General features: G+C 48.3%; 15 protein-coding genes, 2 long non-coding RNA genes and 1 other non-coding gene across 28 annotated transcripts in view; 8 read left to right on the top strand and 10 right to left on the bottom strand.

Annotated features, from left to right (window-relative positions):
- Positions 1-17317: 17317 nt before the first annotated feature.
- On the bottom strand, positions 17318-31354 carry TEKT4 (tektin 4). Its single transcript, XM_020814032.3, has 6 exons — positions 29473-31354; positions 28240-28310; positions 25610-25753; positions 23966-24188; positions 23461-23615; positions 17318-17716 (listed from the first exon to the last, which is right to left on the bottom strand). Exons 1-6 carry the CDS (start codon positions 30004-30006, stop codon positions 17500-17502), a joined length of 1344 nt encoding a protein of 447 aa, XP_020669691.3. The 5' UTR covers positions 30007-31354; the 3' UTR covers positions 17318-17499.
- A 4329-nt stretch (positions 31355-35683) lies between these two features.
- On the bottom strand, positions 35684-59044 carry HAPSTR1 (HUWE1 associated protein modifying stress responses). Its single transcript, XM_020814049.3, has 4 exons — positions 58529-59044; positions 56641-56721; positions 48762-49037; positions 35684-39431 (listed from the first exon to the last, which is right to left on the bottom strand). Exons 1-4 carry the CDS (start codon positions 58794-58796, stop codon positions 39187-39189), a joined length of 870 nt encoding a protein of 289 aa, XP_020669708.3. The 5' UTR covers positions 58797-59044; the 3' UTR covers positions 35684-39186.
- A 196-nt stretch (positions 59045-59240) lies between these two features.
- Positions 59241-65804, top strand: LOC144584708 (uncharacterized). The gene is made up of 2 exons (XR_013539133.1): positions 59241-59359; positions 65475-65804. It is a non-coding gene; the product is annotated as an uncharacterized LOC144584708 (long non-coding RNA).
- Positions 62521-65768, bottom strand: LOC144584707 (uncharacterized). The gene is made up of 2 exons (XR_013539132.1): positions 65629-65768; positions 62521-63992 (listed from the first exon to the last, which is right to left on the bottom strand). It is a non-coding gene; the product is annotated as an uncharacterized LOC144584707 (long non-coding RNA).
- A 3883-nt stretch (positions 65805-69687) lies between the features above and the next one.
- USP7 (ubiquitin specific peptidase 7) lies at positions 69688-123318 on the top strand. Of its 2 annotated transcripts, none has more exons than XM_078381438.1 (31): positions 69688-70165; positions 92675-92779; positions 96734-96932; positions 98399-98537; positions 98891-98979; positions 100222-100330; positions 102630-102760; positions 104220-104274; positions 104920-105000; positions 105088-105178; positions 105559-105641; positions 106055-106164; positions 106675-106840; positions 108091-108235; positions 108377-108507; positions 108977-109111; positions 109271-109372; positions 110760-110865; positions 111591-111683; positions 112378-112445; positions 113749-113849; positions 114534-114687; positions 115558-115625; positions 115917-116025; positions 116118-116195; positions 117246-117346; positions 118184-118283; positions 118848-118967; positions 119514-119585; positions 120824-120914; positions 121666-123318. In XM_078381438.1, the coding sequence occupies exons 1-31, from the start codon at positions 69985-69987 to the stop codon at positions 121770-121772; spliced, it is 3420 nt and encodes a 1139-aa protein (XP_078237564.1). In that variant the 5' UTR covers positions 69688-69984; the 3' UTR covers positions 121773-123318. The 2 variants fall into 2 exon arrangements, with proteins under 2 accessions (XP_078237564.1, XP_078237563.1); XM_078381437.1 differs by having other exon boundaries at positions 69874-70165; positions 106675-106831.
- A 7932-nt stretch (positions 123319-131250) lies between these two features.
- Positions 131251-136823, bottom strand: LOC110090428 (lipopolysaccharide-induced tumor necrosis factor-alpha factor homolog). 2 transcript variants are annotated; one of them, XM_078381439.1, is made up of 5 exons: positions 136698-136823; positions 134501-134724; positions 132721-132795; positions 131835-131994; positions 131251-131473 (listed from the first exon to the last, which is right to left on the bottom strand). In XM_078381439.1, exons 2-5 carry the CDS (start codon positions 134709-134711, stop codon positions 131365-131367), a joined length of 555 nt encoding a protein of 184 aa, XP_078237565.1. In that variant the 5' UTR covers positions 134712-134724; positions 136698-136823; the 3' UTR covers positions 131251-131364. The 2 variants fall into 2 exon arrangements, with proteins under 2 accessions (XP_078237565.1, XP_078237566.1); XM_078381440.1 differs by lacking the exon at positions 136698-136823 and having other exon boundaries at positions 134501-135003.
- A 10208-nt stretch (positions 136824-147031) lies between these two features.
- Positions 147032-163392, top strand: ZNF598 (zinc finger protein 598, E3 ubiquitin ligase). The gene is made up of 12 exons (XM_072982943.2): positions 147032-147402; positions 153798-153910; positions 154657-154786; positions 154938-155149; positions 155754-155971; positions 156321-156438; positions 157539-157717; positions 157835-157919; positions 158523-159298; positions 160337-160472; positions 161158-161305; positions 162145-163392. Exons 1-12 carry the CDS (start codon positions 147202-147204, stop codon positions 162499-162501), a joined length of 2673 nt encoding a protein of 890 aa, XP_072839044.2. The 5' UTR covers positions 147032-147201; the 3' UTR covers positions 162502-163392.
- Positions 163393-164461: 1069 nt separating this feature from the next.
- On the bottom strand, positions 164462-181322 carry SYNGR3 (synaptogyrin 3). Its single transcript, XM_072982944.2, has 4 exons — positions 181038-181322; positions 174022-174259; positions 171324-171466; positions 164462-170246 (listed from the first exon to the last, which is right to left on the bottom strand). The coding sequence occupies exons 1-4, from the start codon at positions 181134-181136 to the stop codon at positions 170037-170039; spliced, it is 690 nt and encodes a 229-aa protein (XP_072839045.1). The 5' UTR covers positions 181137-181322; the 3' UTR covers positions 164462-170036.
- A 1510-nt stretch (positions 181323-182832) lies between these two features.
- On the bottom strand, positions 182833-187677 carry GFER (growth factor, augmenter of liver regeneration). Its single transcript, XM_020814043.3, has 3 exons — positions 187446-187677; positions 185673-185881; positions 182833-184858 (listed from the first exon to the last, which is right to left on the bottom strand). The coding sequence occupies exons 1-3, from the start codon at positions 187644-187646 to the stop codon at positions 184696-184698; spliced, it is 573 nt and encodes a 190-aa protein (XP_020669702.3). The 5' UTR covers positions 187647-187677; the 3' UTR covers positions 182833-184695.
- On the top strand, positions 186716-200464 carry NOXO1 (NADPH oxidase organizer 1). 2 transcript variants are annotated; one of them, XM_072983016.2, is made up of 9 exons: positions 186721-186890; positions 190304-192369; positions 193911-193991; positions 194143-194218; positions 194754-194934; positions 196058-196254; positions 197061-197165; positions 197388-197505; positions 198412-200464. In XM_072983016.2, exons 2-9 carry the CDS (start codon positions 192304-192306, stop codon positions 199055-199057), a joined length of 1470 nt encoding a protein of 489 aa, XP_072839117.2. In that variant the 5' UTR covers positions 186721-186890; positions 190304-192303; the 3' UTR covers positions 199058-200464. The 2 variants fall into 2 exon arrangements, with proteins under 2 accessions (XP_072839118.2, XP_072839117.2); XM_072983017.2 differs by lacking the exon at positions 190304-192369 and having other exon boundaries at positions 186716-186890.
- On the bottom strand, positions 200215-215976 carry TBL3 (transducin beta like 3). Of its 2 annotated transcripts, none has more exons than XM_078381435.1 (22): positions 215803-215976; positions 214964-215015; positions 214496-214587; positions 214212-214259; positions 213323-213464; positions 213019-213103; positions 212660-212830; positions 212442-212517; positions 211828-211924; positions 211018-211226; positions 210600-210741; positions 209736-209794; positions 209037-209140; positions 207875-208016; positions 206890-207120; positions 206569-206639; positions 205638-205794; positions 203583-203641; positions 203023-203126; positions 202418-202489; positions 201612-201770; positions 200215-200450 (listed from the first exon to the last, which is right to left on the bottom strand). In XM_078381435.1, the coding sequence occupies exons 1-22, from the start codon at positions 215959-215961 to the stop codon at positions 200335-200337; spliced, it is 2547 nt and encodes an 848-aa protein (XP_078237561.1). In that variant the 5' UTR covers positions 215962-215976; the 3' UTR covers positions 200215-200334. The 2 variants fall into 2 exon arrangements, with proteins under 2 accessions (XP_078237561.1, XP_072839116.2); XM_072983015.2 differs by having other exon boundaries at positions 214492-214587; positions 215803-215944.
- A 1145-nt stretch (positions 215977-217121) lies between these two features.
- On the bottom strand, positions 217122-217252 carry LOC140702614 (small nucleolar RNA ACA64). The gene has a single exon (XR_012081823.2). It is a non-coding gene; the product is annotated as a small nucleolar RNA ACA64 (small nucleolar RNA).
- A 703-nt stretch (positions 217253-217955) lies between these two features.
- RPS2 (ribosomal protein S2) lies at positions 217956-222751 on the top strand. The gene is made up of 8 exons (XM_072982980.2): positions 217956-218009; positions 218731-218895; positions 219209-219298; positions 219762-219869; positions 220794-220967; positions 221106-221265; positions 222349-222440; positions 222615-222751. The coding sequence occupies exons 2-8, from the start codon at positions 218734-218736 to the stop codon at positions 222696-222698; spliced, it is 870 nt and encodes a 289-aa protein (XP_072839081.1). The 5' UTR covers positions 217956-218009; positions 218731-218733; the 3' UTR covers positions 222699-222751.
- A 1054-nt stretch (positions 222752-223805) lies between these two features.
- Positions 223806-227253, bottom strand: NDUFB10 (NADH:ubiquinone oxidoreductase subunit B10). Its single transcript, XM_072982981.2, has 4 exons — positions 227047-227253; positions 225716-225854; positions 224818-224957; positions 223806-224075 (listed from the first exon to the last, which is right to left on the bottom strand). Exons 1-4 carry the CDS (start codon positions 227183-227185, stop codon positions 223957-223959), a joined length of 537 nt encoding a protein of 178 aa, XP_072839082.2. The 5' UTR covers positions 227186-227253; the 3' UTR covers positions 223806-223956.
- A 359-nt stretch (positions 227254-227612) lies between these two features.
- RPL3L (ribosomal protein L3 like) lies at positions 227613-236045 on the top strand. Of its 2 annotated transcripts, none has more exons than XM_072982979.2 (10): positions 227613-228368; positions 229543-229735; positions 230472-230640; positions 231722-231857; positions 232774-232960; positions 233364-233524; positions 234205-234306; positions 234946-235041; positions 235346-235465; positions 235897-236045. In XM_072982979.2, exons 2-10 carry the CDS (start codon positions 229696-229698, stop codon positions 235951-235953), a joined length of 1068 nt encoding a protein of 355 aa, XP_072839080.2. In that variant the 5' UTR covers positions 227613-228368; positions 229543-229695; the 3' UTR covers positions 235954-236045. The 2 variants fall into 2 exon arrangements, with proteins under 2 accessions (XP_072839080.2, XP_020669704.3); XM_020814045.3 differs by lacking the exon at positions 227613-228368 and adding an exon at positions 228742-228851.
- A 489-nt stretch (positions 236046-236534) lies between these two features.
- LOC110090447 (testis-expressed protein 2) lies at positions 236535-257292 on the bottom strand. Of its 4 annotated transcripts, XM_078381432.1 has the most exons (13): positions 256578-257292; positions 255618-255983; positions 247688-249034; positions 247376-247576; positions 246918-247236; positions 245503-245729; positions 243956-244102; positions 243526-243625; positions 242872-243004; positions 241423-241560; positions 240198-240410; positions 239386-239506; positions 236535-238399 (listed from the first exon to the last, which is right to left on the bottom strand). In XM_078381432.1, exons 3-13 carry the CDS (start codon positions 249005-249007, stop codon positions 238274-238276), a joined length of 3045 nt encoding a protein of 1014 aa, XP_078237558.1. In that variant the 5' UTR covers positions 249008-249034; positions 255618-255983; positions 256578-257292; the 3' UTR covers positions 236535-238273. The 4 variants fall into 4 exon arrangements, with proteins under 4 accessions (XP_078237558.1, XP_078237557.1, XP_078237559.1 ...); XM_078381431.1 differs by having other exon boundaries at positions 255618-257292; XM_078381433.1 differs by having other exon boundaries at positions 255695-257292.
- Positions 257293-258416: 1124 nt separating this feature from the next.
- Positions 258417-265996, top strand: MSRB1 (methionine sulfoxide reductase B1). Its single transcript, XM_072983044.2, has 4 exons — positions 258417-258574; positions 260851-260993; positions 262181-262295; positions 262967-265996. The coding sequence occupies exons 1-4, from the start codon at positions 258520-258522 to the stop codon at positions 262993-262995; spliced, it is 342 nt and encodes a 113-aa protein (XP_072839145.1). The 5' UTR covers positions 258417-258519; the 3' UTR covers positions 262996-265996.
- A 935-nt stretch (positions 265997-266931) lies between these two features.
- The window catches only part of LOC110090446 (uncharacterized), a 17999-nt gene continuing 6230 nt past the window's right edge, over positions 266932-278700 (top strand). Inside the window, exons 1-12 of one of the 3 annotated variants that reach the window (XM_072982398.2) lie at positions 266932-267084; positions 268066-268219; positions 268699-268828; positions 269424-269517; positions 269738-269888; positions 271121-271280; positions 272088-272213; positions 272682-272744; positions 274309-274431; positions 275924-276079; positions 277383-277436; positions 278546-278700. The exon at positions 278546-278700 is cut by the window's right edge and continues 60 nt beyond it. In XM_072982398.2, coding sequence (XP_072838499.2) covers positions 268108-268219; positions 268699-268828; positions 269424-269517; positions 269738-269888; positions 271121-271280; positions 272088-272213; positions 272682-272744; positions 274309-274431; positions 275924-276079; positions 277383-277436; positions 278546-278700 — 1324 coding nt within the window. In that variant the 5' untranslated portion in view covers positions 266932-267084; positions 268066-268107. Of the gene's footprint in view, positions 268220-268698; positions 268829-269423; positions 269518-269737; positions 269889-271120; positions 271281-272087; positions 272214-272681; positions 272745-274308; positions 274432-275923; positions 276080-277382; positions 277437-278545 lie in introns of all 3 variants that reach the window. The other 2 variants (XM_072982399.2, XM_072982400.2) reach the window with 2 other exon arrangements.

Here is a 278700-nt window from a genome sequence, read left to right as displayed (position 1 = left end):
CTCAAGACGGGAGAAATGACTGCAGCCGTCCTAAGGGTGGGACTCTGGGAAATGAAGTCCAAAGCCAGATTTCTCCCGCTCCATGGCTGGAAGCTTTGAAGTCTGTGAACTTCTCCCTGTAGTGGAATTGGCCACAGCGCCTGGGTCGCTCCTGGGTTGGAAGGGTGGCCTGTGGGGCTGAAGGTGATTCGTCCTTACCTGCCGGAGAGCCTGCCCACATGGTGTTTGGTACACGGTTGGTCCGCTCTTTTTTCCAGCGGCCACACATGGACGTCACTGGAGTGGACCAATTGGCCCCAACCTGCACCTTATCTGAACCCCTGTCGGGGTTGGAGGGCTCCAGTTGGATCCATTCCAAGCAAGTGTGAGTCACTTAACTAATCTAGACTCTTGCACCTCCTTCTGGTGTGAGTTTCGGCTCTTCTGAAGTGGCTTACAAGCCACCTCAGGATATCGGAAATTGAACCTTTCCCCCGGATTGTCTGTGGAGCTTCAGGGGAAGTCAAACTAATTTTCTTTTTTTTATTACATCTGCTAGATCAATGCTGATGTGATTGATCACTTTGATTAACTGTAAAACAAAAAATGCTCTCCCTGTCTACGCACGGCCGATTGAAACCACAGCTGCAGGCAGAATTTTGATCGGTAATACATTGACATGTGAAGAAATATATATATAAATTTAATTGAATTCAAGTGATTCATCACATCAGTAACAATCTAGCAGACAATAAAAAAAATTCATTTCCCCAGACCCTCCAGGAGGATCAAGGGAAGTGTTTAATTGATTGTAGCAGATTGCTCCACACCCTGACCTCAACCGACCCTTTGTAGCCCAACCCAGCCTTCCCCAAAAGGACCATCTAACTTAACAACGCTCCCGGTGTTGTGTCAAGCAGCAACTAGGATGGTTTCCAAACACCAGAATGAGTCATGGTGTCACTTCATTTAAAAAAGCAACTTACCAAGGTTGCTTTGGAGTAGGAAGAACGAAGGAGCTGATCCTTCCCCCCTACCCAAGTTCACAGGATAAGGATCGGCAGCTAGAATCCTAACAGTGGAGTCTACCCAGCCAGAGGCAAAAGGCACGTCTAGAGGAAGCTGCAACAACATTTTAGATCTTTTTTTAAGAGGATTATTATCAGGATACACTGAAGCCATCCATAACTGAGTAGCAGTAAGGAGATGCTCTGGATCCCCAAGAATCATCCTGCCTCAGCCTGCACTGCTATGGACAGCTTCAGCATGCCACTATAATTCATTCTTCTTCTGAGGAATTGGCTAGGCTCTGAAGTGCCAATAGGACTCAGGCCTGAGTTCAAATCCCCACATTTTACATTTTGAGCAAAAAAAAGAAAGAAAGAAATTAAAATTAAAAAGGGTTTTGTTGTTGTTGTTTTTAGTTTCTTGTTGCATAAAATATTTGAGTTCTTGAAAGGTTTCATATTTTGCTCAAAATGCAAACCTTTAATTTTTTTTCACACACACACAAAAAGCAAAATTTTTGTGCAAAATACAATATTTTTCTGGCAACGGCCTTCTATGCTAAGGTTTCCAAGGAAGCGGGGGGGGGGGAAACAGCAACAGTCCCCTCACTGTCATGCCAGGGCCTCAAAAGCCGGCAGTGATTGACAATCTTTTCAAGGGGGGGGGGCTAAAGGTGCAGAGGTATCCTTTATTTATTTATTTATTTATTTATTTATTTATTTATTTATTTATTTATTTATTTATTTATTTATTTATTTATTTATTTATTTATTTATTTATTACCCCTCCTATCTGGTCATTGCGACCACTCCAGGCGGCTTCCAGACAATATAAAGAGAACATATACATAAAGTTGTGAACAAGAAAAACTGGATATTCCCGTCCCATCCTTAGGGTGACTTCTCAGAAGCCAAACACACACAAAAAGGCAAGCAGCATTTTCAAAGAGGTAAAAGATTCAGTGGTGGGCAGAAAATATTTTAATACGGCCTGAGCAGAAAGGGTAGGAGGGAAATTAACAATAAGGGGCAAGGATTTTTCTCTCGCCCACTAAATAATTTTCCCCATCCAGAGCGACTTTCCTTCCTGACATTACAGCCCCACCAAATTCACAATACCAAACAGCCAGAGCTAGCAACATGTGCCTTTCCTCTCATCTTAAAAACACGCCTAGTGATTCCACCCCGAAGAGCAAATATTACCCAAATATTTTGTGGTTCTTTCTAACGATTCCCTATTTTGTTCTTAGTCTGCTTCGCCCGTCTCGTAACGCTGCTCGAGTGTATGTCCCAGGCACACCGCAATGAGAAAAATTACTTGCAGGAGGCTATAAATCACAGAATACTCCGAGGCATGGCCCTTGATATATTTTGGGGGATGTGTCCCCCTCTGTCCCGAGTGCCTTGTCCATTTTCTGGATTCTGCTGGTCGGTGGTAAATCAGAGTTCAAGGCAAAGGAAGATGGGCTTCTTTTCTGTCCTAAAGATGCAGGGCTGTTGTGAACATACTCAGCAAAACAACCCATACTGGTTATTTTAATAATAATAATAATAATAATAATAATAATAATAATAATAATAATAATAATAATAATAATAATAATAATAATAATAATAATAATAATAATAATAATAATAATAATAATAATAATAATAATAATAATAACCTTTGAACTGCAAAGCTGGAGGGGACCCTGTAGATCATCCAGTCCAGCCCCTCTTAAGGAGGCACCGTGGGGAACCTCTGGCTCCACAGTCATTTCCCCCCCCCCTTACCATAAGTTCTGGGGATAAGCTTTCTATTCGTAACATATCACTAATTCCAGTGCCTTGAAACTTACCGTGTGGCTCAAAAATCTCTTTGCTCCTCAGCTCCCTTGCTGTCCTTCGGCGAGTTGTGCGAACTGAGACACCCCTTGTTCCTTCAAGGATCAAACTTGGTTTGCTGTGTGTGTTTTTTCCCCCTCTTTTCCTGCTGATGCAGCTCCTTTCCCGCTTTCCAAATGCAACATCCAAATGAAACATCGGGTGTTGAGCCAGCTTCTTATGAAACACTGGCAAGGAGCATTTTTTCCTTCTTGAGTTTGTTTGCTCACATCCAAAACAGGTCTGGGTTTTTTGGGGGGTTCTGCCGTTGGCGTCTTCAGCTGAAGGGACGAAGTCAAGGTAACTTTTCTCAGCTTCACCAAACCGTTTTCCCCCGTGTGACCAAGCGGACGAGGGGAACATGTGGAATTCATTTCCCCTTCTGATGACATGCAAGCAGAAAATCACGCTTGCCTGGTACAGTATGCCGCTGTGAGCAACCAGTTCCCAAAGCATGCAGAAATGGAATCTCCAGATATCACCAGGCTTTACAAGGGGGAGATCTTTCCAGCTGTGCAGCCCTGTCCATTTTCTTAGCTCTGTGTCAACCTCACAGATTTTGGTGTCTGAAGCCCCTCCCTAATTTCCTGTACAATAGCCAGCTGGACAGACAGATGATTTTTTTTTCATCACCACCAAAAAATGAGGCACACAGCTGAGAACAGAAAGTTGCCTTGTGCAGTGGTTTACACCTTGGGTCCCCAGATGTGCTTGGACAGCAAATCCCCAGAAGCCTTTACCACCATCTGTGTTGTTCAGGATTTATGGGTGTTGTAGTCTAAGAACATCTGGGGACCCAAGGGTAGGAACCACTGCCTTATAATAATGGGTAGCAGAGGGGGACCCTTAGCATGTAGACCTCTCCTCCAACATTTGGCTGTTGCCTCCCAGCTTCTGTTGCCTGTGATTAATACTCTCTCTCTGGCCAGCGGTAGGGCCAAACCTGAAGCATCCATAGACCCAATGGCATATTGAGTGAGATAATGGCTAGCTGAAGCCTCCTGCCCTGTGGAAGTCATTTCTTCTTCACTCTTCTTCCAAATCTCTCCTCAAGAGCCTCCTATTCCACGAAGCAGAACTTCTTAGCAGGACAAAGGTCTCCCGTTCGGTCCTCAGCATCCTCAGCATCTCCATCTTTCAATCCGTCTTCATGCCCTCCTCTCCGCCTCCACTTTCCCATCTTTGTTATCAGCACCGGTGATGCTGAAACGATAGCAACTTGCAGCCGGGCCAGAGGAAGGAAACGTTTCTGCACATTTACAACTGGGCCTACAACTCCCATGATCCCCGGGCAGCTTGACCGCTGGGGTATTCTGGAAGTTGTCGTAGGACAGAAAGTTAAGTCTCCCCCTCTCTAGGCTTAGGTCGTTTTGTGACACGCCGTGTTTACAACAGCACAAGTGGGTGCTGCAGTGGGAAAAAAAATAACTTTTCCAACTCAGTTCTAACTCTTTTTGAAGCACCTTTAATCCACAGTGGCCCCTTCAAGGCCAGTAATAGGGCCTCCCTAGAGGTGCTTCACAGTTTCTATACTGTTTTTCAAATATTAGCATTTCTAATGCCACATTTGTGCACATATATATTTTTTTGATTTCAATATGAGCCAGTGTGGTGTGGTAGAAAGAGGGAGAGACCAGGAGTCTGGAGATCTCAGTTCAAACCCACCTGGACCACAGAAAGCCACTGGATGGTGGCATTGGTCAAACCACTCCTTACGTACCCCAACACATATTGAAAACCCTACTAGGGTTGCCATGAGTTGAACACCACTTGGTGGCAAATGTTAGACTCTTTGATTTGCACAGAGACTATTTTGTCTGTCCATCGCAATGGGTAGCGGACGAGAGAAGATAGTACATATATCACATAGGGAACGGACCGAGTTAATGGGCCTGTCATGTTTTCAGTGACATGGTTTGCTCCGGTGATGCAACTGCTAGAGTAAATACAAGGACCAGAGATGACATCTGAATTTGCCAAGGTTGTCTGGCCCCCGTGTTGTTTTCCTTACCATGGTGTCAGCAGAAGGAAGAATGACTTGGCAAAGTATTCTTGAGATAAGTTGGAGATCTGTAATAACTTTGGGTCTCATTCCCCTGTTCTGGATACTACCCAAGTCCACTTCTCCGTGACTTTGGAAACCATGAACGGATCCTGCCTTGGTTTACATTCCAAGCGGGGAGAAGAGAACGCAACGGACAGCCCAACATGGCAGTTGCAACGCCACTTTCGAAATGAAGGTTGCAAGGTTGACGTGCCGACCAGTGTATCGGCAGGGTCTTAGCCGTCTGTTTTCAGAAATGGCTGTGTGTCTGGCAGGAGAGAAATTTCCAGTGAGCAGATCTTCAGAGGTAACGGTAGAGAATACAGAGGACGCTTTCTCTTAATGACTCACCTCCTCTTGCAGTGAGCTGGTGGGAACTCATTGATCCACAAGACCTTTGAGCTGAACTTTGGAGTTGGTGGAAGAGCAGAAGATCAATGGAGAGGTCACATTTGGGTCAGCTCCTTCCAACATCCCTCCTTATTTCAAGCGCTGGGTCACACTCTGACCGCTGTTCTCCTCTTGCGCATGTCTTACAATCAAAGGTTAAATATTCATAGTGAGGAACTAGAATTTCAGATATTAATATGGGAAGGAGAAAGAACATTATCAACATGGTATACGATTATTCTAACTCTAGAAGGATCATCAGGAAGCATGCTAGGGAGAAGGTAAAGCTGTGCAACAGATCCATTCCTGATGAAGCAGGCCAATTTTTATTTCCATGTAGTGCTCAGTTTTCAGGCATGTATACAGAGCGTCATTGTCAAAGGACTCTGAAATGATATTCTGACTGCTTCAAAAACAGCATAAAATATGTAAGGTGAGACAAGGTGAATGCCAGTCTTGTTTGAAGAAAGGCGAAGTTTTTTTTTCATGCGTGGAGGAGGTGGGAAATGCAACATGTTGGAGGAGAGGGATAAAGATAATATATGGAAATGTTCCGTTAAGCAGAGTCTTCAACTCATGTTACCCCTATTGAATGGTGCCAAACAAAATAAAAACAAACCAGATTTACCTTTGAAGAAGCAGGAATTGGTTTTATACCTCCATCACAAAGGCAAGGATTTTGTTCACTAGATTGCAGACGAATCATGAACAACTTACTGCAGTCAAACTGACTGGTGAAATGAGAGGACGATTTGAATATATAAATTCCCTGCATTGCAGAGTTCAGCCAAAATTATCTACATTACTATTAGGAAGACGGAGATACAATAGAATTTATTAGTCAATAAGGCAACACAGATGATCATTGGCTTGGTTTATGGCTTGAGTGACATTTGTTCTCTTAGAGTAAGCCATGATTTTTATAGATGTGAGCTGGCTAGAATGGAGCTTTATACATATGAGCTGGCGGGAGAGCTCAGTGGTTTATCTCTCTGGTTGCGGAATCAAAAGTTGGGAGTTCGATTCCCCCACTGGGCCTCCTGCAAATAGAGCCAACTTGGGTGGCCTTGGGCAAGCTACATGCTAGTGCCAGGACACCCCCAGAAGAAGAAAATGGTAGACCATCTTTTTAGCCCACCTTTCTCCTTAAAAGGACCCAAAGCAGGGTTAACTCTTATCAATAATTCCATCGAATCAAAGAATCGTAAAGTTGGAAGGAGCCTCGGAGGCCATTGATTCCAACCTCCTGCTCAAGACAGGAATCCAAATCTGACAGACGGTTGTCTGATTTTTCTCTTCTTTCTTTTTTCCCCCAACCTTTATTGTTAACACACAACATGGGTGGAGTGAAATTGAATGAGCCTCCAACCTTGAAGGCCGCCAGCTTTGGAGCGCTTACCACCTCCCAATGTCAATTGTTCTGTTGTTGTGCTGCTCTCATAAGATATTTGTCCTGAAATTCACCTGAAATCTGGCTTCCTCTCCCTTGAGCCCATTGCTGTGTGTCCTAGACTCAGGGATGATGGAGAACAGATCCTGGCCCTCCTCTGTAGGATTCCCTTTCCAGTATCTATCTCTCTCCTCTCTCCCCTCCATCTTCTTGCCCAGTTCCTTCAGCCTTTCCTCTCAGGGCTTGGTTTCCAGTCCCCTGATCGTCCCGCTTGCCCTCCTCTGAACTGGCTCCGGTTTGTCGGCACCAGCTCCAGCTTCGCCCGCTGTTCGCCCCAGGCCCGCATCCTTGGCCCTGTCCCCAATGGCCCACCAACATCACCTCGAGAAGACACAACACACGAATGTTTACACAACCTTGGTTTAGAGTGAGCTTTCCCTTCTGCTTTTGAAATTCTTTTCTCTCGTTCCCTTTCATTTGAGAGAAATAAATGCCATAGCAACTGGCATTTGCACATCAGACAGCGCTCAGCTTTCCACATTAAATGCGGCTGGCAGGTCTCATGGAAACTTGGGTGAAAAATCTTCAAAGATCTTTCCATAGTCACTGTAATTCAGCAGGGAAATGTTGTTGGCCTGCACCAGCTCAGTGGCCACCAGAATAGGACTTCTTCTTGTTGTTTAGTCATGTCCGACTCTTTGTAACCCCATGGGCCAGAGCACACCAGGCCCTCCTGTCTTCCACCGCCTCCCGGAGTTGGGTCAAATTCATGTTGGTCGCTTCGATGACCCTGTCCGTCCATCTCGTCCTCTGTCGTTCCCTTCTCCTCTTGCCTTCACTCTTTCCCAACATCAGGGTCTTTTCCAGGGAGTCTTCTCTTTTCACGAGATGGCCAAAGTATTGGAGCCTCCACTTCAGGATCTGTCCTTCTAGTTAACGTATGTAAAATGTCAAAGGAGTAGCTTCCCATTGCCACACACATACCCCACTTTGTTCCCACAGCTGGGCCAGGCTTTCAACCAACGTCTCCTAAGTTGTTGTCCAACACTCTACCCACTACACTACACTGCCTCTTGAGACACATGAGTAGGTGATCTTTCTATATTTGTAAGGGAGCTTGTAAAGGAGGGAAAAGAGAGGTTTTCTGCAACTGAACACACAGAAACTTTTATGTAACACTCGTTTGGTTTTTTAGGGCATTTGTTATAATGTGGGTGGAAGGGTCTTTGCAACTTTTCACACAGAGCTGACGCAGAGCCCGGTTGTTCCAAGACAGCTGGCTAAGCCATTGCTGAAGTATAAATAGAGATGCCAGTTCCTAGACAAGCTGAAATGCCATTTCTGTGAGCTGTCAGCAATCCACCAGACGTCCTTCCTTGTTCACCCCCTGCTCTTATCCCGGGCAAGGCAGTACATTTCTGCTGCTTCACACCCAAGGTGGGAGATCTCTCAGCTTCTAATCTAAGTTGGCATCCCCGTATGTTTGAAACGACTTGAGTTGCATAGCATGGCTCAGTCACAGCTCAAGCAGCCCTACTGAATCAAAAAGAAAACCAAAGGAAAGCCCCCTGGTCATTACATACTGAATCCGTTAAGCATCAGCAATAGTACAATTGATCCACTTGAGATGTGATGCTGGGGGAGTGCTTTGAGGATCCCCTAGACTGCCAGAAAGACAAACAACTGAGCCCTAAAGGAAATCTAGCCTTAACTATCTCTGGAGGGGGGGAAAGTGATGGGGCATGGCTGTCCTTTTCGGGGGACATCATGAGAAGATAATAATGGAAAAGGCAATAATGCGTGGAAAGGTGGAGGGCATCAGGAAAAAAAGGAAAACTAAATACGAGATGGATTTAGTCCTTAAAGGAAGCCACAGACTTGTTATCGGCTTGATAATCTCTGAAGGAATCAAGGGGAAGTCCTGACTTACTGTCCAGCAGTTGAATCTATTCTAGCCAAGACTTGCCATTGAATCGGGGCCCGGCTCTGAGTAATCCTCATGCACGCAGAGACCCAATTAGGGCAGGAAGTGAGACATCGTACATTTTTATCCCAACCCTTTGTGCAGGCAATTTTGTGGAGGTATCACAGGCTGATTGAGCCTAGCTCCGGGTAATCTTGCGAACCAAGACTTTCAGCACCACAGGCAAAGCGGTTTCCTTCGTTGCATACCTGGATCTTCGCTCCTAGCTAGCAAGACGTGGACCTGAGACCAGTCTTGTGTGAAGCAGGGGGGCACAGAGACATCATCCCAAGCATCTCCCTGCCACTCCTGGTGAGATGAAAGTGGAGCGCACCAGCGGGCTTGTGTGCATGCGCGAGTGTGCCGGAATTCGGATGCAGAAAACATCCTTGATGCTGAAGATGGCGTCTAAATCAGGTTATCTTTTGAAAAGGTTAGCTGGATCTATTACAGCCTTGCCTGCATACTAAACGTGAGCTACTACACTTATTGACTGCATCCTTTCCTCGGAGACGGTTCCATTAAATTAAAGCTGGAACGGAGCATCTCGGCTTCCTGCCTTCGGCTTCTTTCCCTCCTCCCGTCGTCGTCTTCTTAATCCGATTTCTGTTATTTACACTGACCTCTCGCACACCCGTTCCATGTATTTGTTGTTCAGAGGCTGCTTGGTGATCCTCTAATCGCATCAGGGCCTATTTTCCACAAAGCAGAATGATTGGAAAAGAGCCGCATGAGGAAGGGAAGCAATTAATAAAACAGGGGGAGATTCACTCTTCGGAGTTGGGAGGGAACTCTTCCAGAAATGCTGGGGCATCAGAATCTGGAGCAACGTGGGGCATGAAATGGAACTATAAAGTGTTTTGTCCACACTTCTTCGTGGTGTGCAGACAAATCTCGTTGTCATAGACTAAACAGAGATAATGAATTGGATTTTCCTCTAAAGCAGAGATACTAATCATCAGGGGACCTGTGCATAAATCTGGAATCAGAACGCAATTTAAAGGGCCTGTTCACACGGGCATTTGTCCTGCTCTTTGGTGTGCTGATGGGTTGGGTAGATCTGCTCTCTTTTTTTGGTGGCACACATGGCTATCACTGGAGCAAACCAACTTGCCACGACTCGCAGCTTTTTAAACCCGTGTCAGGAGGTTCTGCTATTTTGGCTTGAGTCGGAGAGTCCCCGTTTCATGAATTCCCAGCGAGTATGGTCACACAGGACCATAGATTCATAGAATCAGAATCATGAAGGGGCCTCTAAGGCCATTGAGTCCAACCCCCTTCTCAAGGCAGGAAGCTAAATCCAAGCAGATCGGACAGAAGGTGGCCCAGTTTTCTCTTGAATGCTTCCACAGTGTTGTAGCGCTCAACACCTCCAAGGAAATTGGTTTCGTTGTTGTACCGCTTTAACAGTTAAGGAGGTTTTTCCTGATATTCCGCCTAAATCTGCCTTCCTGTCGCTTGAACCCGTTGTTGCGTGTCCTGCACTCTGGGATGATGGAGAACAGATCCTGCCTTTCCTCTAGCATGACAGCCTTTCAAGTCTTTGAAAAGTGCTCTCCTCTCTCCCTTCAGTCTTCTTTTCTCGAGGCTAAACACACTCAGTTCTCTCAATAGGGCTTAGTTTCCAGTCCTCTGATCATCCTTGTTTCCTTCTCTAAATATGCATGACCATCTCTATTCCCACAGGGGGAGAAAGAGAAAGCAAGTGAGTCTGGGAGTAACGTGCCAGCCAGCCAACATTCTTAAGTTCCAGATTTTAAATTCTGAGTCGTCCAGGAGAGCCCATCTCAGAGGCCTGCAGGCTAAACGAGTCACCGCTGGGTGACCGTTAATTGCAGAACTGGGTGGACTCTGGGAACTGAAAGCCAAAGATAAGGTACCTTTCCACGGTCTGAGTCCTCATGGGGAATGAGTGTACAAGGTGTTACAGAGACACGGATGATGGAAGATGCTCTCTTTGGAAGGGCTTGTCTGTGCATGTCCTCCAAACAGAGGCAGATCTCACTGGAGTGTTTGTTTTGTTTTTAATGGTGAATTTGAAAGAATGTGGAGCAAACAACGCCATTCGGAGCCCAGTTTTCCATCCGCACGTAAACGCTGGTTGACTTTTGCCCATCATCATTCCGTGCAGCGGCAACAAAAGGCTCTCCGCTCGTTTTTCTCCCCTGTTAATAGGTCGTCTATAGAAACGGGGGCTTCATTTGGATTCTAATGGCAATTAATAAGTGAAATAGAAGGCTTTTAGCCTTCATCAGATATAAGCAGGAGGGGCGCCAACAGAGCTTCAGACAGATGGCAATCACTGGTCCATCTTTCTTTCCCCACCCCTCCCTCCCTGTTTTGGGAGTCCCACGTTTAAAAAACGATCAGAGAGTCACTGTTGAAATGCATCTCCTGCCTAGGGGGTCTCTGGGAATTCAAATTGCAGAGTCCCTAGGGGATGTCCCTAGTCTCCACAACAGCCTCCCACCCCCTCTTGCCCTTTGGGGTGGGCAAACCATAGCCATCCAGATGTGTCTGGGTGGCCCTTCCCACCCTGTTTCGCCAATGCCCATGTTGTCGGCTAGGACAGGCAGGAGCGGCCGCCCAACAACATCTGGAAAATCTAGACTAGCGGCTTCCGACCATGAGTATCCCTGATGGTCTTGGACTACAACTCCCAGAAATCCGGGCCAGTGCTGCTAGGGTCAAAGGCTTCTGGGAGTTTGAGTCCCAAGAACATTTGGGCGCCCAAGGCTGGGAACCTCTGATCTAGACCATGAATGGATGGCAACGCTAGCTTTGAAGAGAAAAAAGTTGGTGTCGCCGGCTTTCAACAAGGACAAAACAGCAGACCCTCCACCTCCTAAAAGCCTTCCTTGAGCTGATCCTGACCTGAAGACCCCATTAATTTCTGACTGTGTGAGTTGAGCTTGTAAAAAGCAGAGAAACATGTTTGATTCTCCATTAGCTGCCCCCACTTCTGTTTGCTCCTTTCTGGGCTGAGCTCTTAGATCCACTCTTCGAACGACCGTGTCTCTCTTCGCTCTGACTCCCAGCATCGCCGAGACCTTTTCCCCCTGCTCCTTCTGCCGTTCTCCTGTGTAATTCTTTTGCACGGCGCATAGCAGAGGGTCCAGCCCACAGACGTTCTGCTTCTTCATTCTCGGAACGTGATTAGCCTTTGCCTAGGAGAAGAACATGTGGGCTTTGTGTTGAGATTGATCAATTAAGCTCCTCCATGAGAATTGCTTGATTAGAATTCGTCTCAGGCTGATCTGCGCCATTCTTGGGAGTCGGCCCAACTGACGAAGCCGAATTGAAACAGAAGAGAAGCTACAATCAGATCTTCCTTCAGCATCGTTCTGTTGCCCACCAAGAACCTTTCAGCTCTGGATTCCTTCAGGGACAATCTGTTAGGGAAGTGTGTGGTTACAGTCAATTGGGGCTGAAAGCAACAGTGGAAGGAATCAGAACCAAGAGTGGGTGAGGATAACTCAGGCGTTAGATCTCCAGCTGAGGAGCCAGAGTTTGGGCGTCTGAATCTCTACCATGCCTCCTTGACAGGGGCTGGACCTGAAGACCCATAGGGTCCCTTCCAGGTCTGCAGTTCTAAGATGATGATGACGATTCACATACAGATGCAACAGAGCTTTATGCTAGGTATGCTTACTCAGAAGGAAGGTCCCAAGCAGTAGCTTCTTACGACTCCAAGACCGTTTGGCTGGAGGTGGCAGGCAGACCATACGAACGATCCTACTTCCCCATTCCCTACAGAACTTCTCTAAGCTCCTCCTAGGCTGCCCTATTCAGCCTCCATGTTTCTCAAGGATGGGGACAAAGGACACTGACCTCCTTATCAAAACAAAACAACACCGCCAAGAGGCTTCACAAGAGGTTGTTCACTTCCAAGAGTAGCTGTTCTCCCCTGTTCATGTTTACTTAGGGAAAGTGTTTTCTGATTAGCTATTTTGCAGCGGGATAATTATAGGGTGGCAGCATCAACAGCCATTTCCTTGTCTGTCATGTTAGCTTCTGCTGCTCTTTTCTCAAGGAGAATATATGTTCCAAGAGCATGGGTGGAAACTGTTGTCGTAAACACTTCTGAGCCGGGCTGACCCATGATATTGTGATACCTGAGGCCAAAAAGAGGGCAGACACTGCTCCCCAGTGAAATCAAGGGCCATGCTCCCTGTCACCAGTCAATGGAGGAAGGACATCCCATACGCACTTATCCAATTCGTCATAGTTGTGGATGTCCTGCTTTGACAGAGGGCCGGACTAGAGGACCCAATCCAGCTAAACAGTTCTGTGAGGCTCTGCTTTTCTCCCAAGTCAGCTCTGCCCAACCATGTGAAATGCGATGAGAATGAGCAACTAGGTCTACCATGGTGTCGGTATCAACAGATGTTGTGGTGGTTTAACAGCCATTGGCACCCGACAAGCACCAAGCTTAATGGCCACCATCAAGAGTCATTCAATCGCCATTAGAATGCCGAGCAGCTCCGGGCAGGGAGAAGCAAATCGCAAGGGTAGAGCATCGTCTACAGATAGACACAGCTGGCGAGGAATTTGAGAGCAACAGAGACAGAAGGAACAGAACGAAAACATTATCCAACCAGCTATGTAATAATCATCAGTATGGGCCATCAAGTCAATCCTGACCGATGGTGACACCCAGATGTGGTTGACCCTTCCCTTCTTCTGGGGTCACCCTGGCACCACCGTGCAGCTGGCCCAAGGCCACCCAGGCTGGCTCTTCTCTCCCAGGAGGCACACAATGGCAAATCGAACACCCAGCTTCGGCTCTGCAGCCAGAGATGTAAACCAAACACAAAACAGCCAATACAGGCTGACGTTGACCGATCAGCTGACTCACAGATATTTCACTCACCTGAACACTTCCTCCTAGGCCTTTCTTCTGGACCTGTTTTCCTGCCACAGTGCTTCTTGAGGGAGTGTGATTTTTCAGGTGGTCCCCTCTAGAGCAGTGGTCCCCAACCTTGGGCCTCCAGATGTTCTTGGACTACAACTCCCAGAAGCCCTCACCACCACCTCTGCTGGCCAGGATTTATGGGAGCTGAAGTCCAAGAACATATGGAGGCCCAAGGTTGGGGACCACTGCTCTAGACAACATACAGGGCATTGCGCCTCCCCCCGCCCCCACCACCCCAGAGATTTTTTAAAATTTGCTGTGTTTGAATTGCAATGCGTTTTTGCAAGGCCGTGTTACCTCGCATCTAGTTTTTCCTCTATAAAGCTGCCAACATATTTTTAAAATAGTCATTATTCTGATGGTGCTCCGTTAATGTCCAACGATGTCTTGTGTTTCACACAATTTACCTTGAAGAGTTAATGGTATCATCTACTGTATAATTTGTAGGTCCAAAGACTTTCCTGATCAAACATTACTAAGCACACTGCCCCATTAACATTAAAAGATTTTCTGGTTTTTACCGCAAATCTCATTAACCCACCGGCAGAAGATATCAATTAGCAACTGCATCCTGTGTCTTGGGGGGGGGGGGGGGAAACAATGCATAAACCACATCAGCATCACTCAGAGAGCCAATTATATCATTAACATAATAGCTTCTAAAAGAATGTAAATACTAACCTAACAAAACACTAATCATCTTAGAAGCATAGCTGAAGGAGCAAGAGAGCTTGCCCAGAAGTTACAATGCTCAGAATTAACTATTTACAAATTGGGAGGGGGGGGACTTAATTGCTTAGCATGCCTAGTTTGCTGAAAGTTGGGTCTAATGCAGTTACAGTGCGATGATGCTCGGGATGTGGTGGATAGCATCTTAGGTTGGTCGTCAGCCCATGGAAGATGCTCTCAAGGGACGGGCAGAAGACCTAATTTGCATTTCTTCATTCTGATGCAGTCGTGGCCCACTTTCGAGTTCGCTACAATGACATTTTAGATAAAAATGTTCTTTCAAGGGAGAAAATAATCGTACTCTGTAGTCACCCCCCCAAAAAAACAATTAAAAAATTAGAGGTAACCATGGGTACTGGGGGAGCTCAGCTATATTGCCTCTTGCCCTCCCAAAGGGTCTTTTTGAGCAAAACGATGTTTTTCTTTATTTTATTTTTTTGTAGTTGGAGGAGGGGCTATGTGTGTGGGAAAGGGGTCATGCGTGGCTTGCAGAAGGCAGGCGGCCTTCCTTTGGAAAAGATGGAAAACCGCTAGACCCAGACCCAGTAGGCCGACGCAGATAGCTGCCTACGTTTTGCAACTTATCTTTGGGACAAGGCTGTAGGACGTTGGCTGATTGCAAGGGGCCCGGTGGGTCCTTGGGAAGAGCAGGTTGCATGCTTCCCTAGGGTAGTTCACCCGGTCCACCCCACATCACGTACAGAGAGAGAACAGTGGACGGGTAAAATGTAGCGATGATGGCTAAAGGATCTTGTTAGCCGACTGCTTTTATGGGTTACTATAGAAACAGCCGCGTGCATCAGCTACGGAGTGATCAAATGGAATTTGCCCATTTTATGGTGGCAATCACGGCCTCTTCACATCGGGGCCCCAGTTGGCACTGAGGTTGATTGCCTGCATGCATCAGGAGAGGCAGAACGCTCATTAGCTATGAAAATCGGTTGCTTGTTCAGCCATTGGAAGACTCTGTGTTTGTTTTCTTTCCACCCTAAAGGAGCGTGAGTTTTCTGGCTTGGCATCCCATGGGTGTTTTCACAACAGCTTATGTCCAGGGTTGGCCTCTGCCAGAAGTTTGATAGGAACCACTGGCGCACTCTTAACCTGCTCTAAATGGGGCTCACACCATATTACAGAGCAAATGTGCAATCTGGAAATACCCCTTGATTCTCTACTGTCAGCACAGAGAACTTTTTTGCCTTTGGTTCATATACGAACTTCATCCACTCCCAGAGAAGAGGTAGCTTGGCTTTAAGGATTCACGATCTATAGGCCTTTTGAATAGATTCCTGAAATGCAGGAATTTCCAGGTCTCTCCTCCCACACCCCATCCTGACTCAACTTGAGAACACGCTTCCTGAAGACATTTGCCTTGCCCTGCCTCTCTTTCGGCCAGTTACCAAGTCAAGGCGAGACCAACTTCCCCATTATTTTGAATTAGTTCCATCACTCCTGTCCTCGGTGTCAGGATCCGGCTGCCTGGTGGGCTAAGGCTGGTACAGGAAACCCATTCTTAGTTCAACATCTGAAGACACTGTCCATGGTGCTGAAACTGGATTACTATTCTCTCTCAAGCACCTTGAACACCTTCTACAGATGTTGGGCTACCACCCAGAGTCAAACTCATTGCCACACAGTTATCAGAGCTTCTGGTCTCCACTGGTTGACTCTCAATTTTATATCATACATTGTATAATATGATACCTGCAATATGATGATCTTTGGCTACCAAGGAATAAGGTGGGGGGAGAGAGAATCTTGCACCTTTTATTTACTTGTTTGTTTTTTACATGCTTTTAAATTCTACTGAACCATTTTTCTTCAATGCCTGAAATCCCTGTTGTTTAGCGCGGCCAGTCAAAACTCAAACAAGCCCATTGAATCCGTGCGGATTTGGGGAGTCGATCCTTCTGCACATTCCATTGACTCAAAGGGGCCTGCTCTAGTTGCAGGTTTTCATCCGAGAGTTTTAATATTCGACACAACTCGTTGCTTTTAATATTGCAACTGATTCTATTTTTAACTATCTCACCCTCTGTCTTTTAAATATTTTGTGAGTGGCCTTTATGGGGAGGGAACGAAGGCAAGAAGCAAAACAAGCAAACGACACGGAGGAACAAAAAGCACGTTATCGTTACTGTGGAATCCATTTAGATCAAGGGTGGCTTAAAGTTTGTTCAAGTCGATGAACAAGGATAAATATTAGGCATTTGGAAAGCCAGAGAGAGAGAGAGAGAGAGCAGGAAGCCTGATGCATTGAATTTTGTTCACCTTCAGGTCTGGTTCCACTCCAACATCTTTCAGATACCTTTATAAAATAGTTATTGAATCCCACGATGCTCTGTAGCTCATTATCTCAGAGGATCAGGGATAACACAGCTTTCTGCCAATACTTCTTTGACATGAATACAAACTCTGAAATTAGATTAGAATCCACTGCTATTTTTTCTTTTCTTCATGACGTCCTTCCCCTTTGCTCGGCTGCCAAAACGCTTGTTTCTGAAGACTTCCCCAAGCTATTTTTTTAAAAATGCTGTTGAATTTACAACCGTGGCGTTAACATTTCATTTTTAAGTAATTTACATACTTATTTTTGTACCATTTTTTTTCTTTTTAGGGTGTGTCCTCTGCATTCAATGAGACTCAGCAAGACTTGCTTCTCGCTACGAGATTGCCCTTTGCGATGCTAAAATGTGGTCTGCATTTTTAAAATAAAAAACGTATTTTAGGGCACACACCCCGATGGGCCAAGGCAAAAGGGTAGACTAATAAGTACTTTCCTTTAAGGCTCTTACTGTCAATAGCTAAGCCAAAAGAGTGGCATTTTAACCCTTTAGAACTGGGGATCAGAACCATACCAACGCTGAGTTGACCTCTAACGTTACGGCAAGTTACATCAGGGAGCGTGGCCTTCCGGGGAGCCCCAGAGGTCCAGATTCAGCCTCCAGGGCCAGGATGCTCGCCCTGTGACGTCTCCCCCACCCCACACCTCTCCCAGGTTAGAAGATAAAAGATAACTCTGACCACATCCAAAATGTCCAGGCAACATTTCTGAATTTTATTTCCACCCAAACCAAAGGACCAAGGCAGGGAGAGGGGGAGGGAGACAAGCTTACCATCCTATTAAGTAACTACCTTTTTTTCATCAGCCGAACCATGCTGAGTGTTCAAAGACTTACATTCCCTGTTCATGGGCTTCTAAGCAGCAAGACAAGGTTCTTATTGATAGCCGGCCAGTTTAAGAACGGTCGGGTACCGGGCACGGTGGGCCATGCATTTCTTCCGGTCAATGAAGATACTGTTGGCCTTCACTGCAATCTCTTTCTCCAAGTTCATCCGGGTGTCTTCCAGATTCCTCAAGGCCTGCTCGGACTCCAGAAGCTTCTTCTTGAGGGCCTGAATGGATTCGGTCAGCTCTTCCACTTCACTAATAAGCCTGCCAAGAAGGGAACCAAGCGCCCATGTTACTCCCAACGCATGGAAAGGCTGAGAAAGTGCAGCTTCCCCAGAAACTATATCTTCGAACAGGAATTGAGGGCTCACACCCTTCGAAGCAAGTTGTGCTAGAGACTGAAGGGTCAAACTATAACTGGTCAAGGACTCTGCGATCTGTGGGCATATGAAGAGGCCTTCGCAGCTCATAAAACCTAGGAGGGAAGGATTCCCAATAAAAACTACGGTGGGTCCGTATGCAGAAGGGAGGTACATTGCAGTCCAGCACATCCAGGTGGTCCTTATGCACCCCGCAGCACCTCTTGGGGGGGATGTGTGCAGAGGTACCCATGGGGTGCAATTTTCCATTTGATTTGGGGGGATTTTTTTAAAAAAAAATGTTGGCTCCAAAAGCCAGCCTATCTACCTCCTGGGAAACACTGCAACCTCCAACACCCCGAGGCTTCCTCTAAGACTTCTGAAATTCATTTTAAGGAGTTTGATGGGGCCACTGGAGGACTTTTTCAGTTTTTAGAAAACATGTGGCCAAAATCCTCTCAGCATACCACGAGAGGGCATCACTTTTACATTATCTGTTGTATACCAAGTTGCGTAACTCAGCACACAACAAATGTAATAGTTATGGCGACTTTGTAAGTTGAGGCAACTTGTCCTCAAAGGTTACACCATTTGTATGACACCAGGTATTTTATGATTGGTATAATCTATGATCTTGCGTATAGCCCCATCAGCTACGAAGCAATAAAGTATTTGTATTACACCAGCAATAAGGTTTTGGCCAATATTTTTATTTATTTATTTATTTATTTATTTATTTATTTATTTATTTATTTATTTATTTAACTTATATGCCGCCCACTCTACCCAAAGAGTGGCTTACAACAGTAATGCTTGTTTGTTGGAGATTGCAAGAACAAGTTCAGCCCCTAGACTTCTGCATTTTGCAGATCACTAGAGATGTTCGTTTCAGATATTTTAGACTACAAATCCCATAATTCCCCTTTTGAGGAGTCCTGCTTGCAGGATCCAGGGACGTGGTGGCGCTGCGGGCTAAACCGCAGAAGCCTCTGTGCTGCAGGGTCAGAAGACCAAGCAGTCGTAAGATCGAATCCACGCGACGGAGTGAGCGCCCGTCGCTTGTCCCAGCTCCCGCCAACCTAGCGGTTCGAAAGCATGCAAATGCGAGTAGATAAATAGGGACCACCTCGGTGGGAAGGTCACGGCGTTCCGTGTCTAAGTCACACTGGCAATGTGACCACGGAATATTGTCTTTGGACAAAAACACTGGCTCTATGGCTTGGAAACGGGGATGAGCACCGCCCCCTAGAGTTGAACACGACTGGACAAAAATTGTCAAGGGGAACCTTTACCTTTACCTTTACTTGCAGGATCCAGAACTTACAGACATCAAAATTGTGCTCACCTGGAGAGAAGGCTTATCTGGCAAGCTTCATGTCTTGGATAGGCCTAACTTCCTGTTTGGAAAGGAAGCTTCCTTTCAAACAGGAAGTTAGGCCTATCCAAGCTAGGCCTTCTGTCCAGGTGAGCATAATTTAAATGTCTGTAAGGTCTGGGTCCTGCAGATGAGACTCCCAAAAGGAAGAATTATGGGATCTGTAGTTTTTTAAAAAATGCAAAATGCAGTTAGAGAAAAAGTCAGGTATGGCTCTCACAGACAGAGTGAAATTAATTAACGGCTTAATAAAAGGGAATCTGGACATTCCCAAGCTGGTAGCAGGAAAGACGGCAGCATTGGTAGCTATGTGAATTTTTTGCCCTGTGAATAGGTGTGTGAATCATGACCCTAATGAAGGAGTGCCTTGTAATATATAAGAGTAAGACCTTGAAATATCTTAACCAGCAGAATAATAGCAAGTAGGTTGAATATTAACGAAGAAATCTTAAAAGGTAAACACAGATTCTGGCTTTTCTCCTGAAGGAATCGTTGCAGAAAGAATGTCTCTCCATCAGAAGAAGCTGGTTTCCATTTGAGAGCAGAGGGTTTAATGATTGTTTTGTAAAATGCAGAAAGAGTCGATTCTGAGCCACTTGTGTTTCTGATGATTTACAGTTTTTATCTTGCAGCCTGGAAGCTGGATTATTTATTCTCTTTGGCTTCATCTCATTTATGTTACTGATTTTATGGGACGGGGAAGACTAGGAAGCAAAAAATGCACCCAGCAGTTCTAGCTTTTTCTTCTCCTTTTTAAAATGTTTTTACAAACACGTCAACATTGGGAGCCGTGTGTTGACCATTTTCCCCGTGTGTGTGTGTTTGCAGAAGCATCAATGCTTGCTTCATTAAATCCGCACCCACAGAACTCTGAGTTAATGGTCTTTCGTTGATAATGGCAGAAAATTGGTTGAAACATGGGGCTGAATAGATTCAGGGCTGGGGAGCATTTTAAGGAGCGACTTAATAACATGTTGCCCAATCAAAGTCTTGTATATTATCCTCCAACCTTACAATATACTTATTTTCCCACGTTTTTGTGACGCAGGAAGCAGAGTCATCAGACTCAATCTGTAGTGAACAGAGACAGCTTCAAATGCACAGCTAACAGAATAGCAAAGACACCGAATGGTTTAGCTTCCTGCCAACCAGGGTTGACCTCAGACATTTTGCTGCCTGAGACCAGGTAAAAGGGTGAAGTGTTCACTGTGTCTAAATTACATTGGCCCAGAAACAGAACGTTCTGCCAGCATCTCTCCCCACTTTGATCAATAAAAGAACAATACATAATAAGAATGGTAGCTTTCTTAAATAATCAAAGGGGTTGCTACCCTTCTGGGAGACTTAGAATCTGTCTCTTGAAGCAGATGCCTCATTATGCCTCATAGCAGGGAGGCACTAGATAGAATCCTGGAATCATTAATGCATTGGAAGGGGCCTCTAAGGCCATTAAACTCCCTGTTCAGTGCAGGAATCCAAGTCAAAGCAGATCTGACAGATGGTTGTTCAATCTTCTCTTGAAGGCCTCCAGCGTTGGAGCAGTCACAACTTCCCAAAGTCATTGGTTCCCTTGTTGTATTGCTCTAACACAGTGGTTCTTAACCTTTGTTACTCGGATGTTTTTGAACTGCAACTCCCAGAAATCCCAGCCAGCACAGTTGGTGGTGAAGGCTTCTGGGAGTTGCAGTCCAAAACTCCTGGGTAACCCAAGGTTAAGAACCAGTGCTCTAACAGTTAAGACGTTCTTCCTCATATCAACCTGGTTTCCTATAGCTTGAGCCCATTGTTACATCTCCTGCACTCTGAGATGATCAAGAATGGATCCTTCCCCTCTTCTGTAGGACTACCTTCCAGGGATTTGAAGAGTGCTAATCCTCTCGCTCCTCAGTCTTCTTTACTCAAGGCTAAACAGGTTCAGTTCTTTCCATCTTTTCTCCCAGGGCTTGGTTTCCTCATCCTCTGATCATCCTTCTTGCCTTCCTCTGAGCTTGCTCCAGTTTTTTGGCATCCTTCTTAAAGTGTGGTGTCCAGAAGTCGACACAGTGCTTTAGATGACGCCTAACCAATGCATAAAGAAGGCTGACTGCCAAAGGATTGATGCTTTTGAATTGTGGTGCTGGAGGAGGCTCTTGAGAGTCCCCTGGACGGCAAGGAGAACAAACCTATCCATTCTGAAGGAAATCAACCCCGAGCGCTCACTGGAAGGACAGATCCTGAAGCTGAGGCTCCGATACTTTGGCCATCTCATGAGAAGAGAGGACTCCCTGGAAAAGACCCTGATGTTAGGAAAGTGTGAAGGCAAGAGGAGAAAAGGGGACGACAGAGGGCGAGATGGTTGGACAGTGTCATCGAAGTGACCAACATGAATCTGACCAAACGTCTGGGAGGCAGTGGGAGACAGGAGGGCCTGGGGTCACAAAGAGTCGGACACGACTGAACGACTAAACATCAACAACAACAGCCAATGCTGAATAGAGGGGAACTAGTACCTCATGGAATTTGGAGACTATACTTCTGTCAATGCATCCTACAATCTCTTTTGTCTTTTTTGCAGCCACATCATACTCTTGACTCGTATTCAGTTTTTGCTCTACAAATTCCAAGATCCTCCTCGTGGTATTATAGATATAATAACATGCAAACCAAGCTGATAGTGGATTCCACATTCTTGGGCATTGCTGGAGGGGGCAATCGACACAGGAATTATGCCTTTTAAAAGCCAGGGCAAAATTCAATATTCAAACTAAAACCTTTTAAACTTCCATCTGTCTGCCGCAGAGTGAAATATATACTTGAAGACTCTTCCATGTGCTGCTCCCTGTTAAATAACAACAACAAAAAAGCCACAGGGTGATGTGAAGTGTTGATTGATTTGCTAGCTCACGTGGATGTTTGTTGCCGAAGATTGCTCGGGCCACTAGCTAAACATGTTCAAGCTCTATTGATTTTGGAAGGGAAGAACTGAGCCCAGGAGGGGTTCGCTGTGCTTAGCATGGATTGCCCCATGGTAGGGAATTATCCCAAATCAATATATGGTGTGTGTCCTGCTTTACTCAACAAGCTTTTCTGATTCCTCTGTGCTAATCATTTGGGATCCCTCTCTTTGTTCGTCCAGCCACCCAAAGTCAGAGAATGTGAAGGAAAATGGAAAGCTGACCGCCGAAGAATTGATGCTTTTGAATTGTGGTGCTGGAGGAGGCTCTTGAGAGTCCCCTGGACTGCAAGGAGAACAAACCTATCAATTCTAAAGGAAATCAGCCCTGAGTGCTCCCTGGAAGGACAGATCCTGAAGCTGAGGCTTCAATCCTTTGGCCATCTCATGAGAAGAGAAGACTCCCCGGAAAAGCTCCTGATGTTGGGAAAGTGGGAAGGCAAGAGGAGAAGGGGATGGCAGAGGATGAGATGGACAGTGTCACTGAAGTGACAAACATGAATTTGACCAAACTCCGTGAGGCAGTGGAAGACAGGAGGGCCTGGCGTGCTTCGTGGGGTCACGAAGAGTCAGATACGACTAAACGACTAAACGAGCAAGCAAAGTAACCCAAGTACCATTTGAATCCAGGACATCTAAACCATTTGCTTCTTTCTTTCCCTGTACTGTTGACACATGCAAGCAAAAGGCAGATCCAGAAATGTACAGGTATGTCCTTTACCGGAGCCCCACTCATTAAAATCACCTAATGTTTCAGTGATGAATCTGCTAAGATGCAACCCTAAACCCAATATTCCAGTCCAAATTACTCGGCCCTATAGCTGTCAGTCTCATGTTGCAGCCCACAGTGGCAACATCAGCAATCCTCAAGATATAATTTCCTTTTTCTTCCATAAAAGTCAGCAAAATTCCCAGTTATCCACGTTCAGAACCTTGGATAGCTCCAGTAAAGTTTATATGAAAACCCAGAGTGGAATTACTCTTCCTGCAAAGCTGGAGCCACCACCTTTCACTGGCAAACAGCTCTCCCTTCCAGCCCTTTGCTGCTACCTCCCAGCTTCTGTCTCCTGAGACAAAGCCTTACTCTGCCTAGCAGTAGAGCCTGTCTAAATGGGGTAGCTGAATTCTGAACCACACCTTAGAGCATGAAACGCAGACCAACTTATTCTGTGCAGGAATGACCCAATATCAAGTGCCTTAACTATTCCATCTCTGACCCCATTTCATCAGCTCCATGGGGCTCAGGTTTGTCAGGCTGAGCTGCAACCTGAGATCAACCACCTCGAGTCTCCACACCTGTCCGTTATTTCAGCCGCCCTGGAATGGCTATTGTGAGGCTCACCTGAACTGAGCAGCATCTCTACAGAGGTCCACGTTGGGCCTGAAAGATCGGTCGTAAAGTCTCGTCTGAGCAACTTTGAGTGGGGTCTCTTTGTCTTTAATCGCTTGCTTGAGGGAGGCAATGTTGTTCTCTTGGTCCCCAATCTCCTTCAGGGCCTGTTGAACAAAAGCAACAAAGGGGGAGGAAAAAAAACATTAGAATGGCTCCAGAGCTCTCTCGGAATAAGGCATGGGTTTGTCCTTTCCTTGGCCTCTAAGGTAGTGGTTCCCATGTGTTCTTGGACTGCAACTCCCAGAAGCCTTTGCCACCAGCTGTGCTGGCCACATGTCCTGTGCAGAGCAATTTTTCTGAAAGCACAACCTAAACCAGGTCCAGCTTCAGGAACATCTCACCCTGTGGGACATCAACACAGCATGGAAAAGTTACTTTCGTGAAGCGCTGTTTTCCAGAATTCCCGGGACTCTGGAACTTCTCTTCTTCCCAGGTAAGTTCCCCAAGGTCTTACTTTCTGCAAATGATGCTCCAGCTTGTGTTTGGCGTCCTCCATCTCCTCGCAGCGTTTGGCAAAGGCCTGGTTCACCGCGTCGCACTGCATGCGCAGGTCCTCCACCGTGTCGTGGAGGATGTTGTCAATCAAAGCGCGGAGGTTGATGGAGGCCAGCTTCTCTCGCTCCGCCCGATAGATGTTGTCATGGCTGTGCTTCGCCCAAGTCTCTGGCGTGGAAGCACTGCGTACGGGACATGGAAGACAACATATTAAGGGGGAAGGCGTCGAAACACAACAGGATCTTGCCACTAGTCATGGTACAGCTTCATGAGGATTATTTCGGTAGAGCTGTGCTTATAAGAGAGGGAGGAAGTGCGGTGCTGTGGCTAGAGTGTTGTGATGATCGTGGTTCAAATTTCTCCTCAGCTGTTAAACTCAAGAGGTGACTTTCAATGAATGACTGTCTCTTAATCTAGAGGTGAGAACGTTTACTCAAATTTCCATTTGGGAAAGGTTTGGTGTGTACATTCCGGAGGTTGTTGAAGGTAAAAGGTAAAGGTTCCCCTTGACATTTAGTCCAGTCATGTCCAACTCTAGGGGGCGGTGCTCATCCCCGTTTCTAAGCCGTAGAGCCAGCGTTTGTCTGTAGACAGTTTCCGTGGTCATGCGGCCAACGCGCCTACACACAGAATGCTGTTACCTTCCCACCGAGGTGGTCCCTATTTATCTACTTGCATTTTTACATGCTTTCGAGCTGCTAGGTTGGCAGGAGATGGGACAAGCGATGGGAGCTCTTGTGGATTGGAACTGCTGATCTTTCAACCTTGCAGCCCAGAGGCTTCTGCAGTTTAACCAGAAACCCCATGTCTCTGCAGTAGCCTTCCAAGCTGCAAGCCAGACCTCACTTCTGTGGAACAGCTTTTTAATTATCTCAACCACAGATTGGAGAGAAAAGCAGAAGCAGTTTGTAAACTGGGTCACATCCAGCCATCGAAAGACAGACCCCCTCCCCTTCTATGTCTGTGGCATCTCTGAAACTGTTAGGGTGCGATAAGCATACCTTATTGTGTTGCAAAAAATGCAGTAGGATCCACCTATCCGCGGGATCAGTATCCACGGATTCACTGGCTGAAAATACGAAATTTAAAAAAAACGAGAAATACCTATTTCCAGGGTGTATTTATCATAACTGGCCACTAGTGGGAGCCAGAGGCCACACAATGAACAGCTTTTGACACATTCGCTGCATTTTTCAGCATCTGCGGGTGGGGCTCTGGGAACCGTGGATACAATGGTCCTACTGTATCTGAATAGTCTCGCTTAAGGATGAATCATGCAAGAGATTTCTCAAACAGAGTGCTTGTGGTCTCCATTCCCTCAATGCTAGCTATGATTCAGCCAAAACAGCACCACCCATTTGCAAGATAGCTCCCAAAAGTTTCAAGGATCTTTGGTCAGGCAGGAGGGCAAACTCAAGGAAAGGAAGAGACATAAATTAGAGAGATTGGGACCATACTTGATCCATTCACATCAAATGTTTACCTGTTTTGATGGGGTAATAAAATGGAGTACCTGGAAACCTAAACTGAAGCCCCTTTCGGCGCTGCCACATTTTGTTGCAGTTTTTACCTGTCCTTCTGGTTCATCCGTGTCCGTTCTCACCTTTCCTCAAACTTGGACGAGCTGGGATGGAACTGGATGTTGGTGCTCTGGTTGTTGTATCTGCCACACTTCTCATCGATGTTGTAGGTTTCGAGTTTGTCCGACCAATCCATCTCGCAAATCTGCTTGTGGTCGCGATTTAACCTGGAGGGTTCAAATCACCGCAAGTCGAGCTTCAAAAAAAAATCACACTTTAAAGCACCACGATGTCCAATCCCAGGCTTGGATTAAGGGAGTGAAATGGGATCCACCCAGCCCCATTTTAGGTCAGCCTAAAAAATTCACGCCCGGGTTGATTTCCTGGAGGGAAAAGAGGCACCTGAAAACATCTTATGGGGCTGGGCTTTGAGTGCCCCGTGATAAGAAGATCAGAGGCCTTAGCGCAACAATACACCCACAACAAAAACACACTGATCACCGTAATCGCCCATCTCCTGAAAAGGACAAAAGCTTATCCCACAGCTATAAATACTGCACTCCCAAGCCAACTACACCAGAGCACAGAGTGCTGTCCTCTGAAGATGCCGGCCACAGAGACTGGCGAAACGTTAGAACGGCCAAAGAGCCCAAAAAACCCACAACAACCATTAGATCAGAGGCATGTTCTTCCCTAGAAGCCAAACCCATTGAGTTCAATGGAACTTGGTGCTTTCTTGCTTTGAATCTGGTTTTCGGTGTTGATTTTGTTTGCGCTTTTTTGTGGCATTGTTTGTTTATTTCTAAATATGTCCGTATGTCCTGTTTTTAGCCTTTAAATACTGTCTTTCAAGGATGTGAGCCGCCTTGGGTCCTCTTAAAAAGAAAGGCAAGGTAAATAATATTTTAAATTTTAAAAAAAACTTGTTCCAGAAAATATGCATAAAGTGACAGCTAGGGTGGCCTTGTATCTTACATTACAGAGGACAGTCCTCTAGCTGAGTTTGACCTTTGTTTGAAGGATTATGCAACCTGACTTTGATTTAAAGGGAAAGAGAGAGAGAAAAAACTCTGCTGAAAATCCTGTCCTAGTAAATGGGGTGCCACTAATAAATTTTACTTTCCATTCCAGTCTCACAAAAAAAATTCAAAATGGGGAGGATGGGTACATTTTTTTCTTCTTCTTCTCTATCCACCTGACACCTCCGGAATAAGAAAGCCTAGGCTTGAACAATTTGCATTATCATGCTGAGAACATCTTGGATTTAATCTCTCATTCAAGAGAAGAATCCACCCTTGAAGCGTGCTTTAACGGGCGCAATTAAAAGTCATTAGAATACAATTCTGAGAAACCCAGCTTTCACGTGATACAAAGCAGTCTGAGATCTTGTTTTATGGGGAAATTTTACTCTGCACCATGAATTTGAGAAATGCTCCCCAGTATATAAACAGAGGCATGTTAAGACGGATGTAAAATTGGACTTGAATACTGCAGTTTGCTTGTGATGGAGTTTTACTCTGTAGATTTAATTGCCAAGTGTGCACATCTCTCTGTGTATGTATAAGACACACCCATGTGTGGCACAACCAGAAAGCACATACACGTATGATTTAACTTCTAGTTCACACTCACAAACCCCATGGAGAATATCGAACCAGACCACACTCTTGCCTCGAGACGCACAAGTTCTCAAACTCTGCTGGGGTGTGTCTTCCTGCTTGCAGCGTCTCCAGCTTTGCACATTGCAGAGAACCACAGGAAACTTTAAATAAGTTTTCTTTACCATTCTTCTAACTCTGCCAGGAAGTCTGCAGTGGGAATCAGAGTTGCTCTGAAACCGGGCTGCAAAGACTCTTAGTTCATACCACCATCTGGCGGCAACACATGGGAATTTTTTTTTAAAGCACTGCCATCCGATTTTAATATATCCCTAGAAGTGGGTTATGTATCCATGAAAAACAATGCTTTGATTAGTCTTTAAGAAACCAAAAGACTCTTGAGTTTTAAAACAAAAAAAAAAACCTTACCTGTTCCTTTTGAATTGGGGAGTTTCGAGGTTTCTCCAAACCCCCAAGAAACCTAAAAATCTTTTTTTGTTGTTGTTGTTTTTTTGAGGGTGTGGATAGTTGGATAGCTCAGTGGTTTAGGTATGTGGCTGCAGAGCCAGAGGTTGGGAGTTTGATTCCCCTGCTGGGTCTCCTGGGAGAGAAGAGCCAGCCTGGGTGGCCTTGGGCAAGCTGCACACCGTCCCAGGGCTCCCCCTAGAGAAAGGAAAAGCTAAAGCACTTCTGGAAAACCCTGGAAAGCATAAGTCAGAACTAACTTGACAGCACATCATCATCGTTGTTGTCATTTTGCTTGGTTAGTTATGTTATGTTTTCCCATTTCCAGACTTTTCCGGGCCTCATGGAGCCTCTGGTAGGTGTACAGGGTAGAAATTTTACACAGCCACCCAAACCCACTGAATCTGTGCGGTCCTGCTGTGTCCTCTCTGAATTTAGAACTTGCCAAGTTATTATTTCTTTTGGACTGTCACACCTCGAACCCCCTAGCTAGCATGTCGATGGCCAAAGTTATAGGAGACCAGTTCACATCCCAGTGTTGGTAGGAGAGGACCACTTTGGCTTATTTCCATCCATCTCACGTGAGACCCAAAGTGGGTTACGTGGTCTGTTGTGGACAACTTGTGAGTAACAGTGGAAAAAGTTCTTACTGCATCTGGTTCACAGCTTGCTTCAAAGTTCTTTTCAGGAGTTCTTGAATGTTTCGGACGAGTTCAGCCTCCTGGATGGGAACGGTAGACACATTGGTACCACAAATAACCAGAATTTGGACATTTTTTTTAAGACTACCCCTCCAGCTCAAGGAATTCTGGGATCTGTAGTCCATCTCCCAGCCCAAGCTCTGGAAACCCCTTGCAAAATGGAGCAGAAGTGAGTGTGAACACCACACGCCAGGCCAGAGGCACGCTGTGATGTTGTGAGAATGCAGGATCAGTCCAGGTAGGGGCAATTTGGCTGCCGACCATGGTTTCCTACAAATATCAGTTTGTTTGTTTTTGAAAAAAGAAAGTAAGAAAATCTCTACCCCTTAGAGTTGAAAAGATACGCTTGAAGCCATGTACGGGCCATCGATCTCTCTTAAAAAGCAATTAAGTCTGAGGAGTGGCTGAGAAAGATGGCCAGCCGGGGCCTTCCACGGCCTACCTGGGATTGCAAATTTAGAACAAGTGATTGGAAAGAGCAAGGAGGCGCAGACCTGCAAACTTAAAACCCTTCTGTTGATTTTCCCACTCTATGCAGGCTGGGGGAATCTTCCCTCCGTAGTCATGATTTACCTCCAACATCTGTTTTTTTTTATCCAGAGTTTGGCCATTCCTGATCAAGGAGGCACCGCCTCAAACTCTGCCCTACCCCAGCTCCACGAGAGAGAGGGACCACTTGCTCTTCTCACAGGCTCTGCTTCTTGGGGTCGCCACACCGAGAGAGGGGCTAAGAAGACATTTGCTCAGAATCATGCCTTCTCGGCTGTGGATCCTGCTTTATGGAATGGGCTCCCAAGGGACGTTTGTCAGGTCCCCTTCCTCCCATGCTAAAGAGTCTGTTATTCCAGGAATAATAATGGGCTCAAATGACAGGAAGTCAGATTTGGGCTGAGTATCAGGAAAAACTTCTCAACTGTTAGAACAGTACGACAACCAGGGACCTTGAGTGGATGCGATCACTCCAACACTAGAGCCATTCAAGAGACAATGGGAACAACTTCTGCTAGATCTGCTAGGATCTGGATTCCTGCCTTGAGCACGGGGTTGGACTCGATGGCCTTAAGAGGCCCCCTCCCAACTTCATGATTCTAGGATTCTGTGTTTTACCCCCGAGCAACAGATCCATGGCTTGCCAAAGGAGACCAAAACAGCCCCTTGTTACTCACAAACAAACAGGCCTACCTTGAGCAACTCTACCTCCACCTGGTCCCGCACCAGGTCCGGAGGCTGCCTGCGTTCGCGACACTGCAGGTTGTCCGTGGCAATGCTGTACGGCACCTCGGAGGCGTCAAGGGCCCGCTCCAGCCGCAGCTTCTGGCCTGCCAGCAGGTCCGTCTCGGCCACCAGGTCCTCGATCTCCCTTTGGAGCTCCGATTTCCAGAAGTGGATGTCCTGGAGGCGCTCGCCCACCTTGGCCGTCGAGTCGTCTTGGGTGCGCCGAGCCAGCTCAGCCGTGTAGGCCGCCACGTTCTGGGACTCATGGCGGACCCGCTCGGAGTGGTCGCGGTCGGCGAAGGCCTCGTGATACTTCGCGTAGTTGTGCTGGTGCCATTCCTCCGGCAGGTATTTCGCCGCCCGGAAGCCGGCCGTAGCCAAGCCGCAAGAGCTGTCAGGACCGGTGTTCAGGGCTGCCTCGTAGACTTTCATCGGCAGCTCGGAGACCGGGACGGTCTGCGGAGCCGGTTCCTTGGTTAGCAACACACCGGGGTGAGACATGGCTCTTTTTGGGTGTTGGGCCTGACCCCTGACACATGCACACACAGCCAACAAACTTCCCCAAGAGGGGTTCCCCACCAAGAAAGCCCCTGGGGCTCCTACAGAGGCCTATAGGATGCTCTGCCTGCCACAAAACCTATGTGCGTCTTCCCGTTGCTACGGGCAACATTCCTGGCCCGTGAGCAGAGGAGAGTCGGGCTGCAGGGAAATGCAAACAGTGTCCTCCCGTTGCCCCGGCGACGCCTGAAGCCAAGGATCCCTGCGCGGAATGTTCTTTATAGAGGCCTCTCTCTCGTTGCCTAGAGAGACCAGGGAGGACCTCACAACAGGACCGCCGAGCTGGAAAGCCTCTAGGAAAGAAAAAAAAAAGCAGAGAAGGAAAAAGCAAGGGAGTTTGGTTTGGCACCCAAGCAGCGATGGTGCGTTTTAAAGAGCATTGAACCCAAGGGGAGAAGCTTGCGGGGAAATTAGATTCCGAGCTGAACAGGGTGCAATATTTTGCATACTTTGAAAGAGCTGGACATGATGCCCACCCTGAAATGCAACGCTCGTCGTGAATAAAATGAACACTGTAAACACTGTTGTTAGGAATAACTACAACAATAGTATCTGGATTCTTCTTCTTTGTTGATATTGTAAATAAGTACTATTTACATATTTACAGTCCTAGTCACATATTTACATACAAAGGACATAATAAACATAGAGTAAATATAGCACATAAATATAGTACATCCAGGTTATGCTCAAAATCCTCCAAGGCAGGCTTCAGCAGTATGTGGACCGAGAACTCCCAGAAGTACAAGCTGGATTTCCAAGGGGCAGAGGAACTAGAGACCAAATTGCTAACATGTGCTGGATTATGGAGAAAGCCAGAGAGTCCCAGAAAAATATCTACTTCTGCTTCATTGACTACACAAAAGCCTTCGACTGTGTGGACCACAGCAAACTATGGCAAGTCCTTCAAGAAATAGGAGTGTCTGACCACTTTATCTGTCTCCTGAGAAACCTATACGTGGGGCAGGAAGCAACAGTTAGAACTGGATATGGAAACACTGATTGGTTCAAAATTGGCAAAGGAGTACGACAAGGCTGTATATTGTCCCCCAGCTCAGTTAACTTATATGCAGAATACATCATGCGAAAGGCTGGACTGGATGAATCCCAAACTGAAATTTAGATTGCCAGAAGAAATGTCAACAATCTCTGATATGCAGAAAGTGAGGAGGAATTAAAGAACCTCGTAATGAGGATGAAAGAGCACAAAAAATGCTCTGAAACTCAACATCAAAAAAACTAAGATCATGGCCACTGGTCCCATCACCTCCTGGGAAATAGAAGGGGAAGATATGGAGGCAGTGACAGATTTTACTTTCTTGGGCTCCATGATCACTGCAGATGGTGACAGCAGCCACGAAATTAAAAGACACCTGCTTCTTGGGAGGAAAGCTATGACAAACGTAGACAGCATCTTAAAAAGCAGAGACATCACCTTGCTGACAAAGGTCCGCATAGTCAAAGCTATGGTTTTTCCAGTAGTGATGTATGGAAGTGAGAGCTGGACCATAAAGAAGGCCAACCGCCGAAGAATTGATGCCTTTGAATTGTGGTGCTGGAGGAGGCTCTTGAGAGCCCCCTGGACTGCAAGGAGAACAAACCTATCCATTCTAAAGGAAGTCAACCCCGAGTGCTCATTGGAAGGACAGATCCTGAAGCTGAGGCTCCAGTACTTTGGCCATCTCATGAGAAGAGAAGACTCCTTGGAAAAGACCTTGATGTTGGGAAAGTGTGAAGGCAAGAGGAGAAGGGGACAACAGAGGATGAGATGACAGGGTCATCGAAGCGACCAACATGAATTTGACCAAACTCCAGGAGGCCATGGAAGACAGGAGGGTCTGGCGTGCTCTGGTCCATGGGGTCACGAAGAGTCGGTCATGACTTAACGACTAAACAAACAAGAAATACAGACTCTTAGTCACTCTATCTGCTACTGTTGTGGGTGGGCAGAGGCAGTGCTCCATTCTCCCTGCCATGTGAAGATGCTGCCTACACCAAAAATGTAGGAAAGTAGGATAGACTCTGGGTACAATAGATTGGCTACTTACCTGTAACTATGGTTCTTCTAGTGGTCCTCTGTGAATACACACAAGTAGGTTTAGACTGCGCTTGCGTTGGATCCCCGGCATATTCTAGAGCTTAAAAGGAGAAGGGAACCCCTGGTTTCAAGGGACATGCTTAGAAAAGATGCTCATAATGGCCTTGGATGGATGGATGGATGGATGGATGGATGGATGGATGGATGGATGGATGGATGGATGGATGGATGGATGGATGGATGGATGGATGGATGGGTGGGTGGGTGGGTGGGTGGGTGGGTGGGTGGAGAGAGATGGATGGATGGAACTGTGGAGGGTGTTAAGAATGATGGTTGCTGCAGGCCACTGATCACACCAAGCTTGCGCTCCGTATACACGCAAGGAAGGTGATGTCCCCAGATCCTCTCTTCCCAAGTTGTTCAGGGTTCAAGAAGTCTGCAACAATGGTCTAAAGTGAGGTTTGGGTGCAAGTTCAGTTCTGTTGGGCTGCTCCATGGCATATGAAGGTGGCTTTTCGATCGTCATCCATTTCCATCATCCACTTTTAGAATATCAGAGTCTGCCGCTCTGACCCACACAAGTTGGTTTCGTACAGCCCAGCTTTGTCTAATTTGGCTCATCCAGCGACATGGTCTGGTCCGTGGTGGCCCGTGGTTCTTCTGGCTGGACACAAAAGCTGCCAATTAAAACCTTTCTGATAAAGTCATTTCGTGAGTCTAGGGGCCTGGCATGCTTCAAGTTGACACACTGACCACCAACAGTATCTTTATTTTGAAATATGCCCCACCCACTCCCTGGTCCCCCCTGCTTTTGGTGGAAGAGGCACTGAAGCAGAGAAATGGAAGAACCAAGATAAGGAGTTGTCTTGAAGCTTCAACCTCATCCCTGCCTTTTCTGCCACATTATTTTTCTGTTAGCATCACCTAATAATCATCATCATTATGAGCCATCAAACTTTTTCCAGTTTACGGTGACCCTTTTCAGGATTTTTTAAACTTTTTTAAACCACTTTTACTCAGCAGTGGTTCCCCTTTCCCTTCTTCTGAGGAAGCCCTGGGACTGTGCAGCTGACCCAAGGCTACCCAAGCTGGCTGTTCCTCCAGGAGACCCAATGGAGGGGGGGATCAAACACCTGACCTCTGATATCTTAAATGACTGAGCTATCCAGCTGGCATCATCTAAGGAATTATTTTTGCAATACCCGCCATGGTCAGTCATTTCATGAGACTGCTCACACCACTTCCTTGAAAATCCCGAAGTCTTCTTACTCCCACCTCAAATGCCAGGAATCGAACCTGGAGCCCTGGTCACGCACAGCGACTCTTCCGGTCATCAGCTTGTATAGCCCATGTTCATAGAAAGCTGTTGTTTCAGACCACTGACCCAATGTCCCAACATCGTTCAGAACAGCACTTCTGATTCTTCTGTGTCCTATAGATCTACTTCATGGCGATTCCCATCATCCTCAGCCACCAGGGTGACGGGCATGCTGGCTGAGGATGATGGTAGTCATAGTCCACCCCATTCAGCACAGGCCAGGTTGGAGAAGCTTAGACTGTGCTCAGATTCTTCCGAGTGCCCAGGGATCTCAAAACTTTCTCCACCTACCTGGAGATGCCTGGATTAAAACTGGTCTGTTTTCCTAGTAAAGGAAACACTTTAAAACTCTGAAATGCTATCCGTCCTTGTTTTCAGCAGAAAAGCTCCTTCAGCGAGATCCGGCATACACAAGTCAAATTTTGGAAAACATCACAGACAAGGTGGGCATGTCTCATGGGTTTGGGGCCAGGATTTTACCCTTAAGACTCCCTGAAAGAAGTATGGCCCTCTGTTTATTCATTTCCCAGTTTTGAAAAGTTGGGTAGAATAAAAACTGAATAGCAGGCTAAAACTTTGGTGGCACCATGTCTTGAGAAATCACAAAACACCTCCACGTGTCTAGCCAGATGTGAGGAAGGAGTTATGGCTTAATTTATACCTGTGAGATTATTTTTTGTGTTTATAGAACAGGCTGAAAGGGTTGACCACATAGATGAAGTCACAGCATAATTATGGTGCATTGTCATCTCTGGAATGCAACTGGAGTTTTCCCACCGTTTCTTGGAAACGGATGTAGCTCAGGGATCAAACAGATCTGGAACCTCAAAAAGTTACTTTCTGGAAAACAGCTCCCAGGATTCCCCCCCACCCCAAAATGCACAGACACTGTATCATTTCTGCGCTCTAAAGCACATCCACTATTCAAGGGGCCGCTGTTGGATTTTAAAACCCCAAGCAGCTCCGAAGGAACTGGTATGGCTCAGTGGGTTGGCAGCAACAGGCTGCAGGGCGGAGGAGCATGCATTTAGATGCTCATTGTGTTTCCTTGGACTGGGTGGATGATGGAGTTATGTGCCCAGGGGCCTGGACAGCACAGTGCCCACTGCATGATAACCCCAGAGCACCACCAGAAAGGAAGGGTTGGACCAGCACTACTATTTTTATTCCTTAAAAAAAAACCTTCTAGTCCACTTATGGGAGGAAAACCGTTAAACCAGAATCAATTAGGCAGCGCACCACAAAACATTAAACAGCTTGGCACCAGGTGATCAGTTACTGTCTTCTCCTACATAGATGCCCCCATTCTTCACAGAGGGCCTTCTTGGTTACATCAAGTGTCCTAGTGCTGTGGTTCTCAACCTTGGGCAACCCACGTGTTCTTGGACTGTAACCCCCCAGAAACCCCGGCCATCGCAGCTGGGGCGAAGGCCTCTGGGAACTGCAGTCCAAGAACACCTGGGATACTCAAGGCTGGAAACCACTGGTCTAGAGTGATCTCCCAGTAAAGATAATGGTGACCTTCCAACACTCTTGCTATCATTAAGCATTTCCTCAACTACCAGCTGCATTTCACTGAACACCAAAACCTTGCTGGTTGCTTCTGCTTACTAGAGCGAGGTATTTGGCGTGGCCATTGATTTGCTAACTTAACTTTATTCACTGCATTTTTGCTGGGTTTTCTTACTGTAAACCATTCAGGTTTATTATGAAAATAGAAGGCAATACAGAAACACGCTTCAACGAAGACAAAGGGGACAAGGTTCTGGCTGACCCTTAGGTGCAGTACTCAAAAAAAGAGAGATACTTTGCCAAGGTCTTGGTCTGACGCAAGGCACTTCTTCCCTTGAAATCCGTCAAAACTCTGCAAGAGCCGTAGTCACTTAGCATGGACAGTCCTTAATGAAAGAGCACCGTGGGATGGCAGGAGGCTCCTATTCTTCTGAAGGGGAAGGAAAAAGTGAAGCAGGAGATTTAAGGTCATGAGTCATGCAGAGATCCTAAAAGCAGGGGCCACTGGGCCTTTGGGGGAATTTCCCTCTTGTATGAATTCACATCAAGCCAGTAAGTAGGTACAAGAGTGAATTATACAAAGGCTTGTTTGTATACCAGGTTGCTATGCATACTATGATGATTTTGAAGGAACCCAGAATCTATCCTTGGGCATATCGACCTTCATATGAAGTGGTGCATATTCTTCTCACTCTTCCTGGTGAAAAAAGCTACACCAGATAAACAAAGCAAGCAAGCAAGCTAGAGACTGGTTTATTTTACTTAATTTTATTAGGGTTTTAAAAAGGTATCTATTTCTCCAGAAGGGTTTAAGTCACATTTGAGGATTGCAGGAGTTCAATTTCAGACAAAGGAAGAAAAAAAAATCAGCTTTGCATTACTTCACTATAGCTCAAGTGTTTTAATATTTAAATTGAATTTTAGTAATATGCAAGCCAAGCTCAGCTTCAATGCAGATGCACTATATGTAAAATCTGCCCCACATTCATGTTAAGTTTGGTTTACATGGGGGAAAAGAGATGAGACAAGTATCACCAGAAGGCATTCAACGGAGTCAGAGAAAAAGAGCTGAACGGCAGAATACGCCCCCTACCCCATCACCAAACACTAAACATGTCTCGTTTTACAACATATAGTTGTGTTCTTCCACAAGTCACAACGGAAGGGTGACCCGCACCTGAGAAATCTGCTACACATCCATTTCTGAGATGAGGCCACCACGCAGTCTGTACGGGTTTTGGCAGAAGGCTGAACCTTTCGACAGCATATACCAGGGTTTTAAAAAGCAGTACAACAACAACAACAAAAAAGGTTTGTTGAAGACTTATACACTATAAGTGCAGCCAGATCCATGCCTGTTTTTTTTCTCTTTACAATAAGAAAAGATGGCACCAAATACATAAAAAATGCTTGACAAAATTTTGTTCAGAGGAGCTAAAACTGAAAGCAAAGCTTCAAAGCATGAATGAACAGAGAAATTATTGTCTTCTATGGGGGGGGGGGGAACGACTGAAGGGAGACAGACTCCACACATCACGGGCTTGGTGTCATCTTGTGGATTGAGCTGAAACAACCCACTGCATCTAGGCTTACCTGCTGGGACCCATTCAATTATTCCAAAGCTAATGTACCACCGTTTTTAAAAAATCCACTTCTCAGGGTTTCCCTCCCAGCCCACAAAGTATACCCGTGAACTAAATCCAGAGGATGGAGCACACAGTCGTGGCAAACAGTCTTATCTCCATCCATTTCAACCTAACTGCTCTCAAAACACAAGCTTTGAAATTGCTATGCTCAGTTAAGGCAGCCTCTTTCTATCCTTATCCAGTTCCACCTTTTTTTAAAGAGTATGTTATGTTTCTTTCTTTACCCCATGGTCTCAGACACTTCCCCCCCCAAAAAAACACACACACAAACACACAAGCATTACGTGCAAGTTCTCAAGAGATGGCAGTTAGTCCTAGCCTGTGAGCAAAGAGACCACAGATGTCACACAGAAGCCCTGGGGTACGTTTTCCACAGTCAAACGGTAGTTCGCGAGGTGGAGCTACACTGGCAATCTGTATGCCCAGAGACTATGAAACGCAAGGCTCAAAGTAAGGCTCATTTTTAAGATTCTCATGAACTGCTACGCTTTCAGCCACCGCACCATGTAGCTGTTTAAAAACTCCCAAAAGCTTTTTTGTTTTATAAGCAGTTATTTCAAAATGCTCTACAAAGCAAGAAATAAAAAAAGAAGCAGCATGCCTTTTGTGATGCATGATCATGGCCTCAACCTTTGAAGGAGTACCCTGTTGTTTCGAACCAAACTCCTCTCCATGGCGGTAATAAGGACATCCATGCCAAGAAGGGCAGAAAACTGAAATGAGGTCCACATCTTTATGCCAGGCAGCCTGGCATAGTCCTGCGTCCCATTCTTCAGCAGCTTCCCTGCTAATGTACTGCGCTCCAGGTCCATTCCGATCTCCTCCTCCTCCTCCCATACCACCCCTAGGCCCCTCCGCAAGGACTTTTGTCCACACCCATCCACGTGCATTTGGCACCTCCCACCCCTGCGATTAAAGGAAATAGGAAAGCCACCGTTGGCAAGAGAAAGCCTGCTTTATCGGCACCTGACGCCACGGTGCATAAAGAATGCCTTGAGCGAGATGCTGATGTTCAATGTCTTAGAGAGCTGGTCAAGCCAAGCAGGGCTCAGAGTCAATTTAGCTGAAGGCTAGGCTGCTCACCACCAGCCTGCGCATCTCAAGAGGCGCTAAGCGGCAGGCCAGGCATCTTTAACCTGTCCACTGGCACTTGGTTAAGACAGGACAGATCTTGAGCACCAGGCATGGATGGGGCTCCCTGCACCACTAATGATGTTCCCCTAGGCAGAGCAGTTTATCTTTTTTTAGATCTGGCCTCCCCTAAATCTCCATGGCTTGTTTAGATGATAGGTGTGTTCCATCCCTGACTCTGGGGGGACAGTTTAGAAAATCTGCCCCTAGGTGACTAGGCCCAAACTAGGGTCAGATTAAACCCAAGGCTCTACGGACTACTTTAGCTTTGTGGCATCTCGCCCCGGGATGCACGTACACCGAAACCTTTCCCAGTGAAGTTCGTTTTACAGGACACTGAAAGCCCCACATCCCGCTCCGATAGTGAGAGAAAGCTACAGATACATTGGCAGGTTCAGGCAAAATTCTCTCAGGCATTTTGGAAATTACAGCCCGCCCAGTGGGAAAACACAACATTCAGTATCTTTTTTTAAAAAAAGGCTCCCACACACCCATTTCCCCTTCACTCCATCTATGTTTTTTTTTTTCCTTCACAGAAAGTTTACAATACATACCTGTAGTACCTAAACCACGTGTTCCTCTCCTTGTTACAGAACATACTCCCTTTTCTCACAGGCAGTTCGGGCAGAATTCCAGCATTTCCTTACAAGGGAGGACTGAAAATTACACTAGGCAACCAACTGAAAAGACTTCCAATTAAAAATTCCAAAGAAGGAAAGCTACTTCAGAGTTAACCTGCGCAAAGCAAACCCCGTGAACAGCTCTGGAGTACTGATTTAGTGTCCACTGCATAACCATCACAGAATCTTCTCCCCCCGCCCCCTCCAGTTCCCCACAGCCGCCACCAACTGCTTTTAAGACTTACAAGAGGGTACAGGCCAGTACTTAGTATAACTTTGCACACTTAACTAGGTAAGGTTCATGTGCCCAGTAGAGCTTTCAAAAGAAAATATATATATATATATATATATATTTGGAATATATATATATTCCAAAGGAAGCCTGCAGGTCTGACATGCCAGTCATGTTTTTGACACCATTGTCAAAAGTGGCGATACTGATGAAGCAAAATCTTTAAACACAGCAAGAAATAAGGACAAAAAAGCATTTCTATAACCAAATAAATGTCTGATATTTCCTTTTTTCCCTTTAAGAGTACAAGTAAGGTCACTTTTAGCCTTGTAACAGATGCATGTTCTGCCTGCGATGAGCTTGCTAGCTATAACACAACATTGGAAGTCCTCTGCTAAATAATCTAATCTGAAGAAAGCTGTAGTTACGAGAAGAATCTACTGTCAGTATGTAAGCTTTCCTTTATGGCAATTACTGATTTCTTTCTTTTTTTGTTTTTTATGACTCGGGAGGGAGCGCCTCGGTTTCATCTTCCCAGCAGGATGCTGAGGTTCAAGTGGCTTTCAAGCAGCATGGCGGGAAGGGAGGATGGGGGAGCAAGGAAGGGGTCAAAAAGGCTTTGCCATTTAGATCATACGGTTGCGTTTATGGGTGGGAGAGTCCGTAATGCCGTCACCACACTGGGCTGAGGTACGCTTTCTAGTTCCACCATTGTCCAAGTGGAGTGCCATTTCTTCGGATATGAAAGTGTTCAAGTCAACATCATGGAGTCCATTTCTCCTTCGACCACCATTGGAGCCACTGCTCACATGAGTAGGCGAGCCTGGGGTACTTGAGCGGACACTTATACTAGCCATTGCGCCGCTAAGACCTGAAGGAGAAAAAGAAAGTAAACATTAGGGGGGGGGGAAATACAGAAGAATCATTTATGACCATCATGAGACGGGGGGGGGGGGGTAGAGAGATGTCTCTTCCCAACCTACATGCATTTAAGAACTGGGCAGAAGCTTTGTGAATGCTAACCAGTTCACATTTAAAGCTGAAGGCTTGCTCCTGCAAGAAACAGCTTGAAAATGACAGTTATGAACTGTAACACAAAACACTGTGTTTCAGTTTATTCCCTTAAGCCAAGGACTTCTGAGCCTCTCAAGAGAGAAAACTCATCCCCATACAAGGCTGGCCACATGGCAACATTTCAGGTTTATGAAAGGCATTACTATTTCCTCTAGGACCTACTACAACGAGTCATCTCTGATCCATAAGCTCAAGGCTCTCTTTTCTTCCTCTCCTCCCATCTGTGCACATCGGTATCCACACCTGAGGCCCTAGCCCTTGAATGAAAATGGTCACGGAACAGGTATGCCTCTAAGGAATCGAGTCCTTTCCCACACACATATGTTTTGCTTTCCCATTTACACCACCCAAGAAACACTGAGAGAAGAAAGTCCATGTTCTTGGTTGCCTTGGCAATCCATGATATTATGCAAGGAATTAGGAATGCAAAATATTTCCATTCTGTGGCATACTGCAGGAGGGCCCTGAGGAAGCTCAGCACCAGAAGGTGGCTGATGGATGGGCCTATGAGTTTCCTGAACATGTACCACGGGCTGCATCAGAGGAGTCCCAGCAAAAACCAAGGACTGACCATTTGTTATCCACACAACAAACATGGTCTACAACACGCTCACCTACCACGTAAGCAGCCTACTTTTCTGGGGGAATATAGTTGCCAACTCTAAGCTCCACAGCTAGAATCTGATCCAGAACACTGTCTTTTCAACTGTACGACACACCTTCAAAAAGCATGGCAAACTACCAACAGAGCACTTCCATCTGGGCAGCGCGGGTTAAGGGAACTGAAGAGGAACCGTACTGCCTTCATTACCGAACTCTTTACACTGGCTTTCCAGAAGCAAGCCACACTCCTGGAATAAGCTGTTCTTTTAAGGAACGCAGAGATAAGCCTGTACAAACAGCTTGCATAACTTAACGAGCAGCCCCGTTGCCTAGCCCCGGCCTCGCTTTCTCTGAAGACCGACGAGGCCAAAATGTCAGCAGACAATTCTCTTGGGTCCACGAGGGCAGGAGCCCCAGCCTCCACATTCCAGGGCTTCCTACAGTGTTTTAGGCATCTAACTAGTCAACGGCAGCGGCAAAATAGCCATGAAGACTATTCTAGGAGCAGAAGTGTAGAGCAGGCAGGCCCTCTTCAGTTGCTAAGAAGCAGGGAGAAGGATCGTGTGCTTTGGAGCCACAGACTCTGGTTGTTAAATAAAACAACCAGAAACAACGCAGAAACATGGACGGTGGTTCACCGATACAGAACACCAAGAGAGGATTATTCTTTCCAGACCTCATTCAGATCCAGCCCTTTTATCATTCAATTCTTCCCACATTTCTTCTTACACAGAATGGGCTGAAAAGGCTCAGTGTGCTCTCAGAGGCATGACAGCAAATTAAGAGAACACCAATTGATGAGAAACTTCAGTTCTTTCTGGGATTTTAAGACATACACACCCCATTTCAAAGGGCAGCGGCAGGAACTAGCTAGCACTTTTAAAATTTCTCACTTGCTTTTCTTGCCGGTGATATGGTCAGAGAATATAACTGGGTAGGATTCCCCAGGGATCAGGCCACTGGCCATTTTTCCACTCCACCCCTTGCCTCTCACTCTATGGACAAAGAGTCTTGCGAGGGTGAAGCCAAAGAGGAACAAGCAGGGACTCATTTAAGATCTGAAGAAACAGCATTGTGAAGCTGCATTGAGATGTGAAGAGAAAAGATGCTGGGGGGGGGGGGGGAGAAAGAAATAAGTATTCCCAGCTACGTGCCCGTGGGTGTGGAGCACGCACTCTGGAACAACCTTACCACAGAGATGACACATGGATGCCAGAACAGAACAGGTGCTAGCGGCACAGAGTTTTGGCACTGTGCGGGTTCAAGCAAACTGAGGCCCACCAAAGACCTGTCAGAGGCACAACTCTATATTCAAAGTGCAAGGAGGATACATCAAGGCTAAGATCTAGTGCTACAGAACAGGTTTTTCAGAGTTCAGCTTTTCTCCTTCACTGTACAATCTCATGTTTTGTAAGCACCATCTGCAAGATTCCTTAAGAGAGGATAGTTCACACACTAAACATCTGAGTCTTAGCCAGCAATTCCCATGGTATTCCAACAGTGAGAGTCACTGGATAATTCCACTCAGACCCTGCCCTGCAACAGCAGTGATATGGTCCATGGATGCTGTTGGGTGAGAACTTAATCTCCACAGCACATAGACACACAGAGAGATTAGCCACTTCCTTGAAAACCTTCAAGATACAACACTGCATTAGCATAGGAGCACAGTGGACACAGCCTCAAGGCGTATGTCCTGCAAGAGGCAGAGGTGATGGCCCAGGCTCAGCCATCCCCTTCCGATTCCCTTCCTGAATCACTCACAGTAAGGGTTCTGCCCATACTCGAACTAGACTAACTCCTTATCAGAACCACAAACTACGGCCGCGTATAGCACAGAGTCATCAAACAAACCAGCAAGTGAGGAAACGACTGAGAGCAGGTGAGGTGAGGAAGCAGACCGATCTGATCCACAGCCCTGATGCGATTTAGCAACAACTACTAGTAAGGGATATCACCAAGCAGCTCATACATATAAGAAAAACAGTGGCAGTCAAGAAGCGGTTTCCAGGCTGAACTAAGTGAAGAATTTCACTCAGCCACTGATTAAAAAATAGGTGATCAATTTAAATTTACATATTATTGAAGTCTTGTTCTAGCAGGTGCCTATGGGATATTTAGGAAGAGCTGCTAATTATTCTCTTCCATGCTACCAAACCCTATAAAGACATATTCTTACCTCTGGGCCACCTATTGCCTTCTCTTCTGGCTTTAGCAAGTAAGGTCTCCCTTCACAGAGCCACAACATACCTTTCTCCTGTCTAGACAGGGCACACTAATTTTTTTTAAAGGAGCTTTTCTTCTGTCTTAATCTCTGCTAACAGGTAGCTCTGTGCCCCAAAGCACTGTGAACCTGAAGTCTGACTGATCTCAAGGTTCTGCTGCAGGGTTTTATACCAGATAGTGCAAGGACGGGAATTGGGAGACTCAGATTTTGGGACTGTTAATAGCCCCAGTTAGCACAGGACGCAGTCAGGGACAAGACAGATTGCAGTTTTGTTGTATCTGTTCTGGCTGTTGCGCTACACACCATGTGGCAATTCTTCACAGCTGTATGGAAATCAAGAAATTATTCTGGGGAAGCGCAGAGTTGACAACATTTGTCTTTAAAAAAGGGGTTGTTATTAGCCCTGGGAAACATTGTTCCAGCAACATTTTAACTGGGGTTTCACAAATTAAAATGTGCAACATAAAGGTTACTGTGTAACATAATCTATAGCAATAGAAAACACCGACTCCTATGTGTTCTGAAGCCTAAATTGTATTTTTTTTCATCTAAATTACAATGATTTAATAACTTTTACTTGAAGTCAAGCATGCTGATGGATCTTAATACTGTGACTGTATGAAACCCGCCTCACTTTAAATAAAATACTCTTTTTTTAACTACAAGATGTGTGGTTTCTATTTTCAACTGATACTTTTCATGTAGGAAAAAAGATGTGTGTGCTTAGAAATCAGAGTGCACCAATATTTGTTTTATTTTATTTATTTTATTTATAACCCGCCTATCTGGTCATTGTGACCACTATGCAGCTATGATTGCATTGGTATATTTACAGTTTAGTTTTCTCAAGAGAATTCCTGCAGGGAAGAGCATACAGCTCAATCACATATACACATCAACAGCAAAAAGGAGACTGCTTCACCCAGGACGACAAATCCAGTCTCCATTCGTGATCAACTCCTCTCTTGTGCAGCCATCCTCCAGGTGAACTGCAAAGCACCCCTACCATGCAGTTTATAGGAAACCCAAAGGAAAAGGGGATTCTTGTGTCACAGAGACAGGAGACTAAGCCATCCCCCTCAACAAGCAAGACTTTAAAGTGTCTCCAGGAAAAACATGGCGGGGCTCACACAGAATGCTCTCTGGTCAGCTGACCACAAGTCCTGTCAAGTTTATCACCAAGATTAGCTGAGATGGCTCTCGGTTGGGGGAAGGCTGGCATAGAGCCATGGCAGACACCCAACCTCTGCATCTGATCTCAACCTAAAGAAATCTGCACTGCCAACTCCAACTACCATATTATTCCAGAACAGCTGCTCAGACAAGCCCAGAAATAAAAGACCTGTCTCTAAAAGACTGCAGAGCTAGCTTTCTGCATCTAGGCTGGCTTCTCCACAGCTACAGCACTTCATATCCTGTGGCAAGTTTCTATCAAGAGGGTATCACAATACAGCAAGGAAAACTGCTCTACAAGGAGAGGGATTCAATGGAACAGGGGCAAAAACAGCTCATTAGAGGCAGGGCGGTGATGCCTAAAGCAACTCTTTGTACTGGAAGCAACAGAGAATTTTTTTCCCTATTGGTTTGTGTCTATACATCAATATGTGGTCAAATGTTTGTTGTCACATTATCAAAAAACATGGGCCACCAATACTACAAAGTATATTTGTGCTTTCAAGAGAGCAGGGAAGATGTTGTGTTTTCAAATAAGACTAGCAACATGGAGCAGCCCACTTGGGATAAATAAAAACAGCTGATCCCCCCCTGCAAATCTGGCTGGGCTTTTCAAACAGCTCACACATCAACTCAGAGCTATCTCCCCACTGACACTGACACCAACAAGCCATCTTTTCATCCCTCAGCAGAACATCCAAGAACAAGCTTCCAGAGGGATCAGCCTGATGTCTGCGGCCCTACTTGCATCCCAGAAAACACTGAGAGATTCAGGCCCATGCTGACACCCATACTATGCCTAGAAATTCAGACATGCGAGTTTTGACTGTGAAGATCTATAAATTATATTTGTACTTCAGGAGGGAAAGCAGCCTGAGAATCTAGAGCAGCCTTCCACAAACTGGTGCGTGCCATGCACATTTGCATGACAGGAAAAGGCTGGTTTAGACTCCAGCTGAGCAGACTTTGCAATCCATATAACCCATAGTTCCCCCACAGAGTAAGAATGTGTGTGTTCTTCCTGCAACAACTGAAGCAATCTGAATACATCTCAGTACACAGTACCAAAACTGCATGATTATAATCAAGTGCCAAAATCCCACAAGCTTCCTTTCTGAATAGACGTTTCCCCCCCTTCCCCCCCCCCTTGCCATACTACACTACATGCACTGCTTCTAATCGTCTCCCCGGGCAAAAACTGTGGAATGGAGAGCTGCTAAATCAACAGAGATTGTGGAGAAAATGGCCCGCTTCATATTAGCTGAGACAGAAATACCTAGGCAGGTTAATGTAATCTGTATAAAGCTAAGCTTTAGGCTCAGTTACAAGTCATTCAGCAGAATCACTCCCACCTAACTGAACGACAAACTTAGATCATTAAGATGTGAAAAATGTAGAATGTTGTTAGATACAACCCAGAAACACAGTCTCATCTTTCAGACCCTAGTGCTGTTGAAATTTCCTATCCTCTACACACCAAAGATAACACCATGGCCTTGTAAAGATTGTTCAGCTACTACTCCCCTGAGCCCCAGCTAGCACAGCCAATAGAAAAGGATGATGGGAGTTGCAAGTCCAAAAGTAGGTGGAAGTAGGTACCCATTCCTGCTATAGACTAACAATGAATTCATTCTCTCTGTGTCTCTTTAAAACAGCAAAAATGGCATCTATCAGAGGACTTGTGAGTCAATAAAGTTAGCAGAAACACAGCTTATTTGGGGGGAGGGGAATCTAAAGTAGAAATAAAGTCAAGCACACCCCAATAAGAAATCTGTGCTCATTAGCTAAAGAATCCTGCAGGGAAAACAAAATGGGGATGGGAAAAGAAGAACACATCACTGCCCATACCTGGGTAGCTGGTATCCTAAACAGGAGTACTTCACACTGCAAAACTTTGCTATAGCTTCTACCCGTTTTCAACTATTCCCCAAACACAATCACCTGAAAATTCCCATCCTAAAACCACAGAAAAGCATGAAGCCATCTCCTTTCCCATCCTGCAAGCCTGACATCTCTCACATCAGAGTTTGTGCTCATACAGCAATGAGCAAATAACCTTAAATGATCTTTGGCTTGCACCCTTTATCCACGAAGTAGCATACTAAGCACAAAGTGACTCATGGGGAACCAGCAGTCACACCCTGAACTGAAAAACAGGTCACTGCTTCATAGACAGTAGACCTAATGGGGCTTCCTATGTCAAGGTCACCTGGCTCCTCCTACCACTGCCCAGGGCACCACATATTGGCTGAAATCCTGTTAGCAGAAATGTATGCCATATAAACCAGGTGGCATAATCACCTAGGGATCCCTTTTGTCCTCAGGAAGCCTTGAAAGGATGAGCCTTTACATCAGGAAACAAGACACCAGTGCTCCTCCCACTGGATCACGATTCCTAGCCGCGCTCTGGTAGCAATTTTGCAATATTAAAAGGTCTTCGGCCCCTGTCCCAAGGCTCCCCGACTCCTGTTTAGGGCGCCGGCTACCCAGGTATGGGCAGTGATGTGTTCTTCTTTTCCCATCCCCATTTTGTTTTCCTTGCAGGAGCCTTCTGCCAATGAGCACAGATTTCTTATTGGGGTGTGCTTGGGTTTATTTCTACTTTAGATCCTTAGGGAGGCCTTGGAATATGAAGTGGGAGTATAAGAGACTTTAAAGACTGCAATTAAACATTTCCAGTGCTAGATTACAACATCTGGCTTACACAACATAAATTTACTCCTGCAGGATTTCGGCCATTGTGTTGTTAGCCTAGAGAGACAAGTTTAAAAGCCACGTCCTTTCATCCGCACAGATTCCTGGGCAATTCTAAATTCAATACCAGTGGTTCAGATTCTCCTTGCAGTCTTTATCAATTGGGTCAAAACCTAATCATAACATTAAGAAACCAGACAAACCGGAAAACCTGAGGCCAAAAGAGCACAGCGTCATGCTGTCATCCCACTGGTATGCCTCTGCTGTTCAGTACTGGCTACCGTGTGGCAAAAAGCTTTCCAGAGCCTCAGGTCCAAAGACTTCCTTCCCAAGAGATATAAAAGCGGTGCCCGACTGCTGAATTAAAAGCAGCACAGAAAGCACAATCACTCTGAGAAGAACATGTCCTGGCATTTGGGAGGGGGAGGGTTTCCCAAGTGATCCATGTTTACTGATGGCCATTTCTTCCAACCCTTACCTATTTTGGTGCTGGGCTAGGGCAGCCTGCCATTACAGCCACAATGGCAGGGTTCCAATCCTGTAACCCCCTAAGTAGAAGACCAGAAAGCAAATACTGTATATATAAATGAGGCTCCACAACAGAGGCACCACCCTAACCCTAACTTTAAGCGCACAAATCAAAAGGGGAACAATATCCAACAGCAATTCAGAATATTCTGTTTTCAACTGCATTCTTAATTAGTCCAAGGAATTAGGCTTTGGAAGCAAAAACGCATGTTGTGAAAGAATAAAACAGATTTATACTCACCACCACACAAACATAAAGCCTCTTGTCTATTGTATCTCCCTTTAATGGAATGTGGGTACAAACACTAACTGCAGCAATCTCTTCTAGTGTATGCTACCCAGATTAGACAAGATGTTTAACATCCTGTAATACCTAGCACTCTGCTCCTAAGGGTCAAAATAAGAGAAGACTCCTATCTTTAACTGTTGCTACAGATGCTTTGAACAAAATCTCGCACCACTGTGTTTCTCTGAGCCTGGACATGTTAGGAGGAGGCTCCACTTTAGGCCTATCCAAAAAAACAACAACCCCGGTTTAAAGAACTGTTGAACAACAACAACACCCCATGTATCTTTGGTACACCAAGCAGGTTGTTGCTTATGACAGCAGTTGCTACACACCTGCCGTTCCTGGTGTATGCTTAGCTGTGATCTCCATCACCCACCAAGTACAGCCAATAGCCAGACGGGCTAGGGCTGGTGTGAGTTGTTACTTCAGCACATTTCAATGCCTTAAAGTATTGTAGGAAAGCTGCCCTACAATACCAGTGAACTTAAGTAGGTACCGACCTCATCAGCATCTGAATGGAAAACCCCTGGGAAATCCAAGCACACTACTGTGGTATTTTTAGAGAAGTACAAACTTGTTCAAATAATTTGACAATGTCTAGTGCTGAATGCAAACATCTAAATACAAAACCTGTCCTTCAGATCTAACCTCACCAAGTTGTCACTGGTAATTTACCAAAAATAAAAAATAAAAAAAAATCATAACCTTTCTATATAACCGAGGGAGGGACAGGACACAAACAACTTTTCTCCTCTATGTTTCTAAAATGCAAAAGGCTTTAAATAACTTTTAACTTTCAATTACACCATACTTCACACCTAAGCTGAGCATATCTGCTACTCTGGAGTCTTTGCCTAGCAAGCCATTCAAGCAAGCAAGGGGAAAAAACCTTTTGTACTTCAAACGAAGAATGGCATCTGCGAGAGAAGGGATTTTCTCTTTAAGCCTGAAACCAAAGATTCCAAAACACGCTGGCACAGAGCGTCTATTTCTTGATCACCAAAAGCACTTTCACTGTTCGAATACAAATTCATTTGACTGACTGCCAGCTCGAGATTCCAGATTCATGCAAGGTTAGCCATGAAGAATCATGCACTAGATTATCAAAGAGCATGAGCAAGAACTTCACTGCATGCCACACAACAGTGACAAATGAAACACACAACATTAATCAGACGAAACGCTGGCCCCCAAATTACACTCTTGACTGTTCATGAAAATCACATTATCCTCATGGGAGTGCCTTGAGAAAGACAAAGGAGGAGGGCTTAGGGAGCTGTAAGCCTTATTCCTCACACAGAGAAAAAGCCCAGCCCCTTTCTACATAGACCTCTGTACCAGAAAGGCACACCAGTTTCGAGCCGTAACAACCTTTAGGTAACAATGCAGAGGAAGACATGTCAGGAAGTGTACGGCTGTGTTGAACTACATTCAGAGGTAAACTGCTTCACATGACTGTTTGGCCAGACACCACACACATGTTAAAAATGCCAAGACCATGAAGTTAGTAGCCAGAACACCTTGTTGCTACTGATGGAGTTACGAGGGTGGAGGCATGCACGTCGGACACCTGCTCCTAAAAGATACACGGAAAGAGGAGGAAGGACCATTACCATGGAGGGCTATGGCTTCTCGGAAGGGCTGCAAGTCCGTCTCTACAGAGGAGCTGGCTTCTGTGGAAGCAGCTCGGTTGGGAGATACTACAGTCAATCTTGGGGGAGCTCTAGAGTTTCGTGGAGGTGGCGCTTTCCCACACAGGAAACTGATTAAGTCTTCTCGGCGAATTGTTCTTCTGCGTTTTTTAACCCAAGCCAGCACATCCTTGTTCCGACGCTGATAGCCAATATGGATTCCTACATCAAAACTCCGCTGATGGGCATCAACACTTTCTAGAAGGAAGAGGAGAAGAGGAGACAGCAGGATTAGGCAGCAGTAATCATAGGCATCAGCCACACATGTATAAAGCAGCTTCTAGAGGGAAAGGCTGATCTCACTGGCACTTGTGAATATACCTCTCTCACACCTGCTAGGGAGTTCAGGCAAAATCAACCAACTACAGACCAATCAGTCTACTCTCTGTGCTGGGTAAATTGTACTCCAATCATTTAAATCAAAGACTACTTACTTGGATAGAGGAGGGGAATATCTTGGGGAAGGAACGGTCCATAATCCAAGCAGCCCAGAACATGCAGAAAGCTATCTTGCATGTTTTCTTTACCAAGGGGGGGGGCAATTTATACCAGCTGCTATCCAAGTTTTTAAGCTCAAGATTCTGCCCCAACTGTTATATGGTACACCAACTTGGATTCTAGGATTTCACACAAGTATACTGTATTGGTAATCTATTTAATTAATTTATGCTGTTTTAGATATCTTGAAATGTTTTAATTGCTTATATCTATTTTAAATATTACATATATGTATCCTATTGGGTCGGAGACCACAAATAAACATTGACTGACTGACTTATTTTTGCAGTCATTCTACAAGCCACATCACTCACTTTACAGCCAATAAGGACACCATACATCTCTGCTCAGCCTGACGCAACCATGTACATTTTTTTAACTTCCACAACTGTTAGAAGCCAGAACATCTCATTGTTTTATTAACAGAGTTACTGAGAAAAAATGGCACATCATATGACTTGCCTAGATCAATGTAGGGAATTCAACAGTTCATGCTCCCTGCCACCAGTGAAACAATATCCACGTTCTTTCATGTGGCTCATCACTGGCTCAGTTTACTGCTGGACGCCATGTCTGAACAAGCTACTCCAAGTCCATGTTTGGGTACCACTTGTGCTAAAGCATGTTTTTCAACTCAGTTCATGCATTCCACTGAGAGTTCAATAGCCACGAGAACTAACTTGCAAAGGCCTGGCAGTTAAGGTTCCTGAACACTGTATGTTGCCGAGTATGGAGTTGCATGCCATAGTGTCTCAGTACTGCAAACTGAGTAAAACCAGTAAGCAATAGGGTTTATGCAATGAATAAAAACAGCTATAAATGACAGAGAAATTTTGGCTCTTGGTTCCATGCAGGTTTTCCCAATGTAATTTTTTACATTTGTTCCCATCTTCCAGTTCAAACCTAGATAAAAGCAACAATGGGAAGTTTATCCATGGAAATTGGTGTGGTGAACATCCTGGGTTTTCTTAAGCACTTAAAAGATTATATAAGCTGATAGCCATGGAATGTCCTGGCCTAGCAATACAACATTTTGCTGACCATATCAAAAACATTTCACATAAAACAAGCGATACACAAAATGCTTATGTTTTCACGTGGGGCTTTAAAATAGGTGCTCAGTTTTCCTACAACAAAACCACATATGCCACACCTTCAGTTGCAAATAGACTTTGCACAGATCAGCCAGAAACAGCTATCCAGCAAGCGCAGGATAAATCAATAGGCTACCAAGATGCATGCATATGGTGTGGCCATGTACCAGCAGCCCTGTACTTAGCCATACTCATTCTTGTTGTTTAGTCGTGTCCAACTCTTTGTGACCCCATGGATCATAAATACTCATTCTATTACAGTAGTCGCCAAATAAAATATAAGAGAGAACAGTACAAGGAGGCAATGCATCTTTCACAACTCCCCTGTGATCACTGGGGGTGGGGAAGGCAGCCAAGTGTTTCCACAGTTTGACAGCCTGCAGCTCTCTTTTTTTCCCCTACAGTCACAGCAGGAACTCTCTTACTGAGGTAGACCTGAGCGCAGCAACAAAGTGACTTGCGACAGGGGCAGCATGAAATCAGCAGTGCCTTATCACTACAGAAGTTCCCCAAAGTGTCAGGGTTTTTTCAAGCTCAAGGGGAGTCTTGCGTGAAGTGACTGCTCCAACTTTCAGCAGCAATTCACAGAATTACTGTAAATTGCAGTATTTCCCACCTAAAATGACACATCTTTAAGAGTGGGGCAAGAGATTAAGTACTTCTCATCTGCTACCAGCACACACTGGTTTCCAAATACTACAACTAGTGTGCTCTTTTGAAAAATACATAAATACATTTTGCAGCACTTCTATTTTCAATTATCACACAGAAAGCTTCCGGTAACGAGCTCAGCAGCGAGGAAGCCCTCAAATTTACCATTTCTTTGTGGTCCTACTCGAGTAGCAATAGACAAGAAACAGCCAAGGTTAAGTCCTGCCTCTAGAAAAGCCATGCAAGCAGTAAGGAACAATCAGAGAAAGAGGAGGCAGATGATAAACAAGCTAGTAAACAGATGCAAATACCGGTTACTCATATGAGGAGGGCGTGAATATTGTTATTTGCCCCAAATAAGCACAGCAATACATCTTGGACACTGAGACATAATAGGCTTTTGCCTGCATGCTAGTTTTAAATGCATTATTGGAAACTCTTTTTATAGAATGACCAGTGAGGTGACTGTGAGCCACACATTGTGCCTGTTTCTCCGCTGGGGAGATAAGAACTTTTTTTTTACTGTGCCATCTATAGGTCATTTGACAAAGAAAACATATGGCATAACCCTACCTGAAGTATTTCTCACCCTAAAACAGAGGGAAACAGGAAAAAAAAGGTGAAATGGAGGCATGGAAAGCAGAGGAAGAATATGTTATTACTTCAATCAGAGATGATATGGTTTAACTACAGTAAGACACAAGGACTAGGGAAACAATCTGTACAATCTGAAAAAAGGCTCGTGGTAAGAACACCTGTAGCTGTGCAGAGGCAAACTATGAAGCACCTCCAGACAGGAAAGCCAGCAAGGGGGAAGAGTACCAGCCTTTGAAGATCAGGAGGGCCTCTGAACAGCAGAGTGCGGTACAAGCAGGCAAGCAAAGGCCACTGCAAAGGATGCACTGGGGTAGGCACGCAAGGAAAGGAGAAGAATCTGAACTTCAAGGGTGTGGTCCAGAAAGTCTTCACCGGTACAACCCAAAAATACTGCACACAGAATCCAGGAACACACAAGAAGTCATTGATGAGACTGACAGAACAGAGTCACATGATGAGGAGAGGTGCATGACTCTTTCAGCGGAGGGCTGCACAGGGCAGGAAGAAAAGATAGGATAAAACGACCAGAGAGGAGGAGAATACAACCGTCAAGGTGAAAGATCACCAGACACAAACTTAAGACTTCTGCTAAAAAGACAGCTGCTGTGTTTTCAATAGTTAAAGGAAGTGTAATTGCCAACATGTCCGTTATCTGTGCAGGATAGATATCATCACACCAAGCTGCTTTTTAGCAGTAACAGCAGCTTTTAGGGAAGCAGCAAGGCATAACTTGCCCAATTACCTGACTCAATTACTTTGCTCGGGTCACACTTCCTGTGACTGCTCACTGACAAGTGTCGGCACTTGTGTGTGCCACCCACATGTCAATTGCATCTGTAGGATGTAAGACAAGACAAGCTTTCAGAGCAGACATACTTAAGGGTTGTGTGACACCACCCTGCACATAAGGAAGATGGTGCTTTACACCAACCAAGTAGTCACCTATCATTACAAGCTGAAGACGAAGTCCATTATGAGATTTTAACACATGACCAGAAGGCTTTATCCTACCAATAAGGCACAAAGACTTTTCTGTGGTTGGACATACACTCAACAACAAGCAAAACAGACAGACTGACACTTATTTTGACCAACCTTGGCCTAAGTATCAGATATTCTCCTCTCACTTGTCGACTTGGTACCATATATTAGCAAATGGAAACTAGGCTCCAGAATTCCATCACTATGGCCAGTCACCCTTATCCACCAGTTTTCTTACTGAGTTCCTCCATATCCGTGCATGCCACTCTTTTCCTGGAATTCATAAGTTATAACAGGAACTCTTGACATCACTGAGCAACTACTGTGTATGTCATCAGACTAACATCTCCTGTAGGTTACACACACCTTGCACTTCTGAATAATGCCATAATCATGCTACACAAGATTATATCTCATGAGGGAAGACCATTTCTTTTAATATGAGTCACTAGGTCTTCCTGCTACTGAGCAGCCACAACTCACTAAAGGAATCAAGACATGCTCTAAGAAATAAGTCACACCAAGAAAGCAAGTTGTTTTAACTTGGAAGGCTTCAGAAAGTCGTTTAAAGAATATGATTCAGTTCACACACTGTAAGCAATACATACTGGTTGATAGTTTTTATATAAATGTGGTTGCATAATGATTTATTAAATACAGCTGCCCTGTGTGCAGGTTTATCGGATACCTGTGGAGCTAATCTATGCTCATGGCAGTGAGACCCCGATCAAGAGACTGACCGAATAAAACAATTAAAACAGAGGTTCTTATTCAAGAATACTGCATTCTCTCAGGATAAAACAGCTTCACCGCCTTGACTCTGAGAGTATTCAAGAAGCCTCCATGGTACTGTGCAGAAGGCAAATACATACAGATGCAGGAAATGACACAAAGCAATGAACTTTCCCATCCTACAGCAGAAACCAGGTGGTTGTGTCTATCATGCAGTAATATAGTTTTTTATTGGGAGACACATCACAGTTAAAGAGGGCTGAAATGAAGTGGCTGTCTTAAGGCCTCTCAGGAAGGTAACCACGAGACAAGATATCTGATAAAAGAGTTTGTAGCCAACCGTCTACCTCTTACTCAAGAATGCACTAGATGAGCCAGAGAATCCTACCTACTGGTCCACAACTTTACAACAATCAATAGCACTGTATTAATCAATAGCACCTACTGGCCCAAGTGACCATCTATGTGCTCCCCCTCACTTTCCCTGTGGCACGATAGGCCATGGAATGTGACTTACAAGACCAGAACAGCACCATGAGCCCTGGGATTTTGATGATGATCAGTTTCCTCTTTACAAGCCAATTCCACATTTCCAGTCAGAAGTACAGACAAGAGCTGCTTTCAGCCACTCATTTCTTGTGCACGACAGCATTCTTTTATTAAGTGACAAGCAAGCAAAATGGCTGCTCCAATAATGAGGAAAACAACCCTGACTAACATTATTGGCTAAGCTGGCAAATACCTCCCTGCATGAGTAACTGTACACTGTTTTCAGCCTTGCATTCCATACCAACCACTAGACACTGGAACCATTTAGCTACACCTAGCAGTGCTATATTCTAAGTTACTTGAATGATCATACAAAATGTCACTTCCAGGATGGGTAAAAATCAATTAGTTTTTTAAAAATGAAATTGGTTAAAATTACATTTTTTTTTCATTTAACTCATGATTTAAATAACTTTGGTCATCTCCTTGCAAGGAGGAGTCTACTGTACACTCAAACTGAATCATCATCTGCCAAATGACCAGTTACGAAGTGAATATTTTTAACCTCTAAATATTCAAAGGAAGCCAGTAACATTCACATCTAACCTAACCAGGAAGGGAAAGCCAGCACAGACATTTTAGACGGAATAAGCTAGACATGAGCATAAAGAGGTTTAGGTCTCTTAACCACCTTGCTGAGGGTCCTTGTTCTGATGACTTAAGAATTCCACACCACTAACGAAATGATAATGGGACAAGATCTCTTTCTTGTAAACAGAAATCAGTTACCATTTCCCTGATCATTCTCTTCAAGTATAGTGTGAAGCAAAAACAAATAGATTCCTTACAGTCTAGACAACCCAGAACATTAAATCTATTGACAGGTTCCATTAAGACTTATTTATTCAGGCCTTTCCCCTATGCTGTGTCTCTCCTACTGTTAGGAATAATGAGATGCTTCTTCACTTACAACCAGGATACCAACTGGTTTTTAGCTCAAAAGGCCTCAGTTAGATCAACTATTCAGAATAATTCAGAGGTCAATACAGGCAGCGATGTTATTCCCTACAGATCAGTTCCACTTAATCATCAGCCATGGCACAGCCGAGCTTCAAGACTAAAGGCCTTTTCTCTCTCTAGGAAACTAAAGGAACCCCACACCTTTAAGAATCAAGGGCATTACACCAGGATGGACCCTGTTTTAGGGCTCATTACTCCACATTTGAGGCACCTTAGAATACCTTGGTTCTCACCCTAAAAGCTGCACATGTGCCTGTTTCTAGACTACTTTCTTAAAGACTCTGGAAACTCCATTCCCAAGTACACTAACCAATTTTCCCCTGGATCCTGGAAAAATAGAGGTCTGACAACAATGAAGCAAAAAACAAGCTATTTGTACCTACCAGTAACATATCATTTCAGCTGACTGAAGCCTCAGCTCAACTATTCAGGAATTAATATGAAGTACACAGTTAAAAATAAGCACTACCTGATTCAACCCCAAAATAAAACAGAAGACCAAAATGTAAAAATAACCATGAAACAGAGAGATACAAGCGTATGGACCTACAAATCTATTCAACAGGGCATTTGAGGGATCAAGGCAAAAAGACATGGAAGGGAGAGAACTCTTAAGTCCAGACACACACACCTGCTGGTCTTCCAGATGTGTCAGGATCACTGAGACACAGGGGGGATATTGTAGGCCAACATACCTGGAGGGGACCAGGTTAGGCAGGCATATTCTATCCTGTATATTAAGTGAAGCTACTGTCTCAGAGCAAGTTACATTGTCTGGAATGGGGCACATCGGCCACCCCATCAAAAAAGCATGAGTCAGGCTGAAACCTAAGGCAGAGACTGAAAACAACAACAGGCACTTCCATTGATTCAATCCTATCTCAAGAACTTTGGGGGCTGAACATATCAAACTCTGAGGCAGCCCCTTTTTCACTTCTGAAACTTGCATGTTAGCACTCTCCAGAGGTCTGGGCAAAGAGTAACCAATATCTGAGGACCCTTCAAGGTTCAGGATATGATCCCTGAATCAAAGAAGACATATTTTGTCTGATTAGTGATTTACACTCATATATATTGTGCGATCCCAAGAAAAGCTAAATATTTCTGCAGGAGTCATTCAGATGTATGTTCTGAATTGTTCACATACTTGTGGTAAATACACAGCCCTACTGCTACAACAGCCTCTGCACCAAACCATATGTACATCCATATCCTGTTTCTATTAAACAATATGACATTATCACCGCCCCTTTCTGTATTTAACATAACACATGACCAGGCTGTCCAGGAAAACCCACAAATTCTGTCAAAGAAATAAACTGTACAACTAACCGAATTCTGAAAATAACAAACCACTCTGAAATCCACACTTTTGAGGAGAACACAAGCAGCAAAGGACACATACAGTTTAGTCAATTGTGCAGGCAACCACTGAAACAACATCACTAGAACAGCAAAAATGTCTACCCCCAGTACCCAGACTGACAAACACACACTGAAGACCACAATGCACCCATCAGTTGCAGGTTCACACAAACAGAGAGCTTGCAGGGGGGATAAAGAAATATGACAGTCAAGCTCCCTCCAAGCCTAAAAATTCTCATGAACTCAAAGCAGTTGTAAATGAATGGGTGGCCTAATTTCTGAGTTTAATTTCTCCTGCCGTCCTACCCATCGCTCCCACCCTCCACGCCCCCCCCACATGCATTTTATTTCCCACCCAACCAAATTGCTCTCACCTTTGTAGAGATTGGTGACCGCCGTGGCAGCATTCTGGAAGGGAACCCAAAGTGAAAGGCCCGGCTGCTGACACACGCGATCTGTGCAAAGGGTGGGGGGGGGGGAGCAGCAGGAGGCAAGTGGAAGGAGACAAAGACCAAAAGAGAAAAAAAGACAAAAAAATGAAATGAAAAGCTAAACAGCAGCTCCTCTTTCTCTTAGGCTTCTTCTTGCTGTCATCTTACTATTCAGAGAAGCCTCGGCCATGTTGGGCTTCGCCATTTTGTTCAGCTACTGCCTCCGCCGCCGGGACGGAAGAGGGGTGGGAGGAAATGGGAGCCTGGCTGAAGGCAGGGAGAGAAAAGGCGGAAAAGGCAGGTTGGGAAGCAAATCTGAATAAATTGCGGCGGGGGGGGGCAGAAATGTTTCTAGAAAGGCCACCCCTCTCTTTCTCACTGTACAGCAGGCTGCAAATAAACTGTGTGGCCACATGGGGGGGAGGAGGGGGGGCAATCATAATAAGAGGCGGCGCCATTACAAAAGGCGTTTGTAGGGTGTCTAGGGTGTCATTCCCTTCCTCTCCAAGCATCTTTGTGGGGGTCCCCCACCCCACTCCCAGGATCTCCTCTTCTCTCCTCTCGCCCCCCCCCGCCATTTTGTGAATGGGAAGGTCTGCCTGGGAAGCCCAAGGGGAATCTGGGCGACTCCACCTTCCCACACGGGGGGGGGGTAAGGAGGGGTTGCCCATAAACAGCCTGGGACCAGTCCCTCCCACCCCGGATGAACAACATGGGGGGGGGGGAAGAGAGGGGGGGAACCCCACCTCCTTCCCGGTGCTTGTCTGTCTCCTCGGACACGGGAGGGAGAGGGATCAAAAGGGGGGCAGGAAGGGGAAGAAAGGGAAGCGCCCAGCCAGCCAGCCAGCCGGAATCCGCCTCACGCCATTTTGTGTGCGCGCCCGGCCTTCTTCCCCCCCCACCCCACAGGCCCGTGTGTGCATATGAGGAGACGCGCGTGTGGACGGTGGGACGCGTGTACACGCCGGCCCTCACCCTGACACGCAGCCAGGCCAAGCCCCACAGGCAGGCTGGCAGGCCGGCCTTCCTCGCCCCGTCCGTCCCTCCGTCGTCCCCACGACGCCCTTCCTGCCGCGCCCCTCACGCCCCCTTCTCTCTCTCCCCCCCCTCACATTCCCACGAGCCCGGGGGGGTGTCTGTGTCTGAGGGGCCACCTTCGGACCCCCCACCCCCCCTCTTTCCTCCCCCCCTCAGGCAATTCGACCCCCCCTTTTCTGAGGAGAAACGACGGGCGGGGGAGGGGAGGGTTTGAGGAGGTCCAAAATGCACGTCTGTATGCGAGCAAGGCACGCGTGTCCTGATGCCCCCACTTCCCCCCACGGGAAGCCAAGGAGGCCGGCGCGCACACGCGTCAGACACGCATTGGCGCCTCCCCACGTTCGCGACCCCCCTCTCTCACACACGGAACCGACCCACGACCCGGTAAGCGCCGGGCCCCTTTTTATCCAGGTGGGCCCGGGAGTGTGTGTGTGTGTGTGTGTAAAGAGGGGGGTCGGCCTCCTTTCTCCCCCACCACCACCACACGCACGCGGTCCTCAGGCGGAGGAGACACGGGGTCGCCTCAGTGAGAGAGAGAGAGAGACCCTGAGGGGGGGAAAAAAGACCTTTTCTCCTCAAGCCGGCCATGACTCGGCACCCCCCCCCACACACACACACACACACACAGACCGACCCAACCCCCGGCCATTTTGAGGGAGGCCCGGGCGGCTCCCGGTTCTTCCCCCCCTCCCTCCCCCCCACACACACACCGGGATGGTTGTGGGGGGGGTTCCTTGCCCCCTCACACACACACACACACACACACACGTGCCACCTGCCCCCCCCCGCTCACCCTTGTAGAGCTGCGCCACGGCGGTGGCCGAGTTCTGGAAGAGGTGCCAGAGCTTCTGCTGCTTGTGCTCGGGCTGCGGGGCGGCGGCGGCTGCGGCCACGGCAGCGGCGGCCGGGTCGTCGTCGTCCTGCAGCTCGGGCGGGAGGACGCCGTCGTCCTGCTCGGCCTCGGCCAGGCACTGCCGCTCCCACTTGCTGAACCAGTGCTCGGGCCCGTGCAGCTCCTGGATCTCCGCCTCGCCTTCCTCCTTGGCCGCCTTGTCCTCCATGCTGGGGCCGGAATTCCTCCGCTGGGGGGGGGGGGGGTCGGGGCTCAGGCCGGCCGGGATCGGGGATCGGCGGCGGCGGTTCGTTGCACGGGCGGGGGGGGGAGAGATTCTTTCTCTCTCTCTCTCCTTGGGTGGGTGGGTGGGTCGGGGCCCGGCTACCTCCGCCCGGGGCCTCCCGGAGACGCCATGATCCTCCGCCGCCCCAGCCCGGAGCGCCCGGCCACTCCGCCGCCTCGGACCGCACTGAGCTCGAGACGCCGCCCGGAGCGCACCAAAAAAAGAAGAAAAAAAAAACACGCCTCACCCGAACTTGATGGTTCAGCTCAGCCGGGGCCAAAAAGGGGGGAGAGAGAGAGAAAAACACACATAGAGAGAGAGAGACACCGAAACAGGCCCAACCCGGCCCGCAAAGCCCGCCTTCTTCCCCTCCGCTACGCCACTAAGGAGAGGGCCTTCGGAAGCCCCCTCGCGTCGATTGGGTGCCTGACGTGCCCATCAATGTCACAAAGGAGGTGGGGGCGACCCAGACGCCTCTTCCCCCTCCGCCTCCCTTCGCCATCAAGGTTGGTTACGCGGCCAAAAGGAGAGGGAGGGAGAAAAGGGGAGGAATGGGAGGAGGAAAGGACGGTCTGCGCAGGCGCAGGAGGTGGGAGGGGGAGGTGTGCGGCGCGCCTATGGCTGTCAGTGGCTTCCTTCCGCCCGCATGCGCAGTGGGTCCTCTTGTCGGAACTGCTCCAGCTGGCTTGGTCCGCCCCATGCTTTTTGCAACATGTGATTTTTTAGGGTCCTTTCTTTCTTTCTTTTTTAAGAGCCGGGATCCCTAAAAGCGGGCGAGGGTTTGGGAAGAAGGATGCTTTGCAAGCCAGCGGGTGCAGCTCCGTCCTTTGGAATTGCAGCATTTTGATGTTTTATAATCAGAAATGGAGTGGGAAAATACTGGGAAAGGGGCGAGGTGTTTTTTTTTTTTTTTTTGAGTCCTCTTTGTCAGGCTGGGGCCAAGAGAGAGGAGATTTTGCAACGATCTCCCCAGTTAAATGTTGAAGATCTAAGCGGAGCAGACGTCACCTTTGTGATATTCCAGGTCTCTGCTTTTGACATGACCTAGCTTTGATTTTAGCCCTGTTTGTGCACCATGTCTTTTTCTTCCATTCCAATGATTTCTACAAATTTCTCAAGGAGAGGCTCCTGATGTTCAGTTGCAAAAGGCAGAAAAAGGATAGCAATCCCCCCCATCACTAAAACACTAAATCAATTGCAAATGGCTAAACAACGAATGGGTTGTTTTTCTATTAGACATACCACCGCCTCCTCCATGTAAGATTAGTTCCTTAAAATATGGCACATGGTGGTAATGACAGAAGACTGTGGCCGAGAAGAACATACAATGCAGAAGCAGCTCATGTGAACCAGCAATTTTTTAAAAAATGAATAAACAAAACCATGAAAATTTACAAAACACGCTTCTCTCCAGTAGGCACACGCTTTAAAGAAAGACTGTTGACAATTCTGTATATTCCCCAGAGTTTGTGAAATTTAATTCCCAGAATATTCCAGCCTGTGCATTCAGGTCATGCTAGGTCAGGGATACAGACACTGACAGCCCTGAAAATTAACTCTTTTCACCATGTGTATTTTAAAGACATTCCTAAGTTTTATCACCTTCATTTCTTGTTCTCATATGTGATCCATCCGGTCACTTCTCACAATGAGCCTGATTGCTCGGTAGCTTAGTGGCTGAGGGCATCTGGCTGTGGGGCCCGAGGCTGGGAGTCCAGTTCCCTACTGCAATGGTCCCCAACCTTGGGCCTCCAAATGTTCTTGGACTGCAACTCCCAGAAGTCTTCACCAACACCTCTGCTGGACAGGATTTCTGGGAGTTGAAGTCCAAGAACATCTGGAGGCCCAAGGTTGGGGAACACTGCCCTACTGGGTCTGAATCCGGAGCAGCAGAGATGAAAAACTATGACTTTAGCGTAGGGACTCTGGGCTTACTCACATTTCCCCTTTTATCATGTGATCAAGGGGGGAGAACATGAACCAGCCGTCCCGAAACCCGTAGCATTTTTTGATTTTTTTTTCCAGTGTAGTTGCACCCTAACACACCAACATCTGTGAAAAAAATGTATGTATTTATTTATTTATTGACTTTTTATATTGCCCATGTCCTAAAATATCATTTAATCATTAAACAGCAATAGAGCAGCAAATAAAAGAGGACTGCTCCTTTCTTCACTATGCGTTACGGTGCTTTCATTGTTCACTGCCATAGAGGATAGCACATACACTATCAAAATGTTTGTTGGTTGTTGTGGGTTTTTCGGGCTCCTTGGCCGTGTTCTGAAGGTTGTTCTTCCTAATGTTTCGCCAGTCTCTGTGGCCATGGGCATCTTCAGAGGACAGACATATGGAAAGCAGTGTACAGCTTCATAATCAGAACTTATAAATTCCAAAGGTGACGGTTGGCATTTGATAAATCAGCGGTAAACATGAATGTTTTTACTCCAGATTTAGGTTGCAAGGAAGGGGGTCCTAAGAGTGATGGGAAAAATTAGATCTCCCTCTCTGGTCATGGAAAAAAAGAGTATTCGGGGTAGAAAAGGGGGCTACCCCATCTCGTGAACCTCTCTGTTGCAGGTAACGTACATCACAATGTCACTTATCATGTTGCAGTTGCAGGTGCTGTGTGCAGATAGAGAAAGTGGTGTTGGGAGCCTTCCAGTTATCCTCACATAACACTTTATTAGAATGAAATACGTATTTGGTGAAGGGAGAATATACATAGGGACAGACCAAATGTTCAGGAGATATTCCCCAAACACTCAGAGCCTGTCTGAGGCACCAAAGTCTTTGGCAGTGGATGCTGAGCAGTGCCGCCCCAAGGTACTGGGCTGCCTGAGACAAAGGAGAAGATCGTTGCTAATGGCAGTGGCAGCTGAGTCTGATTTAAGCCTGGCTCAAAAACAAAGGTCCGCATAGTCAAAGCTATGGTTTTTCCACTAGCGATGTATGGAAGTGAGAGCTGGACCATATTTATTTATATTTATTTATTTATTCAATTTTTACCCCACCCCTCTAGACGAGGTCTACTCGGGGTGGCTTACAAAGATTAAAACACATTAAAACAACATAAAATACCGAGCATAAAGAAGGCTGACTGCCGAAGAATGGATGCTTTTGAATTGCGGTGCTGGAGGAGGCTCTTGAGAGTCCCCTGGACTGCAAGGAGAACAAACCTATCCATTCTGAAGGAAATCAACCCTGAGTGTGCTCACTGGAAGGACAGATCCTGAAGCTGAGGCTCCAATACTTTGCCCGTCTCATGAGAAGACTCCCTGGAAAAGACCTTGATGTTGGGAAAACGTGAAGGCAAGAGGAGAAGGGAACGACAGAGGACAAGATGGTTGGACATTGTCATCAAAGCAACCAACATAAATTTGACCCAACTCTGGGAGGCAGTGGAAGACAGGAGGGCCTGGCATGCTCTGGTCCATGGGGTCACGAAGAGTCGGACACGACTTAACAACTAAACAACAACAACAAACTCTGCCTCTTCTCTTTGGATCGGACAAAGACTGGGTGGTTTTTTATGAGTTTGTTTTTCAAGAGATTAGAATTCAGGAGTTGCAAGTAAAATCTCAGATAGCGAGCAATGCATGGAGCAAAATGACTCTGGGTGTAACAAGTCGTCCCTTGTTCTTTTCTAGCGTTCCTGTGATGTGGACATTTCAAGACATTTTGATGAAATATTTCCAGTTTCATACCATTCTTTATTTCTAGTCAGCAGAGGATAGGCATATTCCTTGGTTTCATGTTGTGCTTTTTCTGAAGGAATGTGTCCAAGGTGCAATAGGAGAATTGGCCATCAGAGGGAACCAGAAGCACTTTGCCTGTGTTTTTCTGCACAATGCGTTTCCTTTCAAATGTAATCATGTTCTGAGCTCAATTTTTTTCCCCTTCCCCATGCATGCTTGAATCTGCTTGTTGGTGCTAGCATTTCCTCATCACCTTCCGAGGACTGTTTCTTGAATGTCCACCGTTCAAATAGTCATCCACGCTGGTCCCCTGTGAAGAAATAAATAGCTTTGCCATTTAGACAACTCTCCATTCAGAAAAAAAGTGGCTGCAATCCACGAAAACCTCCAGATGCCGCTGAAGGACAGATAGCTGGCGACACAGCCCTGCCTAAAGACTTTTCTTATTTCGGATAATCACACCCAGATTCCCCAGCCAGTTTGGGATTTCTGGAATTGACAGTCCAAAAAAGAAAAAAAGCACATTGAATACCTCCGTTTTTCATATGGGTCTGCAGCCCATGAAATCTCATCGCTCAGAAACTCTTGTTAATTTCTATGATGCTACAAGGCACTCAAGTTTCAGAGATACCCTTGGATAGTTAGAGAAGGCCAGCCAGCCCTTTTTCAGGGTGAGCCACCTGCTTCCTGAGCTTCAACCTCTGCCCGTGGAGGCAATCCCATTGCTTTACCGTTGGGAGTTTTAACAACCTCACATGCTGCCTGGAGAAGGTGGGTTTGGGGGTGGGGCTGTCAATCTGTCCAGCACTAACCAATTCCTTCCTCCTGCTTCTGAATTCAAAGAGAGCCCCGCCTCTCTGCTCGGTGCTTTTCCCCCTCTCTGGTCTGTTGTTGCAAGCGATGTTTGTCAGTTTGCAGTTCGATCTGTTGGACTGTAATGAGACCTTTTATTCTTTCTCCTACCAAGGTCTTAGAGGTGATGTATTAAGGCTGTAAGTGCCAGCTGATGAAAAAAAAAGAGGTGGATTAATCTGAGGACCTTGAAGCTATTCTGCTCTATGAATCCCTATGCCTCTGCTGAGCAGCTAGAGGAACAACAATTCCCTAACCAATTGTTCCCAGCCCTTAGCATAAGGCTGATGGCACAGACAGCCATTTCTGGACATGCTCATCCCACGGAGGCTACCCGGGTCCCCCATCCAGACCTCTCCTCTCTTCGTGCTCTTTGCTGTGTTTTCCATCCTGGTTGCCGTGTTCCGCATTCCGATCCCGGTACCTTCCCCTTTCTTAGCTAGGCCATGGCCAATCGGCACGCAGGGTGTGGCGCCCAAGCATTCTGGACCTTCGGAAGGGCTTTCCCTTTCAGGGGGCTGGCGGTGGCTCCCTCACCTGGGCCGATTCTCCTCCTCTGAAGACGAGCTTCCAACGGCCAGCTCTCGAACCGCTGTAGTGGAGAACAGAGAGGTGGTCCTTCCTGGAGAGTTGCCCAGTGGCTTAAGTCTTCATATTCCACAAACATTGAGGTAAAACATGGGGGGGGGGGCAGAGGGAAGAGACCCATAAGTTTCCCCAAACTGCATCCTGGGGGGGGCATTAGGGTTCTTCAGACACTTGCTAAGGTTTCTCCAACACAGAGACCAGACACCCTAGTGGCTACGCTTTCCCAAACCACTGATCTTCTCTCTTCCCAAGCTACCGTCTGAAAGAGACAGTGAGGTGGATTCCAGAACATGGAGGAAGGTTGCTTTTTTGGGATGACTCAACTCCCAGAACGCTTGAGCCAGCAATCCTTCAAGGGTGCTGTGCAGCATCATGGGAATTAGACTTCTGTTCCATGCAGAATTAAAGTCTTTCCTCTCCTGCGAGGAGAGAAATCTATGAAAACTCTTCGAGTCGCTTGTCCTGAAAACTGGCAGGTACGAAGAGGGCTCCCGGACCAGGTCCTCCGCTTTTCAGTCAAAGGACTCTCACCTTCGCAGGTCATGTCTTACTCAAGATAAGGTTTACGGAGTAGTCAGTGACCATGGAATCTACTTTTTGGCCCTAAGAAATAAAGAAGGAGCAACCGCCGGATCTGTCCCATTGCTGAGTCCCTTTGTCTCAGTTGCTGGTCCCAGAACTCTCTCATCAATCAGGACGATCACCTCCATAGGACTTTTAAGGCACGCAAGATGGCCAGGGAGTGATCATTCCCCCCCGCCCCACTTCCATGAGTGTCCAGCGTCACACAAGGACTTGAACACAGGACTTCCCAAGTCCTGGTAGGAGACTCTTATCGGCACACCACACTGCTTCTCAGGGGGTGGGGCTGGCCACTTTCACACCTCTAGAGACATCACCTATCATTCCGTTGGTGTTTGTGAAAGGTTTGCATAACTTCCCACAGCTAATTGTCGCTAACTGGCAGGTTATCAGAGCCGATCTTGATCATGTGCTTGGTCACCAAACGTTATTGTGCAACTAGGTCACGTCCAGCCCCTTGCCAATGGGCCTTATCAACTACTGTAGTTGCAAGTTATGCAACCTTACACAAACACCAAGAGGATTCCCGGGTGATCAACCTCAATACCCTGGAATCCCTCTGTGGCTTTCAACCTTGGGTCCCCAGATGTTCTTGGACTACAACTCCCAGAAATCCTGGGCAGCCCGGTTAATGGTGAAGGCTTCTGGGAGTTTTAGTCCAAGAACATCTGGGGAAAGACATTTAGAGCTTGGCTGCTTTTGGGGAAGGGGGAGGAGGAGGAGGCAGCACTGAAAATCCCAGCCAGACAGGGCATTCAAGCCCAAGGGTGGCATGGGCGAATAATAACAATAATGCCATTCACATTCACAGTCTTGGCTCTTCTGAGAAACAGGAAGAAGGCTTCATTTTCATTCAAATTCCAGCTCATCTTATGCATTGTGTTTCTATTTTTAAATCCTGCAGGGAAACTTGATCCAGGGAAGGAGATGTTTGGCAAACTAATCCACACAGCCCTCTCTGCAGATGACTGGGATATTAAGAGGATACTCTCAAGTAAGCCTTTTTTTAAAACTGGGGGGGGGGAATAACCTCCAGACATGTAGGATGCAAGGAATACCTGTGCCTGCAAACCGACATGACTTTCAGATGACTCGTTGTCCCCCACCCTCTAATATCCTGGGAGCTGTAGTTTGGCCCAAATCCATTTTCTGTGCAACAGATTGCTGAGATTTCATGCTGAATTGCAGGTTTCCTTAAAAGAGAAACTATTTGCATTAATCGGGTTTCTGCCTGCGCCATTGCAGTGTACAAAGTGAAGAAAATTAAGGCTAATTTCACAACACTCACTGATCGATCGATTTTATTTGCACGTCAGGCTTCTAATTGTTCTGAATGTCATCTTTCGAATGGCAGTTGCAGTTTACCACTCAGATAAGAAGCATGGACATTTAAAGTGAATTGGATAATTGCTTGAAATTGATTAATTGCTTGAAACCAGACAATAAATCAACAAAAAGGTGATATGTGGGCCTCAGAAAGTGTCCAGATCCTTTGTGGGGGCAAATTTTTAATTTATTTATTTATTTAAAATATTTCTATCCTGCCTTTCTCTGCAAAAAAAGGACTCAAGTCAGCCCATAATGCCATCAAATGATGTAAGCCTCACTTCTGGCTTTGCTAGATCAATCCATTAGTTTACACAGATTTGCATATTAACAATATATGAGTAGCTCCAGTGATTTTTTTTAAAGACACAGATGGCTGTTCCATTTATAACAAGAACTCAATTTTTCCCTCAGATCTAATAAGGATCTAATAAGATCTAATACATGTAATACCTTAAATGTATTCATTTTCTTGCTCTGTTGTAGTAAAAATCCAGAATCTGTGCAACTTCATGCTCAAGATTGGGTTCAATAAGTTAGGCCCGTAAACCGACATGTAATAATGAACGCTTTTTGAACTCAGCCCCTCTTGCTTCCAAGGAAACATGATACAGATTGGGCCAATGGATCTACTGATTAAAATGTTCCTAAGCACAAACATAACTAAAATCCCTGGTTGAATACCTTAGCGCTTTAAATTCCACACAGGGCGGGCTTCTGAATATTCGGCAGAAAAATATAGCAAGCAAAGAGGCAATTAGAAAACGTAGGGGTGCAGAGTTGAGCCGAGGAGGGGGGGCTTAGGATTTCAGTTTAAATCTGGTTTAAATCTGGTTTTCTGTACTGGGGTAGACTTTGGTGATCTCTGCAGTTCTGTTGTCCTGGACAACAGAATTAAAGTGCTCCATTTCCCGGGAGGCTGCTGGATCAAAATAGTTTCGCAGTATCTTCCCTGTGAGCTGCTTCCCTGTGAGCAGACAATATAGGATCTGAGTAAAACCTATAGGAGAACAACCCCTTCCTCGCCCACCTTACTCAACGCCTCTCAGCTCTTTTTTCATGCCCCCAAGCATAGAGCCTCAGAGTATACCCTTGATCACATCAGCCCCACCCCACCCCTGATCTCCCAGTAAATTTCCATCCTACACAGAACAATGGGCCAGGTGGGGAGCCAGCCCTCCTGCTTTGTCTTTCGGAGAGATGGAGCATTTAAAAAGACAACAGAGGATCTTCCCCACCTTAACATCTTATCCCAGGTTCTATTAAGATAACTTTTGTTGGCTCCATAGCCCATAGTATGCATTCATTCTAGTTCACATTTCCACCATAATGAAACTTACTAAGTCTTTCAAAATCTCAGAAGAGCCAGATTAATAGCTTTGCCCCTCTGGACATCACCTGGAATGGAATCCCAGGTGTAGACGCACCTATGCTCCTCTTCTGAAAAGCAGAAAGCCTTCCCCTGAAAACCCTTACCGGCATGATTTCCTATAAGCAATTCTATTAAAAGTTAAGCCACATATTGAAAACTCAAACCGGCTGGCCAGTTCTACAAAAAACACACTTGGCTCTATTTCCAGATGGGTTGATTGCATCACACACACGCACAACTTGATTAGGACACAATGTGTGTGTGTGTTTTGTCCCAAAAACTCATGCCCTAATCTATCTACTGGGTGTTATATGGTCCTGCTACGTCCACTATTTCTCCACCCGCCCCCAGCCATAACTCTGGCAGTTAAATTGATTGAAGGCCACCTTCTGTGGAAGGAGGACCCCAATTCCTTTGGAGCTGTAATTTAAGGAGAGATAACCCCCCCTTTTTTTGATAGTGCAACCCTAACCTTTTAGTTACTTCCATAGTTATTTGGGGGGGGCTTACTAAACCATGCTCTCATGATTTATGGGGGAGGCTGGGAATAGTAACTAGTTACTTTTCAAAAGGGACCTTCTGAGCTCTCACCCTAACCATCTCTTACGGCCCTCCTGGACCCTCTTGTGTTTGTTGGACTCCATGTCCCATCAGCCCCAGGCAGCACAGACGATTGAGAGGGAGGCTGGGAGGTGCAGTCCTGCCACATCTGGAGGGCTGCATTCTCTCTATCCAGTTTTTTCTTTCCTCCGGATCAGGTTCCCCTGCCTTCCCATCCCTCCTTCCTCCGCCCTGTCAATATGGATCCCACACCCCCTAGATAACACCCCCCCACCCCAGGCAGGCTCACTGGGGGATTCTGGGAGTTGTAGTTCTCCCAACTTCCCCCCATCTCTGCAGGCCTTGACAGGGTGTTTTCTACAGATGTGCAGATTTCTGGGGTTTGGGGAGGGAGGACTACATAGCCGCTTGGGGAATTCTGGGAACTGTAGTCCAAAATCACTCCTCTCTTGCTCCCACCCACCCCCCAAACTTCCCCCACAAGGTCATCTCCTCAACATCCTCCCCCACTCTTGCTACCCCTTTACCCCCCCCCCGCACCCATCAATTCCTGCCCCCACCCCCAGATTTATTTCCCCCCCGCGACCCAAACGTGGGCAGAGTGCATTCCCCCCTCCTGATGCTGCTGGACTACAACTCCCATCAGCACCAGCCAGAAGGATGGTCCAGCAACCTCTGGGGGGCCCCCTCCAGGCACCCCCCCGCACTCTTTCCTATCTCCTAACCCCCTAACCCAGTGGTCCCCAGCGTTGGGCCTCCAAATGTTCTTGGACTACAACTCCCAGAAGCCTTCACCACCACCTCTGCTGGCCAGGATTTCTGGGAGTTGGAGTCCAAGAACATCTGGAGGCTCCAAGGTTGGGGGGACCCCTGCCCTAACCCACCCCACCCACCCCACTAAGACCCCCCTCCCCAATACCCCACACCTGGGGGGGGCGTCCTCCTCCTCCTCCTCCTCCTCCTCCTCCTCCTCCCATTCCCCCCCCCGTGCCCGCCCATCGCGCCCCCTCCCCTCCTATTCCCCAGACGGTCCCCCTCCTCTCTCTCTCCCCCCCCGGGGGGCGCGCGCAGGCACGGGGGCGCGCTCCCCTTGCTCCCCCCTCCCCCCTGCGGTGGCTCCTCCCCCTCTCGCCGGCGGCGGCCGCGGCGGCGCTGCTCGCTCCTGCTCCGTCTCCTCCTTCCTTCCGCGGCTTGGAAGCGGCGGCGGCTGCCTGGACCGGACCGGACGGGAAAGGGGGCGCGCGCGTGTGGAGGGGGGGGGTCTGGTCGTCGCCGTCGTCCCTCGGGGCCGCGCTCGCCCCTGAGCGGGGAGGGGGAGGAGCCAGGGGAGGGGGGGGCGGCGGACGCGGAGGAGGACCGAGGCTCTCCCCACACGCACACGGACACACGCACACGCTCGCCCGCCCGCGGATGTGACACCTCTCTCGGCCGCCATTTTGAGAGCCGAGCCAGGAAGGAAGGAAGGAAGGAAAGAGGGAGGGGAAGGGAAGGGAAGGGAGGGCGACGCACGCAAGGCAGGCAGGCCAGGCAGGCCAGGCGAGAGGGAGGCCGAGAGGGAGCGAGCGAGCGAGCGAGCAGAGGGAGGCCGCGAAAGGGCCCCGCTGAGGGAAAGCGGGCGGGCGCGCTCGCCCCAGCCTCGCCGTTGAGGAGGAGGCCGACGCCAGGCCCGGCCCGGCCTCCTCCACCTCCACCTCCACCTCCTCTTCTGTGGGAAGGCCGGGAGAGGAGCCGGGAGGGACGGGGCACGGCTTCCTCCTCGGGCCCGGCGCTGGGCCGGAGTCCGGGGCTTGGCCTCCTCGTCCTCGTCGTCGTCGTCTTCCTCTGAGGCGCGCTCGGGCCTTTCTTCTCCCTCCGGCGGCGGCGGCGGCGGCCTGCTCCCCCTCTCCCTCCCTCTCCTCCTCTTCCTCCTCCTCCTCCTCCCGCCGCCATTGGGCGCATAGCCAGTAAATACGTGCGCGTCTCGCTGCCTCCGCCGGCGGCCACCCGCTCCCTGCCCGCCGCTGCCCCCACAGCCACTCCGGCCGACCAGGCCGCCGCCACTCCTCCGGGGCCTCCCCGCCGCGGCCGGCACCCGCCGCCCCCTCCACCCCCTCCTCCAGCCCCGCCGGTCGTCCTGCTGCTCGGCCCCCCGGCCCCGCTCCCTGCCGCGCCCGCCATGAACCACCACCACCATCCGCAGCCCCAGCCGCCCCCCCAGGCCCAGCCGCCGCCCCCGCCGCCCGGCCACCCTCAGCAGCCGCAGCAGCAGCAGCAGCAGCCCTCGCCCCCTCCGCCGCCGCCCCCCCAGAAGCCCGGCGAGCAGCAGCTCAGCGAGCCCGAGGACATGGAGATGGAAGGTGAGCCCGAGAAAAGCCCTGAGAGAAGGGTCTGTGTTTGGGGGGGGGGGGTCGGAAAGAGAGAAAGGGAGGCAGGCCCGGATGATTGCCCCGGGGGGGGACTACAACGCCCAGAATCCCCTGGCCAAGGGGAGGCAGGGAGCTGCAGTCCGGGAAGAGGGACGGGGCCCTTGCTCTGGCTGGGAGAACGAGGGAGGGAGGGAGGATCGGCACCCCTGCCTTGCCATCATCCTCATCCACCGCCATTCTCTCTCTCTCTCTCCCTGAACTCTCAGCTCCCATCATCCCTGGACCTTCTTTCTCTCCCCCCCCCCCCAATGTCTTTGGCATCAGGGACACACACACACACACACACACCCATCTCTCTTGATGTCCATGTCTTTCCTTTAGGACTGCAGGGACACCCAGATCCACCCCCTCTTCCCCTTATCTCCTGGGAGGAAACTTTTGTCCCCCCCCCCCCTCCGGGCTTCCCCTTTGGCCTGGGGCCGGTCTGGGTCCTTCCCTCCCTCCCCCTCTTCCACCCACCCAACCGGCCCTTCTGACTTTGCAGTGGTCTTTTAAGAACAGCCACGGCTCCTGCAACTGGGCTGGGCTCAGAGGGTGACTTTGTGGTTTTTTTTTTTTCCCTTCCCACCTCTGTAGAGTTTTTTTTTTTTCCCCTCCATTCTTGGCATATCCCGTGTTGCTTTGCATCTGCTTCTTTGCGGTCCTCAAACCCTGCCATGAGATTGTATTTTTGTATCTTATATGCAAATTCCTTGAATTCTTCATATTCTCTCTCTCTTCTCCCCCCCCCCCCCCGTTTCATTCTTGGCTCCCCTGCTTTGGAGTCCTCTCTCTTTGCACTGCTCCTACCAACCCCAGCTTACCTGCTCATTTTGCCAGCCCTGCCTCTTCCCCCAACGGCAAGCTTTAGGTTTCCCATCCCATCCTCGTGTCCCCCATCCCTACCCCATTGTAGGCCCACTCTTTTCCTTCGCCCCTCTTCTCACCTTATGCAGCGCTTGGATCACTTGGTCCTTCTGTTGTGCATTAACTTTACCTTTCTATGTTCTTCTGTACACCCCTTCTGTCCTTGTTTGTAATTTTACTGTATTCCTGTTCTACTGTCCTTCTCCTCTCCTGCTCACTCCTACCTGCATATATTAAAAACCATGGCTTTTTTTTTTTTTTTTTTTTTTTTTTTGCAGAGGGGCTTTGTTGGATGTGTGGGGAAGTTTTAGTATCTCTGTTGTGAGAAATGGGGACCATGGAACCCCCTCCCTTTTACTTTTGTCCCTTATACCTTAGCCCCATTTTGTAGCTCTTGTCTTTTCCACTCTCCACACTCCTCATCACCTCTTTCTTCCTCTTTGACCATGCAGGTATCTTAGTCTTGAGTTCAAGTCATGTTCTCTTTCCTCCCCTCCTCCCTGCAGATTCACGCTTCCCCTGAAGCCTCTTATTATTTTGCAAAATAATATTTCCCCATATGCCTGGGGTGCACCTCTCCCTTCAAGATTTGTATCATGTCAGTAATCCAGGTTAGTCCCAGGGGGCCAGGGTGGTGGCCATCCTCTCATTGTGTCTACCCCTTCCTCTCTGAAAACCTTGCATGAGTTTTAATTGTGTGCCCCCGGGGCTGTGCTCTCTAAGCCTAGTCCTGCTGGTCCTTTGGTAGAATAACCTTTATTTGACTCATTTTCATTGAAACAACCTTAAAAAGTTTTAGGAAGTGGGCCCTGGGAAGGGTGCACTGGCTTTCACATGTTTTTGCAGGCTGGGTATCTGTGTGCGCCTGGGGCCGGCAAGCTGCTTGGGTGCTGTGGGCAAGTGTGGCTGACAGAGGTGGATCAGTGCTCCAAAGGATTTGTAAAGGAGAGAGAGGCAGGCGTTTCAGGGGAATCGGGTTGCGCTCCTGTTAGGGCAAAAAAGGATTTGGCTTCTCCTTGGGAGCAGAAGGCATAGGAAGAGGCAGGCCTGAATTTCACCGGGGTGTGTGTGTGTGTTTCCTCTGGAATGTTGTTACGGGGGTTCAGGAGCTGGGAGGTGCTTCTTTGCCATGCCTGTGTTGTTTTCCTAGTGATGGTGTCAGCAAGGAGGAGGTATCAGAAAGCGGTCTTTTGCAATAGGCACCAGGTCGCTTGGGAGTGCTGACATCCTTCCCCCCCACCCCTCCCAACAAGGCCCCTGTGCTGTTGACTCCAGAAGCCGCTGGTTGCTTTTTTGTTGTTTTGTTTTGTTTTTAAAGCCCCCGGCAGGCCCTTCCATTGTATCCTGCGCACAGCCGGCCACACGAGGTGCTCGCCATTTTTAATTGTGGCTCCGCTCTTCCTGTATCGGAGGTTATTTACAGAGAATGCATGCATCGGTCCTCCAGGCGGGGAAGCGCTGGCAGTGTGGACTGAATCCTTTCTGTGTGTAATGCTCTTAAACAGTCACCAGGGCAGTGACCCTGCTCAGTCATGGGGGGGGAGGCAGGTAGGAAGAAAACACTCCCAGCGAAGACACTCTGCAGCCTCCTCCCGACCCATTAGCCACTGGTTCCTTTCACACTTGGGTTTGTTACAGGGAGACCTTGTGATAAAAGTTTTGTTTTCTTCCATGCAGAAGGTATCTCTCCCATGCCTTCTCAGAAACAGCTGAACTGGCTCTTAAGAGTTTCTCTTCTTACTCTTAATGTTGTCTCCTAACAAGATTATAGTCTTTGGGAATCAGAAAATCAAAGGCATCTCTGTATAAATGGGAAAAAAACCCCAAGAAGTTGCTCTTTATAGGAATCAGAATAACACTTGAGAAATCTAAGCTCTGAAAATTGTGGGACACTTGACTGGTCAAAAGAGCTTATATGTTCTTCACTTTTGGTGCTCATTGCTAAGAACTAGAATGCTCTTAAAATGTTGCATGTTAGGTGAAACTGCACATGTTTAATTTTGAATGCTGTTTAAAGTCTTCTATTGTTTCATTAACAAAATTGAAACTGAACATGGAATAGTTTAATTTCCATGTAAATGTCACATGCATAAGAAGGAGAACAGCAACGATGAACTGCTTCTTCGTACTGAGGTTTTCAACCCAGCTTTGAGTTGTTCCATTTGAGGCAGCAAGTGGGACCTTACCTGGTAAAATGCTCCTTTACTTCAAAAGTGAAGGTTACAAAATCACAAGGTACGAAAGAAGGATACAACCCAGTTTCAGGTTTATTAACTCAGCGAGAACTAGATCTGTGTTCCATTGTGACAAGTTGGAAGACATCCACTGAGCAGTATTATTGTCGAAGGCGCCTTCATGCTTTAATTGTATCAAGGCACAGAATCGGTGTGTGTAATCTACTTCCATGTGTTATCCAAAGAAAATGCTGAACGTTAGGGGCTCATCCATCCTCCTTTCCTTCCTTTTCTGAAGGGCTTAGGAACTGAGTAACATGAAGACCTCATTAATCTCCGCAGATAAAAAAGAAGTCAAAGCAACATTCGGGGTCAAGCCCAGTGTTCAGGCACAGATAGATGCCAGCTTGGTTTTGCCTCACATTCCCTGCTGCTTTGCCCTTTTTGGCCTGATGCTAGGCTACATTAAAATATCACTGGGTTACATTAACATGCCCAAAGAAGTGGACTTGTCCACAAAAGCTCACATGAAAATATAGCAGTTAGTCGTTAAGATGCCACAACGTTTTTTTCTGCCTTTTATTTTTTTAATTTTGTTTCCGGTGTCGGTAATCGGTTCTGGCCTTTTCCTCTGCCGGTTTGCATCTAAAGTTTGTGCCCCAAATTAACAGGTGCCTCTTATTTGTTGTTGAAATGGTTATTCTGCCATCCTGGCCTCTTTCTTTGAAATAAGTCTTAGGTGCTGTTGGGAAGGTAAAGAGTGTTAAGAGCTTCATTGGGGAGAAAAAGGGACAAAAATATTATGGCACTTTAAAAGGTTTAACAGATTGGTTTCGGTGTCAGTTTTTGTGGGTCAGAAATCCTTGAAGGCTGGAAGCAGCTCCTGGAACTGAAAGGAGTGCTCTCTCTGACAGGCTGTGTGACTTCCCAAAGGCAGGGGCGGAGAGGCCTGCTGTGATCTTGATCCACGAAAATGGAATCAAATCTTCTCGCCCAGCCTAGCTGTCAGAGGAATTGCCTGCCTCACAGATGACCCTGACCCTAATGTTAAGATCTCCCGGAGTGCCATCTTTAAAATGCCGGTGTTTCCCAGGGCCACCTAATAGGAAGAGGGCTTTCTGCATCTACCTTATAGTGTGCTTTGGAAACCCTTGTTATATTGGTGGAAAGCAGTCTGTTCATAACAGCTTTCCTCAGCTGAGGGCCCTTCGTATGCATTTGTCAGCGTGGCTAGCCCTCTTGCTGGCTAGGGATGGTGGGCATTGCAGGCCATCTGAGAAGGCACCACATTGGCAAAGGCTAGTTTATAATAGCCATTGTGAGAACGCATCACTTCCTTTTTTCGGAGCAATGTGTATTTTGAATATGTTGTGAAAATCCCATCCGATCTGAGGCCAGCACTCTCTGCCTTTTTCATAACATCTTTAATGAACGTAACAAAGCGTATCAATGTTCTGCATACAACCTGGGCTGTCTGTGTTTTATCGTAGTAGCACTTTATTTTGTAATATATAGCACCAATTGTATACTTGTCGTTGTTGACGGAAGCACAGGCTAAGCAGAGGTGGCTGCCATTTGAACAGAAATGGACATAATCACGGTTTCCACACAGCAAGATGAGATCTGAAGAAGTAAAGGTGGCTTAAATTTCAGGTGTTGGGACGCACTTTTTTGGGTGCAACAGGGATGGGCAGGAGAGCAGGAACAGAGTTGTTTGAGAAAGTGGGAAAAGTTCACGGAATTGAAAGTGCTGGAGCGGAAGTGGTGAAAGCTATAGCAGAGACTTGATAGGGATAAGAAGAGCAGAAAGATCACAGGACAGGTTTCTTGTGGCTTCCTTCAGACTTTTGAGTAAATGAAGGAAGAGTTTCACACGGCCAAGACGATAAGAGGTGAGCAATTTGGGGACCGGGCGAGGGATGTAGAGAATGCTTACTAGAGTCTTCTTTCTCATGTGACCATATCAGCTGGATGAGATGCTTCAGTGAGGCATCTCCAAGCCCAGTGCGGTCCCTCATCTCCTGGTGGAAGCAAAGCAAAACAAACATTTTTTTAAAAACCTTTTCTTCTTGGCACATGTCTGTTAAATTTCTGCAAATGCTCTCTGTGCATGCTATGGTCTTTTCACTTTGAAGACTAAAGCACACTCCAGGCATCAAATAGTTAGCTGATCGTTGCTGTGGGTTTTTCGGGCTCTTTGGCGGTGTTCTGAAGGTTGTTCTTCCTAACATTTTGCCAGTCTCTGTGGCTGGCATCTTAGGAATGCCAGCCACAGACTCTGTGGCTGGCGAAACGTTAGGAAGAACAACCTTCAGAACATGGCCAAAGAGCCCGAAAAACCCACAGCAACCGTCAGATCCCGGCTGTGAAAGCCTTCGAGAATACAATTAGCTAATCTTTTTTTTAAAGGCACAAATGAGCCTTTGATCCATGCAGTCCTTAAAAGTCTGTGCAACAAAGTAGCCATTGCAATTCTGTTTTATTTGCATCTGAGTGTTACTTTGTGCAACAGTTTTGCTCAATTTCTGCAAAAATCGTTCTAGTCATTCTCTTCTCTTGTCAAGAGTACCATATAACAATGTGTCTCACCCTCACCTGTTTTATAAATACAGTATTTACTTCCTTGAAAGTATCAAATAAAGAGGTGGGAGACCAGGGTGAAACACCAGTAGACCAGAAAGCAGAGGATCTAGACTGGGGGTGGCAGAGTGGAAGATTGGTACAGTATGTTTGATGCTTCGTGGAAGAATGGTGTGTTGAAAGGGTTATCATCCTAAAGGGTGTGGAGAAGATGAGGTGAAGACCAAGGCTTCCTGCCTGTTCAGTAGGATAAAGGGTGATGGTGTCTGTGGATCAAGAGAATGTAACAGGGAAGGAAGGCCAGGCATTAAGGAGAGGCTCAGTTACGAGCGCACTGTGTTTGAGGTGATATTCATGGGGAAGCATCCAAGCAAAAACGCCAAGAGGTGTGCTTGGAAACCTGGGAACGGATGGGAATGGATCCTCCCGGGGGTGCAGAGCAAGCAGGCTGGGGGAGTCAGCGCGTATCACTGGTATTAAAAGCTGTGGGACAGGAAGAGGTCATCTAAGGCCAGCGTGTATCAAGGAGGATGAGAAGTGAGTAGAGTCCTTTAGATTTGCCATTGAGGAGATTATTGGAGATTTTTGTGAAGCTCTTCTATTGAGGGCATTGCTCCAGCTGAGAATTGCTGGGAAGGCTGCTGGGAATTCCTAGAGGAGGGGAAGCAGCAGATGCCCGTCAAAGAGTCTTGGCATTTAAAACCATTAGTTTAAGTGAGTGTATGCTGGCACTCTTTTTCAGGATTCGTTTTTCTGCCCCACCTTCACCCCCTTTTCCTAACACTTATAAATACTTTTCTTAGTAAACCATCATTATACTGTATACTCATTGCTTTCAGCTTTAAATATTGCCTTTCAATGATTGCCTTGAGCCCTTCTTAAGGAGAAAGGTGGGTTTATAAATAAATAAATATCCTTCAGATTCCTGCTCCCATATTGCAATGAAGAGGCATTTATTTTTGATGCGGATGTTCTTGTCTCTGTAGGCTGTTTTATTGCCCCCCCCCCATTCCCACAACTCCTTGTTTGCTTCTATTCTTTATTTTTTTTTGCTTAGTACATTCAGTTTTTAAAACTAGGTTTTTTATTTGGTAGCTTCTTTGCTAACCCAGCAAAATGGCATGTGGCTACTAAATATGACCACTATTCAAATGAAATAAATGAAAGCCAGTATTTTAAAAAGCTGCTTCAGAAACTCTCAGTCACTCTCTGAGATGTTTTCAGGAGCCATCTTGGGGGAAGGAACTTTCTCTGAAGAAGCAGATTGCACAAGTAATCTAAACAGCTGATTCACGGGGAGAGGCCAACTGAGCAGATGCCCTGGAGTATTGTCAGCAACTTTACAGTGGTCCCAGATATTCTGGTTCCTGATTACCAACCTCTTGAATATTTACATATTAAGTCTTTCTCTTAGCTTTTGTATGTCTTGGACATGCCACATCCACAGTAAACTTCTGGTGTACTACTGAGGAAAAAATATAATTTTAAAGCTTTCACATTTTTCTTTTGAGTTGACTTATCAATATAGGTTCAGCTGCTTGCAGTTACTTGTTCTGCTCATTTTTAAAATATTTATATTCTGTGTTGGTTATAGAATTTTTTTGAGTTGCCCTGTTGTCTTTTGTGGGAAAAACAATGGATGCATTTTATAGGTAACTGGAAATAATTTGGTAAATTATTATCTTTTTGTTAGTTACATGTAGATGTCACCTTTCCTCATAACGAGTTCAGGGTCCTGAATGTAACTCTTCTCTGTCATGTTATCCTCACAAGCCTGTGAAATAGGTGAGTCAGAGAGAAAATGACCACCCAAAGGTCATCTAGTGAGTTTCACAAAGTCTCTTTTCTTTGGAAACCTTCGTCCTACCCCAAGTGCCTCAAGAGGTGTGTGGCTTATAAACTCTGTTTTGTTGTTGTTGTTGTTTGGTTGTTAAGTCATGCCCGACTCTTTGTGACCCCATGGACCAGAGCATGCCAGGCCCTCCTGTCTCCCACGGCTTCCCAGAGTTGGGTCAAATACACGTTGGTCGCTTCAGTGAACCTATCCATCCATCTCCTCCTCTGTCGTCCCCTTCTCCTCTTGCCTTCACACTTTCCCAACATCAGGGTCTTTTCCAGGGAGTCTTCTCTTCTCATGAGATAGCCAAAGTATTGGAGCCTCAACTTCAGGATCTGTCCTTCCAATGAGCAAACTCCATTAGCTTATATTATTCCATAGAGTGGGCAGATCAGTAGATAATGAAACCCATAAACAGTCATTCTGTTTAAAAGTGATTAGTAAATATACCATGTAAATAAAGCATGTCTCGAGACAGAACAGATTTGTGACTGACTTAGATGCGCCTCACATAACTGTTCTCTGGTGGGCCATTATTGTGATAATGCAGATTTTTGCTGGAAAGGATTCTGGATGATTCTGTTCATAAATCTCCTTTCAGAGGGGAATTAATAATCATGACAATCTCCACCGAAAGGGCAGTCCCATAATCTCTGGAATGGAAGTGTTGTGGAGATACAGTCTTAGCCCTCTGAAGGCCAGTGATCTATCCTTGAGTCCAACATGCAATGTAGATTTACATCTACTGAGAAATAAAATTGCCAGTGGCAGTTTACACTTGAGTTGCAGGTATGGTGCCCTTGTTTTCACGCAGTCCTCAATCCCATGTTCACCATTGCACATGTGAAGAGGGCCAGAAATTTCTGTGCATTTCCAAAGCATGGGTTCTCCCAGTTTTGACCAGTGGTGGTCCACCTGGATTTGGTTATTATTACCAATAATTTTGTATTAGAGCAGTCTTTGAAATTGACAAGCATATGTGTGCTTTTCAATTATTTGCCTACCATTTGACGATTAATGATCAGCGATTATATATTTGCCCTACCATTTTGTGGGTTAATGGACTTATAATTCAGTGCTGAACTAACAGATGCCCACTGCTTTCTTCTCACTGAGGACATTACAATCTTTTCTGCATTTGTGTGCACAGCAGACAAATCTCAACTTTGTGTAGGCGTTCAGTTGCATTTTGTTGTAGTTTATACACAGATTTATTTTATGACTGTAATTCCATTTTCATTATATTGTATACTTTTGCATTACATTTATTTCCTTCCCCATGTTCTGTTTTTCTCTCTCTCTCTATAGTTTGTGCGCATTAAAAATGAACAGGGGGAAAAAGAAACTTTGACCTGAGCATACTGTACACAGTATTTTCTGTGGGTTTTTTTTTTTGAAACTACGAAGATCATTAACTGTGAAGCAGAATGTTCTCAGTGAACCATCTTTGACTTTAAGCACTGTCGTCTTGGGTTTGAACGTAAGGACAAACTGATGTGAAATAACTAACCTCATCTCTTCTCCTGTGGTGGCTGTGCTGAGGAGGAGGAGGAGGGAAAAGATGTGGAAAAGTCCAGGGTCACAACACTGGCTCACTTTGCCATGCCAAGTTCAAACACCATTGTATGGTAGCTACCTATGGAGTTGTTACTGAACAGTGCTAGACCTCCAACTTCATGCTTCTGAGGTTCTTCCTTGCTCCTTTCAGAACCAACAAGCAAAGATGGGAGGATTAGCATCTCATTGCATGCATCAGTGGACAGGAAGTGCCTGGGCTTTTCTTAGTAATCAGAAGCTCTCCTTTGCAAATGGTGTGACACTTGTTTTAGTGTTTACACGGCCGGTAGTCGGTTGCTGGGTATGTCTGTTCTTCTGTGTAGGCTTTGCTGTCAATTGGGAAACCCCAGTGATTTGTTGCTGTATACCTTTGTTGTCCTCCCTGTACTGTGGATTATTTCGGAGCATAATGTAACTGCTGCTTCTCTTTCCTGTCTTCCCCCAAGGCATCAGCCAGCTTTACTCCATGCAAAAGCATGTAGGATGGCCACTCATTTTCTTAGCACAGTATATTTATGTCTATAGCTATGTCCATGTGCAAGCAAAGAAAACCAGCTACGAATATAGGAAGCTATAGGGACTATCCATTGTATTGCACTCACTGTTGCGTGTTCCGCTTTATGCCTGCTGGAAGACATTGTAGGTAACTTTACAGTAGGATGAGTGGCTGGTTGTTGAAGAACAAGATCAGACCATTGAGACTGAGACGGATGGAAACTGGAGAGGCTGGTGGCTAAGGTCTTGGCAGTGTGCAAGGAATGCCCTAGTTTTAAGATAAGAAAGCAGATCTCAAGGAAGCAGACCCTCCTTCTCTCCTATAGGCCTGGCTTGGCTTGAAAAGGAAGGATGTACTTGAATCAAACTGCTTACAGTTGACATCAACATGTGGCAGGGCAGTGTATAAATGGACTTAGTTGGTAAGGCATGGGGGTGCACAAGGCCTGCCAGATGTTGGACTACAGCTCCCATCAACTCTACATAGCCAGTGGAGAAGGGTAGCAGGATTTGTGGCTTGGCAACATCAGGACACACTTTACCCATCTCTGTCCTGGGGGGGGGGGAGAATGGTCAAGAACTAGGATGTGTCAGATTCAGGATGAAGGATAATTGCTGTTGGGTCAAGGTGAACATATGTTTGAATGCCCAGATGGAGGCAGTGAAGAGTATAGATTACAGTTCTGTAGCTGGTCAGAGAGGCCCAAAGAGTCTCAAGGGGAGGGTCTTTGCCAGAGGCAATTTGTGGGAGATGCCCTGTATAGCTGTGCTTATGTGAGAAGCCCCTGAGATAAGATGGAAAAGTTATGTGTGTTTTTGTTTGTTTGTTTAAAAAAAGCATAGATGTAAGAACCATAAAAGAAGTCTGTGGAAAGGAGAGAATCTGTGGCATTTGGTGATCCTTAGACATAAAGCCAATAAGAAAGTCCGGGAAGACAACACAGAAGGCCCTTGTCATTCAGTTTGTCAGCGAGGGCATAGTGTCAGACTAGAAATTCTCAAAAGGATGGGACTCCGTAGGAGACAGCCCTGTGACCCAAAGTAATTAGCACAGGGTGTCAGGATCATCCTATTCTCCCCAGAGAAATTGTTCAGAGAGCTCTTGAGATGGGGCATGAATTGGGGGAGCCATCTAAAGGAGAAAAATGTAGGGCAGATGCATGTGCCTGAGTCCCTCTTTTCTGGAAGGGAGTCTGAAGAGCTCAAGTAAAAGGCAAACACTGATCGTGAAACTTGATAAATAGTGATAAGGTGAGTGGATAGCTCAGTGGTTTAGGTATCTGGCTGCAGAGCCAGACGTTGGGAGTTCAGTTCCCCTCTGTGCCTCCTTGCAAGTAGAGCCAACCTGTTTGGCCTTGAGCCAGCTGCACAGTCCCAGATGTGTCCCCAGGAGAAGTGAATAATAAATCATTTCTGAGTACTCTCTACCTGGAAAACCCTGAAAAGAGTTGCCCTAAGTCAGAATTGACTTTGACCACACATGATTATTGTTAAACAGTCATAACAAGAGATGACGTTGGGGGCCTTATTGACAGATTGAACAGAAGCAGATCACTGGGTCCAGGTAATGTCCCTAAATGATTCCTAAAGAGTTAAAATATGAACATGCTGATTATTCCATAGAAATGTGCAATACGATATGCATTAGGCTGAAGAAAGATTAGTTTCATATATACATTGGTGCTGGCAATGATTGATCGAAAGAAGAAAGAACCTGGGCTTGTGATGGAGATCTCCATTTATATCTCACCCTAGAATGTGGCTGCTATGAACAATTATCCATGTTGGATATCATTACGAAAAATGTTAAAAGTAAAACTCCCAATAGAGTACCTTAATACGAATTTGTAGTGCAGTCATACTGAGAGTATTATGTGCAGTTCTAGCCTTACAACCCCAGAATGGACAGCCGTAGAGCCAGAAAGGTGCAGAAATGACAGAAGGATAAGGCAGTTGGATCAAATTAGATGGAGCCTTCTAGCTTATGAAAAAATATATGTAGAGGGAGACATGGCAGAGGCATGTGAAAATATGGAGAGACTTCCCTGTCTCTTAATAGTAAAGCCCAGGATCGTGCACGAAAGGTGGGCGGTTTGGGGTGGGCAAAAAAAATCTGTAATTGTTCATATGCCATGTACTTTGCAGCTTGCTCATACAGGTTGTGCTGAGGGCTGTCCTGCTTCTAACTTTTCCAGAAGGAAGCCTTTCCTTGGCCGCTGTGTGAACAGATTGCTGTCCGGCAGATTCCTGTGGCCGGATCTGGCGTGGCTCTTCTTTTGTTCTTAACTTATCCTAGTAAATTTGTGCTTTGTTTTTAAGCTGCGGTGGTCAAACGAGTTCAACCAGTACTACGTGAATGGCTCAACAGGTTGTTGGGATATGGCAGCAGAGGTGTGGAGGCAGGAGTAAACTGGAAATGAGCGCCAACTTGTCCTAACTTCCTTGAGTTTGGTGCTGTTTTTTTTAATGGATCATAGCCAACAAACTGGGACAACAGCAACCTTTTTCTAACATCCTGATGTTTACAGTGGTGCCTCAACTTACAAACCTAATTGGTTCCGGAACTCCGGTCATAACTCGATATGGTCGTAAGTCGAAGCACCATTTCCCATAGGAATGCATTGCAATGCAATTAATCCATTCCAGCCGAAGAAAAAAAATCACTAAAAGAACAAACCCACACTGCAAGACCCATTGGAAACACGATTAATCTATTCCGGCCGAAGGGGGGGGGGAAGAAAAGCAAGCAAACCGTGCAAGACCCTTTGGAAATGGGGGGGGGGAATGCAAAAAGCAAACAAATCCCACAAGACCCATCAGGAATGGGGGGGGGAACCCAAAAAACACACAAACCCTGCAAGACCCATCACAGCATAGAAACATAATCTGACCACCCAGCCCAAAACCACACTGCAAAACCCACCCAGAACAGTTTTTTAAAAAGCAGAAAGCAGCACCTTACCTCACCGGGCAGTCCAAAGCCTCCTCCAATTGCACACACTCTAACCGCTGGGGTGAAAGAGCTACAAAGAAGCAGCATCTTCGCCACCATCGGTTAGCAATTTGAATTCCCCGCCTTTTCCCCCCTGCCTTTTTCTGGTTGTAACTCGAAGCTCCGGCCATAAGTCGATGCAAACTTTTGTGGCCGGAGCCGGTTGTAACTCAAAAGGGTTGCATGTCGGGATGTTTGTAAGTCGAGGCACCACTGTATATCCAAGTGCAAAGTATAGAAGGAAAGGATGGAAACAATCAGAAAGTCAGGATATTTCTTTTCCAGGTCACCCCTCTTCTATTTCTATAACATTTACAAGTTAATTCAATATTTTTAAATTCTTTTTAAAGCACTTAGTCAGTTTGGTGTACATTGGTCATCTTGGCAATTAAATCTGGAAGCTTCAGCTGGTTCAAAATGCTGCAGCCAGATTACTGTCTGGGGCCACTTATAGCATCGAACACCCTTATTACAACAGCTGCACTGGCTACCAGTCCCTTTCCAGGCCCAGTTCAAAATGCTGGTCATTATCTCTAAAACCATATGCAGCTTGGGTCCAGTCTCCTCATATCTCCCCATATGAGCTTTCTCAGGGCTTAAGATCATTGCCAGGGCTGATGGGGACACCAGAGACAGGGCCTCCTCGGTGGTAGCTACCCGTAATGGAATGCTCTCTCTCTGGAGATCAGGCTGGTCCCCTCTCCCTTTTGTCCTTCTACCAACAGCTGAAGACTTACCTTTTCAGGCAGGCTTTTAATAATCCTGATGACTGATTACTGAAATCCCATTTTTTTACCTACTATGTTTCCCCCAAAATAAGATGGGGTCTTATGTTAATTTTTGTTCCAAAAAACACATTAGGGCTTATTTTCAGGGGATGTTTTATTTTTTTCATGTACAACAATCTGCATTTATTCAAATACAGTCATGTCATCTTCTGGTTGCTGCACAATAGTGGAGGGCCGGGGTTTCACTTAACTAGGGCTTATTTTTGGGGCAGGGCTTCTATGACAAGCTTCCTGAAAAATCATACTAGGGATTATTTTCAGGTTAGGTTTTATTTTCGGGGAAACAGGGTAAGATAGTTTTTAACATTCTCTGTTTTTCATTATTCAATGTATTTTAATCAGTTTTCTAGTTTAATCACTTTTAATATATAATTTATTGTTTTTCATTCTTTTTAATATTGTAAGCTACCTTGAGTGCCCTTATTGGAAGAAGAAAGGCAGCCTATGAATAAGGCAAATAAATAAATTTACAGAAGGTCTTAATGTGCTGATCAATGTATTTCTACGTTAAGCACACTGAAATTTTGTTTCAGTGGGTAAGATAACTTTTTCCCGACTAATGGAATAACTAGGTTGCCTTGGGGTTACCCAGTGTGGTGTATTGCGCAGAGTGATGGATTAGGATTCAAGAGACCTTGGTCTGAATCCATGCTCAGCCATGAAAACTCATGTGAGAGTGGTGGAACTGGGAAAAAACACACTCTTACGTACCTTCAAACCCTTATTGGGTCCTGTAATCTGGTTCCAGACTGACAGAACATGAACACATGAAACTCTCACTTACCCTAAACTTCCCCCTGTATTACATATTTTCTTGGCTTCACCTACCAGCACTGCTCTTCCCTATCCAGATCAATTTGGACAGTTGCCAGATCTTAGTTGTTTTGAACCGATAGAAGTTGTTGTAGATTCACCCAATGTTAAATTAAATAAATCTGTTAACGTTCAAAGAGAGACTCAGTCGTCATTTCCTGCCAAAAAAAAGAGGAACTGTTCCAGATCTTTAACAAACCCAATCACACTTATCGGCCAAATAATTGGTCCCGAAACAAGGCCTTGATTATTTCTCTGGTTTGTTGTAGGACAGATAAGCCAGAGATCCTAGCTTTTCATGTCAAAGGAAGCAAGCTGGGGACCAGGTCCATGTTTTGTTTCCTGCTGCTGCTGTTGCAGCAAGTGGAAGTGATTAGGCAGCAATTTGCCTTTTCTGGTTTGGGAGAATGGGATTATGCGCATTATGGCTTGCCGTAACATTTGTTGTGCTTTTAGCTCCATCCTCTTCTTTTAACTTACGTTGTGAGTCCCTTCTGGTCCAATAAAGGAGAAGGGCAAGAATGAACAAATGACTGACTAGAGAGAGAGATAAAATAAATAAATAAAACCCCTCAGCAAGCAAGACACCGCTGCTATATGTAAAAGAGAGTATTACAATTATACCAAGACCTCTTCAGTTTTTCAGTATTGTAAATAACATGATGAGTCATTTATCTGTTACTGCTGGAATAATAGGTCACTAGAAGCATAGGAATCCAGTGGACAATGTCTTGTATCTAAGCAGGATAATCCATTGAGCTCATGAGGGTAATCTTCTGCTCCTGTTTCATGCCTTACAGTTCCATGAGACCTACACTGTATTTACCTTCTTGTTATGACTTTGTCATCTTTCCAAGAAACTATTTGATCCTTTACTTTCCATCTTATTGGGAAACCATATTCTGCCTCAGAATGATTGACGCTGGCTTCTGAATTGTTCTGAACACTTCTTACAGTTGATACTAGTTCTATTTTTTTCCCCACATTCTGTTTAATGGGATTGACTTATAAACCCCATGTTTATCAATTTTCTGTTCTTCTCATGCCAGCAAGGAAAGACATGCCTTTGGCGTATCAGCTGGTCTATTGTTGAGAAATGGAGGCTTATCGGTTGAGTCTTCTCTATTTCTTTTACTCTTGACTTTGGGCTGATTTATTTGTATGTTATGTTTTAAGCAGTGCGGTATTTTAAAGATATTTTATTAATATTAGCCTAATACGACTTCTGGCTGGGGCTATAGAAAGACAAGGGTAGATGTTTAATAAAAATAAGACCTACATTTCCTTCTGCTATGAGATTGAACAGCAACATATGTCAAATTTCAGCTGGCTGGATATCTTGCCGGTGTGTATCTTATGTTTTCCCCAGTTTGGGTGATATATCTGGTGCTTCTCCCCCAGTTCTACCAATGTGGTTGCAGATACATTACTTCTTCAGTCTTATCAAGAGACTTATCTAGAGACTCTTGGGTCGTGGCAGAGATCTAAAGGTGCACTTCAGCCATTGAATGCTAGTTGAATCAGGATTTCTTCTCTCCCCCCCCCCCCCCATCCTGCGGTAACCCTCCATGTCAGCAACCTGATAGAGAGGGCTTCATACCAATCTCTAATAGGGATGGAGGTGACATGGAGGATAGCAGAAGGGAGACGGTTAATCCTAGTGAAAGAGATAGGATCCAGGTAAAATGCATACATTGGTTGTTTCTTCCTGAGATTGGATCCTGCCTTCATTTTGAAGCTTAGATTTAGAGTGGTTCCCAAATTTGGGTCCCCAGATGTTTTCAGACTACAACTCCTGGAAATCCAGTCCAGCACAGCCAGTGGTGAAGGCTTCTGGGAGTTGCAGTCCAAAACTCCTGAGTAACCCAAGGTTAAGAACCAGTGGTCTGGCCCATGGGGAATTACCCCTAGATGTTCATAGTTAGGTCTGTGTTCATCTGCCATTGATCAACTATAGTGATCTGGATTCAGATTTTGTTGCTGTAGCCTAACATGATAAACTGTGGTATGGTCATCGCTTGTGCAGAACTGGAGCAGAGGTTCTTTATATTGTCTCCTTGTACATTGAAGATGGAAGGTCCTTAAAATGGGTCTGTTGCAGTTTTAATGTTTCTGATGTGTTTTTATCCACTAGTCTTGATAATTACAGGGGTACTGATTCACACAAAGTCACAACAGTGACTTGGCAGGGATTGTAATGGCCATGGCATGTAAAGGAATTAGTAAGGGTGCTCCATTTGACAGTGAAGAGAGCATGTACAGGAAATTTTTGCCAATCTTACTCCCCTCTCTATTAGTTCTGCATTAGAGAACAGTGTCCTCAGTTTTTGCCTCTGTGTCATTGAGCAGCCTTCTAGGTTTGTTAACCAGGGTAGTGTAATTTTTTAAAAAATATGGCGTGTTTAACCAGTTTCTTAATCAGTTTAAATAAACTTTAGGACCTTAAAGGAGTGCTGTGAAGCTACATACAATTTCGAAGTCAAAAACTAACATTCATTGTTAAAAGCAAAGGCCACGCTGAATGCTTTTCCTGTTTATCAGCATTGGGAGTGGGAAACAGAGAATAACCTTTACTGTACTCCTGTGCCTGGAGTGAAATCGATCTTTTAAAAAATAACAAGGTTAAGGCCATCTGTGGAAACTCCAGTTTTAAATAGCAGAATAACATTGATTTCTTTCAGTTGTCTTTGAGGTAGTCTCCTGATTAACTTGATTAATGCCCGTGTTAAAGTATGTTTATCTTCATTTATAGTTCGTATTTGTATTATTGTGTTTCCATTGTCCAGGTCTACAGATATGACATTTCCTTATGTCAATATATTTAAATAGAGGGGAAGTTGTGTTGAAATGAGTGAGATTTGTTTCTAAATAATGCTGTTTTGGTTTGGGTTGCGCATAATAGAACTGTTGCAGAGCACTGGAGTTCTGACATGAATTTGTAGACACGGGATTGCAAACGAGAGAATGAAACTAAACTTTGTTTTCTTGAGCAGGGAAAGTTGCGTTGTTTTGAGGCCGGCTACAGAAGCACGAGACGTTTCATGCATACGTGTCCTTTATGTGACCTTGCATCAAATCACTCTGCTGGGCAGCCATAGATAATTAAGGAACTGTGTGCAGGTGAACAGGTGGATTTCTGTGGAGGCAAGGGAGGAGAAGGGATGCACCATTCCACTCTTTGTGCCTCACATACAGACTTCTTTCACATCATATCACTCTCTTTCACAAGATCTCCTAGTCAACTTATTGGTGTACAAGCGACAGTGAATGCAGAGAGAACATGAGAGAATAGAGGGACTTGTGTGGGAGCATTAATTTGAACTGTTCCGCCCACTTCTTGTGGTCCATAAATTAGAAAGAACTTCAGTTCATTGACAGAAGTGAGGGAAAATCCACTCAGGTATTATATACAGGACTGGAATGTTTCTATAGGAAAACGGAACATGTGAAATGCCATAGATAAACTTGTCATTGTCGTCGTTTAGTCGTGTCCAACTCTTCGTGACTCCATGGACCAGAGCACGCCAGGCAGAGATAAACTTGTAGGCCTTCTCAAACCCCTTGATTTTGTTTGTTTTCACTAGTTTGCAGCACAAAGAGAGCCATTTTAGAATCTTAGAATAATGGAATTGGAAGGGGCCTTATGAGTCCATTAAGTCCAACCCCTTGCAGGCATCCAAATCAATGCAGATTCAACAGCTGGTTGCCCGATTTTCTCTTGAACGCCTCCAGTGTTGGAGCTGACCAATTGCTGAAGCAATTACAGTTAGTTCCATTGCTGTACTGCTCTAACACAACATTTTTCTTGATGTTCCATTACCTTGTGCATATTGTAGGAAGGATAATCCTTCCTGCCTACCTAGCTACCTACCTACCCACCTTTTGTTTTTCGTCTTATTTGTTTTAATTCACTAAGTTCAGCCTTTATTCCAATAATCTTCAGTAATTTTTAAAAGAGGCTTTTGGGGAAAGATTTGACCACATCAGCAAAGAGATATTAGGTTGTGATCCCTCTTATCCAGACTCTACTTTTTGTCAGCAGTCCTGTACCCAGTTTCTGTACCTAGGAATAAGCCCATTGAACTCGGTGGGACCTATATATGAGCAACCGTTTGTAGTGCTATATGGCTAATTCCTTCTCAGCCACAAACATACTACTTCTGCTTTTTCTCTTTCGTTTCCTCTTTAGCATAGTCAGGATTTTAATTATGCTTTTCTCACAGAACAGGGGGTGGGTGGAAGACTGGCCTTCTGAGAGCCGTTGGAATTGAACCCCTCCAGCATTTTTTTACCGCTTCCTCTTGCTAGCTTGGTAATTGCAGTCCAGCAGCATATGGAGGCCTATACTCTGCCCACCCCATCTTGGAAAATAAGCTGGAAAAAAAAGAGGTATTTGGTGTTTAGTCTTCTACACACATACACACCTCTCTCTCTCTCTCTATGTACACACACACATCACACACACACACACACACACACACAGATCATATGTATATATACATATATCACGGGCGGGTGGGTGGATGCATACACAGCTTCTTTGAAACTTGGCTGACAGCCATTGGTTGATCCGAGAACAGCAACTGCCGTGGAATCCTGAGGTCCGGCGTTCTGCTTTGTCCGGTGGTCCTTCTAGAGCTCCTACCCAACTTTTACATCCAGTGTTGTGAGACGGGGAAAGAATCTATTCTGTATTAAACCTAATATATTTTTTCTTGTACCACCCCGTGTGGAAGCCTTACAGAAAGTGGGATTTGTTTTTCACATTGCTCCACCACCATCTCAAGAAATCCTGGCTTTGGGTGTAGTAAGACTTCAGTTGTTCCCCAGTCCTTTAGCTATACGTGCCTTTCCCTTCTTTTTCCACACTGAGTTAATTATTGGAGTTTTACGGAGGGTCTCCTTTGTAATTGGCAGGGACATTTTGTGGTTGGTTTTCTTTTTCTCAACAATTTCCTCTCTTTTTCCATATTCAACTATGTGGAGTAAAATAATTCTAACACACACAATCCCTGAGACTATTGCAGTAGGAACGGCAGCCAACATGGCAGACCTAAATAAATCCTAAGTCATGCTCTTTTCTGCCTTTATTTTTCTTTTCTTTTCCTTTTTATTAATGGACCATGTTCCTTGCTGTTGGCCAGTTCTGAAGATCAGTGTTTTCTATGTTGCAGAACCACTGGGTTACTGGTCCGTTAGCTTGTTACTAAAACTGTTAAGAGCTGCTTCCAGGAACTCTGCTGTATTAGAGTAATAGTGCGCCATGCCTAGAGATGGGGTTAGGGAGAGAAGACAGTTATAGAAGCTATTGCTTGAGTTCTTTCTAACTTTTGAAGCTAATGTTTCTTCTGTGGAAAAGAAAAACAAATGTGTAGTTTTACTGATGCTTCAACAAGTTAGTAAGCAGAAGGTTTATTTATTTCTGGCTCCTCCTTATAAGCTGAACATCCTACATACATAGGCATCCTTCAGTCACGAGAGACTATGGTAACGTGCTCTGAATGGAGGACTTGGAACAGCATCTAGTGTTTTGACGCTGTACGCGAAGCTGGAGTGTTCTCTCCAGGGCACGAAGTCTGGGTAAAATAATGTGGAGGATACGCTGTTACCCAACCAGGAAAACCCCCCTCTCCACATCACTGAAATAGTCAATGGAAAGGCAAGAGCCAATACAACTGGTTTCAGCAATGTCACAGGAGTTGACAGAATGAAAGCAAGAGAAATGTGCCTCCAGCTTGCATAGTAGTTTTGTACTTTTTTCACATAGAAGATTACTAGCACAGAGTTACTTGCCCCAAACACCCATCTTGCTACTGAATGGGTCTCTTCACAACTTAGAAAGGGATTCTTATCTTGTATCTTGAGAACTGTGTGCCTGGCCTTGGTGGACATTAATCACTTGTCTTGCAAACTGTCTAGGTGATGTAGCTGATCATCAAGCTGCTTGAACACAATAGATAGCGCCTAGGCCAGTCTTTGCCAGTCCATTTCTGCAGAGCTAGGAACAATTTCCGTGTACCGTCCCTTTTAGATCATCATGAGCCTACTCAAACTCTGTGTCTTCAGCTCAGGTGAGATCTTAATGTCCTGGTTAAGCATTTTAGAACAATTAAGTTGTCAAATGAGAGAAATGATAGTTAGGCATTGCTACTCCCCAGTGTCTTAATATAGACTAAACATTTGTTTTACATTTTTTTTAAGTCCAAGGCCTTATTCTGGGATTGGTCCTTCATGGCCATCCAGATTTTAGACCTCTGTGTTCATCATCTCTTCTCATCGTTTGTACTTGGGAGTGGCAGGTGTGGATGGGAATCGCTTTTTAGGAGGGGCATATATTACTCACCCCTGCTTTATTCTTTCCTAGAAATTTTTTCTAACCAAAGAAACATAGGTTCGTTGATGAACATTTTTTTTCCTCCCATGCAGGAGAGGAGAATGTGAAAGACACATGGAGTTTAGCTTGGATGTGAAATAGAGGCCAGTGTGAGAAAGACTTAGGTAGAAAGAGATGTAACCCTCAGGGTCAAAAGTGTGGAGAACTGACCTCTGGCGGTCCCTTGCCAGTTGCTCACCTTGCAGCTATTGGTTGAGGGTCCTTTGGAGGCCTTCATTTGACGGAGAGATGGGCAGACAAAATCCTTAGGAGGAGGAGGGGGGGAAAAGTGAAAATTCTGAGGGATGGGACTTCATCTCAAACAAATAAATTGGAAATATGTGCTAGAAAGCCTTACAGATTTTTCCCCCTCTGAAATAAGAAACATCTATTCAAATCAAAGTTTTACTCACTCAGATTCTTTAGCATGAAGATAATCACAAAAGACCTTTTGCAACATAAAGGAATTATTAACAGCAGTATCCAACATTGCAAAGAAACCCCTTCTTTCTCCTGCCAACAGACTGTGGTTTTTCCTTCTCTCTCTCTCTCTCTCTCTCTCTCTCTCTCTCTCTCTCTCTCTCTCTCTCTCTCTCTCTCTCTCTCTCTCTCTCTCTCTCTCTGTGTGTGTGTGTGTGTGTGTGTGTGTGTGTGTGTGTGTGTGTGCGCGCTGTTTCTTTTTCCATCACCTCTGTTCTTTTCCCCCTTCACTGGTCATTCTTTCCCTGCACCATAGTACTGACCTACTTTGTTGGGTTATTGGGAGCATAATGGTGGGAGGATGGCCATGTATAGTGCCTTGGGATCATTGGGGCAAAACCGTAATGTCATTGGAACAGTTAAAAATGACCCCCAGTGCCACGAGGAAGTATTTAATAAAGCTTTATAGATCGTGGAGGCCTAACTTCAGGGGAAAAAACTGGCTTCAGATGGGCCATCTTAGGAAGTTAGCCTGCTGTGGCATTTCAGAACAATCTGGATGCCTTTTCCAGAGTAAGAGTTTGCACCAGTTAAGCAGTGGGGAAGGAGAATGGCAGCTAGAAGGGTCATGGGAGGGCTTGTGAAGACTGCTTGAGCAAAATATTTCATCTCTCAATTCCGGATGAGGACTGCCGACACCAGGACAGGGGAGATTCATTCTTTCTTTCTCCCCCCCCCCTTTGCCCTTTTCCTGGTGAAAGACAGACACCCCCAACCCTTTGCAAAGTACTAGGGCATGGTTCTGAACCTGATCAGAGACCCATCAACTCTTTATTCCTGGGTCAGCTTATGCCTAGTTTGGATCAGAAATGAACGTATCCCCTAGAGGTTAACCACCTTTTTATGTGCAAGTTTTACCCCGTGATTTTGTCTTAGCATTGAAGTCCCCATCAATGTTAGTATAAAGCCAGTGGTCGTTTCTGAAACAGCTTCCCTGGGAGCAGCTGAAGCTCTGTCCTGGGTGCTGAAATCAGCTGGGTTAAGACATCTTTAGAAATATCTTAATTTGTTTTAAATCTGTTGCCAGTTTGGAGGGCGGGCGTTGCAAATATATGGCTTTTTTGATGTTGGTGTTAGCAGTAAATCTAGAGAAAGTATTGATATAGTTTTTGCATGAATGTAAACATTATTAACACAACAGAAGCAAATTAGGACAGACCACAACCTGCTAATAGCTGTTTTTGACAATGTGGTAACTATAGACAGAGATGAGTAATGTATGAACTATTTTAATTCATAGTGTTAGAACAAATTTAATATTTACAGTCTTTTAAAAAAACACAACTAGTATTAACTCATTAATGGTTCGGCACTTTTTACTGTGTGATATGATGGAGAGGCAGAGAAATTCAAATGAATTGACGGTGTGAACAGTAATCTTAACTAACAATTCTGGTGCTGTTAAATCTGGTGCCATTTATAAAAAGGATGTTTTTAATCTGTATGCCCTTGCGATACTGTTAAGATCCACAGTAACAGTCTTCCTGTTTTCCTTGTCCTCTAAGCTGGAGATGCTGACGATCCACCAAGAATTACTCAAAACCCGGTCATCAATGGGAATGTGGCAATGGCTGATGGCCACAACAATACAGAAGAAGACATGGAGGATGGTGAGTCATCCTTCTGTTTACTTTGAGGATGGTGTGGGAAACTGGCTGTTGTCCTGCATGGAGTGGTATGGAATGGAGACATTTTTGTATGCTCTTGTATACAGTACGTTCCAGAGAAAAAACCCAAAGAGGGACATGATATTTGCCAAACAATGAATGGAGTAGAGAAAATGGACAGTGAAGCTCTCCTTTATATTTTATTAACACAGGAACTCTGGGTCATCCAATAAAACCATCAGCTGTTTTAGACTAGAAGAAAGAAAGTATTTTTTCTTTTTTTTTAGCATGATTAATTAGCAGAACTCAGATTGCAGGATGTAGTAAGCTGCAGCTGGCAGTTTAAATGAGTTTCAAAGGGGATTAAGCAAAATCACAGAGAAAGAAGGGCCTATTAAGTGTTGTCAGACACAGCGGTGATATATTATCCACGTATTGCTTACGGTAATTCAAACATCACTTCAGGGGCACAGGTATAATTGTTTAAAACCAGATCTTCCTGAATTTCGAAAAGGGTATCTTTTGTGTGTTGTTGTTGTTTTTGTTTTTACAAAAAATCAGTTATAATATTTAAAAAAAACATTTCAAAGGAAATCAGAGATTATTACTGAAAAAGGTCCTGATTATTACTGAAAAAGGTCAGGACCCTTTTTTTTTTGCAAGACAGTAAAATTATTCAAATAAACAAATTATGCACTGTCTCCGAACCCCATGATTAAGTAATGGAATTTGATGGTTGCTCAGTTTCATAATGTGAATTTCATGTACTTTATCTGGCAGTAAAAGTTCTAAATCGGGCCCCCAACCTCCGATCTACAGCCCGGTGCCGGTCCATGGCCTTGGCCAGACCAGGCCAAAATCTCCCCCCCCATGCACTCCCCTTCGCATGTCCACCCTCACAGCCCCTTCGTGCATGCATGCAAGTGCTCATGCACCCCTGCAAGCACCCTTCATGCATGTGCGTGAGTGTGTGCGACTGCCCCACCCCTTTGCGCATGCGTGCAAGTGCCTGTGCGAGCCCCTCCCCCCGTACACAGACCCCATCCCCCCCCCAAATGGTCCATGGTGTCAAAAGGTTTGGGGATCACTGTTCTAAATGATTGGCCAGTGTTTTATCAGACCATCTAGGTGAGTAGCACATAGTGTTACTTACCGTGTTTCCCCGAAAATAAGACAGGGTCTTATATTAATTTTTTGCTCCAAAAATGCATTAGGGCTTATTTTCAGGGATTTTTTTTTTCATGTACAGCAATCTACATTTATTCAAATACAATCATGCCATGTTCTTCTGGTTGCTGCACAATGGTGGAGCGCGGGGTTTCACTTCCTGGGGCTTATTTTGGGGGATAGGGCTTATTTTCAGGTTAGGTCTTATTTTCAGAGAAACAGGGTAGTTGTTTCTGGAAAACCAGACTGCCTGTGTGGCAAGGAATGCCTTACAGATGGTGACTCATCCTAGAGAAGGACCTGGCCTCTGTCATAGGTCTTCCTCGCCTCCAGGCCAGCTTGCTTTCATGGATGTTTGGATGTTCAAAATACAGCACCTCCTTCCTAGCGGGTGCATGTGGGTAGGAGTGAATTTCACTTTTTGCCCCAGGTTCTCTTTCAGTGCAGTTCAGATGACCAGCGATAGCCTTTTCCAACATCTTAAACTGCCTGCTTCCCAGAGATGCTGAGGATAACCTTTCCTGTAGGAATGGCCTTGTACGCTAGCTGTCGGAGAGCAAAGGGCCTCCCTGTTTAGCTGATGCTGGGTTGGTGAGGATGGGGGCGGGGGGGACTTCTCGTGGTGCTATGGCTCCCTCGTTATGACTCCTTGGTTGTGAAACATGTTGGACCCACAGTGTCCTTGTAAACAGAATGGTGAAAAGATCTGCCTTTTGAGGGTAATTGGGGCAGGGGGGGAGGCATGAAAAGGCTTAATCAGAACATGGTCTGTTTTGTACGCTTGCCTGCTCTTTTAATATTACTGCTGTTTATATGTTGCAATTTCAGTGGCTTAGGTTTTTCAACAGATATTTGGTGCTGTAGTGTTTAGGTTTTCCAACAATTGGTTTATTTCTTTCTGATTTGTCCAAAAATAAAAGCATACATCTTTTAAACCCTGCACCTAATATGCTGTTTGGGTGCTTTTAAATAACATGGCTAGGGGAAGGGGAGAATTAACATTGTGTTTTTAGGGAGTTTTACTTTCCTCATGACCTATTTATAAGGGCAAAGAAACTGCATAGATTTGAAAATGTCAATGTGGCATACCAAAGTAATAAAACATAATGCATGCAGTACACAAAAGAGATAGCATGTTCTCTTTATGTTCACAGTAAACAATTTACCATATGACATTATTTAGTCCATTAGGCGGAAGTTGTGTACAACTTTAATGGTGGAGGCTTGTATAAAAAGACAATTTTCACCATGTGTCTAAAGCTAAAAGTTTTAGAAGCATCAAATGTCAAATTAATAGTGAGAAGACTTTCCATGTTACTGCGTTACATGCTTCCCTGGAGGGTCTGTAGAGAAAAGTAGTTAGATTGAAATTGTCATTGTAAGCACCAAGAATGTGGTCCCACTCCAGCAGGAAGTGGGTGGCTTGCACCCTTGATCAAGGTTGCTCCTATTGCCGGGTGATGTGTTCCCTCAGGTCAGATGTTGGCAAGTGGTCCTGGATGGGATCTGTCTACCTACTGCATCCTGTGTGGGTTGGCTTGCTCATTTTGTGGTTGTGTTTCCGGTGCCATCAGGTCACCTCCCACGTGATCCTGCGAACGAGCAATCTCCAAAATGCCTGTCCTTGACAGCCCTGCTCAGTTCTTGTAAAATCAAACTAGTCTTTCTCTCTCCCCCCCCCCCCAAAAAATGGTGGTGCCTTTCACAGAAGGGTCCCCACAGTGCTGGCGATGTGCTGTTTGCTAGTTCATGGGCCGCAGCTTTGGTGACAGGGGCTTCGACGAGTTGGCTTTTCTTGGTTTCTGCTGGTGTGTCTATAATGAGAAAGCTCAAAGGCCACTTGTAAGCCATGGCTGGTGGAAGGAAATGTTCCGTGGCCCAGTGAGGCCAGCCCTAGCCACCTTGTTGGGTGGGATTATTGGGTGGGGGAAATGGGGGGGGCGGCTTTCAGGAGCTGTTCAGGACAGGCTGCATTTAGGATCTTGGCTTTTTGCCCTCACAGTGGGAATCCAGGCCAGGGGCAGGAAATACCTCTTCACTCTTGAAAATGCACTTGAGAGACCTTGTGCCTGATCGAGAAAGTGGGAAGGAGAATGCTCTGTAATCAAGAACTGGTCACTTGACATCTTTTTTTTTAATGTTTCACTGTTTTGCTTTTTTATGACGCACTGCAGTGGCAAGTTAAATTGGCTGTTGGAAATGCAAAAAAAACTGGCTTTTTTTGCTTTGTGGTTGCTTATTGAGTTTTTTTTTACAAAAAGACAAAAGCATAACTTCTTTAAAAAGTGAAATATCATTTATCTCACCTCCAAACTCAACTCTGTTAAGACTGGATTGGGATTAAAAGGATAGCTGTGGTGGCATTGCTGTCAAAGGGATCAATGACTTACGTTTTGATGTTTTGGACTGAAAGTTGAGTAAAGATAACTCACCTCCCTTTGTTGGCCTTTTGGCAGCTTTTACCTTGCTGGATCAGTGTGTCATTGAGCATACGAGTGCTGTCAGCTGTGTTCATTTAGTGACAATTGTTAATGAGGGTTGCCCTTTAAACGTCTTATCCTTATGCCAGAAAATTTATTTAAAATTGCTGTTTCATCCAGAACAAGTGTAAATAGCTGCTAGGGTCCTGGGCATGGATACTCTCCTATAATGTGTTTAGGTATTTTGCTTTGCACACATGACCCCCCATCTTAGCGTGTCACATGATGCAAGGATCTGTGAGCCTCGGGCCACGCATGGGGGAACCAAGGTGATGAATCTGCATTAAATTGTTCTTTTCCTCTTTCGCAGACACAAGCTGGCGATCGGAGGCGACCTTTCAGTTTACTGTTGAACGTTTCAGCAGGCTGAGTGAATCAGTCCTGAGCCCTCCCTGCTTTGTGCGAAACCTCCCGTGGAAGATCATGGTGATGCCACGGCTCTATCCGGACCGGCCGCATCAGAAAAGCGTGGGGTTCTTCCTTCAGTGCAATGCGGAGTCTGATTCCACGTAAGACCCTCCAGATTTGTAGCCCTTGGGAATCTCGTGGGGAGCGTACCACAGGAAGCCAAACTTTGAGCCTAGAAATAGCTAGAAGTCCACTCTTGTTCCTAAAATGAATGTTCTTTTTTTCATCAAGATCCTAGGTAGTCTTGCAATCTGTTTACTGGATTGCCATTCCTGAAACTTCCAGGAATGGTAGCTTACATTTTTTTTTTTTGTCAGATAAAGGGGATCCCTAGGAAACCCCAGGGTTGCCGAAATAGCCAGGGTGGCCACTGATAGTCAGGGAAACACTCTGTGCCCACTTGGGTGTAACAGAGTGTGCATGTGTGGGCTTTGTAGAAAGAGATGAAGCCGTAGGGGCCCATGGGAGAGGCCCGCTGGGATCCAGAGCTTTGTGTATGTGTGTCTGTGTGTCACGGAAAGGCATAACTGCCTCCAGGTTTCAGATACATCAGCCTGAAGAATGAATCGGATGCCCTGCTGCAGATGAGCGTCTGTCTCCTTCTAGTGCAGCATTGGTCATGTGAACTGACTTTTTGGACACATGCGGAAGATGGCCTCAACATGCCTTAATGTTCAGCTCTTTCTAATTTTTGGTGAAAACTTAAGTGAAATGTAGAACAGTTTCCATTCAGGCAAGGCCGAGGAACATCGGTCGATCTAAAGAATAGATTCATCATCTGCTTTTTTATTTGTTCTGTTGGCTAACTTCTATTTAAGGATGATTAAACATCACTAAAGGAGCAAGATAAATGTTGGAGGAGATAAAAACCCCTTCATATGTTTATATTTTTTTTAATATGGAGGAGGGGCAGTTCTGAGGAAGGCCTTTATCTCAACAGGCTCCACCTACCCTCTGCCTCCCGCGCCATAGTCAGTTGTCACACACACCTCTTCTTCGGGCATAATTTGCTGTTTTAATTTCTTTAATGCAGTTTTAATGCTAACACACACACACACACACACAGCCCTGTTTCCAGCTCAAAAAACATACGCCCTGCAGAAGTTTCTGGGGGATGAAGGGCACTTGTCAGTCCTCCTTTGTCCATTCGTAGCATGGAAGTAAATTTCATATTTTACCAAGTCTCCTGGCATTCTGATTTGAATAAATAAACTTTGAAGGAACAGGGTTTTTTCCCCCCCGTTTGAACATTTTAACGTAGTAATGAAATCTGACATGAAAGCTTTTCTCCTTTAAAGAACGTGGAACCTTCTTAGGTATCTCTGGGGGAAAGCAGCCCAGTGGAGCATAAAACTTCTGTAGAGAGCAATGTAGAAACGCAACCCCTTCACACTTGGGTTCAGTGATGATAATAATCATAACAAATGTCCCAGAGAGTCTTGGAGCAAAGTTCTAAATCCAAGGGTGTCAAGAAGGAGAGTCACCTTGCGTGGCCAACAGCGAATTTATGAGCCTGTCCTCTTGTCACTGGGTCGTCCGTCAAGCGTTATCTTCTTAATTGTTGCAGGTCATGGTCTTGTCACGCCCAAGCGGTGCTCAAGATCATAAATTATAAAGACGATGATAAATCCTTCAGCCGACGGATCAGCCATTTGTTCTTTCATAAGGAAAATGACTGGGGCTTTTCCAACTTCATGTCCTGGAGTGTGAGTAACAGCCGCGGGGACTGGTGGGTTGGATAGACGGTGGGAGGCAAATCTGAACCTCTCCATGGCCCTGGGGGACCTTGGGCCGGTCTCTGTCCTCCTCCTGCTGGCACTGTTTTGACAGTGGCCCAGAAGTTAACCACTCTCCACCTTTCAGGACCCTGCAATAACTGTAGTACAATATAATGGGCATGGTGCCCCTTCTGCGAAGGGATTGGCCATGGTGTGGTCCTGCTGGCAACACGGTGATGAGCAATGCCGTACATGCACAGCCGCTATTTTCATGGCCATTTCATCACCGTTTTATTATGAGTTTATTACTATGGTTTGCATCTTCTTCTTTTTCTTTGTAGGAAGTTACAGATCCAGATAAAGGCTATATAGAAGATGATAAAGTAACTTTTGAAGTGTATGTTCAAGCTGATGCTCCACATGGTGTAGCGTAAGTGCTGCTTCTTTTTTTTAAAGGGGAAAAAATCTGCCCTCTCTATACCTCTCCTCCCTTTAGCTGAAGTGATGATTTTCCTTTCTTACAAATACGTACAAAAGCTGTAACCTGCCGGGACTGTTGTAGGATCATAGACAAAGAGAAAGAATTTGGAGGGTCATTGTTCTAATCGTAGTTACTCCAGTTTACGAAGCCTTTTGCAATGATCATTGGACTCCAGTCTCATGTCCTGGGACAGCATCTTCCTCTACAGTTACCTGTGCTCCTTCCCAGGCTGGCTTTGTCTGCCTTAGAAAAAAGGATGCTACTAAATCCTTCTCGTGAATTGTTTTCTGGAATTGGGAAAACAGGGTTTATTTTTTGTGTGTGTGTTTTTGTTTTTGTTTTTTACTTGGCACCCTCCCATGGTTTAGCTGAGCACAGTTTTTGCAAGGAGAATAACGGATAATTGGTCTGGGACCCAGGAGGGTTTCTAAGTTACACAGCAAAACGGACGGCCTTCCTGAACAACCGAGACAGAAGCATCTTGTCTGCTTCGTACCTCTTTTATGAGGCTCAGAATTCTGTCCCCGAAGAAAGCAAAAAGCAGCAGTGGCGTAAGAGCAGAGTTGGGAGCTGTGAAAGAGAGGCGGCTCAGAATTCCCTTATTGCTGCCGTTGGCCTAATCGGGGAAGAACCTGCTCCTGTCCTTGTCTTGGTCTCTGTGATGGTCCTCTTTTTGAAGAAGTGATTGGATTGCGGAAGAGAAACCGGCTTCCTTTAGAATTGTTGATGTCTCTACTTGCCAAGTGAATATGTCTTAATGTTTTAAGAATTTCTAGTTTGGAGCTTTCACGGAGAAGGTATTGGCTGGCATGTGCCCAGTGTTGATTATGGGTACTAATACGCCAAGGTCCAACGCTTTCCTTGGCCACATAACATCTGCAGGGCTGCTAGCACTTCCCGTCCCTCCCACTGCAGCCCCCAGACCTTCTCAGAAAGGTTTCCCAGCCCTCCACAGTATGTTTTTAAGGGGGCATGGGGGTTGCAGTGAGACCGAGGATCACTGATTTCTAGCAGAGGCACTGGGGTTACATTGCACCATGGCAGCCAATCTCAGTGTTCCACGATGGAATGGCGAGTTAACGCTGCCTCGACACCGTTTGTTCAGGCGTTTGCAACTCAACCAACATGCCAGGGAGATGTCTCTTAATATACATGTGTGTTTGTGGTAACGCAGTTCCTTGGTTGTCACAGGTGGGATTCCAAGAAGCATACAGGCTACGTGGGGCTGAAGAACCAAGGAGCCACCTGCTATATGAACAGCTTATTACAGACATTATTTTTCACAAACCAGCTACGAAAGGTAAACAGAACGGCTTGGAGCTCTCTTGTCCGTGGGCCACCAAAAGGCTCAGGGAACCTGGTAAAATAAACCCTCTGGAGTTTTCATGGGAGTTTCACCGGACCTTTATTTCAATGGGTTTGTGAAAGGAGTTATAGCAGATACCCTATCCAGGTGATGGCCGGCTTTCTGCTAACACCGGCTTGGAGAGGTTCCTGTTTGATACCTGTCAGGATGAGAAGCGTAATGATGCCTTTTTGCCCTGGACTTGAGCTAGCAGTATGTGTGTGGGAAGAGATCCTGCAGGGCTGTTGCAGGTGCCGGGAGACAGTGTTGATGGCAGAGAGGTTGAGAAGATGGCTGGCAAGCGGGGAAAAGAGGTCAAGATTGTTTCCTGCTTGGCCACTGACTTCTATGATAGTTGCCACTTAGGAGATCAGTTGCCATTTTAAGCTTCGAGATGATAGGGCCTTCAGCTCTTCTCATTTGTTTTATTGGCTGTTTGTAGCACAATCCACTGGGGTAGATCATCTTTATTGGGTTTGTGATTTCTGCCTTCAGACCTCAAGGTGCTGTTTTCCCTTGGTTGATCCCTGTTGGTCTTAGACAAGGCAGTATTAACAGTTATGTTTACCTAAGACTTTATGTGAAATGGGTGATGATTACTGGTTGCCAGTGGTGCTCCTTGGAATGGTTCTCTGCTGTATTTTAGACCTCCTACGGTCTTTCTTTGAATTTTCTGAAATTCCAACAATATATTTGTGGAAGAAACTAAGTATGGTTTCTTTCCTCCTTCCTGTGCTTCCGAAGTAAAGCCTTATTTGCCTATCTAAGCTCACAGAACTAGATTGCTTGGCCTTAAAGCGAACATAAGAGGGAAATTGTAGAAACTGCTCCTTGGTCATGATGTATAAATGCTAGAGGAAAGCTGCTTCACAAAATATCACCCCACCTGAGACCCAAATAAGACTGGGAAAGACAAAATAATAATCATGTTCTCTGGTACCCAAAAGAAGTAAGAGAAGTAAGAGAGAGGGAGGGAGTTTAGGGGCAGTTCTTTGGCATAAAAGCTTAAGAAGAACACATAGTCATTGCACAGCTAAAACACTGTGAACAAGGAAGTAAAACGCTGGGGCGGTTGAGCAGTTTCTTAATGCTGCACAGCACATTGCAAGACCGTGGGTGGCACAACCCGGGAGTAGGGTGAAAAGCGAGCTGTTTGGTCACTGCAGTTCCCGTGGGTTGAAATGACAACACAGCTGGTGGTTTGTCAGAGGGCTCCTCCTCCTGCAAGCCATAGTGGGGAGCATTTTTTTTCCCCGGACCAGCCGTGGCACTTCTATTTGAGGCTGGAGGGGGAGAAACAGGGGACAAAGATGACCCGTCCTGTCTTCACAGCCCTTGAGGACTGGAAGCTTAACAAAAATTAACAAAGGGCAGATGCCGGCCCCATGTCTCTTACCTTTCCTTCGTTGAAATCATGTCCTATAGAGAGGCAGGCCACTTAGCACCCGGGATAGCTCCTTTTGCAGAGACTCGGTTACGGTGACGGTTGCTCTGAGGAAGGTCTAAAATTTGCATGAGGACCAAATCGGCGAATCATCCCTTGCTGAGTGGTCACAGCCTGCCGTTTTCAGCAAGAAATACAGGACAGCACCCAGCTTGGACTTTGCTCTATCCCAGAACCAGTGGCCAAATCTTAACTGGCTACCTAGGTTACGGGGAAGATTCTCTTCTTGCCCTACCTGGAGATCCCCAGGTGATCTCCTCTCCAGAGATGAACCAAAGCCCAACCCTACTTAGTTTTTTAAATCAAACAAGATTTGTAAGATGGTGTGAAGGCTGGCCAGACCATCAGTCAGGGACATTGGCGAGCCTTTGGTTCCCAAAGTCCTGAGTTCCAAACCCCTAGTCCCTATTAAAAACAAGCTCCCCCCGCCCCGCCCCATACAAAAGGGAGACCGGGTGGTTTCCAGTTTGCCAGCCGAGTCCTTAAACCCAACTTGACAGCAACCTGAGTCACCATCCGTGCTGTTGGTGGCGTCCAGCTGCATGAATGAAAGGTGCTGGTTGTTTTGCCTTGATACGTTAGACGTTGGGGCACCCTGAATAAGAAGCAACTGACCATCATAAACCTGGCTGATGAAAATGTCCTTTTAAGTTCCCAATGGGTTCGACTCTAAAGTGTTTAACTGATGTTGTTAACATGTCTGGTGGCATTTCCTTTCCACTCCGGACGAAACGAAAGAGCTGGGAAGCCTTTTTCCACAGTCCTAATTAAACTGGTTGGGGGTGTTTTGTTTTGTTTTGTTTTTTTAAGGCAGTGTACATGATGCCAACGGAGGGAGATGACTCGTCCAAGAGCGTCCCTTTAGCGTTGCAAAGAGTCTTCTACGAGCTTCAGCACAGCGACAAGCCTGTCGGCACGAAGAAGCTCACCAAGTCTTTTGGGTAAGCGCTGGCCAGGCGCCCCAGCCCTGGTCGTGGCTGAACTGCCGTTTTTGTGACTTCTCTTGAAAAGCGAGTTTTGTGATCTGTTGAATTAAAACTACAGCATGAAACCCCGTTTTATATTGAGACAGAAGTCTCATTTTATTGTAACCTGCACCCATTATTTTTAAATTGAGTAGTCATATGAGTTTTATTCAGTTAATCTAACAATGAAATTTGCTTGTGGGCAGAGATTCTTTCTGAAAACATTCTCGTCTAATCCGCAAAGAAGCTTCCCATGCTGTACATAAGAAGACATTCACAAAATAGAAAGTTCCCAGTACTATACAGCAATCTTAATAGATCACATTGCTTTCCTTTTGGGGAGAGAGAAAAAGTCAAGCTGGTGCATCAACAGGGATGTTTTTTTCCTGAACTAGACTATACTGAGGCATCTGGAATCTGAGCAGCCCCGTAGTAGCACCATCAATAAGCATTTGAGGAGTGACTTTTGAGAACAAAGCGTTGCTTTGTCCCAAACTAAACTCATCAGCCCTTCCTCTTTTTTTAATAAACAAAGCTAGTTTATAAAATACATGCAAAATTATATTGGTATTTGGGTGCAGCCCTAACTAAGCTGAATTAGCCCTGATTAAATTTCACATGCCCATCTTACTGTACAGTGGTGCCTCGCTAGACAGTTACCCCGCATGACAGTTTTTTCGCTAGACATTGACTTTTTGCAATCGCTATAGTAATTCGCAGAACAGTGATTCCTATGGGGGAATTTCACTGGACAATGTTTGGTCCCTGCTTCACAAACCAATTTTCGCTAGACAACGATTTTGACAGCTCCCTCCGTGCTCGCAAAACGGATGTTTTCGAGACCTAAGCTTCGCAAGACAGCGATTTAAACAGCTGATTGGTGGTTCGCAAAGCGGCTTTCCTGTGGCCGATCTTCACTAGACAACGATGATTCTTCCCTATTGGAACACATTAAACAGGTTTCAATGCATTCCAGTAGGGAAATGCTTTTCGCTAGACAATGATTTCGCTAAACAGCGATTTCGGTGGAACGGATTATCATCATCTAGTGAGGCACTACTGTACTTGCTTAGCAGTTTGGCTGGATGAAGGGAACAAGATTGAAAGATTTATTTATTTAAAGTGTAGCCCACCTTTCTCCTACAAAGAGGACCCAAGGAAGCTTACATCATTAAAAGCATAATAATTAAAACCTGAAAACAGTACATTATTCAAAGATTAAGGAAGAATTAAGAACATAATATTAAAATATAAAATAACCTTATATTAAAGCGTTTTTCCTTTTGAGATGTCACTTAGATGTCCCTTCGATCTTGTCTGACCCTTTGTGGTGGTTTGTTTCCAGAATCAAGTATTTCTGATAACTTCTCCGTTCTTTGCCTGTGCTCACATGATTATAAGTGGCACTTTTTCTTTGTTTCACTTTTTAATAAAGATGGGAGACTTTAGACAGCTTCATGCAACATGATGTTCAGGAGCTATGTCGAGTGGTATGTATTTCACACCCACCTTGTCTTGTTCTCATCAGGGTTCGCATACGGCCTTGATTGTATTTACGCTCAGCGTTTTGATAACAAAGTAATCAAGAGGGATATTCTCCGCCAGAAGCCATGATAAAATGAACTCCCATTCATTGCCATGGAATTATGCACACTTGCTTCCGGCTGTATCGTGCCCTTGGTCACCGTTACTAATATTCCTGGTTTGGTTTGAGGCAGCGCTTAGCTTTGGACCCTGCCTTGGTCACCGCATCTCAGTTCAGGAATATTGGCAGCCATTAGCGTCTTCCTGTGCACATGCAGAGTGGTTTTCCCACTCACACTGAGAAATCGGAACCATTCCTTCCCTGTTTGCCCTTCCTGAGCTTGGCTTCATGCCATGACATTCATGCAACCTACCTCCTTTACCAGAGTGGCCTATAAGACACTGTTCTGGGTGAGGGTGCTGTTTATTTCTGTATATCTGAGTCTGTAGATCTCTTCTTCTTGAGGAGAAGGAGATTCTGAAGGCTTTTGAATTGACAGAAAGCACACCGGACAGAATAATGCTCTGTCAGTTCACCGTGATCATCCTAGTGCCTTGAGCTTCCCGAAAGACGTTTCTGTTACTGACGCAAGCTTTCTGTTTTCTTTCAGTTGCTCGATAATGTTGAAAATAAAATGAAAGGCACCTGTGTAGAGGGCACGATTCCTAAATTATTCAGGGGGAAAATGGTGGTATGTATTCGGTGTGGACGCTAACTCAGGGTGTGGTTGGGAATTGCATAGATGATTGGTGTTTAACGGCCCTTTTCTTGTTTGCAGTCTTACATCCAGTGCAAACACGTAGACTATCGGTCTGAACGGATAGAAGATTATTATGATATCCAACTAAGCATAAAGGGAAAGAAGAACAGTAAGTCTATATTATCTCTCTTGAAATGAACTCTCCACTACCTTGGAGTGGAGGCTTTGCTTTGTCACAGATTCAAAGGGGCACTTTCTTCGTTATTAATATCCAGGTAAGTTCTGTGACTGATTGTGGCTCCGAACCATTGAGGGGAGTTGTCGCTTTGTCACATAATATTTATTGCCCATCTGCTTTTGCTTGACCATTCAAAGAGAAAAACCTAGTGTGACAAACCATGTGGGACACATGTCAATTTTAAAGGTACACCGAGGGGTTGCCAGGGAATGGAGTTGTGGGAGATGTCTTAAAATATTCCTTGCTTTTTTTTTTCTATATTGTCTCTATGTAACCATGAAACCCTTTTCTTATCTCAATCTTTTTTTCAGTCTTTGAGTCTTTTATTGACTACGTAGCAGTGGAGCAGCTGGACGGGGATAATAAATATGATGCAGGAGAACATGGCTTGCAGGTACGCTAAATTCCATTTGGGTCTGTGTAACAACAAAAGCTTCAGGCCTAGTATTTCATGCTAAATTACATGCTTCTCACCTATTTTATATGCAAAATGCCGTAGGACCCCCCCACCCCCATGGGATCGTTATCCATGGTTTCACTTACCTGCGGACTGAAAAATATTTTTAAAAATATTTAAAGAAAAATTCCAGAAACACATAATTTCCATGATGCAATTCCTGGTCACTAGAGAGAGCCAGAGGCCACACTATGCATAGGGTTCGCTATTATCCAAGGTTTTCTGCATCCACAGGGGGGACACTTGAAACTGATCTCCCCGCAGATACAGGGGTTGTATTGTACTTTATTTCGATGATGACTCTGGTAATTCCGCTGCTGATCCATGTCTGTCTTTCTTTTAACCTGCAGGAAGCTGAAAAGGGTGTGAAATTCCTCACGTTGCCTCCCGTGTTGCATCTGCAGCTCATGAGGTTCATGTATGACCCCCAAACTGACCAGAACATCAAGATAAACGATAGGTAATAAATCCCCTGTTGTAGTGGAGGCAGAAACCTGGGTGTGCGGGAATGTGAATAGGCTAGCCAAAATCATAGTTGGTGGCCTTTAAATTTCTTCTGGTGAAATGAGAAACAAGGTACTGGTGTTTTCAAAGAAATAAGCATGCCTTATTCTTCAGTGTGGCTGATGGCTTTAAGTGCATGGGTTCAGAAACACTAGGAAGCTCCTGCCAAACCAGGGTAAGGCCGTCAGGGCCCGCCGGATGGCCTTGGCTCAAGCCACGGGCCGTCATGGAGGGACTGGGAGAGTCCCCCTTATTTAGTGGAGCTGGTCACCTGGCCACCTTAAGTGGGCGATTTTGCTCATGGAGTAGGAGGCTACTGTCGTGAACGCATAGCTGGGCAGCTCATCTTCAAAAACGCCGTACTTATGATTTGCTCCACCCTTCTTGTCCCACGAGTTCCAGTATCTGCATCCATGTGATTTTTTTTTTAAAATATTCCTTTTGTTTTTCTTTTGAAAACAAACAGGTTTGAGTTTCCGGATCAGTTGCCTCTTGACGAATTTTTGCAAAAAACCGACCCAAAAGATCCCGCAAACTACATACTTCACGCAGTACTCGTTCACAGTGGAGATAACCATGGTGGGCATTACGTCGTTTACTTGAACCCGAAAGGGGATGGAAAAGTAAGTAATGTAAGAATCCCTAATCTTTTAACTGTTTGTATCTAGAATTGTATTAATAGTCTTTTGAATCCTTGCTGAAAATCTTGTCTGTAGAGTCAACTCTGAGAATAAGCTTAAGATCCTCATGTTACACCTTCCTCCTCATAGGTTGTTGCTCTAGAAATCTCCTTCTCTTCTTTGACCAGAGGTCCTGTGGCAAAGAGAAGCAAGCTAGAGTATCTGTGTGCCTCCGGAAGTTCCCTTCGGATGGGCTGGTCTCTTAGAGACAATACTGTCTTGCATTCTTTTGTAGCCTATCATGTGGAAATAAAACCGAACTTTTTGAGAATAGTTGGCCACGTCAGAAGCATGAGCTGCTGTTGGAAGGGAGAACCCATGTTAATTCCAGACTGTTGCCTGGTTCTCAAGGAATCTTGAATCACAATCCTGGGTTTGTCTTTTGATCAACGGTGTGAGGTTAGACCAGTCTTTCCCCCCACTTTACGTGGCACTGAAGTTAGGAAGACTTTATGACAAAGGATGAAGTCGGATCTTCTAGATTCAATTCCAGTTCTCCATTGATCTGTCCATGTCGCACCTTTGCTCTCTACCTGATTTCTCCTTTGGGTGCTTTTGATTTGTGAGCACCCACAAAGACAATTTTTTTAAAAAAATTGAAATCGACTAATGATCAGCCCTGAAACATTGAGGATCTGCTGTTCTAGATATTCATCCAAATATTTACAGTTTCCTCACCCAAGTGCATGCTTCTTTTACGAGAAACTGTGGCCTGCAGGAATTCAGAGCTTGATTTGCTTTCCACTTTTTTTAGGGGTTCATCTGATTATTTAAATTTACTTCAGAGATGTTTCTAATGGCAACAGAAATGCTTGACTCCCCTCCCCTCCTCCCACACTAATCAAAATAATTAAAATGGGGGAGGCAGAGTTCTTCTCTTGGTCCAGAGATTTCAAAACAATGTTGAAATATCAGAACATCGGAATTATTAATGATACAGATAGTACAGGTTTTTGTTCAGACAGCTGTCGTACGTCAGAAATTAGATCAGTTTCTTCAAAAAAGATAGTGATGCAATTTTCTTTTTGTGCCCTAACATTCTTGGTGGAGGAGACTTTTTATTTAATTTCACTCCAGAGCATAAAGTATTTGGGTTGTTATCTTAGTTCCAAAACATACAGTATATTTGACTGACTTCGGTTTCAGCCGTGCATATGACGATCAGCTCTTGCCACGTATTTCTTTCTTTCTTTCTTTTGTAGTGGTGTAAATTTGATGATGACGTTGTATCTAGATGTACAAAAGAAGAAGCAATTGAGCATAACTACGGAGGCCACGATGATGACTTATCTGTACGGCACTGTACTAATGCGTATATGTTGGTTTATATCAGGGAGTCAAAATTAAGTACGTATACACTTGTGTCCCACTGGGTCATGACGGGCCTTGTGTTTCAGAATGCAAAGCAAACCCTTCCTGCTTTAAAAAAAAAAGAGGAAGTCTTGATCATTTATCGTTGTCTGAAATACTACCGTTGGTGTTTTCCAGGTGAAGTTTTGCAGGCAGTGACGGATCACGATATTCCTCAGCAACTGGTGGAACGGCTTCAGGAAGAGAAAAGAATAGAGGCTCAGAAGAGGAAAGAGAGACAAGAAGCCCACCTCTACATGCAAGTGCAGGTCAGCTGTGGCCTCCGACAGCCCCCCTCCCCCAAGATGTGGCGTTTAAATAGATGCATCTCTTGGAGGCAGTTTTTATCCCACCTCCCTCGTGGGCAAGATCCTGTTAAGTCCTAGTTCTGGTGTGTTTCACTCACAGTGGCGTTGGCCGTGGTCCTGTCCCGTTGGTTGCCCTTGTCACTGCAAAAGCAGAAAACGCTGGGGTGACGGAGAGCCAACCTTGATGGTGTTTGCCGAGAATCTGGCCAGCAAATGGAACAGGATCCTGGCCTGTGTGGTTCATACTTAGGACTCTTTCCCCCGTTTTCCTTTCATTTTGTGCTTATCTTGCCTCTCTGGTCATTAACAGACGTCTTAAAGTAGGTCTGGGACCGAGAGCGACTGGATGGATGGGAAAAGAAAGGCTTAAACTCAAAACTGTGAGCTTCTGCTTCTGCCCTCTAGTAACCTAGGTTTTGTGTAATTCCAGATAGTCACAGAGGACCAGTTCTGTGGCCATCAAGGCAACGACATGTATGATGAAGAAAAAGTAAAATACACTGTGTTCAAAGTATTGAAGAACTCAACGCTTGCGGAATTTGTTCAGAACCTTTCTCAGACAATGGTAAGCTCTCTCTCTCTGACGCGTCCTGCCCTTGTCTAGTATTGAACCTAATCATCTCTTTTCTGGGGCGTGGGTGTGTACAGAGACACTGTAATGGTTGCTTCCTTTCCTTCACATGTTGTGTGTGTCTGTCTGTCTCTGTCCATTTCCCATTTTTAGGGCTTTCCGCAAGATCAGATACGATTGTGGCCAATGCAAGCCCGAAGTAACGGGACGAAAAGGCCGGCTATGTTAGACAATGAAGCTGATGGCAATAAAACTGTAAGTATGCATATCAGTTCTAAATTTCAGTGCGTTCTTTATGTGTTCAGCGCTAAAGATACAGCCCGTGAAGTATATGAGATCCGGCTCCCACATCTTATCCAGGCTTGAGCACAATTTTTCCTTGCAAATTTCAGTGAAGTCCTGCTTGTATAGAACATTAAACAGGGCTTTTTGATTTAACCGATGCAGTTCAGAGCCAGCACTGCCCAGAAAGGTTATTAAGAGCTTCTTAGTAAGAGAGATGGAGTTTAAGAGTTGCAAATGGTCATTCTTGACGTGTAGAGAAGTCAGATTTCCTTTGGGTTCTTGAAGAGACCTCCTGTACTTGGAACTTCATAGTCTTTTGCCCTTGCTGATTTTTCTAAATGCTGTTTCTAAAAAGGGAGGGGAGGGGTTAGTACGGTGTTGCAATTAAAATATACAAAAATTTAAAGCGTAAATAATATAGGGTACAAAATAGCACACTCCCGGGAGTAAATTACAGAGATAATTAGAAATCAGGTCGGTTGAATGCGGCATGATCTTACACATTTTACACCTCTCAGAAAGCCCGTAGTTTCGTTTCTCTGTGCTTGATAGCACTTGGTAAGTGACAGATGTATGTGTGGGTTAGTGCCATTGAAAGATGTCATGTAAATTTCCCTGCAGTGTCTCGTTTGCCCATTCAAGCCACCGTTTTTGGTGTTGTGCAGCCTTGAAGTGATGAAAAAGCTTATGGTCATCAGGTTTCAGTCTATAAATACTCACCAGTCATCATGACTATCAGGCAAAATCCCAAAAAAAGAAAAACACACACACAAAGACAAAAACATGCAGCGTGACTGTTTGTTTTACTATAATGGGAAACTTCTTGAAGCAAAACAACAATGAGGGTGGTTTATCTCCTGCTTAAAACTAAAAAAAAAATCCTTTTCTTCATGTGTATTTTAGGGTGACTCAAATCAAAAACTCCGGCACATTGTTTTCCTAAAACAGATTCTTCTCCTCCTTTCTTGAGTGGCTGGCTATGATAGCAATACAAATCTCTTTGCCATTTTTGATGTCCTCCCTCTACCAAGTCCCCCCACCCCACGCCAAAACTTCTCAGACCGTAGGTTAGGCTGAGAGGTTGTAGACCGAGCAGCAAATGTTCTGCACCGACCAGGAAACTGAGCCTGGGTTTCTTGCTTCCAAACTTAACAGTTAACCACTCCACCTTGTCTTTGGGCTGTTTTTATTACTCCAGAGTAGGAACAAACATGTTTTAAAAGCTCCTAATGCTTCCTTCAGATGAAACTGAAAGGTAGTATAAGCTGTGTAATATTCCAACTGTGTTGATGTCCTCAGAGAGCAGTTTCCTGTCGTCTTACCTCCTTTCATGAAAGTCTCTTCTTTAACTATTCAGATGATAGAGCTGAGCGACAATGAAAATCCATGGACAATATTCCTGGAAACAGTAGATCCCGAGATGGCTGCTACGGGGGCAACGTTACCCAAGTTTGACAAAGATCGTAAGTACACTCCTTGAAGGCCTAGATCCGGTGAACTTTGGGATGAGCTCCTCATCCCCAGGAGATCTGGGTTGGTTTGCCTCGAATCAAATCTCCAGGCTGCACATGAAAAGCTTCTTTTGAAAATGGAGGTCCGCTCCATAAGCTGTGTTCATTGTAGATCCCGTCGTTCCTTAGAGAAGCCGCCCAAAGCAGCCCTCCTGAGTGCTAGCCGTGAAAGATCTAGAAGCGGATCCCCGATGTGTATTCGTTCTGCTTGGAAATAGTTTCTTGCAAACCTCCAGTTACAATTCTTTATTCGTCTCCCTGTCCTGCCTTTCAGCTAAAAAAAAAGGCTTCCGAGCTGGCTGGCATAAACAAAAGCCGAACCGGCCGTGCCTGCTGGTGTAGAATAGAAAAGGCATGACACAGAAGGAAGAAGGGAAGTGGATGAACGAGGGGGAAAAGAAACCGGACGTGGGTGCCTCAAATTTTAATAGTATTTAAATGATGGGCTGGAACATTTCAGATGCAGCCTGGTTGTTCTGTGTATGAATAAATAAAGAGTTGTCCATTTACTATTGCAGCACAGAAGTGAATTTCAACATGTACATAGTAGAAGTCCCTTCAAGCTCAACAGTAGCCGAAGTTTTAGCGCTACCTCAGTTTGTCCTGTTCTTACCGTGTAATAGCAAACGGTGTTTGACTTGCAGAAGAATAATGTGCTTGTTCCTGAACTTTTGCAGACGACGTAATGCTATTTCTGAAGATGTACGATCCAAAGACACGGAGCTTGAATTACTGTGGACATATCTACACACCTATATCCTGCAAAATACGTAAGTCCATCGTCCTGCTGCTTGTAGAAAAGAGTGAACAGATCTGACTCCAGGACCGAGTGGCTCCCTTGAGTTGGATCCGCTGGAATTCACAGTCCTCTCCTCCACTTTGCTTCCCTCAAGCACCCTGTATACCCCCAAAAAATATATATACCGTTTTTTCGCACCATAAGACGCACTTTTCCCCCACAAAACGGGGTGGTGGTGGAAAGTCTGTGCACCTTATGGAACGAAGAAAACAGATTATATTTTCCTGTTTTCTTCTCCTAAAAATTTGGTGCGTCTTATGGAAAGGTGCGTCTTATGGAGCGAAAAATATGGTATATACTTTGGGGAACTTTCTGGAGTGGAATTTGGGCCTCAGGGAGGTGGGGAAGCAGGGTGTTTGTTTCTGCTGATGCTAGATGCTGAAATGCATGGTTGGCCCTGAAACTTCTGTGTAGAGAAGTTAATTTTAGCACAGGTGGCATGGGTGTGCTGAGCCAGGATTTTGGAAGTGGGCATACCCGATTTCACACCAGATTCCAAAATCTTCTTTATTATTTTTCCATCTCCACTGGGCTGATGCTCCAGACCCCACCTCCCTGGAATGCCGATGTTTGAATCGTTTTATTATTTCATACTAAATTCCAGGATCATGTGTTTAAAAAGATTTGCAGAAACCATACATTTCTTTTTCTGTTCTTTTCCAAAGGTGACTTGCTGCCAGTTATGTGTGAAAGAGCAGGATTTCCCCAAGACTCTAATCTTATCCTCTATGAGGTTTGAAGCGCTTATTATTCCTTAAACTAAATCTTGATGTCATGGGTGTTTACGTAGGAAATGTCACTGGAAGAAAATAGGTTAAATGACGCCAAGTATTATCATCGCTGTAGAAGGGAGGGGAAGTTACCGCTAGACAATCCCAAATTAAATAGAGTACAAACAGCCCATTTCAGACAAGAGTGCTTGCTCTTCATGAAATCCGTTTGAGATTCCACAACAGCCAGCCATCTTTCATTAAAAAAAAAAAAAAACACAATGGCTGACATCCTCTTGCATAGCTGCGCAAACAGCGTAACTTTTGGAAGCAGCAAAGTTAAGAAATCCCCCGTTGCCAGGATACTTTGCATGCTGAGTTGCACCAAATGCCTATGGAGATTTCTTACGTTAAGCCAGCTGGCTTCAGGAAGTTCTGCCATCAGCGTAACCCAGACAAGTGGATTTCTCACCACCAGCACCAAAAGCGTTGATGGAAGTGCATCTTAGACCAGCTGTTTGGGTTGAGAAGTTTGTTTATTGGGTTTGGTGAATCTTAAAACATCTGGAACCATTGGGGGAAAGTTCATTTCATCATGGCGGGAGAGAAAGAAAAAGACCGGGTTTAACTGGATTTCCATTGAAAGAACCCTTCTGCTATGCCACTGTTGTGTTTCATGATGGGGTTTCCGTTGAAATGTCTAGTAGTTACTGCTTTTGCCAGTTCTCCTTGGCCCAAAGCATCTTCCTCCTAATGCTCAAGCATTTTATATGGACTTCACCAATTTATTTTTCCCCCTTTATGCCACCTTCCTCTAAGAGGCCTTCGTCGTTCTAAGACGCTCAAACCACTTTTTTCCCTGACCGAGAAAGGACATGTATTTGAAGGGAGTGAGGAAGATGCAGTTCAGAAATGGCAGTTTAAAAGTAAACCTGTTGATGAGTCCTTAAACCGAAATCCATGTCTAAATGTGTTACAGATGCATACCTGCATATATGTGTGCACAATAGCTGTGCAGCATTTTTAAGAGTGGTAAACGATGGTTGTAAGCTTTGATGTGCGGCCCCACCTGTGAAAGCTTATGCCGTTGTACTTTTTATAGTATTTGCAGTTCTCAAAAAAAAAAATTCTCTCCATCTTTTGAGATAGTTGCAGGAGTCCATGCTGTGATAAATGAATGTTGCTACACCCTGTAAATAAATTTTCTAATTCACTGTAAATAATTATAAATGGCATTGTGTGTGTCTGAGTGACAAAACGACAGCACAAATGTTTATATTCAGGATTGCCCATGAATTATTCCTGTTCAATTCCTTTGTGATTCAGGAAGTTAAGCCGAATTTAACAGAGAGAATCCAAGACTACGACGTTTCCCTCGACAAAGCTCTCGATGAACTGATGGACGGAGACATCATTGTGTTTCAAAAGTAGGTATTGACTGAGGCTTGCCGTACTCAGCTGAATTTGATAAGTTAAACCTGGGGTGGGAAACATGGCTCTCCAGGAGTCATTTAACTACAACTCCCATCATCCATCACCTTTGGCCAAGTTGACTGGGTTTAATGAAAGTTACGGGGAGCCACTGTTCATTCCTCTGTGGCTTAGACCTTCGAATTTGCTCTTTACTGTGGGAGCTGGTGAGCATGTCAACACTATGGAGGCCTTCAAGAGAAGATCGGGCCACCATCCATCCAATCCGCTTGGATTGGGATCCCTGCCCTGAGCAAGGGATTGGACTCGATGGCCTTAGAGAGACCCCCCCCCTTCCAACTCCCACGATCCTAGAATTCTCTTCCTCTTTGCCCATAAACCATTAAGTCGGAAAGCTCTTACAAACTTAAGAACATTTAACCTACTGTCCCTTCTTTCGTTTTCTCCCTCTTTTTCTGTCGTGCATGCATATAACTTGACACAGATATGCGGCTTAACCTGGCAGAATAAGCCCTGCATTGTGGAAGGACCTCTTTACAGCTCAGGTCTCTTCGGCTGCTTCGGATTATTTCCAGAAGCTGCACAAAGAGTGAAAAGGGCTGGAGAGACTTGCATCCGTCCAGCGTCTAAACAATCTTGGTGCAATTCAGTGCAAGGACTCTGGTCTTTTGCGTTAACAGGGATGACCCCGAGAACGACAACAGCGAGCTCCCGACGGCGAAAGAGTACTTCCGAGACCTGTACCACCGCGTCGACGTCATCTTCTGCGACAAAACGATCCCCAACGATCCCGGTTTTGTCGTCACCTTGTCCAACAGGATGAACTATTTTCAGGTATATCCTTCCCATTCCGTGACAGAAGCTAACAACTGCCCGGGGATCCTTCAGAGAGAAATGCAGAGCTCTTGCCTCCATCTCATCTATAGTGGTGCCTCGCTAGACGATGATAATCCGTTCCACTGGAATCATTGTTTAGCGAAATCATCGTCTAGCGAAAAGCATTTCCCCATTGGAATGCATTGAAACCTGTTTAATGCGTTCCAATGGGGAAGAATCGTCGTCTAGCGAAGATCAGCCATAGGAAAGCCACTTTCCAAACCGCTGATCAGGTGTTTAAATCACTGTCTTATGAAGCTTAGGTCCAGAAAACACCGGTTTTGCGAGCATGGAGGGAACTGTCAAAATCGTCGTCTAGCGAAAATTGGTTTGTGAAGCAGGGACCAAACATTGTCCAGCAAAATTCCCCCATAGGAACCACAGTTTTGCGAATCGCTATAGCGATCGCAAAAAGTCAATGTCAAGCAAAAAAAACTGTCATGTGGGGTAACTGTCTAGTGAGGCACCACTGTAGACAAATACCTTTGTCTTTGTTTTGTTTTTTAGCTACCCTTGAAAATTTACTGGAATGGGGAAGCCGGGGGGGGAGGGTAATACCCATTTCCCTGGAAGCATAATTACTGCAGCCCAATTTTCTTAACCCTGTTGCTCCTTTTAAGTGGTGCTGTACACTGATAATTGCCCAGATATTGTTCAAAAAGGTGTTTTCCCTCCACAGCAAAAGGTGGAAGTTTCGGGGCATTCAGGGCTGTACGTGGAAGGTTTTGTGTGGACTCACAGTGTTCGGATCACAACATTCTTGCCAGCATGGATTGTGTCACCTTCTGTTCTGATCTTTTTATTTTCTCAACACTTTTATCTCCCCAGGTTGCAAAGACAGTCGCCCAAAGACTTAATACGGACCCTATGCTACTGCAGTTTTTTAAGTCTCAAGGGTAAGAGCCATTCCCCCTACACAAACCTCACAACTTCCCTTAAAACACACTTGGCTTTGTCTTAGAGCAATAATTGTGCTGAAGGTTGGCTCCTCAGATCCTTAGCGCAAGAATGGGGTTGTGTGTGAATATGAATCTGGCTTGCAATTCCTGAACACGGGTCCTGGAATTGATTCCCAGCTTTAACTGGGATTTTGGAAACCTTTGTAAAACCTCTAGGGAGCATGCTTGTGTAGAATTATTTGTATATGACTCGAGAATGAGATTTCTCTCCTGTTTCTTCTTGCCCAGTTACAGAGATGGTCCAGGTAACCCTCTTAGACATAATTATGATGGAACTTTAAGAGACCTCCTGCAGTTCTTCAAGCCTAGACAGCCTAAGAAACTTTATTATCAGCAGGTGGGAGACTTTCTTCTCTTTATGGGGCACAGATTCTTTTGCTTGTTGGCAGCAGACTAAATAATCTCTCTTTATTTTCCTTGTCATTGTAGCTTAAAATGAAAATCACAGACTTTGAAAACAGAAGAAGTTTTAAGTGCATATGGTTAAACAGTCAGTTTAGGGAAGAGGTAAGTCAAGCTGCCTTAAAGACAGTAGATGAACTGAGTCTGTAAACATGTTCATTTGTTTTAATAGATTTATATTCCTCCTTTCTCGCAGAATTGGGAGGGAAAGTGGCTTACAGTACAGTAGGAGTATGGTATCTGCAGGGGATCCTGTTTCAAGCCACCCTGCAGATGCCGGAAATGGTGGATACAGTAAACCCTCTATTGCATCGTCTCTGGTTTCCCTCTAGTGGCCAGTTCTTTTAATACAGCTTGGAAATGTGTATTTTTGGGTTGTTGGGTTTTTTTTAATTTAACATTTTCAGGTAGCGGATAAATGAAACTTGAGTACTGATCCCGCAGATAACCGTGGTCCTACTGTATAGTTAGAAAAAACAATAACATTAAGATCAGTAAGTTGCAAATATTAAAACAGAATTAAACTAATAGTGTGAAAATACGGTTCAGATTAAAATACCATGGCCCAAATCCTGTTGTGTCAATGGATGCCACACAAAGGAAGTGAGGTCGCCTGCAAGCAGCCTCCCCTAAGCTCCAGGCATGGAACTCTTTCGTTAGAAGCTGATAGTTAGAATCATTCCGTTGCTGTCCTTCCTCTTTGTCCACCAAGCAAGTACTGTAGGTGCCAGAGAATGTTGGCCTTAATTAAGAGGCTTGTGTTTCATTCCATTCATTACTACGTTTATTTTAATTATTTTACTACTCTTTTGTTTGCCAAAATGAAATGCAGTAAAACACTTCAGCTGAACAACCAGCCCCCCTGTTGATTAGAAGGATGTTATAATTAGTGGAGGGCTGTCGTGAATAAAAAGCTCTTTGCCCGTCTTGGACATTGTGGCATTAGGAGCAACGTATTTTCGCGCATCCAGAGAGTGTCAGAAACGGGGAAGGCGCTCTGATCTCCTCCTTGACGTTGCGCACAATTGATTAAATACTGTGTTCGATAAATTTGAAAATCATGGCATCAAATGCCCTCCCATAATTTTAACAATGCTGTATTTGTCATGCCATTTTATTCTTTCCCTGACTTTTTATTCCTTTCGTCTCGTTCAGGAAATAACACTATATCCAGATAAGCATGGATGTGTACGGGACTTATTAGAAGAATGTAAAAAAGCTGTAGAACTCTCTGAGAGAGGCTCAGGGAAATTAAGGCAAGTGTTGTTGGTCTTGTTTATCTGTCTATTTGAAGTCTGCAGTGAACAAGGGTTCCATCAGGCAAAATCTAAAGAGACAAAAAACAAAAAAATAGGTAGCACCATAAAGACTAGCTATTATATTTTAATGTAAGCTTTTGTGGACACGTCCACTTTGTCACACATATGAAAACAGAATGAAATAACAGATGGAATATCAGTTTCACAAGCAGAACATTCTAAATATTCATTGGCTCTTGAGTACATCTACATGCACTTCTCTACATGGTCTATGTGTTTTAGGGCACTGCTGTAAACTTTGCTCCAGGAGACAGAAAATAGAGACCAGGCCTGGACAAAGATGAGCGGGGGTGGGGGTGGAGAAGAGATTGTGGGAGTGGAGTAGGTAGGGTTAGGGAGACTGGGGATTTTGTTAAAAACACAGGAGGGGAGAGAAGTAAGTATAAAAGTGAAAGAATATAACAGAGATATCACGAGTGTTCATGTAGGGAATATTGACAGCTTTTACCTTTGAGTCTTGTGATGAAAGATGGGCTGGGTTGTTACAAAGAAAATAACAGTGGCAGGAGATGACAGCAGAAATCTTACATATGGTAATGACAAAAGAAACCTCAATCCATTTGTATGTTTTATTGTATCCATTAACTTTAGTGGAGGAGGCGGGGAAGTGAACAATAAAGCCTCCTAAGAAATTGTCACAAGGCTGGGTTTGAAGGATTTCTGCAGAAGCCCTGTAAAAACTCAAGGAAATTTCCATACCAGGACCATCTGTTATTATCACGTGCTTGCATCATGTTCAGTCTTCTAAAACGGGCTCTTTCTCCTCTTGTTCAGGCTGCTAGAAATTGTAAGTTACAAAATAATCGGTGTCCATCAGGAAGATGAATTATTAGAGTGTTTATCGCCAGCAACAAGTCGGACGTTTCGAATAGAGGTCAGTGTTAAATGCACTGTAAGATAGGAATGTTTGAGCCCCATCCTGGGAGATTCTAGCATTCAGCCTTTGCCAGCTGCTCCGGACATTCCAGGGTCCAGGAAAGGATCTGGGTTAGGATTAGGTGATCCAGTAGGCTTCATAAATAACAAATAAAGTCATAGACAGAATGGTAAAAGAAATGAGGTTGCAAATGAATGCTAACTTGTGCTGAAAATAAAACAGCCAACTGTTCTGTTCCTGCCACCTGTAATCTCTTTTCACCAAGTAGGGTCCAGCGGAATTAAGTCCACCTCTGACCAGCCCCAAGACATTATAAACTTCATTCTTTGGGTCATCCGGCCCATAGCTTTTGCCTTTCTCCCCACTTCTGTTTTGTTTTCTAGCTTTCCTAATAGAGTACTCAAATAAACACGGAAGATTGCTCACTTTGTGACTTCTCAGTGGAATGAACCGGCCTGCGGTTGCTCAGTTTTGGGCGAAACCCTCGTTTTCTTCTGCTGAAGTTTCTGATGGTCGGCGTCACCGACACGTGCACTATGTTTCTTCTCTCTTTCAATGCAGGAAATCCCACTGGACCAGGTAGATCTAGATAAGGAGAATGAGATGCTAATCACGGTGGCTCATTTCCAGAAAGAGGTTTTTGGGACGTTTGGCACTCCGTTCTTGCTAAGGATACACCAGGTGAGCCTAGCGGTGAAACGGAACTCTTGCCTCTCTTGTGTTTGATGGCTGTTATTTGGAAGCCAGGGTCCATGTGTGAGCCATTGAGAGAGAGAGACTAGGAGTAGATATTGAGGGTGGCACATGGGCCAAGTGGAGTAGCACTAAGGCCTCTACTCAGCCACAGAGCCCTGCTGACTAGCGTGGAGCTAGGAGGTTTCGAGTAACGATGCCATAATGGCAGAAGCGCCTTGGAAGATGGGCTACCCAGAGCGATCAGTGAAGAGGGAAAAGCAGTAGTGTCCCTTTGCAGCCACCAGACTTAAAGAAAGTGAGGTGTGTGGCATTCTGGTTTTGCACCCGTGTATGTCAATAGGCAGTGAGACGTAGCAACACAAAGGGAAATGGTCTTTAGGATCCGGAGGGAGGGAAGACTTTCCAGCGGCCGTCAGGGAAGCAGAGCTACGTGGAGGGCCGTGCTTGTCCCGCGGAGACAGGCGTTGAGCCTCCCGAGAAGCCTGCTGGCCCTCATGGTTTTCCCTTGTCTGGATTTTCTCCTTTCTCTAGGGCGAACACTTCCGAGAGGTGATGAAAAGGATTCAGGCCGTGCTGGACATCCAGGAAAAGGAGTTTGAAAAGGTAGGGCTGCCGGTCGCTCAGCCCAGGCAGGGCTCCTGTGTCGTGTTCTTCAGAAGTGGGGGGCTTCTGGGGGAGGAAGGGTCTCCTCCTCTCTCCTTTTTTGCCCTCCTGCCCGCGTTTCTCCTGCAGTTGGACAAGGGCCTGGCTGGCTGACAGAAATATAGATGCTCAGGCTCTGTGATTTCCTGATTGGGGCTTCCTAGAGGCCTGGTTTGCTGCAAGGGCCCCGAGCCCACATCTCGTGAATCATTTGTGCGTTTAACGCCACTATGAGATGCACTAATGTTATCAACAAGTGAGACTTTTTTTCCCAACGAGTCCACTCTTATTATGCTTCTTATTTTCAACTCCCACCACCACCAAGTTTTTCCTCGTTTCACAAAGAAAAAAGGGTAACCTATGGGTGCTTGGGTGGCGAAGACCAGCATGGCCTTAGCAGCACGTACTAGCCAGCAGAAAATAAATTTAAAATTTTGAATGGAAGAACAAATCTCTGGCCGTCAGGAGTGGAGAGCGTGGGTTTCTCTATTTTGTGTGAAGAGACAGCTTCTCTCCTCCACCGGCTCTCATCTGGGCCCTGTTCCTTGTTACCTACGAGTCACACAGCAGTGCAGACGCAGTTGTTTGCCTCCCATCTTTATTCTCCCAGAAGGCCCTGCCCAAAGGAGGTCCAGTTGCAGTCTCTTGAAGATGGGCAGCCGTTGGCAAGGGCCTGCAAAAGGGGTGTGTGTGTGTGTGACAGGAGCAATGCAGAGGGTCTTCCCCGGGCCTGGCACCACCAGCCCTGCTTTTCTGCCCCCGGATTATTGTAACTGAGTTCTCTGATCGGGAGAAAGGCAGCCCATAAATAAGGCAAATAAATATAAACCAGCTGTCTCGGCCAGTCGCCTGAAATGCAGGAGGGCCTTCCCTTGCTTATAATAGCGCTGGGGATACATTGCTGCCGGCTTAGAGCAAGCTCTCGCCCAGAGAGATGCAGAGAAAGAGCAACGGCCCTTGTCCTTGCCGTAAGAGAAATAGAAGCTCAACACCGTGGAGTAGAAATCTTAAGCATGGCCAGTTTTGGGATGGCGAAAGGGTAGCCGCCAGCAGATATAAATAAATAAATAAAGACCACTGACTTCCGGAATGGCCCTTGAAGGCGACTTTGAAAACGCAGCAACGGTTGGTACTTCTCCCTTGACCAATCTGCATCTGATCTCTGACCCCGTTGTGTTTTTCGTTTGTTCTTCCTGAAGTTTAAGTTTGCCATTGTTATGATGGGCCGACACCAGTATATAAATGAAGATGAATACGAAGTGAACTTGAAAGATTTTGAGCCCCAACCCGGTGAGTTCCCCTTATTAACTATAATGTATTAAACGAGCCGTTAAAGAAAGTAGAAAAACTTCAAGAAGTGTATATTAAGATAGTTTGATAGATAGATCAATGCCTTGGGCTGTATATTGGGGGAACAGCAGGGTGGGAATAAAATAAGTATATAAATTCTGGGTCAATTAACCGCCTACTCCAGTGGTTCCAGAACATTTTGGACTTGTGGCCTTGATTTTCTGGCCACTCAGAGGGGCCATCAGGGGTCTGGCAGCCCCCAGGGGCGGGATCCTGACACCCCTTCCCCGGCTGTCCCATCTCCTCCCCAACTCCACCCTCTGACCGAGGGGCTCGCCTACTTCCAGGTCCTGAATTTAAAAACTCAAGGGGACCATAGAGGGCGGGAAAAGGAGAGGCAAGCCCATAGCTTCCACCTCCGGCTCCTATTTGACAGAGAGCGCTGGACGGCTCCCTGGCACCCTTTGTAGCTCCATATGTTGTGTCCCTTTTCCCATGGCACTCCTGGCTCGGATCCCACAATTTGCGAAACCCCCCCTTGCCCTACCCTCTATTCTTCAGTTGTGGCTGCTGTTCTCCCGAAACTGCAGAACAGGCAGACCGGGGGGGGGGGGGCGCAAAGCCAGTCCAAACGCCTAGGCTAGACAGGGAATCGGGTTTGCTCCGTATGTGGCTGTCCGTTCTATTTATATATTTTGTACAAAACCCTCTATCTCCTCTCTCTTTTTCTCTCTTCTCTCTCTCTCTCCAGGCAACATGTCTCAACCCAGGCCATGGCTAGGGCTCGACCATTTCAACAAAGCCCCAAAGAGAAGCCGCTATACGTACCTTGAAAAAGCTATTAAAATCCATAACTGACTTTCCCTCTCCTGTTTGTTCGAGGCGAAAGGGGGCAACCGATAAATGTGTGGGTGTGGGCGTGTATGTGTGTTGGGTGTGTGTGGGTGTGGGTGTGTGGCGCGCGCACCTTTTTAACAACCGTAGGACTTTTGGTACACGTACACTCGATCAGAAGTCTCCAGCAAGAGGATTTGCTGCTGATTTGATTAATTTTATTTTGAGGCTGTTCCGTTTGGCTTCTCTGTATCTATTATTGACTGCCCCCCCTTTTTTTTCTGAGCAAAAAGAAAAAAATAATAATGAAGGTGTTTTATATATAAAAAAAAAGCTTGGGTGCCAATGAGAGTTTTTATGGGGAAATGTAAACGAGGAGAGATTGTCGGCGTCAGAAGGGAAGGATGGACTTAAGGACCGTCAACTTTGGCAACATATTTGTCTGTAGTACCTTTAAGTGGGCAGCCTCCGCAGGCCACCCTCCCCTCCCCTCCCTCCCCTTCCCTTCCCTTCTTTCTCTTCCCAAATACGTGGTTCCTGCCATCACTGCAGCTAGTTGGCACTATGGTTAGGCTCACGTTCAATTTATTTCCTTCAGTTATATACTTTAAATGGCATTTTTGTGCATTTGTAAATGCAAAGAGAAACTCACATCATCAATAAATAGCAATCTACTTCATTGTGTACCCTCTGTTGGCACTTATTCGGGATTATTATTCTTTTTTTCCTTTTGGTCTCTTCGATCAGCCTAGGATCTCCCCCCCTTTTTTTAAAAAAAAAAAGTTCTTATTTCATCCTTTAAAATAAATGGATTGTGAGTCAAATTGGAAGGGATTTATTATTTTATTTTTTTTTAAAAAAATTCACCCTTTGGCCGAGGAAGACGCAAGAACTTGAAAGGAGATGAGATTGGATTTCATTTTACAATGGCAAAGAACTGAACCCCTTGGAGAGGATGAGAGGATGCAAGCGGTAATCCCAGACCTTCAAAGGTCCGTCGGAAGACAAACCAGTATGCTTTATATTGAATTTAGCTAATCGGGGAAGACTGGCCAAAAAATAAATAAAAATACAGCCTTTTTAGCACAGAGGGCATGCTCGCTAGCTCACTAGTCAGCTGTTGACATTGTAAAAAGCAGGAGGAGGAGGAGGAACTGTATATTTAACAAAGGACATGTACAATATAACACTTGGAAGTTACTTTTTTGGGGGGTGGGTGGGTTTGGGGTGTGCTGGGCGAGTCTGCGTTTGGATTTCACAGGTGTCGATATTCATTGTGAGTAGTTTTTATTTCCGTCCCTGGGCGGCTTTTTCATTTTAGTTTGAAACTCAACGACAGCTCGCGTGTCTCTATAAGCTGTGGTCAAAGTAGAGAAATCTGCAACTTACACTCCTCTTCCTTTAAAAAAAAATCTCACATTCTTTATCTCTCACCCCCCCCCCGGTATTTTATTTCTGTAGCTCCCTGTGCAATTATTCTTCCTGTATATTGCCTTTTTTTTCTTTTTTCTTTTTTTTTGCTGGAAATGAAAATGTTGTATGTTGAATAAAAATTTTCTATAAAATTTTATTCCGGTGAGTGATGGCCTGGGTATTGAAGAAGACTGCCACCTTCTTTCCGAGGACCGTTTTCCAGATGCGGACATTTGATTTTCATTTCGTCGGGGGTTTTTTTTCTGTTTTCAAATCTAGCTTTAGTTTAGGGAAAAGGATGAGTGGCATCTGTTAGCCATACCTGAATCTCTAAAGTCTGTAGATCTTGCGGCACCTAGCTGTCTGTTACCTGACAACATGAGTATGAAAGGATCTTTGCAGAATAAAACAAAATACTTTGGCGAACATTCGGAAAAGGCAATCGAATGGTATAGCCAGAAGTAAAAAGGAGAGATTGGTCCATAAACATCTTTCATATGGAAAGTGGAATCATGGCATGTATTTTTGCTGGGGGGTGGGGGAGAGTTGGAAAAGGGTGGTGGTGGTTTCCTTATGCTATAAATTGCTTCACAGGTGGGTATATGGGTTCAAACAGGGCATGACCTTTTGAATCCAAGGTTGGGTATCCTCAACAACTCAGTTGAGGCTGGATTGCTTGGGGGTTGAGGTCTCCAGCTGCAGAGCCAGAGGTTGGGAGTTTGATTCCCCCACTGGGGCCTCCTTGACTAGGGCGGTTCTGCAGTACGATGATGATGATGATCCAGCAATCAGGTGTGCTGTAGAGGCGGGTTTCCTGCAACAGCAGGATGTGGGATTGGAATACTTGAGCACTCATTAAATTCTCTCATTCTGTTTCCCGTCTTTGTGAAAGAAGCTTATAAATAGGTGGGTAATCAGTGTTTCAGGTAGCATCAAAGTTTCTGTTACATAACAGCACTGATGTTACCTGTCTGTCATGGGTTTGGAGGGAAAGTTCCATCCTATGGGGAGTGGAAGGCGGGACATCAGGAGGAGGGGCTGTACTGTATAAATATGTGATGCCTGTGTGGTGAAGAGGAGATGCTGAGACAGACTGTGAGACACTGGGTTGGGACGAAGCAGCAGCTGGGGAAGAAGAAGCTGTTGTGGGAGTCTGTGTGTCTGACAGGGTACTACTGTGGGTCAGAGTACCACCCTGATAGGTTCAGGGGTCTGTGGGTTAGCCAGAACTGATGGGTTCAGGGTCTGTGCTTTAAGTTAAAGGTTCTAGGTGAACCAAACTGTATGCTTGTGTGTGTGAGAATAAGCCACGTTACTTTATTTTATTCACCTGATTGTTTTATTTACCCTGTTTGTATTTAAAATAAACCTTATTCTTTTATTGTTTAAAAATCCATCCCTGGTCTGTGTGACTTATTATAGGGAATGGTTGGTGGCAGCTTAGTAACTGTGTGATAGATCCCAGTAGGTCTGGGTTTGTCACATTGATTGGTGTCCAGCGTGTGGGATACGACTGGTCCAGTTGTCCAGCGGTCCAGCAAAGCCTTGGCAAGTGTGCCCAGAGCAAGGGGGATCTAGTCAGGGACAGTCTGAGGCGCGTAGGTAATCTTCTAGGTGTACCTCACGGGGAGGTGCGCTAGTAGAAGAACGTGCCAACTGGGGAGACTTAGATTAAGGTGCTCTGAGGCAGCCTAGTTTTGGCGGGAAAACGCTGAGGCAAATCTGCGTAGCAACAGCGAGCTAGCTTGCCAGCTGAGAGGCCCAGCAGAGGGGGGTAGGCTCTGACTCGATACTGTTGCAAATTTAGTGCTGAAGAACAGCAGCAATCTCTAGGGAGAGCTGGTTCTGAGGCAAAAAGGAAAAAAAGTGGTCGTTTTATTCTGAGGCTTGACTTTTTAAAGCAGCCTGTTCTGAGGGGGGGGGTTATGCCCTTGACTCGAAGCCAAGTAGCAGACATGAGTGAAGTGAAAGACCCCCAGATTGACCAAGGTTCTGAGGATGAATTTGGCTCAGTGCAGGGTGACAGCACAGGAGAGCAGGACCCAGAACTCAGGAAAATACTCCTAGCCCAACAGCATGAACTGAGGGTGAGGGAAATGGAGGAAAGATTAGAGAGAGAGAAAATGGCATTTGAATTAGAGCGAGAGAGAGAGAGAATGGAGAGGGAAGAAAGAATGGAGAGAGAAAAAATTGCTCTGGAAAAAGAAAGGATGGCGTATGAGTTAAGAAAACTGGAAATGATGAACCAGAACAATAATAATAATAGGGATTCTGAGGGAGGCCAACTGTCTAAGGCTGACCTGAAGAAATTCCCTGTGTACCACAAGGGAGATTGTCCTGAGGTGTTCTTTTCCTTAGTGGAAAGAGCGTTTGTGGACTTCTCAGTGAGGGAAACTGAGAAGATGACCATCATGCGGTCTTTAATCAGTGGTAGCCTGGCTGAGGTTTATGCCGAGATGCCTGAGGAATTGTTGAAAGATTTTGCAGAGTTTAAAAAACTGGTGTTTGCAAGACATGGGATAAATGCAGAGCAGCTGAGACAAAGATTCAGGTCCCTTACCAAGAAGCCAGAACAGACTTTTACCCAAGTGGGGGCCCAATTGGTGAGGCTGCTTGAGAAATGGCTATCGCAGGAGGGAATAGAGACCTATGAGCAGCTTAAAGACTTGATAGCCCTGGAACAGTTCTATTCAGTCCTGCAGGGGGAATTGAAATTCCAGGTGAGGGAAAGGAAACCGAAATCTGTGGCAGCAGCCGCAGAGATCGCAGATTTTATCTCCCAAATAAGAAAGCCCTTGGGTGAGGGGAAATCTGTAGGTAAACCCAAAGAAACCTACAGCAAGTACTCTCAGGGACCAGGGAAAAGCCAGCAAGGGGGAGGGGCCCATGGTGAAGGGAAGCCCTCAGACATGAAACCAAGACCTCAGATTTTGGAGGGAAAACCAAAACAAGATGAGAGAGAATCAAAATATACCAGAAAATGCTATTTCTGTCAGGGAAAGGGTCATCTAATCTCAGAGTGTGAGAAATTAAAGCAGCTAAAAGGAATGGTGCCTCAGAATTCTAGTGGGACCAAGCCAAAAGCTGTGTTCTGTGTCCAGAAAGAGCAAAGCTCATTGTCACAGAGGGAGCCTGTTGCCATGACTACTCAGTCTGGAACAGCTACCTATGCTGATCAGGCTGAGGAAAATGGTCCTCTTCTGGAGGTAAAGCGCTGCTTGTTGATAAAAACAGATTCTCAGTTGTTTGAGACAGCCGGGGTGGACGTAGGAATACTTGACCGTCAGTATAGGGGACTGCGGGACACTTGTTCCCAGGTAACCCTGTGCCATCCAGATATCATCCCTAGGGAGTTTATAATCCCAAATGAGAGCATGAAGGTGGCAGGGATTGAGGGGCAGATAATCTCTCTGCCAGTAGCAAAGGTACCTGTCAACTTTCAAGGCTGGAGGGGAGATTGGCGGATAGCGATTTCATCGACTCTGCCGGCAGCCGTGCTCGTGGGAAATGACCTGGCTGAACATGTGAAACGGGTGCTAGTGATTACACGCTCACAAGCCACCACAGGGACAGTTCAGGGGGGTAATGATGAGCCAGAGACGGAAGCAGGTGGGGGGAGTTCAGAAGCTGTGGTGGAAACCTTAACCACAGACAGCAGATTTGGACAGGAGCAAAAGGCAGACGCCACTCTCCAAAAGTGTTTTGAACAGGTGACTGACGCCCAGCTAACACCTGAAACCCCAGGGAGATTTCTGGAGAAAAAGGGGATTTTATATAGAGAAACCCTGAGGAATATCTCAAAAGGGGGAGATGGGATCAGAAGTCAGCTGGTGGTACCTGAAAAGTATCGCCCCATGATCTTACAAAGGGGTCACTCTGACATGTTTGCTGCACACTTAGGGGTGAAAGGGCCCCTTGATTTGATCAAACAAAATTGGGAGCAGATCACCCAGGATGACCCACAAGACGTTGTGACATACATAGACACCTTGATGAATGACCTAAGGAGAAATCTAGAGCTGGCAGCAGAAAACCTGCAAGCTCAGAAGGTCAGACAGAAAACATGGTATGACCACAAAGCTAGAGAGAGGCACTTTGACCCAGGGGAGGAAGTGCTTTGGCTTAGGCCCTGCAGAGAGAATAAACTGCAGCTCAAATGGGCAGGACCATATAGGGTCATTTCCAAGATGTCAGACCTGAATTACCTAATAGAGCAGGAGGAGAACCAAGCAAGGAGGGTGGTTCATGTGAATGCCCTAAAACCCTACTACAGAGGGGAACAGAGGGTTTTATTCGCGATAAAAGCAGCTGAGAGTGAGGAAGCTGAATTACCCTTCTGGGAGGGTAGAGGGGAAGTAAAATACAACCCAGAGGAGGTCAAGATCAGTCCTGCACTCACCCAAGACCAGCAGCAAGAACTGAAAATGCTGCTTAGTAAATATCAACAGGTGTTTTCCAACAAGCCGGGGATAGTGAAGGGAGTGATGCATCGGATCCACACAGGGGATGCACCCCCGCAGGCAGTATCCCCATACCGAGTAACGGGACCCTATAGGGACAAGGTGCGGAAGGAGCTGGACGAGATGCTGAGGGAGAACATAATCGTCCCCTCTTCTAGTCCTTGGTCCTCTCCGATAGTCCTTGTGGACAAGCCTGATGGGAGCATTAGGTTTTGTGTCGATTACAGGAAATTAAACCGTGTAACCACTCCTGATGCCTACCCAATGCCCAGGCTAGACAACCTGATTGAAACCATAGGGGGTTGTCGGTTCATCTCATCATTGGACCTGGTAAAGGGATATTGGCAATTAAGAATTGATCCCAGGGATCAAGAAAAGACTGCCTTTTGCAGCCCTTTTGGTCTCTATGAGTTTCGAGTCCTGAGCTTTGGTCTCAGAAATGCACCAGCCACATTCCAAAGGCTGATGGACCAGACCTTGGCAGGGCTCAGTGACTTTACAGTGGCCTACATTGATGACATAGGGATCTTCAGTAATACCTGGGAAGATCACCTGTTACACCTGGAGTTAGTGCTGCAGAGATTAAGTGCAGCAGGGCTAACAGTAAAGGCCAGCAAGTGTCAGCTGGGTAGCCCAGAAATAAAATACTTGGGTCACATGGTAGGGGGAGGAATGATAAAACCCCTGGAGGCCAAAATAGAAGCTGTTCGTGATTGGCCTAGACCCAACACCAAGAAAAAGGTCAAATCATTTCTTGGGTTGGTGGGCTACTACAGAAAGTTCATCCCGAGGTTTAGCGAGATTGCGGCTCCGCTGACCGATCTGACGAGGAAGAAGACTGATGACCGCATCCCGTGGACCAGCAACTGTGAGGCGGCGTTCCAGAGGTTGAAGGAGGCGTTAATCAACTATCCTGTCCTGCGTGCTCCAGACTTCGACCGGGAGTTCATCATCTACACCGATGCGTCTAACAGCGGGGTAGGAGCAGTTCTGTGCCAGGAGGATGAGAATGGTGACCAACATCCGGTGTCCTACCTGAGTAGGAAACTTCAAAAAGGTGAGAGACATTTGGCAACCGTGGAGAAGGAGTGTTTGGCCATAGTCTACGCGATCCAGAAGGCCAAGCCTTACATCTGGGGAAGACATTTTATTCTGTGTACTGACCATTCACCATTGCAATGGTTAAAGACGATGAAAACCCACAATAGCAAACTTATGAGGTGGGCTTTGAACTTACAGGACTATGACTTTGAAGTGAAGGTGGTCAGAGGGTCAGTGAACTGTGTTGCTGACGCCTTATCAAGAAGACCTGAAGATTGAAGACGGCGAAAGAACATGGACTATGTGTATATAATGATGAAAAGGTTAAATGTACCTGGTTTTGAATTGGTTTGTATGAATAAAGGTAAATTGATGTACTGTATATGGTAAAATGTTTAAATGCATATTTGCTATGGTTAACTTTGGATGTAAGTATTATTTGGTATGTATTACTGTTGTTGTGTATTTTATACAGGTTGTTTTTTGGTGAAAAGCACTTTTAGCTTTCCCCCTACAAAACAACTTATAAAGAGGGGAGGTGTTACATAACAGCACTGATGTTACCTGTCTGTCATGGGTTTGGAGGGAAAGTTCCATCCTATGGGGAGTGGAAGGCGGGACATCAGGAGGAGGGGCTGTACTGTATAAATATGTGATGCCTGTGTGGTGAAGAGGAGATGCTGAGACAGACTGTGAGACACTGGGTTGGGACGAAGCAGCAGCTGGGGAAGAAGAAGCTGTTGTGGGAGTCTGTGTGTCTGACAGGGTACTACTGTGGGTCAGAGTACCACCCTGATAGGTTCAGGGGTCTGTGGGTTAGCCAGAACTGATGGGTTCAGGGTCTGTGCTTTAAGTTAAAGGTTCTAGGTGAACCAAACTGTATGCTTGTGTGTGTGAGAATAAGCCACGTTACTTTATTTTATTCACCTGATTGTTTTATTTACCCTGTTTGTATTTAAAATAAACCTTATTCTTTTATTGTTTAAAAATCCATCCCTGGTCTGTGTGACTTATTATAGGGAATGGTTGGTGGCAGCTTAGTAACTGTGTGATAGATCCCAGTAGGTCTGGGTTTGTCACAGGGGGGTCATCATGTTAATATAATTTCTCATGCCTGGGATGGGACCTTGCATATTTTACTGTGACTCTGGGCAGAAACTGCTTGAATTTTTCAATATCAAGAAATGCTTGAATTTGCAGATTTAGCCGCACAGGTGACATCCAGATCTTTCCGGTATAATTCCTCTGTGTATTCTTGCCACCTCTTCTTGATGTCTTCTGCATTCAGTTTTCTGTAACTTTCCCTGTCTCCCTTGTATTTTGTTTCCCTTCTCTGCTATTTGTAAGGCCCCGTTGGGGAGCCACTTTGCTTTCTTGCATTTCCTTTTCTTTGGGATGGTTTTTGTTGCTGCCTCTCCTGTACAATGGTACGAGCCTCCATCCATAGTTCTTCAGGCACGCTGTCCACCAAATCTAGTTCCTTAAATCTGTTTTTCACTTCCACTGTATTCATAAGGCTTTTAGCGCTATTTATCAACATCTCCCCTCCACACCTGCAATTGAAAACAAACAACCAGCACAGCAGTATCATGCAGAATTTAAAGCAGCCCGTTTACATTCTACGTTGCAGTTAATTTCCTGTTATCCTGATGTGTGTGGGAGTCAATTCCATAACAACAAACTGCCTGTTCCACCCAGTGTTACAGGCTTGACTTTGACCACCCAAGCCTTTGGGGTTGAGAGGAACGGGGCGTGTGTGATGGATTAGAGTACTGTATGTTCTGATCACTTTTATCTCAGACACGACAGGTGTTCTCCAAAGTCAAATTCCATGCTCTCACAACTATGTGCGTGGATGTCCCTGCGCAGCGCACTCTTCTGTGCAAGATTCAGCAAAGCAGGCTTGGTCATGCAACCAGTCACACTGGTAAGACGCCATTTAAATTCAGTGATAACAGCAGCTGCTTGCAGGCAAGACCGCTCCGGTTCAACTGCTGGAGTTTCTGGCAGAACTGGGGGAGGAAAGGGGGGGGGAGCCCTTTCTGAATCCCTGGCCAAATATTGGTCTCTGGAGAATTGCTGCTGGGAGTAGGGTCTCAGGACAGGCTGTTTCCGAGACTAGAAATGCCAAAGGAAAACAAGCCGAAATGGAACTTCTAAACGACTGAGCCTTATTTCTTCTGCATGACTTAGCATGGTCTGAATGATTCAGTCTTCCATCAGAATACAGGTATATAAATAATCATAGCATGTCTAGCTTCCGAAGAAAATTTTACCAGTTTACCAATACACAAACAGGTTAAAAAGAGAAAGAAGGGTGAGCAGGTAGGGGTTTTGTCGTGAAAAATGGGGCAGCTGACACTCGCAACATGGTTGGCGTGAGCAATTCGGAGTCCTGGCAGGACCAAGGTTGCCAAGAAGTGGAAGATCTTTGGAAGAGAGAAGGATTCAAAGCGAGAAAGAGAGACCTTGCCAGAATGGACAGCCGAGAAGCTCCTGGTGGACGCTGCTCACCCAGCCCTCCCCAAACGGCCCCTTTGTGGTTCCTTCTCCTGGGCTTGAACTGAGACGTCGCAGCCGGAAGCCAGAAGATCAGGGCTTCGAGGTTTCCTTTGGTGCAGTTTATGGAGGGGGGGGTGGAATTCCCTTGCCCTCCTCCATCTGATCCTCGGAATTGGTTTGAATAGCTTTCGCCCAGATGCCTATATCCTCTTGTAGCGGTAGATGTGGTACCGGCAGCACGGGCAGTAATGATCGACATCCTTGCAGCACTTGGTCATGAAGGGAATAAGAAAACAACCCATACAGCCCCTGGAAGCAAGCAGAGGAGCAACAATTGAGTTTTCATCTAAAAAGGCTTCTCTCCCCCCCCCCCCCTCATCGTTGAGTGGCACAATGGTTGCCTTGAAATGTATTCACTAAAAATGAATACACCATCTGCGATGAAAAAAGTTGATTCCTGGGCAGTTCCCCCAAAATGTGACAATTACAAATACAGTACAAGCCTATTAATGTCACTTCTTGTCTTCTTCCCCCCCCCACTCTGTGTCGGTGAGATCGTAACTCAGTGCCTTGGGGTAGAGGACCCACCCAAGCTGTTCTTTGCAAAGCGCCGTGCAAGATAAATCGACAGGATGATGAGAAATGAACAATATCCAGAAGGAGCGCTCACCCCATCACGCAGATGGCGGTGCATGCCGCATACGTCAGCGGTCCTACGCGGAAGACAATATCTGTAGTGATGATCTGGCGACAGCAAGGGCAGATGGTTGATGCTGGTTTACTGCAGAAGATGCCGGCAACCACGACGGGAGGGTTGTTGCTCATGCAGACTGAAAAATAGAAGTGGAGAGGTCTCTTATTGGCATCAGCTGGGAGTAGGTAATAGGAGGAATTCCTCGTCGGTTTGGCTGCCTTGATACCTTGGCACAGATTTGGAAAGGCCTTTGACGTGGCTCGCATCCAGCTAGACGTGAGACAGAGAGTGTCTACGCCACCCACCACTACCACCCTATTTTTCTGCGTCAAGAGGCAAAGCACGCAGCCAGCGCAAGTACAGAAAGGGCTGGGTGATGTTCTAAAAAGAAGCAGGGATGTATATCAACGCTGGGTTGGTGTGGTGTTGAAACGACACCTCAAAAGAATGGTCCGGACAGTATGGCCAACCTCAATACTAGCCTAGGAGTTCTCAATGAAAAAAAAGTAACTTCCCCATCTCTGATGGAGACATGCATGGTGAAATATGGCTCCCCATTCTTAGCAAGGGGGTAACTACAGCTCTTCCCCAACTTTTCAGTTTTTCGGCTAGGCTAAGTGTTCAGGGCAGCCCTTCTTGTATACCTTGGAAAAGCACCCATGTGACCACCAGGTATATCTCCAGTTTAGGCGCTCAGCACCACCAAGAAGCCCCCGTCCCCCGGCCAAGGCCATGGGAGATGCCCGGCCTCTCCGGCGCTGAGCTACCTGGACCAGTGACAGACTGATCTTCACGAAGTGTCTTCTGAGCATCCTGTGAAGAGACTGTTTAGAGCTACCTCTGAGTCGTTTCAGAAACATACCTGGTCCTACTCGGTCACAAGGGACATCTTGGCAGGAATAGGGCGGGGGAGATGGACAATCTCCACAACAGTCACCTGTAACGAGGAGAAGAAGATGCTGAGTTGAGCTACCTTGGCAACTTTTGTGTTGGAACACCCTACACGTCTGCCTCTGCCCTTTCTTAGGGGTGCTTTGCCTTAATCCTGCTGAAGTTGTCGATTCTGTGGCATGTAACCCATGCTCTTTAAACCTCCAGCCGGGATAGGGATGCATCTTACCTGCAGCCTGCATGCATAGAAAATTAAGTACATGGGGCTCGAAAGAAAATGTGCAGCTACCAATGGATATCGTGAGAGACTGACACAAAACTGGGCCTTTCTAGTGGTATCTTCAAATTTCACTCAGTCTTAGATGAGCAGGATTGGGGAAGCTGTCTATGGAAGAGGCATCTCTTAAATACAGTGCAGCTGTATTTCTTGAGAAGATGCACAATGAGTTGTTGGGAAAAAAAAGGATATAGAACAGATTTCTAAATTAAAGATTTTGGCCCCTTGATTCAAGACCCGGAGTTGAGTGTTTCATCATCTTCCCTATTCCTTGGTGAGGTTTCTTCTACATATAAATTGAATCAGACAGCATGTTCCTACTGTGATTGACAGACTATGTATAAGTATTGGAATGGTTATTTCGGCATACAATTGTACACATGCATTGCTCTTTAAAAGCCCTGAAACGTAAGCCCAGTAACTGTATTGGGCATTTTAGCAATAAAATAATTGTGCATCGTTAGAAGTTTTCGGATCCTAGGCTTAACTTAGAGGCTCTCCAGCTTCTGTGTTATTTGAATTAGTGTAGGTCAATCTGTAGTTGAGCATATCAATAAAGCATGTAGCCAACCATATGGTAATTCTGTAACTAATTATACTTGTATTGCTATTGCAATTAGCAAGTGTGAATTTATTTTTAAGGGTAATGATTAACACCTATGTCATTTACTTGCGACAAGGAATAACATCTCATTACTTTTCAAAGGTTACATCTGAAGTGCATTTAAAGGCATTTTAGAGGCACTCAGATGAATTTTTGAAGTTTTCTGCTATTTACCCTAGCGGCAAGCTTCCTTGGTTCTTTCTGAAATATTTCTAAGGTACAATGTCATCAATGGCCACTAGGTGGAACCAGAGACTGTTTTCCTGTTTCTTCCTGGCTCATTAATGACAGCTCAGGAAAATCAACTACTTGGGTGATCAGAACCATGATCATGGCAACCGCTGCTGCTAAGAAGTAATGATGACTAATGCAATAAATGCATTAAAATATAGAGTCTCAAGCTCTGGCTGTTTGGGGTCTTTTTAAAAAAATCTGCAAGCATTTCAAGCCCATAGCCAAGAGATACATCTCATGCAAGGCTCAAGCTTAGAGGCTGTGTTTTATCCATAGAGTTGGGTGAGAATTCTGTTGGAGGCAGAAATTGGGGCAGGACTGCGGCACAGCGCGAAAGAACCTGTTCTCAATATTCTCTTCTCCGGTGTTTGAGTACTGAATGCGTAAGTGAACTATTATCGCTCCCGAGAAACATTTGAACATGCCACTGTGGCCGCCACCCCATCCCATTTGGGCACCTTGCGATACTCCAGCGATCACATCACCGTGGATGCTATTATTTTTCTTCCCCGTTTGTATCAATCATTATTTATTATCGAGATCAAGTGGAGGCTGCAACGCCTCCTCGTGGTTTCCAGTCCTTCTGATTCACCTCGAAGGGGTTCCAGTTTTCGGAGACCTGCGCCGCCAACGTACCTGATGGAGCATAGGGGTCCAGCGGAGTGTACGGGGCCGATGGAGCGGAAGGTCCCGACAGATATGGGTCAGGGGAATATTTGACTGGGTTGTAAGGTTCTGGAGCGTGTGACTGGGGTTGATAGGATGGTGCATAAGATGGCACGCTGGGTTCCTCGTGATGCTGAAAGGGGGTCATAGGGATCGAGACCGTTTCTTTCCGCTGGTCCATCTTCCTGGTCTCTCTGCAAAGATCAGATGCGAAATGTGAGCAAGTCGTCTGCTAAGCAGGGAGTCAGGGAGACCGCCTTGCTCCCCATTCCGTTGCTTTGCTAAACACTGGCAACTTGAAAAGAATTAGCTTGGGGGATTTTTGAACCAGTCGTCCAAATAAGTTACTCTTCCAAGCTCTGGGTGCGACACGCTTGCTGCTCCATCATTCTGTCGTTCTGATGCGACTTTCAATATCATGGTTCCATCTCATGAGGTCCTGTGGAATTTTACCTGGGGTGTGTGTGGGATGATGCTTAGAACTTTGTGCTGTAGTTTGGGGGAGGGGGTCCTAGCTCTCCCCAAGAGAATTCCCAGCCCCTCCCCAAACTACAGATCCCAGAATTCCTTGGGGTTGGACCCATGGCAGTTTTAAAACGGGACCAAACTGGAACAACTGCATCGTGTAGAGACAAGAGCCGAGAAGTTCCTGTTTTGAATCTCACCCCTCCCTTGAACTCGGACGTCTAACCAGAATGACCTCCCCTGTCGTGGGTTAAATGTTTCCACCTACTATCAATATCATCATCCATGCGTGTGCATGTTAAGCATCCCAGCGATGGAAACATGGCCGTAATTACTGGTTTTGATTTGGTGCTGCACCAGATCTTGGAGTCCTGCTTGCTCGTTTGCCCTGATTCTTCGTTGGAGTGTGGCCACTGTGTTGAAGTCCCCATGGTTAGTCCCTATATTTCTCACTCCTACCAGCAGTCTGGCTGAAATGGTTTAAATGGGAGGACGGATAGGAGTGGTTGGGGTGGGGTGGATGCAGAACTGGCCGGGAGGGGGGGGTGGATTTTTCCCACCCCTCTATTAAAATGAATTTATTTATTGAAACCTGAGATCATCTGATGCAGGTACATTAGAAATACTTAAAAGGTGGGAATAAAACAATGCTCCTGTTAATATCTCAGAGCACCAGCTCCTGAACAACAGATACACATCGTTGATACCCTTGTGGCGTTCGCCTTGAAACTTGGAAAAGTTACTTTCCAGGCTAGAGTTACCGTTCCATGAGAATAAGCTTTTCCAAGCCCTGCGCTTGACAAACGTCAAAGCCAAAATATCAGAATAATTGTCATGTGAAACAAAACGGACATTTCCTGCCATGCTGAAAATTTTGTCAAATAAAAACACAGGAGCAATCCCTGTTTTCAGCTTTTGGCTGTCGATCCAAGAGACCTTACAGGTCATCGGGTCAATTTAAAGGATGTCCCATTGACTGTTCCGTTGCTGTCCTTCCTACATGGCGTCTGAGACAGGTTCTTACCCAAGTGGAGCAAAGAAAGTGGCCTCGTATGAAGTGAGAAGCCAACACATGTTCAGTATTGTTCATCTATTGTGGGCCAACATGTGTTTCCTGTAGACATTGGTCAGGATCTCCTGACATGGCGGGAGAGCCACAGCTAAATCGCTTTGAACAGATGGTTGACCAACCTCTGCTTAAAACCCTCCAGTAGATTTTCCTCTGTCCAACGGTATTTAACTCTTCCAAAATTCTTTGGAACATCTGCTTGAAATTCTTTTTATTGCAATTTGAATCCCCTGGTTAGATTGGTAGCACTGCTCAGCCATAGCCAACCTTACGAGAAATCGAACTGCTTGGCCACAGAACTGCTAATAAATATCTGCAAACTATGGTTATGCTGATGGCAGAGTGTCAAGGAGGACAACCCTTCACAGCTCCAGATCGCCTGATTTTCAGTTTTGGTGGCTATCCCTTCTAAATCTTGTTTCTCTGCGGATCTTGAATTGCGAGCTACGCATCCAGAACTTAAAATTGTTCCTTCTGTGGACTGCAGATCCCATAATCCCCTGACCAACATGGCCAGAAATTCTGAGATTTATGATCTCCCCCTACCACTGCCACCAAAGGAACTTCTGCTCCTCCTCCTCCTCTCCCCAAGGCTTCACAACCATCATCCTATGAAAAAAGTAAGCCCCCTACCTCTGCAGTCCAGGGTCAGGATCCGCCGATAAGGTCTTCCCCAAATTTGGTGTTCACTTTCATCCACAGGGTTGGATCCTTGGCTGCCCCAGGAGAAGAAATGACACGGTTATTGTCTCAGAAACATTGCTGACATTGAGTCAAGGAGATAAGGGGTGGCTGATCCCAGTTAAAATGACAGGAAGAGAAGACAGGGAAGGACGGAGGGAGGCGGCCTTTAATTACTCCATGGATTAGCTAAGCTCTCCATCCTCCTCCAAACATCTCGTTGCCAACATCCCATGAAGGAATGCAGGAAAACGGGTTGCTCTCAGTCAAGTGTTTGGCTTTCCGCTTGACATGGAAGTCAATTCAAGATCATCCGCGAGCACCCACGTTTCTAGTGGGAAGACTTCAAGGCCGAAGGGTTTCAACATCTTTCAGTCCACGCACACAAAAGTCCCAAGATCTGGTTTCCTCACGTCCAAGAAAGATTCAGCTTCGAAATTCAACTGCGTATCAAGTTTCTTGCAAACAAATGCGTTGCTTAGTTTCTCGAGAAGCTCTAGTTTCTCAAATTGTGGTGCAATGATGTTTGTCATCTGGGTCCATTTAGGAATTTTAGGGTGCCCCTTACCTTTGGCTGCCTTCAGCAAGTTCTTCTCTGGCTCAGAAGGCTGGGAGATGTGATCCGGTGTGCCTGGTCAACATACGAGATGCCCTCCATCAAAAGCCGCTCTCCATGCAACTTCTGTGAATTTGTATGAAATGAATGTGAACTCTGTATGGAGGTGCATCACACAGCCCTGTCCTTTTGATCCATTTTATCAGATTCCATTCTACAGAGCCTTGAGATTTTAGTTTGATGAGATTCATAGAGTTCTGTGCTAGAGCGTTCCAGCTACTGACGACAATCAAGCATGCTCTAGCAAGTGAGCTTTAAGCCCAGTATCCCGTTCCTTTTTAACACACGAGTCATAAATAGTCTACTTCAGGCATGGTCATCTGTTGTCCATTAGTTGCATAAGGGATTCACAAAACCCTTACTCAAGTGAAAAACCCCATTATTGGCTATGGGGTGATCCCTAGGTTAGGTGGATCTGCACACGTCTAGAACCATTACGTCCCACAAATAAAGAAGATGATCGCCTAACAAGGAGGCTATGGCCATCGAGAACTGGGGATGGTTGATAGACTCAGACACAACAATAACGGTTTTGCAGGATCATAGCTCTGACCTCACTCACTTAATGCGAACTCTTTACATACTTTGGGTGAAACTCAGGCTGATTTCCATGGATTCCTGAGCCTTCTGCCTCATCCACCTTTTGTTCTTCTCTCTCTTAAAACTTTGTTGATTTCAAGGACTACAGGTTTCCAATCATCCTCCATTCAGTTCTGGGACCCAGTTCTGTCCTGAGCTGTATGCATATGTTTGAGGGAGACAGCTGAATTTCCACCATCTCTAGTACTGTGTAGCACTTCAAGTAGACAATGATTTGTTTCCAAGGTTATCATGGCACAGTCCTCTTTTTGAAGACCACCTATCTTTGAAGGACTGTCTAATGTCAGGTCCAGCTTAATATAATAATCCTCTTAGAACTGCAGTGCTGGAAGGGACGCTATAGATCTTCAAATCCAGCCCCTTGTCAAGGAGGCGCAGTGGGGATTCAAACTCCCAACCTCTGGGTCCAAAGACTCATAAAAGAGGAAAGGAAACCAGAAGTTGCCTGTCAGGATAACAGACGGCAAACTTGGATGGCGGACAGAATGCAAAATACACAAGGACTTATTGTTCATTGGTAGGAAATCTGTCCAGAACCGTTTCCTGCTGGCTTAGCTGTGTTCCTACCGCAAGCAAACGGTGTAGAGGAGAGTCAGATGCTTTGGAAGCACTATCTCACCCACACAGCGCAGGATGTGCCTTAGATGTTGTGGCTGCGTTGTTGTCTCACTGTAGGTGTGAAGAGTGTTGCAGCCTTTTAATTAATGTGAGGAGTTTTTTTTTTTTTAATAAAAGCTTATTAGATTGTGAGGTAGCTGAAGTCCTAATCTCTCTTGTACAACACCTCCCACCTGTCCGGTAAACATCATTATGTTCTTAACTCTTTGTTAGGCAATCATGCAAGCATAAAACATGGCATACCCTGCTGTATTTCTAATTGTTCAGCAGAGGGGTCCTGCTAATAAGAATCCAGGTATCATATCCATCATATTCCTTGGACTGTGCCTCTTCAAGGAAGCCAAGACGTACAAGCAAAGAGCGATCTTTTCAGAACATGCAATACTGTATTTTACTTGTGGAGCATCACCTTCCCTTTTAGGTTGGCCCCCACCTACCCATTCTAACCATGTCCTTGAAGTCTGGTCTGTATAAATAGATTAGGAAGAACAAGATGCCCATTGATGCTTCCGTCTCTGAATTTCGGCCTCAACTTCCTCACCCTTCAACTACCTGTCCGAAGGCGACAGTGAGGCTGGTGGAGAGCTGCCTTCCACCTTGTGATCTTTTATGTAGATTTATGGATTGCGAGATTAAGGAGGACAAAATGCGGCTCTGTTTATGCTCTTCCCTTTCTTGAACCCTACCTCTCCTTCCTCAAGCAAACTAATTGGGCAGTAATTATCGGCAATTAGGTGCTGACGATCAGAAGAATGAATGTTCAGGTTTTCTCACCTCTTTGGAATCTTTCTACAAGAAAGGTGGTTCAGTCACATGGTTTCTGAAGCAGAGTGTAGACCTTTATTTGTAACCTTCTTTGCTGATGCTTGCTTCCTTGCTTTCTATGCTCCCAAAAATTCATTGATGGAAAACTCAAAGAGGTGCAACACCACCTTTCGGACTATGTTGTGGTTTTCTGCCGCCAAGTTACATCCAACATACGGAGACCCCAATCAGTTTTCGAATGACACGTGAGATCTTTCAAGGAGGGGTCCCCCATTGCCATCTCCCAGAGACAAGCAGGGATTTAAAGCCAGGGTTGGGTGAGCCCCATCCCTAGACTGCGCCGCCTCTCTTTTGAACAGTAGCACTCACAAATTCCCAGCTGTAGGCAATCTTTGTTACTGGAGGCACATCCCACAGCATTAGGACTGTCAGGTGTCATCTTACACAAGAGGAGGTGGAGACGTGACACGGTAGCCATCTTCAAATATTTGAAGGCTGTCATGTGAGCAATGGAGCAAGCTTGTTTTCTGTCGCTTCTCAGAACAGGATTGTTGCAAGGTTATGCATTCAGATTACAACAGCAGAGATTGCCTCTCACCTTAGCAGGGAAGACAGTGCACCTGTGCTCCAACTGACCGGTTGTTTAAATTGGTGCTGCCCACACCCCTGTGGTCAACGGTCTTCTTATGGCCCTTGAGCTGCATTCAGTTGCCCATCCGAAACAGAGCAAACCCACTGGATCAGTGGTGGTGAACCTTTTGGCATTCCAGATGCCTAGGGCTACCATCCCCCACATACAGTAGTTTGGGGATTCTGGGAGCTGGAGTTGAAAACATCTGAAGTGCCAACGTTTTACCGACCCTGCAATAGATGAAGGTCTTGTTAAGTCAACTGCCATGTAAGTCCCCGTTGTTTTACTCTAGTTGGGAGGAACTTCTGCATTTAGCCTAGCTTGGACTGAAGAGCCCTACAAACAGAAAACGTTTGCTAAGCAAGGACGGTCCTTCAAACCACACCATCTAGGTCATAGTAGCAGGAGGGAATCTATCCTGCAGAGAAACAAGCTAGGAGTGTCTTGGCATTGCGACAGAGAAGACACCTGAAGCATGCTGGATGGAGGAGCCTGGGAGTTGTATTCCCCAGAAAGTAAAAGCTTCCAACCTCTGGAAACATAGTGACTTACTGGATAGCTCAGGGGTTTTATGCATCTGGCTGCGAAGCAAGAGGTTGGGAGTTCGATTCCCCCCACTGCGCCTCTTTGAGAGGGGCCGGACTTGGATGATCCAGAGGGTCCCTTCCCGCTCTGCCATTCGAAAATAAAATTGAGCTGGATTGCTTAAGAGCAACATCTACGCCTGTCCTTTTTTGCTGAATTCCCTTCCTTTGCACCTGCTTTTCGAAAGGCTGGGAACACTCACTTTGAGCTGTTGGATAAACAGGTTCTGGGGAATGTCATTCTACGTGGGCTTTTAACTGAAAGAACAAAGGAAAACTTCTAAGCCACCAAGATGGCTATTACTGAGTTTTACAGCAGGCAGAAAAACAGAGGCGAACCTCGATTTCAGACCTAGCCTGTGTTTTAGGATGTGTAGAGAGATTCCCCCCCCCCAATATCTTGTCTTGTTTGGGGCAGTTCTCGGGTTGAGCGGTCTCAGCCCAAAAATCTCAAGGAACTGCCTGGCTTCTCTCTGGTTTTCCAGCCAGGGAGACCCTTCTCAGAACGAGCATTGCTAGAAGAGGAGAAAGTTTGACTTCTACATCTGCAATGGCTTTGAAGATGTCCTCTCCACCCATTCTTGGCTTGGTCTACGATTCCCCAGCTCAGCACAAAAGGGGTTTTGTTGATGCGCCTGTACTTGCGCAGAGTCAGTGCGCCGAAAACCAAGAGCAGGAGAACGGGACTGAGGAGGGGATTAGTGGGTTCCCTCCCTGCTCTGGCGATACGACAGTCCACAGCATGGGACCCCCTAGTCACATGTGGACAAAGAACCACACAAGATGGTGGACCTGAAGGCTGCGCATCAACAACCAGCAATGCCAGGACTGTGGATTCAGCAGCTGGCACAAAGGATACCACGATTCCGCTTTCATGAGTGCGACAAATTCGGTCAAGGTCTTGAGCTGAAGTTCTTTTGAGAACTATCCAAGGTCCTGAAGCTGTTTTGTGGCTGGGGGCTTGACCCATCAGGTAGTCTCTGCGAAGTTCGGACCAAAGCCCAGAGTCCCTTTCACTTATGCGAATTCAGAACCGACAATTTCCATGTGAAATATAGCGTAGTTCCTTCTGAAAGTTGAAAATAATTTCTAATGCTCTTCCTTGAGAAAGTCTAAGTAGTTGACATATGCAGTTGCATGGAAAATGAATGCCTTCTTTTGTCCTTGTTTGTGAGTGAGTGCAATGTATCAATGACCGTCCTATTTTAGAGGCACATAAACTACCAAGATGAGTAAAAATCTGAAGACATGGCTATACAGGTAGGCCTTCCCTACAGCCATCACCTAGCATTTTTTCCTTTTTTTCCATCTTGGATTCTGCATTTAATTTGGGCCTTATCCTTAGTACATTTATATTTTCATGGATTATTTTTTTGTATTTTGTGTAAAGTGCCCAAAGTAAACATGTTCTAGATGGGCGGTATAGATAAGTTTATTAAAATAAAATAAAAGTATTCTGTGAATCTTTCCAACCAACGTTTAAAGCAGTCCAAGAATTGGGAGCTGTCTTGATAGCCTGAACAGGAGAAACATGTCTCACATATTATGTAAGATGTATTTCTATCTGTCCTCGATCTTCTTCATTCAGCTGGTCACTGGCCTTTACAGAAGTCCTAATTCTCTCCAGTTTTTTAAAAAAACATTTTCTAACCGCTGCTTCTGTGTGTATAAATTGGGCTTCGAGGCCTCCACACTAGGGACAGAAAGGAGCGTGCTCGAGGAAAGATCAGGGGAAGAAAGGTGTGTTTATGTTCTCCTCGTCAGGGACCGCGTCAGACCACAGTGCAAACTGCATCTGGACATGTATCCTTATTTAAAGACGATTGTTAGAATAAAGCAAATGCATTTTCATCAGAACATGGACTGGGTTTTCTGTTCGGGTTCTGTGCCCAGCCGGGGAGACTGACTTCTACGAAGAGCATCATCCTTCCGCACACATCATAAAACGGCATGGTTTCCAAAATGCTTTGTTATATGGTTTTCTTGAATGCGCAGCTCAGTAGCGGCAAATACATGCGCAGATGAGGACTGCCATTCATTAACGGATTAACATGGGGAATGAAACATTAGAGCAGGAGAAATCCAGGAGGCCCGGCCCTCTCCCTGGGAGTCTGCAAAAAGGTGTCTTTTCTTTTTTTGGCACCAAAATATCTAGGGCAGCTAAACAGTTTAATAACAACGTAAGACGTCGGTGCTTAAGAGACGATCCAAAAGAACTTGGTTCCCAAAGGCAAAGGTCGGTCGATGGGAAGGTTGGGTTGGGTTGGGGGAGCTCACCTCTGGGTAATTTAACTTCAGGTGAGCCACTGCCTGGAGCAAAGCAGGCAAGTAGAACCGGTGCTTTTCCATGAAAAAAGGTTTCGGGCTCAGCACCTGGCGACACCGAAGACCAGTTGGGAAACTCGGCGGCTTCAAATCCTGGCGAGCTGCCCCCCGCCAGAGTTGACCGCATGGCTCCACCATCGGTCCACTGGATCGGCCCACCGGATGGGTCCACCGTTGTGGCGCTTATCGTTTGACATCAGTGTTTCTTCTTTCCTTCATGTTTTGGAGACGTGTGCTGAAAGAGCACGCCTGAGAATAAAAACTGAGAGTCGGTCGTCCCTCTTACCCCAACCCGCGTTCCTGTACGAGTTCTCGTCCCCTTCTCTTGCCCGTCTGCATCTTAAAATATCAGGAGAACGACACAGACCGGACAGGCAGGTAGGGATGATGGCGAGCCTTTGGGTCCGAGTCTCCTGATTCTCTGCCCAACAGGCATGAGAGGTAAGTCAACCAGTGGGAGAGGGACGGGCCCGGGGGCTTCTGGGCTGAGCAGAAACCTGGACACGGATCTTGCCGATTCCTCTGGAAAGCACAAGAATGGCCTTCTTGAGGGTGTCCGTCACTGAAGATTTCAACCCATGAAACTCTTTTTAAAGATTTTTTTAAGCCACTGTCCTTGATGTGCCCCCTTTCAGTTTGTTGTGACGAACAATCTTAATGGGCCATTAACAGGCATCTAATTGAAGAACGGAGAAATTTTGGCCTTCAAGCATCTTCATCTTGATTCACAAAGCTCCTCCCCATCCCCAGATTCCAACACTATGAAACATTCACCCTCTTGGTGGAGGAGCAGGGTTGGCCCAACCATTAGACAGGGTGAAGCAGCTGCCTCTAACTCTGGAGGGTTACAGCTGTTGCCACCACCCACTCACTACTATCCAAGTTCTTCAAGTTTCTGTCTGCTTTTCCCCATAGTGTAGCCATATTTTCCCCCTAGCTATGTGAATAATACCTGGCTTCAGGGTCCCTAAGAAGCAAGGCATTGTGGGACTGGTAGACTCTCCTCTTGGGCTTCATGTACCCCTTCTTCTCAGAAAAACACCAGGTCCAAGGCCTTCTGTGACCATGTTTAGGGTTCTTTCCCCTGCACTATCCCCAAATGAGCATCCTGAAGCTATAAATTTATGTTCCTCTGCTCTTCCATGTACAAACTGGTGGCGTAGTTATGAGCCAGCTATTATAAACACACAAGATTCGTCACACATTGGGAAACTCTCCGTCTCCGGTACAAAACAATACAAAAAATAAACCATACGTTCCGGAGGGGCAAAAAGAAGTGGTGAGTCCTGGGGGGAAAATCTATGGTGCAAAGTTAGACTCTTAAGAGCAAACTTTATGGATGGTGGGGGAAATGCCGGTAATATCAACCCAGTGCTTTTCTCAGAACAAATGTCTGATCTGGAAGAGTCCTAACTTGAACTGAAGAACGCCGGAAGTCTTGAAAGCTTGCACAATTTAGTACTGTTGGGTGGGCCAAATAAAAGGATTTCTCACCTGGGTGACCAAGCCAGCCCTGTTTTGTATAAACCTTGCATTGCATTGTGAAGAGGCTTCACGGTGTCATGTCATCTCTCCCGAAAGGCTGCTTATCATGATAAAAGATTTCCATGCTGTACCGTGACTCAGCCCTGGAGAACTTTGTCACTCCTCAAAAATGTTATGGCTGGGAATGCTTGTGTAGCCAGGACATCTGAACCAGCGGTGACTCAGATCCCTTAAGGAAAACAGCATGTCATCGGCCTCCTTTGGTCTGGAGCTGCATGACTACACCCGGGTGGGTCACTGAAAGACCATCAAGGTGGGGGAGGCAGAAAAAACCCAGGTCACTATTCAAGGAATTCCCAAGACTTCATACAGGGTCAAGAATCCCACTGCAATCATGCAAGTCAGCCTATGGACAAGTCATTGTGTAACAACCGTCCTCCCCTGCTCTCCTCTGCTCCACCAGGTCAAGGAAACAAGGATTATGTGACAGACGGCCACAAAAGGTCTCCCCCCTCGTACGGAATTTAGGTTGTGTGCGCTGGCGTAACCCACACGTCTGTCTAGGTGTGCCTCTCCTAATTGTGGTTGTGTTGAGCTCTGCTGCCACCTGTCTGGAAACCAAGTGGTTTGTCTCCAGCTTGCTCTCAAAAATATTCTCAGGAAATGTCTTTTGCCGTCCTCTGTGTTACTCGTTCCAGGCGCAGAACCAACCGGAGCGGAAGGGTGACTTTTCCAAGTTGCTTGTTGTTGTTGTTGTTGTTGTTGGGTGCCATGAAATCACCTCCAACTTACAGCAACCCTATCCATGAACAGTCTCCAAAATGCCCCCGTCCTCAACAGCCCTGTTCAGCTCTTGCAAACTCAAGGTTGTGGCTTCCTTTAGGGACCAATCCATCTCATATTTGATCTTCCTCTTTTCCTGCTGTGTGTGTGTTTAGTCGTTTAGTCATGTCCGACTCTTCGTGACCCCATGGACCAGAGCACGCCAGGCCCTCCTGTCTTCTACTGCCTCCCGGAGTTGTGTCAGGTTCATGTTGGTTGCTCAGGTTCATGTTGGTTGCCTTTTCCTGCTGCCTTCTACCTTTCCGAGCATTATTATCTTTTCCAGAGAATCCTGCCTTCTCATAATGTGCCCAAAGTAGAACAGCCTGGATTTCATCACTTATGCTTCCGGAGATAGTTCAGGCTTGATTTGATCTAGGATCCACCTGTTCATCTTTCTGGCAGCCCACGCTATCCACAAATCACCAAATTTCAAACAGATTATTATTACCATTTTCTTGTCTGCTTTCTTTACCGTTCGGCTTTCACACCCCTACATGGTGACCAGAAACGCAAGAGTGTGGATGATCTTGGTCTCCCGTGACGCATCCTTACGCCCGATGATCTTTTCTAACTCTTTCCTTGCTGCCCTTTTGAGCCTTCTTCTGAGATCTATCCGCTGCACGCTCCGTTTGGATGGACGACTGGACCGAGGTCTATGACATCTTGCTGACTATTTCAGTTTCTTCACCGTCTGCGTTGAAGTTGTGTCGTTCTTCTGAAGTAAAAAAAATCTATATGTCGCTTGGAGCCACTGCTGTTTTCTGTAGCAGGTGCTTGAAACTCTTCCTCTTTTGCAAAGCCGTCCTCCATCTGTGGGTACCCACCTGCCCTTGGTTTCATCTTACCCCCTCCTTGCCTGTCTGGGAAAGACCTCAATTCATGCAGCTTTTAGGAGAGACCTTTCCCTTCTGCCCCCTTTGGTAGTGCAGTACTTTATTTGCTTTTTTTTTTTTTGAATGATGAGAACATGCACTAACTCCGCTTGCACTCAAGAAATGTATGACAAACCAGTGTCTGGATAGTGTTTGACAAGTGCCAGGCAGAATTGTCAGTAGCTATTTTGGTTCCAGCAACTCCAAGACTCCCAAACCCATTCATCCAGTGGTGGGATTCAGCAGGCCAACAAACGGTTCTGCAGAACCAATAATACATTAGCTACCGGTTCTGTAGAACTGGTGCGAACCTGCTGAATCCCACCACTGGCCAGGATCAGTGGTGGGATTCAGCAGGCCAACAAACGGTTCTGCAGAACCAATAATACATTAGCTACCGGTTCTGTAGAACTGGTGCGAACCTGCTGAATCCCACCACTGCATTCATCATCATCATCATCATCATCATCATCATCATCATCATCATCATCATCATCATCATCATCATCATCATCATCATCACAAGTCTCTTTTATTTTTAAACCAGGCTTGGATCTGGGCTAGTTTTCCCAAGACTGGACATCTTTCAAGAGAGGACTGCTTCCCCTAAAAAGAGAAAAAGGGGGACACGTGTCCACCCTTCTGGGGCTCCCTGAACAGACACGTGTATCTTTAAAGGCTTATTAAAAGGAAACAAACAGCTGGGAGCCTATTTCGACCCCAGTTAGAAACGAAGCTCTGATCCTTTAACTTAATTAATGCGTTTCATAATTAGAAGCGATTTTTCTCCGATTGATTCCTAGGGACTTTTAAGGGAGAGGAAACAAAAAGGCGGCGAGCGGACTCGCGAGTCCATCCCCGCGAGCCGGTCTATTCATCGGAGTCTACGGCGCGGGGTGGGAGGGGAGGGCGTCGGCGCAGGCGCCCGGTCGCCGGCGGTGGGCGTGGCCGGAGAGGACGCTCTAGGCGCGGGGCGCCGGCTTGGCGGCGACGCTCTAGGCGCGGGCCTCGGTGCGGTTGGCGGCCGGGGCGGTTGCTAGGCGGCGGCGCTCGGGGCCTAGTGGGCCGGAGGGGCGCCGGGGGGTCGGTGGTGGTGGTCGCGGCCGAGCCGGGCCCGTGGGCGGGGAGAGGCAGGATGGCGGCGTCGCCCTCGCCCTCGACGACGGAGCCGCGCAGCCCCGACGGGCCGCCGTCGCCCTGCGTGCTCTGCTGCGGGGAGCTGGAGGTGGTGGCGCTGGGCCGGTGCGAGCACCCCATCTGCTACCGCTGCTCGGTCCGGATGCGGGCCCTCTGCGGGGTGCGCTACTGCGCCGTCTGCCGGGAGGAGCTGGCCCAGGTGAGGCCGGAGAGGGGGCGGGAGAGGGCGGGAGCAGGCCTCAGAACAGGGCGGGGGGGGCGTCGTGGGGAGGGGGGCGCGGGGCCCTTGGGAAGAAGCGGGGCGGCCTTTGGGGCCTTGAGATGACCCCCCCCAGGGGCCCTCCTGGGAGGTCGGGGGGAGGGGGAGGAGGGAGGGGGTTCTTCCTCTGGGATCCTGGGAAATGGAGTCCAGCCGCAGGGAGCCTGTCCAAGCCCTTCTGACAGGCGGGCGGGGGGAATCCTGGGAGTTGTAGTCCCGCAAGAGGAACGTCCCCCAAGCCCTTGTTAGAGAGTGTGGATCCTGGGAGTTGTAGTCCGGCAAGAGGAACGTCCCCCAAGCCCTTGCTAGAGAGTGTGGATCCTGGGAGTTGTAGTCCGGCAAGAGGAACGTCCCCCAAGCCCTTGCTAGAGAGTGTGGATCCTGGGAGTTGTAGTCCAGCACGAGGAACGTCCCCCAAGCCCTTGCTAGAGAGTGTGGATCCTGGGAGTTGTAGTCCGGCAAGAGGAACGTCCCCCAAGCCCTTGCTAGAGAGTGTGGATCCTGGGAGTTGTAGTCCGGCAAGAGGAATGTCCCCCAAGCCCTTGCTAGAGAGTGTAGATCCTGGGAGTTGTAGTCCCGCAAGAGGAACGTCCCCCAAGCCCTTGTTAGAGAGTGTGGATCCTGGGAGTTGTAGTCCGGCAAGAGGAACGTCCCCCAAGCCCTTGTTAGAGAGTGTGGATCCTGGGAGTTGTAGTCCGGCAAGAGGAACGTCCCCCAAGCCCTTGCTAGAGAGTGTGGATCCTGGGAGTTGTAGTCCAGCACGAGGAACGTCCCCCAAGCCCTTGCTAGAGAGTGTGGATCCTGGGAGTTGTAGTCCGGCAAGAGGAACGTCCCCCAAGCCCTTGCTAGAGAGTGTGGATCCTGGGAGTTGTAGTCCGGCAAGAGGAATGTCCCCCAAGCCCTTGCTAGAGAGTGTAGATCCTGGGAGTTCTAGTCCGGCAAGAGGAACGCCCCCCAAGCCTTTCTTCAAGTCTGGGAAGGGATCCTGGGAGTTGTAGTTCAAAGGTTGAGATCTCCCAGCCCTTGTTATGGGCTGGAGGAATAATAGTGGGGGTTATAGACCAGTAAAAATATTTTGTTTTCCTTAATGACTGGCGATCAGAGGGTATTTTAAATGGATTGTTGTCCTCTGTTTTTTTTATAAGGTGCTTTTCGTTTCGATTTTATTTTCCATTTTTTAACATAATGCCTGTTTAATTCTTTTTAAAACATTTGTTCACTTAGGGGTTTTCAGTGTTTCCTTTTTTTAATGCTGCAAGCCAGTGGTTCTTAACCTTTGTTACTTGGATGTTTTTGAACTGCAACTCCCAGAACAGTTGGTGGTGAAGGCTTCTGGGAGTTGCAGTCCAAAACTCCTGAGTAACCCAAGGTTAAGAACCAGTGCTGTAAGCCACCTTGGGGCCTTTTTTTAAGGAGAAAGGCGGGCTGAAAATATCTTAAGTAACAGGCGAAAATAAGGAAAGGGAACCATTCCAGGCCCTTGCGGTGGCTCTGGGGGATGCTGGGAATTGGAGTCCAGTCGAAAGAGTGACGTGGCTGAGCTCTGGTTACCGCCTGAGAGATTCTGAGGAATTGCCGTCACAAGTGGTGGTGGGGAAAAAAAGCAAGGCCATCTCACTCATTACTTATTTTGAGTACATCAGGCTGGCTTTAGATCCTAGTTCTCTCTGTGCCAAATCTTGGGGGGGGGGGAGTAAGTAAACACCGCTCTGTTGGGGCCTGCTCCCAAGTAAATATGTGCAGGATGGTGGCCTTGGGAAGAAGCCACAGCAAAGAGCCCGGTGTCGCCAAGTATCCTGGGAGCATTCTGCCAGCAAGCGCTGGAAATCCAGTGCCGTGGTCGATGGGGTCGGCGGGCAGGGTTCCTCCAAGGTTAACGGGAGGTGTTTTGTGCATCCAGGGTGGATGACATTGAGCCCGTTCATTTCCCTTGTTGGATGAACGGAATGACCAGTCAGACCATCAAGGGGCAGTTGCAACCCCAGATAGAACGGCCTGCACCTCGCGCTGCGTTCTTGCATGCGCAGAGGTGGAAGAAAGTTCCCCTGATGGGAATAGCCCTTCTTTGAAAGTGTACAAGATTCCTTTTCCTCCTTGTGGCTGTGAAATTGGTTTTTAAAAACAGGTTGGCAGAAGTTTGCTGGGCGAGACACACCTTTAGTGTGGACTTGCCCATATTCTCCGTAGAGTTGAAATGCAATTAAAGAAACAAAAGCGGCTGGATTTTACAAAAGGCCGTATTAATGGAAGCACGGCGTGTCTTATTACAAGAAGTAAGATTTCTGTTTTGTTTTGCACTCACTGGTCAGGCGGCTTGGGGAATATTCTGTCCAGATCTGTGTGCAGTATTTCCAGAAGAGTTGTAAGCAAAATGGAGCATGTTGAAAGGAAGGCAGCGGAAGAGGTAGGGGATCCTAGAAAGTCGTGTCGTATTGAGGGTTGTTTGAAAGAACTGGGGGAGAAGATTGAAAGGAGATGAAACGGTGGTCTTCTGAAGCCTGGTGGGATGTCATGCAGAAGATGAATCAGGCTTATTCTGTTCTGCTTTGGAGAGAAGGATTAGAACCCGTGGCCATAGAGGGAAGGATGCCTATTTCACCCCAGCATTCAGCGAAATGCCCTGGCGTGCCCCTTGGGCAGTGCAACTGACTGCTGCTGAAGATGATGGGCTCTCCTTGGTTGGAGGTCAATCCGTCAGGGATGCTGAGCGCTGCCTTCTGCATTGCAGATCCTGGGAAAGATTTGGGAGGTGGACTTGGCGAGCTTAAAGGACACCTCCAGCCCTAGACGATGCTTTGCGTAGCTGATAGCAAAGGTCCGAGGCGGAAATCAGCATTTTAGTAGCTGCTGCTTTAGGGCTAAGATGTCACATGTAGCAGTGAGAAGAACATCTGCTCTTTCCAATAGTGTACGTGTGTCGTTATTTTAAGAGTATCCTCATAGAGGTGACATCCTTTCTGTTTGTGAAAGCAAAGAGATGATATTTATTGTCTGTAAATTCAATCACCATTTTGGATTGACATTGAAACCTTTTGGGGTTTTGGTTTTATCATACACGCCTGCTGAGTAAGGCGGTCATCGCTGTAGCTGAATGAAGTGCTGTGTCAATAGATTAAACACTGCAGTTTGGGGTTTTTATAACTCATGGATGGAGCCCTCGGTGACAGCTGCCACGCTAATGTATCAGAGCAGGACTGAGAAATCATGGATCCTAGGTTATTAGCCGGCCGAAAAAAAACTCACGGGCTCCCTTACCTCCCATGCTTGATTGCTGCCTAGAGGAAGTGTGGGATAAAAATAATTTGTGAGACTCCGAAGAGGAAGGCACTGCCCTGTGGCAGGAGGGAGTGGTTCTCCCACAAGCCTGTCCACGTAGATGCCCTACATACAGGAAGGAGCCTTCTTCGGCCGATGCCAGCCCTTGAGTGTCTGTAACATGAGGCCTGACCTCACGGAAGCTGTTTCGTTATCTCTTTTAACGACGACGTCACCCAAAAAGCGCCACTGTTGGCATTGCTCGTTCTTCTAGGAACCGAGTCTAAAGCACGGCACTTTTAAGTGGTGTGGAATGAGTGGCTGCGAATGGCAGGTGATTCACCAAAATTGGTTGTTTACGGTGTGTAAAAGGTGGCGGTGGAGACTCACCCTGTTGGGTTATTCAACACCTTCTCATTCAAGACCAACTCCTCTTGGCAGTAAAGCCTGTTTGGTTTCTCACTCTTCTGGAGGTGACGGCACCACTCTCGGGGGGGGGGGGAAGAGATTAAAGGTATTTAGATCGGTGTCTCCTGCCCATTGTCGATGTTTCCTTGCTAGCAGATAAGAGAGAGGGAATGAGGAAAACATACCACCAGCAGCCTTCCCCAGGACGTAGAAGATGCCTTCTACAGAGTCCGATTACTAATCCGCCTGGTCCGGTTGTCCCTAAAGATCTCCGAGGTTTCCGGCTGGGATTTTTTCCAGCTGGAACTAGAAATACCTGGGGTTGAACTGTGGACCTTTGGCACTCAAAGCAGCCGATGAGCTGTGGTCCTCTCCTGACTTTTATTAACAGAGGAAGCATCTTTGCTATGGGTTCAATCAATGGTCTATCTAGATCGGTATCTTTCCTCCCCTGGCTAATCCATCCCTTTCAGAACGAGGAAAACGGTGCTCGATTGCATCGGAGGGAGGGCTAGACCAAAGCCACCGAGGAACCCGGGCTTCCATGAGCACCCCTGTCCTTATTCTTTCCCCCAAGAACAACTGGTATAGGGAAGCCTCCTCCCCTCCCTCCTGGAGGCCGCTGTCTAGCAGGAATTGCCTGCCTGCCTGCCATAGCTTTAATTCTCCTCCTTGAATTTGTCTAATCCTTGTTGCAAGCTGGACAAGTTGGCAACCATCACAAGGTCTTGCCATTGCAAATTTTGCAGTGTAATTGTGAAGCCCCGTTGGAAGACATCTCTCCCTCTGTCTGCCTTTAGTCCCACCATCATACTGCTTCAGCAGACAACCCAGGGTTTCGGTGTTACGAGAGAGGGAGAAATGTCGCTCTTGCTCTATCCATTTCTTTCACGCAATCCTCCACCCCCTGGTAAAAATCCCAAACTGTTGCTGATGGGAATAGGGGCTCAACTTCCCCACCTTTCCTGTACCGAGGAGCAAGCGAAGACGACGGATCTTCCTTATGGAAAAGCACAGATAGAAGAAGATCCTGTCTGGAAACAGGAGCTGTCAGAAATGCCCGTTTCATCTTGATGTCTCTTCCTGGACCTGCCAGTATCAGTGAATGGAATGAGGAATTGTGAACAAATGCATAATAAAAGCAGGGAATCTCCCCCCCCCCCCCAATGTGTTGCTGTCGTCCCCAAACGGTAGCTGTTGTGCTTGTTCTGCGTGGCTTCGGTCCAGGGGCAAGCAGCATCTGTCCCTGGTGGAACAGTACGTTTATGTGAGGGTCACGATCCAGAGGAACCACCTCTCTTCTCAGACCGAATCTATTGTTGTGGATTGGGAGGGCAGTGCATCATTTCTGCACTTCCCCTGCAGAAGTACGCTTCCCTCCCCTGGGTTTCCCTTGTGCCTCATTAGACGGCGCATTCCACTTCTTCTGGGAACAGGGTGTCACTAGCCAGGGGCCCTCCGTTGTGCATAGTGTGTGACTCAACAGGGGCAGCAAGACGGGTGGAACACGACACTCCCTCAAGGAGGAGCGAACAGCCTACCAATCTCTTGCAAACCTTCTGATAAGCTGAGTGGGACCTGCTGGATCGTCTCTTGGGTTTCTGCTGTGCAGACGTTTCAGCCCTTCAGAATGGTGGAAACCACCGCAGCAAATATAAACTACTCTGGCTTCTTCCCCTACCTCAAATCCAGGGTGTTACTGAAGGATAGAACGAGTAACTCTGCTGTGGCTAACCCAACTCTTGGGGTCATCCAGGTGGCTTGCCAAGAACGATCCTTTAAAAGAGGATCCCTCTGATGATGTCCGACTTGATTTGTATCCTGGCCCCAGCCTTTTCTGCAGCCTTTCCTCCCTGGCTCAGCCATTTGGCCGCTCCTGGGAAGATGCCCTGCCTCTTGCTTTGAATATACAGCCAGAGGTTCTCCTCTTGGTGCAGAGAGCTGAAACGAACTGTTCTCGTCCTGTGGTTTCAGCTCCAACTCCCCGGATGCCCGGCTGTCGGCTGTGCCCGCTGGAGTTCCTGAGGGTCAAAGGCCTCTTGATTTCCATCGCTTGCCTGGGAAGAGCAATTGATTCTTCTCTCTGGTCTCGGTGACCTGCACGTGGGTTGCCCTGTGCCGCCACAGAGCCCTTTGGAACCTCGCAGAGCTGAGTAACGGCATTTGGCAAGGACCCAAGCAATGCTCAAAACGACGAGTTCTGTTCTCGCCGGGTTTCTCCCACACTCTGCTCCCAGGGGCTTGGTGATGATTTCACTTCCCCCCCCCCATTTCCCTCTCTTTCAGTCCCTCTTAAGTGGGTTGGGGCAGAGAGAAGCAGAGGGTTCATCTAGAGCCGTGGTTCCCCACCTTGGGTCGCCCCGGCGTTCTTCAGCTGCATCTCCCAGAAACCACGGCCGGCACAGCCGGTGGCGAAGGCTTCTGGGAATTGCAGTCCAAGGACACCAGGGTTACCCAAGGTGGGGACCCACGGCTCTCGAGCTTCCGTCTGGGTCTCCCTCCTTCGTCCTCCTGCACTCCATCCGCAGTGCCTCTTGTCTGCTGCCTGTTTCTCTCCCCAGGACTTCTCGGGGTTTCCGCTGCTCTGTCAGCACTAGGGCCACAGGGCGCCCCTCTGTATGCTGTCTCAGCCACGCCTGCTCCCCTGACCCTTCTCCTTGTGTCCCACGCAGGTGGTCTTTGGGAGGAAGCTGACGTCCTTTTCATCAATAGCGCTCAGCCAGTTGCAGCATGAGAAGAAATACGACATCTATTTTACTGACGGGAAAGTTTATGCTCTGTATAGGTAAGGAACCCTTTTGTACCTCCCCTCCTTGGGTTCTCTGGGAGAAGTGTCTGGCAAGAGAAGGCGCTGAACCCGTGACCAGCCATGTGCCAGGATGGGTGGCAACAGGGTGTGGCCTTCAGATTAGCAGAGACCGCCTGGATCACCTGAGCCCTGGCCCACAAGCCCCCCCCCCCGGGCCTGTGTGGCGAAGGAATCCAACCAAGGCAGAAAGGTGTGCTTAGAGGGAAAGGCGTCGCCAGCACCGAGGAAATCTCAGAAGCTGAGCAGCGCTCCAGCTGTCGGGAGCAGTGTTTGGGAAAGTTGCTCTTTCGGGTTGTGATTCCAGAATCCCTCTTACCTCTGGCCATGCTTTTTGGGAAGGAGGGGGAGGGGGGGAGGCCAAAGCACTCGCCTTCCTCAGCTCTGGGAAGGAGGCAGCTTTTTGGTGCCAACGCCATAAATAGGCAGATGCCAATCCATGTTGCTTTTGGGAAATATTGCAGGTGCACATTCAGATAGTCCCAAGTTCATACAGTCCTGGTCAGTGAACGTGTACGTGGCCGTTCGAGGCCCTTTAGCGGTGCTTAGATTGCTTCTATACACTGACTCTCATTCTAGCCTCTGAGATAATGCAATCGAAGCTGTCAACGCAGTGAGAAAGTGCTTTGCTTCCCCATGTTGAGAAGGAGTGTATTAAAGGGAGGGCGTCCTGCAGGCTACGGTTGTGATCCAGATCCTTGTTTCCCCCCCCCCTTTTATCCTAGGAAGCTTTTGCAGCACGAGTGCCCACTGTGCCCAGAGGCCAGGCCGTTTGCCACCGTGGCGGAACTGGAGCAGCACATGAGGAAGCAGCACGAGCTTTTCTGCTGCAGGCTCTGCGTGAAGCACCTGAAGGCAAGTGACCCTGCCAGGCGCTTTAGGAGAAAGCCCGCACGGGGGGGGGGGGAGAGAGAGAAGAAAGGGGGGCCCCTGAAGAGCCCTCCCACATCAAGGCGACCTTTTCTGTTTGCCGAGGGGGTGACGGGTCTGCCTCCTCCCATTCCAGATTTTCACCTATGAGCGCAAATGGTACACCCGCAAGGACCTCGCCCGGCACAGGATCCACGGGGATCCCGACGACACCTCTCACCGGGGCCACCCCCTGTGCAAATTTTGCGACGAGCGGTATTTGGATAACGACGAGTTACTGAAACACCTTAGGAGAGACCACTATTTTTGCCACTTCTGTGATTCCGAGGGGGCGCAGGAGTATTACAGGTGGGTGAACCCAGCCCCGTCTCCCTTACGTCATGGGGATTGGCGCCCAGTCGCCTTGTGTCTGATTCCTGAGGCAACTGGCTTACCAAGAGACCCTGTTCCTTGGGCTGACACCCCGCTAACCCTTAGCTTGGCTCCTTCCCCTGGGACAGCAGGGCACGGGTTTCCTCCTTCTCCCACGGGATCGCCCTTCAGGTGGGCCCAGGTGGCTTTCCCGTCGCCTCTCGGTCTTCCCTTCTCCACGCCAAACGCCCAGCTCTCTTAAACCTTCCCCACAAGGCTTCCACTTGCCTCCGCTCACCCTTCTTTCCCTCTCTCTGTGTGTGTCTTGTCCGGCTACTCAGTCGAGATGGGAACAGCAGCCACCGCAGGAGGCAGCTTGTCTTCTTGGCTAAGAGCCTAGAAGGCAACCAGGTTGCCCTTTCCATTTCCACTTCTGAATCATTCAGGCAGGAGCCGTTGGCGCTGAAAGGAAGCTCGGGAACCGTCTCCTCCCCAGCCATGTTTTGGCGTGTCTCTGTCCCCCCCCACCTTCCCCTTTGCCTCCCCAAACGGAACCGAATTCCCCCGTGAGTGAGCACGCTGTCCCTCTGCCCCGCTGCAGTGATTACGAATACCTCCGAGAGCATTTCCGGGAAAAGCACTTCCTGTGCGAAGAGGGCCGGTGCAGCAGCGAGCAGTTCACCCACGCCTTCCGGACGGAAATCGACTACAAAGCCCACAAGACGGCCTATCACAGCAAGAACCGGGCGGAGGCCAGGCAGAACCGGCAGATCGACCTGCAGTTCAACTACGCGCCGAGGCACCAGCGGAGAAACGAGGGTACGCCGGGCTAGAAAGAACGGCCTCCTGCCTGTTTCGCTAACGTACAAAACCATTCTAAGGTTAGGGACGGATCTTAGTTTCTAGATGTGGGACCCTCGCAGGGCTTTGGAGTAAGTGCTCCTCATCTGCGTAGAAGGAGACCTGGAGATGCAGCTCAGTGTGGACAGCAGAGCAATCTTGGCTTTCTCTGTCAGGAGACTGGGTTCGGAGTCCTTGGCTTGATTGGCCTGTGAACGGTCAGGATAACAACACAGGGAGCCAGAGGAGCGTTGGGCTATAACAGGAGGGGAGAGAGATTGCTCTGCAATGTCTTCTGATTCCATTCCCCCTCTCTCCCCCTCCACAGGTGTTGTGAGTGGTGAAGACTATGAAGAGGTTGACAGGTATAACCGGCAGGGGAGAGGAGGCCGGGCCGGGCCACGCGGCGGACAGCAGAACAGGAGAGGCAGCTGGAGATACAAGAGGTCAGAGGGCACAGGTTGCCTTCAGGGGGGGCCTGGGGGTGTCTCTGGGCTTGGAAGGGCCTGGAGCTGGGGTTCTGGGATCATCGGAACCCGCTTGCGAGTGGGAAGGTCGACTGGGGGAATGGCCCCATGGAACAGCCGCTGAGTTCAAGGATCGGAAATGGCTTCTGGAGTTGGGCCACCACCGCGCCGAGTTAAAAAAAACAAAACAAAACAGGTCCAGAAAGGAAGGCCAGTGTAAAGTCTTTAACACCTTTGAGTTTGTTTTTATTTACGCCTGCGCTGCATGTGTCCTCGTAGCACGTAAAGAAACCTGGAAACTAGTAAAAATCTGATAGGCAGAATTCTGCTCTCTCTTTTGAATATGCCTCCCTCAAAGCATGGTACGAAAGGCCTGCTGGAGAAGAAGGAGGAGGAGGAGAAGGGCTGGTCCTGCTTCCAGCCGCGGTCTGGCTGCTTGGTTAATGGCCCCTGGTTAACAGCGGTGGAGGCATTCAGGGAGACCGAGCCGAGCCTCATGCCAGGGTCCAGCCCCTCTGGGATGCAGCCTGTGCCGGCAGTTAGCAGGACCAGGCAGCTTCTGGTTTAGAGGTGCTGGAGGGGCCACCCCAGCTTTTTTTTTTTAGCAGACCCCCTTTTCAGTCTGTGTTGCCTGAAAAGCAAATGTAATGCATTGTGCGTTCTCAGCCAGGACAACCCAGCACGATAGCGTTAACCTTTGGGACGAGCTCCAGGCAGGCCACAGCCGTTGCAAAAGGGTTGCCCTCTTGTGGCAGCCTAAAGAGACGAGGATGCTTGGCTTGCTCACTGATTCTCATTCTGGGTGGCAGCAGTTCCGGTCCTCATCTGCCTGGCTCTCGCGGTACTGCCATGCCACTCTCAAAGTTCTTCTTGCAAGTCGGTCGCTTAATGGTTTCTTCTGCAGTTTTGGGGGTGTTTGGGCTAAATCTAGCCTTTCAGAGCTTTTCCGCTTGATGTTGTCGGCGGCAAAGAGGAGCGGCTCTCGCAGATTGTTCCTGTCCCGCCTTCAGGGAGGGTCCCCCCCCCAAGCTTCTCCCTCTCTTGACTTGTCCTTACTGTTCCGCTTGGAAACCCTGCAGGGAAGAGGAAGACCGAGATATTGCCGCGGCTGTCCGAGCGTCCGTGGCAGCCAAGAGGCAAGAGGAGAAGAAGCACGGGGACGATAAGGAGGAGGGCGCCCGGGCGAAAAAGGAAGATGCAAAAGAGCTGGACCTGAACGCCTGCAAGCGCGGACCAAAACCGCCCGCTGAAGCCCCAGGTGAGCCCTCCTGCAGCGGGTTTTTGCCCCGATGTGGTGGGCTTGACTCACAAGAAGAAGGCTCTTGAAGGGCTTCAGGAGGTCACTTACACCTGTCTCTCTTTGCTTCCTCTCAAGTTCCCAAAGAGGCTGTTCCAAAGACCGTGTTAAGCCCGGACGACTTCCCAGCCATCGGCTGCCCGGCAGCAGGCTTGGGGCAGAGGTGAGTCCTTCACGTTAGAAGCCAGGAAGGAGTCAATGGGGCTGCGTCGACAACCCCCCCGCCTCCCTGGGCCCCCCCGAGCCCCCCCTCCTTTTGTTAACTTCAAAATCATGATCATGATAGAAACTCCCTGTTCGGTTACAGTTGCCTCTGACTGTTTATGCCTCGGGGCTTCCTCTTAAGATCATGCTTCTGGTAACTCAGGTTGAAAAGCACTTCCTTGGCCCAAAACAAACCAGAAAGTGAACTCTTGTCTCTACCCCGCTCAAAGGGCCTTTTAAAATTTCCCCCAGTCTTATTTTTTTTAATTTTTATTTTGGACATGAGAGGTGCAGATCCGCCCTCATGGGAGCGCGAGGTTGGAAATACATTTTCCCCCTTGGAGGTCCTTGTGCCTTCATTCATGGCATGTCCGGGGGGGGGGGGGGAATCTGTGTGAAGTTCAGTGCCCTGTTGGTGTTTCGTACGTGGAGTCGGCAGGCAGGCGACGGCTGCCTTGTCAGCTTCCATTCCACTTCCCCACGTGGCCAATGACAACAGGACCCCGGGCAGAATGCTTGATTGCGCCCGGTGGGTTGTTAAACACCCTGTTCCCCTTGGCAGCGCTTCCCAGCCCGTCTTGGTGAAACTGGACGAGGAGGACTTCCCCAGCCTCTCCTCCTCCTCCTGCGCGCCGGTGGTGTCTTCTGCCATGACCTTGACGTACGCAGCCCCGGCGAGAAGGTCTGCTTTCCAGGAGGAGGACTTCCCCGCCTTGGTGTCCAGAGTCCAGCCTAGCAACAAGGCCGCGTCCACCCTCTCGTCGGCATGGAGCTGCGGCTCCAGTAAAAATGTGGCCAAAGCCATTGCTGGCAGCACCACTGGTGGCAGCCAGCCCGCCCGGAAAGCACCCCCCGCCAACATCGGTAAAGGAGGCAAGAAGACCAAGGCCTTCCTTCCCAACGAGGACGACGAGGGTGACGGCTCAGGGGTGACCACCCAGGAGGTGCGCAGCACCCCAACCATGGTTGACGTGTCTTCCTTGCTGACCGCCTCGAACTCCCAAGGGTTCGTCAGAGTGGGCAAGAAGAAGAAAGTCGGGTCCGAGAAGTCTCGGGCCGCGTCGTCGCCGGTTCTGAGGGAGGCAGCGGCCCCTGCCCCTCCTGCGGAAAAGGCCCCAGAGGCCGAGCACCCGCCCGGCCTCCCTGCCCACCCCCACGCGCCAGACCGAGCGGCAGCAGTGGTCAACGGTCACGCCGAGAAGGCCCCGGTTCCGTGCAATCCTTCCAAAGAGCCGCCGGGCCTGAAGAAGACCTCGTTGGCCAGCCCGTCTCTGTTACCTCAGGAAGACTTCCCGGCCCTTGGGAATTCTGGAGTCCCTCGGATGCCCCCGCCTCCAGGTGAGTAAAGGCCGCCGCTTCTTTCCTCGGGCTTTGCCCTCCGGAAAGCCCGAGCTTCGTGAATGCGTGAGGATGTTAATTTTGCAGGAAGCGCAGAATGGGGCACTGGAAACTCCCTCACAGCTTCCTTAGCTGGGAAATAAATAAAAAAACAAAAACAAAGGAGTTTCTACTTATTAAAACTGCAAAGATGCTTTTGAAAGCATTTGAGTGCTGTCAGGGGAAATGGTGGAAGGCATAGAGGTGGTTGGACAAGGTTCAGCGCCAGGAAACCTGGTGTTCTTGGTACCCCTTTGTGGGCTTCTTGCAGGCCCTGTGGGAATAATGCAGAGGGCCCCACCGTCTGCCGGGATCCAGAAAGTGTGGGACTTTTATCTGGAGGGCTTGGCTGGCATTCTCTTAAAACTGTTAAAAACCTGCAAGCCATTTCCATTTAAAGTAGACGGGGCAAGTCTGCCTCCTCTTTTAATTCGTGGAGTTTGTTTTGGGTTTGCTCGTCACGGGGCAGAGGAGAGCGCTCCTGCCCCGAACGGGATTTCTCAACCGGATACCAGCCTTTAAAAAATGGCATACCTGGCACAGTGTTCATCTCCAGTAGATCCAAGGCATGGTTCCATACCCTTGTTGTGCAGTTTACGGTGGTTCTGGTGCAGGCTTTAGGGATGAGGGAGGAAGGGAACCCAAGCCCTGGAAATCAAATGAAGGTTCCTTGATAACAGAGTTGAGACCGTGGGCTGATCTGTCCATGTCCCATCCGCTCGAGCCGGAAACGGCCGCCCAAGGTCTTCCCCGGGCTTGCAATCTTTTAACAGGGATCCAGCCTAGTTCTCCTGCCCAGAAGGCTTGCCTAACTTTTATGCCACGTTAGTTGGTGAAGGCTTTACAGCGGGTGGGACAGGACTCAGTGTAGAAGAATAAGAGAGAGGGAGGCAAGGCCCCCCCCCCCCCCTGCAACCGGGCAGCGGAGAAGATCCAGTCTTCCTGCATCTTTGTGGGTCCTAATAGTGACTCGTTGTGTCGCTCCCTACTTTCTTCCAGGCTTCAATTCTGTGGTGCTGCTTAACAGCGCTCCTCCACCTCCGGGCCTGTCGGCGCCTGTCAGTAAACCACCCCCCGGCTTCATTCCGATCCCACCCACCGCTGCCTCGGAAACTGCCCCTGCAGCTGTAAAAGAGTAAGTAGCTTTTCCTGCAAGGCAGGCGGCTCTTGGGTCTTCCCTCCCTCGCTTTCTTCCTCGTGTCATAGCTGGCCTTCTGCCTGCGGGTATCTGAATGGCTTTGGGGCTCTCTCTCCCCCCCATTTTTGTACCCCACACCGGGGAGTTCCCTTGAAGGGTGGGATTTTAAAAACAAACCATCTGTAAATAAGGGTAACAATAGGACACGTAATAATGGGCTCAAGGGACAGGAAGCCAGTGTTTTTTGTTTTGTTTTTTTCTTCCAAATTATGCCCACCTCCCCTGGTATGCCCATCCGGGCATAGGGCAAGATTCTCTCTCTTAGCCCAGCCTAGCCCGCTGCTTCTCTTACCCGAGGGGAATGGGATTGAATGAACCACCCTCTGGGCCCCCCCAAGGTGGTTAGAAAGTGCAGAGTGCCCCCCTGGGCCATCGTGTGCAGCCCTCACAGGGGGTGGGTGAACCTGCTTCATCATCCCCCACCCTCTCCTCCCCATGAGGACTAGCCCCATGCCCCGGCACCCATAGGAGGAGCAGCTGAGTTTAGGGCAGCTGGATTTACCGCGCCACCGTGATCACGGTGATGCCCTTCTCGGGCGAGGACCCTCCCCAAATGGCTTTATCTTGCAAACCTCCCGGGACAGCTCAGTTCTCTTCTGCCTCTCCTCCCTCCTCGAAACAGGCCCAGACCTTGCCAGGGCGGCCCCTACTTGATCCTGGAGAACTTCCAGCAGCGGAACATCCAGCTGATCCAGTCGATCAAAGAATTCCTTCGAGAGGACGAATCCCAGTTCAACAAGTTCAAGACTTACTCGGGGCAGTTCAGGCAGGTGAGTGGCCGTCAGGGAGACCTCTTGGAAAGACAGGCCAGCGGGTCTTCCCAGAACTGCCGGTGGCCCGATTGGGGGGGGGGGGAAGCAGAGCGTGATGTGGAAGGGGGGGTTGGGGAGGTTTCACTTGTCCGTGGGGGCCGAGAGGCTGAAAGCCAGTGGCCGGTATTTGCCGAGATCTTAAGCCAGCCCCTTGACCCCTTGACTCAAGGACGGTGGTTTGAGCGCAAGTCCTTTCTCCCTGCTGGTTCTGACGTGCCCATTTCTGGGGCACAGTGGCTGAATCACAAGGATGTGCTTCTTTTCCCGGGAAGGGTTCCCCTGGGGATGTGCAGGTCAATGCCCTCTTTGCAAACAAAACACAACCGAGGAGCTTTCTCCAAAGTGCACACGACCATCCCAAGGATCCTGGTGTCTCGGAAGCACCAGAACCCCATGTGTAGCACTTTAGGAACCCCTGGGCACATTCTGGATCTACTAGTTTGCCTTCCCACCCCACCCCCAAACACTTCCCGGTTTCCAGAAAATTAAGATACCAAATCCTCCATGAGAAATGCCTGGGTTCTGTCTGCTCAGCCAACCCACAGCCCTGGAGCGCTGTTTTTGTGAACGTCTCTTGGGGTGGAACGTGGGGCTTCAACATTCCCTTTCTTTTCTGAGGCTCATTCATGGAGGGGCATGCAGGGTGGAGTGGACCAGCCCTGGGAGGCTTCCCTATTTCCATGGCACGTCCTTCTGGGGGGGGGCAGGCGTGGGGGGCGTTCTCTCTCCCGCACCCCCACCCCGTGCCTCTCTATCCCTGACTCTCCTGGGCCTTCCCGGCTTTGTCTTCCCGGCAGGGTCTGATTTCAGCGGATCAATATTACCGGAGCTGCCAGGATCTCCTGGGGGAGAACTTCCGGAAGATCTTCAGCGAGCTCCTGGTGCTGTTGCCGGACACGGCCAAACAGCAGGAACTGCTGGCCACTCACAACGGTTTGAAAGCCAGCCTGGGCGATTCCTCTTCCTCGCTGAGCAAGTCTAAGAAGAGCAAGCGGAACGCCTGGCAGGCGGAGTCGGGGTCCGGCCTGGACTGCTGCGTCTGCCCCACCTGCCCGCAGGTGCTCACGCCGCAGGACCTCGCGGCCCACAAAGCTTTGCACCTGGAGGAGGACGAGTTCCCGTCTCTGCAGGCCATTAGCCGGATCATCAGCTAGCCGGGCCTCACCCACCCCCTTCCGGGTGACCAATAAAGGCTGTCTCCGTCTTCAAATTGGCACTCCCGGCGAGGCAGCCTCTCTGTCGGGAGGAGCGCAGCTGGCTGGCTGGGGGGTGGGGGCTGCCGATGGAAGGCACCGGCAGGTTCAGTGGTGGCGGCAGCGGAGGGCGGTGGCTGTGGGTCCAGGGAGACTGGGACATGGGCCATCTTCCTGCCAACCCAGGCCGCCTGAAATTGCAGGTTCACACACACACACACACACACACACACACACGAGGTGTGGTTTTGAGGGTACCACCGGCATCGCTCTTGAGAGAGGAATTGCTGCCTGGTGGCCACGATGTGGAAACAGAGCAGGGTGGGGGTGGGGGGTGGTTTTTGAAATGGTGAGGAAGGGGTCCCTCGGGCTGCAGAGGAACCATTGGGAAGAGGTTCAGAAGCGGTCCAGGCCGGTGGGTCGCCAGGGGGGGAAGGCGATGGGGAGGACAGAGCTGGTCAAACGGCCTGCCGTGGCTCAAGAGGACCCCTCTGTCCTCCTCAGCCCCGTCTCCCAGCTGCCCTCGGCCCCGCTCCATGCGGAGCACGGTCTGTTTCGTGGGCAGGAATGGGGCCCCTTCGGCGGGGGCCGCGCGCCCAGAATTCAGAGCCGCTTTCCAGCCCGTTTCTTTGTCCAGCTGGCGTGTTCTGGAAAGAAGACCGTGGTTTGTTGATTGAGGTCCGTTAGAGATGCATGTAGGAAACAAATCGTATTCGGTGCTTTTGCTCCTCAGTGTAAATCTGCCTTTCTACTCCAACGATGCAAGTTTGGTTTCTTTCTGCTGCCTTTAAAATAATCTGTGCCGGTTTCGGCGAACCCGTTGTTGGCTCATTAAACGCTGCTCCACCTTAACCGTGCCATGTGGTGCCTCCGTGTTCCATCCCCGGTGGGTTTCCCTGGAAGGGAGTCCTGGAAAGCGCTTGTGTTTCTTGCCCCCCTCCCCGTGGCCGCCGTGGTGTTTCTCTGGGAGTCCCTCTCCAGCCTTTTCTCAGCAGCTCTGCTAGGAGAGCCCTGGGCCGCGTGAAATTCTCACCCGGCTGAAAGGAGCACCTCTGTTCAGCCACCAACAAAGCTATTTCTCTTAAGCGGGGGTCCCTCGAGGTCTTGTGGACTTGCCTTCAGCCAAGGCGTCTGTGGGGGATGCTGCATGTGTGGACGTTTTCTGCACCCGTCACCCTCTGGACGTCAGTGGTCAGGTCTGTGGCTGGCAAAGTGCTTGGGAGGAACGCTCCCGAAACTTAGTGCGCAGTTACTCTGCCGTGGGCCAAGCTAGAAGACACGCCGGCCTTCCTCGCAGTGTGTTCGTTCTACGGCTGTAGCCGTGAGCTCCTCCCTTGAAAGCGGGGGGTGGGGGGCAAGCAATGGGCCTTTGCTCTGGCCCTGGGTCTGTGGGGGTCTCACCACTGACACTGCCCGGTGGCATGCCTCTCCTGCCTCCCCTCGCTTCTGCCAGGGCCCACCACCACCAGCAGCACACAGGAGAGAAAACCAGGCAGCCGCTGTCCACAGCTCTCCCTTTTCATTCAATCTGCAAACATTTGTCCTTGCAAACTAGGAACCGCAGGCCGTTCGGCAAAACCGCCAGGAGCCCAGGGGAGGTCCTGCAAAGTTGGGCCACCCTTCCTAACCCTGGCTGTTGTGCTTGGCTTCAAAACCTGAAAAACAGTCTAGATTGTGAGATTCTGAACCGTTGCGAAGGCCATTCGCCTGTCCGCACTTGCTGTTTTACGTTTCCCAGGGGTGTCATTCTTTTTCTCTCTCTCTCTCTCTCTCTCTCTCTCTCTCTCTCTCTCTCTCTCTCTCTCTCACACACACACACACACACACACACACACACACACACACACTCTCTCTCTCTCTCTCTCTCTCTCTCTCTCTCTCTCTCTCTTCCACGGTTCAGTAAAATAGTAGCAGAAGTGGGTGGGTTTTTCCTTTTGCCATCTTTATTGGAAAATAAGTTGCAGTCGGTACACAGACGGTTAACACAGTCACAGGTTGGCGATTTATCATCCTCAATGGTGTGTTTGTGTGTGTGTATCTATATATATATATATCTGCTTATACTTTTATACATACAAAAGAACTGTAAACATTGAGAACTGATTTTTCACACGATCCACGTTTCTACCACAGTGTACGCTGGATGACTTAACAACCGCAACTTTTGCTTCTTGTCCGTTTTGTAGCCGTCTCCTGTCGAAGAGAGGTATCTGCATGTTTGGTATCTTACTTTGAAAAAAACACACACACGCCAGGTGAGCGTGTGGGTGGCATCAAGCCGCAGGCAGCTGGAAGGAGGTGGGCACCCCCTTGGTGGTCCAGGTCCTTCCCGGCCCTTCCCCGCTACCTGTTGGAGGGCCTTCTCCCTCTTCCAGGAGATCCCTTTTGGGGAAGGGAAGGGCCGGGAGAGACCCGAAAGCCGACCCAGGACAGACGGCTCCCCTGCCTGTCGGCTTGCAGGAAGAGGCGACCAAACGAAGCTTTGTCTTGGCATGGAAGGGGCGGAAGGGGAGGGAGGTAAGGACGGGCACCGGGGAAAAGTTAACCTGTTTTTGCTCCTGCAGCATAAAGGACTGGGCAGATGTTGGCGTGGAGGCCCTGTGCGGAGGGGGCCCGGGGAATCCTGGTGGACGGAGGACCGCAGGGAGGACTTGCTACCCAGGAGGGGAGCCCAGCTGAGAAGGCGAAGGGGCAGCCTCGGGTCCCGTCGCGCCAGCTTCCTCCTCCTGGCTTTGAGGTAAGGGAGTGGCAGCGCAGGAATGGGCGCTTTGCGGTCCCCTTGCTGGAGGTGGTTTCATCGCCATCCTCCTCCCGGGTGGGTGCCTGGCTGGGCGTGCAGGTGTGCATGCCTGCCAACCTTCCTTTTGCTCCTGGGGAGGGAGGTGCTCTGTATTTGAGGCCCCAAAGCAGAAGCCAGGCTGGAGCGTCTTTGGGGAGCGGTCCCCATGGCTCAGAGGCGACGGGAGCGTTCCTAGGGCCCTCCTCTCTGCCCTGCCCGGGGGCCCCAGCCAGAGGCCTCCTGGCAAGTCCATCCCTCCGACTCCTTTCCGGAGTTTCCTCTCTCTGACCCACCTCACCACCCCCACTCTTTTTAGACATTTCGGGCAGGAGGAGGGAGGCATGAAGCGGCTTCTCTCCGGCCTGACCTGGTCAGTGTACCAAGCAGGGCGGTCTGGGGAATTCTGGAAGCTGTAGTCCAAACACACAGAATCATCCTCACCTGAAGACTGCCGAGCTGGAAGGGGCCCTCGGGATCATCCAGTCCAGCCTCTGTCAAGGAGGCACCCGGGGGGGGGGGAGAATTCGAACTCCCAGCCTCTGCCTCTTCAGCCAGAGGCCTTCAAGCCCTGAGTTACCCAGCCGTCCTGGCGCGGAGCCTTTTGAGTCAAGGCCGCTGCGGCAGGTTGGGCTCCCGGATGTTTCTAGGCTGCTCCTCACCAGCTCCTCGGGGCACTTTGTGGTGGGTGCAATCTAAGCAGTTTGGCACATTGTTCCGAAAGTTCGAGGAGCAGCCCTTGGAAGCCTCTTAGGTGGCAGGGACACCTGTGGCTTGCCAGGATGCACACCCACACCTGTATCAAGGTGCCGGATCGGCCGTGGCCGAAGAAAGAGAGACAGGAGGCTGAAATGAAGCAGCGTGGTCAAGAACGGGAAGGGGCCTGGTGTCGGCAAGCGAACGAGCGCCTGCCTCTTCGGAAGCTCTGGCGATCAGCCTCTCTTCTGCCGGCGCATGTTTGGATCGGAGGCCAGGGCTCTGTGCGATTCGGCACCGTGGCCCAGGCCAGGGGAACCGCTCTCGGTTGCCACCACGGCCACACCATTGCAGCCCAGCGCACGCGCCTGGGGACCAAAAGCAAAGTCCTTTCTATTTCATGCTGGCATCGGCGAGAGGGGGGCTCATGGATGGCCAGCTCTTTGTTACTGTTCTGCGCGAGATCTTTGAGCAGATCTCCGCGTTCCTTAGCCGCCCCAAGCCGCCTGCCTTCCTCTTTCCTCTGGGGGGGCGACTCTGCCCAAGGTTGGCGTGGTGATGGTGGAGGATGGTTTTCAGGCAGAGAAGAAAGTGGTGGTCCTTTTTTTTCTCTCTGGCCAAGAAGTGACACTGCCCTGGAGAGCGATGAGAATGCCACTTTGCAGAATCATGGTATCTGCAAGGGGTTTTTCCCTCCTCGGCTAATTTTTAAGGAAGTATTTCACTCTTGCATTCAGCTGGGTTTGGTGAGAAGGCGGGTGGGGGGGGGCATCAGCAGGGGCTCCTTCCCCAGATACATCATCCTTCCTTAGGGAACGGAGCCCAATCCAGCCTAGTGCTGAGGCAGAGATCCAGAATGAGAGAAAGAGAGAGCTGCCTAATGGTTAACGCTCTCAGGTTTGGAGTGATGACTCGGGAGACCCTCCCCAGCAGAGGCTGCTTGGAAAAGGCCCCTCGTGGGACTCATTCAGAGATGCGGCAGGCAGCCCCCTTTTCTGGGCAGAAGAGCCCTTCTGCGCTCGCGTCAGCCTTTCAGTCTAGAATCAACCGGTCTTTCAAACAAATCAAAGATTTGTCTTCTCGAAGGCTTTCGCGGCCGGGATCCGATGGTGGTTGTGGGTTTTTTTCGGGCGGTTTGGCCGTGTTCTGAAGGTTTCTCCCCCAAAATAGGAAGTGAATGGCCTGAACCCTCTGTTTTGGGAAGGAGTTTGTGTTCTGTTTTTTTTTGGTGGCGGAGGCAGGTTTTGTTAAATAAATAAATGCATAAATGTTCCAGGATCAGGGGACACACTTTGTTGTGTGTTTGGGGGTGGGGGATTCAGCAGGGGAGCCATTGGGGGGGGGGTTCTGCAATAAGCGATCCCTGGATGTCTCATGTTCAGGAAAGAGGTGGGGGGGAACCTCAAGAGCTGAGGGTCGTCAGGGGTGGACAAGGGATGGGCATCATTGCGCAACCCTGGCATCTTTCTTGGGTTGCTCCTTTTTTCCTTTCTCTGCAGGAGAACGTCTCCTTGAGCCAAGGTGAGTGGAAGGCCACCCTCTAGACCAACCTGGGTGTTCCCAGATGTTCTTGGACCACAACGTCCAGAAATCCTGCCCAACGCGGCTCGTAATGAAGGCTTCTGGGAGTTTTATTCCAAGAACGTCCCAAGGTTGGGAACCATGGCTCTAGACCTTCGGTTGGACCACAGCCCCCAGCATTCCTCACCCCTGGCTGTGCCGCTTTGAGGCTGGTGGGAGGTGTAGTCCTCACCGCCTCCGGAGCAGGGCCGCCCTTTTGCATTCTCGGCCAAGAGCCGGGGAGATAGTCCAGCCGTGCCTTGCTGGAAGGCCCTCCTTCAGGAATACCCTTCAGCTCGAGCGGGTTGGGAATGAATTACAAAAAAAGGAAGAAAAGAGAGGTGTAGGCGTTGGGTGCATACATTCAAAATTGTAATATATAGCACATGAAACACGGCTGCCCAAGACAGTTCTAACCGGTCAGACAGATAATTGCTCCTTCTCTCCTTTTCCCACCCACCCACCCACCTACCCTCCCTCCCACCTGCCCACCCCTTTCTACAGGTAATATTCTGGAATGGATTTCTTTATAGTTAGAAAAAATACATTGTACTGAACAGACATTTATTCCACATATACAGTTGATTTAAAGAAACATTTAAGTGTATTATAGTCTTGAGTCCCCCCACCCCACCCCACCCCAAATAGTTAATCACACTTTTGTCTGCAGCTAATATGGCAGTGTTCTCTCTAAGGAAAATATTGCTACAGTTCTGCTCGTACCCTGTATTTTTAAAAAATCTTCATCTACCTGGGTTGAAGACCCAGCGCGGCTGTTCGGCCGCAATACCGATTTGCTTGCATTCATGATTTGCTCGTGCAAATAGGGTGCGAATCGGGACCGAAGTTGCTTGAGTTCTCGGGCCTTGCTTATCAGACCTAATCTCTAGTGAAATGTCTAAGATCCATTCCCCTTATTAGGTTCTTACAAAGAATGAGGTTGCCGTGAAGGTTTAAAGTTAGTTTACCGGCAGCAGAAATATCCCCTTGTCGGGTTTACCCCTCTCCATCCACTCCCCTTATTACTATTTCAGTCCTGCCTGGCCTCGTCCTCTCCTGAACCCTCACGCCGGAGACTTGCAGGTTTTCTCCTTCCTAAACGTCTCCTGCAAGGAAACGTTGGCCTCAACCTCTTTTGCCGAACGAGAGAGGGTCGTTTCCCCAATAACGGAGGGCATGTTGTGCCGCTGTGAGATGGCTGTGCGTTTCAAACATGGGCAAATTAAAAAGACAGAGAAGCCGTCACGTCTCTGCACGGGGGGGGGGGGGAACATGAACGGGGTCACCAGAGGCATATTTTGGCACCACTGACGAGGGTGGGGGGAGGCTGTGCACTAGTTAAAGGCATTATTGGTTTCCAACTGGTTGGGTACCATTTTGAGGAAGCCAGTCTTATATAAAACAAGTGGGCAATGATGCCTCTCCCCCACAAGCTGTTGCATCAACAGTTTTTCCCCTAAAAGAAGCCCCCTTTCCTTCCCTTTTCCTTCTCACACCCGCCTGGATAGTTTCTTCCTTCCATGAAGGAAACTGAGGCACCCATAGGCTGGGTTTCATCAAACTGGAAGATATACCTAGGGGTTTACAAGCGGCTCAGCCCTACTTCTGCATAACCCCTGGGCTACCTAAATGCTACATTTATGACCTTTCAGAAGCTTCTCTTGGTTACCTTTCTGGCTGTGGAACCGGTTTCACTCTTTTATTATTATTTTTATTGACAGGAGCCATTTCGTTAAAAGGAAGAACAAATAACGCCAAGCAAATCCCCCCCCCCGGGGCAGAACTAGAATGGCAACGCTGTGGTGTGCGTTGCCAATGTTGACTCCTGTAGGACAGGTCTTATACATAATCGGTGTGCACATCAAGGGGTTGGGGGGGGGAGAGACACCTTCTAATGATTATTTTTGGCTTTCCATTTGGCACGCTTTGGAAACGACATTTTCTACAGCTGTCAAATAAAAGAGAGAGAGAGAGAAACAGGAAAACGGAAGGAGGGTGCCGTGAACGGTCCCTCGTATCTCTGGAAGACAAGATAAAGCATCGACTTTTTAACGGGATGGGGCGGGATCGGAGTAGGTGTCTCTAACGGGCCGGTCTAACCGTCCGCTTTTAGCAAAATGAGTGACGGGGGGGGCAGGCTCACACGATGGGCGTAGCAGCCGTCCTAGAATTTCATGCTTAGAGGGAACACTGTTGCTTTTCGTCTTTAAAAAAGAGAAAGGATTCTTGGACAGGTAAGACAAGAACCAATATCACTGTACAGGATTCACTGCACCATTAGCTAAGAGCAAGTTTAACCCAGGCACATAACTTGCCACATTAAGAAAAAAAATGAAAAAGTTACTTGGAATACACTTGCAACCAACCAGCGGACTATACTGCACCACAGAAGGGTCGTGGGCCCTTTTCTCTGGGTCTGGTTCCCCTCGGCTGTGCAACCGCACGGGGAGGTCTCTCGCCCCCTTCAATACGCCGGCACCTGGTACCCTTTCGGACTGGTATCCAAGGTCTCGGAGAAGGGCGGGCTCTGGTAGGTCTCCGTGCTCTCGACGCCGCTGCCCGTGGGGTAGCCCGGGTACCCAGCGTTGGGGTCAGGAGGAAATTGATCCGTGGCAAAGAGAGACATGTCCGTCCCCAGGCGGTATCTTTGGAAGGCCTTGAGCGCCAGGGCGACCTGGAACGGAGAAGAAAGATTTCAGCACGTTCTCGCCCTCGTAGCGGGAAGGAAGGGGGCTGGCAGCTCAATCCGACCGACTCGGCAAGCAAACCGAGAACGGCCACCTGGACTGCTTTCTGCTCCTCACCTGTGGACATCCAGATGCTTTCTGGAAGCACAGAAGTGAAATGGGAAGGCCACGGCTCCCTCCCACTGTTCGCCTCTCCTTCAAAAAGTTGATATACAGTATTTTTCGCACCATAAGACACACCTTTTCCCCACAAAACGGGGGTGGAAAGTCTGTGCGTCATATGGAGCGAAGAAAACAGATTATATTTTCCTGTTTTCTTCTCCTAAAAATTGGTGCGTCTTATGGAAAGGTGCGTCTTATGGAGCGAAAAATACGGTACATTAGGAACCCCTTATCCACAGGATCGGTATCTGTGGATTCATTTATACGCTGCCTAAAAATACTAAATGAAAAAACCCAGAAATACATGAGTAGACGATGTCTAGAAGGGTGGGGTAAAAATCGAATAAATAAATTTAGATGTATTTCCAGGGTATACTTTCCAGAGCTAGCCATGAGAGGGGAACACAGACCATGCAAATGTACAGCATTCAATATGTCTGTATTTTTTTTGGCATTCTTGGGGTGGGGGGCTTGGTACCAACCTCCCGCAGATACCCGAGTATCCCCCAGAGCTCAGAAATGGTGCTTTTTTTGGACTACACCTTCCCTCATCCCCCATCCAGCAGAGTTTTGGTATTCCCATGGGCCTTTTCTCTTGGATGTGTCGGTTGCTCTCCTCAGTAACCGGGAGTCCCAGATACAGGAGAGCTTCAGAGACCAGGGCCGAGGGCCTACCAAGATCATTGCCCTGCTGCAATTTATTTTTTCATTTCGTTTTGTTTCTACACCGCCCTATATTTTGTGCAAAGGCCCTATTCCGGGCAGTTCAACAAATACAACCCAAGCACCTTAAAATTGCTCCCAGGGGAAGTGCGATTCCACAGCAGAGCATTCGGAAGAGTCCCTGTTTTTATTATTAAAATCTAGAATCCCCACCGCGAGGCCGGGCGCCCCACACCTACCCAGGAGATGATGGAGAAGAAGGAGAAGGCCACGGCGGCCCTGGCAGCATCCCCTCCTTGCGAGGCTTCCCGGCTGGCCGGTGTCCTCCGCCACTGGTCGGCGAGGAAGCAGAAAGCTACGAACCACAGGAAGGACCAGAATCCTGGAAAGGAGAGGAGCCTTGAATGGCCTCAAGATTCCTGAGGCGGATCGAGCCCAGCCTGGACATCGGCCGCTGGACCATCTGGGGCCACCCACCTCTCCTTTGGCCCCTTGGATCACCAAAGTTTTCCTTGTCGGCTCCCTCCTCGACGAGGCCCTTTAGATTTAATATTCTCTTTTTGCCTTTAGCTGCAAACAGTTTTTGGCACAGGAAGATAACCGCAGCCTCGTAAGCGGCACCAGACAAGGGAAAAAAAGACTTCTTCTTCTTTTGGAAGGGGGGAACCAGTTGGCGATTCCTGGGATCTTACAGCCCGCAGGACCCCCCCTTTCCCAAACTGGAGGGGCAGGATCGGCCGACCACCCACAGAAAACCACCTTTCCCTCCCATCGAAATAGGGGACGGCATCGCCTTCAAGTGTGCCTTGCTGAAAGATTCAAGAACCCTAACAGGTTCATACGTTGAAGGACCAGCAAAACAGGGGAGCAGTATATGTTCTGGACTACAAAACCCAGAATCCCTCAGCCACCTCTGCGGGGAGTTTGTAGTCCAAACCGAGTCATGTTTTCAAACTTTGAGGACCCGGTAGCAGTTGGTGATGAGAAGAAAACTCTCCCTCCCTCCTGAAGTCACTGGAGGTCTCTGGCCAGTTTGAGTGGACCAAAATTGAGACGGATCTGAGGGGGTTTATGGCCACTTCCTATTGCCTCACTTTTGTAAACTATCAGAATGTCCTCTTGGAGTCTCACAGCTGCTAGAACTACCTTTCCACCAGAGATGCTGATCCTTCAGCCTAACTCAGAGGATGACAGGAGGGAGAACAAGGCTGGCTTAAGGTGTATAGACCACCACCTGGCTTTCCGGTGTTCTTGGAAGGACAAAAGCAAAACAAAGCTGAAGAGCATTTCAAAACAAACACTGGACCAAAGAGGAGGCAACCCTGAAATGCGGCTTTGTCGACACCCACTGCACTTCACACATTGCATCAAACTAAACATTCAGCGATGGAAAGCCTTTCCCTGGGTATCCACCACATGGTGTTGCATTACATGGAGAGCAGAAACAGGCAGCATGAGCAGCTTCACGCTTGGAAGCAAAGCTGCCTTATTGAGCAAAAGACATGGAGTTGCCTTCCAACATTGCTTTATAGCTTGGCACGTGGCCATTTAGGTGGCTTTTCCTTGTGGTGTTCCCTGAAGGAAATACGGTTCTCTCCATGGATCATGTCAACCAGTGTGAAGACAGAGACACCCCCACCCCCACAGCAATGATTTCCTCCCTGAAGCTGCCCATCTTCTATTTTTCTCTCCTAATGAACTTTCTTCCTTTGATGAAGCTGCATGATGTGCAGAGAATTCTGGGTGTCGTGATCCAAAAATTTTGGATCGGAATACCTCTAGTGTAGGTTCCCCAGGGTGGGGATCTCTCCCTACTCCCACTGCCGCTGTTACACTGGACGGTGCCGCACACACCGAGGCAGATGCCAAAGAAATGCACGGTGCATTAATTTACGTTTCTTCCCGGAGCCTCGAGACACACCTCACCAGCGCCGACTGACCTCGCCCAGCCCTGTTTGACTGGAGCAAGATGACTCGGTCACAGACGGGCTTCCAGCACTTAAGCTTATTTAAAAATTAATGGCAGCAAGGAAATCATGTCACTGGCCAGGAGATCCCATTAATGGCCTTGTTTTTCTAATATATTCCAGGAAGGGCGCTTCCTACTTCGGCTTTCCTTGCTATTCCCCATGAAAATTTGAGCAATTTTAACAACACATAAATTTTAAAGAGACACCGAAGCAGAAAGATCCCAGGGAAGTCTTGTGCTGAGCAAAGGTTCACTCTGGCTCAGGTGTAACAAGGATGCAGGAAGCAACCTCTCCAGTGACCTTAATCGGGAGGCAGGTTAGCAGCCTAATTGAATTGACTCGTTCCGGGAGTACGAAGCGGCCTCTTAGTGGGCTCGGCGCCCAACAGCTGAAAAGAGACGAAGCAGAGGTGGCCGAGACGGATCCTGGCACCAGCAGGAGACCAGCCTTTGAAAGATCAAGGTCAAAAGGTGTGGAAAGAGGATCCCCTCCTTGTTTGGTGGAGGAGGTATGAGCATTCCATGCAACACCAGCCAACCCTGGAGATGCTTGTTCTCCCCTAATTCTGGAAGTTCAGCAGGGTCAGGCCTGGTTTGTGGTTGGATGGGAGACCACCCGTGCTCGAAGCCTACCCACGTGAATCCCACAGAAGATGCATCTCATTTATTGCCAAAATTTAGAATTCCTCTGGGCCCTCGGGGCAAGCGGTTCCAGTGCTTAACCGCCCTTCCTCCTACCTGGCCTAGATTGTTTTATTTCCCTTCCCGTCTTGCTCTAAATGGGAGCAAGAGGAACAACCTCACCTTGTCCTGGTTCATCCACCTCTCCCTGTCTTTGAATCGCCTGTGTCTGACACTTGGGGGGGGGGGGGAAGCTGCTTTCGCATTCACGTTTCCAGTGGTGTGGCCGCTGCGCCAGGGTCCCCTAGAAACCAACCCCACTTTCTGCCCTGACGTCCGGGACCTACCTGAGAAACCCAGGTCCAGAAGAACCACGCGCTTCCTGTCTTTCACGCTGCTGATCTGCTGGAAGTAGAGGTCCACCACCAGGAAGAAGCTGCAGGCCAGGAAGGCGATCAGCCCAATGGCGATGCCGTAGTTGCAGGCTCCCTCGTGGGCGTTGTAGATGCACCGCAACATGGGGGACTTGTCCGTGTTGACATAACCTTCGTTGATGATGGAACCGAACACGACGATGGCAAAGATCTGAAAGGAGCAGGCAAGAGGAAGAACCCTCGTCAACGAGGAGACCCTCTTCCTCACCAAGGGTTTCCGTATTTTGGGAGACACCGTCTCCGGTGTCTCCCAAAAAAGTTTCTCCAGCACCAGAGCCGGAGAAACGGCTCCCAAGGTGTCAAGAATTAGAAAGGGGTGGAATCTCATACCATGACTCCACTTGGCAATGTGGGGTTATCTATGCCTGGGCAAAGGAGATAAGCCTAAAACGGAGACAGATAAACCACACATATAATTTATATCATAAAACATGGTTATATAGCCAGGCCTGTGCAGACTTTACATCTTTACGAGTTGACCACTCGTAGAATGCAGTGGTCAACTCAGCACTGAAGTCGGCAATTCCGCTTTCTTGCTTAATCGTTTTATGTTGCCGCTTCTTTTAGTTTGCTTATTTGATTCTGAGTAGTTGTTGTGTTTATGTCACTATGATTTCATGTTTGTTCCTTTTGTGGTGAACTGCCCAGATGGCTCAGGTAGCTTATATTCTCAATCCGTAGTAAGAATGAGTGAAGATTCTAGTCCACATTGTGCAGAAGAAATGAAAATGTTCTAATAATGGTGTAGACAGCAACAAAGAGGGGGGCTGAGAGAAAGACCTGCTGCAGGGCTTCGTGTAATAAAAGAGGGGAGCGGGAGAAGAGGCCTTCCACAGATGGCAAGAGGAAGGAAACGGCCTCTCTGCTGGACGATGGCAACAAGTCAGAAATCAGCCATGGGGAAAAGGCACTTTCTGGACGACTGTGCCCAGAATGCCCCCCCCCCCAAAGCGTAGCCCATGCCGAAATCGGCATCACACTAAGTCAGCCACGTGGATGCCCTTGAAAGCGCCTCTTGGGAAATGGATACGCACAGGCAACCGTTTTGCAAAAGCGATTCTGCCTCCTGAATTCTGCATGTGTAGAAGAGAATCGTCAAAAGGGCCGGGAATGCCTGGCGGTCTCAGCGGCCCAGAAGGCCAGAGCATCCATTCCTCGCTCCCCAACCCTCCGCTTGGTTTGGCTGGAAAGAAATGGAAGGGCTTGTTTCTGTCTTCAAAGGTGTGTCCTTGTTACGACTGTGGTTTCTGGAGGGTGACGTGAGAGAGAGAGAGAGAGGAGGGAAGGAAGGAGCTGCTGATGGATAGAAGGAAGATGCTGAAGGAGGGAGGGACAGACGGACAAACAAACAAACAGCTGGGCAAAAGTGCTAGAAAACTCATCAGATCAAAAGAGAAGGGCAACGTGTTTTGAGCATGTATGCTGGTTCATTCCCTGGGAATTCTTGCTGCAATTTGAGAGTGTACATTCCCGCCTGTTCAAAGCTTTTCCCGCGGCTCTGGCGGGATGCCAATCCGGCACCACAAAGTCTGTTTTATAGCCGTTACAACAGCCCAGTGAGGTAGGCCGTTTCGGAGACGGGGCTCAAAGGGTGTCTGGCTAACACCCTCTTGTCAGCTTGAGACCGAGATGAAATGGCCACCGGGCACAACACTACTCCCATCCCAGCAAGAAACAAGCCAGCCAGCCAGACGGGACCTCAGCGCTCCCCTTTCATTTACAAGATCCGAAGGCCACCCCGAGGGTCCCGGTTGGAGATTCAAACTCAGGGGCACCGAGTCAGCTGCATGAGAACGTTTGAGGAGAAGCACACGTTTGACGACATGATAAAATCAAATTTTTCATATCCTAAATCCCATAGTTAATGTTTAAAGCGACGCATTAGAAAAAACAACAACACGCTCCACAGCTATTCAAAGACCGTCGAAACGACGAGTCTCCCACGGAGCTTTAAAGCCTCAGCTCAGCAGAATTCAGTTTGTACAACAAGATTTAAGGCACTGAGAAGGAAGGATAAACTCTGCCTGGATGCAGGTGGGAAATGTCATTTAATTCCACAGATCCTTGTTCACCTGCAAAAAAAAAAATATGCAGTGTGGGGGAAAAAAAATTAACACACCTGCATTTGCCCAGTTTTGCCCCCCGTCTGTTCACAGTCCAAACCCACTCCCTAAGAAACATCTTGTTCTGAACACAAATATGCCCGGCACACGGCAGACTCCGTGCTATTTAAAACAGAAAAGAAATGCAAGTCAAGAGCAGGAGGAAATGAAAGCGCTTCTTGTCATCGGCGGACCTGTCCGCTCTCATTACAATAAAACGATTATGCCGCGCTTTAAAAGCATCCGCTCGCTCTGCCCAAGAGAAGCTGTCTTGCCAGCCCAGGGACGGCTGTTGACAGAACAGCCGCGGTGCCACGGAACGTTCAGGAACATTCCAACTGCACCGGGAAGGGCCACAAAGCAGGGGCGAAACATGACCGCTGCTGGAAGGGAACTGGGAGGTCAGTCTGGCCTACCTCTGGCAGGAGAGGGAGGACGAGCAGACGCCACCACCAAGAACGGCCCCATGGGCCTTGCCAAGCAACCAGAGGGAAGCGGTGGCTTTATCCAAGCGTCTTGTCTCTCAAAGCAGTAGGGCTGCTGGGTTGTGTCAAACAGACGGTGCAGGCAGCAAGCCAGCCCATCTCTTTGAGGACACCTGTCCTCCATGACAAAATAAAAATACAGGCCAGCAGAGGAACCCTTGGGAGCATTAGGAACATCGGTGCGTTTCTGTTCCCTTTATATTGGACCCCAGTTCTTCCCCTTTCCTGCTCTTGTATTGCTACAAGCAGCCAGTCCTTACTGAGTGCAGGGAGCTTTTATTTATTTTATTTCTTTAAAACATTTCACCCCATCTTTCTCCTTCAAAAGAACCCGAGGTGGCTTATATCATCATTAAAAGGCAAGATCTAAAGCTAAAAACAGTACGTGTACACCTATTTCAGAAGATTTAAAACAAATATTGTTTTAAAAGTGACCACAAAATGACTGAGGCAGATCTATTGTCAAACGAATAACATTTCGGGGGCTGTACTCCTGGAGGGGCCCCCAGAAGCGACTTGAGTCCACATTTTTTTTAAAAAAAATGGTGATCTGTTGTGGAACAACCCCATTGAAAAAGACAATGTTGCTGTTTGCAAATGCCCCCCACCCCCAAAAAAAGCAGTTCAAACATCCAGGCCCCCCAAAATGTACTTCCGCCACCGGACGCAGGTCTGCTAGAGTAGCAATAATTTGTGGGTTCTTGTTCATTTTTTATGCATTTCTCCAGAAAACGGCTATAAATCCAAGCCAATCAACAAAAGGGCAATAAAACAACACACCTGTGCGTTCAAGCATCACGGAGGTGATGAAACCCAAAGTTCAGACTGTTTGCAGGGTTTTATTTCAACTTTCAATAGTTGCCTTCACAGCAAGGGGAAAAAAAACTTCCTCTTTTTAAATCTCCGAGTCATTCTAAAGAAAAAAGGAGGCTTAAAACAGACCTCAGAAGCATTGCTTTAAAAAAAAAAACTCCCTTTCCAAGAATCCCCAGGCAGCATGATGGGAGTTGTGGTGTAAAAGAAGAACCTTCTCCAGGCCCTGAGAGACCCACCCCCATAGCTTAGAAGCACCACTTCTTCTTTTAGACACCATTTAGAAAGTGGGAAGTCTCTCCCCCTCCTGCCCCGCTTTCCCGTTTTAGCCTTCTTAGTACATAAATGAGTAAGTGTGAAAGCTCCTAAAAGAACAGTTCTTCCTTTTTGAGAATCTTGTGGATGCTCCTTTGCCTTCGGGCCTTTTCTAGAAGAAAATTGTGGACGTGAAGATTATTGAGATGCTTAAGGCTAAAGAAGGAGGTAATTGGCATTCACTGCTCAGCTTGGAAAAACCCATTTTTCTTCCCCTAAATTCCAGAGCACACTGGCCAACCTGGGTCTAAAAATGCAACTTCTCTGTGCTCAGTCCTCCTTTTCCACGGGCCACTCTTGATCTCTCCAGCAAAAGTCAACCAAGCAGCTGCCCACTCCAGATACTTAGAAAAAAACATCCATACTTTCCTCCCCTAATTTCAGGAACCCCTTTGAGTCCACGTGGAAAGTGTACTCTTTTCACCAGTGAATCACCAAGCCTACATGTTTAGGATCCTGGCGTCCTGCCCCACAGACTGTCAGGAAACGGAGCGAGGCTACACCTGGGATATACCTTTCCAGCTTGGAATCCCAGAGGTTTGGAAGTCATCTGGCTGGTAAGGGCAGGTCCCCCAGGTAAGGCCTGGCCTCAGCATCGTTGGGTTGGAGGTCAACAGCCTTCACCTGTCCCTGTATCAACAATGCCAAAGCTACTGCTAACCAAGGCAGTGGTCATGCGAGCCACCAGGCCCGAGGCATGTCCTCTTGCCTTCGACATCACACGAACTATCCCATCATTTAACAAAGTCACCACCAACATGGCTATTTGGCCCACGACCACACGGGCCAGCCATCGCAGAAAAGAACAAAAGTCTCAACGTTGAAAGCCAGAAAGAACCAAGAGGGAACATGTCATTTCCCCCATAAACATCCCTCTGGTCAACTTCAAACTTGGCATTCTCTAACCAAGGAATTGCAAACATTGACTCCAGTGTGAAGATCAAGAATTAAAACTGATGGTGAAGTTTGATTCAATCCACGTGGGTCAGAATCAGGATGAAGGTAGCTTTTTCCACTGGATCTCTTCATTCACTTAGCCAAGGGAGGACAACTATGTTATGATTAAATACCCTGTAATTTCCTAAACATCGCTACTGTAAACAGCCATTGAGTCTTTCAACCGAATTGTCACACTAGATTACTTCTTGCTACTAAGTTGGCCTCTGTGTCCAAGGTTTCTAGCAAACAGTGCCCTACCTCCGTGTAAGCCATAGGCTTGGGTACAGGCTTTCCAGCTTAAAGGCAGCTCCACCTGCCCTGCCTCTTTTTCTGTTCTTCCTTCACTTGGCCTCTCAGGGCCACTCCTGAGTCACTGTAAGCGCCTCGGGGCAGGCAGCTATTTGGTCCTCTTAAGGTTGGTGCAAGCCAACTCTCCACCTGGCCAAGGCATCCATCTGGAAAATTAATCTGCTTTTTAAAATGGGCACCGTGTCCAACACACATCGCCATTCAGGCCTAAGAAATCCCTGAAACTAATTATGCAAATAGGGTGCATCACACACACACACACACCCCACACACAGAGGTCTAGAAATCCAGCTGCAGGTGGTCCATTCCTATTTGCCTGGAGCAGGGAAGACCCCAGATCTTTCGCTGCCTGAGGTGAAAGGTTTCCCCAGCCCCCCATAAAAAGACAAGGCGTGTAATACCCAGTGCCAGCCAGCACTTCTACTCATTAGCAGCAGAAACGTGTCACCCGGTAAAATATCAAGCTGTTTGCTTCCCACAAACCTGACTCCTGAGGTGGACACGATGCTCTGCCTAATGGTTGTGCCGGCCCTGAAGAGGGATGGGTGAGTAGAGGATCACGACCACGACTGCCCACTGAGAAAGCCTCAAGGGCCGGGCAAGGTTTGGGGAGGGGGGTCTTCTGTTCGTCCTCTCTCAGCCACAAAACAATAATAATAATAATCTATAATCTGAGGACTGCAGAGCCGGAAGGGACCCAACGGATCTCTGAGGCCAGCCCTGTCAGGGAGGCCTGGGGGGGGGAGGGCGGATTTGAACTCCCAACCTCTGGCTCCATACACCCGTCCTTTCTGCAGGCAGGGCCCCTGCTTTGCCTCCCACTTCATGGAGCTCAGCCAAAGCAATGGCACCCACAGATGATAGCGCCAGCCCAAGACAGGCGGGTGCCTTTGCCCCCTCCCTCTATGCCAGCCCTCCTTTGATGAATACCACCTTTACCGAGGGCACTTTTCCAGCCATCATCACAAAACCCCCACCCCTCCCAAGATGCTGGCAGCTTCTCAGGGCTGGGAATGCAGAAAGAAAGCATCTAAAAGGGGGGGGGGGGAGAATTGGGATTATATGCAGTAGGTGTGCATAAACAAGGAGAGAGGCAGGAAGGGAAACCCAGCTTCCTGCTGGTCCACCCAAGCGGAAAGAGAAAAATGTCTCCTGGATTCCCTCCTTTCACAGCTGCCCCCGAATCCTGTCATTTGTCTCACATTCAGATTTTTTTTGGGGGGGTAGGGTTCCTTTGCCCCCTCCAGGGGCCAACACAGCTGCATGGGAACCGGAGGTGTGGGGGGTCGCCCCTGAAATGGACCTCTAAAGCCCCAGCTTGCTTGCAAGGGTTTTTTTTGGGGGGGGCTAAGATGGATGGAGAGCCCGGTGCTGACTCTGATCTCTCCCCCCCCACACACACACACACACCTCACCCTTTCCACCAGGCAGGGCGCCTGCCTTCGCCACCCTCACCAGCCCTGCTTGTTTTCAGGCAAGCCTCTCCATCATCAGTGATCATCATGCACCTGTTTCCGAATCAGGGCTCGGGGGTGGGGGTGCCTGAGGCACTTCCCTCTTTTTTGGGGGGGGGGTCTCGAGCACCCAACCGGGGCGCCTCCCCCCCCCCCCAGCCCGACCGTGCGCCATGCGCGCCACCCGGGAGGCGCCTTGGACAGCGGCGGAAGGATGGAGCGGGCGGGCGGGCGCGCTCCCGAGACGCCTCCTCCTTCCCCCCCCCCTCCAGGGCCCTTGCCTGCCCGAGTCATCACCGGCCCGGGAGGGAGGAAGGGGGGGTCTTCCCTACATTGCTCCCCCCCCCAAAAAGGAACAAAAAAATCCAGGCTCCGAGAGGAGGGCAGGCGGCGGCCAGCGCTGCGCTCTGCAGATGCTCCAGCCGGGCGCGCAAGGGTGGTGGGGATGGCGGGCAGCGGGCTGGGGAAGGGGGATCGGGCCCAGCCGGGGACGGGGGGGTGTCTCGCCTTACCCCCGAGACGATCCGGAGGAGGGTCTGCGGCCGCTTGAGGAATTCCAGCGGCTCCACCGCCGCGCCCGCCCGCCCGGCTCCGAAGGAGGCTCCTTCCATGGCTGCGGTCTCGGGCGCCGCCGGCTCGCGGGGTGGCTCCGCGGATCGCGCGCCCGTGCGCGCCCCTGTGGGCGTGGGTTGGCTTCTTTCGGGGCGGGTGGGATCGGGTGCGCCCCCCTCAGGGAGGCTCGGGCAGCTTCTGCCAAGGGTGGGCAGCGCCCGCCCTTGGCACCAGCCGGTTGGCACCGGACGGGCAAGGACGGGCGGGCGAGCCAGCGCGCACCCCGCGCCCGATCGCCGGCCAAAGGGGCCGCCGCTGCAGCTGCCGCCGCTCCCTTCGCTAGCCCAGGTGGGGGCAGATAGTGTGTGGGGGGGCGCACAGGGGTCATTTAATCAAGATAATGAAGATGAGAAGGACCCCACCCCGGGGAGTCCTCCTGGTCGGGGGTTCTCCTGCACCCTCGAAAGCAGGAAACGCGCAGGGCAGGGGAAACATCTGGCCGCAGCTGGGAGAGAGGAAGGCCACACGTGAGAGGGCTAGGCTCCCTCAAGGAAGCCACCGCTGGGAGTTCGCAAGAGCTGAGCGGGGCGGTTGAGGACGGCGGGTCCATAAAGCTCAGCAGAAGCAGGAGGCGGCTGGACAGCGCCGGAGGACAAAAAAACCCCATTATTTTTAATACACGCTCTCCATACATCTGCACAGGTATATACATATATATGCACGCATGCCTCTTGTGTGTGTGAAAGAGAGAACTCGCCCTCATTTTAAGCTCCTTTCCTGGGCTGCCCTTCCCACTACTGTCACCATAATGGTTATTCCCTTGTGGGTCATTCTAAAGGCTGAAATAATAGTATTAATAATACCGTGTTTTGTGCTGACAGAGCACCAACTATTGCATGCAATGGAATTCCCCTCATTTCTACTCCATCTCTGGACCCAGGTTCCTCTCTCCTCCTTCCCTAAAGTTCACCAGGATGATTTTCGTTGGGTAGATACTGATACCATGACAACTGTGACATCATTTCTCTGCTCAGGATAGGAGAAACACAAACACACACACAAACACACACTGCCTGCCTACCTTGTGGGCATCAAGGCTTCTCTTAGCATTTGCTTCCAGCCATGTCTTTGATTTACCATTTTGGAACAAATGTATATATATATATATGTGGAGCGCCACTGTGCTGCATGCATGGCCCATAAATAGCACATTAACATAGGTAATTTTACAGGATTGGCATCTCTTCAGAAATAGGGGGAAATGGTGCAAGACTATTTCTTCCACATCCATTAGCTTACCCTTTGGGGAGGCACCCACTCCTTCCTCGGGAGGAGGAGGCAGCTTGTAAAATGCCACTTTCAAGCTCTTATGATGGCATTGCTCTCTTTGTCCCCCCTCCCTCCAACTCCTCAATTACAAGTGAGTCATCCTCTCTGTGGGTCTATTTCTGACTTCCACGGGGATTGACGGGATCTAGATGAGTTCCCTTCCTGAATGTCACCCATCAGTGTAACACTGTTTAAAAAAAAAAAGGAAAGAAATATGATGTAAGGACCTATTTACTGTATTTGTATCCTAACCTCCCCTGTTCAATCTGGATGGAGGAGCAACATCGGAATGGACAAATGACTCCAGTTTGCAAAATATGTTGGACCGATGGAATGACTGATGCTTGAGCCGACTGATGCAAGGGCCACTCTCCAGATGGGGATGGACTTTAACTCGTGAGCATGAGTTACCTTCCATTGTGAAAATGAAGATCTGAAATGTTTATTTTTGATTGATTAGCCATCAGAAAGGAAACACATCAGTCTTGCGATACACTTCACAATCGCCTTCCCTGCCTGCATTCAAGAGAGTCCTAGTCTTCATTATGAAATGCTTACGAAGGAATCACAAACAGCAGCTTGCCTTTTTTTAAATTTCAAGATCATTTTTCATTCGTCGAAAACCCATCGTGCTTGCAGTAATAAAGGATGCAAATTCACTCCTCAATGGCTTCAGCCAGTAAGCCCCACGCTCTGTTCCCTCTGCTTGGACCTTCTTAAGGGCCTGCTTTACGAGGATTTTAATTTGATCCCCAGGAGACAAAAGGGGAAAAGGCTGTCAGCTTTGTTACCACCAGTTCCCTTCATGCTTGGGAGCGTTATAAGGTTCTTGTGCCACCTCTGGGTCAGAGTATGGCAAAAGTTATCCCCTAAAGTTTTTGGTCTGTCAGCTTAGTTACCACCAGTTTCTACAGTGACAGTTAACACACATGGAATATCACATTATAATCTGAGAGTGAACTGTCAGTTGACTGGTGTATTAACTGGGGCTTATCTGAAGGACAAGCTTTCCAACAGACCAAAGAGCCTAGTGCACTTTGTTACAAATGTAAAGCTTCAAAGATCCTCTCTTCACAGATGAAAGAAAAGGAAGGACATCAAAGTTTTTTGCAGTGTGTGTGTACAAACAAATTATGTTTACATCTTAGTTTAATTCATAATTACCTCTGAAGGAATTCTCATAATCCAAATTCTACCTGTGACCAAAGCTGAAACTGCAATGATCCCAGTCCATTACAATCCAAAGCTCAGAGATTTCAGTAAAAATATTGCCCCAGAAACAAAGAGCAAACCGCGGAGCATGGCTTCTTCATGTACCCGGCTCCTCCATCCGCTACTTTAGTGTGAGCATGTTGATGGCCTGCTGCGTCTAGCCACAGCAAGGCCCATCAGATGGCCCATTTTCAGCCTGACACACTCAAAACACAGCTGTTTCCTCTTAGACACTCTCACGCGGATCGTGTGATTTGCTAACAAACCAAACCAAAACTCTCTTGCAAAGGAAACCCAGTGGCTCTTCCCGGTTGGGGGACGGAGACTCTTCTCTTCTGCATGGTCTGGCCAGAGAGACAGAGTTAGCTTTAAAGATCTGAATGTTTATGCCAACTATTTTACCTTCTTGGTGTTGGGAATGCTACGGACAAGAATATTAACAGGCAGCTGCTGCTGTGCCAGTTTTGGGCATTTTGAAGTATCCCCCACCTAACATTTTCAAGTATCTGGAGGGGGCAAAACGCTGAAGAAAAGTAGGAGGAGTGATTCCTGAGTGGTTCCAGCATGGGTGCGCTTTTTCAAACAGAAACTGGAGAGAAAGGATTCCAGAGGAGGAGGGCTGAAGGGAGAGGAAAAAGCAGGAGGAGGAAAAAGAGAAAGGAAGCAAAACTACAAACGCACACAGTCCAGGGCAACTGGGAAGTCACAGGTGACAGGAGACCCAAGGCTTCATTTTAGACTAATTCAGGTCCCAGAGAAATGATTCTCCGTTCCACCCCTACCTGGATTTTTAAAGAAATATCTACTGGGAAATGAGACTCAGAATGTTAAGAGATAAACCAGCAGGTGGAGACATCTCCTGGAAGGATAATGGCAGGAGCATTTTTGTTACCGTATTTTTCAGATATATGGAAAATATGTGCCAGGGCCCCACAACTTCAGCGTCAATGCAAATATTGAGGAAACAAAACCCTTCTATTTCCTGGCAAAGGTCCGCACCAGGCTTGATCTTGTGTTCGTATTTTTCCCCCCTCTCTTTTAATCAAGTTAGAATCGTTTTTGCTTCCACCAAGAACTCTAATCACAGGAGCCGTCCTTCCAGCCATCTCGCCAGCGCTCATCGACGCGGGAACAGTCGAACTCTGCTTTGCCGAGCTTCTTATTCACTTCGTTGTGCAGCCGGCAAAACCATTGGGTCAGCTTTCGTCTGCTGCTGGCGTCGGCCGGGTTTCGTCGTATTCTGTGGGGGGGACAGAGACGCCAAAGAGAGCCTGAGGCCATGTGGCTGAGTCTGCCTCTCTGACTCACCTTCTCCCCGAATTCCTGGCCTGGGACGTTAGAATTGCTACAGGTGATGTCTCACTGGTTTACATTCCCACATGCTGGCTTGCATACATACAATACATCCCTGGGATGGGTGAAAATTGTTTGATAGCACTATGACACACAAAAAAGTAGAACTGGAATTTTCTGGGGACATTCCAAGCATTACAGGAGACATTGAGGCATATGGGTCTTCCCACTGTTTGATGTACAGGTCTGATACAGAAGTGGAGAGCATTAGGTGGCCCAGAAACTACACATACCCGCACCCAGAACTTAAGAGGGTAGCATCCATTCCCACCCACCCCAAATTCACTTTTATAAACTGGTCAGTTTTGTTTCTCTCCTAGAAAAGCCCCTTGGATTGGCCAAATAACAACTTTAATTAAAAACAATCAAACAAGCAAGTAGCTGTCAGGGAGAAGTGTGTTGAGGTGGCTTCAAATCACGGTAACCCTGCTCCAGAAATTGCCCCGGAAGACACAAGGGGAGCTTTTGAGCAAAACCATCTTTTAAAAAACAATGTTAAGAATTTCGTTTGAAGGGATGGGGGTGTGGAGGAAGGGTTCACCAGCCTTGACTCTGCACGAGCTAAGTAGGCCTGTTGAGGACAGGAGATTGTGTCATTCAGGTCTGCCAGCGATTGGCCATGGACCCTCGTTTTGCCACAAAGAAGAGGCAAACTGACTGCACATAACAACACACATAATCATGGGCAGCAAAGTGCTCACCTGTCTCTCAGATCTGCTGCACATTCATCACAAGGGAAAACTTTGGAAAATAAGTGGATGAACTGGGTCATCTCCTGTTGCTGAATTTTACTCGGCCGGTCAGGGTAATACGCTGCCATGGTGTGAAGGAAAGACCAGGAACTTCTGCCCAGTTCTTCTCTGTCCAGAGGGCAATCTGGACGGATCTCTGGCTCTTTGACTTCTGTTTCCTGGATTGGGGAAAAATGTGATCACAAGAAACAAGCAAGACAGATTTCCAAGTATGTAATGTCCATCCATTAAAACTTGTGGCATTTCTAATATTAACAAATTAGAGTTGTTCATATGAGCTTCCACAGGCACTTCTTCAGACGCACACAGCACAGATTCCAAGCCACGTGTGTATATGTTGCACTGCTTATGGTCATGGAGAGTGGGACAGAAAAAAACGGGATCCAGAAAATCACAGTCGTATTAATACTGGTAATTAACTTTCAAACATCATAGCAACAGTACCATCAGCTAATGCTACTGATCCGTCAAAGACGGTCACAAAGTTCCTCCCTGTTGTTGAAGGCATATCCACCTGGAATTTTGTGACAAAAATATGCAAAGCCAATCATGCTGTAGCATCCAGTCTGCATATTTTGGAAGCGGTCAGAGATTGTAGCAAACTTTTAAGGGGAAATTTAAAAGCCATGCTTATGGGATTGTAGGAACCTCCACAATGACTCCTAGATTCTCAAAGCACAAACCCTTCCCGGAACTAGAATTCTACTCAACTACAAGGCAGAAACACCCCCATCTCCAAGCCTTCCAGGGTCTGGGAGAAACAAACCACCCCATCAGCAATGCACTGTGTATAGGGCAGGAAAGGATAAAGGCCACTGAGCATCACAGGGCCCTTGTTCCTAAAGGTAAGCAGACGTTTTACAGCTCGAAAGAGCTTCCAAAGGCTGGCCCTTTAAGACTGTGCAGAAGGCAAACTGTCAGCCAGGTGGGCTGCATTTTATGGGCTGCAATTCCCAGAAGCCTTCACTGCCAGCTGTGCTGGCTGGGGGGTTTCTGGGAAGTTCAAACCAAGCACACCTGGATGACCTCAGGTTGGGAACCACTGCTCTGCACAGATCCTCACCAGCTCCTGGGCCGGTTCTACATTCTGAGTCTTCGGACTTTTCCCCTTCCTCAAATATGTACCCCAGGCATCTTACAAGCAGATTCGAAACAGCTTACAAAGAGGTAAAGAATAACAAAAGTTATAAAACTGGGGCTTCTGATTCTCTCTCCCCCCCTCCTTCCCTTCCAGTTTCCATACAGCTTGTTTTTAAATAAGTTGTTTTTTAGGTCCTCTGGAGAAGAAAGGTGGAGGGCAGCTACTATTTGAAACAGAAAATAATAATAATAAACAGATTTCTTGCAGGATAAAAACATAGTAGCCACAGAAAGAGATTCCCAAGAGAGAAGGATACAATGCGCAAACCCTCCCTAGAAGGAGCCCGTCTTTCCGCTCGTCGGAAAGCAAGCCGTGAGGAAGACACGTGGATTCTTTGCCAAGGATGATCCAGGTCTTGGGTTCAAACTCTGTTCCAAGAGCCCAAATAATGGGGGTGGGGGGATTGTAACGACCTAAGGCTTGCAAAAAGTTACTTAAAAAAAAAAAAAAAAAGAGGTGGGACTGCTCCGTATTCCCCAGCCCACGGAAGTGAGATCCTTGGGGGAGGGCTGCGATCCAAAAAAAACACCGAAAAAGTAACTTTTGGGGTTTTTTTTTCCGGCCCGGGGCGAGTTGCTCACCGAGGCGCCTTGCTTCTTCTGCTCCCGTATCCAGCTCTTGAAGTCCGTGCAGGCCCGGCAAGGCGGCTTCTTCCTCTTCGGGCCCTCGGCAGCCGCCTGGGGCGACCCGTCCGCGGTTTCCCCGGCCGGAGGGACCGGGAAGGGAAAAGGAAAAGCGGCCGCGGAGGATGACCGTCCGGTGCTGGGACTGGGCGCCGCCATCTTGGCCGGGCGCAAAGCATGCCGGGCCCCGAGGCCCGCCCTGGCCGTGGTGGAGGACGGGCGCCGTTGCCGTGGCAACGCGAGTAGGCCGCGGTCGAGGCCTTGTTTTGGAGACGTAGATTTTATCGCCTGATAAAGCTTCCCAGTCTTTTAAAACCACACCAGGCTCTTTGTTGCTTTTTAATTGCATAAAAAGCTTAAAAAAATGAGTGGGAAGAAAATGCCCCATTATTTGCCACCAGGTGTCTTTGCAACACCTGCAAGATTAATGGGTTTTATGGGGCATAAGCTTATTTTCTCCCCTTTTCTGTAGTACACGTTTTCAGGAATTAAAATATATATATATAAAAGAATGGACTACAATCCACCAGGGGATTTGATTCAGATGAAAATAAAGATGCAGTCTTCATGCACACTTCTTTGGGGATTACAACTCCCAGAATCCTTGGCCAGCCCACGGCATTCTGGGTGTTGTAGTTTAAAAAAAAAAGCAACAGCATCCATGCTCTTGGTTTTCAGCCCCCGTCTGAAGAAGCAGACTGCAAAATGCAGAAACTTTGTGCCAGATGAAATGGGCTAGTCTTGCAGGGTGCCACAGAACTCCTGGTCATTAGTGGTGCAACAGACACATATGGCTCAACAGCATGTCAATAACATTTTTAAAAAATGATATATATAATCACGGGGAACAATTTGGCCCCCTGGACACAAAAGGGGAGATTTTAAAGCAGAGCACCCACAAAGGGGGACAGAGTGGACAGTCACAAATTGGCAATGTTCAGTCTAACACCAGAGGCTCAGATCCAGACAAGTGAATTTTAATACAACGCTACTGGGTCAATGTGCTGACAAACGGCCAGAAACCAGGCCCAAAGGATGGTGGCAGCTTTAAGACTTGCCCATTTATTTCAGGCTGATTTTTCTCATTTGTTCAGACAAGGATTAAATAAATTGCAATCCACAGAAAAAAACTCTCTGAAATAAATCTATTATTAGTGTTGAAGGTGCTGCACTAATTCCCCCCTCCCTTTTGTGTGTGTGTGTGTTACCAATGCTGCAAGGGGCTAGCAGATGAACCTCTTCGAAAACTAGGACATTTGTGTGATCAGCCACAAGGGTTTTGAGACCAGCCCGTGCTATGCAAGTCATTTATAGCAAAAACCAAGACCTCGTTTCAAGAAATGGGTTGCCACCTTAAAAAGCTCGCTACAGTCAATCTGTTTGTCTTAAGAGTCGCTACAAGACTCTGTGCTGCTGCTGGTTCTGTGTATTGTTGTTTCCCCTTAGGAAACAAACTTGCACAACTGCCTGAAAAAGGTTTTGGTGTGAGGTGGGCATTGTGGGTTACTTTAACTTTGCTTTGAGAAAAAGAATAAAAATAGAGCTAAGATAAAAGAAGGAAACAACAGAAGAAAATGACAAGAGGAATGTAACTTCTTCTTTTTTTTAAGTTCCAGCCTGTATTATAAAGAACAGTTTAGTTCTACCACATAATAAAAATCAATTTTCTTAGCTTCTTTGTTCCCCCCCTTGAAATGTTCAGCTCCATGCAGCTACAAGGAATACTTTTTTAAAATGGTGCTACCATTCCCCAATATCTATGCATCAGCAAAATGTTAGAAAATGCATAGGTTGCTTTTTCCTGCATCAATTCGGGTTGCTCTGTACTTCCAACTGTGCCTTGCAGCACTGCGTGCTGTTGGAACAATTAAAATGCAAGTAATTATTTCCAACTCAAGTCTACTCTACCACTGTATAATCATTTTTAAAAACTGGCACGAGCAATTAGCGCTAAGAGTCATGGCCCCTTGCTGAAGCTGCTAGCTGTTTATTCTGGGAGACGTCTGTTAAAATAATGATGTCATTCCATTCACATGCATGGGCTCGCTGGCCTACAATTAATAATGGAACAGGGAAAATGGGTTTATTCTGAAGTATGTAATTAGTGGAGGGGCTTGATATTAGTAAGATCAAAACAAATACAGTACTAGAAGCAGCAATAATGTGTTTTTGATGTTGCCGCCAGGGCACCACAAAGGGGCATAGTTCAAAGTGAACAAAAACCCTTTATTAGGTGGTTAAAAACAAAGAGGTGTGTGTTTTTTTTTTCTCCCCTTGGAAATGGCTAGCTCTCTGGAAGCCACGGGGCAGTGATACAACACAGAGAGAGCAACAGATTTTTCCATCTTTAAACTGGGAGAGAGGAATGTTTGCAATCTTAAGTCTGCATCTTACATGAAAACAATTTTGTGATTTCTATAATGCATTAGTCGTTCTGTACGAGGTGGGCAATCTTTGGGGGTGGAGAGCGACCCCTTTATGAGTTTGATCTGAGGTGAGCAGAGTGTTAGCCTCAAGAATGTTGTTAGAATATGATTCCCATCTACCCTAGTCGGCATTATCAATGCACCCTGGAAATTGTAACCCCAGCATCACATTTCTGCTAGACAAGTGGGTATATGTGTAATGGGGACAGGCTATAGAACAGGTATCATGGCAGGAGCACATCTTTTGATGTAATTTGGCCCCAGGCTAAAGGCCAAACGTCTTTACACTGGGAGAGAAAAAGCTATTGCTGTGAACTCAGATGCTTTTGGTAGCAGAGGAATTCCTTCTTCTAATGACAGATCATTTGTAATGTCTGTTTCTGTCCCCAGTGGCCTCTCCTTAGCTAGGTCTCTTGTGGGGATTGTTTCATTCTAAATGGTGAACTGGACAAAGAAGAGGAAGAGGGGAAGGAGAAAGGCCCGGAGAAGTCATCTTGCCAAGTCTTCGGTCCCTCCTTAACTCGAACAGGAGCCTTACCTTTCTCTCCGGTTTCCTCCGAGGCTTCTTTTGCTTCTGGCGCCTGGGGCGTCTCTTCTTGAGCGGGCGATCAGCGGCTGGTAGCGATAGTGCTGCCATGGGCCAAAAAGCGGGTTTCAGAGGCAAGAACATCGTTGCCTGGTGGCAATTCCTGGGATGGGCCTTACTCCTCGTGAAATAGGGTGAAACGGAAGGAGGCTGGTCCAGTGGAGAAGGCTCGCTTGTTTCCGGACGAGGGGAGCTTGGCTTCATTTCCAGGGCCCCCTTCTTAACCCAGTAGAACACCAACATCACATGCCTCTTCTTCTTGTTGACATCTTCTGCCGACATCTTGGCCTTCTAAGGGCAAGCGTTTGGAAGATGAGGCAAGGAGGACGTGGGAAACTTCGCCTGCAACAGTGCAAAAAATCACCATTCAGTGACAGCAAATCCAGCCAAACTCCGGGATATTATTTGCACCAGGGACACTCCGATCAGCAGGTAGCCGCCTGGACAAATGTGAAACCTTGTCGTGGTCTTTTCACAGTCTGGAGCAGCAAGCGACTCCTTCCTCCAGCAGCTCATGGCGCACCGTGCTGACACGAGTTATGTCACAATCGGCCTTTGATGCTTCATAAAGCCGTCTGTGAACTTTAAAGAGCTGTCTCCTTTGACAACAAAACCTCAGCCTTTTAGTTGACTTGGAAATGTGTTTCCCTGATGACACCTAGGCTTGGGAGCGGCTTTTAATTTAGATTGTTTTGTATTCATTTATCCATTAAGCAAAAGCAGACACTTTAAAGAAAAAAAACACACAGAACTCAAAATGTTTAAATGATTTGGACTACTACAGCTTCCAGAATCCCCTAGCCAGTGTTATGGGAGTTGTCCTCCAACAGGTAACAATGTCCCAGGTCTGAGAAGAAACAGGTTTAAAGAATGAACCCAACCGAATTGCCAGCTGGTGTTCCCCTGCTTATGAAATCTAAACCGGCTTGTGTGGACTTTTCTACCTGCTCCTCAAACCTTAGATTAAAAGAGGCACCTTCTCGATAACTTTTCGGTGTCTGTAGATTTGTCACTTCGATCTTGTGTCGTGGATGTTGTTGCTTCCCCGATGCCGGAATGTTGTGCCCAAGACAGAGCCGTAGTTCTGGAAATACCTGGAATGGGGCACACCTGGCTTTGAACATTCCTGTTGTGTCCCGTTGGGCTGAAATGCTCCCTTTTCTTCAGCTCATCTTCTGGAAAAGATATTGTCTCTCTCAGTGGGAATATTTGCACACCGTAAAATACCTGTTCTCTCACTGATTACAGTGGTATCTTTTTTTCCCCTGCCGTCCAAACAATGTAATCCTTGTCTTGAAGACATGAGAACCGGCCACGAATTTTTGCTCGTGTCGTCACCAGGAAGAAGAGCCCAACGTGTCCTCCTTGCTCCGGATGGCAGTAGAAACTGTTGAGAAAGAGAGCTTGGTGGAATATCGGAAGAAACAGCATGAGCGGAGAGAGACTGGAATCGGCTGCCAGAGGAGGTAGTAAATTCCTCTTTCCTGGAGGGAATTAAGCACCGGCCAGAAGGATAACCATCCTCTCTTCCAAGTCCGACTTGTCTTGTATCCACGTTCTTCTGACTTCCTCCAGAGATGCCTTCATGATGGGCTGTGCTGGGCAAAGGGAGGACCCACAATTCTCAGGATCCGTTCACAAAAGTCACCTTGCCAGGTTCTTGGAGGCAACCGGATCCTTTGCGAGGGCCAGGCCCTTTCTGATCCAGGAAAGAAACGGAGTTTGAAGAGGGGATAGGGAAAGCTCACCTGCAGGACGCAGGTGCTTCAAAGGGTTGCGGGCCTGCACCTGCGAGCAAGACGGGATGAGTGCGGACAGGTTTCCCGTGGGGGCGAAAGCCCTAGGTGTGCTCAAGCACCAGAAAAAGCAGGTAAGGCATCCAAGCAGCTCCCTTTACCTGCAGTGCATGCAGCTTTCCGAACCGTTTTAAAGATCAAATGTCCGTTTCCCAAATGATGCTACAGAATAATAGGTTTAATCTCAATTCTTCCATCGGGATGATAAGACGTAAGCAGTTAAGATTTTTTTTTGGTACTCTGGCAGCCACCGAGTTCATGGAAAGTGACTTTTAAAAAGTAATTTGCTCCTGTTCCTCGTTGGATCCTTTAAAAAACCAGTTCATTCTTGCCAATATTTAGAAAGTAATTTGTTGTGTTATTTCTTACACTGAACATTCCTTTTTTTATTTTTGTAAATTAAGCACAGTGGCTCATTAAAGAAAAGAGAGGGGTGAGCCTTTGAGGTATGAAGGGTAGTAATCCCTTCCCTGTCAACAAGAGGAAGACTGTCTTAACGTAGATTCTTTCATACTGGGGTGTTTTTTTTTTACTCGAGTGTAAAACGTGAGTCAGTTTAATCGTGACCCAGAAAATAAACAATTCCCAAAGTCTAATTGAAGTTTTCGTTGCTTATTCTGCTCTTTGTCGTAAAGAAGTAGTCCCAGAAGAAGGGAAGGGGAAGCCACTTCTGAAAAGGGCCACCCTCAGTCAGAACTGACTTGATTATTATATAATCGAACCCTTTATGAAATCATAAAGGGATCCCCTGTCGTGTAAAGACCTCACAGCCTTTTCTGAGTTTTTTCCCCCTGAACAGTTGGACGTTGGCTCGGCAAAATTGACTTCCAAGAGTTAGGGTGCTTTTGTCAACAGTTTGAACCCAAGGTGTTCAGTTTCCAGACGTCAGCAGGTGGCCTTTCTTGGGCTTTAGAGGGGAGGAGCACCCACTCCAGGGGTCACCCCCCCCATTTCCTCCTCTCCCATCATTTCTTTATCCCGGCTGTTGTATAGGGCATCCGGCTGCAGGGCTGGAGGCTGGGAGTTCGATTCCCCGTTGTGCCTCCCCCTGAACATCATCACCTTAAGTCAGAATTTACTATAGACGGCAGACAATTATTCTTCTTTTGGGGGCAGCTTGCTTTTTTGCTAATGGCCACCACCGAATTCCATCTTTAAAAGTCCCTGTCGGCAACACATGGACCCGTGACTCTCGGACTAACGATAGGATTTGACTGGGGATGTGGGGATTATGGGACAGGTAGTCCAGTCCATTTGAAGGCCCCCAGTTTTGGATATGTAAATGAATGCTTGAAGTCCTTTCAGTTCCATGAAAGGGGGGGGGGGGAATCAATCAAACCACTAGAGAAAGCTTTTTTTTTTACTGTACAAGTCTCAGAATTTAAGTAATATATTGCATTAACGGACACAGATGCTCATTCGGAAAGCTCTAAATTTGCCTACGCGTTGCCCCAAAGCCCTGTTCAGTCCTGGGGAAGGCCATTTGCTTTGAAGATTTTGATCCTCATGTTGTATTTTGTATTCTATTTTATTGTCACGAGCACTCTTTATGGTAGAAAGGCAGGGTATTCGTTTCACCAAAAAAGCTCCAGTGTGCACCTGCTTTCCCCCCCAGATCTGCATGCTTTCTGTGCTGTGGTCAGATCAAAACAACGTCCTCATCTACAGGGAATTTGAAGAATTCAAGAAACTCCACGTAAGTTTTCCTTTCAACAGAGCCCGTTTGATTTCTGGGGGGGGGGCAGCTCTCCTGTTCTCTTTGCAATAATTTTCCAGGCTGTTTGGGGTGGGGAGAGAAGAACAAGCCCACAACAATGAACCTCTTTGTTGTTTGGCCCCTCATTTAGAAAAGATTGAAGAGAAAATTCCCCATTGAAAGTGGTGTCTTAAAGAAGTCTGACCGAACCATCCCTACATTCCGAGGTAAAACAAGGGAAGCCTTTAAATGGATTTCAGGTTGAATTGGATTCATGAAATGTACTCCCCCCCCCCGTCCCCGATAACCTCCATCAAAACCACAGCTCAAAAATGTCACCTTTTTAAGAACTACGACTTTCCCAATCAAGGCATGGGAAGCTTCGCTCCATCCTGCAGCCCACCAGAGAAGCCTCTGCCCCAACACGCTTGCAATCATCACAAAGGATCGGTGATTTTCATACAGCCCTACAAACTATGTATATTTCTCTGGGCTTCGTAGGAATTGGCAAAATGAATTTCTGTACCTCGTGTATGGTGTCCCTTAATATTTTTTAGTTCTCATCACCCCCCCCCCCCTACATAGGCCCTACGTAGACATGCATGCCCTAAAACTGTACACCAGACCCGTTCCCGGACGCTGCCACCCCCAGTCTTCTGAAAATGGGCTCTCTTGAGGGATGTGGGTCGGGAGGGAGCCCTGATTCGGAGCAGTCCCTCTTAGGAGACCGTCTCTCTTTCCTCGGTCCCCGCTCCACCCAAGAGGTCAACGCAATCCTGAGGAAGAACCACAAGCTGAGCAGATGCGTGGAAGCCCTGAAATCGCTGGAGATTTACTGCCAGGACCTGCTGAAGACCCAGCCGAACATCTCCCGGGGGGAAGATGTGGTCCGTTTTTTCGAAGCCCAGAACCAAGATCTCGACCCCTCTTTCCCAGAAAACAGGTACTGTATTTTCTATGTCTGCGAGAGCCGATTTTTTTCAGAAACCTTGGAGGAAAGCCTGTTTTACAGGAGACTCCCTTCAGTGTTTTGATCATTTTGATTGACAGGGCCTGGTATTTTTTGAATAATAATCATCTTCGTCCCCTTCCCAGTGTTGTCTCCGTAAAGGTAGAAACGGCATGCGTTCATCACGATAGCCATGCTTTCAGGGTGAGTGCAGAAATGCAGAAGCGCGAGATGATCCATGTGAACAATATGGGTCTAGCAGTCTTCACCCCTGGCCCCAAGCCGGTCTTTTGTACAGTTAAGGGGCCTTAATGGCCTGTTTGAGACAAAGCTGCCCCCATAAGACTGTAGATGTGGGCAGGGATGGCTTGCAGCCACATATTGATGCTGAGGAGAGTCATCCACACCCACAGCAGGGGATGGGAGGTGGGTCAAGGAGCAGAGAGAAAACAGGAAAAGCTGGGGGGGGGGATGTTGGTGGACATCCTTTTCCCTGTTGATCAAAAAAAAATCCTGGTGCTTTGACCCTGCAGAGTGGGTCTCCGCTATATCCGTTCCAGAACCTCTGAAACAGAAGGCAGGAGTTTGAATTACTGTCTTAAAATAGGATTAATTTTCCCACTGGGGAAATTGGTGACTGTTTTCTGAGCACTTCGACCCGGAGAGTTCCAAGAGACCCATCGTCCAGATGGGAGACTCGGTTCCAAACCTTTTGTAGAGGCAGTCCATCATCCCACACTTCTGGAGGCTAATACCACCAACTCACCACACTGTGAGAATTTCAGATCAGTGACGCCACATCCGAAGTACAGGCGCCCCTTTTAAGAATCTGGGGTACAAGCGTGAAAAATGTTTATTGCAGTGTGTGATCTGGAAGGAGCTGAAATGCGGTACTTTTGCAACAGTGCAGAAGGACGTTTCGATACCATCTCTCCCCCCACCCTTCCCCGGTACGCCAGCCTCGCCAGTCCAGATAGGTCCCCGGAAAAGGCTTTTGAGGGGTGGATGGAGAGGCTCATAGGACGAAAATGTGGGCATGCACTTTTGCTTTTTTTGGAGTTGATTGGAGGACTCTCTGATCCCACTCAGATCAATTTCCCCAAATGTCCCATTTCAGCATCATCATCCTGCCTTCCAAAATGGAAGACTCCATAACAGGGGAGCCGGCTGGGTGCTCCAGACCGGTCATCACACAGCCGGTCGTGGCTCCGCTCTACCGATGCCTCGAAGCCTTTGACACGGACGATGTGAAGGAGAACCCTTTCAGCGCGAGCCGGGCGGAGACGCTTGAAGTGCTCATGAAGGATCGGACAGGTGAGGGCCGCCAGTGGTCCCCCCCGCCCCCCAAAAATCCTCCTGACGTGGTTGTGTTTTGACTACAAGATGCAGAGCTATGAACGGGGAACTCCCAGTGTCAGCCTAGCTTCATTGGGTGCCTGCAGATCAGTCAGTTTCTCTTGGCCCCAATCCTCCAGGTGCCCCGAGTTCAAATGTCACAGCCGTCTGAGTTTCATTGGGTCCCTTTGGAAAATCCTCCCCCCACTGTTTGGCAATGCCATGGTAAAAACAGGCCTGCCTTGCAAAGTTGCTGTACAACCGTGGGAAGGAGATACGAAAGGCTCTTTGAGCATTTAACCCTGAACATGTTCTAGACGTTGTGGTCTGTTTTTGACCTGCCCGGCTCTGGTGTTGAGCATTGCAGAGGCGCTGGATCCGGGCTAAAACTGTACCCTTGAACTGCTGAAGAGCTCAGTGGAAGAAACAAGAGTTTGGGAGTTCGATTCCCCACCGTGCTCCTTGACCGGGGCTGGATGTGATGATCCATCCGTAGATTTCTCTTCCTGCTCTGCAGTCCTGAGACTGAGATTCCTTAGCCCAAAAAAAGAGAGAGCTTGGTTCGATCTCTTCTTTGGAGCCTTCAACTCTGGCTGTTTAAAACAGCCGCAGAGTGTCTCTGCCCACGAGCAGAGTTTCCTTACCCATCTGAGATGAAGAGGTCACAGTGGATTTCCCCCCCCCCCCCCTGCCACTGCCGACCAGCTAATGGGATTGGGGAGGATGCTGGCTTAAGAAAGGGGGATGAGGGTCTTCCTGTTCTTTCGGTGTTGTTTGGCTTGCAGGGTGGTGGCTGGTGGAGAACCAGAGGAAGCAGCTGGCGTGGTTCCCGGCCTCCTACCTGGAGACCACCGAGGAGGACCCCATCGTGAGGGAACCCAATGAGGAAGGTGACTCTCTGCTTTTGCAAGAGATTCGGGGAGGCCAGAGGGGGACCCTCCCGGTCTTGCAGGGCTGCGACGCCCATCTGCCTCAACCAGCATGGCCAAGGATGAGGGACACTGGGAGTTGTAGTCCCACCACCTCCCTCGACGGTCCAGCACCAGCGCTGCAAGGAAGGCGCTGTGGGGCCGGGGGGGGGGCAGGACTAAAGCTTCCTCTTTTCCCCCCAGAGATGCTGTATTACCTCACACAGCCCTACGAGGCCAAGCGATCGGACGAGCTCTCGGTCACGTGTGGGGTGGTGGTGGAAGTGCTGGAGAAACTGGACACTGGATGGTGGCTTATCTGGTAAGAATGGAAGGAGCCAGGCCAGGCCAGGGGTCTGGGAGGCCCCTACATCAATTTCTGTGTGTGTGTGTGTGTCTATGTGTGAGAGAGACACCCCTGCTTAGCCATTGCACAGTGGCTGGAATCCTGTCCTTCTTGGTGAAATGCCAAGGCACACCTTTGTAAGAAGGCTGGGCGTTTACACCCAGGGGGGCCACCCTTGCACAATTCAGTCCCACAGTTGATCGCGCAATTCCTGTCACATCTGTGGCACAGCACGCCTGCCGAAGGGCTTCTTGAACAGAACGTCTACACCCCCCACAATGCTCAGTCAACACTTCTGCAGCTTTGCACGGTGCCTGCAAAGAATGTGGACTCTGTACAAGTTTTTGCAGGGAGCAAGGAGAACAATCTGGCTGGCATTGCCCTTACTGTACTTTAACAGGCACCTACACGTTTAGATATTTTGATTTGTGCTTCTCACGTAGTTTAAGGCATCCCAGTGGCTGGGAGTTTGAATCCCCCACTGGGCCTCCTTGAGATAGGCTGGACTTGGATGATCCGCAGGGTGTCCCTTCCAGCTCTGAATTGCTGAGATGATTGTTATTATTTGGATTACTAGCAGCCCTGAATCCATGGGACGAACGGGGGGTTCTAAATCAAATTAGTAATCTCCATACTAAGGATGTTGGTGTCACGCCACTTGCAAGATACATTCCTGTGCAAACGAGCGGAACAGATTGTATCATCATATATGCAAAATTTAAACAAATGGATTTAAACAAGGGGCCCGATTCAGCTCCTGTAATGTTTACGGCTCTGGGGTTGGTTGGGGAGGGAAGGGCGTGTTGGCCGAGGCTGATGGGAGAGGTATGCTGATAGCGCTCCCCAAGGGATTGACACCCCTTTTGTGATTCGCGCTTCCAGGTACAACGGCCGAGGCGGTTACGTCCCCTCCGTGTTCCTCCAGCCGTACAGAAACCCACACAGCAAGTTCCTAGCCCTGGCTGCGAACCGTTTCTCCATCTCCACCCCAAACCTCTCCAGAATTCCCGGGCTTTCGGGTAAGGCGTCCCCGATCCAACTGAGAGGCTGCCTCGACCAGGCGGTCCAGGCACATCCCTCCAACCGGAGGAGAGGAGAGGACCTGATGTCCTGGAGCAGAGCCTGGGCCTCCATCCCATCCGGCTGCGGTTGGACCACAGAGATGGAGGGCCTGGCTCACGGTTTGGGGGACCGCAGCCGACGGGAATCTCTGTGGGCCCCAATCTCCGAGGGTCGGAGGGCAAAGGGCAGCCTCTACCCAGAGACCCCCCAAGATCCCTTTGGGAGCCGGGGGCATCTATGTAAGCAACTGAGCAGCGCCAGTGTCGCCTCCCAGGGCAGCTGCTCCGATCGTTCTCCTTGCTCCAGGCCGTCCCCTGCTTGCGGGAGCCCCCCAGTGCCCTCCCGGCCCACCCCCTGCGAAATCCTCCAGAAGTGCTCCACCATCACCAAGAAAGCCATGCGGAGGACTCTGCCCCAGGCCAGCCCCAGTCCCTGCCCCTGCGGCTGCCACTCGGCAGCTCCATGAGGCCAACCACCCAGAAGGTGTTTGAATATTAAACGTTTTCGGGTTCGGTGGGAATCTCCCCTAACCCCTTCCCCCCCGGTTAACAAACATTTTTGAGAAGATACCCTGTCTGAAGCAAGCGGTTTTGGGGATCAGAAAACCGTGAAGGCACCACCCCAAGCAGCAAGATTTTTCAAAGGGAACATCACACCACTGCGAAGGAATAAAGCCCAGGACTGTACTGCACGGTCAGATTTTTAAGTCTAGGATGTGTTAAAAAAATCCCCCCTGTGACTGGGAACGACCCCCTTTTCTTGTAACCAACACTATACTTTAATGTTGTCACTGCATAGGTGCCTATTGGACATGTCTGTGAGTGTGTCTCAATGTATCCGGCTAAGCTTAAGGCTCCCTGGCGAAAGGACGCACATTGAAAACAACATTTCTAGTCCCACGTTTTCACAGTGAGCCCCAGGATCGCTGCAGTGATGCAACACTGCTTGGAATTCGCCTGGTTGAAGAGACTCCTATGCCGTGAACACGAAAAGGGTGTCCGCTCGAGAGAGAGCTTGTTTCGCCGGCACACCCGATGCATCAAGAGGTGGGCAAGGGAGAGCGGGACCCTCCAGCCGGAAACTCACGGTGGGGCCTCTTTCCTTTCAAATGGGCTCTGCACAGATCCAGGCGGGTGGCACAGAGGGCCCCTGTGTGCCACCTGGAGGCAAACGCCACCTTTTTAAAAAGGATCCCACCCTCTATCATCCAGCATCCACCCCCACCTCCTGCAAGAGGAGAAGAGACTGTTTTTACTCAGCCCGACGGTCAGGGCTGCTCCATCGTCCCTCATACTGTTTCAGGATGATGCTGTAGCCCGTTGCACACCTCTCAGTGCAGAGGGAGGCGTTCTCCCCTTCCACACATCCACACACACAAGTGCTGCGCAGAAAAGAGACTGCTTAAGACAGGCCCCCACCCCACTCCAAAAACTGGTCCAGGTTTCTCCACGAGCCAGCAGGCGGTTTGCGGCACTGACGTACGGCACAACGATGCCGCTCGGAACAGGACTGACACCATCCTGCCCATGTACTGTTATAATTAAAAATCAAAGCAGGAAGGGAGAAGCTAGGTTGTGAAATCCTCGCAGGAGTCAAGGTACTCACGTTTTTAAAAAGAAAAAAAATTAAAAGCACATTTATTGTACAAAGATTTGGAAGCACACCCCCGGCAAGAGGGCCAGTCTGGGCTTGAAGTTGGCAGAATAGTTGGAGGGGGGGGCCTCCTGGGCTCTTCAACTCAGGTCACGTCTCCCCTTCCTCGTCTGCTCCAGACGTCCCGGCCAGTCTCATGTTTTGCCACATGAAATCGAGGAACATGGAGGCTTGGAGTAACTTTCCAAGCCGCTGGAAGTGACGCTCTAGAAAGAGGGGGGCGGGGAAACAAAACGAGAATAAAGCGTTAGCAAAGGAGGCAGGGAGGGATCAAAGCTGCTCCTGTCCTCGCCTCGCCATTACGATGACACCTCCCACAGGTTACGGAAATGGATCCAGGGTTCCAACAGAGAAGCAAGACTGCTCTCCCATCCCATTGCAGTGTAAACGGGCTTAGGGAGCTGAGCTGCTGGGAAGGAGAACCCCATGGAATGCCAGCCGCTGAAGCCAGGCTGTCGCTCGGTGGCAGCCTGCTTTTTCACTCAGCAGGTGGAATGGTAAGGAGCCCCTTGACAGCACCAGGTGAGAAAGAGCTGGGCTCCCACTTCCTGATGCCTTTTGGCAGATCTGGCTTTGTGATTCGGTGGCCCGTTTTTGGAACCACACTGGAAATGTGCAGAGACGCTGAGAACCAAGCAGGAAGGGAAAGGTGGGATGTGTGTGTGCTTGGGAAGAGGTGGAGGTTCCCTGGCAGCGATGCTGCCGACGGGGAGACAAGGCTAGCGAGACAGAAACCCTCGTTTGAAAGGGAAGGGAAGAAAAGGGTCGCGAGAGGACGGGAATAGCTGTCGCTCCTTCTCCAGGAACTGGGAAGGAGACGGCAGCAGGAAAGAGAGCGATCGGTAGAAGAGTACAAGCCTGGAAACACCCCAAGGCAGCGTCTCTCCAAAGAGAACTAGGAAAAGGCTGTGTGTTTCAGCATCACACAAATGCAAAAGTAAGGTGATTAAGACTTTACTGAACCTCTAACAAATCACACAAATGGACCCACCGAAGTTTGCAGAGTGTGTGTGCTTTGTTTTTTAAGCGGTTCAATAAAGGCACCTCCCTCCCCGTTTTCCACCTCCTCCGAGGCCCCCTCAAGAGAGGTCTGGCCTCTGGGTCTCAACTCCCATCAAACCAGGGATGGCAACACATTGGGAAGACGAGGCCTGAAGCGGTTTCCTCTCCAGGAGAGCGGCTTTTGGGAAATAGACCGGCCAAGCTCCACCACCTCGCAAGAGGGTTGTAAAGACAAAAGGAGAGGAGGGGCCCCTCAGGTTCCCCACTTGGGAAAGAGAGACGGGGTCGCACAGGAGGAGGAGGAGGCCCCACTAAGGTGGGGGTTGGGAGGGGGGGAGACCTGGAGAGCCCAAACCGTCCCTTACCGGTGTAGGGCAGAAGAGACTCCACGGCGGTTTTGATCCCCTCGAACTGCAGCAGGGACTCCGGCGGCTCGTGCTGGAGGAGGGTCTCCAGGACCGCCTGAGCCTCGTGGCAGTTCCGCGAATTGGTGTTCCAGGTGACGGAGAACTTCAGCAGAGCCTCTGGAAGGGCCAAGAGAAGAGGGGAAACCACGTCATCCCTGAGGGGACACCAGGCAGGCCAGCAGGTCCTGGACGAGAGTCCCTTTGACCAGCCGAAGGGGGCCCAAAGCTGGGCACAAGGCTCGCCGACAGGTCTGACACACACCTGCTTGGAGGTGAGGGGTTGCTGAGGGTGCCCCAGCAAACCTGGGGAGACCCAACGCCCACCTCCCAGCTGGTAGGAACCGTGACAACCCCCCCCAAGGGGTCGACGTCTCCCTTGAATTGCACGGGGTCTGAACAGATTTTTTCAAGAAGGGGTCAACGTGGTCTCCTCGCCCCCAAACACATCATCTCTAATTCAGCCCTTCGATCAGGGGTTCCTAAGGACCTTGAAGGCTCGTGACACACAGTCCTGGTTGGAAAGGATGGACAACGCTAGGGAAGAGAACCGCAACCGAGGGAAAACTGTGTGTGTCTCTCTCTGTGTGTGCCTGTATCAACTGTTTATGCCTTGCAGTTACATTTTGGGGGGGACGTTAAAGAGTTACACAGGGATTCTGAACTACACAGGGGAGCCAGAGCCCCTCACCCCGAGCAGCGCAGAAGGGAGTCGGGGGCCTTGTGTCTTGTATGTACACAGAGCCATCCTTCTCAAGAAGACTCACCTTTCTGGTCTTTCCGAAGCTTCGCGATGTTCCTCACCAAGTCCTCTCTTCCACGGTCCTCCTTAAGAATGGCTAGCGGAGAGAAAAGGGGAAGAAAAAAAAAAGCTCAATAAATACGAGATTGCACGTTGCATTTTTAAAACAGACACATATAGATTGGGAGAAAGAGTCACACACACACACACACACACGCACACACACACGTGTGTGTGTATATGTTTATGCACGCAGTGTATTAAGTGCGGCTCTTGGGGCTGAAAAGGCGACACACCTGTGAAATGCATAACAAAACCTGGGGGAATGAAAATCCCTCTGTTTAGCCCCAAAAGGATAACCAGGGGGGGTTGACTGAGGAGGTACATCCCTCGGAACTCACTGGGACTTGTTCTTCTGCATGAGGTGTGCAGGATCAGATTGCAAATGCCAGAGTAGCACAGGGCTGATTCTATTCAAATTCGGATTACAGCCCTCATCCTCCTTTACCCACAGGTGATGCTTTTTGGGAAATCCCGAAGCATCTACATGGCTAAAGGCTCCTCACCCATCTAGGAAAAGAAATATTCCCCCCCTTTTTTTTTTCACTTGCTTTCCCAGAGAAATCTTACCCTTGACAACCGTCAGGACAGTGTGGGGACGGTCCAAGGAGATGGCAAAGCCCAGCGCTTTCAGGTACTGCTTCTCGTGCAACAGGTTTGACAGCTCCTGCTCTCTGGAAAGGCAAAGCAAGACGCTGAGAGTCAGGGCTTGCAACGGGAGCAAGCTGCTAGTCCTCACTGCTAAAACCACAAACACAGTTTTGGTGAAGATAAACCACAGGGAGCGAATGGGGAAGGGGTTCCATCTTGATTTGGCAACGTGGATCTAGGCATAAACGGAGGAGAGGTGGCAAGCCCTCATCCATTGACCTTTTTCCACCCTGAGGCCAAAGATTGGAGGGCCCCCACCAAGAAGGCTAAGCTTGAGCCCAGGGGACGCCTGTACGTAGCGAGAACATCAGTGCCATTTATATTTCAGGACAACATGATGTCGCTTGATCGTCACCCCAGGCATTTAAAGGCCCATTTTTGCAATCTCCAGGTTATTGAAACAGCACAAATGCAAGTAACATTCCTATAATATGGAGAAGCCCAATAACCCATCGGGGAAGTTGCCGAGAATCACCCACTTCAGGATCTGCTCCTCCTGCTTGGCTTGCTCCTCTTGCAGCTCCTCCAGGGTGACGTCCTTTCGGCGGAGGGCCAGAAGACAGAAACACAAAGAGAGAAAGGAAGGGAGGATGATGCCGAGGGGAAGGAGAAACTAAGAAGCAGCTCACCTCAAATCGAAACAGGGCTTGCAAATGTGATGTATGAACCCCCCCCCCGACTCCCTGCCAACAACCCCCAAATGGAAAGGATTTAAAGCAGGGTCCTCTTATCCACAGAAATCAGTATCTGCTGATTCACTGATCCACAGTCTGGAAATATTAGAAGAAAAATCCCCAAAATATAGATTTCTAAAGAGGAGGATACCAAAACTGGCCACTAGAGACCACGCAATGCATAGTGTTCTCTCTAATCTGTGTTTGGAACCGATCCCCCATGGATATGGGGGCGTGGTTGGTTTTCCTACTGTAGGCAAAGTCTGGATTCAATCCCACATTTGCTGCTTGTGATCAAACGTAAAGGCAGAGGCCCAAATCCAGCTGCCTAAGAGTAGACCCATGGAAACAACTGCTGAAAGCTGGCTTTGACCGGGGGGAGGGGGGACTCAGCTTCCAGGTGAGCCTTCTGGAAGAATTCTTGAATGGTGAATATTTGGGGAGGGGAGCCCCCCCTCCAACCTCCTGCTTAGGCACCCCATCTTCAGGAGGAAAGCTTAGGTTTTCCTGGCACGTGGCTGACCCGCAGGGAGATCTGCCCCTCCCATCTTCGAAGGCACTGCACTCTCTGCACCGCCCGCTGAGCTGTTTTTAGTTACACCCCCTTTTGCCTGTGCTGACGACAGAGGTCCAGAGAACCCCGCCAAAAATAAACCCGCATCACCCTTCTCGACATAAAGGGCCTCTCTTGCAACGTGTCATCCGCTTTAACATGGGTTTAATGCAAAGCCTTTAGGTGTCGGAGCCGTTTGGACCGCGTCGCCTTCCTTCTGCATCAACTGCACTTTTTTGTCATCCCCCCCCCCCAAATTAAATTACTCTCGCTAGCCTTCCAAGCTGGGAATGGCCTCAAAGTAGGGGAGCGGAAGGCCTGCCACTTCTCCCAGCCTCTGATGCCCCACTTCCTGGCCCAGCCCAGCAAACCAGCAGGTGGGACTTGATTCCCAGCCATGGCCCTGGGGGGGGGGGGGGGTCGGTGTTGAATCTTCTCCCCCAAGAATTCTGCTTGGCCTCCCACCCTTTGATAGCCTTCGGGCCCGCCCTAGAGACTTCATCCCCGCTGAGTTCTTTACTCATTTTGAGGCTAGCCCTTTAGATCGGAGGCTTCCCTTGCCCAGCTCTTTGGACATTTCCTTTGCATGGGATCTTGTGGGTCCCCCCCCCCTTCTAAAAGGGAGCAAATCTCTGCAAAGGGAGTCGAGAATCCACATCTACACAAATGCCCACCCCTGTCACAGCCGGGCACAAAACCCCTCTCCCCGCTTCGCTCCCAGTTCCTCACTGGGATCTCTAGTGAAAAACCTCTCGTTAACAGGACAGGAGGAAAACCTCCCCCTCTCCTGCCCAAGACCCCAGGGAAGCTACAAGAACTCAGCACCAGCGGTAGAAGAGGTTTTCTAGGCACACTGGTTTCCTAACGTAATTCCTGTATCAGTTTAGAACGTGATCCCCATAAAGCAGGCAGGATCGCACCCCTTGCAAACCTTCCTGTCTCAGCAAAAAAACAAACACAGAGAGGAATGAAGCAAAACATCTTCAAACAGAACTGCAGCCGAATGCCCGAAGGAGCACGAAAAGGGCTGGATCTAACAATGCAGAGACCTTGGCTGGCTAAAGAAATGGACAAGTAATATTGACCGACTTGGTTCACCCCTTTTATTACGAACTAGAATCGGCGCAGGCCGGCCGGACCTTCTGTGCACGCTTATGGAGAGGGTGTCGGCGGCTGTGAGTGACGTACGCTTAGCGCACTTTGATGAGGAGAATGAGGTAGAGGAGGAAAAAGAAGAAGAAGAACATGAAGCAGACAAGCCAGGCGACCAGGGTGGTCTGGAGGCTCGGCAGCGGGATGGGCTGTACCTTCCACACCAAAACCCGGGAGTCGCTGGAGCCGGTCACCACGGCGTCGTCCTTCTTGTTGGCGTGAAGGCCCCACACTTTGTCGTCATGGGCGTCCAAGGTCTTCACGCACTCATTGCTCTTAATGGTCCAGAGTTTGAGAAGGCCATCGGAAGCACTTGCGGGGGGAGAGAGAGAGAGAGAAAAAGAGACCACGTAAGAACAGCCTTGGGTGTAACGGTCCTGCCTTCCTTAAACACCCGTCGGCTCCCCCAAAGCAGCACAAAGAGGTGTCTCCAGGTAAAATAGAACAGTAAGAACCGGGGGACGGCCAAAGAGCAACGTTAACTAGAAACCCCGGGTCAATGACATAGCGCAGGGCAAACATAATATCTCGGCGGAGAGAATTCTATAAGGCAGAAGGCAACAAGGGCAAAAATCGGGCGGTGCAACCAAAAAGGAGCTCTGTACTTTTAAGTGAATTCCCTGAGAGAGAGAGAGAAGAAAAACCAACACTTTCCATTTAAAAGTAAAAGTTGTGGTTGATTCTGAAAACTAAAAGAAAAAGGTCTGACTGATGCACCTTAACTTCCACCCATAGTAAACACTACGGTATAATCAAACTAGCCACCTCGTTCCCTACGCAATGTATCGCTAACAGTGTGGAAGAGATTAAATGGAACACAGGCGTTGAGGGTGTCCACCCCTACAAAGAGCAGATCTACAAGGGAGCTTTACCCCCTGTTACACCACTTTGACCAGTTCATCCAGAACTGGGGGAAGGACATCCTGTTCTGCTTTGTGGACTTAGTCCTAGGTCAGCGGAGAAGTTTCCCTCCCTCGCACCCACCCTCTCTCTTTCTTGGGGAAAAAGAGTGGCTCTCCTCTCTTGTTTTACTTGGGGTAGGAATGTGAACCGTCCGGCCACCGCTTCTTGAGAAAAAGGGCCTACCTGCTGAGCACCTGCCCCCCTCGACTCACAAAGATGAGCTTCAACACAGAGGCGTCGTGGCCTTCAAACGTCTGGTGAGGGAAGCAAGGACGAGAGGATTGGATTCAGGACTGCCAGAGAAGGCACGCAGCAAAGACAAGACACAGATCGCTTCCAGCAAAGCTGTCTTTCTGGACGGCCGCTCCCAGGAGACCTGGGCCAGCACGGAGGACGGCCACGTCGGCTGGGATGTTCTGGGGATGGTGGTGGAATGAAGCCCCTTTCCTCCTCCCTGGCCAGCCACTGAGAACAAGCGGGCAGGACGACCGTCCTGGAGATTACCTTCAGGCAGCTGAAATCATGGAGATCCCAGATCTTCACCGTGCCGTCGGCCGAGGAGGTGCCTAAAACCTGGTCCACCGGCGAGAACTGCACGCACCAGATGCCTCGCTTGTGCCCCGAGAAGACCCCCAGCAGGGAACAATCCGAGCAGGCCCACAGCTTGGCGGTCTTGTCCTGCGACCCCGTCGCCACGAGTTTGTCGTTCGGAGAAACTGCAACGCTGTTGATATCCTAAACGAAGAGGACGAGGACGGTCGACTTCGTGAGCAGCCCTGCAAACGGCAGGACAGGGAGGCCACAAAGCGATATATTCTAACAACCCTGGCGCCCTGCAAAGAGGCTGGAGCCCCCTCGCCTTCTCCTTACCATTCCCCCCTCATTCTGATGAGTCTACTCTAGAGCTGGGCTACCTGGGATCCTTTGGATCCTTTTGGACTACATCTGCCATGAAGATGAGCTGCAGAAATACATCATCTTCTTTTTTGGTCTCTGGAAAGCTGCTCTGCAACTCCATTTTGACCCATTGCAGGTGTGTTGCGGCCACTTTCCCAACGATAAGCTGGGGAAACCCTCAGGCCTCTTTCTCCCACCATTCTTCTTTTTGTGGAGTGAACAGGACCAGCTAGAAGGGCCGTGCCCATGTTCGTACCAACCCTGGTTTGCCTTCAACCAAGCTTCGCGACGTTAGCCCACTGGCGTAGAGCGGTGGGGCTGCTTTCCTTCTCTCACTAACACTCAGTCGGAAAATGCTTCTTTCACACAGACCGATTGTTTAACGGCTCAGATCCCACCCACCCCAAAACCTACAAAAACTACAGAAATTTAAGTAAGAGTCCAGCTTCTTGCCACCGCCCCCCCACCGGCAATTCTTTAAAAACAGTGATCAGCATCCTCCTACTTCAAACAGTTGCCCAAACCCAGCTGGGTGGACCTCCTCCTCTAACTCAGCTCAAACGACGTCCTGCAAAAGGCCACTGGCACTCACCTTGTCGTGCGCCTTCACGGTCAGAGTGGCCTGAAGGGTTTCGACACTGGGTGTTTTTTCCTTGGGAGGGAGCGACTCGGGGAGTTCCCACACTTTGATCGTGTGGTCTTGGCTGGCCGTGACCACAAAGTTCTCCTTCATTCTGTAGAGGGAAGCCAGGCCAGGGAGAAGAGAGGGACGGGGTGAATCTCAAGAAAAACTTCCTAACGATTTTGAGCAGTACGACAACGGAACCCACGACCGCAGAGGGAGGCGGCGAGCGCTCCCATGCTGGAGGGCATGCAAGAGAAATCGGACAACCCTCTGTCTGATCTGTTTGGATTGGGATCCCTGCCTTGAGCAGGGGGTGGGGCTGGATGGCCTTCGAGGCCCCCTTCCCACGCCAGGATTCTGGGATTATTCTACAATTCTACGACAAGAAGGTCAAACAAGAAAGAAACACGCTGATTGCCCCACTGTGCAGAAAACGAAACTCTTCTTGAACCTCTTGTTACTGTAAAATATACCAGTAACAAACTGCTCAGGTGTAACAGGCATGTAATCAACATACACTGATTTAACCATGACGTTTCTATCCTGCCTTCTCTCCAACGGAACACCAGGTGACCTACAGGGGGGTCCCACCTCCTCCTCACTTCCATCCTCATAACAGCCCTGTGAGGTAGGTCATCGGGGCTGCAAAAGGAGGACAGGACCAAGGGAAGCCTGGGAATTCCATGGGTCAGAGAGGTCGGGCCCAACACTCTCACCATGATGAAACACGGACCCTCAAATTGGGGTTGGTGAAAAACCAGGAGGAGCGTTATTCTTTTTGATGGGATTCCCAAATCTGCCAAGAAAGGGAGGGGGGGGACCCACTTCAAAGTAGGGTGGAAAGACCGTCTACTGAAGGTCTTCTCAACTGGGCTTCCTGAAGATCGCCAGAGCTCTACATTTGCAAAAAAATGCGTAGCCAAGGTTATAACCCGTATGTGAGGGTCGGGGAGCAAATAATCCTGCAGTTCCAGCTAGACCAAGGAACAGAAAAGAGGCTAGAGAAAAGCGCGAAGAGCATCCGGCCTCCACACCAGGGACCTCGGAACCCCTGGGTTCTGCCAGGCTGCCCGCAACCCATCCTGCAGGGCAACGCCTGGAGGAGACGTTCTGAAGACGGATCTCTTACCTGGAACAAGACAGCGCGCCCACGCCGTGCGCATGGCCCACCCCTTGGGCGATGCAGTTAACCTCGCCTTCGTCGTTCATCAGCCAGATGCGGAAGGTTTTATCCTGGAAACAGAAGTTGGCTTCAGGGTTTGAATATATATGAAATAAAATTAAGCTCTGGTGCCCCAAGGTGAGCACGTCATGAAATACAGCAGGGGCATCATCCAAATGTGCAAACCTAACCATTCAGCATCCGCCGAGGCCCACAAGACACCCAGGCCTAAGAGGACCTCAGCAGGCACTGGTCCCTCGGCTCTTTTCGGAGCTGGCTTCCTCTTGCCCTTGCATCACCAAACTCTGCTTTTTGTCTGTCTCTCTCTCTCTCTCTCTCTCCCCCCCCCCCAAATCTCCGGCAAGCCAGGTGGCCACTTCTTCCCTCCCCCTGCTTTAAGACGGAAACCCTTTTTTCCAAAGAGACCCCGAACACTTCTACCCGCTGTCTGTCCCCTCCTCACTCCAGCGAGCGATGTCATGCGCTTGTTTCTCCTTCTCTGGTGGCCAAAGAGGGCCATTCTGAGGCCGAAAGCACACACACACACACACACACACAGAGATCCCCCGACTCTTCTTTTCCGGCCCATGCCTCAGCCCTGCGTTCCACTCATGGACTAAGTCTGTGAATCACCCACAAGCCAAAACCAGCCCAACTGTGAGATACCTTTGCGCAGCTGGCGAACAGCCTCCCTTTCCGGAAGATGTCCAAGCCGAGAACCGTGTCTGCAAGAAACACAGGAAGGAGAATGAGGTGTTGCCAAATTGAAGGCACAGATCTCCTAAGACAGCAGGAGCGCCTATGGCTGGGACACTACGTGCTACAGCCGGAGATCTGTATCTGCCGGAAATAACTCAAACTCTCCCCCCCACCCCGTAGATGCTGAAAAACATGTATTATACCAAACAGCATGATCCGCGGCTCCCTCTAATAGCCTGCTCTGCTAAGGACATGGTAAAAGTAAAAATTTCTAGGAATTTTTCTTTTAATATTTTTAATACGTCCAGACTGCGGATAGGTGAATCAGTGGAAGCTGACTCAGCAGATACGGGGAGGGGCAGGGGTCCCAGTGGATAATGCAACACCTACATACATGTGCACAAATGCGCAGGTATAAACATTGACTCCTACAATTGCACGTTCTCTCTGGATGCCTCTCCTGACCTTGTTTCACTGCCTATCCTACCAATTTTTTTTACAGACCAAATTATAGCTGAACTAAAGTGACTGTGGTTTTCTACACAGCCCCCGGATGGTCAAGAGGGTGTCTGCTGCCCGGGCTAGGCCAATAAACTTCAAAAGGGGTTAAGTGATAGTATTTCAACCCCCGCCTTGGTAACAGGCTGAACCAACCCTATCCCTGTCTTGTAAAGCCAGCTGGCGGGCGCTTGCGCCAGGCTTCCCTGGGAGGAGGGTGTCAAGAAAGCCTTTCCTGCTGCTCCGGCTACCTCACCCGCAGACCCCACCTCACCACAGGGGGGCGCCTGGAGGCCCTAAGCAGCCGCCACTGCGGCTTCCTCTGCCACCCACCTGTATGCCCACACAGGACCTGGCAGTGGGAGGAAGAAAGCTCAAACACTTTCAGCTGGGGGCTGTTGGTGGCCACCACCAGGTGGGAGTCCTTGGGGCCCAGGAACCGGACGTCCAAGACCTCTCCGTTGTAACCCGAAAACTGAAAGAAACGCAAGAGCCACGTCGGTGGGGGGGAAGGAAGGTGCCCGCTGGAAAAGGCTCACTTCAACAGGTGCGATGCTTTGTAGGCGAACGCACGCACGGAGGTCGAGAGAACAGGGAGGTGCGCCATCCCCAGGCAGAAGCTCCAGAATCTGGGGCTGCAGTAGAGCTGGGCGCAGCTACAGCAGACCGGCACCGCCACTGCTCAAGAGTGACGGCATGGCAGGTCCTTCCTCCTCCTCCCTCTGCTTGACCTCCCAGCCAGCCAGAATACCTGCTTCTTGAGGTCCAGCGTCTGGGCATCATAGAGGCAGATGCTGTGCTCGGCGTTCACGGCGAGGACCTCACTCTTCACAGGCACCAGCGCACAATGGACCAGGCTGCGTTCTCCAGTCGCCTCTTCTTCGGTGGCCGCGGGAAGGCTGGGCAGGGATTGGGTGTGCACGCAGGTGGCTGAGGACGCATCCCACACCCGGAGGATACCTAACAGAAGGGGGCCCCACAGATCACCCACCGGCCACAGAAGCAGAGAGCTAGACAAGATGGGAAAGGTCTGCCTCTTTATGCCCAAAACCGCGACCCGCTTGCTCTTCCCAAGGGGGTTGAGGTCTGCCCAGGGGCCGGGTGAAAAAAGAGGATGGCAACGAGAAAGCAAATTGTGTCCTCCAAGGCTTTCACGGCTAGGATCTGATGTTTGCTCTCGGTTTTTCAGGCTGTTTGGCCCTGTTTTGGAGGCTTCCCCCCCCCCCAACGTTTCACCCGTCTTTGTGGCCAGCTAGAACCAGGAACACAAGACAGAATTCTAGCTCCTGTCCTCTGAAGATGCTTGTCAGGGTATTCTGGCTGTTGCTGTCTGAACGACGGAAGGTAATCTCAGATTTTCCCAATTTCATGGATTCTGCTCTCTGGCCTGGCCGCTTATTCTTTCCAATCTGTTTTTCAGCAGGACCAGGGCTCCAAAAAAGATCTGCTTTTGGTCATAGCAAAGCAGAAACTGGGCAAGACTTTGCTCTCTGCGCAGGTTTGGACCTTGCAAGGCCATCTAGAAAGGGCGTTCGTGCAGGGGTGGTGGTGCTTCACTCACCTTTGCTGCCCGCGGTGATAAAGTGGACGCCCGATTTCTTTACGCCCACAGGCGAGAAATCCCCTTCCTCGGGTAACAGGGCCACGGCTTCGACGCTCTGGGAGGAACAGAGAAGGCAGAGAAAGGAAATGGGGGACCAGTGGATGGGGGAGTGCATGCACCTCCAGAGAAATTCACATCTTGCCCTCGAATCTGGCTTTGGACAAACTGAGCAAACGGGATGCACAAATGGACGAGAGGGTCCCTGCGGCTCTGGCTTGTTTTGAAGATTTAGGTCCTCCTCAAGAGAGCTTGGCCAGAAAAAAGTTTGTGTCTTTTTTATCCACACACAGGCCACAGCCGATCAGAGATATCGCATCTTCGGCTGGCCAATTTGGAGAAGTCTGCTTTTCTAGTCCCGAGAGAGACTCAGCATCTCAAAGAACGGAACAGCTCTCCTCCGGGAAGACGGGGAAGGGGCTGCCAGCATCCACTGGCTCCCCGTGTCCTCCGTGGGTACTAAGGAACAACAATGGAGTATTCTCCTCCCCAGAAGATCTCACTCAGTCAGGATAAACCTGGTCAGAATCCGAAGGACGGTGGTCAACAGCAATCACTTCCGAAAACAGCTTTACCTCGTAAACGGGGATGGTGCCTTTCGCTTCTTTCTTCTTGAGGTCCCACACGGTGCAGATCTTATCCCGGCCGGAGCTGAAAATCAAACTCAGGGTAACTTTCTTAGTACAATTTTAAATGCCGCCAAAACCAACCCCGCTCCCAAGACTAGTGAAACCTGCTCCAATTGGAAAATCCGGGGAAGAGAAACCACGAGGAGGGCCTTTTCGTTTCTCACCTGATCAGTGTCTCGTTATCCGGGGAGAAGGCCAGAGAGGTGATGGAGCTGTAATGGTTTTCCAGGAGAGCCACGCACTGGCTGGACGTGAGGTCCCAAACTCGGATGATGTTGTCCATGGAGGAGGAGAAGAGCTGCAGCTGAGAGATGTCCGGATGGAACTCCACGAGGCTGGACGGAAAAAAAGAGAGGGACAGGAGGAATGGATCGCTCTCCAAGGCTGGCGCACACGATTTACAGGCACGGTGGGACTTTTAAAAACGAGCACAGGATCGGTTGCTCTCCTGCAGAACGTTTCAGCAGGCCTGGCTGAACCTCCAACAAGGGCAAAGAATCGGATGAAACAATGGGTTCCTTACTGGACAACTCCCGAGGAGCCCTTCAAGTTGTGTGTGCAGTACTGCTTGGGGATGTCCCAGACCTTGATCGTGCTGTCACAGCCGCCTGGAAGAAGGAAGGAGCAAAAAAGATGATTGAACTCACTGAGTGCCAATCGGCAAACGGGAAAAACAAGCATACAGAACAGTTCTAACGGCAGATGCATGACCACCGCTTTCCTCTTTGGTCCCGCAGAGGGAAGGCATCCATACAGGAAAAAAAATGAAGCCTGGCTGTGCTGATATTCTCCCCATTCGGCGAGCCGCAGGGGACCCGGAGCCCTACCTGTGGCTAACAACGTGGATGTTGAGTCAAACGCCATGCTGGCCACGGGGGCCGTGTGCACCGCCTTCCACGTCCGGCTGCACTTGTTCGCCAACCAATCCCACTGCTTCAGCAGCAGCGAATGACTGGCTGTCACAAGGATCTGGCACAAAATGAAGAGAAAGGTTGACAGAAAGTGAGTGAATACTTTCTGCTTTCCATGAATTTCAACCCGTTCCGGTCGGAAGAAAGGACACCGCTCATGCTCAACCGCTGGCAGCTACGGTGAATTTATTATTTGTTTGTTTTATTTACAGGCTGCCTTTCTCCTGATAAGGGGACCCAAGGTGGCTCACAACATTAAAAGAGATTTAAAAACGTAATTAATTAAACATTAGGAAACAATTACACTATATGCTAATTAAAATACAACAGAACAGCTAGAAGCAACTAAACATTAAAAACTATCTTAAGTTTTAAAATGGGACTCAGGTATGACTGTTAAAAGCCTGCTGGAAAAGGTGGGTTTTCAGCTGTCGATGGAAGGATAGAAGGGAGGGGGCCATCCTGATCTCTCGAGGGAGAGCATCCCATAATCTGGGAGCAGCCACAGAAAAAACCATCGACATCACTGGCAATGGGACTGATTCTATCCATCATCTTTATCTGCCACCCTCTTTGTGCTCACAGATCCCAACACTTACAATGTTATTTATTTAACTGATTTATTAAAGTATTTTTTTAACCCCACCTTTCTCCTTAAAAAAGGACCTAAGACGGCTTGCAACAAAAGAAGACAACATTTAAAGTTGAAAACAATGAGTATGCAACGCTGGTTGACATCCTTAAAAGACAATACAGTATTTAAGACTACAGACAATGAATAAGGAGGCATGCTACAGTGGCTTACTTCATCGTCGTGGCTGAGGGCGAACGTTGTAAGGTCCGCTTCATCGTCCTATTAAAAAAGGAAAACAGAATATGTCATATGTGAAGCCTGAACCCCTTCCAGGCAAAGTCACTGCCAAACAGGGTGGGAGCAACACCAATAGAATTGCACGTCAGTGACTCTGCTGCCAACAGTGCTCATTTAGTTGCTTCCCTCGTTAATAGAGGACACACACGGTTTTAATGCTGTAATAAAAACGTGGGAGTCCCCTCCCTGTGAAGGGTTGGGGGAGTCTTAATACCTGCCCGATATGGCGAACGACATCTCCCGTTGCCATGTCGACAATGTTGACCTTGTTGCCGCAACCACAAAACATGTAGTCCCCATCTTGGTTCATCTGGGAACGAAGCACAACTTTTACTACAGGCATCCCAGCAGCGTGGAATTCTTGGAAACCATGCTCAAAGAGAACTCAAAAGCCAGAGGGGACCCAGTGGATCATGGGGTCCGGCCCCTGACAGGGAAGCCCAGTGGGGGAATCGAACTCCCAACCTCCAGCTCTCCTCTCTGAACCACTGAACTCTCCCAGCCAGCTAAATTACTGAACCCTAATCTGGACGTTCCACATCATTGTCCAGGAACCCTCTGGACCATCGGGTCCGGTCCCTTTCAAGGAGGCGCCTTGCGGGAATCGAACTCCCAACGTCCGGTTCCGCAACCAGAGAACTCAACCCGGGAGCAATCCAGCTGTTCCTCTGAGGCTTTTGTGTTACCTGAATCCGTCCTCCTTTGTAGAAAGGCTCTATCCTCCTGAACACAGCATAGCTGGGGGGGGGGGGGGAAGAGAAAGAAAACAATAACAGGGGTTGTCAAGAGAATGGGTTGCTTCCACTCCGCCAAACTAAATGTGATGAGCCGCCTTTTGCCCCCACACGGTGAACGCTTCCTCCTCCCTGCTGATACGGGGGGGGTACCCGATGACTGGGGTGCGGAGGGGAGGCTGGCAGGGATCCGTCCCCTGGGTGGGAGATCTTGGGAGCCCCTCTCTCTCTCTCTCTCTGAGCGACTCAGGGAAGCTCGAACTGCCAGTGAATAGGAAAGGGGTGGACTCTCTGAGGAACTTGAAACTATTCGCCCTCTGTGTCTCTCTGCGCTTCTGTTGTCCAGCCGGAAGAGAATTTCAGGAAATATTCAAAGTGAGGGGGGGTCGTCCAAATCTGCCCCCCCCAAAAGCCGGAGGGGGAAGAGGAGGGAACGGCGACCTCCCCCCCTCTCCCGCCTGCCTCGAAAGGCTCATCCCTCTCCCAAGAGAAAGGCACCGATCCCACAGGCGGCCAGAAAGCACTCTGCACGTACTCAGAGGCACCCTCGTCCCCACCCCCTGACTATGGCGTCATACTCCTGGGGGGCCCAGGGTCTCTGGGCGAAGGGAGGGCGCCCACCTGTCCCCCCCACCCCCATAAGGGGCGGCGTTGCTGCCATGGCAACAACCCTCCCCCCACAGCGACGTTACCCCGGAAACAGGGGGGCGGGGGTGAGAACTTCTCCCTGGCAACCAAGCCCCCCCTCTCTCTTCCCTCCCTCCCCCCCGACAGGGACTCCCCTTCCCTACTTGCTCTTGAAGGTGGCCGAGGAACTGCTGCTCCTGCTCGGCGCCGCCATGCTCTCCCGCGCCTGGCCCCGGCTCCTCCCACGTGCCAGCCCCTCGCCGCACGTGCTTCCGGTCAGGGCGGCGGACTTCCGGCGAAACGCCCCCAGCGGAGCGGGCCATAGAAACGAGAAAGAAAAAGGGTAGAGTCGCTCGCACCGCCCGGTTGCGAGGCAACTTCCGGGTTCATTCCAAGGCTTTCCTTCCCGCCCCCAAAATTAAAGATCTTTTGAGGGAGGGGGGACTAGGATGTCAGAAACGCCAAACAGGCAACTTTCCTAAATTCCGGTTAGCCAGCCCCGGGAGTGACTCACTCACAAGGCAAGCAGCTGAATGACATGGCAAAGCCTGTGACTTCCCTCTGGGCGCTGGGTTCGAGTGTTCCCGTAGCCATGCCTGCCCAGGTGGCGACTCCAATAAAGCAGGTGGCTTCATGGGGAACGAGTAGGATTTTGTTTTTTGTAAAAATGGCTCTGAATTGTCCATTCAACATACATTGAGAGACAGTTGGCAGCAATATGCACTCACTGGGAAAATCCGTTTCTTCCCCTGGGATCGAGAGCATTTCAGCTAAGCTGGGGGAAACAGGAAGCCCAAGAGGGCCTGAGGATGATGTCTCTCATCTCTGGCACTCATAAAATCCTGGGGCTTTGACCCTTACAAGCCCTGGCTCATCTCCACTCCAGCCCTGAGCATGTGCTACCAAATCTGTGCTTCTTTGATCTAAGCCATGTGCCATCATGCTCATATCAGCGCTATCAACAGTGTAGGGAAATCAACAGCGCTCACAGAAAAAGGTGTAAACACATTTAACATCAATGTTCCTGCATCTGATTTACAGCTTCACTAGGAGTTGTATTTCTTGCATTTGATTTATAGGAAGCATCGCTTGCTTTCCCCTTATTCAAAAACGTCAAGCGGCCAACAAAATGTATGGAAATGATGTTTATTTATTACAACTTCAAGCTAAGCAACCAAACCGATACATTTTCACTCTTCTTGTCGAACTACGGGAAAAGTAAGCAGCACAGGTCAGGAAAATGTGTTTTGCAGGCCCCAGAAGGCGAAGCGTTTCTAGTGAGAAGCCTGCCACTCCGTGTTGTCCATTCCTGGTCGCTTCTCCCGGATTAAGATACGCGGACCGTCGAGATTCCACGGAATGTGACTCTTCAGGATGCACAGATGCTGCAAGAGAAACAAGAGTTTTGCTTTGCAGGCTTGCCCTTCCGACCTCGCATGAGCCACGCTGTCTGTCTGTGGTGCAATTCCTTCCTCGCCATCGGACATATAGGAACATGGGTTTTATTGCACGTCTTTCACCCTAGAAGGCAATAAGCTTAATGCTCCCTTTGCTGTGGGCACCGTTATCTCACCCAAGGCCACGGACAGGGGCGAGAGGTGATTTTCAGACAGTGCCAGGCAAACAATGAGTTGCAAATTTATTTATTTATTTATTTGATTTATATCCCGCCCATCTGGTATATATATACCCCTCTGAGTGTCTTCCACTACTGTAAGCTGCCGTAGGTCATTTTCAAGGAGGAAGGCAGGGCAAACATATTTAAAATAAATGTAATAAATTCTCTTATGACTATTGCACATGGAAAAAAATATATCCTCCTGAGAACAGGGTCCCCAGGAGAAGGGGTGGCTTATTAACTATACAGAGGCAGAGACGAGGATTCCCTTCCTGAGCTAAGAATACATCAGAGCCTGGAATGGCTCCTTTGGGGGAACTACAAGACCCAGATTCCACAACCAGGGTGGGGATGCTAGGAATTAAAAGATTAAAATTAAAACTTATAATTAAAATTTTAAAATAAAATTAAATATTAAAATTAAAACTAAAACATGATCATTAAAACAGCCATCCCTAGCTCTCCAAGGAATTTTTGTTCCATAGGCTGCCTCCCATGCAACAATGCCGCACAACCACCTACTCACCTGGTGAACGGAAGGAAACTGAAAGAGCGCGCGCCGGAGCCTGCCCTTTTTATAACCTCCGGCGTTTTACCCATGCTCGATCCAGGGCCCCCGATACCAGCATAACACATAACAAGCCTCCTGCGCCTGCGCGGCACAGAACGCTCGCGAGGGGAGCGGCTCTCGCGAGAGGCGCGGCCCATAAATACTTCCCCGCCGCCTGCTTTCGGCCTTCTAATCGAGAACACGTAAGTGCTGTTCCGTGAAGTGGCCGTGGGAATCCGCGGCCATCGGCTCGGTGGGGGGGTCGTGCGGTGGGTTATGGGTGTCATCCCTCTGTCCGGGAAATATGTTAGCAGGATATGTTAGCCTTTTGGCACCCCGGGGGGGGGGGAATTGGTCGTAGACACGGGCGTGAGTCCCTATTCAGACGTTACAAGCCAAATCCGGGGCTACCAGATTTTCCTTGGCTCTTGATTTGCTCTGTCCTTAAAAGTAAGCACCTATTAAAAAGGCTCGATGACCTTTTTTTTTGGGGGGGGGGTGTCCTTCTGCCTTTTGTTCTAAAACACGTGCCAATTTGGGAAGTGATAAACCTGCTAATTTAAGGCGTTAATGACGTGACAGGTATGCTGGGGGTGGGGCTGGGGGTGGGGGTGGGGGAGAGATCCCGGGGGGGGGGGCAGGCAGACATTTTCCCTAAAACTTTGAGAATTCATCAGGATTAGGCATTTTTCGCCTCTTGAAGTGGCCGTGCTGATGCCTAAGAATCACTATTTGATAACTGCGTGGTTTTTTTGCAATCTGCGTGGGTTAATCCAGAATGTGGATGCTTGTAGGATGATGGGGAGCCCCTTTAAAAAATGCTTTCTATGCTTTTCTTCTCTCCCCCCCCCACCCCGTGTTTCGAGATTTGCTGGATTTCCTCCTGCTGGAACTTCTCTAACTAACGCATGCTTTGTTTTCCAGCAAATGGCGGATGACGCCGGTGCTGCGGGAGGGGCGGGCGGAGGAGCCGCTCGGGGCGGCTTTCGGGGCGGTTTTGGCACCGGAGGCCGTGGAAGAGGCCGCGGACGAGGCCGGGGGCGCGGAAGAGGCCGGGGGGCCCGAGGAGGCAAAGCCGAAGAGAAAGAAGTGAGTGGGATAATGCTTTGAAAAATATCTTCTTTTTTCTTTATTAGGGCGGGATTTACAGTGGCAGGCAGTTCCACAGGATGGCTAGAGATATTTCCCAATGGAAATAGCCAGATAAAAAGTCATGTGTGTTCATAACTAGCTAAAGGCTTTATTTTTTTTTCCATGAACAGATTTATGAATGTGGGTGGCAAATACATAACTCAGTTTGCTGCTTGGGGTGCCTTGGCTGTGCTTTTGTAGGTGGGTGATCCTTGATGGTGGAGTATGTTGTTGAAACGTTCGGTTCGGCATTTTCAAATTATTTTTACAGTGGATTCCAGTCACGAAACTTGGCCGCCTGGTGAAGGACATGAAAATCAAGTCTCTGGAAGAGATTTACCTTTTCTCGCTTCCCATCAAGGTATTGCTTTATGGGATTTGGAGGGTTTGAGTAGGTTGGTTTTCTGTTGAGGCCTGTTGCGATAGCGAAAGGATTGTGATGTTGGGTGTGGAAAGAAGAGATGGCCCGAATTCTGACAACCGAGCGTGGAGACTCACAATACTAGAGGTTTGGTTGGAGAACTGAGAAAGGATGTAGGGCTTTTTCATGCAGTGTATAATTTATCTGACGGGGTACAGTTTGTCACAGTGACCACTGTGAACCTCCTCCTTCAGGGCAGTCTACCTTTGAACCTTGGGAACCAGCATTGGGAGGGCGCTGTTGGCGTCAGCACCCCTTTTCGGGAGCTTCTGAAGAACGTTTGCTCAGGCCGGCAGAGGCGTTGCAGGGTGCAGAGCCCTGAGCTAGCCTGACCTTTCTCTAAAGCCTGCTTTACGATGGAGTCCCGACAGCAGCAGCTCATCCGGTTGCCTTGATTTTCCAGGAGTCTGAAATCATTGATTTTTTCCTGGGCTCCTCTCTGAAGGATGAGGTTTTGAAGATCATGCCCGTCCAGAAACAAACGCGTGCTGGTCAGCGCACAAGGTTTAAGGTAAGCTGTTGGCCCTGTCTCGATGCTGGGGATCAGCCTCCGCCTCCTGGTATTCAAGCAGGTCTCCAAAGCAGCTCAGAGGGGAGTGGTTTTTCCTCTGCCTCCTCTTTGGGGGGGGGTGCATTCACGGGGGGGGGGGGCTGAAGGAATCCTTTTCTTCCAGCAAAGAGTAAAAGGGATTGGGTTTCTCTAAACCAGATTGCCAGCTGGTAGGGCTTCTTCCTGTCCCTTTCCTGGAGAGACTTGGTTTAGCACCTGCCATTCCCTGCTGGCACCTCCCCACTCACCCCCTTCAGTGGCATAACCAGCTGGATCATGTTTAATGTCCAAAATTAGGCAAGGTGAGGCACAAGGGATGGTAGGTCGGAGCTTCAGATGCTGGGAGCCCTCTGGGATAAACACTGATTGGGAGGGGCAGGGAAGAACTCTGCATCTCAGAACGTCTGGAGCCTCATTTGGTTCAGAAAATACTTTCCCTAGTTTATGGATTGTTGGAATTGTCATGAAGACATTGCTTCTCTGGTTCTTGTGGGCTTATGGCTGAATAGCTGGCATAACCAGGCTTATAGCTTGTTTCCTGCAGAGGAGCACTTGTATTTTTTAATAATCATAACTGAGACCTTGAATGGTGTTTTGCTTCCTCTTTTAAGTTTTAAATGTGTTTAATTACTCAATGTATTTTAATTTGGTGTTCTAGCTTAATTTTTTTAAAATACACAATTTATTGTGTTTTTAACTCTTAATTTTTTAAATACTGTGGTGAGCTTTTATTGGGAGAAAAGGCAGACTATGACTATAAATAAGACAAATAAGTAAAGAAACAAAGAAAGAAAAGTGAACCAGCATGGAGCGTTGATGTTCTTAGCCAAGGCCTGTTGAGTGATAGATGCATAAGCGATGGGCCGCTTCTTGTTTTCCCTTCAGGCTTTCGTAGCCATCGGAGACTACAACGGCCACGTAGGCTTGGGAGTCAAGTGCTCCAAAGAGGTGGCCACGGCCATTCGTGGGGCCATCATCTTGGCCAAGTTGTCCATCGTGCCAGTCCGGCGAGGCTACTGGGGGAACAAGATCGGCAAGCCCCACACCGTGCCTTGCAAGGTAAAACTTCTGTTTTTTTCTTGACCGGGGACCTTGGGAATGGCTGTCCAGAGTGACCCCCTCTGAAATTTGGATTTCAGCGACCCACATCAGGCGCTTCTGGGGAGGCTGCTCAATGTGTGAATGTTTCTGTTTCAGGTGACAGGCCGCTGTGGGTCCGTCCTGGTGCGTCTCATTCCTGCGCCTCGCGGGACTGGCATTGTGTCTGCCCCAGTTCCCAAGAAACTCCTGATGATGGCTGGGATTGATGATTGTTACACCTCCGCCAGAGGCTGCACGGCCACCTTGGGCAACTTTGGTAGGTCTTGATGCCCCTTTGGGCAGGGGGGCTGTATTTTCTTCCCTGGGGGAGGCAGCAGCAGCGGTGGAGGATGCCCCGAAAAGAGAAAGGCAGGTCAAGAGCCAGAATTTTTCTAAGCTGTGAGAAGGCTGAAGTAAAACAAGCGGTTCTTAGTCATTAAAAGTAACAGGTGTATGCCACTCTTCTTTCAGTATGGTAGGTGCACCTGAGATATGTCTCTTATCAGAGAGATACTGTGGCTACAGTGGGTGCTTTATAAACCTGCCTTATCCTGTTTTGTTGTTGTTGTTTTGGCAAGCCAGGTTTAAGAGAGAGACAGAGTCCCACTGGATGTTTGAAAATTCAAGCTTGCTAGATTTTTCCTGTCCTGCTGTCATGATCTTTGATAAAAGAATGCTGTGGATTCTGATGATCCAGGTTTCCTCTGCCTGCAGCCAAGCCAGGGACAAAAGCTAGCCAGTTGCCAGGGGCCTTTGTCCTTGGAGAAGGCAGTTGGGGTAAAGTGCAGTCTCCAGTTTGCGAGTTTTGAGAGCTGGCATAATTTTCACCTGCTAATTGCTGACTAATTTCTAAAGTATTAGCAGGACACCTTTTTTAATCCAAGAGCCTTATTTTTCAGATTTCTGTGAAAGGCATGCTGCTCTGATTTATCTAGTGCGTACTTATGTCCGTGCACACATTTCTTTGCTGTTAAGATTTTGCAGATCATTTGGGGGTTGAAATTTGTGGTTTCTGCGAATGGTCTTGCTAGTGCAAAACCAGCTTCCATTTTACCTCGGTGTCATCCTCTGTGTTAGGCAGCCTGTGTGGTTCTTCAGGAAACACTCAGACCCTCTCAGCTCTGCCCAGTTGCACCAGACGTCAGTGGCGCACCTGTCGTTTATCGAGAGGAAAAGTAAACCGGTTCCTATTTGCACGGCAGTGAGACTTGGTGGTCTCCCTGTTCCTTGTCAGAACCCACAGAGAGACGATTGCTCGAAATAAATGTAGCATACACTATTTTCCCAATGAGAGTGACTTGGCTTTGGCACTTCGTACTTAATTTCTTTTAACCAAAAGGATCCTTGATTTGTTTTCTAGCTAAGGCCACTTTCGACGCCATCTCTAAGACCTACAGTTATCTGACCCCTGATCTCTGGAAGGAAACTGTGTTTACCAAATCTCCTTACCAGGTAAGGGGACAGAAGCCACTTTGGGTTTTTTCCTTTTGAGGAGAAAGGTGGGGTAAGAAAAATACTTTAAATAAATAATTGGCTTAGGGGTGCAAATTCAAGATAACTATTTGGAATCCCCTAACCTTTCTACAGAGGCTCAGATTCTTTCTCTTCCCTGCCCTTCCTCTGCAGGAGTTTACTGACCATTTGGCCAAGACCCACGCGACCCGGGTGTCTGTGCAGAGGACTCAGGCTGCTGCTGTGGCGACTACCTAAACGAGGCTGTACGTTCAATAAAGTGACATGACCAAGTCAAATTTCTAAACCAATTTTCAAATGCTGTGGTCTCTTTATTTGGGTGTAGGTGGGATTGTTTAAACTAGGTGGATGGCCAGGTATCGGGGGCCTTTAGAAAGTCTAGCTGAATGGGCTGTACAGTTCAGGACAAAAACACCACAGAGTTATTCCCACCAAAGCAAAGGAGTTCATTTGGCCTTGAAATTTATTGCACAGCTGGTTAAAGCTTTACTCTGTATCTGAACTGCCCCATTTCATAGAATGGATTTGATACTGGTTTGGGAAATCATTGTTTGGTAGGGCTGTGGGTGCACTCTGGGGCTCTAATTATACTGCAGGCAATTAAGATCCAAAAGAGAATCGCTAGCTTACCCTTCAAGGTGAGCAACCAACTGTGGAAGGCCTGTATGTTTCCACCAACATGCTCAGCTTAGGCTGTAGCAACCTGTTTTGCCAAAAGTAGAAGTGATGAAGGTGGCACAGAATACCCTTGGGGTTTAGAGGATGGGGTGGCATGCACGCTTCCTACTCAAGTCAGCCTGGCCCAGGAACACCACCTTTTACAGTGTTTTCGCCAGCACAAATAGAAGCTTTCAGTGGCTCCCCCCCCCCCAAGAAATGGGGGAGAGAAAAGGTGGGTGCTCAAATGCATGGACTGCAACATCGAATCATTGATTTTGGTCTAAATAGCAGCACACAACCAATTTTGGGAACCAGCAGTAGTCACAAGGGATTGTTCTACGCTTAACCTTTTTTAAGACTGCCAGTGTTCTAACTTTGGTGCCCCGCTCTGCTTGGTTGCCATGTACACATTAAAAGGGAATACAGAGTTCTGTCTACCTGAGGCTGGACTTTTCTGCAGAAAAAGTGAACTGGGAGGAACCATGAAGGCTGGCAAATGTTTATAAGGGAAGGGAATCAAACATTTGATTTTTCTGTCCAAAAGAACATATTGCAGTCAGTGCTGCTGCTACCCCCCCCCCCCCCCGCCTTTAAGACTTGTGTTCTGCCTGATGTCCAAAAGTGGACACGCTTGGGGTACACATGATTTGACACTTCTGTTCTTGCATGAAAGAAGGCAAAGGAGATAGTCACGTAGGTTTATTTTTCCCCGGCACCACCGAGTCTGTACAGATTTTAACACTTCTGTGAGAACTCACTGTGATTTTAATCTACAAGAAAAGAGGACTGCACTGGAATTCAATTCCAAATGGCCGTGATCCAGTAGCAGTTCGCTTTATTCCTCGGCTGCCACCTCGGCTTCAGCTGCTTTCCTGGCTTTCCTTTCGGCAATCATCTGCTCTTTCTGCTTCATTAAGCATTTGCGAGCTGTTCCGTAGGCACCGAGATCACCATCTACAATGACAGCAGAACAGACGCTTCAGGGAGGGCCAGCCAGCAGCTCCCGAGTGGCACAGCTATGTACCAAGCAAGGAAATATTGTGTTTTTTAAAAAAATATTAAAAATAACCAGGATTACTTGGTCAAAGAAGCAACAACAAAAAAGTGCTTGACATTGAGGCAGCAAGGATGCAAAAGCCATACCACCACACAACCCCAAAATCTCAACCTTAGGTGATATGTTTGTTAGGCAGGAGAGAAACTGTCGGGCGAAATGTTAGGAAAGCAAGCAAGGGAAAGCTTGATTTCACAGCTTAGGGTTCCCTCCACCTCACAGCTACTCCTAGACTGCTTCCCAAACTAATGACCCACAAATACCCTGCATACTGTAGCCCTCAACAACACTGGTTTGTTCCTGCACGCTTACAGGCCCGGGCAGCCATTTTTGTGGTGGCTTCTGGCACTCAGCGCTGGGCTTCCAGCAGAGCTGTCCCAGTCTAACTGCTTCCTGCCAAAGGCAGACTGGGCCTTCAGGAGGCCTCAAGAATTCCTGCCATAAAATAACCCCCCTTTTTGGTACTGGTGCAGTTAGCGTTCCTTTTCACTGCAACATCTCCTGAGTGCTAAGCAGGGTGTTACTGTATTTGACAGCAAGCTGTGTTCTCACCCCAGAACACTATTTGACCCCACACTGCCAATCCAATAATAATAATAATAATAATAATAATAATAATAATAATAATAATAATAGACTTACATTTATTCCAATAAATCTTGATTACATCTTTATAGTGCTGGACCTCCTTTGCACATTTCTGATCAGCGTTCTCTCCGTGCAGCGCCTTGCAATGACCCACTCGGTCCTTTATTATCTTCAGAATTTGTTGGTCCACCAAGCTGTACAAGCAAAGGGAGAGAGAAGAGGCACACCTGAAGAATGCCACAAAACAGATGTAGACAGATGTGCTATAGGTGTGATCTGGGATCAGGTGGGGCTGTACCCCTCATGCACGTGACTTTGCCTGTGCGTGCCATTCCCCTCCTGCGCTGGGTTCCATCCCGACCAGAACCAAAGGTGCTGAAAATGATCGCTGCTGGTACCTGGCAGAGGAAAGCTGCAGGGAGGCAGGTAGAGCCATAGGCGCACACTTAGGAACCTTGGTTTCCACTCTGACTTATTTTAAGGGGATAAAAACGTATTTTCAGACTAGTCTGTGAGGTCTAACCAGCCCTGCTGAATTGCTGCTAACTGGGAGCCTTTGTTGATTTTAACTGTTTTAATGTGTTCATTTGAGCTCAGTGGTTTTTACCGTGGAGCTGATTTACGATGTTTTCGTTAAATGTCGTTTTACCTGTTTTTATTCATTTAAGATGTTTCAGTATCTTCAGTGCTATATCTTACTGAAAAGGTGGGCGTACATAAACAAAATAAGTAAAAATCTGTATAACCAACCCCTTGAGGGGAAAAAATGGGTAGAGAACCCTGTGGTTCACTTCAAATAAAATTATCTTCCCATAGAACAACAGCAATTATTTTCTTTTTTTCCCCAGCCAGTTTTTCTTGGTGGGGCCTGTACATCATAAGGCCGTGGACGATCCCTCTCCTCGCTCCAGCACACCTCTGCAGAACATTTGCTAACGTGAGAACAACATACAAATCTCTCTTCCACTGCATCTCTGCTTCGTAGTGGCAGACGACATCATCCTCCAAACACTCAGTCAGTTCTGGGACGCGGCGGAATTTCCGGTGATAATAATAAATTCTGTTATTGGCACGCTGGCGTTCAATCCATTCTGTGGAGAGAAAGCATTCAGGCACCCTCAAGATAACTGCCATAAGCCTTTTCAGCAGTGAAGAGAACACTTTACAGGAGGGGAAAACAAAGAGAGACCCAACCAGAGGGTCTGACGGTCTGTATCACTCTGACGGTCAAAACTGTGCGCTCCAAAACATTCTGTCCTGTGTTAAGGTCTATATAGGATGGGAGTCAAAGCTCAGGCAGAAATTAGTTCTTGATTAATCATTAGTGCAAGGCCAAGAAGACATGAGCCAGAGGGCAAAATCGACAATGCCTCTTATTTTATTGATTGATCTAATTTAAAATATTTTTAGCCTGCCTTTCTCCATAAAGGGACCCAAGGCGGCCTGCAATCCACCAGAACATCTTTAGGGTAAAGAAAAGGGGTTAGTTTTTTTTTTTAAAGCTGCCAAACCCCACTGTCGTTCCATTTGTTTTGTTCTGCTGAAAATAAGGCTGAAATAACTCCCAAGAAGTCCTCCCCTGCCACCAAAATCAGCAGGTAGCTTTACAGACCCACAGCGGCACAGCCGGCAGAGACCCCCGGCCTTTTTGCCACGCGAGGGTGTCCCGGCAGCAGGGGCTTAAGGGTTTTGTAGGAGACCATGGGGGTTGTAGTCTGAAAATCTCTATAGCTCCCTCTGTTCCCCCCCCCGGGTGAAGGAGTCTTGGCTCAGAGCTTTAGAAACATTGCTTCGGCCGGTTGGGAAAGACTACAAATCCCAGAATGCCCCTGCAGACAACTGGGGGATTCTGGGATGTGTTGCCCACCCCCTCCCCCCAAAAAACTACTGATTCCATAGCTCAGCCCTTGAATTACCCCGTATCCCCTGCACCCTCCCAGGCGCGCCACCCCTTGCCTCATCCCCCCCATTAGCTGGCTGGGGATACTGGGATTTATAGTCTCCCCTCCTGAAAAGTACCATTTCCATAGTTTCACCGTTCGTCACGCCTCCCCCCCCACTAGCTGGCTGGGGGATGCTGGGATTTGTTGTCCTCCCCAAACAGTACTGTCCCCTTCATTCAGTACTCCACGCTGGTTGGGGGATTCTGGGACTTGTAGTCCCCCTCCCTCCCAACAAGGTTCCCAAAGGCCCCGTGACCCCACTCGCCCCGCCCCCCGGGAGCGACGGCCCCGCCCACACCCCGCGAGGCTCCTCCCCCTTCCCCCCCCGCGCGTCCCTCACCCCTCCATAAGGTGACGGGCCTGTCCACCACTTGGGAGTAAACCGCCTCCAGCAGGTAGACGGGGTTGAGGCCCTTCTCCCGCTCCGGCCTGCGCTGCGACTCCGGCGGGTAGCCCTCCCAGTCCGGCTCCTCAGGCATGGCGCCGGCCCGACCCTTAGCAACCACCCCCGACAACGACCCCGACGGACAAAATGGCCGCCGACGCCCCTCCCTCCCGGGGGCGGAGACGGAGAAGGGGGCGGGGCCAAAGGGAAGAAACGAGAGCCGCGCAAGCGCAGCCGAGGGAGGCGGGGCCAAAGGGAAAGAAACGAGCATGCGCGCGAGCCCGCCTCCCCTCCTTTCCCCCCCGTGCCAGAGCAAGCTGAGAACACGCGAGCCCGCCAAGGAACGCGTCCACACGACCCCGTGGAACCAGCACGCGGGGAGGCGGGGGGGGAGAGAAAGGGGCAAAGGGAAAGGCCGCTTCCCCCCCCCAAAGAAGCCCCCTCCTGCTCAGCTCGCCCTTGAGATCCGTGAAAAAACAAGGGCAAAAAAATCGATGTTGTGTTCATAGAAAACAAAAAGACAAGATACGAAAATCAACAGCAATAACCCTACATCATCATCATCATCATAAAAATCTGCTTCCCTTGGTCTTGCTCTCCTTTCCCCTCCGGTTTCTATACCCAGCAATGGGGAATCTGGTTTCCTCCGGATGCCCTACCTACTCCATGTCCCATGGTCCCCCAACTGTCCAAGGGCTACCGACTCCAGCTTCTCCTCTACTCTAGACCCCATGGGGCTGAGGGGAGCTGGAGTCCGAAGGCTGCCCACCTGGCAGTCCTGACCTTTCGGAGGAGGAATGGCGGGGAATATGGTTTGCACCACCACCCCCTCGCACACTGCCTGTAGCTTGTGTGGCTGGGAAGCACTTTCCTAGGTTAGGATGATGATTGGCCTGTCTAGCACTAACCTACCATGCCTCCCAGCCTTTGAATTCCAAGAGAGCCCTGCCTCTCTGCCCAGTGCTTTTTCCCTTTCCTTCCTGGGTTGGTGGCAGTGGTTTGTTCGCTGTTGATCGGTTCGGTTTGTTGATGGCTAAGTTTGCGTGCGTTAAAGAAACCAGAACACACACAACAAGCCGGTCGTTTCAAGCAGCCCTAAGTAAAGAAATATTTTTATTCTCTCTCCTGCAAATGTCTCAGAGCGAGCTACGCTGGGGTCCGAGGTCTCCGGCTGCAGAGCCAGAGGTTGGGAGTTCGATTCCCCCACTGGGGGCCTCCTTGACAAGGGCTGGACTGGATGATCTCGAGGGTCCCTTTTCAAGCTCTGCTGTTCTCAGGTGAGATAAGATAAACTGAGACTTTAAGTGCCAGTTAATGAGAAAAGGATAACCCCTCCGAGGACCTGGCAGTTATTCTCTATTTTTTTTGTTCTTCGATTTCTGATGGGCTGGTAAGGGGGGTGGTGGCTCTCTCGGGGGGGGGGTTCACAAAGGCGGACTCCCCCCCCCCCCGGACTGGGCTGCCAATGCCTAGGGCACTCCTCCAAGCCCTTTGGGGTCTGCCCCGCCTCTGTTTTTAGGCCGGCAGCTGGGCGTAAACTGAGCCCCCTGCTTCGCACCTGACCTTTTCCCCGCCGATGGTGTCCGACCCCTGCCAGCCGGCCCGAGCCTGAAATGAATATAGCATCAGCATGAAGCCAGCTGCTAAATTTATGTCTTGGGGGCCGGCAAGCATCTTTGGCATTAGGCAAGGGAAGGTCTTGCGGGCGCTCTCTTTCCTCCGCCAACGGCCTGGGTGGAAGGAGGCCTCCTCCGATCATGGTACGGGCTCTCTGTCCGTCTCGGGGGGTGGGGGTGGCAGGAAGGGGGGGTGCTGGTGGCAGAGCAGCCACGGCCACCGGAGGTCTTTGGGGTGGGGCTGGCAGCCGGTGCGACGGACACCCAGGTTTTGTGCTTCTCGGACGGCACAGTCGGACACCGCCCGGTGCTTTGCAAGGCTGCCCATGGGCGCATGGGTGGAACGGCTGCCTTCCAAGAATCCCCACCAGGCCCTAACTCTCAGGGGGCAGAGCTGGGGGGTGCCATAGCTTAGCCTGTCTTACAACCCTCTGTCCGGGGGGGGGGGGGAGAGAAAGCCCTCTGAGGTCTTCCACTTCCAGTGTTGAAGGGAAACTCGACTGCCCACCCAGCCCATTTTTTACCTTCTGCCTCGGGCGGTAGAAAGCCTTGGGCCGGACCCAGGCCAGAAGCTGCTGTCTGGCACCAAACCCCCCGGGGGGGGGGCTAAATTAGACGTTTATTTATTTACCTATTGCCCCATTTTGTCATAGCCAGCTTTGTACCTCCTTTATTCTCGCAACAAGCCTGCGAGGTTGGTCAAACGGAGAGAGTGCAAACGGGACGAGTGAGTTTTCTAGAACAAGCGGGGGATTTGAACCCTAGTCCATAGGGTGTCGTCTTCAGGGAAGCACAGGAATCTTCGACATCCTCCTTTTTCAAATTTCCTTCCCAGTCTCACCGCAAGTTCTCCGCTCCTCGTCACGGGCACCTGGGTTTCCTTCCTCACAAGAGGAGCCGACGCCACCGAGGGAAGGTGAAGACGTGGCCCAAGGATGACCCGAGCAAGCCCGTCCACCTGACCGCCTTCCTGGGCTACAAAGCTGGCATGACCCACATCCTGCGGGAAATCTACAGGCCTGGGCTCAGTAAGTGACAAGGGGCGTTCTTGGCAGCGGTTTTCCTCCTAAAGGGGAAACGAGCCTTTCGGTGTTAAGGACGAGGTTGCATTTTTGCTTGATGTAATAGGGCTGCTACCTGGCTGGAGGGCTCAGGGGTTGAGGTCCCTGCCTGTGGAGCTAGAGGTTGGGAGTTCGATTCCCCCACTCGGCTTCCGGGTGGGACGAGCCAGCCTGGGTAGCCTTGGGCAATCTGCGCAGTCCCAGAGCGCCAGCTAGTGGAAGGAAATGGGAAACCACTTCTGCATGTTCCCTTCACCGGGAAAACCCTGGGTAGGGTCACCCCGGCAGGCTCAACTTGATTATTATTGAATCAAGGGACCGCCTGCTGTTGCATATGTATTCTCTAAGGACCATTCTCTGGCATCAGATAAAACAAATGTAGTTAGAACGTAAAACATCAAATATAAAAACAGCTAAAGGGCAAAGCACCAAGAACGCCTGCAGCAATTAAGAAATGCAAGCTGTAAGTAAAATGGGAGTCCCCACTTTGCCATCTAGTCCCCTTTTTCTTTCCTACCTCCTCTGTGAGTTGCTGGCTGTTTTTTAAAAAAGTATTTAGTAATGTAGAGATTTTCCAGATCCGACAAAACATCGCTGTTCTTCGGCTGTCCGACATTGCATATTCCCCCTGGAAGCAAAACTTCTGTTTGCGCTGTCTGCGTCCTCTGTCTTATATGCTTCTTCTCCTCCGTGTGCCTTTCAGAGGTTTCAAAAAGGGAAGAGGTGGAAGCTGTCACGATCATCGAGACCCCGCCTATGGTGGTGGTCGGCCTGGTGGGCTATATCGAAACCCCTCGAGGGCTGAGGAATTTCAAGACCATCTTTGCCGAGCACATCAGCGACGAGTGCAGAAGACGCTTCTACAAGAACTGGTGAGTGAGAGAGTGAGAGAGAGAGAGGGATGGGAAATTTCCCCAAAGAAATACAGTGGTGCCTCGCTTAGCGACGTTAATCCGTTCCAGGAAAAACGTCGTTAAGGGATTTCGTCGCTAAGCGATTTTTAAAAGCCCATAGAAACGCATTAAAACATGTTTAATGCGTTCCTATGGGCTTAAAAACTGACCTTATGCGAAGATCCTCCATAGGGACGGCCATTTTCAGTGCCTCTAAAGCGAGGCAAAACAGCGGTCCCCATTTTGTTTTTCTGGTGGCCATTTTGGAACCGTCGATCAGCTGTGTGAAAACGGGGCGTTTGCGATGATCGCTTCCCCGCGATCATTGCAAAGCGAATTTTCCCCATAGGGGCCATCGCAAAGCGATCACTCTTGCGATGGCAAAAAGTCCATCGCAAAGCGATTTCGTCGTAAAACGGAGCGATCGCTATGCGAGGCACCACTGTAGCTGTGTTGCTCTCCATCATGCCAGCAAAATTAAAGGGCAAAATGAAAAGGAAAAAGAAAAGAGGTGAAATAGAACGGCATTTCAATACATCTGTTTCAGTGTTGGCTTTCATGGATTAAAATCCACTTCTTCAGAAACAAGGTCATAATTTCCACCACCGGGGGGGGGGTTATGTATAGATATAGAGGAGGTATATCTGCCCCTTTTATGTGTGAGGAAGTGGATTTTTGACCCATGAAAGCTCATAGTGACATAAATCTCTTAGTTTTTAATGTCCTGAAATATTTTGTCCCTTTGTTCGTTCCTTCCTTCCTTTCCTCCCTCCCTTATTTATTAATTTTTGCCAAAACAATGGAAGGGTGGAGGATGAAGCAGGCGAAACAGCCCTGCGACAGAGGGGGGAACACACAGAAGGAAGAGAGGGTGGGAGTGTTGCAATGTGAGAATGGGCAAGGGAGAGAAAGTGTTGAGAACTGCGTGTGTGTGCATTTTAAGATGACGTGCACGCAGGCTGCGCGCTTGTTGCTTGCTGGAGAGGTGCAGTGTTTTGAAGGGGTCCCTGGATTCATGGGCCTGTTGTTGATGGTAGATACCACCGTCTCTTCTTTCCAGGCATAAAAGCAGAAAGAAGGCCTTTACTAAGTATTGCAAGAAATGGCAGGACGAGACTGGGAAGAAGCAGCTGGAGAAAGATTTTGCAGCCATGAAAAAGTACTGCAAGATCATCCGGGTCATTGTGCACACCCAGGTGACCGCTTCCTGTAAAACCTTTGGGGCAGGGGATGTGCCGGGAAATCTGAACCTGTGCCTGGCGCCACTTATGCAGGAGGATGATCTTAAGATGCCCCAAATCAGCATCCCCAGCAGCCAGGAGCCTTTGGGGGCTGAACTAAGGGTTCTCGGGCGGGGGGTTTAAGCTGATGGAAAGCCAATTCAAGCTGTAATGTGGGTGTGCTGCTTAGGGAACAACCCCACCCCCTAAATATTTGGGATTATCTTTCACGTCCCACCTTTGGTTGCTTTCGAAGCATCTGCCTTTGGTGGAAAGCCATGGATTGGTTTTCAGTTTTTTCCCCCCAACTTCTACACTTCCCGTCTCTTACAGAGTCCTGTTGGTTAAAAAAAAAAAACTTTTTAAAAAGGGTGTTTGGGAGTTGTGTTCCACTGGTGACTAAGTTGGGAACCATTGCTATCCCACATCATTTGGAGTTAAGTAGTTCTTCTGAGCAGGGAGAAAATGCCTTTTGCTCATGACCTCGCCCTTCCCTACAGTCCTAGGGTTGGGATCCCTCGCACTTCTCTACCTTCCCATTCTGCTGTGGATTAGGACAGTGCAGTGGTTCCCAAACTTGGGTGGCCCTGGTGTTCTTGGACTACAACTCCCAAAAATCCTGGCCAGCACAGCTAGTGGTGAAGGCTTTTGGGAGTTCCAGTCCCAAGAACATCTGGGTGACCCAAAGTTGCGAACCCAGATAGAGAGACACCTTTGCTTCCCAGATGTTGATGAACTACACTTCCCATTCTCCCTCCCCGTGAATGAGGGCTGATGGGAAATGGGAGTCCCACAACCTTTGGGAGACCCCCGGTTCCTTAGACCCGCCCTTGACGCTCGCCCGCGCGTTCCTGCTTTTGCCTGCCGGGACGCGGGGCCGCTTTGATTGCAGATGAAGCTCCTGCCGTTGCGCCAGAAGAAGGCTCACATTATGGAGATCCAGCTGAACGGGGGAACGGTGGCCGACAAGGTGGATTGGGCCCACGAGAGGCTGGAGAAGCAGGTTCCTGTCCAGACGGTCTTCAGCCAGAATGAGATGATCGACGTGATCGGGGTCACCAAGGGCCACGGGATGAAAGGTGCGAAAGGATGCTGACCGAGGTCCTGAGCAGGAAAGGACCTGGGTGTAGGCTTGGAGAAGAAAGGAAGGGGGGAAGCGGGGAAGTGGGGGGGCTGCTTGCTTTCAAGGTGTATTCGCAGAACACAACATGCAGGCCTAGAAGATAAAACTCGATCCCTGGATCTTTTTGAGAAACAAGCTGCTAGTCCTCATTGTTACTCAAATAGTCTAGACCAGATGCTTCGGACTGCAATTCCCAGAATCCCCAGCCTGGGCAGCAGATGGTAGGGGGCTATGGGTGTTGTAGTCCACAACATTTGAGATGCCGAAGGTTTGCTGCTCCGGGTCCAAACCGTATTTTCTGTCATGGCCGAGGGAACTCACCGAACATATTCATAATCCGGGGTCCTTCTTTTCTCCAGGGGTGACGAGTCGGTGGCACACCAAGAAGCTTCCGAGGAAAACCCACAAAGGGCTGCGGAAAGTGGCCTGTATCGGGGCCTGGCACCCTGCTCGCGTGGGCTACTCCATCGCCCGGGCGGGCCAGAAGGGCTACCATCACCGCACAGAACTCAACAAGAAAGTACGGCTTGCTTCGCTCTCTCTCTCTCTCTCTCCCCTTTTCCGTCCTGTTCCTTTGAGCCTGGGGACCCTCAACAGCAAATCTCGCCCCCTATTTCCATGGGGGCATCAAGGGCCTCGTAGGGCAGGGCTCAGACAGCGTGCACCTGGTCAAGGGGTCTCGTGGCCACCACCGGCACCCCACACACTTCCTCTTAGCAATTTTCGCTTGGTTTGAGAGGGGGAGGGAGCAGAAGGGTTCAAAAAGTCACACTGTGCCCTGGGTGGGATTCTTCCACGTTTTGAACCAGGGCACGTGAATACAACATCCAGACCTCTAGAAGTTGCACAGCACCAGCCCACAGCAAAAAAAGTTATACCAAACAAATGTGTTTTTCCACCTTTGTGTTGTTGTTGTTTAGTCATTACGTCGTGTCCGACTCTTCATGACCCCATGGACCAGAGCACGGCAGGCCCTCCTGTCTTCCACAGGAAGATGGGACCAGTTGCCATGATCTTAGATCTTAGGGGGTTTTTTATGTTGAGCTTCAGACCATTTCACTTTTGAAAACAAGTGACTAGTCCTCATGGTGGCAAAGAGTCCCCAAATAGTTTCTTTAAACAGCATTGAGTTAATCTGCTGTCCTTCTCCTGCATGTCTGGGAAACGCCTGCGGATGCCTCCCTCTTTTGCTTGTTCTAGATCTACCGCATTGGCCGTGGGGTCCACACAGAAGATGGCAAAGTGGTGAGGAACAACGGCGCCACCAATTACGACCCAACGGAGAAGACCGTTACTCCCTTGGTAAGAGGCGGGAGGAGGGCAGGATCTGGAACTGAGGTTTCAGACCTTTACAGATTGGTTGCTTTTCTACTCATCACTCCCAAACCGGCCTGAATCCTTTGCCCCTGGGACTGTTGGGGCAAGCTTTCAGTAGCCCTACCACACAAACTTCTTGAACGGAGGCCAAAGGTTGAACTAGACAAAATGCTTACTGCATAGCTAGAAGGGGTGCTCCCTTAAATGCTAAAGAGGTCTGTTTGTCACACCAAGTGCTCTTCCTCATCTGTGTGTCTTGCATTCTAGCATGCTTTGTTTTGTGACTGGTCATCGGTGGGTAAACATGGACACAATTACCCTCTGGGTCACCTGAGCAACTATATTAATCAAAGTTTGGGGTTAGTGTTGGAGTTGGGATCGAGATTAATATTAAGAGGAAGTATCGGGTTAGAAACGACAAGGAGGGGAAAAGATGCTCGGGTCTCCCTGGCCACCGATCACGTCTTCCGCTGACCAGTCCAGCTTTTTCGGTCCGGCACGCTTGTTCTTCGCTGCACCTCTGATGCTTCTTCGTTCCTAACACCTCGTCTTGCCCGGTGCTCTTGACGGTTGCAGCCCCTGGCTCGCGTCTCCTCTGCGCTCACCGGCCTTTTCTGCCCACAGGGCGGGTTTCCTCACTATGGAGAAGTCAACAATGACTTTGTGATGGTGAAGGGGTGTGTGATGGGCACCAAGAAGCGGGTGCTGACGCTCCGAAAGGTGAGCCCCGCGTTACCACGAGGAGGACAATTTTGGGCGCGGAGGGAGGCCGACACATCCGCCAGGCGGATGAAGGCAACGGGGCTGGATGCCAGCAGAGAGCTCCCACTTACAAGGTGGTCTTGGCATATCTTTCCTCTCTCAGCCCTGTCTAAATGTTCCTGGGTTCTCTAGCAAGAATGCAATAATTAGGGACCAGGGAGTCCGGCCAGAGATAAGCTCTCGGGAGGTCTGGCCACGGAGTCAGCAAACGATCCGCTCCCTGGACTTGGCGGGTGCCTTTCACCGATGCCTTCCTTTGCAGTCTCTGCTCGTGCACAGAAGCCGAAGGGCCGTGGAGCCGGTCGAGCTGAAGTTCATCGACACCACCTCCAAGTTCGGCCACGGGCGCTTCCAGACGGCCCAAGAGAAGCGAGCGTTCATGGTGAGTTTCAGAGGTGGGACACTCCGCTTTGGGCACCGTCGGCAATTTCAGCAGGGCCGTCCTGGTGCCGTGCACCTAGCTGGGGCCGCGACATGGACCTGGGTGGCCGGGGGTGGTGGTGGTGGTGGCGGCCCATGTTCTGCTTTCCTCCCCATCCCCATGATCAAAGATGTGGTAAGGGTCCCTGGCTGGCGAGACCTGAACAGCGAGGCGAAGGAAAAGAGGAAGGGTTGGCCAACAGCTGCTCGCTGATGATGGAGACTTCCTAGGCATTGTGCTCACAAGATGCTTCCGTGGGCAAAGAAGGCAGGCCCCGCTGTAGCCCCCCTGGGGGGATAATTTCTGTACATCCCGTCGGAGCCCTGGCTGTGACCTGCCTTTTGCTCTGTGCCTTCCACTTGTGTGGCCATTTCTGGGTTGTCTCATTTCAGGGCCCGCAGAAGAAGCACCTGCTGAAAGGAAAGGTGGAGACTACGGAGGAACCATGAGCGGTTTCTTCCAAGAAGATCCTCGCAGCGCCAGCATCTTCCTCCTTTTTTCTTGCTTTAGGTGTTTGCAAACATTAAAATTCAGAAACAGACGGGCTACTTAGTGTGGTGTTCTTCAGCAGGAGCCACTCTCTGCAAGCAGCTTCTGAAATCTTTCCAGGGTTTTACATGTGATACGGACCCCTGACCCAGGGAAAAGTGGGTGCTTACTTGATCGGGTGACCCTCAAGAGATCTGTCTGAATCCCAGGCTTTCCCAGTGGGTAAGGAGTATCCTTGCAGGCTTCTCTCTCTCTCTCTCACACACACACACACACACAGGTGCTCACACTGAAATAAAAACGGTTAATCTTGGGCAGGGATCAGGGTTTGATTGGGCTGCAGCGCAGTTCCCCTGACGCCCGGTGATCCCCAGGAAATATATTGCACAGAGCCACTCCGTAAGTGGTCCCGGATGTGGTCACACCCCTTAATGCACAAGCTGTGCTTGGTTAGATTTTCCAGCAGACAATGTAGAAGAAATGCTATGATTTACATTGGAGGAATAGTAGGATAGGGGGTTAGAAAAAGACACTCTCAACGTTTGGTGCAAACCTTTATTTTTCCTTTGCCTTCTTCAACATTTCTGGTTGCCTCCGGCTAATACATTACCCAAGGTTTGCTAAGCCCTTTGGTCGACACGACTAGCTCATTGCTCTCAACCTGTCCATCGCTATTGCTTTGTTAAAATCATTTATTGCATGGAGGATCAAACAGTCTCATAACGGGGGGCCCTTCATGCGGTCCCGTGGAGTGGCTGGCCCAGTTTTTGGTTATCCTTAAGCTTCACCACCCTGGGGGTTTAACAGTGGTTCAGAGACAGGAATTAGGCGGGTGGATGGGTTGAAGGCCAGCTGAGGAAGGTTATAACTTGAGTGAGAGAGGAAGGGCTGCCTCTTGAGCCCATTTGCATCTGAGCCCAGAAGTTTTCCATGAATTAGACAGAAACAGCATTCTGAATCTTTGGACCAAACTATAGAAGGCAGCTAACGCGCAATTAGAAAGTGATAAAACCTCACCTCTCTGGAGACAAGCTGGAAAACTGTGTATCATCACCATTAACCGGGAGAAACAAGGCTGATTCTTTGTCTCCTAGTGACCAGCCACTGAACAAAAGGAAGCAAATTAGCGGGACCTCGGGAGAAAGCCTCACATTAAGATAATTAAACTTCCGTTTACAACTCCTTCCAATGGCAAAGCTGGGATTTGCCCCCAAAGCATAAGAAAAACAGGTTCAGCCTTTTACAATGGATACTTGGCATTACTCTCCAACTCGCAAAGTTGTGGCTGCCTCCTGAGATAATTTTCCAGCCTTGCAGCAATAAATGACAATATCTGTCAGCCCTTCCCCTGAAACTGATTTCTGCCTCTGAATGCCCCAGCTATGGTGGTAAAATTGTGCATTTTCACCACCGTTCACAAATCTTACACTCACAAGGCCGATGCACGGACAGTACGTCGGGTCTAGATTAAAACCTCTCTGCCCTGATTTTTAAATATTCCCCATGGTTCCAACCCTGCTTATTCAGAAGATTATACATTTAGCAGTGTGATTTCCAGTGCTGCCCCTCTCCTTGCTTCTAAGCAGGGAGAAACCTGCTTCCTGAAAAGGTTGCTTTATATTTTCTGGGCAATGCTGGATCTTTTATTGCATGTTTCTCACAGAAGACATAATTCCTCTTGTTAACCCTCTGACTTTAGAGCGTAGAGCAGGAAAGGAGAGGAAAGAGTAGGAACCGCTTGAAGATTAGGGGCCAAGTTACTAGTCCCTGTGGCCCAGAAACGACGCTGGGTGGAAGTAACAGCATTTTACTCAAGCTAGAAAAAGAGCTAGGAAAGATTTCATGCCTCCAGTGAGAATCTCTTCAGTTTTATGGCATTTCAATGAGATCTGTTTAATATGGATGTTATTTGCAAAGACAGAACCTAGAGAGAAACGTCAGAGACTCGGTGGCTGCTGAATCTCTCCTGCTTATGTTCCTCTTGGTAAAGGCAACCCAGGTCTTGCACAAAACAACTTCTCGTTTGAGCTGGAATGACCCAAGGGCCGGCTGGAGACAAGGCCGGAGCCCTCGCCCACCTGGAACGGCGCCTCTCGGCCATCAGAGATCAGCAGAACGTTCACTTGTCGAGGCTGTGAACACGCCGAGGCGTTGAGCCGAGAGGACGACGCTCAGCAGTATGGCTTGAAGGTGACGGTTCGGTTCTTTGCGGGCACCGGCGACGTTGGCGAAACGCACCGGACACCTTTGGGGCCGAAAAGACCGCCAGCGGACGCCTCCTCAGGGGGCCTTCACCTCCTCCCTGGGGGGATCCTTTCGGAGTTCCTCGGCCGGCAGCTGAGATTCCCAACCGGGGTGCATGAGGGGCAGAATGAGGTCATCCATATGGGGCATCACCAAAATTTTCTGTTGGGAAAGAGAATGGGAAACGGCGTTAAAAGATCTATCCTGCCAAAGGACGGGCCGGCACAGATCCCTTGAGAAAGTTCATCGGGTAAAAGTGACTTTCTCAGCTGGGGATAGAGAGAGCGAGCAAGTGGTGGTGTTGGCAACGGCTGCCTGGTGGGGCTGGGGGAGCAGAGGAAGGGTCTCCCCAGATGGAAAAGCCACCTGCTACCTCTGGTTATCGACCCCCCCATCTCCTTCCATGGGTGGTCTCAGAACACCTTCTATGCCCACCCCACCCCAGTGGACGTTGGTGGGGATGAATCCACTGTGGTTTTTAGTCCGCTGTTTACATGGGTGGCGCAAGACCATGTGCATCCTTCATAACATCTCCAGCACCTTGGACAGCTCATGTCTTCAAGACATAAGCCGAAGAGTCCTTTAATGTCCGATTTCTCAAACACGCAAGGCCACGCTTTCCGCTCAGTTCTAATCAAAGCTTCCTAGTGTTACCTTTTTTCGATATTGCTCCCAAAGTACTAGGAGCCAAAAAATTATGCCCAAGCTCTTCCTCTAGTGGCTGGCTAGCTGTGCCCTTTGTCTGTCCCCTCCGTGGAGAGATGGGCTGGAGTTTATGGGGCCAGACTTCCAAGGGGGAAGGCAGACTCCCCCACGTTTGGTCTCCAGCATCCAAGCCACGTTCTTTCCTGCAGCCCAGTTGCATTGCTGCCCGTCGGAGTCAGAGGCTGGAGTGACGGATCCGAAGGCTTTGTGCCGTCAAATTGATCGGGACCTTTGCTCACCGCCGCAGACCGAGCCCTCCTGGGCCTGGTTCTCTTTAAAAAGCTGTCTAAGCAAGAAGCTCCCATTCCACTGAAGGGGCAGCTCATTTCCTGGGTGTGTTACCAACTGGGCTAAATCTCCTCTCTGTGCTCAGCTGACCTATTTCCGGGTGCTTCCCCAACACATAACACACACACCCTACCCAGCCATCGGCAAACAGCTACCTGGAACTCGTGCTGAAGCTTCTTCTCGATCCATTCGGTGACATGGATGAAGGTGACCTCCCGCTCTCCCAGCTTCGGGCGGACCTTCAGATCCAGCTGAGGCGGGACCCGGAAGCTGTACCTAAAGACCAGAGAGAAGACGGGTGATCTCCTTCCCCCTCTGGAACCACCATCGTGAATCCATTCCAAATTAATCCAGTCCTAAGGATGACTCCCCCCCCCCAAGATAAAGGATGAACTTGGGTGCAGGGCCTCCCGCTCTGTTCTGCCCTGTTCCTTCTTTCTCCATGAGAAAAAAAACTATTTATGGAGAAGGCTCCCCCAATAAACAGCTTGAAGAAGTTTACTTTGGAGGCCTAGAATCCAGCTAGGATTTTCCACCCATTTCTCGGCAAGCGAACCTCAAAGCAATATACTCAATGGCTCGGTGGAATTATATTCACACATACAGAGGGAGGGAGGAAAGAGAGACCAGGCGAATATAATTACAATGTATTGTAGAGACCTAATATAACTGAAGTCATGGAGATTTAAGCAATGAAGCATAATGTGAACGGCAAAGGGCTAAACCCAGTTCTGAATCCCAGCTGAAAACAGACCCATAGCATCAATGGGATTTATAGAAGGGTTGACTTAACAAGTCCGCTTCGTGGCCAGTGGTCTTGGAATGAACTCCCTCAAGAAGATGTAGCTAGCTTTTGCAGAGGACGCACGCCAGATCTACTGGGTCTTGACCTGGCCCATCACCCATCGGTCCACCGGGAAACCCTCCATAAAACCACGCCAGGTCGGTTCCCTGTCTCGGCTCTTACCAGATCCGATCCGTCGGGGGTGGAGGGATGTTGACCGCCAGCGTGCCCGTCAGTTCTTGCACCTCGACCGTCAGCAGCAGAGGGGTGTTGGAGACCTCCTCCATCTTCTTCTTGATGAACTCGTTCTCCGTGGCCTTCTGGAAGTACTTGGACTTGGCAATCTTGTCCACGAAGCGCAAGATCTTCCGGCTGGTGCTGTTGCCGCCGAGGTGGCTAAGAAGGGCAAAGACGGTGGGCCTCGTGGGTCAACAAAATCACAGCCAGGGGGGAGGGACTTGCCCCAAGTCAAGGTGTGTTTATCACACAGTCCCAAAGCAGCTGCCCCAAACCGGTTAATCGGCAAGTGTGGGCTGAGTTATAACCATTTATTTGAGGAAAGAACCCAGTTTAACCCAGGCATGCCTTCAGCCAGCCTCTTAAGTCTATTAATAGTAAGTTCCTTGGTCGTACTTCTTAATTGTTAGAGCAGTACAACGATGGGACCCTTGACCTTGGGAGGTGGCAAGCGCTCCATCGCTGGTGGCCTTCAAGGGGCAGCTGGGCAACAGATCTGCTTGGATTGGGATCCCTGCCTTGAGCGGGGGGGGGGGTTGGACCCGATGGCCTTAGAGAGACCCCCGCTTCCAACTCCAGGATTCTACGATTCATGAGACCCACTCGTTCATCCCTTTTCCTCCCAAGCCTGGGTCTCAAAAGCTGATGATGACATAACCCAAGAACAGACACAACTCAAACAGCAGCAACAAAGTCAACACCATATTGACACATCATTAATTCTTCCTGCCATGTTAAAACCAATCAAAGCAATAAAATAAAGCATGCATCGATAAAAGGCAAAAAATGCCGGGAGGGTCTCATTTCTGGGCGCCGTCCTTTTTTGTCCCTAACCTTGAGATCACCCGGGGGAGAGGGCTGACCCATCTCTCTGGGTGCAGAAGCGGATGGCCGGCCTCTCCGAGGGGGCCCTAACCGCCAGCCTCTGGCTCAACCGCAAAAGGGATCCAGTGGATTCTGAATGACACCCGGAGAGCCATTTCCCGATGCTTCACGGCTCCTGCCAAAGATTCCAAGCCATGGATGATGGGCTGAGGAATCCTCAAGAGGTGTTTTTTTTGCCTGCCCCCACCCAGAAGGACAGTTCTCAGAGATGCCAGGCAGGAACGAGGCTGGGAAGAAGGAGATGAGGAAAGAGGGGGCACTCCGGCGCGCCCTCGGTGGGCTTTACCTTTCGATTCCAGGGGTGGCGTTCCTCTCCCCAGGGATCCCGGAGGGCTCCACGGTCGGGAGGTCCTCCTCATCGGAGGAGCCAGCGCTGGACGACTCGGCATCACTGTCAGCCAGTAGGACCAAGCGCGCCTTCACTCTGCAAAGAGGGAGAAGCGGAAAGAGGGGTTTGGGGTCCCCCAAGTCCCATGACCCCTCCAGACCTCCAGACCAGAGAAGATGCTCTCCCCACGGCCAGTGCCTGGGACGTCGCAGGCTGTCTGTGTTGTTTATTTCAATCCCCCACATGCAGGGATTAGAGCGAAGCACCCTAGTGACTGTGACCTACATACGGCCTGAGATCAGGAAGGATTTCAGGGCGGTGGGGAGGAAACAGAGCGGGCACCCTTCCCGCGAGGAACAGTGGGTCGAGCAAGCTCCTCTGCTCAAGCACCCCACTGGAGAGGGAAACGGCGCCCTTGGGGGAAGCGGGAGGGTGGTTTGGAGAGCAGACCTACACAAACCGACGACACCACGTTGCAAATGTTGAGAGCACCCTTGCCCGGAACGGAATCTCAACATGACATTCATTAGACCGACTTCAGTCAGCACAGATCATTCCGGTTTAGAAAAACCAACCTTTCCTCCTCCCCAAAATCAGACAGGGAAGATCGGCGGTGGGGTGAGGGGGAATCTAGGGTGGCCAAAATCTCATGAACTATAGATAGGAGCCTCTGCTCATGACCCGAACTCAGCCCCAGGCAGCCGGCTCGAGGTTCACTCAGCCTTCCATCCTTCCGAGGTCTATAAACTGCTCGGATTGAGAGAGGAGGCAACACATCGCCTGCATCACTGAACAGTAAGCCTCCCAGTGAATGCTTACTTCTTCTTCCTTGTCATCTCGAGAATTTAACCTCTGCTGCGCTCTTCAGGGATACAGTAAATCCTTCAGTTAATGCCCCCACCACCAACTCCACAAATCCGTGGAGCTGTCCCATCGGATTTGCCCCCACCCACAAGAGGCAAATGAAAATTGTGGGTTCCTGGGCTGTTGCAATTAAATTACTGATGTACCCAGCGCATGGCATTCATGCTCGGCCGCTTCGGCCCCCGCCTGGATTGCAGGCCCACCCGATATGCAGATGGTCATCTTGAATGGCTGCCAGGGGCTCCTCGTTGCTAAACTACGGGATTTGGAAGGAGAGAGGGGACGCAGGCTGTGGTGAGCTTTTTGTGGGACGAAGCTCTAATCGCTTGTTTACCCTCTGCCTCCATCGCACATGGACAGATACGTACGGGGTGGGGTGGGGGTCCAATCTACATGGAGTGCCCAGGAAGATTAAATCCGAGGGAAATAAATAACACAAAGTGGGATTAGATCCATTATTTGCAAAGCCTATTCATTTCACTTCTCTTCCAGATGCCAAGGTTGCCAACTTATCTAACGCAGCAGCAACCTCCGCCACCTTACCCATCCTGGCCGTTGTCTGTCTTCCTGCCGTCTTCTCCCATGGCTTCTTTGCCCAGCTTGTACAGGTTCATCTTTGTCTCCAGGGTCATCTGCAGCGATCCGTTGTAGGTCACTTCCAGGTCCACCCAAAGCCCTGCAGAGCGGAGGAGGAAAACGTGAGATGCTATGGCTGAACCACAAGGACCAGAGGCCATGCCAGGGAGAACGGTTGGCCAGAGATCCTACCGACTGACCATTTCTCAGATATGCAACTACTTTACAGGAGGTTTAGCGACCGAGGGTCAGCAACGGCCGGACCCGACGCGCTCCAAGATTCCATGAGTTTTCTGCCCTTTGCCTTTATACATAGAGCACAGAGCCCTCCTAGGGTCTACCCTGCTCCATTCTGGCCACCCATCCTGGTCAGAGAAGCAAGGGACCCATGCTTAGTGACAGACCACACACTTTGCATTCAGAAGGTCCCAGGTTCGATTCCTGGTGTCTCCAAGATCTCAGACCACAAGAGATGCCCATCAGATGCCTTCCTGAAAGCTTTTACACGTCCCTTTAAGCCAGAAAGGCTGACGGGTCTCACTCTGTAGATGTTCTACATGCCTGCCCACCCACTGAGGTACGTTAAGTGATCTCACTCATCCCCACGCCGTCTCGACTTACCCCGCTTATCAACGGTCGGGCTCGACGCACTGAGGATTTGAGGGATGGACGTCCCCATGTCCAGTTCGGTGAGCGTGAGCTCGTTCATGAAGTAGGGGAGCTGGAGTGGACCAAAAAGGGGGGGGGGAGAAATCACAAATAAACAGGCAGTCTTAAAATACTCAATGAAGTCCTTGCACTAATGGGACGGTATAGAAATTGAATGCGTGCGTGCGTGAGTGCGTGCATGAGTGCGTGAGTGAGTGCGTGAGTGAGTGAATGAGTGAATAGCCACAAAGAGTCCAAAATTTGCTGGCTGGTCATGATTCATTGGAAATAAAAGTTTACTTTGCTGGACTCCTATGGAGTAAGGACATGACTCAAACTGCTAAGAAGTGTTATCAACCTTTTAACAGAGGATACAGGTAGAGCACTGGTGCTTATTCCTCACCTTGATTCTTCCCAACTTCTTCTGGATCTTGTTTGAAACTTGGTCCACCCAATATTTTTCCCTTAGGAAGTCCCAGAACATCCGCCCCAGCAGCGCATTAACCCACGCCGTGTGGGGCTCGCCGGTGATGTCTGCCTCTCCAGGGAACTGCAAAGAATAAAATGGAGAGCGCATTGCCACGTTTTGAATTTCTAGTAAAATCGCACAATGCAGTAGAAGTAAAGAGACGTCTAGACAAAAATAGCTTCACATTCCCCAAAGAGTCTACCCCGTTTTTTATGAACCGGCACTTAAAAGTCCCAATAACTCACTCTGAGACATCTGTAGGAGAAAGCAAAACAAAAAACATGTTTCACTACTCACAGTTGTGAACAGATCAACAGCAAACAAACAAACTGCTTCAACGGACAGAAGAGAAGGAAAGGAGCCACTCAGCAGAGAGGCGGGGTCTCTTTGAATTCAGAGGTGCAGGGGAATGATTGGTTAGTGACTGATGGATTGACAGTCTCCAGAAAAGTCCCTCCCAGTCACTCAATCTACAAGCAGCATGAGAGATTGTAAAAACTCCAGCTGAGAGAACAGTCCCTGTATCTCAGTGGCTGTTAAGTTGGAGAGCAGGGCCGCCCAGCCACGGGGTCAGTGGCAGGCGGAGGATCTGGAAGGTCACCATTGAAAAAGGCTCAGCTTTGCAATTATGGCTGGTTTAGAATCATTCGACATCTCTCTTTCACCCCGAGCCTCAGGATGAATAAAATAGGACTCTCTCCCCCCCCTGCCCCCGCTCTATCCCCAGCTCCTGTTCAATTCACTGGAAGAAAAGTGTCTTGCAAAGTCAATTCAGGCCATATTTAAAGGACAGAAGATTAAAGTCCTACAAAAAGCTTCATGCAAATCCCTGAATGTCAGAACAAACAGATGGACAGCACTGCTTGGTGCACGTTTGAATCATTCCGGAGTCCCAGAGTTTGTTTCAAAAACTGGGCTTTGAAGAAACTCCGAGATCATCCCAGATTTTAAACTTTGCTCAGGCCTTTTTAAAGGGATCATTAACTCCCAGTTTGGCAACCTGGGACAACGACAACAACCCGGGATAATATGTAAACATTTCCAAGGAAAATCCACTGGGGAGAATTTGCTGGATAAATGCTCTTTTGCTATGGCTTTAACATTTCTGTGCTGCCTTTGACCATCTAACCTTGGTCTGAATCAGGAAAAACTTCTTAACTGTTAGAGCAGTACGACATGGAACCCATTCCTTCGGGAAGTGGGTGAGCGCTCCAACGTTGGAGGCCTTCAAGAGAAAACTGGACCACCCTCTGTCACATCTGCTTTGATCGGGATCCCTGCCTGGAGCAGGGGGTTGGACTTGATGGCCTTCGAGGGTCCTCCCGACTCAGTTATTCAATGATTCTTTGAAAGCTTTCCACAGGGGAAAGCCCTCCACCAGGGACACCGCAAACTCGATGGCATATTTAGCCCAAATTTGAGTACCTTTCCATAACGTCTCATTGAACCCAGGCTTCCTGGATGGAAGAACGCTTTCTCACCTTCTGTGGAGTCGAGCTGCCTGTGGCATTTGGACTCTCGAGTGGGCTGGATCCGTTCGCTGGTGGGACGAGTTGAGACATGTACTTGTCATAACCCAAGAGGAGTTCCTCTCGGACATTCACGATGAGGTCCTTGGGCTTGACTGCCGACGGGAGGTCTTCCGTGCTCCCCCGGCTGCTGCAGTTGCTGTACGTCCCCTTGCTTGAAGGGCTGAGTTGGTTGAAACCTGGCAGTGAGAAAGGATGAGTTGGTCAAGGTTGCCGTCCCGCATTTTCCTAAATTAATCCCACCACCCGTTGTCTCTTTCCATAATTACACCCTGCTTTCCAGAGCTAGGTAAGAGAAAGAATAAAAGGTTCCATTACTTACAATGGAAAAGATCAGATTGCAAACTGACAAACATGACTGCTTTCAACAACAGACTAGTAGGTGGGGAGGCATGCTTAGATCTGCCTGAATAGCAGCAGATACCAATGGGGCCTTTCCTGCCACCTATTTTGCTGTCCTCTACATTTTGGTGTCCTAGCTCTTTCAGAGTTTTTGCAACCTTGCAGGCTGCTTTTAGTAGGTTTGACTAGGAGGGACCTTTTGGGCTGGAGTGCAATCTATCCAGCACTAACCAATCGCTCCTTCCCTGTCTATGAGTTCAAAGAGAACCCCATCTCTCTACAGAGAGCTCTTTCCCTTTCTGCAGTCCTTGGAAGTCTGTTGTTGAAAGCAGCCACGTCCATCAGTTTGCTGTCTGATCTGTTCCACGGTAACAAAACCTTTTGTTCTCTCTCTTACTAATGTGTCCGACTGAATTATTGAGACGGCAAGTGCTAGTTAATGAAAGGGGATGGACTGCTAGGGGGAAAATATTCTGCTCTGTGGATCCCCTGCACTTCTGCTACACAGTTAGAGGACTTTAACCAGAAATTCAAAACTCTGCAACAGGCTCAAAGCCCTGATTACAGTGGGTATACAAGACTGACCAGAAATAGTTTAGTCTAACAGTTTGGCTTAATTTAGCCTTACATAAAAGTTGGGCTAGTGAGTACCCAGAAGTGGTTTAACAGCCCCTTCTTCTGGGGGCACCCTGGGGCTATGTGCAGCTGGCCCAAGGCCACCCAGACTGGCTCTTCTCCTGGGAGACACAGAAGGGAAAGAGACCTACCTCGCTGAGCAATCTAGCCAGCAAATGAACACAATGGGTAAATCTGTGGAGCATCTCTCATCGCTTAAGCTTAATACAGAGCTTGGGGTGGGAAAACGGTGGTGAGAACTAGAATCCATCAAAAGCGCCCCCCCAGCACAAAGGCTAGGGGCTTCTGGGATTTCCCCTGGCTTTTCTCAAAGACGCCTGGGTTCAAAAGCGTCTGACAGAAGCTGGAACCTTGTGCTCCACCGGGGGCCATACGTGCTCGGAGCTCACCTGGATTGGCGTTGTGCTGCAGTCCACCCTCTGCAAGGGACGCCTTCACGAGATGCTGGAACCACTCCTCTTTTTCCCTCCCGGTGCGGCCAAAGAGATAAAGCGTTCTCTCTTGGGACTCGGCCGTTGGGCGCACCAGGGGGGTCTCCGGGCTGGCGCTCTGTCCTTTCTTGGCGCTCCTCCTCTCTTTGAGAGGCTCCGCTTCCTGCCCGCTGTGCCCTTGGCCGTCCGGGTCCATGGGGTCTGGGAAGCGGACGCAGATGGGGTATTTCTTGTTCCACGTCCTTTTCCGGGCCAGCCCACATGGCAACAGGAAGACCTGGAAAAAAAGGGGGTGGATGTGATGACCCACCTCTGTGGTTCGGTCACTGATTCTTCCAAAGCAGATCCCAAAGACCAATCATCCGCTTGTCCTCCATCTCAAGAGGAAGGATGCTGCTCACCTATCCAAGACTTACCTTTGCCCCCTTCAGCTCATAGTGTCGGTGGCTCACAAACGCCACGTCGACAATCACTTCCTCAAACGTGGCCCGCCGGGGAATGTTGCTCTTCGGGTAGGAAAGCTTCAGGCTGGCGTCTTCCAGAGCGACGAAGACCGAATGGCTCAGAGACGGGTGGTAGGTTTCCGGGTCGTAAAAATACATTTCGTTCATCCAGCCCTGCTAAGAAACGTCTCGGCTTAGTGCGGAAAGGCCAGCGGTACGGTGGAATCGGGGACCGTTTAGAAGACGGTCCTTTACTGGCGGTGGGGATTGGAACCGGCCTCTTACCTGAAGCAGGCTGGGTTCTCGGGGCTGCTGACCCAGCGCCGCGGAGGACCACGGATCCCGAGGAGGCGGCCTTTGGCGTGGAGACCGGGGTCGCGTTGGCACCAGCAACAGGATGATCAGGAAGCCCAAAAGGAAGCCACACACCACGCCAAGGCAGAGCCCCGAGATGTAGGGGGGCAACGGGAGGACAAAATAATTGTAGGCCAAGATGGCGATGCAGGCGAGGGCTCGGCAGGGCACCGCACTGCAAGGCTCGGCCGGTTGGAGGGCGCCGAGAGGCCGAAGCGTCCTCCCGTCCTCCGGGACGCCGTCCTGGGCCACCTCCACCACCTGGATGATGTCTCCGTAGGAGCAGATTTCGTAACGGCAGTTTAGAGAAGGTTCCCATTTTGGCTCCGCGAGGGGGGAATTCTCCATTGGACCTTTTCTGGACGACTGGCTGGAAAGGGTCCCGAGTTGGTCCCTATCGGGGCCGAGGCCTTCCGCTTTGGTCTCCGAGAGGGTGGACCCCTTTCCGTGGCCGGAAGGGGAGTCCTGGGGATGGCTGCCGCAAGGCGACGGCTTATGTTTCGGCGACACGTTGTTCTCGTCCCCCATGATTTTGCTGAGCCTCTGGAGGGGCTCCTGCATGGCCTCCGAGAACCGCCGCTTGGTGTCCTCGAACTTGGCTTCCTGGGCCTTGAAGAAGCTGCCTTTGCTTTCGGACGGGGAGGTGTTCGGCGAGGACGGGGCCGTCCGGGAGTCCCCATTCTTGCCCTTGGGCTGGGTGATCTGCCGCCAGAGGTGGACGTTGAGCTTGGAATCCGACTTGGATGGCGTCACCTCGGGCTCCAGGCGGGAGATCTCCGTGGAGATGGACTTGACTAAACTCAACAAGGGTTGAGGCTTGAGAGGGGAGCCCTCGCGCGATTCGATCTCGGTGGAGACCGACTTCACCAAGTTGATGAACGGTTTGGGGCCCTGAGGGTTGATAAGGACGGCAGACCTCTGAGGAGGGAAACTACGTGAATTAAAAACGGGGAGAGAAGCCGGCTCAGGAGGAGACGTGGCTGGGGAAGCCGCCAGCGAGGCGGACTCCTCTGGGTGGACCTGCCCTTTCTTACTCTCCTTGCACCCAGGAAAGTCGCCGGGCGACTCAGCCTCAACCTCTTCCTCCACATCTAAGGGAAAGATCAGTTCACTCCCATGGCCACCCATCCAGTCCTCTTCTTTTCCGGAACCATCTAGGAAACTGGCTAATTTGGGAGACGCTGCATTTCCGTGCTGAGGAGAAGACTCTGTGGCAGAAGGGCCTGCGGTCGGTGGAGGACCATCAGCCATCTTTCACATCTTCACCCGTTGCTGAGCCTATGGGGAGGGGAGAAAGTTAGTGGCTGAAAGGGAGATGGGACCTCCAAACCAAGCCCCAGGAAGTAGCAATATAGACCTCCAGGCCTAAAGAACTTCACAGAAGAATTCAATGACATATGAAACATTTTAAACAACATATAAAGCATTAACCCCGCACCTATGTACTCTGCAGTGGATTTCATGCACGGACATGGGGTTGGTCTAGATGACCTCTGAGTTCACTTTAAGCACTGGGATTCTATCTACATACCTCTCTTCTACCCCATCATCGTGGGCATGGTTTTACTTCAAAGAATCCAGAGATTCTTAGTTTGGTGAGAAATTGCTGATCCTGCCAACCCAGCAGTTCGAAAGCATGCAAATGCAAGTAGATAAATAGGTACCACCTCAGTGAGAAGGTAACAGTGTTCCGTGTCTAGTCGTGCTGGCCACGTGACCATGGAAACTGTCTACGAACAAATGCTGGCTCTATGGCTTGGAAACAGGGATGAGCACTGCGCCCGAGAGTCGGACATGACTGCACTCAATGTCAAGGGGAACCTTTACCTTTACCTGCAGTGTCCAATCTGCTGAAATTTGAGGGTCAAATCATAACAACACAGTGGGCTTTTGCGTGCCTCAGAGGCAGGGGAGGGCAGAGCCAGGAGGGGAATCTCCTCTCCACAATTTGCACTGGGGCTGCTTATGCAGCCAGAAGTCTGCTCCACTCCTTGCATCGTAATGAGGAAGAGAAAGTTTTGCATGAGCGTTGCATTCATACTTCTTGACCCCTGGACACTTTTAACAGCGAGAAAGCAGCAGGCAACGATCACACATTCAGACATGCAACTACAAAGTCTACGAACATAGTTTTCACGCAAGAAAACAAAAGCTGGATTTCTGAAGTAGCAGGTTTTCTACACCTGGCCCACCTTTCCTGCACTCACGTAGAAGCTCAGCACACACAACCCAAATGATACCTACTAAGGATCAGAACGTCAGCTTCTGCAAAGTACTTTCATTTAAAAATACTCCTCCCCAATACAAATTCTTTGTAAAGATTTCTCTCCGGCTTGGGCCACAACTTATTTTTAACTCATTGTATTTTTAAAAAACCCAGTCTAAGGGATTTAAAATTAAAGTGACATTGTGTATGACTCACACTTGCCTAAGGCTAAAATCAATAAAAGACGTGTATTCACAAAACTGACCAAAAACAAAACAAAACCCAAATAATCCAACCGACTAAAAACACTGAAAAATCAGCTCAAACTGTGGTTCCCAAATGCTAGGGACAGATTGTGTTGCTATAGAGATTCATAATCCCCAAACAGGAGGAAGCTTTAGTTTTGGTTTCTGGCATCATTTATTTAAAAGGAATCACTCAATAAAAAAAGTATGGGGGCCATGAGGTCACCCAAAACCCCAGCAGGTTACAGAGGATCTGTTTTGAAAGCCTGGACTTCCATCTCACCCAGTGCCAGGACACAGTGGCTGTGACAGTGTTGGTAGTGATTTTCTATATTTGTATTTGAATCTGCATTTTATTAGGGCCTCCAAGGTGGAGCTCTTTCCTTGATGCCGTGGATCTCCCGCTTTGGGCAACAAAATTATCAGGGACTTTGCTCCTGGCCCATTTTGCTTCCAAGAGGCATTTCTACATTGCAGGCGACTCCTAATTTGCTACAGCGTTGGTGAATGGACCGAAGGGTGTATGTTTTGGAGCATTCAGTATAGCTTGAGTTCCTATGACAGAATTATAGAATCCTGGAGTAATGGAGTTGAAAGGGGCCTCTAAGGCCATCAAGTCCACCCCCCTGCTCAAGGCAGGAATCCCGATCCAAGCAGATCAGACAGAGGGTGGTGTAAATTTCCCTTGAAGGCCTCCAACATTGGAGCGCTCGCCACCTCCCCAGGTCACGAGTTCTAAATTCATACAGCTCTAAGAAGTTTTTCCTGATATTCAGCCTATTCCTGCTGTTACTGCTTTGTTAGCTGATAAAAGAGGTAGGGATCACATCTTTGTAAGCCCATTCCATTTGCAATACTCAGGTCACTAAGAAAACCCCACGGAATCCATGACTATTTCAGTTTTCCAGGGCCTCTCCTCGGCCAACTTTACCTTATGCCTGGTTTAGTGACGCGCCGACCTTCAGCCCATCGTGCAATCTGGACTACAAGATTGTTGCATGGCTTCTACATCTTCCAAAAGCAGCTCCCCCCTCCCCCAGTCCCCTTTTCAAACTTTCAAAAAGGCCAATCAATAGAATCATAAACATGGTCCAGATTTGGAAAGCTTCTTCCATCAAGAAGGGACGCTCTCATCCCTTTGTAGAAACCACCAAAGAGGACTGCGTGGGAAGTGGGATGACAGCAAGCCGGAATTATGCCGAGATAGGAAGAAAAATCGATTAATGGAGGATGGTCTAGGGTTGTGGATACATCTGGCCTGCAGATACCAAAAACAGACTTTCCTGCACAGAGATTCCCTGTAATTAAGTTCCAGAATTCCACTTTTGCAGCCCTGTGTTAGCCAAAGAACAACGTTATTCTCTCCACTCTCCCATGCCCTTCACTCTAGGTAGAAGAAATATCAAAAGACAGGAGCCAGCATCCAGTCACAAAGCTCAACTAGAAGAGACCCCATTCACTCCTTGGGATTATAGACTTTTTATTCTATGGGTTTGTTTATTTATTTATTAAACAAACCTGTAAATTGTATGGATTAATGATGAAAAACTCCTCTGGGTGGTTTACGTCCAAAGTGACGCAAACATAAAATAAAAACAAATCTCAAATAATATACTATGAAACAAACACCACCACCTATAGATCAATTTCGTAAGACTTCACAGCCACATTGGAGGGGGCAGGAAACCGGTTCTGGACTAATTCAGATTTTGTGATTCAGAAGGAGCATTTGTCTGGGCAAATCAGTGCAAATTTGTCAGGTACCTGAGCGAAAATATTTCCAAGCCCTCGGTCTTGTTGCCTGTGTGGATCAGAGCTTCTGATCACAGATTCCCCCCCCCCCTTTTGAATTGCCAGCGAAAGGGTCAGGAATTCCCTCGTCCAATTACCGAAGGCACCTCTTCGGTAAGAGGTAATTGCTGCTTCGTTAGTTCTGTGATTGAAACGTTCTGCTCCACGCTCCCTGATGATGGGATGGTCTGCACGGGCAATGAAGAACTAGGTTTCGCTAGCATGATTCCCCCTCCCCTTCTGCCTAAGGAAAATGGGGAATGGCAGGCCGGCAGGATAGCCTCCCCCATTTCCAAGGATGGCCGACCAGTCTGGGGAGCCCCACAGCCTGGGAGTTGAGGAGGAACTTTGGGGTGACCTTAACAAGGACAGCCCGGAGGCAGAGGAAACATTGTTAGACTCAGAACACAGTAAAGTCAATGAGCAATTAAGACAAAGGAGTTGGAATAGGGGTATCTAACTCAGTGGTCCAACACACACACATGGAACACAGACAGTTCTGGATTCAAATCCCCCAGCAGGTCCAGGTGAGTTTGTAAAATTCCTTCCTGGCCTTCCAGGCAATCACTGCCTAGCATAGTCAACAACCATGGTTTCAAAAGATCAGCCATCTAAGAACTCAGTGTAAGCTACGCTCCATCCTTCAATAACACTGGGGTGGAAGGCACCAGACCCCCATGGAGCTCAAAACCCATGTACAGTATTACTCTTATGCTCCCCAAAATGTAACTAAAACCTCTATCAGAGAAGGAAAACAGAGATGTTTTAATGATCTGTTCTCCTCCCCCTAACAGAGCTGCATGCCTTTATGACCCCCCCTCAACCTGCATCAGCATCCTGATACCCTCCTTCCTGGCCACCTCATGGAACCACCATGCCAGGAGAGGGGGGCAGTTAGACCCCTGCCATCAATAACAGGGGCCATGGTAAGTCCGAGACCTTTCACTTTATGGAGGCAAACAGAAGCACAGTATTTATTGGCTATCCATTTATGTATTGAAATGTTGGTTGGTTGGTTGGTTGGTTGGTTGGTTGGTTGGTTGGTTGGTTGGTTGGTTGGTTGGTTGGTTGGTTGGTTGGTTGGTTGGTTGGTTGATTGATTGATTGATTGATTGATTGATTGATTGATTGATTGATTGATTGGGGGAGTTCCATGTATAACCCAACCCATACTGCTCGGACGCATGCAATTCAAGGGAGATGGGGTTTTCTCTAGTCTCCAGTCTACCAACCAGGAGTTAACCAAGATGTTGGAAAACCGGTTCAGCACCATGGAGAGCTCAGATAAAGAGTTAAAATCAGAGTGGCTCTGACAATTCTCCTGAACCTGGAATCATCCTCAGTCATCCCACACTGAAAATTACTGGCTATCCAAAAAAGAAGAAGGATGAAACAGAGCCGAGCAGGCAACTCTTGTCGGTCCCGTCCCGTGTTCTTGGGTTCTGACCGGCAGCAGCCATCCTGGCTCACCCTCCAGGACCTCAAGCACTGGGGTTTCCCCTTGCACTTAATTTTCTTAATTGGAGACGCTGACGAAAAAGCTCACTTCCAGTAAGGCAGCACCGAAACCACCCTGTTTCCTCAACGTTTCTATAAGGTGCCGATGACCTATAGAACTGGTATCACCCTGGAAAGGTGTGCTCACGACGGCACAAAAAGTAAGGGATGCGCCAGGCGGCTATTCGATCGGCAAAGGTAGCTGCCCACCTTCTTAGCGCAAAGGGCAACGTGCAGAGTTATCAAGGATTTAATGAATGAGTGGGATCTAGAGATTAAGTTGAAAGGAGAGAATTGTTTCAGTGCAATTGTGGCTCTAACGTCCACCCCATGAATGGTATCAGGTAGGGGCAACAGAAGAAGGAGGCCTACATTTCTGAAGACCTCGGTGGCACTTGTGACTTTGCAGTGGCCAAGATTTCCATGGTAAGTATTTGGGGCAGGAGGTGGACTTCTAAAGTATCACAGGAGCAGTGCCGCGAATATTGTGTGCTTTTCAAAACAAGAGGAAGAGATGTCAAAATGCTTTATCAAGAAAGACCAGATTCTAATACCTGAATAAACGGTGCAGGAAAAAACAGTCAGGTGAAGATCCGGGCTTTACAAGATCAATAAAAGCTGAGATCCTTTTATGTTTTCAGGGGGTATGATCTCAGCCTCCTTTTATCATCCTTGCAAACAGTGCCTGTGGTTACTTCTCAGTGACTACAATAAAGAAAGCTAATTTGCAGATTATAAAATGTATAATTAATTCCTGCTAGGACAATCAGATGTTTATAGCCATCAGGGGATTTCCTCTTCTAATGATGTGCTATCTATAACACAGTCCTTTGACCCCGAGCATTTCCAGACCCAGAAAGGACGAAACGAGGGCTGAAGAGGAGAGCTTCCTTTTATCTTAGCTTAGGAGACAGCAGAATGTGCTTTGAGAGGCAGAGAACCAAATTCTGCACCTCTTAAATGAGATGCCCTTGTTGACCCACGTTCTGTCATTTCAACCTCGGCCTTTGAAATGATCTGTTGCTCTTTTCCCTCATCTCTGGGGTGCACACTGGGGAGACATTTTCACTAGGCGCACGTTCTCTGGGCATCTCACCTGCCACAGAGGATAAATTCCACTCTGCGCAGAAAGAGGTGGGCGCTGCAGAAATCTCACAGCAACAAACGGCTGACCTAGTTCAAAATGGCAGCATCCAGGTCCCCCCCCCCCATGGTCTGTCCTGACATGCAGAATTCAGAGCTGGCTGGGCCTGGCTCCGATGGCCTTCACAGGGGCAACATCCTTCAAGATTTTTCCTTTGGGAAATACATAAATGTATAAGTCTGCTCCACCGAGGTCAAACCCTACAACCCACATGGGCCCTCCCGAGAGAGCTAAATAATAAACCTGGGTTCCTTTCCACGGATGAATCTATTAGGATGAAGTTGTTGCCCCACTGATAAGCTGCCCCAGTGATGAGACGGCCGTCCAGTCAGCTTGGAGTACAAAGACCTGTTGAGATTTTTATTATTATTATTTTCTTTTCTCTTCTTCTGGCTGGTCTTTTAGCCCTTTCTTGCCCGTCTTCCTCTCTGCTTTTTGTTTCCTAACTGCCTCCCTCCCTCTGCCTTTCCCCCCATGCATCAGCCGCACCGACGGAGGCGCATAAATAACAGCATCAAACAAGCACATGCATGCGGCCGTCGAGCTGAACCCAGCTATAGGGCCGATATTTTGAACGCTCTCCCCTTGGCTCGTGAGCACGTTGGCTGCAACGGCCCGACTGCAGCGCCGAGGCTGCAGAGAAGCATCAAAATTTGCCGCGAAGACATCAGCCCAGATACGGTTCGTTACGTTCGACGACACTGATGGATGTATTTTGCTCGGCTGAGACCACTCTCGGTGGTCTCCAAGTGTTGATTCCTTTAGCTGTCTCCCAGTTTTTGATACAGCCAGGAATTAAAGCTCTCTCCATTTACTGGGGGGAGGGGGGGGAATGATCTCTAAACAATCTAGGCATGAAGGATATCTGAATAATAATAAGTAATTTAAAATAATTTCCATCCAGCCCTGTATTGAACTTTACAAGGGAATCTCGGGAAGCAAAGTGGCTTAAGGTTTCAAAATCGCTCTGAAATGTACCTCGTGGGGTCAGGAAGAGGTCCGGCGATGAACTGCATAGGATCTGTCCCCTTGGTCGTTCCTCATCTGGAACTCACCTCTTTCACCCACGGACTGGGGCGGACGGGCGGCCGTTTGCCATGCCCAGGGCTTCGTCTGATGGGGTCCCGGTTTTGTGCGAACCTGTGTCTTCTTTCCTTCAGGACGCCGAGCCCTGCGTGGAACAGCTCAGCCGGTCAAGAGAGAAACGCGCATCTCCACTCCTGCCCTCTGGGGTGGACGCGATGGACCGAGGAGGGACGGGCACAATCCAGAGAGAGGACGGTGACCTTGTGGCCCCCGAGCGAGCGATGAGGGCAGGCGGGACATGAACCCAAGCCTCTCCGGCTATGGAATTAACAAAAAGAAGGCCAGGTTTGAGGCTGGAGATTTGTCTTGGAAGGATGTTCGGTCTTCACCGGTGAGAGAGATGACTGCAAGATGCTCATTAAGATTTTCTCTCTCTCTCTCTCTCTCTCTCTCACACACACACACACATTCCACACCTGAGAATCTAAAGAATGAACCCTGCCTCTACCTTTCTACCTACCAAATGGGGATCTACCCATCTCTCTTAGTCCATCTTAATCCTTTAAAAGGAAATCTCCTCTTCTTGTGTTAGATGGACGCAGCGGCTCCTTCTTCCATGGGTCTTCCTTCTGGCTATCTCAGCGTCCACCGGTGGCTTGTGGTCTGAGAGTGGGATGGGGGGGAGCTCACTCTAGCATGTCAGAATAAGGTCCTTTCCTTACCGGTACCCAGAATTATCCACCTATGCTACAACATCCCTGTATCTCTGTTTCTATGCACTGTCACTAACCCAGGAAAAAGGTTGCATTTTTATGGCCCCGAAGGCTCTCTCTCTATGGGGCATCCCCTGTGTTCTCCATATTAAACGCACAGGGAGGCGCAAAAGGCTGGCCTGCTCTCCATCAAGCTCACCGATTTGATTGCCTTCTTTCCTCCTCTTCCTCCTTAGGTATAGGATTGGGACCACCCCTTGCCGCTCAGGACCGGAGCGTCCATTCCCCAGCACTCCCTTTCACATGGACCAGCAGCTGCCGACCTGCAGGATTATCGGCCGGTTGGAGCAAGGGCATCGACGCCGCCCGCCTCTGCTTGCATCACGACGTGATCCGATCCAGATTTAGGCTGAAGGCCAGCCGGTGTGGCCACGGCTAAAGCCATTCCTGCCCTGGCTCCCGGAGCAGCCGCTGGGAGAGGCAGGGGGAAAGAGCCGCAGGCCGGCCAAGCCGAAGAGGGAGCACGCCAGAGATGCGGAGGTGCATCTTTGCCTAGGCTGGTCCTGATGCTGCTGCAGCAACGGAAGGGAGGGGGGAGTGATGCTGAGGAGGCATGCCATGCCCGCCCGTCCCCAACTTGCAGGCCTTCAGCGAGGGGGGGGGCCTGATCCACCCGACCCCCAGGGGAAACTCACACCTGGCAGGGCTGGCAAGCTCTAGGAAAAGAAGAGAAAAAGGCAGTCAGAGGGAAGCTACGGAGGCAACACAAACACACCAGCTGTTCAGAGATGGAACACAGCAAGAGTCTCATCTTGGTTTCTCTGCCATAGATCTATGTACAAAGCTGCATCTTTCGCTGCATCTAAAGAGGCTAAAATTAGACTCGCTCCCCCTCCTCTGTTTCTCCAAGGCTGACCCCCCCTCCCTTTCCCCCATCTTCAGCCCCAGCTCCCCCCTCCCGTCTGCCCATCTCCCAGCCTATGAAGGCCAGCTCTCCACCCCACAAAGCCAAGCTGGCCTATGGTGTTGGAGGGGGGCGTGTGTGGCTTTCTTTGCCTCTTCTCCCTCCCTCTCCTCTTGCCTGGCTCTTGCAAATAGGGGTCAGCCCAGGACAGCAACAACAACCCCCCCCAAGACCCACCTCCTCCCCCTTTACCTGGATGCTCAAGGAACTCTGAGTCGGAGCCCAGGAGAACGTTTCTGGAGGTCTTGGCTGCTGCTCGAGAGGAAAGGAAAGGAACGTGGACCTCCCACCCCCCAACCTTAACCCCCCCCTTGTCCCCCTTACCTTGCAATCCTGCCCAATGCAGGCATGGTCGGTCCCAGCCTTATTGCATCCGTGCAGGTGCTCAGTCAAGGTGAGAGAGGGGGGGGCAGGAACAATCAGGAAGCTTCAGGGCTTGGGCTGGGGAGGAATTTGAACCCAGGACAGCCGGGTCCTGATCTAAAACTTTTAGCACCACGGCAGTAGGAAAAGGCATCCTTGCTCTGGACCTCTTAAAACCTGCGATGACTCAAAATCCCGTTGATGGCACGTGGGGAGGACGGTTCCTGTTCCACGCTGTCCCGTTGCTTCCGACGACCCTTATGAATGCCCCCAAAGGGTCCCCCCCCCAAAAAAATGGTCTTGCCAATGCGAGGCCAGTGGCTTCCTCTACCGGCTCGATCCATCTCGCCCCCAGCCTTCCTCTACTACCCCGACCGCTTTCCACAATCCCCCCCCCCCCAGCGTGGACGGTCTTCTCCTCGGGTCTTCCTTCCCGAGGGTCGGCGCGGGCCCAATACAACGGCGCCTTCATGTGGGGGGTTCCGAGACAACCGCCTCCTCGCGGCTCCCCCGCTTTGCCGACACGCGTGTCGTCCGCGCCGCGTGCGAATGCGAGGACGCGTCTTTCTCTCTCTCTCTCCGTCCGGTAAAGCCGCGGCGGCCTCCGCGCGGGCCGCGCCCGCCTTGTCCGGCAGCGCCCCCTGGCGCCCGGCCCGCTGGTACTGCAGGGCGGAGGACGACCCCGGCGGAGGTGGAGCCGGCGGCCGTTGCCTCCTCCTCCTCCTCCGCCGGCGCTGAGCCAAGCCCGGCCGGCGAAGTCAGCTGCCCGCGGGCGCCGGAGCCCCAGAGTCCGCGCCCTCCTCCTGCCTCCGCCATGGCCTTTTGCGCTTTCTTCGGAGGGGAGGTCTACCAGAACCACTTCGAGCCCGGTAAGGAGCGAGGAACCGCGCCTCCGGATCTGGGGGGCGGGGGGGGGTCCCGTTCCTGGGGGAAATGGGATTTTTTTTTTTTTTTTTTTGCTCCGTGGGTCCGGAGAAGCCCCCTCCCGACCGGGGACAGCAGCCTTGATGAACTCTTTGCCTCTCCTGCCCTGCAGCGAAGCCGAGGGCGGTGGATAGGGCCCCCAATCACGGCCCAGCCTCGGTATCCAGGATCCTTACCGCTGGGAAGCGTCCCCTTTTCAGTCCCTGCAAACCTCCGAACGAGCGTTTCTTAGCTCCGATCACCGCTTTGGAAAGGTCATTTATTTTTAAAAAATAAATCGCAATTGTAACTGCAATTGTTTTTTTTTTTTCCAAGCGCCTTTCCAAACGTTCATTTCTTTTTTTTGGATTACAACTTCCAGAATCCCCCCCTCCCAGGATTCTTGGAGTTGTCATTTTTTTTAAAGCACCTTTCCAAAGTTTTCCAACTGTTCCCCTGTCTTTTTGGACTACAACCCCCAGATTCCCCCAAGCCAGGATTCTGGAATTTGTAGGCCCCCCCCCCAAAAAAAGAGAGGAACGTTTCTAAGTTTGAGGGTGTAAGAAATGGAAGCACAATGGCCTGGAGATTTGATATTGAAGACCCCGTCCCCAAATACTGGTGGGAAATCACTCTTTGGAAAAGGAATTTATCTTAGAGTTCAATGTCCAGATTCTGGCTGTAGATAAATCCAGAGGATTAATACATAACCAGGGATTGTGCTAAATAAGGAACATTGGAACATTAAATCCAGGAGCGTCCACAGCGAAGACAATCTTTTACTCTTTAAAAGTCTTTTTAAAGAATTTTTGTTACACTTGGGGAAACAGACTGACACAGCTACTTCGTCAAAAACTGTAAAAAGCCATGTAACAGATCAAGAGGAAAACCTTAGTCGTTGGGTAAATAATTGCGTATACTGTATCTAAATCTCTGTCTCTCCATGTGTCGGAGGGAGCCAACGGTAATCAAGGAAAGCTTTTCAAAACAACAACAACTATTTTTAAAGTCTTTTTTAAAAGACTGTTTTAAAACTTCTTTTAAAAGATTGTTTTTAAAGTCTTTTTACAAACATATTAAAGTCTTCTAAAAGATTGTTTTAAAAGTTTTTTTTTAAAAAAAGACTGTTTTTAAAGGAGCGCAGTGATTTTTTTTGATTCTGCTCTGGATTTGGTTTCCTTATGTGTATCAAAGCAGACGGATGTCATAATTTCTTTGAATGCTTCCTTTTGTTTCCAAATTTTGCTGTGTGACACTTTCAAGGACGTGTCCAAAAATCAAAAATAAATATGGGGATTTAGAGGGCCTTAAAGATGTCACTTTGCAGATTGAAAGCCGTGTTTTAAAATATTTGTGTGCTGCAGTTCTGAAATGTTAAGTTGTCGCTAACAGTTTTTTTGTGCATGATTTCAATATCTGTTTTGTAAGGGGCCTTAGGTCCCTGCGAGCGTTGAAAGACAGGGGAGAAATTAAATAAAGAGAGGAATCAAGCATGCCAAAAAAGGGGAAGGTGGAAGTAATGCCCAAAAGGGTCATTTGGAATCAGGTTGTATAAAACAACATTTTAATGGAGCTGGACTTTGAAGCTTTTTTCCTTCTATTTATCAGGAAACTCTCTCTCTCTCTCTCTCTCTCTCTCTCTCTCTCTGTATGTGTGTGTGTGTGTGTGTGTGTGTGTGTGTGTGTGTGTGTGTGTGTGTGTGTGTAAAACCAGCTTCCCTGATAATCTTGCTGTCTCTAAAATAACAGTGTCTGTGTGAAAGTCATTAAAATAGGCACCGATCCTTATCCACCTAAACCTTGGCGCAAGACAGGTACTATGGCGTTTCTCCTCCCCGACGTTATCCTTCACGACAGTCCTGAGAAGTCGGTTCAGGATGAGCTGAAAGGATGATCTTGAGCTCTCTGCATGAGTTTTTTTTTGGGGGGGGGCGTGAATGGTTCTGATTTTAGAACTCAAATCAATCCATCCATTTAGATCTCCTGAACTTCAGGCTAAAAATTTAATCACTACACCGCACATCCTCCCAAGGATAGTTTCTAGCTGTCGGAAGGAATGGACTGGGTTCATGGCTCTCTGAGTTTTGTGATATCTGTAAAGCATGCTTGCTTTTCCCGTCTGTGTAACTGACACAGGACCATACCTGCCAAGAAACCAGCGGTGAACTACAAGTGTCAAGGCGTGTAAACGTCAGTCGCCAATTTATGTGACGGGACTCTCTCCTTTCTTGTTCACCTGCAGGGATCTACGCCTGCTCCCGATGTGGCTACGAGCTTTTCTCCAGTAAGTCAAAATACGTTCACTCCTCCCCATGGCCAACTTTTACCGAAACGATTCACGAGGACAGCGTCTCCAAGTACTTAGAGCGCCCGGGGGCTTTCAAGGTGAGTAAGCAGAGGTGCTTGTAAGCAGCGGCCAAAATGTCTGGAAAAATCCCCCTCTCCTATATGTGTTTTCCGTTATTAAGGAAAGATTGTCAGCATGGGCTGGTCTCACATTTCATTTCTGGGCTAGCTGGAGGCCTTCTCTGATCAGAATTTGAACACAAGACAAGCATCCTATTAGGAAAAACACGTACCAAGTGTAACAGTGCACTCTTTCCTTATGTCCGTTGCATAATCTATCACAGAAGGGTTTTGCACAACCAATTTCTCATTTGGTGCTTGGCTGGTAACATAATCTGATTGCTCATGTGCATGCGTGTTTTTTTCCCAGCAAGATCCTAAATTTTTACTTGTGTTGTCTCTTCACTTCTTTAGTCCAGAATTACCATTCTTGTTTCACCCATGTTTTAGAGGAAATTGAGCCACCCTGGTTGCTAACTCATGGAAATACTGTGGTTTCTTCAAACACTTTTGCTGTACGAGGTTGCGCAGAGCAGACTGACAAAGGGGGCTCCTATGTTGTTAGTTAGAAGCTTCCTCCATGCGGCTACTTTTGTCAATAAAAGACAAACCAATGTTCCACTTATCACTGCAGGAAACAAAAGACAACCCGCTAACAGCATACCCATTGGATAAGGTGCGCAACAATAAGTAGAGAATTATTAAAGGCAAGGCCCGGACACATAAAGCTTCTAATTAAAGATGCAGGATGAACTGTTGGTTGAATGGGCATTAGTTCAGAGTAAACAGGGGAGAAGCATTTGTGGGGAACAGGCATTGCTAAAGCAGTGCAGCAGGACCCTCTTATCTCCAGAATCAGTATCTGCTGATTCATTCATCCATGGTCTGAAAATATTAAAAATATGGAAATGAAAATTCCCAGAAATACATATTTCTAATGATGATATTAGAAGTGAGCCAGAGACCACACTATGTTTATTATTTGCTATATTTGCATTATTCCGCCTCCACAGGGAGGGCGGGTTTGAACCTCCGCAGATACCTATTGTAATGCACTACATTAAGGTCTCTGTGTAACCATCGTATCATTTCTGTATTCAGTAGCAAAATTGTCCCTCAGCAGTATGAACAGCCTCGTTTGGAAGCAACCACTGTGTGAAGCAACATGTTGGGCTGTGTAGTTCTCTGTTATCATTTCCTCTCTTTTTTGTTCATTTTCCTTCTAGGTCTTATGTGGCAAGTGCGGCAACGGCCTGGGCCACGAGTTTATCAACGATGGCCCAAAGGAGGGCCAGTCTCGCTTCTGAATATTTAGCAGCACCCTCAGGTTTATCCCAAAAGGTGTGTTGAATGCAGCGATCGTTTCCCTTTTGGTTTGGCTTGTAGAATTCTCCGACTGGGCCCATAACCATTTTTGAACGAACGCAGCAAGTGGCTCAAGAGTAAGGCGGTGTCGATTTTGGGCTCCTGCCGTCTCGTGGCAGAAGTACAGAATATTGTTTTGGGTAGGCTGGTGAGCCCAAAACTCTCAGGCTCAGAAGGAGAGTAAGAGCGATGGCTCGCCCCCAAGATCACCCCATATGTTTTTCCCCTGCCTCGAACCTGGCTCTCCCAAGTCCCGGTCCAGATATCTAACCAGTAGAGGAATCTGTGGGGGATGGATTTCAAGCCCGCCCCCCCACGAATGCCCAAAAAATGCAGAACGCTACACATTGCATGATCTTTGGTTCTCTTGTAGTGGACCATTCTGGAAAATACACCCTGGAAATACATATATGTACATGCCTATTTCTGGGTTTTTAAAATATCATATTTTGGGGCAGTGGAAAAGTGAATCAGTGGATGCTGATCACGTGTGTGTGTGTGTGTGTGTGTGTGTGTGTGTGTGTGTGTGTGTGTGTGTGTGTGTGTGTGTGTGTGTGTGTCCTACAGTACACCAGCTTAGTAAGGGTCCCTTCGGTTTCCAGTCACAGCTAAGCAACAGGGTGATGTCCCTCTCTTTTCTTTTCCAGACAAAGTTGAGAAGAACCTGCGGAAATAATCTGGCTGTCATACCTGCTCCTCCAGGCTGCTTCTGGTGGACCCAACTCTGTATTGACCACCCAAGTGAGACCTTTCGGTGTGGGTCTTCCAGCCTCCCCTCCCACATATCCCCCTTTTCAGCGTCCTGCTGCCAGAACGGAGGTTCACAGGTGGAAAGAGGGAGGAAGACCTCGCTCTGCTGTCGTCTCTGGCAGGTGGGCGCCTCCACCAATCCCTGCGAGAGGCTCGGCCACTGCTCCTGCGCCTTCCATCGTGGCTCTTCTCTCGGGCGGGGTCTTCTCCCCATCTGTTGGACCCCCCCCGCTTGATTCCTTCCTCAGGGGCAGCCGGCTAGCGCTTGGAAGCACCGCCGGAGGTGGGAAGGCGGGCTGGGCTTCAAGCAAAGAGCCGCCCGCTTCTATGAGCCAATACACCAGCGGAAGGCTTTGTTCCAAGCGGGGCCTGTTCCCGAGTCCTCCAAGGATGACAGCAGGGCAACGCCGGATCCCACCGGCTCCTTTCAGGGGAATACAAAAAGCCCTGGCTTAACAGCTGTCTTCCTGGAGGACAGTTTTGAAATGAGAGCACCCAATGGCAAGCTGGTGTGCCTCGGCCGTCCTCTTCCTCCTCCTCCTCAAGCCGCTGGCTAGCAAATTCCAGGACCACGGAGGGCGGCTTTTCATCCACCCAGGAGCCTCGAGAGCAGAAGAGGCTGCACCCCAGGGCCTTTTCCACACCTGGACCACATTTTTCTGGATCACAGGATCAGTTCTTGCAGCATCCAGGACCCTTCCAACACGTCACAGGATGCTCTGATCCATTCCTGCTTTCCCCTTGACCAAGACGCTCCGTTCGTGGCTGAATCGTGGCCTCGGGCACCCTCTCTTGACCTGGGTGATCCAGCCGTGTCCTCTACCCTTCTGCCTCCCCTTCCGTCCCCTTGCCGTGGGGCATTTTTTAAAGGTAGCATCGTTGTATGAATCGCCTCTGCTAAACCCTTTTCTGGAGAGCAGGGGTGAGGAGAGTTTAGACGAGCTACCTAGAGAAAATGCTCTGGGCAACTAAGGGTTAAGCGTTGCCAGCATCTTATCCTGGTGGAGCGCTTTTGCTTTTAGTGGGGCTTCCCCCCCACGTTGCTTTTTTTTTTTTCAGGCCAGAGAAAGGGGCCACTGATTCATTTTTTTAAACGCACAGGAATCCAAAGTTGGCAACCAAGTTGTGGCGTGATTTTTAAATAGAGGTGATTTTATTTCGTTTTTAAATCTGGTTGAGGCGCAAAGGAATTGGGCCACCTTCCGGCATCTTCTTGAACCACTCCAGTTGCCTTTAAAGTCCGTGTTCACTGTGAGCTGAGGCAAGAGAAGGGCCCGCACGCACGTTATACCTGGGACGACCTGCTTCTATTTAAAGTCTGGGGTGAGGATGTGTAGATCTCACTGGAGGTTGCCTGCATGTGAAACATCACCTCCAGTTTTCCTCCATCCCTTTCCAGGTGACATCCAGGAATCCCTGTTTGGAACAAGGCCGAGTTAGATTGCAAACTTGCCTATGACTTACCCTTTTGCAGAATCTCTCCCCCCCCCCATTGCCAGTGGCTTAGGTGCCTGCCCGATGGTGCAAAATGCACGGGAGATCAGAATGTAGCTCATTCAGTCGGATCGCTCATTGCTCGGTCATTACAAACAAAAAAAGAACACATCATCACCTCAATGCTTTAAGGGCTAACGCATCAAGATTACTTGGATGAGTATTTTTTTAAATTTTTGCATCCTTCTTACCTTGCATTGCAATCATCTTCCTTCCTCTAGAAAGAGAACATCTTTCAACACATACCCTCTTGCAATATCTCTTCATTGGTCTTTTGGCCGCTGATAGGCGCCATAAGCCGCTTTCTAGGGTGGCTAATGTTGCTTTTACAGATTTAGGGAAGAGGCAGAGAATGCTTTTTCAGAGAGCGGAAGGTGAAATAAGACGGATGATGTTTAACTGGGCGGCCCTTCCTTCCTCTTTTTGCTTTTCCTCCTGCTGTTGTGTCTGGACTCAACAGTTTCAGTAGGTTTTAGGCTCAACAGTTTCAGTAGGTTTTAGGCTCAACAGTTTCAGTAGGCTTTCAAAACACTACAAAACCCCGAAGAACCTGGGAGCAAATAGGATGATGAGATGGATGTGAACCCCTGGTTTGACAATAATTCTCCTTCAAACGTGGTTAAGTTCTCATAACTCCCCACCACCATCACCGTCAAAAGCTCCCAGGGAACTATAGCTCTGTAATCAGGTTGCAATTTTTGCAGCACCCTCCTGAAACCAATTATTTCTAGGGCTCAGGGCCCTACCAGATACTGCAGTGAAATGGATCGTGGATGGTTTACGCACAACAAACATGTATTACAAAACCTGCCAATCTTTAAGGTATAATTAGAGTATATAAGCAACACATGCATGGCGAATTTATGAGCAAAGCCTGCAACATCTGTTGATAGTCTTGTAAGATTCCCCCAGATCCCCATCTTGTCAGGTCAACATGCCCACGATGAGTATATGAAGCCTTTTCTCAGACTTCAGCTGTCTGAAAAAACCCAGCTTCTGTCTTTTTTCGGCTTAGTCCTGTTAGGCTTCAGGGAAGCATCCATGCCCCCTCTCCGGCCACCCACCCCAAATTTTGAGATGATTCTGGAAACTTGCACTGTAAAAGCAAGTTACTCCCATCCCAGTGGTATTAAAGAAGCCAACATCTAGGAGGGCTTTTTCTCCAGCACTTCGGACAATATCTGCAGGGAATCAGTGCTTTCTCCTGTCCGCTTTTCTGCATGTATTCTCCGACTCATGATTGAACAGCATTTTTGATTCATGCACACTCAGGGAAGGCTCGGCAAACGCCGCTCTGCCTGCGTTGCCTTTCATGACGGGGCAAGGGGCTGTATTTATGATTTAAATAAAAATTCGTCTTGAATGTAATGTTCCAGCTTCAGCATTTGCGTGAATCAGCGCCTAATTAAAATAATAAATTGTTTTCCTGGAAACACAGCCTGCTTTCTTCTGTTTGTGTGGTGTTACCAAATTGTACCCAGTTGGTTGCAAGAGTCCAGTGGTGTTTTGCTTTGTTTTTTCAAGAAAAGGAAGATTGTCATTTTACTTTCCTGGATGCAACCCTCTGTCCACGCTGTCCAGAGGCTGCAGGCGGCTGGGCTTGTTGGACAGGCAGGAGATGCAAAACTTTGCCCCCTTGGGACTGAGCGACGGGGCAGAGACCTATTTCATTCATTGCCCATTGCCAGCCAAGGTCTGAAATGCAAAATCTGGTTGCAAGAATTTCAGGACTGGACACGCGCCGTCTGGAAGGAAAAAGATGCTAGAATCGCGGAGTTGGAAGGGGCCTCTGAGGCCATCAGGTTCAACCCCCCCTGCTCAAGGCAGGAATCCAGAACCAAGCAGATCGGACAGATGGTGGCCCAGTTCTTCGCTGGAATGCCTGCATAGCGCTGTAGCGCTCACTACTTATTGTTTAAAAAGAACCTTTTTAAAAAAAAAATGCACAGAACGGCAATGGATCTCCCTCAAGGGGGAAGAAGGACCACTCAGGGACCCATGTGCCTGCTGAGTTGGGTTGGCTTCTAACTGTGGATGATGGGCAATTCATTTCACCCAGTCTTAGAGCTTTAAATCAGGTGTGAGCTAGGCAGTCCTCCCAAAGAAGAGATTGCCTTTCCAGTGGAGGACTGCCCTCCCTAAAAAGAGGCCACGTGGCCACCATACCTCCCCCATCCCCACCCCAAAGGACCTCTATGGGGCAAATTCTCTTCCTGTTGCAATGAAACAGATTCCTGCCCCCCCTTCAAAGCTGCACAGCAAATATAACATGGCTGTGAAACCAGGAAGCTCCCCTTGCCCAAGCAGGCAGGCCTCTCTTCACTCTTTCCTAGCTCTACGTTTGGGACGGCGCGCGCGCGAGAGAGAGTGTTCCTCCCAAGGGCAGGCGCACCAGAGAGGCGGCTGTTCCGGAGCGCCCGGAAGTGACGTCACCTGGAAAGCCCGGGCGCGGGAATCGAAGCAGGCGGGGCGGGGCGGAGGTGCAAGGCGTGTCGTCGCAAGCGAGGGACGGACGGAGGCGGTGGGGACGGGCGTTGGCCCCCCCGGGGCAAGGGGGGATGGAGGTGGAGGTGGTCGAGGTGGCCCCTCCGGGACCGAGAGCTTGGAAATCCCGCCCCTTCTTTATGACTACAACTCCCAGCCACCTGTTTGGGGGTAATGGGTGTTGTAGTCCCCCCTCAAAAGGGGGGGGACCTTTGCCAGCCTGTGGCTTTGCTAGCTGGAGGCTTTCAGGCGCCCCCCCCTCCTCGAAGTAATAGTTCTCAGCTTACAGGAGTGCTGTTGGGGGAACATGGGAGTTGTAGTCCAGGGAAAAAAAGAGAAGTGTTTGCAAGCCAGGGGGGTCGGGCTGATTAGGGAATTCTGGGAAATGTAGTCCAAAAAAGCAACATGTCCCCCCCCCAAGCCTCGGGCAGTGTTTTTATTTTTGGTGGGGGTGGGGTGGATTGGGAATGTTCCCCACTTCTGGGGAGAAAAGTCACATTTTCTGGAGGCTGCCTCCCAGACACACACACACACACACCCTGCGAGCGGGTGTCAGACCCAGAAAGATGCTGCTGAGCTGGAGGCGTTGCGGTCTACTTTGGTGTAAGCCGGCTGCCCATCTGTTGCTTGGCTCAGGACGGCTGGAGTTGCTCTCCTCCGGCCTTCGGTTTCTCTGCTTAACCTGTGTTGCCCGGTCGGTGACTGTGAATACAGAATGTTCACAGGGAGAGAACCAGCGTGTGCTGTTCCCCCTCCCCCACCACGGAAGCACGTGTGCAAACAAAACGTGAATCAAGCTGGTTTTTTTCGTACGTGCAAACCAGGTGCACGGTTGGTGTTTCTTGATCCCTCCGTCCCTGCACTCGTTAAAGCTTCTCTTTGCAGACTTGAAGGCTTGAGGGGTCATTGTGCTTCCTGCATTGCCCCCCCCCCCCCCAGTTCTCCCAGAAGATAGAAGCTGGTTGGAACTGGGCTGGTCTCTGTTTGTGCCTTGAGCTTTTTCTCTCTTGCTTTGTAGCCCACTTGCTTAAGTCTTCTCTGTCCATAACACACTGCGGAGATGGACGGTCCAGAGGTGGATGATGTAGACAGAAAAGATTTCATTCCCCTGATTCCTGACGAACAAACCAAGAACTCTTTGGATGATTCTGTTGTGCTGGTCGAACGTTCAGGTATTTGCTGTGTGTTTTCTTTCCCAAAATGGAACGGAGACATCAAGATCCCCTTTGCTAAACTTTGCATCAAATCAAACCCTTCACAGGAAAGAAATGAAATAAAGATTTAGAGAGCTGCCTACATAGAGGTGCTTTTTAGACAAGAGTGGTTGGCTTGTGACTCGGTGATTGGTGATGCTGGAAAAGTCTGATGGGTGTTGTAGTCCAGCGTCTGGAGGGCCGGGAGTTGGCCACTTCTGCCTTAAAGCATTCTGGACATCCGGAATAAACATCACATGGAACTGCCATGTGCGTCATCAATTACATGGTGTTGTTTTCGTGTGTATTCATCTATTTTCTTCTGCCAGACAGAAGCAGTCTTTTCGGTTGGACTCTCGGCCTGAAACTAAGACAGGCCTGTAGGCGAGCAGTGGCTTTAAGTGGACGCCTTTGTGTCCTTACCATGAAGCGATCCTCAGCGTGTTTGTCTTTTCCAGAAGAATTTCCCTCCAGTGAGAACTGGACCAATGAAGTTGTGGACGAGGAGTGCGAGTTGGTGGTGACGTTCTGCAAGCGAGCGAAACTGATGCCCCACGCGAGATACGACTGCACGACCTTCCCCTTTGTGTACGTACCTGGGCTGGGGAGGAGGGCCAACCCCATCGTCCTGAGACAGTGTTCTTAAGACCAATAGGTTGAGGATTCTTCATTGTGTGCCCTTCCTTTTAATCTACCAGTGTTACAGAGCTAGAAGGGACTTAACGCTCATCTAACCCAACTCTCTTGCTCAGAAGCAGGATCTGACGTGATGACCAGCCATCTTTGATGGTACCCCTTCTGTTTCTCTGCTCATCGGGGACTATTTCTCTATTTGGTTGCCTGAGAAATGCCAGCACAGAAGTTGCAATCGGATGCTGGTGCATCTGTTGTTCTTGAAGAAGGCTTCCCGTTTCATGGCTTGGTTTCGTAGTCTCTTCTCTCTGCTTGCCTTTTGGGGTTGGACTAGATAGCCTTAGAGGCCCCTTCCGGCACCATGATTCTAGGACTTTGTTTTATCATTTTTCGTGTGCTGTTTGTTTGATCTGAGTTAAATATTTGTATACTTACTGTTTTTGGGCTTTAAAATATTGTCTTTTTAATGATGCGAGCCGCCTTGGGTCCTTTTTAAGGAGAAAGGTGAGATAAAAATATTTTAATGAAATAAGATCAAAAATCTTTCCAGGCGTGCCAAGTGTGAGACAAGATTTCCCATTGAAGTAAACGCACAGACGTGTGAGGAGTGCTACTGTTATATATGCAACACACCGGTTGTGGAAGTAAGCAGGGGCTTCGGGATGTGAACCCTCTTTGGTCATCCCTGCTTTTGTGGGATGCTTTCTGCCTTCAGGTGGACTTCACCCCGAGCTTTTGAAATAGAGTGGGAAGGGGATACCAACCAGAGTCAGCCGCCAGTGTTCCTTGCCGGTTGTTAAGCGTTCTGAAGATGGTGAGTGTGGTAATGCTGGATTTCCATCCCCCCCCCCCTCCTTACTCTAGTGCACATATTGGACGACTCCGTCCCTTTGCCACTGCAACGCACATAACAAGAGCCAGTATTGGAAGGATCTGTGGAAGTTCGGCTTCACCGGAGGCCTGGCCACGCTCAGCCTGGAGCTCGCCGAAATAGATGCGGATGTGAAGCGTGGAGGTGAGCGGATCGAGGTTGGCGTCAGGGGCTTCCGGGATTCATGGAGTCGAAGGCTGTTGGTTTCTTATCTCCGGACCTCATCGTCCTGCTAGGTTCCTCCGGGTAGCTTGGGTAGCTTGCGAAGGGTATTTCCATCCAGCTGGCCATCTGAATCCAGACGCCTGTAATGTGACCTTATTTGCAAAAGGCGTTGGAAGCCCCAAAACAGCAGAATTTTGGAATCATGGAGTCCGAAGGGGGGGGGCTTTCTAAGGCCATCAAGCCCCACCAAGCTCATGGCAGGAAAGCCAAATCCAAGCAGATCTGAGAAAGAGGGTGGTCCAGTTTTCTCGTGAAAAGGCCTCCTGCGTTGGAGCACTGCTCACCACCTCCCGAGGTTGTGGGTTCCATTGTCGCACTGCTCTAACAGTTAAGAAGTTTATTTTCCTGATATTCAACTGAATATGCAGTTAAGAGAGCATTGAACAAGAAACATTTCCACCACTGCCTATTCACTGTTTTACATTTCTTCTGCAAACGCATCAGCGAGTTTTCCCTCACCTAACTTGAAATCAAGCCAAGGCCTAGAAGGGTTTTTTTTGAGATTTCAAGGGTTACGTCTTTTGCCTTATGGCACCAGCTTTCTATAGTTGGAGATTAAATAAATTGGATCTTAACAAATTAAATTAGTTGGATTTAAAAAATATACTCCGATTTTCAGGGTTTCTCAGATTCTGAATGGCTGACAAAGCTGCTTCCTCTGAAGTAAAACTAGATGCCCCTTGGGCATGAGCGTGGATCAGAACTGCCTCTCTAAGAGTGTGTGCTTTGTCTCTGCATGAGTTCCTGTTGGGGAATGAGTTCCCTCTGTCAGCAAGTCATTTCTACCTCAGGAAGTGTATAGAGTGAGCCTTCCCACACCTGGTGCGGAAACTAGCAAGCAAGAAGGCAGGCCAGCAAATCATACAGAGATGCGCTGGACAGACTCCTTGCAGGCAGACATTTCTGGTGTGCAGGCTCTGTTAATTCTCTTGTTAATTTTTGCAGCTTGGGTTTTAGGAATTGCAGTATTCAAATCTTGAGGCTGCTTGTCAGGAACACCTCTTCTGTCATGCCCAAGTCGTAGCATCCTAAGGACATCCGCTTTCTGTCCTGCTCAGTTTGTGCCAGAGAGGAAATAAGTAGAAAACAGGTGCCAGCAAATAAACCTGAAGCTTCCTTGCGTCTTATCCTTTACCCCCTTTCTTTCACAGGGACGCTTCTCCAGAAATTCATGAACGACATTTCCGTGGAATATAATCAGTACCTGATGGGCGAGAGAGTGTTCTCGGATTCCCACGAATGTTTCTGTCACCAAAATTTGGGGCCCGGCAAGTGTGATTTCTGCGGCCTCCACTCGCCTGTCTTATACAGGTGACGCTCTGAGATGCCGTTTGGGAACCCCTGTTTGCGTGAGCATGTGGCCGGATCCTTTCTGTGTGTGTGTGTGTGTGTGTTTTTAAAAAATCTCACCTAAGAAAGGACCTGAGGAGAGTGAAATTGCATCTAGGGAGTAATTGTGCCATTTCTTGCTGTCAAAAATGGGAGGTGAGGTGCTCCTCAGGAGAGGAGAGACCCTTGAAGGCCCAACAGAGAGTAAAAAATGGTTTCAGATTCTCAAAATATTTTATTCTTTTCACATCAAATTTAGCCCTGGCTCACATACCCTGCCTTACTCAGGATTTCTCGGCTGTTCTTTTAACAGCTTGTTAATGCCTGACACTCTCTTCCTGTATTTTTCTAACTTAATTCCCTTCCTCCTGTAACCATTAGCCAAAAGAAAGGTTCAGCCTGAGTCTGTTTCCTCATTAAGGTTTTTCAGAGCTGGCTAAGGACAGCTTTCTGGTCCATTCGCGTTGGTGAAACAGGGTGGGAGACATTGAAAATGTCTGTCCCTGAAAAACCTGATGATTCGAATCCTAAAGCCTTTTGTGTTTTTCTTACATCTGACTTCCAGGAATTCTCTATTTTTCTCCATTTTTCTTCTTCCCCCCCCCCCCCCCTTTGGGTTTCTTCTGCCATGGCATGGAGTTTTTTTCTATATTATCTGTGAAGTTGGTTGATCCATGAATATCTGCTCACATTTTGCCTAATCTCACCATGTACACGGTTGAAAACAATAATAATATTTCCCCCCCTGTGCTCGAATCTACGATGCCAAATAACTTTTGCTTTTCCTAGGTATACCTCTGTTTCCAATCTTGTCACAGAATTTCTAAACCAGGCTGAAAAAGAGAAGCCCAAAACGGAGGCCATCGCCCTCCTGGGAGCAGCTCAGGAGATTGCACTACACAAGGATCCAGCTTCGTAAGTGACCCCGCAGGCTTGAGAGAGAGAGAGAGAGAGAGGTTTCTGTGGCTCTTAACGTGGAGAGTTGTCAGCCAAAAATGCTGAGCTGTCTGTTGACAGCCTAGTCTGCCCTGAGGCACTTAAGAACAGAGGAGCCCTGCTGGATCAGGCCAAGGGCCCATCTAGTCCAGCTTCCTGTGTCTCACCGTGGCCCCCACCAGATGCCTCTGGGAGCACACGAGACCACGAGATCCCTGTCTCCTGATCCCCCTCCCCTGCGTCTGCCATTTTCCCTTCTCCGGCTCCTTACAATTCTGTGGAGTGCTAAGAAAAGGGAGGTAAAAATTGGCCACCTTTCCACTTCTGAGGGAACATTTGAGCAGGAAAACTTGTTTTGCTTGTCTGCAAGATAAACACGAAAGGCTGGAGAAGAATAACCTGATGTGTACTTCCTTTCTCTTCCCCCGCCCCCCCCCCGCCGGCCAGCTACTCACAACATGTGGATCACGAGGCCTCCCTGATCAAGGCTGTTACATGCCTGATGGACAGGTAAGGTACCACTCGATCACTCCCCGGGCGTGTGCTGTTACGGATGTAATCTGTTTGGTTGTCATTTGAATGGATACGCTGTCACTCCACTGAGGTTGCCTGCTGGTGCAAAAAAGAGCAAAAGGTGTTTTAAGTCTTGATTTTTTTTACTTGCTGAAAGAGAGGACACACTTGCCTGTATCTTGATATCATGATAGTGCCCATTTTGCTGCTCCCTCAGAGGTGCGCCCAGCATTGCGGAGCAGAAGTGTTGTGATGTTAGGGTTGGGGGGAGGTTGGCATGATGTTGCCTGAAGGGGTCAGTGGGGAGGGGCTTTATTTTCAGCGTCTGGCTGTTTAATGTTCTGGCTGAGACCTCAAACCCAACCCAACTCAAACCCAACTCAAATTTAACCCAACTCAAATTTAACCCAACTCAAATTCAACCCAACTCAAATCCAACTCAAATTTAACCCAACTCAAGCCCAAGCCAGCTCAAATTCAACCCAACTCAAACCCAACCCAATCCAAATCAAATTTAACCCAACTCAAACCCAACGCAACCCAACTCAAATTCAACCCGACTCAAACCCAACTCAAATATAACCCAACTCAAACCCAACGCAACTCAAATTCAACCCAACTCAAACCCAACGCAACCCAACTCAAATTCAACTCGACTCAAACCCAACTCAAATATAACCCAACTCAAATTCAACCCAATTCAAACCCAACCCAACTCAAATTCAACCCAATTCAAACCCAACCCAACTCAACCAAACCCCAACCTCAACCCAAGCCAAATTTCACTACACTAAACTAAGTTGCCAAGCTGGCCCTTGACCCTGCTGTTAACTTGGCAGAGATAATTCTTTCTCTTCTCCCCTCTACCTGGAGCTTTGGAAATGAGAACACCAAGCCTCCAGTGATTTTCTAATTTTGGATTTTCTCATCACCTTTTGACACCAAACAGAAGCCTATTAAATTGTTTAATGAAAACTGGAACTTCAGTTCTTCTGGGAGATCTGTTGACCACTTCTCCCCGCTTCTAAATTTAGCACATCGTTCGCTCATCCTCATTTTGAATGACTTTGCAAGCCAGGGGCATGGCAGATGCAGAGGTTAAATCCCCCGCAAAACATAACAGCCAGCAACTGTGTAACTTCAAAAGGGAAGATGGAAGATTCGGGCTCCACCCTCTTAGTCTGCCTAAACCGGGGATGAGCAAAACACAGCCCAGGACTTAAACGCCTTCCTGGAAAAAACTGTTTGTGCAGTGATGTGGCCACCTTTTGCTGACAAGATCGTGAACCTGTTGTTCTTGAACAGCTTCCAGAAGTAGTAATTCACTCTTCAGAGAAGTGCCCGACCGGAGGAGACCAGGGCGAAGGGAAACCGGTGGTCTGAGCCTTGTCAGCTCCCACCTGTCCGTCCCCCCCCCCCCCCCCCGGTCCCACACCTGGTTCCTCCTCTTGAGGTTCAAGGGATCACCTTCTCCTGGTGGGGTTTGGCAAAGGTTCCCGTACAAGCAACTCAGCTGCTTTCGTTCAAGCCCTCCTTCAGAGTTTCCCCTGATGTTCCGCAGGATCACGAGACGACTTCAGAGGCTTCTGATTGCGAATGACTTCCCCGTGCCTTTGCGGGATAAATTAACCAGAGTCTTCCGCTTGATTCCCTTCCCCATTCACTGCTACGGATTCATGGAGAGGTAGGTTTCCTCCAAGGGGTGCATTGCCTGTATCTGGACATTTCACAGTTTTTTAACAAATGGGTTAGGGATGCTGTGTTCCAAAACATCCCGTAAATATCTGATGTGGAAGAGAAATGGCTAAATGACTTCCAAGGCTTTTAGCTAAAGGTCTTCCCAATCCTTGGGCGTTCCTCAACTAGATTTGTTTTTCTGCCCTCTCCGAGTACAACACAGCTGATCTGGGGAAGCCTTAGACTGTCTCCTTACAAAGGGAGCAGCATGAAAATTAAATTAGACACCACCACCCCCCGCCCCCAAGCATATTCATCCAGGCAAAAATGCCACAGGTTTTTTTTTGGAAGGGTTTTCAGGTCCGTTTAAATTCACTCACTGGTTAAAATGTTTTGGCTTTCCTCTAAGTGGCATCAATGGGAAAAAAAACTGGGCCAAAAGCCGGAAGATCGGTTGCGTTTGATGGAATCCTGCTCACCAGCATCTGGGGAAGAGTCTGGTCCTTGAAATGCTTTCCTCGTATATGCAGAATATCTTAGAATCCTAGAATCATGGATTTGGAAGGGGGCTGAAAGGCCATCGAGTCCAACCCCCTGCCTGATGTAGGAATCCAAATCCAAGCTGATCTGGCCCGAGGGTGGTCCAATGTTCTCTTGAAGGCCTCCATAGCGTTGGAGCCCTCACCACCTCCTTCTGAAGTCATGGGTTCCCTTGTCGTACCGCTCTGACAGTTACATCTTTCCTGATATTCAGCCGAAATCTGGCTTCCTGTCACTTGTGCTCATGATTGTGCGTCTGGCACTCTGGGATGATTGAGAACCGATCCTGCCCCTCTTCTGCAGGACTCCCTTTCAAGTCTTTGAAAAGTATTATCCTATCCTCCCTCAGTCTTCTTTTCCCAAGGCTCAGCCTGCCTGGATTTTGTCGTCTTTCCTCCTGGCGCTCGTTTTCTTTTGTACCCTTCCACCCAGGCTAGGAAACGGGGCTCCCGAAAACAGGCTCAGCATTTCGCCCCCAAATTGCCGGAGTTAGGATTAGCAGCCAGAAAAGTTCAGACAAACCTGTAGATACACAGTTTGTCCGCAGGGCGACTGTGCTAGCCTGTTGAAGACAGTAAAAAGTCTTGGGGTATCAAATAAAGTGTGTCATTCTCCAGGCATCACAGAGAGCTTTGTTTTTGTTTTTAAATAAATGCAATTGCTCTGATGCAGAGCAAGGAAAAGTTAATTCCACGAACTCTGTGCATTCAACAACTTGGTCCCTTTTTTCAGTGTGAGTTCTCTCAACAGGGATCTGTATGGGAAAGAGGTGCAAACGTCCTGGCCCCACAGACACCCTGCTAAAACCTTGAGTAGCATCTTGGCTGTAATTACGCTGGTATCCACGTGGCCCCTCTGGGTGGCTCAGGGACTACAGGAGAAGGTACAGTTCCCGGCTTGGCGCCATCACTCCACTTCTCTCCTACCCTCTAAGATTGTGTCTTCCTTTTCCGTTTCAGCTTAGATTTCTTCACGTGGAAACACGACTTGCTGACCTCGGTCTTAAGGGGACATAACACCAACGGCCGCAGGATCAGGAAGGGGAAGGAGGAGATTCTTTGCGAAACTTTACCGGTGATAGAGGCACGGATCGAGAGGCTGGAAGCCGACCGACAGTAAGCCCCCGGGGAGTGGTAGGAAAAAACGTCCAGGTGAAAGAACCGCCCTGCAAGAAAGGGTCTATCCCAGAATTTGATCCCCTGAGTCTTGGACATCTTGAGCTGGAGGCCAGAATGGTCGCGGTGGAAATCTCCCTGGGGGGTCTGGTCCTCAGACGTGTACTGCCTCCAGAGGACTCACTCTTCTATAAATAAAATTTGTCTTTTTTCTTCTCAATAATAATAACCTGGGCCACAATTGTATCTTGTAGTAATAAAGAGGCAGGGAAGTCTTTGAAGAATGAGGTTCACAGTGTGTTTTAAGGTGCACTCCAACTGCAAGGATCAAACATTTCCCCCCTTCTTTCTCTTAAAAGCAAGTGAAGAATTTCAGGAACCTCTCTGGGGCCGGAAAATCCTGCCTGAGCTTTTTTTTATTATTATTATTATTATTATTATTTTTTTTTTAGGCTGTGTTGCTGAGAGGTTTGCCTTGGTCGAGTGATGGTTCCTGTGTTGGGTCTCATCCTGGCATAAAGCCATGTCTGGAAGGGGGTGGTGGAGCATGGGCTCGTGTGCCCAGGACTGGCAGGTGGCTTTGGCCCATTCCTGCCTTAAAAGGACCCTGTTATCCATCAGAGCTCCTCCCCTGATGAACATCAGCCTGTGCCAGCCGATCCACCCAGGCTGGTCTATGGGGTAGCCACTCCGAGGTGCCCAACCTTCTTGGTGGCGACCCCCTGCATTGCAGGAACAGCTTCCCTATGGAGGTCTGTCATTCCCCCTCCCTCCCTCCGGGCCTTTTCTAAACTATTAAATGCCGTCTTCTTCCGTGAAGCCTTTAGAGATATTCTCCCTCTGCATTAAATATGAGCACTGTCAGCAGCAACACGCTGGGTTGGCGCTCGGCTTGATTGGGGCTTGTGGGAAGTTTATATTTGGGCTTAATGGTTTGGTTATCATTAAGCACCCAGAGCATGCATGGCACTAAATCAGGCAGTGTAGTAGGAACCCCCCCCTTTATCCGCGGAATTGGTATCCGCCGATTCAGTTTTCCATGATCTTGAAATATTAAAAACATGTATTTTAAAATCACATAAACACATGTTTCTGACAATGAAGTTACCAAAAACTGACTACTAGAGGAGCCGGAGAGCGCGCTGGGTACAGAATCCACTTTTATAATAGCGTTTGCTATCCACATTTTTCAGCATCCACGGGGAGGTCTCAGAACCGATCCCCCACAGATATGGGGATCCTACTGTAATCAAATGACTGAACTAAAGCAACATAACATGAATGTGTTGTCTTGTTCCCCCAGTTACAGCGAGCTGATCCGGTATTTGAAAGTGGTGAAATGCTACGATTTCGAAGGGTAAGTGACTTGTTTGGTTGCACGGGCCTCTTGGTGGATGAGAGGCTCATCTCTCCCTGGTGAAATCTCATTGAAATCTCACAACCGAAACTCTTTAAACCAGCAGTAGGAGAAAAGCCTCCCCATGCCCTTACGGCATAGACGGACAAGGCTTCGCCAACAGGTCTATCCAGCAGGGCTCCTGTATCTGTGGGATCCGAATCCTGTTACTCACTTGCCCGCATTCTGAAAATGTTAAAAATAGTAGAAGAAAAATCCTAGAAATAGATACTGTATTTTTTTCTGTGTATAGGACTATACTTTTGTCTAAAATCTTTAGAATTAAAAATTGATGGTCGTCTTATACACGGAAGTAAGCTGAGGAGGAAAAAAAAACAAGTGGAGGGGAAAGCAGGGATCAAAGCGATCCTGCAGGGTTTTGATACCTGCTTTCCCCTCTACGTGCTAAACCTTAGCAAAGGAAAGCAGGGATCAAAGTGCTGCAGGATCGCTTTAATCTCTGCTTTCCTCTTTGCTTGCTAAGTCCCATGGGGCTTAGCAAAAGGAGGGGGGAAGTATCAAAGCAATCTCGTGGCTGTATAAGGGGGAAAGGGATCAAAATGATTGTACAGTCATGGAATTGGTTTGATCCCTTTCCCCCTCCTTTTGCTAAGTCACGCGAGGCTTAGCACAAAGGGAGAAAGCAGGGATCAAAGCCATCCTGCAGCATTTTCCCCTACGTTTGCTAAGCCCCACTTAGATTTCTTTATTTTGGGTTAGAAAAGTGGGGGATGTCTTATACATGGGGTGTTTTATACACAGAAAAATACGGTCTATTTCTAAATATGAGGTTACCAGAACTGGCCACTAGAGGCAGCCGGAGACCTTTCTGTGTATAACCTTCCCTGTTAAAACAGAGTTTGCTGTCATCTGCGTGTTTCAGCATCCGTGATAGTGGGGGGCTTGGAACCTATTGCTTGTCAATCAGGGGCCACGACTGTGCTTGAACATCCTGATGAAGCTCTTGTCTGTCAATAGAAGCATTCCTTCTTAAGCTTCCTTCTTGTTTTCTGCCCATGAATGTGTCCCTTGGCTTTGGAAGCCACCGTGTCTCTTTTGCCCTGCCCCAGGTTGCAGGAGAGGAGAGACCGGATCCCCTTCTACCTGTGCAAAATTGGGGAAATGGAGGAGGCCGCCAGGGCCCTCTTCGACACCTATGAAAGTTCCTGCTGCACCGCCTGCCGCCTCTCCGCGTTCCAGTTCGAGATCTACCTCAAGATGTTCC

Source organism: Pogona vitticeps, chromosome 13, assembly GCF_051106095.1.
Source record: "Pogona vitticeps strain Pit_001003342236 chromosome 13, PviZW2.1, whole genome shotgun sequence".
In the NCBI taxonomy this organism is placed as follows: domain Eukaryota; kingdom Metazoa; phylum Chordata; class Lepidosauria; order Squamata; family Agamidae; genus Pogona; species Pogona vitticeps.
This window is presented reverse-complemented; position numbering and strand designations above follow the sequence as displayed.

Coding starts and splice junctions, on each gene's coding strand:
- ZNF598 (XM_072982943.2), top strand. CDS start 147,202: ATGGCGGCGTCGCCCTCGCCCTCGACGACGGAGCCGCGCAGCCCCGAC. Junction 147,403..153,797: donor GCCGGGAGGAGCTGGCCCAG/GTGAGGCCGGAG, acceptor TGTCCCACGCAG/GTGGTCTTTGGGAGGAAGCT. Junction 153,911..154,656: donor AAAGTTTATGCTCTGTATAG/GTAAGGAACCCT, acceptor CTTTTATCCTAG/GAAGCTTTTGCAGCACGAGT.
- LOC110090447 (XM_078381431.1), bottom strand. CDS start 249,007: ATGGCTGATGGTCCTCCACCGACCGCAGGCCCTTCTGCCACAGAGTCT. Junction 245,730..246,917: donor GCAGCACAACGCCAATCCAG/GTGAGCTCCGAG, acceptor TCTCACTGCCAG/GTTTCAACCAACTCAGCCCT. Junction 238,400..239,385: donor AGCTTCAGCACGAGTTCCAG/GTAGCTGTTTGC, acceptor CTTTCCCAACAG/AAAATTTTGGTGATGCCCCA.
- HAPSTR1 (XM_020814049.3), bottom strand. CDS start 58,796: ATGGAGGACAAGGCGGCCAAGGAGGAAGGCGAGGCGGAGATCCAGGAG. Junction 56,722..58,528: donor CGTGGCGCAGCTCTACAAGG/GTGAGCGGGGGG, acceptor CCCTTTGCACAG/ATCGCGTGTGTCAGCAGCCG. Junction 49,038..56,640: donor GGTCACCAATCTCTACAAAG/GTGAGAGCAATT, acceptor TCTTCCTTCTAG/AAAGTGTTGATGCCCATCAG.
- NDUFB10 (XM_072982981.2), bottom strand. CDS start 227,185: ATGCCTGAGGAGCCGGACTGGGAGGGCTACCCGCCGGAGTCGCAGCGC. Junction 225,855..227,046: donor GCCCGTCACCTTATGGAGGG/GTGAGGGACGCG, acceptor TTCTCTCCACAG/AATGGATTGAACGCCAGCGT. Junction 224,076..224,817: donor CAAGATTTATTGGAATAAAT/GTAAGTCTATTA, acceptor CTGTCATTGTAG/ATGGTGATCTCGGTGCCTAC.
- TEKT4 (XM_020814032.3), bottom strand. CDS start 30,006: ATGTCTCACCCCGGTGTGTTGCTAACCAAGGAACCGGCTCCGCAGACC. Junction 24,189..25,609: donor TCGTCCAAGTTTGAGGAAAG/GTGAGAACGGAC, acceptor TCCCGTACGCAG/TGCTTCCACGCCAGAGACTT. Junction 17,717..23,460: donor AGAGATGCTGCTCAGTTCAG/GTGAGCCTCACA, acceptor CCTTCTTGGCAG/GCTTATTAGTGAAGTGGAAG.
- USP7 (XM_078381438.1), top strand. CDS start 69,985: ATGAACCACCACCACCATCCGCAGCCCCAGCCGCCCCCCCAGGCCCAG. Junction 96,933..98,398: donor AATGCGGAGTCTGATTCCAC/GTAAGACCCTCC, acceptor TAATTGTTGCAG/GTCATGGTCTTGTCACGCCC. Junction 106,841..108,090: donor GGGATGGAAAAGTAAGTAAT/GTAAGAATCCCT, acceptor TTTCTTTTGTAG/TGGTGTAAATTTGATGATGA.
- RPS2 (XM_072982980.2), top strand. CDS start 218,734: ATGGCGGATGACGCCGGTGCTGCGGGAGGGGCGGGCGGAGGAGCCGCT. Junction 219,870..220,793: donor GTCAGCGCACAAGGTTTAAG/GTAAGCTGTTGG, acceptor TTTTCCCTTCAG/GCTTTCGTAGCCATCGGAGA. Junction 222,441..222,614: donor TTACCAAATCTCCTTACCAG/GTAAGGGGACAG, acceptor CTTCCTCTGCAG/GAGTTTACTGACCATTTGGC.
- SYNGR3 (XM_072982944.2), bottom strand. CDS start 181,136: ATGGAAGGAGCCTCCTTCGGAGCCGGGCGGGCGGGCGCGGCGGTGGAG. Junction 174,260..181,037: donor TCCTCCGGATCGTCTCGGGG/GTAAGGCGAGAC, acceptor TGCTCCTTTCAG/ATCTTTGCCATCGTCGTGTT. Junction 171,467..174,021: donor TCTGGACCTGGGTTTCTCAG/GTAGGTCCCGGA, acceptor TCTCCTTTCCAG/GATTCTGGTCCTTCCTGTGG.
- NOXO1 (XM_072983016.2), top strand. CDS start 192,304: ATGAGTGCGGACAGGTTTCCCGTGGGGGCGAAAGCCCTAGGTGTGCTC. Junction 192,370..193,910: donor TCAAGCACCAGAAAAAGCAG/GTAAGGCATCCA, acceptor TTTCCCCCCCAG/ATCTGCATGCTTTCTGTGCT. Junction 197,166..197,387: donor GAGGGAACCCAATGAGGAAG/GTGACTCTCTGC, acceptor TTTTCCCCCCAG/AGATGCTGTATTACCTCACA.
- GFER (XM_020814043.3), bottom strand. CDS start 187,646: ATGGCGGCGCCCAGTCCCAGCACCGGACGGTCATCCTCCGCGGCCGCT. Junction 185,882..187,445: donor AGAAGAAGCAAGGCGCCTCG/GTGAGCAACTCG, acceptor TCCCCAATCCAG/GAAACAGAAGTCAAAGAGCC. Junction 184,859..185,672: donor GCAGCAGATCTGAGAGACAG/GTGAGCACTTTG, acceptor TCCCCCCCACAG/AATACGACGAAACCCGGCCG.
- RPL3L (XM_020814045.3), top strand. Junction 231,858..232,773: donor GGGTCATTGTGCACACCCAG/GTGACCGCTTCC, acceptor CTTTGATTGCAG/ATGAAGCTCCTGCCGTTGCG. Junction 234,307..234,945: donor AGAAGACCGTTACTCCCTTG/GTAAGAGGCGGG, acceptor TTCTGCCCACAG/GGCGGGTTTCCTCACTATGG.
- TBL3 (XM_078381435.1), bottom strand. CDS start 215,961: ATGGCCCGCTCCGCTGGGGGCGTTTCGCCGGAAGTCCGCCGCCCTGAC. Junction 206,640..206,889: donor ATGATTTCAGCTGCCTGAAG/GTAATCTCCAGG, acceptor TTCCCTCACCAG/ACGTTTGAAGGCCACGACGC. Junction 205,795..206,568: donor GGGGGGCAGGTGCTCAGCAG/GTAGGCCCTTTT, acceptor TCCCCCCGCAAG/TGCTTCCGATGGCCTTCTCA.
- LOC110090428 (XM_078381439.1), bottom strand. CDS start 134,711: ATGGACCAGCGGAAAGAAACGGTCTCGATCCCTATGACCCCCTTTCAG. Junction 131,995..132,720: donor TTGTGACCGAGTAGGACCAG/GTATGTTTCTGA, acceptor TCTATTTTTCAG/TCTGCATGAGCAACAACCCT. Junction 131,474..131,834: donor ACCGCCATCTGCGTGATGGG/GTGAGCGCTCCT, acceptor GCTTGCTTCCAG/GGGCTGTATGGGTTGTTTTC.